The 288358-nt window shown below is 45.8% G+C and overlaps 2 protein-coding genes across 2 annotated transcripts in view; both read left to right on the forward strand.

Annotated features, from left to right (window-relative positions):
- The window catches only part of LOC121281233 (deoxycytidine kinase-like), a 19816-nt gene extending 15256 nt beyond the window's left edge, over positions 1 to 4560 (forward strand). Inside the window, exon 7 of the mRNA XM_041194046.1 lies at positions 4477 to 4560. Coding sequence (XP_041049980.1) covers positions 4477 to 4503 — 27 coding nt within the window. The 3' untranslated portion in view covers positions 4504 to 4560. The remainder of the gene's footprint in view (positions 1 to 4476) is intronic.
- Positions 4561 to 20566: 16006 nt separating this feature from the next.
- LOC121291345 (electrogenic sodium bicarbonate cotransporter 1-like) lies at positions 20567 to 213806 on the forward strand. The gene is made up of 25 exons (XM_041212447.1): positions 20567 to 20681; positions 35022 to 35095; positions 39883 to 40065; positions 64860 to 64992; positions 66533 to 66693; positions 67906 to 68085; positions 76278 to 76354; positions 82164 to 82321; positions 87474 to 87561; positions 96764 to 96918; positions 105170 to 105283; positions 106875 to 107049; positions 109961 to 110094; positions 119558 to 119829; positions 153476 to 153558; positions 165825 to 166010; positions 175181 to 175294; positions 179793 to 179954; positions 185706 to 185884; positions 189642 to 189714; positions 193389 to 193457; positions 197431 to 197604; positions 201035 to 201193; positions 209893 to 209972; positions 213502 to 213806. Exons 2-25 carry the CDS (start codon positions 35023 to 35025, stop codon positions 213608 to 213610), a joined length of 3291 nt encoding a protein of 1096 aa, XP_041068381.1. The 5' UTR covers positions 20567 to 20681; position 35022; the 3' UTR covers positions 213611 to 213806.
- Positions 213807 to 288358: the final 74552 nt, after the last annotated feature.

Raw genomic sequence — 288358 nt, forward strand, 5'->3', positions numbered from 1 at the left:
CTCCTTCTGCACTGTAAAGCTTCTATGATTCAGTGATTCTGTGACATGTAACTTGGGTAAATCAGGTTCTCTTTATAATTTCTATCTATGTTACAAAGGTACAGCAAGGTAAGCTTTCGATGGCTAGATAAATGAATGGGACACAGAATCAGCTTTAGAATATTGTAATGACAATAAAAACGTGCATTGATACAGCACATTTAGTGTAGTAAAAACATCGGGGCTTTTGGTGATATAATCAGACAAAAATTGATGTGGAGCCAAAGAATAGGTGACTGAAAACTTGGTCAGAAAGGTGGGGGTAGGTTTTAAGGAGCCTCTTAGAGAAACTGGTGTGATTCAGAGAGGAATTCCAAATCTAGTGGCTCTCTGTGCCGAGACGCCAGCCTGGAACATCTGCAAAGTGGCAGTCGGCACCAGATTGCTGCTCCGACTGTACCTTTCTGCTCCCTGACACCGCTCTGCATTTCTGGCTGGGTCTGCAAGGAAATGCAGACTGTGGCAACCATTGGAGAACTCCATCGCTGCGCTATAGCATCGGAAGAAACGCTGGGCATGCCCACTTTTTATAGCACGGGCTACCATATGGGCAAGTTTAAATGTCCAGTATGAATATCAGTGAATGGGTGAATGGATGAAATGGGTGAATTGGGTAAGTGGGTGAATGGGCAGGGAGGTAGGATGGGTAGGCCTGTGAGGTAAGTGGGTAGTGGGTGAGGAGGTAGGTAGGTGAGGTGGTGGGTGGGTAGGGTGGCAGGTGGATGAGGAGGTAGGTGGATAAGGTGGCGAGTGGGTAGGTTGGCAGGGGAGTGAGGTGGGTCGGTGGGTAAGTGGGTAGGTGGGTTGAGGAGGTAGGTAGGTGAGGTGGTGGGTGGGTAGGGTGGTAGGTGAGTGAGGTGGGTCGGTGGGTAAGTGGGTAGGTGGGTTGAGGAGGTAGGTAGGTGAGGTGGTGGGTGGGTAGGGTGGTAGGTGAGTGAGGTGGGTCGGTGGGTAAGTGGGTAGGTGGGTGAGGAGGTAGGTAGCTGAGGTGGTGAGTGGATAAGGTGGTAGGTAAGTGAGGTGGGTCGGTGGGTAAGTGGGTAGGTGGGTGAGGAGGTAGGTAGGTGAGGTGGTGGGTGGGTAGGGTGGTAGGTGAGTGAGGTGGGTCGGTGGGTAAGTGGGTAGGTGGGTGAGGAGGTAGGTAGGTGAGGTGGTGGGTGGGTAGGGTGGTAGGTGAGTGAGGTGGGTCGGTGGGTAAGTGGGTAGGTGGGTTGAGGAGGTAGGTAGGTGAGGTGGTGGGTGGGTAGGGTGGTAGGTGAGTGAGGTGGGTCGGTGGGTAAGTGGGTAGATGGGTGAGGAGGTAGGTAGGTGAGGTGGCGAGTGGGTAGGGTGGTAGGTGAGTGAGGTGGGTCGGTGGGTAAGTGGGTAGGTGGGTGAGGAGGTAGGTAGGTGAGGTGGTGGGTGGGTAGGGTGGTAGGTGAGTGAGGTGGGTCGGTGGGTAAGTGGGTAGGTGGGTGAGGAGGTAGGTAGGTGAGGTGGCGAGTGGGTAGGGTGGTAGGTGAATGAGGTGGGTCGGTGGGTAAGTGGGTAGGTGGGTGAGGAGGTAGGTAGGTGAGGTGGTGGGTGGGTAGGGTGGTAGGTGAGTGAGGTGGGTCGGTGGGTAAGTGGGTAGGTGGGTGAGGAGGTAGGTAGGTGAGGTGGTGGGTGGGTAGGGTGGTAGGTGAGTGAGGTGGGTCGGTGGGTAAGTGGGTAGGTGGGTGAGGAGGTAGGTAGCTGAGGTGGTGAGTGGATAAGGTGGTAGGTGAATGAGGTGGGTCGGTGGGTAAGTGGGTAGATGGGTGAGGAGGTAGGTAGGTGAGGTGGTGGGTGGGTAGGGTGGCGGGGGAGTGAGGTGGGTCGGTGGGTAAGTGGGTAGGTGGGTGAGGAGGTAGGTAGCTGAGGTGGTGAGTGGATAAGGTGGTAGGTGAGTGAGGTGGGTCGGTGGGTAAGTGGGTAGATGGGTGAGGAGGTAGGTAGGTGAGGTGGCGAGTGGGTAGGGTGGTAGGTGAGTGAGGTGGGTCGGTGGGTAAGTGGGTAGGTGGGTGAGGAGGTAGGTAGGTGAGGTGGTGGGTGGGTAGGGTGGTAGGTGAGTGAGGTGGGTCGGTGGGTAAGTGGGTAGGTGGGTTGAGGAGGTAGGTAGGTGAGGTGGCGAGTGGGTAAGGTGGTAGGTGAGTGAGGTGGGTCAGTGGGTCAGTGGGTAGGTGGGTGAGGAGGTAGGTAGGTGAGGTGGTGGGTGGGTAGGGTGGTAGGTGAATGAGGTGGGTCGGTGGGTAAGTGGGTAGGTGGGTGAGGAGGTAGGTAGGTGAGGTGGTGGGTGGGTAGGGTGGTAGGTGAATGAGGTGGGTCGGTGGGTAAGTGGGTAGGTGGGTGAGGAGGTAGGTAGGTGAGGTGGTGGGTGGGTAGGGTGGTAGGTGAATGAGGTGGGTCGGTGGGTAAGTGGGTAGGTGGGTTGAGGAGGTAGGTAGGTGAGTTGGTGGGTGGGTAGGGTGGTAGGTGAGTGAGGTGGGTCGGTGGGTAAGTGGGTAGGTGGGTTGAGGAGGTAGGTAGGTGAGGTGGTGGGTGGGTAGGGTGGTAGGTGAGTGAGGTGGGTCGGTGGGTAAGTGGGTAGGTGGGTTGAGGAGGTAGGTAGGTGAGGTGGTGGTTGGGTAGGGTGGTAGGTGAGTGAGGTGGGTCGGTGGGTAAGTGGGTAGATGGGTGCGGAGGTAGGTAGGTGAGGTGGTGGGTGGGTAGGGTGGTAGGTGAGTGAGGTGGGTCAGTGGGTAAGTGGGTAGATGGGTGAGGAGGTAGGTAGGTGAGGTGGTGGGTGGGTAGGGTGGTAGGTGAGTGAGGTGGGTCGGTGGGTAAGTGGGTAGGTGGGTTGAGGAGGTAGGTAGGTGAGGTGGTGGGTGGGTAGGGTGGTAGGTGAGTGAGGTGGGTCGGTGGTTAAGTGGGTAGGTGGGTTGAGGGATGGTCAGGTCTGTTTGAGGGCTAGTTGGGCTGGGTCAGGTCTGGAAGGTCGTTGGGTGGTCTGGAGTTAGCATGGTCAGGGGGGTCGTAAGGTTAATCAGGGGGTCAGGGGGTGTAATCGGAGGTTGAGAGGGGAGCTGGGGGTCAGTGTGAGTGATTAGGAGATTCAGTTCCGTAGTGACTCAGATGTTAGGCTAGGGCCTGAATCTTTAGGTTGGCAGGCGGTGGTAATGGGAAGGCCCAGGGTCAGCCAGGAAACAGACCCCCAACCGTGATCGGACCCCGAAAGCAATTTCAATTAATGGCCAGCCCGCGTGATGTGCCCACTATAAGCTCAGCGCTGCTGGGGCAGGGATGGGATAAGGGCAGGCGCTGGGGTCAATGTGTGAGCGGGGGGAGCGCTGACAGAAAACATCCTGAAGGCAGAGAGCTGCCTTGTGGAGCTGCAGACCCAAAAACCATCAAAAAACACTTCAAAAAGCTGGACAAAAATGCCCAGGCATCAGAATCAGGAACCTGAACATATAGATTCTAAAAGTGCTGCCCACAGGGTTTAATTTTTATTTTATTCCATAATGGAAACCTCATCCTGCCCTTGGATGAGGTTACATGAAAAACGTAAAGTCCGTCTGGCCATAAGATTGGGTGGACGATGAAAAATTGGAGACAATTGCTCCGTTAATTGGCTTAATTTCCCTCTTAATTGTCAGCGGGCACATTTCCAACTTTAGCACAGTCCTTCCGACCAAAGTGTCACAGGAGCACGGGTTGACATCTGGACTCTCGCCCAACACCATCTCAGGCGACTTCACATCCCAATCGGGTGTGGCGCGCGATCAGCCGATCAGTGTAAAATCCTGCCCAGGATTTTTCTCTTTAACATTTCCTGGGTAATTACGGAAATGTCTGAAAGTCTTCGGCTCTAACTCAGAGTTGGAGAGTTTTGCAGATGGTCCTGAGGAGCAGGCGAGTTTTTCATCAGATGTTCAAACTTTCTGGGTAATTCCCTGGGAGGTCAATGCATCGGGACTTCCACAAGTCCTGACCTGCATCTGGGGTGGGATGTCTGGCTGCCCACGGTCTGGGGACCAGAAGATCGAGGCCATTGTTTTACTGGCTGCAAGGTGCAGGACATTATACCCTAATCTCAGCATGAAAGTGGCAGCCGTTAAGCACTGAGGCAAAGAAAAAATGCCTTCAGTCAGGGGATTGGAATTCTCTGCCCCAGCGAGTTGTGGATGCTCAGTTGTTGAGGATGTTGAGGAGATCGATAGATTCTTTTGGGTGCTACAGAAATGAAGGGATGTGAGGATAGGGTGGGAAAGTGGAGTTGAGGTAGAGGGTGATCTTATTGAATGATGGAGCAAGCCTGTGGAGCTCAGTGACCTCCTCCTGCTCCTATTTCCTGTTATCTTTGAACCAAATCCCTGTTTAGTGAAATTCCACCACTAGCCACTTTCTGGACTTGTGATTATGCCCATTAAAATGTTTTAACATGTTTTCCTTTTACAGATCAAGGGATTTCTACACTCCATTTAATGCACCTAAATTCCGTGGAACCAAGACATTGGGCGGCGGTGGAGAAACGTAAGGCCCGACAGCTGATGAAATAAGGATGTTTAACATTTCTGCTTCTCATGTATTAGTTTATTACCATGTAAACTTTGCAGTCTCTTGTTACCAACGAATAACATCTAGACATCATGACATAGCTATTTTATGTTAATTGTTTTTTAATGAACAAAAACAGAGAACACAATAAATATGATCTTCCTTACATCAATGTCTGCCATCACACAATGGATTAAGCTTGTGATTACATGTATATTTTTGTCTATAGCAGTACGATTGGGCTAACATTCTGACTGATGATGGTCACAGTGGGATTATTAGGTGGCTGGCGGGGGTGGGGGGGGGCCTCTTCACTGGAACATTCCAAGGCTGGTCATGGTCATAACCACCCACTGACCGAGGTCTGCAGCTGCCAGGCTAGACATGTATTGAGTGGTGAAGGGAATAACTTAAGCACAAAACCCACCTGACCTTTGGCCTGAGCCAATCTGTTCTTCCCAGGCACTTCTGTCCGTGAGTGTGTGGCACTGGGCAAAACCTAAGTTGGAGTCACCACAACCTCTGGGAGGTGCAATCTGAGGCACTGAACACAACCATTGCCCTTTCATTTATCTTTTCACTTCACAGAATCACAGAACGCAGAAGAGGCCCTTCGGCCCATCGAGTCTGCACTTGTGCCAGGGATGTGTGGAGGGTGCAATCAAAGACTAGCAGACAGGCTCCGAGATATGTGGAAGTGTTAACCTGCTGACGGGTATACAGTCACCATGGATGCGAAAGATAACATTGGTTTCCTGAAAGCCACATCTTCTCCCTCAGTACAGATCCTTGACTGAACCTAGGAGACAGAAATTTAATTTTGACAGCATTAATGACTCGTTCACTGTCATCAACAGTTAGCAGAATGGGATGAGGTGAAGGACAGTGACAGGAAGCTTATATGGAGCATAAATGACGGCATAGACCAGTTGGGCAAAAAAGGACAGTTTCGGTGATGTACACTTGATGTAGCTGCATGTATATAACAGACTGCCATACAATGAAGATATTGTGGACATTTCCTGGAAGATGACCATACAGGGGGATGGTGCGGCTTCTGTGGTCAAACATTGGCTGAACATGCAAACCGCTCTTTTCAAAATCATGAGCCTGCAAGATTTAATAGAGGGGTTCAAAATCCTGAAGGGTTTTGATGGCGAAAATAAGGAGAAACTGTTTCCAGTGGCAGGAGGGTTGGTAACTGCAGGACACAGATTTAATGTAATTTGTAAAAGAATCAGAGGGGAAATGAAGAGAACGTATTTTGTAAGCGAGTTGTCAAGATTGGGAATGTGTTGCCTGAAAGGGCAGCCAAAGAAGCTTCAATAGTAACTTTCAAAAGGGAATTGGATAAATACTTGAAAAGGAAATATCTGCAGGGATATGGGGAAAGGGGAGGGGAGTGGGACGAATTGGATAGCTCTTTCAAAGGGCTAGCACAGACACAAAGGGGCTAAATGTCCTCATAATTGCTCTATGATTCTAGAAACAATGCACTGAACTGGGAATAGATAACTTCAAATGATGACCTCATAAATGTTAAATAAAGAAGGTTTTAGACAAAGTTACAAGTTTTTTAAGATGAAATCAATTATATGAAAAGTCTGAAATAAAAGCAAAATCCTGCGGATGCTGGAAATCTAGAACAAAAACGAAGATACCTGGAAAAACTCAGCAGGTCTGTTAGCATCTGCGGAGAGGGATACAGTTAACGTTTCAAGTCCGACATTCAGACTCGAAATGCTAACTGTATCCCTCTCCGCAGACCTGCTGAGTTTTTCCAGGTATTTTTTGTCTTATATTAAAAGTCTGATTCCTTTAGTCATTTTCCTGACTTTTTATCACCTCTGAATCCCAGTCCTGCAACGCCACAATTTTAAAACTCTCATCCTCATTTTCAAATCCCTCCATGACCTACCCACTCCCCGCACCCTCACCACACCTATCTCTGTAATCTCTGCCAACCCCACAGCCCTTCGAGATCTCCGAGCTCCCTCAATCTAGCCTCTTGCACATCCCTATTTCTCCATCGCTCAAACACACAGCCTGGGCCCCAAGCTGTGGAATCCCCTCCCTAAACCTCTCCACCTCCACCTCTCCTTTCTCCATGAAGATGCTCTTTAAAATCTACATCTTTGACCAAGCTGTCCTATTGGCTGGGTGTCAGATTTTGTCTAAGTTATGGTCTTGTGAAGGTGTTACATTAAAGTTGCCAGAAAGATGCAAGTGCAATTCAGCATAAATGCAAGTTGGTGTTGTTCATTATCAGACTGTTGCCCTCTGCACTTCAATAGATCATTTGATAGCTGAGACCAGGCTACATGGGCAACACAGCCTGGGCTCAGTCAATGGTTTGGTAATGGAGTGTGACAGTACCATGGTTTAATGCTTCCTGCTGTGGTGGAGCGCTCCCACGGTGCTGCACCTGAACTTCGGTTGCTAATGGTTTGGAGTGGAAACTAGTCCAGATATTGGGCAGTTCCACTTGTCCCAGAGGGGAATGAACTTCTGTTGCCAGCTGGTGTTCTGGGTGCTGATTTGTGCTGCACTGTTGGAGGGTCAGTACTGAGGGAGTGCTGCACTGTCAGAGGGTCAGTACTGAGGGAGTGCTGCACTGTCAGAGGGTCAGTACTGAGGGAGTGCTGCACTGTCAGAGGGTCAGTACTGAGGGAGTGCTGCACTGTCAGAGGGTCAGTACTGAGGGAGTGCTGCACTGACAGAGGGTCAGTACAGAGGGAGGGGTGCACTGTCGGAGTGTCAGTACTGAGGGAGTGCTGCCCTGTCCAAGTGTCAGTACTGAGGGAGTGCTGCACTGTCAGAGGGTCAGTACTGAGGGAGCGCTACACTGTCAGAGGGTCAGTAATGAGGAGCGCTGCACTGTCAGAGGGTCAGTACTATGGAGTGCTGCACTGTCAGAGGGTCAGTACTGAGGGAGTGCTGCACTGTCAGAGGGTCAGTACTGAGGGAGTGCTGCACTGTCAGAGTCAGTACTGAGGGAGTGCTGCGCTGTCAGAGGGTCAGTACTGAGGGAGTGCTGCACTGTCAGAGGGTCAGTACTGAGGGAGCGCTACACTGTCAGAGGGTCAGTACTGAGGATGCACTGCACTGTCAGAGGGTCAGTACTGAGGGAATGCTGCACTGTCAGAGGGTCAGTACTGAGGGAGTGCGGCACTGTCAGAGGGTCAGTACTAAGGGAGTGCGGCACTGTCAGAGGGTCAGTACTGAGGGAGTGCTGCTCTATCGGAGGGTCAGTACTGAGGGAGTGCTGCACTGTCAGAGGGTCAGTACTGAGGGTGCGCTGCACTGAAGGAGGTGCTGTTTTTCAGATGAGATGTTAAACTGAAGCTTCGGCTGCCCTCTCAGGTGGGTGTAAAGGATCACATGGTACTATATTGAAGAAGAGCAGGGGAGTTCCCCCCATTGTCCTGGCCAATAAACAACATTCAATCAACATCACAAACAGCAGATTAACTGGTCATTAATATATTGCTGTTTATGGGATCTTGCTGTGTGCATATTGGCTGCTGAGTTTCCTTCACTTCTATAGTACTTCACTGGCTGTAAGGCGCTTTGGGGTATCTGTGGTGCTGATGGTGCTTTATAAATGGGTTTTCCTTCCTCTCCTGGGGGGGGGTTAAACACCTTTGGGAATGGGGATGGGGATGAAGGGATGGTAAGTGGTGGGGGAGGGGAGTGAGTGTTTGGTCGCAGTGCTCTGACCACTTGGTGTGCAGCAGGATTGATGGAGGGTTTGGAGCTGGTTCTTTTCCTGGGTGTTTGCAAAGGGAAGTGTATTACTGCTGAGCCCGGGATCAGTTAGTTGGCAGGTCTGCAGAGGGAGTCAAGCTTGCAGGAGCCAGGGGTTTAGAATTTGGACATAATAATTGCAAAAAACTTCCCAACTGTGTTTTGGATGAAGTGAAACTGTGTGACACACCAATCACTGCACTGTGGTGCCTGGATGATTAAATTTCACTTTCTAGTTTCAAATAAATATGATTAAAATGAGTCATTGTTAAGGGGCATCAAAACACTTTACTGAATTAATCAGCGATGTCATACATCCAGACAGAGCTCAGGCCATTCCAGCTGGGAAAACATTAATCATGTAGGTCACACCACCAGAGGGCAGCGCCGTATAACTAATCAGCTTTCAAACAGAACCTTCACCTGCGCTGGAGGGTGGTTTTAACTGGGAATATTGTTCATGTCTCAAGTGGGCTATTATTAAAGTGCAGATGCAGCGCTAAAGGACAGACTGCAGGAGGGCTGAGACTTGTGCCACCTTCTCCAGTGCCCACCCACCTCCCTAGTGGTGAGGTGAGGGTAAGGAGTGGGGGTGTTCTGTTCACCAGAAGGTTGGTGAAGCCAACCTACAACAGGAGGCAAGAGGAGATCCACCCGTCGGCTTAATGCAGGTTCAATGTCACCGGTGAAAGGGCGACTTGCATTCCTATAGCATCTTTCACAACCCCAGGATATCCCCAACGCTTCAATGAATTGCAATATAGGAAATGCAGCAACTAATTTGTGCACAGCAAAGATCCCACAATGAACACTGTGGTAACGGCCAGATAATCCGTTTTGAGTGATGTTGGTTGACTGGTAAATATCGGCCAGAAAACTTTGGAGAACGAACTCCCCCTGCTCTCCTTCAAACCGTGTCACGGGTTCTTTGACATCCACCTGAGAGGGCAGACTGGGCCTTGTTTAACATCTCAGTGGCGAGGCAGCAACTCCAACACTGCAGGGCTTCCTCAGCACCGACCTCAGGAGTGTCAGCCTCGATTGTGGGCTCAAACCCCCTTGGGGGTGGGCGTGTGCGATTGGTGGGCTTGGAAGCGGCCAGAAAACGGGCCCCGGCCTGTGTTCGGCCCCTGACTGCGATTTCACGCTGATCGGCCAATTAACGGGCAGCCCGTGTGAAACATGCGCTGAAGAGGTCAGCGCTGCCGGAGTGGGGTCAGGGAAGACGGGCGGGCAATGATGTCACCGCGGTGAGCGCTGCCAGAGAGAGAGAGAGAGAGAGGAGGCAGAGAGCTGCCTCAGGGAGCTGTGGACCTGCAGCTAAGCGATGAAATAAAGCTACAAAAAGCTGCCGGAATATGTCCGTGCGTCGCAATCATTAAAAACCGCCAGCCACAGGTCTTTATTTTTATTTTATTCCATAACAGTAATGTTGGACGAGCCACAAGAAGCTGGTGTCAGTTGCACGGTTATGGGTTTAACTGCCCCGTTTGATTGTGGGCTTCTGGCTTTTGCGCCGAGTGAAATGTCGCCCAGGTGCACGATGGCTTTGGGGCGCTCGCCCCACGCCTTCCCCTCTGATTTCACGCCCGATCGGGTCAGGTGCCCGCTCGCCCGACCACCCACAGGATGTAAAACTCTGCCCCAGGGGTCGGAGGGGAGTGCCGAGGGAACCTCACAAACTGACTGAAAGTCTGGAGGAGACTGTGTTTTACATCCAGGGGAATTAAGGGTTAATAATTCCAACTTCCTTGCATCTTCCAGCAACAACCATTCCAAAATAAACAGGATGAGGTAAACCTGACCTGTCTCCTGCCTTCAGTCTCTGTGTGTTATAAACCTGTGTAAAGAATTAGGTGACAGTAACATCAAGTCATGTGCGAATAAGGTTTAACTTTAATGATCAGGGTGACAGGTAAAGGGATCGGTTAATTATAGTTTAGAAAAATTAATAAAGTCTACAATCTAAAGGGATTAGGAACAGTTAACTCAGGAAGTCCTGTTTAAGGGAAGTAGTAACTTTGGAGAAAACAACTACAAATGTTTACACAAATAAACCATGTTCAAAGTACTCAGGAATAGACACATCATCAGGTCCAATCTGTGAAACCAAAATAAAATACTGCGGATGCTGGAAATCTGGAATAAAAACAAAAAAAGGCTGGAACAGCTCAGCAGGTCCGGCAGCATCTGTGGAGAGAAGATACAGATTAATAAGGAGGGAAAAATTAGAGCACACGAGAAAGTGAGCTGGAAATATAAAGACGGATAGTAAGGGATTCTATAGATATTTAAATGAGAAGAGTTAACAAAGTGAGCGTTAGGTCCTATAGACAGTGAGCCTGGGGAATTAATGATTGAAAATAAGGAGACGGCGGATGAATTAAACAGGTATATTGCATCGGTTTTCACTATAGAGGCTATAAGTAACATCCCAGACAGAGCTGTATATCAGGAATTGGAAGGAAGGGAGGAACTCAGTGAAATGGTACAATCATCAGGGAAGTGGTACTGAGCAACGTGTTGGAGCTGTGAGCTGACAGGTCCCTGGGTCCTGATGGACTTCATCCTAGGGTCTTGAGAGAAGTGGCTAGTGAGATAGTTGAAGCAATGGTTTTGATTTTCCAAAATTCCCTAGATCCGGGAAAGGTTCCATTAGATTGGAAAGTAGCAAATGTAACTCCTTTATTCAAAAAGGGAGGGAGACAGAAAGTGGGAAGCTACAGACCAGTTAGCCTAACATCTGTCACATGACAAATGTTAGAAGCTACTATTAAAGAAATTATAGCAGGGCACTCAGATAGGCTCAAGGTAATCAGGCAGAGTCAACATGGTTTTGTGAAAGGGAAGTCATTTTTAACCAACTTATTGGAGTTCTTTGAAGGAGTCACATGTGCTGTGGATAAAAGAGGAACTATTTCAACAGAAATGAGGAGAACGTTTTCCCTTAGAGGGCTGTGATTATTTGGAACTCTCTTCCTCAAAAGGCAGTGGGAGCAGGGTCTGAATACTTTTAAGGCAGAGCTAGATAGATTCTTGATTAACAAGGGGATGAAAGGTTATCGGGGGGTAAGGCGGGAGGTTACAACCAGATCAGCCATGATCTTATTGAATGGTGGAGCAGGCTCGAGGGGCCGAGTGGCCTCATCCTGCTCCTAGTTTGTATATTCATATGTTCTTGTTCTTCGAGGTTTGCTTGCCTGTTTTGCTTTGGGCCACACTCACTGTCATCAGCACCAGGCTTTCCAAACAGCTCCAGTCACTTTTAGGGGGTCTCTGCCTACCAGACCAGCTGTAAGGTAGGGGTGACTTTTCAACTACCACAGGGCTGGGGCTTGCTTGGGGAAGGGGGGTATCCCAGGGTGGGTGTGGGTGTGGGGGGCACATGTTGATCTGTGTATGTGGCCTCAAGATGGTGAGGGCTGAGGAGGCAGCCTCCAGAGGGAGATGAGGCCAGATGGTGATGTGAGGGTGTGTGTGTGTGAGAGAGTGAATGGTGAGCTGGCAGTGAGCAAGATGCCAGTGAATGTGTGACGGCCTTGTGAGGGTGTGAGTTCAGAGTGATGGGATAGTGGACTTACCCTGGCGGCATGGGTGAGACCACTCATCCTCTTTCTGCACTGGATGGCCAACCTCTTCTGTGCAGCATTGGCACTGCCCACCACTGCCATCACCTACCAAGCTGGAGTGATGAGATTGCTGGACCTCCTGCAGCAAGAGCGGGGGTAGCGGACACCACAGTGAGCCTCCAAAAGGCATTCCAGTGACTGATCATTAAAATCTTCTGGGCTTTCAGGGCCATGTCTTCACTGGAGCTGTCCTGGGCTGCAGCACTGAGAACTGTGTGTGCGATTGTAGTTTAGATATGGCCCCCAGAGTGAGGAAACAGTGAGATAATGGCATGGCGGGCAATTCACCTGCTGGTGAGACGGTGGCTGCATCATTAATGAGGTGGGACCCAGACAATATGGCACAAAAACCTGGCCTTGTGGCCAGTGGGTAAAACACCTTTTCTCACATCTGGCTCTGCACTTCTTGCAATTCAGGGAAAGTTCCACCTGAAAGAAACACCCATTCAGAAATATTCTTTCAGCAAAAAACTGCTGTTCCCATAACCCTAGAAAAGTGTCAATAAGACAGAACATTAAAGTATCTATAACAGAGGCTTCAAACACTTCACACTTCACTTAATCTTGCCCAAATAAACAGTAAGACATTGACAAAAGAGGCCACAGAAAGAACAGTCTATTATAACCACTGAAACATGTTAATCAAGCCAAGTCAAAAATTGATTTCATTTGCCAAAACAGCCAATGCCTTTATTGGTCTGTGTTCTCAGATTATGAGGACAGGTGGAAACCCAGATGTTTGGGTGGGAAAGAATTGATATTGAGTTGGCACAGAGGGTATGTGGGGCATGGCAAGTGGCTGGGAGGCATGGGTAAGGCCATCTGAACTCACCTTTCAAAAATGTTCCCAAATCCAGGCCATGGTTGATGATTCCTCTGAGCGGCCCTGAGCCATGATTCACAGAGAAGCTGGCCTGACTCTAACGGAGCATGGCCAGGTCAGAAACTTTGGGTGCTGCTAACCCACATCCTTTCCCCATGCGGGTGAAAATTTTCAGCACTGTGAATGGGGGTGGGAATCCCTGAATTGGGTCCTGTCCACCATTTTTAAATGGTTCCAGAGTCATCCCAACTCCATGAAAATCCAGGCTGTTGAGTTTTGTTTAAGATTTTGGACCTCTTTCAACATCAACACCATTCACAACTGCAGCACTGGTTTCATTTTCTGAGCATTTTACACTCCCCATCATTTCACCTGCTCTCATACAATTTTGTCCAGCTTTACTTGGTAACTTCCTTCAGTTCCACTTCCCCATTTAATTTATTACTTCACCAGAACCATGTCATCCAATTCAGGGTCACAGGGAGTCAGAGCCTATCCTGACAGGCATTGAGCACAGTACATCACAGTCCACACACCCTGAGGGACAAGTTACCATAGCCAATCCATCTAACTTCACACCTTTGGACACAGGGAGGAAGCTGGACCACTGGGTGGAAACCTACACAGACAATGTACAAACTCCACACAGACAGACACCTGAGGTCAGAATTGAACCCAGGTCCCTGGAGCTGTGAGGAAGCAGCGCTAACCACTGCGCCATTGAGCAGGCCACATCTAGATTATTGTCCTCTGAAAATTTTAACACTGAGTTTCTGAATCCATCATTAATGTAAATCAGAAACAACAAGAAGCTGCACCCTGTGCTCCCCCATCTCCCTAACCCCAACACAACTCCTCTAATACATACCCACTGTTTAATCTACTTTCCCAGTGGCAATACAGTAAAACACAGACTTGTAATAAAATGCATGAAGACAGACACCTGCACAATGTTTTATACATTGCATAACAAGACAAATCAGGTCAGTATGCATTGCACTGAAATGAAACTGCCCCAGAGGTTTTGTGCAGTTTTTTGTGTTACAGTGAACTTCACAAGGAGACCTCTGTATTGCTCCTGAGCGTGGAGCCTCATAGGCCGAGATGTATTAGCTTCCCAGCCCCTGCACCCACCCCCCCACCTCCCAACTTGATTCAGGCCTTCTGCCTGAATTGCCCACGGTCACTACCAGTGGAGGAAGCTCTATGCCAAGGCTCCCACCAAAATTTCCCCTGTAACATGTACAGCACAGCTCAACCCAGCAAGTCAGCAAGCGCCACTCTCCTTGCAGGTAGCAGCCGCTCAGGGTACAGCACCGCAGTGCTGCCGGAACCATGACCTCTTCCTGCTGTATGATGCACAGCTTACTGGCTAGATCAGCAGTATTTACAGGAAAGGTTATCGTCGATGGCAACAGATATAAATTTAACGCAGTCTTCCCCAAGAAAATATTGCAGAATTGTAGCACAGAATCACGCAGGCACAGAAAGAGGCAATTTGTTCTCATCCTGTCTGTGCCCGCGCTCTGAAGGGGGCTCACTGCTCTATCTCCATAGCCCTGTCCAAGTGTTTATATAATCCCCTTTTGAATCTGCTTCCGCTGCCATTTAATGCAGCATGTTCCAAATCACAACAACCCAAAATAATCTAACACCCGCACCCCACCTCCCCCCCCCCACACACCACCTTTTGCCAATTACCTTAAATCTGTGTCCTCTGGCTATTGTAGCTCCATGGGTAGCACTCACACCTGAGTCAACAGGTTGTGGATTCAAATCCCACTCCAGGACTTGAGCACAAAATCTAGGCTGACAATCTAGGCTAAGACTCTCAGTGCAGCACAGAGGGAGCTGCACTGGCAGAAATGGTGCTTTCCAGGTGAGGCGATATCCTAAAGCCCTGCCTGCCCCCTCAAGTGGCAATAAAAGATCTCGTAGCACTATTTCAAAAGAGAGCGTGAAGTTCTCCCTTGTGTCCTCATCAATATTTATCTCTCAATCAACATTGTTAAAACAGATTGTCTGGGTGTTATTACATTGCTGTTTGTGGGATCTTGCTGAGCACAAATTAGCCGCTGTGCTTCCTATATTACAGCAGTGACAACACTTCAAAAATACCTCATTGGCTGTAAAATGCTTTGAGATGTCCTGAGGTCATGAAAGGCACTATATAAATGCAAGTCTTTCTTTCTTAATGACCCACCTGCCAGTGGAAAGCTTCTCCATATTTACTCTAATCAAAACCTTCATGATTTTGAACACCTCTATTAAATCCCCCCTTAACCTTCTCTGCTCAAAGAAGAACAATCCCACCTTCTCCAGTCTCTCCACACAAGTGAAGTCCCTCACGCTGGTACTATTCTAGTAAACCTCCCCTGTACCCTCTCCAAGACCCTGACATCCTTCCTCAAGTGTGGGTCCCAGAACTGTTTACAACGCTGCATTCAAAGCTTGACCAATGACATATAAAGGTTCAACCTAACTTCCTTGCTTTTGGAAATTGCTATTGACTCTGAATCTGATCAAAAATATGTAAAGAGGTGGTTGACCAAGGATGTGGTTGTCTCTTTATGTCAGCAAGCATACAGGCAACTGGAAAACTGTTTTCAGGATGTGGTGTGAAACCCTTCAATATGTTACAGCTCTGTAACATCAAGACAAGACGTTTGTCATTCTCCACTTACAAAAATATAGTTCAGCAAAGCTACAGAAGAGTTCTCCAGTACGGAGTGATTGCACATGTTAACGACTAAAGTAGCCAATAACTGAGAGACTTTAAAAATTCTTAGGTGTGAAAGGCCAAACGAGAGACATTAAAAGAAAAAAGAAAAATACTGCGGATGCTGGAAATCTGAAACAAAAACAAAACTGGCTGGAAAAACTCAGCAGGTCTGTCAGCATCTGCGGAGAGGAACACAGTTAACGTTTCGAGTCCATATGACTCTTCAACAGAACTAAAGAAAAGTAGAAATGAGGTGAAATATAAGCTGTTAGAGAGGGGGGGTGGGACAGGTAGAGCTGGATAGAGGGCCAGTGACAGGTGGAGATAACGAAAAGATGTCACAGGCAGACGGAGAAAGGAGTGTTGACGGTGATATTAGCTAAAGGATGTGCTAATGGGGACATTAAGGGTAGAAAGCAGGATGAGCAAGTGACAGATAGCCCTAGTGGGGGTGGGGTTGGGGGGAAGGGATTGAAATAGGCTAAAAGGTGGAGGCAAAACAATGGATGGAAATAAATTTAAAAATAAAAATAGAAATAGGTGGGAAAAGAAAAATATATTTTTAAAAAATATATAAATATGCATAATAATTATTAGAAAAAAGGGGATCGGAAGGGGGTGGGGATGGAGGGGAGAGTTCATGATCTGAAGTTGTTGAATTCAACGTTAAGTCCAGAAGACTGTAAGGTGCCTAAGACATTAAAAGAATGCTGACTGAGCTCTTTGTTGAGCTCTTTGTGCATGTGGTTTCTGAAAGAAGTGTGTAAAAGGATAAGCATCAGAATCGTAAGCCTCACTTATACAATAACCACCTGCATTTATGTAGCACCTTTATCAGAGTAAAACATTACAAGACAATTTGCAGCAGCATTATCAAAAAAAATGTGCTCTGGGCCATGTAATGAGACATTAGGACAGATGACCAAAAGCTTGGTCAAAGGGCAGGTGTTAACGTGCGTCTTAAAAAGGATGGGGATTTGGAGAGGTTTAGGGAGGAGTTCAGGGCCCAGGGAGCTGAAGGCATGGTCACCAGTAGTGGAGTGATTAAAACCACGGACGTTCAAGAGGCCAGAATTGAAGGAGTGCAGGCATTTAGGAGGGTTGTGGGGCTGGAGGAGATTAGGGAGAATTGAGGCCATGGAGGGATTTGATAATAAGGATGAGATTTTAAAAATTGAGGTGTTGCCAGACTGTGAGCCAATGTATTCGTGCACCATTTCGATTTTGTGTATTGAACATGTTGCAAAAGGAGGCCTTCCGGTCCATTGTTCCCATGCTTGTCCACTCACAGAGCTATCCAGTTAGTTCCAGCTTTTCCCCATCGCCCTGCGTTTGAATCAAGATCAGGCCGAGGTCTGTGACCCAGGCAGATTCTTGCAAGCTGGAGGTGGGTTAGCAAAAGGGGGCGAAAAAAAACCGCTCGAAGACACCAAGAAGGAGAAACAATTGATTCCATTAAATAATATGGCAATTACAAAAACAAATCAGTGAAGCTTAGAGCAAAACTAATTGAATTTGAAAAATGTATTTCACACAAGATTGATCAGGGAATAAATAAGAAATGATTTATGGGCACAGGGAGTAGTTTAGACAAATTGTCTAAACACTGAACTTTGCTGATATATTGTTACAATTCTACTTTTAAGGAACTGCCCAAGAAGTAAAACTTTGCAATGGCCAGAAATGAGAGAATTGGCAATATGAATCCTATACACGGGTCATTTTTTTAGTTCTTTGTCTGCCTTCAGTCTTTTTTTTCAAATTATGCCAAGGAGCCTATAAGTTTATTTTTGCATACATGTCTTCCACATGTTGCCTTTAGAAACCATCCTGGGGAATTCTGAAAACACAATGCACATCCTGAAACAGGAGTGCCTGTCTTCAACTACAGTGTTCCGCTAAAGTTGTTCCACCAGGCCCCAGTTTGTCTTCTGTTCCATCCATTCAGTTTTCATGCACTTCCTACACTGCACCATAAGTCACCGGATTCATGTGTGAACGTTACAGAGCTGCAGACAGTTATTGTAGGTCCGCTGTTCCTGGGACCTGGATGCGTGAAAGCATAGGATCACTGTTGAAATGGTGTCTGTGGGAATGCGCAGTACAATTATGCTTACACTGTTATACACACGAAAAGAGCAATTGCACTCACATTGTTATACTTAAAAACAACAGCAGCTTGCATTTATATAGTGGCTTTGACATCGTCAAATGTCCCAAGGTGCTTCACAGGAGCAGGTCTCCAACAAAATTTGACACTGAGCCACATAAGGCAGGTGGACCAAAAGCTTGGTCAAAGAGGGAGGTTTTAAGGAGCGACTTAAAGGAGAGAGCCAGATAGGTTTAAGGAAGGAAGTTCAGAGCTTGGGGGCCAGGCAGCTGGGGGGGGCACAGTTGTCAGTGGTGGAACAATTAAATCAGGAATTGACAAGAAGCCAGAAGTTAAGGAGTGCAGACATCTCGAGGGCTGGGCAGATACAGGATAGAGCTGGGGAAGGGTGAGGCCATAAAGGAATTTGAACACAAAGATGTGAATTGTAGTATTCATAGGCTTTAAATGAAGAACGTAGTTGAACTTGGTGAAGTTATCATAAATCAGAACTGTCAGTGATGGTGGAAGTAAGTTGATAAGTTAAGAATAGCACACACTGCAATGCCATTACCCCAGAGAAGAGGAGGTTTTAAAAAGCTCTCCATAACAGCATACTGATGTAAATTCCAGGTTACCATCACGTTGCAGCCAGTTGAACACAGGAGCCATGGATCTCAGGGGTTTTGAGCATAACCAATCAATCTGTTGACAAAAAAATCAGGCTGACACTCCCAGTGCAGTATTTGACGTTCAATGGCATCACCATTGCTGAGTCCCCAACAATCACATCCTAGGGGTTACCATTGACCAGAAACTGAACTGGACTAGCCATATAAATACTGTGGCTACAAGAGCAGGTCAGAGACTAGGAATCCTGTAGTGAGTAACTCACCTCCTGACTCCCCAAAGCCTGTCCACCATCTACAAGGCACAAGTCAGGAGTGTGATGGAGTACTCTCCACTTGCCTGGATGAGTGCAGCACCAACAACACTCAAGAAGATCGACACCATCCAGGACAAAGCAGCCGGCTTGATTGGGACCCCATCCACAAACATTCACTACCTCCACCACCAATGCACAGTAGTAGCAGTGTGTACCATCTACAAGGTGCACTGCAGAAACTCACCAAGGCTCCTTGGACAGCACCTTCCAAACCCATGACCACTATCATTTAGAAGGATAAGGGCAGCAAATACTTGGGAACACCACCACCTGGAAGTTCCCCTCCAAGTCACACACCATCCTGACTTGGAAATATATCACCGTTCCTTCACTGTCGCTGGGTCAAAATCCTGGAACTCCCTCCCTAACAGCACACTGGGTGTACCTACACCACATGGACTGCAGCGGTTCAAGAAGGCGGCTCACCACCACCTTCTCAAGGGCAATTAGGGATGGGCAAAATTGCTGGCCCAGCCAGTGATGCCCACATCCTGGAAATGAATAAAAAAGAGTGAGATGAGGAGAAACATTTTTGCACAGTGAGTGGTTAAGGTTTGGAATGCACTGCCTGAGAGTGTGGTGAAGGCAGGTTCAATCGAGGCTTTCAAAAGGGAATTAGACTGTTACCTAAAAAGGAAGACTGTGCAGGGTTACAGGGAGAAGGCCGGGCCGGGGTGGGGTGGGGTGGGGGGGTAGGTGGTGGCACTAAGTAAATTGCACATTCAGAGAGCTGGTGCAGGCCCAATGGGCTGAATGGCCTCCTTCTGCACTGTAAAAGTTCTGTGTCTGTGATTTTGTGAGTGCTGCACAGTCAGAAAGGCCGACTTTCAGATGAGATGTTAAACTGAGGACACCCCCTGCCCTCTCAGGCAGATGTAAATGGCCCCACAACCACTATTTTGAGAAGCAAGGGAGTTCCCCCTCTTGTCTTGGTCAATATTTACTCTTCAATTCAAATCACTTAAAGCACATTACCTGGTCACTATCACATTGCTGTTTGTGGGAGCTTGCTGTGCACAAATTGGCTGCCCCCATTTCCTACATTATAACAGTGACTATGCTTGAAGAAGCATTTAATTGGCTGTAAAGCTCTTTGGGCTCTCCTGTGGTCCTGAAAGTTGCTGTAGAAATGCAAATCATTTCCTTTAGGTCAGTCTGTACAGATGACTACAAGACAGCGCTCGGCCACAGAGCTACTGCTTCATTCAACTGAGACATCTTAGCGTTTGCAGTTCAATGAAACTTGTAGATGCTGCCGGACCTGCTGAGTTTTTCCAGGTAATTCTGTTTTTGTTTTAAAACTTGTAGTTAGCTGCCTGAGAATCGCAGTTAAGGGTAAAAAAAAAGCTAAAGCAAATCCTCAATCCCGAATATATTAAGAATTTATTTTATTTATCTGAACTGGGGAAGGAATCGGGGGAGGGAATAATTGCATTTTAGCTTGTCCGTGTCCTCAATAAAATAATATTGTTAAAATAATTTGACCGAAATGCAAAAGGAACTTATATTAAAGGAAGAGAAACTACAGAGACAGGAAAATATGTCTCCACAGCAACTGCAAACTGATAATTGCATTGATCTGTTTAAAAGCAGACACTTGTTTTGTCAGTTCTAATTCTTACATTTAACTAACACTAACATTAGAAGGGAATTATTTCTGAGTGTTCCTGAGATGAAACGAGTTAAAATCAGTCCAATTTCAAAAGGAAAACTGATCGTCAGAGTAGGGCTAAAGTCCCTTTAAGGGGCACTTTGAACCCTTTAAGATCTTGCCTCCTACTTCGCTCAGTGACGTGATCGAACATTGACTCTTTAAATATGGAAAGTCAAATTGCTCTGTGAGTAACTTGGGATGCAGCGAGAGAGACACACACACACACACACACACACTCTCTGACTCCGGATAGCTAATTTCAGTCTGAGTCAAGAACTATCCGAGGCTGTGAAAGGACAGAGACACAGAGAAGGAGAGAGAGAGAGAGAGAGAGGAAATTCCCCTCTTGTGTATATTACAGCTCCGGCCGCATGTAGTGACAGAGGAGTCCGGAGACAGAAATAGACAGAAAGCGAAGACTGAATCCTGACCCACCGACTCTGCAGAAGCACTTGGGGAGCTGCTGGAGGCTGGAGCCTGGGGACACAACTCGGAGGTGAGCAAGAGGTGAAGTTTGGGCTATTAATTGTTTTCTGCAGCGTTAAAACACCAGCGAGTGGATGAATTGTGTGTGTAAGCATTGTCTGTGTGTATGAATGTTTAGTGTGCGTGAATCGTGTGAGCGTTGTGTGTGTGCAGTGTAAGTTAGTGTGTGAGGGTTGTGTGCGTATGTGAATTGTGTGTGTGTTGTGTGTGTAGTGTAAATGAGTGTGTGAGGGCTGTGTCTGTGTGAGTTGTGTGTGTATGTGAATTGTGTGTGTATGTGTGTAATGTAAATGAGTGTGTGAGGGCTGTGTGTTTGTGTGGTGTGTGTATGTGAATTGTTTGTGTTGTGTGTGTAGTGTAAATGAGTGTGAGGGTTATCTGTAAGTGTGTGACAGACAGTTGAGTGTGTGTGTGTGTGTAGTGAGTGTGCTGTGTGTGTGTGTGTGTGTGTAGTGAGTGTGCTGTGTGAGTGTGTGTGTGTGTAGTGAGTGTGCTGTGTGTGTGTGTGTGTGTGTAGTGAGTGTGCTGTGTGTGTGTGTGTCTGAATGCCATGTGTCAGGCAGTGGGACAAATCACCCAGAAAGTGCCAGCTGACTGCTTTTCTAGAAACATTTCCCTGTTCTCTTTGAGGACAAAGAGGATTTGCAGAGCACGATGCCTTTTGTGTCTGATCCCAGCGGCTGTCTCGTTTCCCGGGTAATGGGGGAGAGGGGAGCAGAATTTGGAAATCGGGTTAAGTAAAGTTAGAAGTTCGCATCCCTCCCCATGTGTGTGCGTGTGTTTTTTGTTTCGTTTTTCTGCCTTTAGTTTTAAAACAAGCCCAACTCCCTCTGCCCCCAATGGATTGTGTTGTGTTTGTTGAGACGCCACGTGTTTCTGCAGCTTGTCCACGATATCATGTTGGTCTGGATGAGATGAGGAACAGACTGGGGACCGGCTCCATCCCCTCAGCCCGTCTGCCCGTCCATCCACATCGCGCGGACAGATTTTTAAAAAGTTTTGGCCTGTGTGTGAATTGATGGGATTGAGGCGTCCGGCTGTTTTCAGCGCTGGTGTCAACCTGGACCGAGTGGGGTAGCACTCAGCCACCTCTGAGTCAGAATGTTGTGGGTTCAAACCCCACTCGAGAGACTGCTGCAAAAAATCAATGTTGGCACTTTAGTGCAGTAGTGAGGGAGTGCTGCACTGCCGGAGGGTCAGTCCTGAGGGAGCGCTGCACTGTCAGAGGGTCAGTACTGAGGGAGTGCTGCACTGTCGGAGGGTCGGTACTGAGGGAGTGCTGCACTGTCAGAGGGTCAGTACTGAGGGAGCGCTGCACTGTCAGAGGGTCAGTACTGAGGGAGTGCTGCACTGTCGGAGGGTCGGTACTGAGGGAGTGTTGCACTGTCAGAGGGTCAGTACTGAGGGAGCGCTGCACTGTCAGAGGGTCAGTACTGAGGGAGCGCTGCACTGTCGGAGGGTCGGTACTGAGGGAGTGTTGCACTGTCAGAGGGTCAGTACTGAGGGAGTGCTGCATTGTCAGAGGGTCAGTACTGAGGGTGTGCTGCACTGTCAGAGGGTCAGTACTGAGGGAGTGCTGCACTGTCGAGGGTCGGTACTGAGGGAGCGCTGCACTGTCAGAGATGCCGTCTTTCAGATGAGACTTTAAACCATCTACCCTCTCAGGTGGATGCAGTAGATTCCCCAGGCACCACTGGAAGGAGACTGGGGCAGTTCTCTGCTGGGCTAATATAACTCCCAGCCTACGTCACTGATGCAGATTATCTGGTCATTATCACATTGCAGTTTGTGGGTAGCTTGTTGTTGGCAGCTGTGTTTCTGACATTATTTCTCTGCAACAAACACTTCATTGGCTGCAAGGCACTTTGAGATACCCTGCGGTCAGGACAGGTACTGGATAATTGCTAGTTCTTTTCTTTCACCATGTCTCTGGGACAGGTGAAGAGAGTGAGATTCCCGACCTGTTCATCAATTCAGTTTGTCAGTCTTGTGCGCTGTGGTGTCAATCAGTTTGACTAAACCTGGAACCTTAAATCTTCATTCCCCACAAGGTGTCCCAGCTCCAGCGCGCCCCTCTGTCCTCCCTCCACTCCGCCCCACTTTACCTCTCTACATTTAAAGTGTGACCACCGTTCACCAGTTCCAAATACTGACCCTGCCTCTCCCTTCCCCAGGACTACAGGATGTTCATTTATATAGCGTCTTTTGTGACCTTGGAACACCTCAGAGCACCTTTTAAAGTGTATCATTGCTATAAGATGGGAAACCTGGCAGCCAATTTGTGCAGAGCAAGTTTTCACAAATAGCAAATGATCAGATAATCTTTTTTTAATGATGTTGCTTGAGGGATAAATGTTGGCCAGGTCACTTCTGAAGAAAGTTTCTGCTCTTCCTTGTAACATGGCCATTGGAATTTTTACATTCGCACGAGAGAGCAGACGGAGCTTTGGTTTAACCAAAGGCTGTACGCCTTTCATCCAAAAGATAGTGACTGAGGGACTGATGACAGTGCAGCACTTCCTCAGTACTGGCACTGAGAGTGTCAGTCTGGATGGCCTACATATGGTCCTGACTAGTCTGTGAGGGAGTGCAGATAGCTCAGTGCTGCCTGTGCTCATGTCACTTACTGCTTGTCCTGATTAAATTATGGAGGTTAACAAAGGGCTGTCCTTAGTGCTCTTACCTCACGGGTGGGTAAGTCCTAAGCCAGAAGACCAAGCTCTGTTAGTACCTGTAACTTGAGCTATAATGAAATTCATGAAGATATGGCTTTAAATTTTATAAAGGGCTTGCAAACGGAAGAGCAGGGGCAGTTCTTCCCGATGTCCTGGACAATATTTATCCTTCAACAAACATCATAAAACACATTGTCTGGTAATTATCACATTAGTGTTTGTGGGAGCTTGCTGTGCACAAATTGGCTGCTGCTTTTCCTACATCACAACAAAGGCTACGCCTTAAAAAGAACTTGATTGGCTGTAGAAATCTTTTGGAACATCCTGAGGTTGTGAAAGGTACAATAGAAATGCAGGTTCTTTATTATAGTTGTGGTGTACATACATCGAGTCTCTCTTATATTATCTGCCTCCACATACTGTACTTCAATAACTCCCTAAACACAAACATACAGAACACTCAGTCCCCACCATCTCACCGTAAATACCCCACTGATGCCCATGACCACTACGCATGCCACTCCTGCAGAGTTCCCTGGTTTCGCCTGCTTCAATGTCAGCTCTCCTGTTGCGGGCAAGCAGTTTGCAGATTACTGTTGTAATGTAGGAAATGCAGCAGCTAGTTTGCACACAGCAAGATCCCAAAAAAAACATCAATGTGAGAATGACCAGATAATATGTTTTCATGATATTGGTGGAGGGATAAATATTGGCCAAGACATCGTGAATAACTCACCTGTTCTTTCTTTGAAGTCGTTCTCCCTGATGACGTGCGCCAATATTTATCCCTCGCCAGACACCTAGAACATACTTGTGGTTATTATCATGGGCGGGATTTTCGGGTGGTCGGGTGGGCACAGTGGGCAGGCCCAGGATAGGCCGGGAAATAGCCCGCCAACTGCGATCGGCCCCCGTCCGCGATTCCACGCCGACTGACCAATTAACAGCCAGCCAGCGTGAAAGTTGCAGCAGGGGGAGGGTGAGCGCAAAAGGTCTGTGCATGCGTGGTGGAGCGCGCATTGAAAGCTCCTGAAAGCAGGGAGCTCCCTCAGGAAGCTGAGGTATTTTAAAACCAAAAATAAAGCCTTTGAAAAACCGTTAAAAAAAAATGTCCCCACATAGGAATCGCCGACATGAACATAGGCATTGTTATTTTATTTTTATTTTTTTAAATTACTGTCGAAAACCTCATCCCTCCCTAAAATATCCAAAGGCCGCCTGGCCGATTGAACTGCCTGCCATCTGTAAGGTTGGGCGGGGCAGCGAGAAAGCGCTTTTAAGAATTGATTAATGGCCTTAACAGGCCTCTTAATTGTCGGTGGGCGTGCTGCCGACACTCACGCATACCCGCCAACCGAAATATCGCGCAACTGCGCCATGACATCGGGATACTCGCCCGGCATCATCCCACGCTATTTTGCACCCAATCGGGTCGGGCAATGCGCCCGCCCATGGGACATAAAATCCTGTCCTGTGTTGCTGTTTATGGAATCTTGCTGTGCGCAAATTGGCTGCCGCATTTCCTACAAAGCGTCAAAAAGAGCTTCGTTGGCTTTGAAGCAATTTGCGATGTCCTGAGGCTGTGAAAGGTGCTATAGAAATGCAAGTCCTTTCTTTCTTTAATCCAGTTCTATAGATAGATCCAATCAGACAGACAGACAGACTGGATTAGACAGGGCAGTTGCACAGGAACACAGGGAGAAGATGTCAGTCAGTTTTGTGAGGCCTCCTCCTCCTCTCCCTCCCTCTCTCTCTTGTCGATGTTTCTTGAGATTTTAGAAAGTGTTTTTGGATTGTGCGAGGTGAGTCTTGGTGTTTGGTATTCTTTTTATTTTGTTTGTATTTGTTCTGCAGTTTGGGGTGGGATGCCCAGAAGGAAAGGAATGAAGGCCTGTCCTTGTATTATACAAGTCATTTATTAGGATTTATTCATTGTACTGTAGTTTTTTATAATTATGCATTATTTCAGCACAATGTTTATCATGATTTATTTCATGCTCTTCTTTAATTTATGTTATAATTATATTAAAACTATGTCGTAGTCCACCATTGGATGGGCATAAATTTCCTCTAAATAAATATTGGGAAGACTGAAGCCAATGTCTTTGGCCCCCTAACTACCTGTTCCATTCCCCTCTCTGGCATTTGTCTGAAGTTGAACCAGACTTTCTGTAATTCATGTTTTCCTACTCGATGCTGAGATGTGAGTCCAACCATGTATCAGTGACATCACGGAGACTGCCTGGTTCCACCTTCATAACATGGCCCAGGTCTGCTCCTGCCTCAACTCATCCACTGCTATAGCCCTCCTCTACGTCTTTTCTTACTTCTCGATTGGTGTGTTCTTAGCTGGATTTGGTGCTCCCAATGTGGGTCCCACCAGTTGGAGAACCCAATGGGGGTCTGCTCTCAATGGGCATCCCCAATTCCCGATGCTGGGAACCCCGATCAGGCACTAAGTGCCTTTGAAAGAGGTACACTCCCCACCCCCACCACCCTCATTGCAACCCCCCATCCCCCCACAGCCCCAGGCATCCACTGTCAACCCCAATATGGTTTGTTGGGCGGCCTTCAGGAAACCCATGAGAAGTTGGGGGAAAATTCCTAAATTACCACTAAATCCTGGATGGGCTCAGAGATAATGACCTTTTATTGGCTCATTAATGAGCCTAATTAGGCAGCGGGTGGGTTCCCTGCATCAGGCCACTCCCGCTGCTGACTCAATGGGGGCCAGTTTTCCCAATAGCAGCAATGAGATGCTTGACCACCACTGTGGTTATGCAGGCCCATCAGTCACCCAGCCTGCTCTGGTGAGCTCCATTAAGTTCAGTCCCTGACTGGGTCCCAGGTTCTACCCTCTGTAACTGTGAGCCTATCTGAAACTCCTTTGCCCACGCCGTAACTCTCACCAAGTCCTGTTCACCCACCACTCCTGTGCTTGCTGAGCTACACTGCCTCCAAGTTAAACAATGTCTTGATTTTAAAATTCTCATCCTTGTCTTCAATCCCATCTATGGCCTCACCCCTCCCTACCTCCGAAATCTTTTCCGAGATCTCTGCGCTCCTCCAATTTTGGCCTCTAGAGCATGTCTGATTTTTAATCACTCCACCATTGGCGGCCATGCCTTCATTTGCTAAGGCTCCAACTCTAGAATCCTCTCCCACAACCTCTCTGCCTCTCTCTTCACCTTTAATACACACCTTAGATCCTACCTCTTTGACCAAAACTTTTGGTCACTGTCCTAACATCTCAGTGTCACATTTTTTTTGATCATGCTCCTGTGAAACATCTTGGGACATTTTACTATGTTAATGGTGCTGTATAAAGACACATTGTTGTGCAATATTATTAATACTGCAGTTAACTTTGAGCTCATGTAATGCTGGCGATGATATAGTGCCAGTGTATAAATATTTCTTTACTGCAAAGTGGATGGGAGTTCGTTCTCTATCCAGACACTGCTTTTACACTCTGACTTTCCATTCAAACTTCAGGTTTGTGATTACTGAGACCAGGGATAGATCAAACCATGAGGAACCAAGACAACATGGCCAAATACATTTCAGCAAATGTGACTTGTGCCCTTAGGAGAGTTGCCATTCTATCTGATGTTGAGGGAATCTGGGCAGAGATTGCAGGCTGGCAGCACAGGAGAAACTGAGAGAGAGAAAGAAGAGACAAAAAGAGAAAAACAGAGTGAGAGAGAGGCAGAGAGTTGAAGAGTGGGTGAATTGGAGAGAGGAAGTGAAATAGGGGGAGAGGCAGAGTGAGAGAAATAGAGGGGGAGAGAGACGGAACAAAACCAAGACAAAGATATGTTGAAAGGAAGAGATGAGGAAAGGCAGGAGGAGGCTCATGTGGAGAATAAACACCAGGATAGACCTGTTGGGCCGAATGGTCTGTTTCTAGAATATCTTATTTCTGTGTTGTAAGTTCCATGTAATTCTATATTGTGTGTGTGTGAGAGAGAGAGAGAGAGAGAGTATGGTGGCTCATACGAGAAAGCAAGGAAACATAAACACTTTACTGTGAAATTACAGCTGTTGGTAGAAGCGAGGACAGACTGGCCTTGAATTTGCTCAGCTGAAGGATTGCAACAGGAACATTTTAATACATTCCTTAGTCTGCTATTTTGACAGATGTTTGCTGATTTTTATATCGGGAGATCCCCACGAGTGCAGTCATGTCCCGAGATCCCAGTATTAGAAAGCCAGCTGCAGACCAATATAAAACTGCTGAAACTGGGTAAGACCAGCTTTGAAGAGTCACTAAAAACAGCGGCTAATTCCTGTGAACCTGGGAGATTTCCCTTCAGGAATTGACAGCGCCAGTTGTGGGTGTCACACACGACAGCACGGGCTTAACAAATTTGATACGAATTTGTTAAGCTAATCTTTTCACAGCGTAGCTTCAAGGCCAGAGTGCTTAATTTTATTTTTACCATCTGATATTAAGCAGGGTTCAAAATGTTAACAAAGTGATAAAGTGAGTTTTACAACAGGTGAAATGAAAGAACGTGTATGTGCGCAATTCAGTCACCATCCCAGAAAGTATCTGTGCTGAAAGTTCTTGATTATGTAGATAAGAAAAGAAACTGCTTCCACTGGCTCTAGGGTCAGTAACCATAGGACACGAATGTAGAATAATTGTCAAAAGAACCAGAGTGTAAGTGAGGAGAAACGTTTCTTACACAGCAATCTGGGGTGCACTGTCTGAAAGGGTGGTGCAAGCAGATTTAAACTTTCAGAAGGATATTGGATATATACTTAAAAAGGAGAAATTTGCAAGGCTATGGGGAAAGAGCAGGGAGAGTGGAACTAATTTGATAACTCTTTCAAAAGAGCCAGCATAGGTATGATGGGCTGAATGGCCCCCTCATGTGTGCTGCACATTCTTCTGAGTGATCCCGGAGTCTGATTACACTCACCTATAGAGCCTGCAGAGGCAATAAGCTTGAATGCCCAACTTCTGAGGCTATAACACACTCTAAAATCATGACACACGCTGTTAATAGCTTTGTAATTGATCTAAAAATGCTGATGCAAGGTTATTAGTCAGCCTGCCTTTTAGTCACTTCGTCCAAATCTGCCAATAAAACTATCCAACAATTAACTGGACTTTCTAAACGTGATGTAATGCCAATTCATCTTTAACCTTTTGGCATGACTGTCAGATGCCAGTGAGATTGGTAGGGTTGCTAAGTCTCCAAGTCTGGTCTGGCACCTACAGAAATTAAAAAGAAAGACATACATTTATATAGCACATTGCACACGCACCCCTTTACAGCCAGTGAAGTACTTTTTGTTACGTTGTTATTGTTGTAATGTAGGAAACATGGCAGCCAATTTGTGCACAGCAAGCTCCCACAAACAGCAATGTGATAATGATTGTTTCTGTGGGTTTGATTGAGAGATAAATATTGACTAGCGCACCCGGGAGAACTCCCCTGCTCTTCTTCAACATAGTGTCATGAAATCCTTTGCATTCACTTAAGAGGGCAGAAAGGGCTTTGGTTTAATATCTTATCCCAAACATAGGTATCTTTAACAGTGCAGCACTCCCTCAGTACTGCACTTGAGTGTCAACCTTGATTTTTGTTCTCAAGCCTTGGAGTGGGATTTAAACCCATAACCATATGACTCAGGTGTCAGTGCAACCCACTGAGTCACAGCTGAGTTGATCAGTCAATTGGGCAATGACAGGTCGATTTGGTATCCAATAGGCTGCAGGAACTGTGAGGATTGGACTAATTGTGGGAGTGTGTGGTGGTGGGGAGCTATTGGAGGCAAGAGGTCATATGGCAAAGCCTCCAGGACCACATTTAACCAGGATTGGTAACTTGAAGTCTGGGCAATTCACTGTCATTGTGTTCCTGCACTGACTGCTGCTTTCAATTCAAACCAGATTTCAACAAGAATAAGACTAGTGTGTGAAATGCAATAGTGTATCTGTTGACAGCCCTGTGGTGGTCAGTTTAAGGAAAAGCGTAACATGCAGCAGGATTTACAGCAAACTGTCTATTTAAAGTCAATAAAGTATTCATTCAACATAGCCTATTTAAACAGCAAACGATCTACAGAGTCTATTTGAACAGCAAACTATAGCAAGCAATCTACAGAGTCCATTATCCGTGTAAAAACAATCGCAATCACTTACAGCAGCGCAGTTTCCACATGTGATTGAGAGGGAAATTAATCACCATAGGCAGTCAAAATGCAAAGTATTTAGAAAACTAAGAGACAGGCTGGAGTGACTGGATTTCAGATGTCAGTTATAAACTGCCAGAGCTTGGCTGTCATAAATTTAAGACATCATTTGAACACTTCAATTAAATTACAACACTGAACGCACTCCCAGCTGTCAATTATTCTGTATTTAATTATTTGAAGCAGACTGAGATTGGACTATGAGTCTGATTCATACATACAAGCATGGGTACAAACATACCAATTAGGAACAGTAGGCTATTTGGCCCCTCGAGCCTGCTCCACCATTCAATAAGATCACGGCTGATCTGATTTTAACCTCAACCCCACATTCCCACCTACTCCCATTACCCCTTCACCCCCTTGTTAATCATGAATTCATCTAGCTCTGCCTTAAAAATATTCAAAGACTCTGCTTCTACTGCCTTTTGAGGAAGAGAGTTCTAAAGACTCACAAACCTCAGAAAGAAAAAAAATTCTCCTCATCTCCGTCTTAAATGAGCGACCCCTTGTTTTTAAACAGTGACCCCTAGTTCTAGATTCTCCCACAAGAGGAAACATCCTCTCCCCATCCACCCTGTCAAGACCCCTCAGGGTCTTATATGTTTCAATTAAGTCACCTCTTACTCTTCTAAACTCCAGTGGATACAAGCCTAGCCTCTCCGACCTTTCCTCATAAGGTGAGCCTCCCAGTCCAGATATTAGTCAAGTAAACCTCATACTTTTATTCCTTTTTTAAAAGTTTTAATATAATCCGAGAACTTTCCTTGAGATAGTTCATTACCAAATAAAGAACGTTCTTGGAGTCACACTGAGGCACAAACGATCTATTGTGAAAAGTCAGATGTTTGCTAATATATTTTTAATCTTGGCGACAGGTGTCTGGAGATCGTGTATCCTGCACTGAACTGCATAGAATCTCCTTTAGCATTACATAGACATTGCGGCTCACACAAGGTCATTCAGAACAACAGGCTGGTGCTGGGGCTTATGCTCCCCTTGAGCTTCCTCCCACCTTGCTACACCTCATCCCAGCAACATATCCTTCCATTCCATTCTCCCTAATCTACTTAGCCCAAATGCCGTTAAGGGAATCTAGATATCTCAGATTGAGAGTTTGGATCGATTTGTAATCTTCAAATGGAGCAGGTGTTTGAGGGGCTGAATGGTCTAATCCTGCTCCTATTTCTTATGCTCTTAAGTTTTTATAAGAGTAAGAATGGACTATATAGGCCCCCCCAAACCTGCTTTAACATTCAGTACAATCAAGGCTGCTCTCTTACCTCAATCCCCCTTTCCCACCAGTTCCCCGGGCATCTCAGTTCCCTGTGAGATCAAAGATTTAACTATCTCAGCCTTGAATGTACTCAACAAAGGAGCATCCACAACCCTCTGGTTGAAGAAATTGCCCCTCATCTCAGTCCTAAAGGTTGACCCCTTATCCTGAGGCTGTGCCTTTGTGTTCTACATTCCCCAGCCAGAAGCATTAACCCCTCTGGCTGGGATTTAATTCCTGTCCAAAGTCAATGGACGTTTGGCTTCCTCTCCAAATTTTCTGTCCCACTCACGCCATTGGCGGGATCTGAACATCTCGGCCTCAGTGTCTACCCTGTCCAGGCCCTTCAAAACCTACATAAGAGGGTGATTAAACCAGGCAATTAGAGATGTGGAAGTAAGCATTCTGTTCTTATTCTTCAGGAAGACTTTGATTTTATGTATTGTTCATAATGAAATCACTAAACATCTGCAGTTTGGGAAATAGAGTTAGTTATAGTGTGAGATGTCCACTGCAGCGCAGGCCAATGACCAGAGGCAGCACCACACCAGAGTGACAGGTTCACATGGGCCAGAGTTTGACCTTCCGCGTGTGGGCACACCCCCCTCCCCCCCGACACCCTGAACGTTAAATGAGACGCGATGACGCTGGGCACGCATCCTGACCTCATTGCGCTGTCTTGCGATATTTCAGTCGGCGAGAGCGCGCGCCAGAGTTGGCCACGCGCCCGCCAATAACTGAAAGGCCTATTGAGACCATTAACGAATCCCGTCCAACCTAACGGCTGTCGGGCAGGCGAAAAGGCCAAACGGCCTTTACATTTCTCAGGAAACTTCGTCCACGGGCAGGATAAGGTTTCCTAAAGCTAATACAAATTAAACAAAAACTTTCTTTTGACGTTAAAAACATGTCCCATCTCATGCGACACAGTCACGTGAGGGGACATGCTTCATTAAGTTTGTAATGTCTTTATTTATTTTTTTTAAATGTGCTTCAATCTCCCTGAGGCAGCTCCGTGCCCCAGGGATATTGACGTGCTCTTTTGCGCACATGCATGAACTGCGTGCCAGGCCCAGCTCTCCCTCCTCCCCTCCCCCCCCCCCCACCACACAGCACAGGTAGCGCTCAGCGCTGCCGCTCAAGATCCACGCAGGGCGGGCCTTAATTGGTCCACCCGTGTGTAATCGTGGTGTGGAGCCAATCACGGGCGGTGGTCAGCTCCCCAGCCGCTCCCGCTGAGACCACCTGACACGGGAAAAACTCAGGCCGTGGTCTTTTTATCACCTGAGTGTTGATTGACACAAAAATCTGACCAAAATCTGGCAACAGGGCTTAAGGTTTTATAGACAGGAAATACGTGCACAGGGACAACCTTTAACATGTTATAGATTTATCTGATATTGGGATAAATTACTGGTTCAGTTCCAGCTGAAACACTGTGTCCAGCTCCGGGTACCACCCGAGAGGACATTTACTAGAATGATTCCGGGGATGAGGGACCAGTTATCCAGAGAGACTAGAGAAGCTGGGATTGTACTCCTTAAAGCAGAGAAGATCGGGGGGAGATTTAATAGAGGTGTTCAAAATTATGAGGAATTTTGATCGAGTAAATAAGGAGAAAATGTTTCCACTGGTAGGGGAGAGTTGAGAAAACAAAGATTGAAGAAAATTGGCAAATGAACCAGAGACAGATTAAAAGAATTGTTTACGCACTTGAAAGTTATCATTGGGAATGTGCTACCTGGTAGAGTGGTAGAAGCAGATTCAATAGTAGCTTTGCAAAAAGAATTGAATAAGTAGTTAAAGGGGAAACCTTTACAGTGCTAAGGGGAAAGAGCAAGGGAAGTGGGACTAATTGGGTAGCTCTTTTAAAGAGCTGGCACAGGAACAATGGGCCAAATAGCCTCCTTCTGTGATGTATGATTTAATCAGTGTCTTAATGTGTGCCAACTCTGCCCTTGTTACACCAGACCCTGAGTGATCACCCTGCCTATTCATATAAGGAGTTACTGGAGGAGGCTCAAAATAATGACCATCAAAGTTACATTACTGATGAAACAGGCTCTCCCCCCACCACTTCACTAATATTCATCCCTCAACCAACGTCAGTAAAAAAAAACCTGGTTATCTGATTAATTATTCCAGTGCTGTTTATGGGACCTTCCTACGAGCAAATTGGCTGCCATGCTCCCCTACATTAAGACGGTGACTACTCTTCAAAAATATATTTCATTGGCTGTTAAGGGCTTTGGGACATCCTACAAAGTGCTGTAGAAATGTCAGCCTCATCTCCCTTCCAAAGTCTGAATAATTTAGTTCCCTTTGCATTTGGAATCCTTATTTGTTAAGATTTCTTGTTCTTTTTAAAAATTTATTCATGGGATGTGGGTGTCGCTGGCTGGGCCCGCATTTATTGCCCATCCCTAATTGCCTTTGAGATGGTGGTGGTGAGCTGCCTTTTTGAACCGCTGCAGTTCATGTGGTGTAGGTACATCCACAGTGCTGTTAGGGAGGGAATTCCAGGATTTTGACCCAGCAACAGTGAATGAACAGCGATATATTTCCAAGTCAGGATGGTGAGTGACTCAGAGGGGAACTTCCAGCTGGTGGTGTTGCTGCTCTTGTCCTTCTAGATGGTAGTGGTCATGGGTTTGGAAGGTGCTGTCGAAGGAACCTTGGTGAATTCCTGCAGTGCATCTTTTGTAGATGGTACACACTGCTGCTATTGTGCATCGGTGGTGGAGGGAGTGAGTGTTTGTGGATGTGGTGCCAATCAAGTGGGCTGCTTTGTCCTGGATGGTGTCAATTTTCTTGAATGTTGTGGGAGCTGCACTCATCCAGGCAAGTGGGGAGTATTCCATTACACTCCTGCCTTGTAGATGGTGGACAAGAGCCTGAAAGGTTGAAAAGTTGATTGGGATCAATCCAAAACCAGAAATTACTGAGATCTGACACCTTGAGATAGTTGAAAATGACTGGATCTTGGATAAAATTTTATACATTGTTCACCCCCCCACCCCACCCCCACCCCCCACCAGCAATCCCGCCCCCCCACCCCCCCTCCCCCCACCCACAAGTGTTTGCCGTGAAAACATATGATTGTGATGTTATTTTGACATTTGTGATAATGTGTTTGTCTGTTGTTTCTGGACGATATTGTAACAATTCCTCTCTATTTTTGCCATGTAGTATCCTGTAATTGGTTGGGTTTCATTATTAACTTTGTGTAAGTCATGAGTCACTTGCTAGCTCTCTAACCTCTGAATCACAAGGTTCCAGGTTCAAGCCTCTCTCTAGGGCTCAAGCACAAAACTCAAGGCTGACATTCCACTGCAGGATTGAGAGAGTGCTGCACTGCCAGATGTGCTGACTGTCAACTAAGGTCCCATCTGCCTGCTCGGGTGGATGCAAACGATCTCATGACGCTATTGTGAAGAAGAGCAGGAGAGTTGTCCCTGGTGTCCTGGCCAATATTTATTCCTCAATCAGTATCATTAAAACCAGATTATATGATCATTATCACGTTACTGCCTATATGGGAGTTTGCTGAACACGTATTGGCTGCAGTGTTACAAATGTGATTGCAATTCACAAAGCACCTCATTGGCTGTAAAATTCTTTTCCACGTCTGGTGGTTGTGGATAACGCTATATAAATGTAAGTCTTGTTTTGATCAGAAACCCACCTCTGAAGTGTCTATGCACTAGAGGCTTTCTCGCTAATGGTCAGGGATAATCTTGCGATCATGGCTACTTGTGCCAGTAAACACGTGATTTACTCACTTTGCTTTGGGAGGCGATGAAGTCACTGCATTTCTTCCCTGGCCACTTGAATCCTGTCTTGACCTATGGAAACTCTTTTTTTTCAGACTTGCCCAGCCTGCTATGTCTCCCCTTGACCACAACTGCGTTTTCAGCCCAACCCTGTCACATCCCAACATGTCAAACTCAATCTGCCTTAAATGAGCCTGCTTGGATTAGCTTGCTTATACCATGCAGGACAGCAGTCCTTTCAAGGACATAGTTTCCAACGATGTGGAGGTTACAGTCGTGAGATTGACCAATAACTTTACTGTCAAGAGAAAATAATGATTAAGGGTTTGCATGCTGCCAGACCCCAAGGCAACATTTAGTGCAGACAGCACACCTAAGGAAAAATGCAACCAATCTTTCTTCCTCTTCTATTACTACAGAATGGAAGATGAGGCTGTGCTGGATAGAGGAGCCTCCTTCATCAAGCATGTCTGTGATGAAGAGGAAGTAGAGGGTATGTAAATAAAAGTTCCTTTCTGTTCACTCACTTGCAACAGGCAGCCAATGGTGGATTTTATTGCTACAACGATGACTATTTTTCACAAGTATTCTGAGATGTTCTGAGGTGGTGAAAACTGCGATAGAAATGCAAATTCTTTCTCTCTTTAGACATGTAGACTAGCAATTGCTCCTGAAGTAAACTGACCAGTGAGTACAAAGCATTTGATACAAACCCATTGAGTCTCACTTTCAGTTGATAAACAAGTTTGCTACATTTCAGTAATATTCAACAGCAATTTGCATTTGTATACAGTTGTTAATGTCCCTGGGAGCATCACAGGAGTGATTATCAAACAAAATTTGACACTGAGCCACATAAAGAGACAGAAGCTTGGTCAAAGGAGTAGGTGTAAAGGAGGGGTGAGAGGCGGAGAGGTTTAGGGAGGGACTTCTAGTCCTTAGAGTGCAGGCAGCTGAAGGCACAGCCACCGATGGTAGAGTGATGGAAAACTGGGGATACACAAGACACTAGAATTGGAGGAGTGCAGAGATATTAAAGGATTGTAGCGCCGGGGGAGGTTACAGAGACAAGGAGGGTATAAAACCATGGAGATTTTTGAGGTTTGAGGATGAGAATTTTAAGTTTAAGGTGTTCCCAGAGTGGGAGCCAAAGTAGATCAGCAGGCGCTAGATGATACCTGGTTATATCAGAACTCATTAACTAATCCAGGACTTTTCATTACTCAAATCATCACTCACTCTTTTGCTATTTTAATATCTGGCACTCGCTGCCTCTACCCACACAGACATTATATTGCATGTTTGGCTGCTTGAACAGTGATTAGAAGTGTTTTGGGTTAGTACACAGTACATTAATCCTCTTGCACTATGTGCTGCATTACGTAAACAACATGTGGTGTCCTGGGAGGTGTGTTTATAAGTCTAGGGCATCTATCCGTGATCCGCAGCAGGATAATAAAGACTTTCTTATTACATGGGAATTACAGCACAGAAACAGGCCATTCGGCCCCACTGGTCCATCCTGGTGTTTATGCTCCACAAGAGCCTCCTCACACCCCTACTCACCTCACCCTATCATCATATTCTTCTATTCCTTTCTTCCTCATATGTTTATCGAGCTTCCCCTTAAACTATTCACTTCAGCCACTCCCTGTGATAGCGAACTCCGCATTCTCGCCACTCTCTGGGTAAAGAAGTTTCTCCTGAGTTCCTTATTGGATTTGTTAGGGACTATCTTATAGTTATAAACTGTAGTTCTGGTCTCTCCCATGAGTGGAAACATCTTCTCCCTGCCTACCCTATCAAAATCTCTTCATCATTTAAAAACATCAAACTTGCAGGATTCTAATTTTAAGTTACTTGGGACCTGAAAAGTGAAATTGCAAGATGGAGGAATTACTAGGGTTTGGAAGTAGAAACAATAAGAAAAGGAGGAGGCCATTCAGCCCTTTGCACCTGTTCTACCATTCAATTAGAGCGTGACCAAGCTGCACCTCAACTACTTGTCATATTGGCTCCATGTGTGCACGTGAGGAACACATGCGGAAAAAACTCTGAAGCACTGAGAATCTGCCCAGTTAACGGTCACTGTTCAGAGTAAATTTGGGGGGGTAGTGGGGGGAGGGGGGGGGGGTGGTGGATGGGTAGGGGAGGTGTTGGTGGGGAGGAACGGTCCATGCCACAATCGAGGAATCAGGGAGATTGGGGGCTGTGGGAGGCCAGGCATTTGACTGTAAGGTCTGAGGGAGCAGCACTCCTTGGTATCAAGGCCAATATTTCTTGCAGCAAAATGGGCACAGACTCCTATTTAGTCGTCACCTTGGTTTGGGTGTATTCCTGGAGGTATCACTACATGATCTCACATGTCCACCGGCCCTGCTCGGTCCAACAACTTTTCTTCTCCCAGTGCATGTGCAATGTTTTTAGAGCTAATAAACAAAAATAATCACCAAAAAAATTGATGTAATGTCCTTTTGATTTTCCTTCTGGGTGTTTTGTTCAGCACATTGGCCAAGTGATTAATTTTTCAATGCTAGAGGCTCCAGGACAATTCAGGAGGGTTGGCAACCTGAACTCCCAGCCATGATTTGAACATGCTTATACCCAGGGTTACAGCAGTGGGATATCAGGAGTATTTCTGTTCCATGGATTTGACAGCAATTATAACATGGACCACAACATCATCATCATCTAGTTCATTGTAACCATGACAATGAGTTTCTCTGGGCATTCAGATTAGGTACAGAACCCTAGGCATTGTTTTGGAATTAAACAGCATAGAAAGAGGCCAAATTGTGGATGTGCTCCCTCTTTGAAAGAATCCAATTAGCTCCACTCCCCCTGTTTTTTTCCCAGAGACCTGCAGTTTTTTTTTCTAAGGTGTTTCTCCAATTCCCCTTTTGAATGTTATTATTGAATCTGCTTCCACCCACCTTTCGGGCAGCACATTCCAGATCACAACAACTCGCTGTGTAAAAAAAGATTATCCTATCTCTGCCTCTGGTCCTTCTGCCAATTTTTAAAAATCTGTGACCTGTGGTTGCTGACCCTCCAGTCAGTGGAAACAGTAGCTCAATATTTAATCAATCACTACCCTTCATGGCTTTGAACACCCCATTAAATCTCTTTTAAACCTCCCCTGATTCAAGGAGAACAATCCCAGCTTCTTCAGTCTCTTTGTACAACTGAAGTCCCTCACCCCTGGTCCCATTCTAGTAAATCCCCTCAGCACCCTGTCCAAGGCCTTGACATCCCTCCTAAAGTGTGGAGCCCAGAATTGGACACAATCCTCTAACTGGCACCTGACCTGTGTTTTATAAAGGTTTAGCACAACTTCCTCACTTTAGTAAAAGCAAAACACTGCAGATGTTGGAAATCTGAAATTAAAAACAGAAAATGCTGGAAAAACTCAACAGGTCTGACAGCATCTGTGGTGAGAGAAACAGAGTTAATGTTTTGAGTCCTTATGACTTCTTCAACTTAAGTTTCCTGCCCCAGTAGCGAAATTCCAGCCCTAAGATTTTGGCATATTAGGAGGAGATATGCAAGTGGATGTGGACAATGTGGCAGAGGTAGATAATATGGTGGAGGTGAAGATATGGCCTGGATTTGAGGAAACAAGCCCTGTTATGGGTTGATGATTATTCTGGGGTTCTGTACCCCTTGATTAAGCCTGAGTTGACAGTCAGGGAGGCTGAAGAACCTGTGGTCAGAGGCACACTGTAGCTGGTGGGCATTACTGTCTGTGGGTTTGGTTTGGATGACATTAATCCAAGAGAAATTTCAACCCATTCAGATGGCAGCTTTAGGTAGGTGGGATTGAGGAGTTAGGTAGGTGGGCTTGAGGAGTTAGGTAGGTGGGATTGAGGAGGTGGCAGAGGAGAGGTAGAGCTGGGTTTTGTCAGTGTTAATTTGGCAACTGATCCCTCATCTCCAATGATGTAAGCAGTGTTCCACTATGGCTATTTACATGTGTCATCATTCTCTCTTCCATTTAATTATATAAAACAGTGGTTGGACCTCGCTTGGAGTAACACTCCAATACAGGGTACTGCACCTCAGGCAAGACATATTGGCCTTGGAGGGGATACAACACAGATTCACCAGAATGATACCGGGATTAAAGGGGTTAAATTATGAGGACAGGTTGCAGAAATTAGGCTTGTAATTCCCTGAGTGTAGAAGGTTAAGATGGTGACCTAATCAATGGTGTTTAACATAATCCCAGGAAGGCAGGACAGTCCTTTAGAGAGATTGGGGGAACTGGGCCTGTCTCCTTTAGAGTTTCGAAGAATGAGAGACGATCTAATTGAAACCTACAAAATACTTAAAGGTAAAAACAAAAAACTGCGGATGCTGGAAATCCAAAACAAAAGCAGAAACAGAAATACCTGGAAAAACTCAGCAGGTCTGGCAGCATCGGCGGAGAAGAGCACAGTTGACGTTTCGAGTCCTCCTGACCCTTCAACAGAACTGAAAATACTTAAAGGAGTAGACAGGGTAGATGCAGGTAAAATGTTTCCCATGGTTGGGGAGTCTAGAACACAATTTCAAAATAAGGGGGAAGCCACTTAGGACCGAGATGAGGAGAAATTTCTTTACTCAGAGGGTTGTGAATCTTTGGAATTTTCTACTCCAGAGGCTGAGGGAGCTCAGTCATTGATTATGTTTAAAGTAGAAATTGACAGATTTCTAAATGTCAATGATGTAAAGGGACATGGGGGTAGTGTGGGGATAAAGGCATTGAAGTGGATGATCAGCTATGATCAAATCAAATGGTGGAGCAGGTTCAAAGGGCCAAATGACTTACTTCTGGTCCTGTATTCCTATAGTTAAAGGATTCAATAAATAGAAAGAAACGATTTCCTCTGGTGGAGGGAATCCAGAACAAGCTGATAGAACCTTAAAGTTAATGTGAGGCCATATTGGAGTGATATCACCAAATACTTCTTCACTTAAAGGATAGTGAAAATCTGGAATTCTCTCCCTGTAAAAAAAGCTGATGAGCCAGGAGTCGATTGGAAATTTCAAAACTGTAAGTGATAGATTTTTGTTGGGTAAGTGTATTAAGGGTTACAGAACCAAGGTGGGTTGATGCAGATCAATCATGAACTAATTGAATGGCGGAACAGGCTGAAGGGGCTGAATGGCCTCCTTCTGTTCATGTATTTGACTCATACAAAGTTGGTGTTGAATGAGTAGAGCTGTACAAGAACAGTGCATGCAGGAATACTGAGTGTCTTATAGAAGCTGGTTAACCTTTTGTGAATTTCTTTTCAGGCCATCACACTGTTTATATTGGGGTTCATGTTCCAAAGAGTTACCGAAGAAGGAGACGTCACCGGAGGCGAGCAGGGACAAAGGAAAAGAACAAGGAGCGGGAAAAGACAGCTGAGGCCTCTGATCGTTCAGATACCGAGAACAACGACGACCAGACGAATGGGAGTCTCTTTAAACCACTCAGTGAGTATCATAATAATCCATACATCCACAAACCACTCAGCACACATCAGCTTTAAGGTGTAAGAACCTCCCTTGTGTGTCCTAGGGGAGGAGGGATATCATTAATATTGTAAACACGCATATGGTCTTATCGTACTAAAACATGTCAAAATTGGCACTAAAGTCCCAACAAATCAGAAGCAACTGCATTAAATTAGCTGGGAGTGTAAAGAAAGGGCAAGGCCAATTGTACTTGCCTTAGAGATCAAAAGGACTCGAGTAATATTGAGATAGTGCAGGAAAGTGATATTGAGGTATATGATCAACCATGATCAAATTGAATGGTGGAGCAGGCTCTACAGGCTGAATGCCTACTCCTGCTCCTCTGTTCCTATAAATGATTGTGTGATCACTTCAGTGAGTCAAGTCCATGAGCTTTCCTTTAATTTTTTTCACTATTCTTTCATGGAGTGCAGGCATCGCTGGCTGGGCCAGCATTTTTTGCCCATCCCTAATTGCCCTTGAGAAGGTGGTGGTGAGTCGCCTCTTGAACCGCTGCAGTCCATGTGGTATAGGTACACCCACAGTGCTGTTAGGGAGGGAGTTCCAGGATATTGACCTAGCGACAGTGAAGGAACGGCCGATATATTTCCAAATCAGGATGGTGAGTGGCTTGGAGGGGAACTTGCGGGTGGTGAGTTCCCCTGTGTCTGCTGCCCTTGTCCTTCTAGGTGGTGGAGATTGTGGGTTTGGAAGATGCTGTCGAAGGAGCCTAGGTGAGCTGCTGCAGTGCATCTTGTAGATGGTACACCCAGCTGCTACTGTGTGTCAGTGGTGGAGGGAGTGAATGTTTAAGGTGTTGGATTCTATCAAGTGGGCTAATGTGTCTTGCAAAAGGAGTGTTGGAGGCCCCAGGGTGTAACATGAAGATCTGCATTCATCTTTAACCTTAAGGTTTGCAGATTGTGCCTTGACTACCACTGGCTCTATTACATCTTGTGAGGGGGGTGGTGGGCAGGGGGGCATGGGGAGGAGCTAACAGCAGCAACAACAACAACTTTCATTCATATAGCACCTTTAATGTTGGAAAATGTCTCCCAAGGCATTTCGTTATTGGACAGAACTGGGCAAAGAGTTAGGTTTTATGGAGGAGGTTTTGAAAGGGGGAGAGAGAGGCATAAAGGGTTTAGGGAGGGAATTCCTATTGTGGGCCTTAGAGTTGACACGCTTGAATGTGCTGAGCAATAGCAGTGATCAGATCGTTCGTGATACCAGCAAGGGTTGGGCAGAGCTCAAGTTTAATGCCAACTGATTTGCATAAGTTTCCTTTAAATTTTGCCTTTGTTTTTGCAGTTTACCTTTAAGAGGCTGCTTTTTAATTTGTCCCCAATTTTGTTAATTTAGTTTATTTGATTGACTCAAAAGAGTTACAAGTGGAGAGAGTTTACCACTTTGATCATTAGTATTACTCCCAGTGTTTTACTCCAGGAAGCTACTACTTCATTTTCCCTGAAACTCTGGACTCTGGGTTTTATTTTCCATGTTAACCAGGTTTGCCAGAAGAATAAAACTTTGGTTCTACCTAGTGGCTGCTGTGACTTCAAGTAAAATTTCACTGGGAGGGTCATGAGTTTCAGTTTTCTCCTTCAGAGCCAATGTACTCCACACTCTCTACCCGTCCCCACCACCACCGACTCCTCCCTCCACAAACGGATCCTTCTATTGGGCCTTTTTATGTGATTGTGTCAAAATAGTTGTTTGTTGGACATCTCCATGGAAACTCAATGGTTGATCAGTAAAAAGGAAAGATTTTCTTTTTGAAACCTAAGGCCTGGTTACAATTGAAACTGATGTTGAACGTGCCAAGTTTGTTCAACTTTACTAACTGGATAATTTTATAATCGGTACGTTTAATTGTCCTCTTTCTCACTCTTTTCTTCATTGCTCAGTTTTTGAGGAAGGGCTGAATTTGTAGCATAGGTGGGAAATATTTTGTCTCCGCCTACCCTATCAAACCCTTTCCTAATTTTAAAGGCCTCTGTTTGGTTGACCACTCAGTCAACTCCTTTTTCTAGAGAAAAGAGCCTTGGCCTGTTTCTATCTTTCTTGACGTTTGTGCCCAACTCAGATCTGGTATCATCCTTGTAAATCTTTTTTGCATTTTCTCCATTGGCTTGATATCCTTTTGTAACACAGAGGCCAGAACAATGCAACAGTCTGTGGGTTTGTTTGAAAACAACAATAATTGTGTCTTTGGGGTAGGGTTTTAAATATCTTTTTAAGTATTTCACAGAATGTACATTAGAGACATGGGGTCACCATGGTCTTATTAACTTGATGGGCTCACAATAGAACCCAACCTCACCAAGTGAATGACCAGCACACTTTAATCTGTACATCTGTGAGCCTGTGCTAGTACCGCGGTTATAATTAGCTAAGCTCTGTTAATTCTTTGCTGAAGTCCATTTTGTGTTCACATCCTTTTATAAGAGGCAACAGTCTCAATACATAGGCCAGGATTTTCCATTTGTTGCGGGGTGGGTGCTTGGCAGGAGTGGGCGGGACCGGCCGGGGGCGGGGACGGAGCTGACCACCGCCCGCAATCGGCTCCACACCACGAGTTTGCGCGGTCGGTTGGGCCAAATAAGGCCCGCCCTGCATGGATCGCGAGTGGTGGTGCTGAGCGCTACCTGTGCTGACGGGGTGGGGAGGTGGGTGGTGGCGGGGGGGGGGGGTGAGAGGAGGGAGAGTTGGGTCCAGCGCTATTTCGCGCGTGTGCACGGAAAAGTGCTTCAATCTCCCTGAGGCGTGGAGCTGCCACAGGGAGACTGAAGCGGCTTTTTAAAAAAAATAAACAAATGCATGAAAAATTTAATGAAACGTGTCCCCCCATGCGACTGTGACCACATGAGATGGGACCTATTTTTCTTCTTCAAAGGAAGTTTTTATTTCATTTTTATTAGCTTCAGGAAGCCTCATCCCGCTCGTGGATGAGGTTTCCTAAAAAACGTAAAGGCCGATTGACCTGTCCACCGGTCCGCCAACCCTCAGGCTGGACGGGCAGTGTAAAATTCAGGTTAATTACCTGGTTAATGGCTTTAATCGGCCTATCAATTATCGGCGGGTGCGCAGCCGACTCTGGCACCTGCCCGCCAAACCAAATATCGCGTGACCTCACGATGATGTCGGGACGCACGCCCTATGTCATCACATGTCATTTTACATCCCAGCGTGTCAGGCAGGCACCCACACGCTGAATGTAAAATTCTGCCCATAATTTTCAGGCTTGCTTCAGAGTTTTGTGAAGTGGGACCACCTTATTGGGAATTTGGGGCCATTGTTCCTGGGTTTCTGATCATAAGATCATTTGAAATAGGAGCAGAAGTAGGCCATTTGGATCCTTGACCCTGTTCTGGTTTTTAGTAAGATCATGACTGAGCTGATTGTTGCCTTAACTCTACTCTCCTGTCTGCCCCCCCATAACCCTTGACTCGCTTTTAGACCAAAAATCTGTCTAACTCAGCCTTGAACATTTTCAATGACCCAGCCTCCACTGCTCTTTGGGGAAGAGAATTCCACGGACTAACGACCCTCTGTTAGAAATTCCTCCTCATTTCCATCTGTGAATACAAAATGGACTTACAGTGTCCCCTATTTTTAGAAGCCCATGAGGGGAAACATCCTCTCAGCATCTACCCTGTCGAAAATGAGTATAGCCCAACTTGCTCAACATTTCCACACTTTCATCCTCAAACTTGGCCTGGTAAACCTTCTCTGAATGGTTTCCAATGAAAATATATCCCTTCTTAAGTAAGGAGATCAAAACTGTACACAGTACTCCAGGTACAGTCCAATGATCTGTAGAGTTGTAGCAAGACTTCCCTACTTTTATACTCCATCCCATTGCAATAAAGGCCAACTTTCCATTTGCATTCCTAATTACTTAGTATAACTTTTTGTGATTCATGTACAAAGACACCCAGATCCCGCTGTACCGCAGCATTCTGCAGTCTCTCTCTATTTAAATAATATTCTGCTTTTCTATTCTTCCTGCCAAAGTGAACAAGTTCACATATTCTCACATTATACTCCATCTACCAAATTTTTGCCCACTCAGTTAATCTATCTATATCTCTTTAAAGACCCTTTGTATCCTCCTCACAACTTAGTTTCATATCTATCTTTGTATCGTCTGCAAATTTAACTACAGTACAGTCAGATGTGTGCTCCCAGTAGCGAAGCAGCTACTTAAATCAATAAAATCTATTCAACAGAGAAATGTGCACCAGTGATGACAGATTCTTGCAGTTATTTGTCTTGATGAGTGTGAAAGAGACTTTGAGCCTTCAGAGTCTTGATGGGGTTGTATTACATTGCTGAAAGTGTTCTTCAATAGCACCTTCCTGACCCGCAACCTCTACCATCTAGAAGGACAAGGGCAGCAAATAGAAGGGAACACCACCACCTGGAAGTTCCCCTCCAAGCCACTCACCATCCTGACTTGGAAATATATCGCCGTTCCTTCACTGTCGCTGGGTCCCAATCCTGGAACTCCCACCCTAACAGCACTCTAGGTGTACCTACACCACATGGTCTGCAGCGGTTCAAGAAGGCAGCTCACCACCACCTTCTCAAGGGCAATTACAGATGGGTAATAAAAATGCTAACCAAACCAGCAATGCCCACATCCTGGGAAAGAATATAAAAAAAAAGATAGCTTGGGGTTCTCTCTGCTTTGTACAGAATTATTCCTTTTTCTCACTTCCTTTGAAGATGCTAATTTATGATGGGATACGTTGGCTACTTGAATGCTACCATTGTTGGGGTCAGTCAGGGATCTGTTTTTTCCCCAAAATGGAATGTTTCCTCATTATTGTCCCGCGTGCTTCCTGAAGATTCTTGTTCATGTTTTGGTGTGTTAGGGTTGTACGGTGTTGGGGGGTGGGGGGGGGTGCGGGGGGGGGTGTAGTGTCTGGCTCCATCGGTGGGGGGGGGCGGTTGGGGAGAATGTGTCACTGGGCTCGGCCTTGCAGTTCCAGTTAGCCACTGAAGCTTCAGGCCCCCACCTTGTTCCTATTGTGTTTTTTTTAAGCACAGGTGTGGAAGGCTGAATGGCCTCCTGTGCTATCTCATTCAACAATTCCAAGTGGTACAGATGTGATTCAATAATTAATCATTCTTGGTGGAGTGGGGGGTTGTGTTAGGTCTCTCCCTTACCCTCCACCCCCACCCCCCCCACCCCACTCCCCCCCCCCCATTTGCACTTTGCATGGAGGGATAGCGAAACACAGAGATTTAATCCCCCTACTCCCTGGCCCCAGCTTTCCATCTAACTGCAGAACTGCTCCTACACTCTGGCTGACATCAGCTGCCTCAGCTTGGAGCAGGGATTGAAAAATGGGACATTCTGCAAAGTCTGCTTCAGAAGCACATCAGAAAGTGCAGAATGTTGTGTTTTATGCAGAACAACGAAGCAATTCTTCATCCCTGAGCTCTGGGACAGACAGTTATACTGCACAGTTCACTTTGCTTTCATAAGGATAATGACTGCACTTTCAAAATAATTTATTGGTTGTGAAACATTTTAGGATATCGCAGTGGTTTGATATTATAGTATTTATTGTAGAATAGAATGCAGATTGAAAACTCTGTGCACACACTTGCATTTATGTAGTGCCTTTAACATATTCAAACACTCCAAGCAGCAATTATCAAATCACATTTGACACGAGCCATGTAACGAGATAATTGGACTGCTGACCAAAAGCTTGGTCAAAGAGGTTGGTTTTAAGGAGGATCTTATAGGAGGAGAGAACGGCTTAGGGAGAGAACCCCCGAGTGCAGATAGCTGAAAGCACACCTGTCAATGGCTCAATAAACATTGGTAATTTTGCTTTCTATTCATTCACGGTATGTGGACATCACTGGCTGGGCCAGCATTTATTGCCCATCCCTAATTGCCCTTGAGAAGGTGGTGGTGAGCTGCCTTCTTGAACCGCTGCAGTCCATGTGGGGTAATGTGTAAGAGGCTAGAGTTGGAGGACTGCAGAGATCTCAGAGGGTTGTAGGACTGGAGGAAATTACAGAGGTAGTAGAGCTGCTTTAAATAAACTAGCATCCACTATCTGCTCTGCCTTATTGTAAAGGCAGGTGAGGGAAGAATCACACTGATCACCAAAGCACCATTTCAACCTTTCTCACCTGTAGATAGTTTTAAACTAAGTATCAAAGTTTAAGCCGATTTCATGCATGTAATATTCAGAATTCTCTAGAAAGGAGAAGGCTGAGGGGTAACTTGATAGAGGTCTTTAAAATTATGAAAGAGTTCGATAAGGTGGAGAAAATATTTTCTGTTGTGGGGGAGTCCAGCACTAGGGCCATAAATTCAATACAGTCATTAATGAATCCAGTCAGGAATTCAGGAGAAACTTCTTTACCCAGAGAGTGTTGAGAATGTGGAATTCACTACCACAAGTAGTTGAAGCGAATAGTATATAGACATGTACCATCAACACATGGGGGTGAAAGGGATAGAAGGATATACTGCTCGTGTGGGATGAAAGAAATGCGAGGAGGTTTGTGTGCAGCATAAACACCAGCATGAACCAGTTGGGCTGAATGGCCTGTTTCTGTGCAGTAAGTTCCCAATGGTTTGTGCTTACTTTACAGACTCCTTGATACGAATACAGAGCAAAATGATCAATTGTTAAATCCAGGGTATCCTTTCACTTTCCTGTGTAAAAACATGAATACCAGGTACCATACACCAGGAGTGACGATCTTACTCATTCTTTAGCTATTTGGATGGATGTTCCTCTGAATAATTAATTCAGTTCCATGTAATTCTGTAGATCTACAATCCTTGTCATTATTGCTCATCACAATCTTGCACCTAATATTTCTCTAACTGACAACAGCTCGGGGAATCACTTCCCTTCCTCACTTTGTTAAGCCTTTTCCCTTCTCCCCTTATTCAGCTTTTGTGAGCTTTCTAGATTGGCTCATAAGCTAACGTGGTATCTGTATAATCAAAGGTAAAGTTGTTTTTTCACTTCCTCATCCAGTTAGTTATGAAGTTTCCCAACTGTGTTCCATTAGCCCGAGCCCTTTGTAGCAGAGCAGTCCCAAGACACACCTGCAGGCTGTGTGCTGGCCTGTCTTTTGTAGATGGTACAGAAATGGTACAGAAATGTAGATGGTACAGAAATGCACGTCTTTATATCGAGAAATGTGAGCAAATTAGTGAGTGAATAATTGAGCGAACTAGTGACAACTGAGGGAGTGACAGCTGATTGAGAAATTGAGTGAATTGGTTATTGAGCGAGTGTGTGAGTTAATGAGCAACTGATTTCATCGGGTCATAAAGACTCATCAACATTCAGTGAGACCCAATAGGAAAATCACACCCAAAAAATGGCCACATGGGCCCCCAGCCATGGAGCTATGGCCCTGAAAGGAGATCCAACTACACCAGAAATGAAGGGGTTTGTTGATCATTCCTCTCATTTACTGTGTGTGGATTTTCCTGTGCTCACCACCATCTTATCAAGGACAATTAGGAATGGGCAGTAAATGCTGGCCTAGCCAGTGATGCCCACAGCCTGTGAAAGAATAAAAAAAAAGCTGGTTGCCAATAGCAACAGTGACCTCAAAATTAAATCATCATGAGTGAAGAGCTTCAGGAGCTAATGAGGAGTGATAGAGAAGAAAGGACGTGTATCGATGTGGAACCTTCCACAGCCTCAGGGCATCTGAAAACATTCCTCAGCTAATTAAGTATTTTGAGGTCAGTAAAATATAAATATTGGTCAGCACATTGGGGAGAACTCCACTTGAGAGCGCCTGGATTTAATGTCTCTTCTGAAAGGCAGCCTCTCTGACAGTTTGGCAATACCTCAGTACCGATCCTCCAACAGTGCTGCACTCTCTCAGTACAGACCTCTGGCTGTACTGTGCTCCCTCAGTACTGACCCTCCAACAGTGCTGCACTCTCTCAGTATGAACCCTCTGGCGGTACTGTGCTCCCTCAGTACTGACCCTCCAACAGTGCTGCACTCTCTCAGTATGAACCCTCTGGCTGTACTGTGCTCCCTCAGTACTGACCCTCCAACAGTGCTGCACTCTCTCAGTATGAACCCTCTGGCTGTACTGTGCTCCCTCAGTACTGACCCTCCAACAGTGCAGCACTCTCTCAGTATGAACCCTCTGGCTGTACAGTGCTCCCTCAGTACTGACCCTCCAACAGTGCGGCACTCTCTCAGTATGAACCCTCTGGCTGTACAGTGCTCCCTCAGTACTGACCCTCCAACAGTGCAGCACTCTCTCAGTATGAACCCTCTGGCTGTACAGTGCTCCCTCAGTACTGACCCTCCAACAGTGCTGCACTCTCTCAGTATGAACCCTCTGGCTGTACTGTGCTCCCTCAGTACTGACCCTCCAACAGTGCTGCACTCTCTCAGTATGAACCCTCTGGCTGTACTGTGCTCCCTCAGTACTGACCCTCCAACAGTGCTGCACTCTCTCAGTATGAACCCTCTGGCTGTACTGTGCTCCCTCAGTACTGACCCTCCAACAGTGCAGCACTCTCTCAGTATGAACCCTCTGGCTGTACAGTGCTCCCTCAGTACTGACCCTCCAACAGTGCGGCACTCTCTCAGTATGAACCCTCTGGCTGTACAGTGCTCCCTCAGTACTGACCCTCCAACAGTGCAGCACTCTCTCAGTATGAACCCTCTGGCTGTACTGTGCTCCCTCAGTACTGACCCTCCAACTGTGCGGCACTCTCTCAGTATGAACCCTCTGGCTGTACAGTGCTCCCTCAGTACTGACCCTCCAACAGTGCGGCACTCTCTCAGTATGAACCCTCTGGCTGTACAGTGCTCCCTCAGTACTGGCCCTCGGGCAGTGTGCTGCTCAGTGATGCTCGTGAAAGTGTCAAGCTGGATTTTGTGCTCAAGTCTCAGGAGTGGGAACTGATGACTTTCTGACCTAATGATGTGACTGAACCAGTTGGTACAATATGTATGAAAATGGGATTCATTAATTGCACGGTGCACATTTCTGTGGGTCAAATATTTGATATTTGATTTCACACAATAAATCCAGGTTAATAGCATCTTAATTGAATTGTAAGAAGACCATCCCTTGACTGATGGCGCCAAAACTTAAAACAATGCTTTGAAGAATCTGACTCAAGGGTGCAATGGTGGATTCAATGAAAAGTATTGTTCAAGGATTTGAGGAATGTGTGTGAAAAATAACTCTTAAATCTCACTTTTCATCCCCTTGGCATCGTCACGTAGACCAATGTAATAAGGATTGTAAGTAATTTGGACACCGTATGCATGACCAACCACAGAAATAATTAGCAATCACTTTAAGGGATTAAAAAAAGAAACAAGTTTCTATAATCTCCTATAAACATCATAGATTAGCCATTTGATATTAATAGTTTATGTTACTTTAAAAGTAATCACTTTAAAAGGAATATGCAGTCATTAAAATGGTCCCTAATCCCAATGGCTAATAGTCAGTACTTCAGCCAAGAACCCTGTTGGCAACTGACCATCTCATTCAGATCCCAAATACTGGTGACCAGAGACAATGTGGTCTTTGTATGGGGCCGCATACTAGGCAGGCCAGCAGGGTGCTTTCAACTCTGCATGGAACCAGACACAAGGGGCGGGGTGAGGGAGAGAGGCAGAGACAGGGAGAGAAAGCGAGATCGGGACAGGGAAAGGGAGCTAGAGAGAGACGGAGAGAGAGACAGGGAGTGGGAGCAAATGAGTAAGTGAGAGAGAGAGAGAGAGAGAGAGAGAGACAGAGAAGGAGCAGGGATGAAAGAGAGAGAGAGAGAGAGACAGGGAGAGGGAGCGTGTGATAGAGAGAAAGAGAGACAGAGGGAACAAGAGAGAAAGAAAGGGGCTTACATCCAAACGCTTCCCCCCTCCTGACAGATGCAGCCAGCCACCTGACGCGGTGGGAGGATGAACCACCTGGCTCTCTCTGGGCATGGATGGTGCCAGTGCCAGTGGCCCCTCCCCAGTAGGTGTCCTCTTTGCACAGGAAAGGCACAGTTAGTGCCAAAATGCTTTGCAATGTCCAAAGGTGGTGAAAGGTGCTGTATAAATGAAAGTTTTGCATTTTCCTTTTTCATTCTCACTCCTTTCTCTTTCTTTCATTCTTTCATACTCTTGTCCTTCCTACTTTTTCTCTTTTCTCTCTTTTTCTTTTCCTCTTTCTCTCTCTCTGTCTCTCTCTCTCTCTCTCGGTCTCTCACTTCTCGCTGATGTTGACATTAATATTAATCTGGAGAGAACTGCAATTGATACTAACATTGATCTAAGCAGGTGAGTTCATGGCAAGATGAGACATCATCTTAATCCCCTCCACCACCCACCCCCCGAACAGCCTGACCTTGGTGCTCTTAATTAGATAATACAAAAAAACCCCATGTTATCATGAGCTGAGGGAAGCTTAGACACTGAGCAGCTCTGTGCAACTGGCATTGGACCCTGGCCCTGTGAAGTTGCCTATGGACTGATTATATAACCGACAGGTGCTAATGCAGACTGACAGAGGAGGAGTTAGCAGAGGGAGAGAGGCCAGAGAGAGGTGAAGGGGGAGGGTGATGCTGGGGGCGGGGGCATTGGGTTGTAGGTGGGGAGGGGTTGTTGCCGCTGAGAAGAGTAAGGCCTTGGGAAGGAGCTGAACTGGGGGAGGTGTGGGGGGGTGGGCATTGCAGGGAGAAGCTGGGAGGCCAGGAGTGAGGTTAAAATTCACCTTGTCAGGGTCACAGACAGGCAATATCCCACCAGCTGTCAGCTGGGCTCCCTGCCAGGTATTCAGTCCCGCTGGCAGTCAGAGGAACTGGCTTTCAGATGGAGCTTCAAGAAGCGGCAGATCGACACAGTCTTGTTTTTGTGAGGCTGTCCAGGGCAAGTTTCAACTCTGTATCTCTCTCCACAGATGCTGCCAGGTCTGCTGGGTTTTTCCAGCATTTTCTGTTTTTTATTTGTGAATCTCAATCCTCCCTTTTTCCCTACTTTAGGCTTTTGTGGGTTTCCCATTTGTTGATTGTACTGAGGCTCTGGTGAGCTTCTGTCTGGCCAAGCATGCTGAGAATCATTATTACTCATTATTATAGGCTCTGAATTTCCCTGGACTTTCTGCTTTTGTAGCTTCACAAAGATGGTGATAATCCTACTCCATCTGCTAGGCCTTTAGAAACCTCCATCTGAGCATCCGCTGTTTTTATTCTCCTTTTAAATATGCCTTTTCCCCATAAATTTCCATATATGTCCCTTCACATTTTTGCTCTATTGAACTGGATTTGCCATCCACCTGCCCACCACATTGTCCTGTCTCTGTCCTCTTTCAGTCTTTTGCAATCCTTGGCACAACTTAACATACCCAACTCACTGTCAGTGGCCAAATTAAATGGTGTTGGCTCAGTATCTACATCCAGATTATCCATTGATTCCCAGTCCAACAATGGCACAGAGTTAAAATTCCCCAACTTTATCTCAAATCCTCCCATGACCTCTGTCATCTCCTGCCGCCCTTCAATCCTCCAGGAATTCTGCACTCTTCCAGTTCTCAAAATGGTTGTTATAAAGATCCTTTTGCTTTATTAATGATGGTGTTAACTTGCACGTTGATTCTGCCATTAAACTGGGACACTATGGAATTTTGTACAAGTTGGTTAATCATTCCTGTGCAAAAGAGCATAAAATTTACACAGAAACAGATTGTTCAGCCCAACTGCTCCATTGTTTGTTCTGAGCCTCCTCCCACCCTGCTGCATCTTGCCCTGTTTCATCCCGTCCTATCAGCATATCCTCCTGTTCCTTTCTCACTTGTGTTTATCCAATAATGTATCTACATTATTCACCTCAACCACTCCCTGTGGTAGTGAGTTCCGCATTCTCGCCACTCTCTGGGTAATGGAGCTTCTCCTGAGTTTGCGATTGGATTTATTAGTGATTCTCTTATAGCTTACGGTACCTATTTCAGATTCCCCCACCACAAGGAGGAACATTATTTTGTACTGGTGGCATTTTATGGCCCCTCCCGATTGGTGGGGTTTTCCGGCCCCACCAAAGTCAATGGACTTTTGGATGGTTGGCTGCATTTTTGCAGCCCCACCCCCACCGTAATGGGGCTGTAAAATCCCACCCTATGTCCACCATTTCAAACTCCATAATTTTAAAGGCCTCTATCAGATCACCAATCTCCCTGAGAGAAAAGAGCCCTAGACTTGTCATCAGCTAACCGCTCTGTGATATCATTCTTATAAATGTGTTTTGCACCTTCTCCAGTGCCTCCATATCCTCTTTGTAATGTGGAGGCTAGAACTGCCCACAACCGTGTTATTTTCTTTCAGGGATACGCTTTCTCATACTTATATTCTCACAGGGAAACTCCAAGGCCCTGGAGCCAGTACAGTTTGGACTCTGTAAGCCATACATTACGTTATATTTTTAGCAGAGACAACTGTTTCTCCCAGTTGCAACATGAGACAATTGAGGGATTGGTGTCACTAGAGATGCTGGGTGGGTCTAACAAATATTCACCATGGAATTTCAGGGACTTAAGCCTCTCACCGCAGTTAGAGAGCTCGCGCTGTGACTCTTTATATAATGGCGATTAAATTTTAATCATGGTATTACTGCATTATAAATTAGATTGCCTCCATGCTCCCACTGATTTTTTTTAATATACTAGACTTAAGCAGTGAAAAAAAAAATGGTGCAATGAATTATAGCAGCAGGTTGCACCTTAGAAAGGGTTAGAGTATTTTTTCCTCCCAGGTTCGAGGGCTTTGATTTTTGTGATTCTGAGTAATCTGTACCCAGTTGTGTCACTTGAAGTTTTGAAGCACTGAGCATTGGGCATTTGGAGTGGCTGTCTCCAGAGAGGAAACAGGTATCGAAATCCCACGTTCTAGTGGATGATGAAGAGGAATCAAAGCTTCAACTGTTGTAAATATAAAAACAAAAAACTGCGGATGCTGGAAATCCAAAACAAAAACAAAATTACCTGGAAAAACTCAGCAGGTCTGGCAGCATCGGCGGAGAAGAAAAGAGTTGACGTTTCGAGTCCTCATGACCCTTCAACAGAACTTACACTGTCAGAGTAGGAAAGAATAAAAGACAGGATGGAGCCTTAATTAAAGTCGCGATAGTGATGAGTGGACATTATACGAACATACGAAATAGAAGCAGAAGTAGGCCATTCGGCCCCTTGAGACTGCTCTGCCCTTCAAAAAGATCATGACTGATCTGTTTGTAATTTGTATTCCTCATTCTCCTGGTATTTACACAGTCTCCGTTTAAATGCATCAACCTGTTTACCTCAACCACCTCCTGTGGCACTGAATTCAAATTCTCACCACATTCTGGGTAAAGATAATTCTTCTGAATTCCCGATTGGATTTCTTGGTGATAGCTCCTAGTTTGGGATTCCCTGAGGTCACCCTTCAGCCTTCTCTTTTTCTAGAGAAAGGATCCCCAGGCTGTTCAGTCTTTCCTGATTGATATAACCTTTTCATCTGCTAATTCACCTGAATCTGTGGATATGGCAGGACAATGGAGCATTGTGGCCCTGGTGCTTGTTGCCTGCCCGGGTCTCAATTTTCCAATTGCTACTGACTGCCAGTTGCAGACCTGCGAGAGAAGAGTAATGGGGCTTCCTAACCCATTTCTGGAGATGTACCCTTGTACCCTGGGCCTGCCTGGTGTATATGGTGGCAGGCTGATAGTAACTGCTATTATTCTCCCTTCATCCAGGTTCCCTACACATACACTGCAAGACCTGTTCCTGTCCTCTTGAGGTCATTATCAGGAAAGAATGAACAGGCTGGGTCACATGTAAAGAGAAGGCAGAGGGGTGACCTTGTAGAGGTCTTTAAAATTATGAAAGGTTTTGATAGAACAGACACAGAGGCAGATTGTTTCCACTTACGGGTAAGAGTGAAACTAGAGGCCATCAAGATACGACGGTCACTAATAAATCCAGGCTAGAGAGTGGCGAGAATGAGGGACTGGCTACCATAGGAAAGAGTTGAAGTAAAGGCTATCGACACATTGAAGGGAAGCTGGATCAACACGTGAGGGAGAATGGAATAGAAGGGTAGAAGCTGATAGGATTCAAGTGGGGAGCTCACCATCATCATCTCAGGACAATTAGGGATGGGCAACAAACACTGGCCTCGTGCCGGTGATGCTATCGTCCCATGAGTCAATATTCTTTTAAGAAGAAGCTCTTTCAAAGGGTTGGTACAGGTACAATGGGCCGGGTGGCCTCCTTCTGCGCTATATGGGCAGGATTTCCCGTTTGGCGGGCATGGTGGGTGAACCCGGGAGGGACCGGGAAATGACCCGCTGCCCGTGATTGGCCCCCCCCCCACCTTGCCCCCGAGTGCGATTTCACGCTGGGTGGCCAATTATCAGCCGGCCAGAGTGAAAGGCGCGCCGAGGAGCTCAGCGCTGCCGGGGTGGAGACCTCATCCCGCCCGTGGGTGAGGAATGCAGAGGCCGCCTGGCCTATCCACCTGCCCACCAAATGGAAGGACCCTTGGGACCGGCGGCGAAAAATACAAACGCATTCATTGCTTAAGGGCCTTAATGGGCCTCTTCATTGTCGGCAGGGGCGCTGCCAACTCTCGCACGCGCCCGCTCACCGAAAGGCCAGAAGGGTGCGCCATGACATCGGGACGTTCGCCCAACATCATCATGTGTGATCTCACACCCAATCAGGTGGGGGCACGCGCCCACCCGATTGGGCGTAAAATCCTGCCCTATGATTCTCTATATATGCAACACTATTGGCCTCCCCTGTTATAACCCACCCAATATTCAATACTCTAAAATATCAGGTCCTGATGAACAAGACAAACAAACCATTTGTGAATCGCTTAGAATTTGCACTGTACATATCTGCTGATAGTTCAGATTTCACTTTGATATTAAAGCAGATTATGAAATGTATGAATTATTGATCCTTATACTTCTGAAAGACTGATGTAACTGAGAGGTTGTTAAACATTTATGTGTGAATGTGGTTACTAAGAGTTACTGTTTAGCCAAGGCTTGGTTACCAGAGGGCAATCCAATTTGTTAACTCCTTCACTGTCCTTGTGGAGTTGTGTCCATCCTGTGTAAATTACAATATTGCCTTGACACTCAAATTTAATGTAGATAGTGAGTTCAATAATTGGAGTTTAAAATTGTTTTTCCCTTCACATGGCTGGGTGGGTATATTCGCTGGAGTTTAGCAGAATGAGAGGCAATCTCATTGAAATTTACAAGATTCTGAGGAGGTGTGACGACAGGGTGAACACTGAGAGGTTATTTTCCTTGGTCAGGGAATCTAAAACACAGGGGGCACAGGATAAGGTGATGATCATTTAGGACCGAGATAAGAAGAAATTTCTTCACTCAAAAGGTTGTGGATCCTGAGAGTTCTCTACCCCAGAGGGTTGTGGATGCTCTATTGTTGAATACATTTGAGGCTGGGATAGACAGATTTTTGGTCTCTCAGGGAATTAAGGGATATGGGGAGGGGGCAGGAAAGTGGTGTTGAAGCCCAAGATCAGCCTTGATCACATTAAACGGCGAGCAGGTTCGACAGGCCGTGTGGTCTACTCCTGCTCCTATTTCTTGTATTGTGGATAGCAATCTCACCTCTGAGTCAGAAGGTTGTATGTTCAGGTCCCAATCTAGGGTCTTGAGCACATCCCCCAAGCTACCATTTGGAGTGCTACACTGTTAGAAGCACTGTGTTTCAGATGAAATGTCAACTGAAAACTTATGCTCACTCAGATAAACATTTTAAAAAAACTTGCTTTTGTGCAGCAGCTTTCACCATCTTGGGACATCCCAAATCACTTGACAGCCAAATAAAGTGCTTTTTGAAGTGTGGTCTCTGTTGTAATGTAGGAAACACAGCAGCCACTTTACACACAGCAGTGTGATATAGACCAGATAATTTGCTTTTAGTGATGTTTATTGGCCAGGATATCAGAGAGAACTCGCCTGCTCTTTTCCAACAGCATGCTATGGGTTCATTTATGCTCACCCAAGAGGGCAGCTGGAGCCTAGGTTTAATGTCTTATCCAGAAGATGGCACCTACAACAGAGTAGCACTCCCTCAGTACTGCACTCGGGGTGTCAGCATTGATTTTTGTGCTCAAGGTTCTGGAGTGGGATCATCTCATTGCCACTATTTTGAAGAAGAGTAGGAGCATTCTCTCTCGGACAGGATACAATAAAAAACCTACCATGCAACAGACAAGAGCAATCTTATCTCTAAACTCCAACTTCTTTCTCCTTACTTTTCTGTGTTAATAGCAAGACTCACTGTATCCCACTCTCCAGATCACTTTTACACAAACCCTCAAAACTGTATAACTCCATCCCTCCTCACATTTTCAGGCTTATAAAAATTGGTTTTGTGTCAGATAATCACCTCTGTCTGCTTTCCCTAATCCTCTGGTGCCGTGTTTCCAACTGGGTGGTGTCCTGTACCTATGGCTCTTGAAAAATTCGGGAGAAATTTCTTCACTTAGATGAGTGGGACTAATTGGATTATTCTACCAAAGAGCAAGCACATGCGTGAGGGGCTGAATGGCCTCTCTCTTTGCTGTATCATTTTGTGAGTGGTTAGAATGTAGTGGAGCAGGAATGAACAATTTTTAAAAAGACATGTAGCAGAATCAGCAGTGTTCAGTGAGGTGACTCTGGAATAGAAAAACGGGTTTAAAGTCCTGACCAGCTGTAAGCTTCATTGAAAGGGTTACTGAGAGAAAATAAAAATGAATGAGCAATCTGAGGTTCCTGGGGACAGCTTCAGCAATGGACAAGATGTGGATGGACAGTTTAATAGCAGACCTAGTCAGTCAAAGAATGTCAATAGATTGAGTGAAAACATTGAAGCTAAAAGTCAAGCATTGTTGGAGAGATGTACAACTTTAAACAATTGGAAAAAAAACATTGATTTCTCGGATTTTTTTTCATGGGATGTGGGTGTCACTGGTTAGGCCAGCATTTATTGCCCATCCCTAATTGCTCCTTGAGAAGGTGGTGGTGAGCTGTCTTCTTGAACTGCTGCAGTCCAGCGGTGCTGTTAGGGAGGGAGGGAGTTCCAGGATTTTGACCCAGTGAAGGAATAGTGATATAGTTGCAGAATGTGGTCCAAGGGTAGGGAAGGAGTGGAGGTTGCACTTAATTCAATAACAACAAAAAAATCATGATCAATAAATTATGTTTTTCGGTTTTGATTTGATATATCTAACTGTAAAAAGTGCGAATGCCCTTGAGTCTTTAACACAGTCACATCATGAGACCATTGGGCAATGCTTTGTAACGTTACCCTTACTCTCTCCAGAACTGGTGCTGCAAACTCTAAAAGGGCCAACAACACAATCATGTCCTCCCATTGCAGAAATACATCTCATTTTAAATCCATTTCAAAAATTCCACCCCAATATCACAAGAGCACCTGTTATTCCTGAAGATCTCAGATGTGCTGAGTGAGCAACATTCTCATATCTACAAAGTCAGAATGTTGTGGGGTCAGCCCTATTGCAGAGACTCGAGTGAAAAGCAAGCCAGGCACTCCTGGCTCCACCACTGACAAGAGTGCTACGCTGTTGGAGGTGCCAAAACAGGATGGATGCCAACATCTTATGGATGAGATGCTAAATTAAGTACCCATGTGCTTTACAGTCACATAACTGTCAGTAAAATCCTTGGCAGATGTAGAAGATTCCATGGTGACTCTTTTAAGGAGAGCATGGGTGTTCTCCCTGGTATCCTGAACCAATATTGATCACTCAGCTAACATCACTAAAAACCAAATTAGCACAATTGGCACAGCAAGACCCCACAAACTGTAAATTGGCTGCCAAGTTTCCTACATTATGGCAGTGATTACAATTCAGAAGTACTTCATTGGCTGTAAAGCACTTTGGAATGTCCTGAGGCAGTTTTAGCTTTACCCAGTTTTCTGCACCAGCTGTTTTGTAATACAAGTTTGGAATAAGGAATCATTTGGCCTGAGGCCCCGTTCTCTACCACTGTGAACATCCAGCACCTTCCCATCATTGACCGAAATCTCCCCCGAGCGTAAGGCTGCCAACTCACGCCTGGAGGTTTTGCCACATTATCTCTGGCATCAATCACCCCTCACCCCCACCCTGCCATCCTGGTTGCCTGATGCGTCCATCTCCACTTGCCCATCCTACCCATGACCAATTGGAAAACAAACAAACTCTGCTTTCTGATTGGATAATCGTTCATGGGACAGTCTAACACACTCATGAACACACACACACTCTCCAATATTTTTAGAACTAATAAACGGGAATATTCAAAGAAAATGGACATTAAAAATGCAACTTTACTTTTAATGCCCCTGTGTTTTTTTTCTCTAAGGTTACTGCCCACTGCAGTATCCTGGAGCTTAGTCTTCTTAGATTCCAGGGCAATCCTGGAGGGTCATTAGTAACCTTGCCCAAGTATCTTATTTTTTCATTACCTTTCCTGGATCCAGTGCTCTATTCTGGCTGGAGCACATTTGAAACCAGTCCCAAGTTCAGCAGGTTACTCCTGGAGGTGTTTAAACACTAGTAAAACTTGTATTAAATAGAAGGCTGGAACTGGCTGGTGCATTTTACAGGAGTGTTAAAAGCAGAACGGGCTTAAAATGATTTTAAAGCAGGTGAGCTGTTGGTGAAATTATCCCTCTGTCCCTACTTCCTCTGGCTCTTGAGCAGCACACACCTTGAAGTGTCAACATTGCAGTGGAGGGGCCAAGGGTTGCTCACAATCAGAATGGCTTTCTAACCTTTGCAAAAATGACTTGCAAGTTTTGGCTGCCTCCAGGAATGTTCTGGTTGATAATTTCTTGTGATTGGCATCTACAACTGAACCTAAAATTTACACAACCATTGTGCTTTTGAATTTCCCCTTTCGTGACTCATTCCTGCACTTTTATTTTACTAGTCAGGTGCCAGCAACTCCCTCACTCAAATGACCCCATTTCGGTAGAAGTCTGGGACAGAGTGTTTGACAGGCCATTGCCTTTTTGCTAAACCCCAATCTGAGGGATTGAGGGACAGCATTAGAATGATAGATTTTGACAGCATGATGCTATTCATTTATTACCACGCCCCCCTGCTTTTTCCCCATAACCCTGCAGATTAGTCCTCTTCAAGCACAGGTCTATTTGCCTTATGAAAGTTCCTGCTTCCACTACCCTTTCAGATTGAGGGTTCCAGATCACAACCACCCTCTATATGAGGAAATGTCTCCTCATTTCCCCTCTATTTCATTTGTCAATTGTTTCAGTTGCATGTCCTCTGGTTGCTGACCCTCCTGCCAATGGAAACAGTTTCTCCTTATTTACTCTATCAAACCCCCTCATAATTTTGAACACCTCCATTGAATCTCCCCCTAACCATCTCTGCTCTAAGCAGAACAAACCCAGCTTTTCTAATCTCTGCATGTGACTGAAGTTCCTCTAGTACCATTCTAGTAAATCACCTCTGCACTCCCTCTAAGACCTTGACATCCTTCCGAAAGTGTGGTGGCAGGAATTGGACACAATCCTCTGCCTGGGGCCTGACCAGAGGCAGGTGGGGTTGCCAACCCTCCAGAATTGGCCCGGAATTTCCAACAATTGAAAATCAGTCTCCAGGACAGTGCTGTGTGCAATCCTGGAGAAAAAATCATAAGGGCATTAAAAAATTTGGTAATTTTCTTTGAGCGTTTCTCTTTACTGCATATAAAAATATTTTAAAAGGCTGTTTGACTGATAGTCAAGCAACATCCAATTGGGTAAAGAGTCCTTTTACTTTCCAATTTTTGGGAAGGCAGTGCATCAGAAGGATGGATGTGCTGGCTGACAAATGCTGGAGCATGGGGGGGCAAGTCATGTGATGAAACATCCAGGAATACATTTAATCACAGTTGGCAACCCTAGAGGCAGGCCAGAGGTTGTAGTGGTCAATTGTGTAAACACTACCTCTCATCTTACCCTGGATTTTGGACAATTTGTAAGTGGCAAGCAGCTTAGATGTCATCAAGGGTAATTTGTTAAATAACAGACAGAGCCACCATGATAGCAGGGACATGGACTTGATTCAAAAGGTTCTCTACGTTCCCAAGAGCAAACTAAACAGATACAGGGGTCAGACCTCAGTTTTCTGGTCCATATGCCTCAGTATTGCTGAGGTATTCCAGAATCATATAAGACAGAGAGAGGCCATTCAGCCCATTGTGCTTGTGCCAGCCCATTGAAAGAGTTATCCAATTAGTCCCACCCCCCAGGTCTTTCCCCATAGCCCTGGGAATGTTCTCCCCTTCAAATAGTTATCCAATTTCCCTCTGAAAGTACTATTGACTTTGCTGATACAAGGCTTCCAAACAGCACATTTAAGACTGAGGGAGCTGCTTTATCATTTCAAATAATGCATTCCGCCCCATGAACTAACTTTAAATGACAATAAAACAACTTGTGCACAGAGAGAAGGATCAACTGATTTATTCATCTCAAGAAAGAGAAGCCAAGTGAAGTAGGTGGTGAACAGCCTTTCACTAATTTTCAAATCCCTCCCTAGCCTTGCCCCTCCCTATCTCTGTAATCTCCACCAGTCCCACAACCCTCCGAGATCTCTGCACTCATCTAATTCTGGTCTCTTAAGCTTCCCCGATTTTAATCGCTCCACCATTGGTGGCCTTGCCTTCAGTTGCCTGGGCCCTAAACTGTGAAATTTTCTCCTTAAACCTCTCAGCCTCTTGTTCCTCTCCCTCCTCCTTAAAACCTGCCTCTTTGATCAAGCTTTTGATCGTCAATCCTAAAATCTCCTTATAGCACTCACTGTTAAAATTTGCTTGATAATTGCACCTGCAAAGCACCTTGGGACAGTTTACATTAAAGGGTGCTACATGAATGCAAGTTGCTGTTATTAATTCTTAGTTGATTTAAGTGAATCCAAGTTTTACTGAGTTTTATAAATGAAACAAAAGAGGCACAAACCAGTGCTAAGGTTCTAATGCTTCTTGGTTCATCACTATTGATTGTGCTTTCCACATTATCACCTCAGCTGTGATGTGAAGTGATTGCCCATTTTGACGGAAGATGACTAATTGAATTGACTTGGTGTCAGATCATCCATTTCAGTCTCATCATAAAATGGTCAAGCCATTCACTGACTTCCCCACTGGCAATAGAAACTAAGGTTATGCTTACAAAAAAGACTTGAATTTATATAGCACCTTTCACAACCTCAGGGTATCCCAAAATGTTTTACAGCCAATAGGGTACATTCGAAGTGTAGTCACTGTTGTAATGTAGGAAACATGGCCATCAATTCAAGCTCCCACTACCAGTAATATGATAATGACCAGATAATCTGTTTTTGTGATGTTGTTTAAGGGATAAATGTTGACTGGGACACTGGGGAGAACTCCCCTCGTCCTCTTCAAAATAGTGCCTTGGAATCTTTCACTGCCACTTGAGAGGGCCTTTCTCATCCAAAAGACAACCCCTCAGTACTGCATTTGGTGCGTCTGGCTGGATTTTGTGCTCAAGTCTCTGAAGTGGGACTTGAAGCCATGACTATCTGACTCCAAGGAGACAGAGTGTTTGTTACCTGTTGATCCAGGCTGACACACTGAGGTTAGCTCTGGTGAGGAGCGATTTAGACTTTGCGCAGGCAATAAAGGTGAGAAATCTTTGGCTAAAGCCCAGATTGACTCCCATGTAAAGTGGAGTGAGACCTTCTTCTTTGCTCCTGTGTCAGGCCCTGGCTCTAGATTCAGGCTGTATCTACACTGTAACTGCGTCAGAGTGAAGTGAAACCAGTTTGGCCCAGATGCTGCATTTGTGGTGTAAAGATTAAAGTGCACAAAGATTAAATGAATTCAGAAACTTCTGCAAAGGTCAGTCTGTGCCTAAACAATGGGCATTGTAAACTGATTAATAAATTCTTTCAAGTTTCACATTAGAGGAATTTCTCACTAATTGCTTATTTGTTAAATAACCTTGCATAGAATTTACAGGGCCATTCAGCCCAACTAGTGTTTATGCAGCCCCACAAACCTCCCTTTAACCCCATCTCCCCGAACTCCCATCAACGTATCATTCTCTTCCTTGCTCCTTCTTTAACTAATATGCTCTTAATTACATCTATACCATTCGCCTCAACCACTCCCTATGGTAGCAGGTTCCACATTCTCACCACTCTCTGGGTAAAGGAGTTTGAATTTCCTCTTGGGTTTAATAGTAACTATCTTATATTTATGGACCTAGATAAACAGGAATTACTAACATACATATATATATGGAATATAGACATTTATGAACATATACATTGCTGTAATATAATTGGGCTCACATTTTCTAATTCCATAACTTTTGGTCGCACTTTTATGTCAATACTTAAAATTGAAACCCACTGGACAGGATTTTCCAACCCTATCCACCACCTGGATCATTCGGTCCTGCCAAAAGTCAATGGACTCTTGGCTGGGCTGCCGAATTTCCTGCAGTGCGTCCCACCACCACAGGATTGGAAAATACCAGACGCTGTCTAAACATTTAGAAGCAAAAATCCTGTATGTAAACAGCAACAAAAATTGCTGGAAAAACTCAGCAGGTCTGACAGCATCTGCGGAGAGGAACACAGTTAACGTTTCGAGTCCGTATGATTCTTCATCAGAACTAAGGAAATAGAGAAATGAGGTGAAATATAAGCTGGTAGAGGGGCTTGGGAGAGGTGGAGCTGGATAGAGGACCAGTGATAGGTGGAGGCAAAGGAGAGATTGCCAAAGATGTCATAGACAGAAGGACAAAGGGGTGTTGACGGTGGTGATATTAGCTAAGAAAGGTGCTAATGGTAACATTAAGGGTAGAAAGCAGGATGAGCAATTGACAGATACCCTAGTGGAGGTGGGGTGGGGGATGGGGGATCTAAACAGGCTAAAAGGTGGAGGTAAAACAATGGATGGGAATAAATTTTTAAAATAAAAATAGAAATAGGTGGGAAAAGAAAAAAAATATAAAAAATATATATAATAATTATTAGAAAAAAAGGGGATCTCAAAAGGGGGTGAGGATGAAGGAGAGAGTTCATGGTCTGAAGTTGTTGAACTCAATATTCAGTCCGGAAGGCTGTAAAGTGCCCAGTCGGAAGATGAGGTGCTGTTCCTCCAGTTTGCGTTGAGCTTCACTGGAACATTGCAACAGGCCAAGGATGGACATGTGGGCATGAGAGTAGGGTGGAGTGTTGAAATGGCAAGCGACAGGGAGGTTTGGGTCATGCTTGCGGACAGACCGAAGGTGTTCTGCAAAGCGGTCACCCAGTTTACGTTTGGTCTCTTCGGTGTAGAGGAAACCGCATTGGGAGCAGCGAATGCAATAGACTAAATCAAGGGAAGTGCAAGTGAAATGCACTTGAAAGGAATGTTTGGGCCCTTGGACGGTGAGGAGAGGGGAAATAAAGGGGGAGGTGTTGCACCTTCTGTGGTTGCTGGGAAGGTGCCGTGGGAAGGGGTTGAGGTGTAGGGAGTGATGGAGGAGTGGACCAGGGTGTCCCGGAAGGAACGATCCCTACAGAATGCCACCAGCGGGGGTGAAGGGAAGATGGGTTTGGTGGTGGTATCATGCTGGAGTTGGTGGAAATGGCGGAGGTTGATCCTTTGAATGAGAAGGCTGGTGGGTCGAAAAGTGAGGAAAGGGGTTCTGGGAAGGAGAGGAAGGTGTGAGGGCAGAGGCACAGGAGTTGGGCCAGACACAGTTGAGGGCCCTGTCAACCACCATGGGTGGAAAACCTTGATTAAGGAAGAAGGAAGACATGTCAGAAGAACTGTTTTGGAAAGTGGCATCATCAGAACAGATGCGACGGAGGCGAAGGAACTGAGAGAATGGGATGGAGTCCTTACAGGAACCGGGGTGTGAGGAGCTGTGGGAGTCGGTAGGCTTGTAATGAATATTGGTGGATAGTCTATCACCAGAAATTGAGACAAAGAGGTCAAGGAAGGGAAGGGAAGTGCCAGTGATGGACCATGTGAAAGTGATGGAGGAGTGGAAATTTGAAGCAAACTTAATAAATTGTATGTAAACAGTTGTCTGTAATGGTGCAGTTTCAAGCCTGAGCCAGTAGGAGATGCTGGAATAATTTCTTTCTCTCTTACATTTCTTTTCCAGCTCTAACACCATCTTGTGTTATTTTAAAAAACCTTGAAATTGTCAGCTGATCACGGGCAACACAATGTAATAATGCCTGATGAAAAGGGAATTTTAATTATAGCTTGTGAAGTTCATAGTGAAGTCTAATGTCTATGGAGATTAAACCAGACTGTAAACTTCTCATCCTTGCATTGAAATCATCCCCCTTCTATCTCTGTAACCATCTCCAGCACTCCAACTCTCTGAAATTTCTGCTCTCCTTCAATTCTGGCCTCTTAAGCATCCCTAATTTCCATTGCTTCACCATTGGTGGCTTCATGTTTATCTTCCTGGGCCCTGAGCTCTGAAATTCCTTCCTTAAACCTCTCCACCTCCCACCCCCACCCCCCAACCACAACTCTTTTAAGACAACTCCTTAAAATCTATCCCTTTGATTAAGAGTTTCTGGTCATTTGTCCTAATATTTCCTTATGTGGCTGAGTGTCAAATTCTTGTCAGATCTTCCTTTGAAGCACTTTGGGAACGTTTTAATCGACATTAAAAGTACTCTATAAATGCATGATGTTGTGTGTGATTCATTATATCGCAGCCAGGTAACAATACTATGTCTACCACTATAGTTTCACCAGCGGCTGAGAGGATTCGCTTCATCCTTGGTGAAGATGATGAGAGTCCCGCTCCTCAGCTCTTCACGGAACTGGATGAACTTTTGGCCGTTGACGGGCAGGAGATGGAATGGAAGGAGACTGCTAGGTAGGAGAACATACTTGTTAAGAAAATTGCCAATTGAAATAAAAATAAAGAACTTATTTTTTCACAGCATCTTGACTTCAGAGCACCCAAAGCCAATGAAGTGCTTTTGAAGTGTAGTCACTGCTGCTATGTAAGGAGTGCAGCAGGCAATTAGCACACAGCAAGATCCCATAAAGAACAATGTGATCAATGACCAGACAGTCTATTTTAGAGATGTAAGTTGAGTGATAAATATTGGCCACAGGATATGTATACATCTTTTTTTTGATTCGCCAGATGTCTGACATATGTAGGAACCTATCACCATGTTTAAGAGTCCACAATACAAGCCATGAGACTCCTACCACCATCTATAGGTGTGGAGTCCACACTCTGTGTGGAACATCATACTCATCTAAGTGCTGAGAACCTCAGTGCAGTTTGACAGAGTCAGTGTTCAGATTCCCCCTTCACCCTCACTTAAGGAGTTTGTGATTTTCCTTGTCCTCAAGGTAGAGACTATTTATTCAAGCTTTATCTGTGAATTTCCTCCCTCCCCATCCTTACAAAGCCAAACCTTCCTTTAAGCCTCCCTTATTCTAGCCCTCAAATCTGCCCCCTCTCACCAATGTCTCCATTATCTCTCCCCATGTCCTTCCCCAAAGTTACCTTGTCTGTGATACCCACCTCCTGCTTCTTTACACCCCATTCCCATTAAGCTGCTTCCAACTAACCAAACCTTCCTGCCCTGCCCCATCTCCATCCTCAATTTCTTGCCAAAGTCCTGAAAAGAGCAGAGGAGTTCACTCTGGTCTCCTCGGCCAATATTTATTCCTCAACTAACATCACTGAAATAAATTACCTGGTCATCATCACATTGCTGTTTTTGGGAGCTTGCTGTGCACAAACTGGCTACCACATTTCTTACATTACAACAGTGGCTATACTTAAAAAAGTACTTCATTGGCTGCAAAGTGCTTTGGGACATGCTGAGGTTGTGGAAGATGCTAATGCAAGTGATGTTGTTATCTCAGGAGATGTGCAGTTGATGATGCCCGCTTCCCTAGAAGGTATTTTTAAATCTGTAAAATCTCCTCGAAACTTTTGGCTGGCATGTATGCCAGTGTTAATGTGACATTGCTGATTGTGAACGTGAACACTGAATTACAATGACTGCTCTAGAATGGTTAAGAAGCTATAGTTCTCTCCCAATATTTGTTGATAGAGTAACTAATGACACCATTGTGTCAGTCAGTGAGATGGAGCTGGGGACCTGACTTCTGGTTTAACTTATTCATAAACTACAACAAACAGAGTGTATGTACTCACCAAATTTGTAACTGAAACTACAGCAAAGTTTCCCGATAACAGCAGACTGATTTTTCCGGAAGAATGCGATGAGTGGAGGATAGTTACGCAATACGAATAATGTTGTAAAATCAATCCCAGGCACTTATAGAAGAGTGGTCTCTAGGCATGAATGGTGGGGGAATCATCCAATCACCTTGTGGGGTCACTATATGCAGTCGTATTTTTTAATGGCCTCTTTCCTCTTTCACAGGTGGATCAAATTTGAAGAGAAGGTTGAAGAGGGTGGGGAGCGATGGAGCAAGCCTCATGTGGCCACACTCTCCTTGCACAGTTTATTTGAACTTCGGACCTGTATAGAGAAGGGATTAGTCCTGTTGGATTTGGAAGCCTCTACCCTCCCTCAGATCACTGGTAAGTTTTCACCTCTGGTTCCCCTAACCCAGCCCCTTTGCTATCACTATTACCAACATATGAAAATGAGGGGCAAGAGAAAAAATAGCTGGTTAAGCCTGTGCTACACCTCATGATGGCTGCACCATCACAACTAGACATATCACCCTTCTCCCCGCACCTGACCCCATTCCCCCCCACCCCATAACCCCCACAAACTGCCAGCAAAGTAAACTCCAGGGAAAGGCAAAGAACAAAACACAGGACTAATTAGGGGCAAGTACATTGGGAAATTCCTCTCTGGCCTCTTGAGGCGATATAACTAGTTTAAGTCATCACATGGCCCTAGTGTTCCCTGTAAGGACACTGACCTTCTATACGATGTAATCTCTGCTCCAGTCCAGCACCCTCTTGAAGAGATACAGTCAGCACTGAGCACACCAACTGGCAGCACATTGCAGAGGATCTGGGCTATTCGTACTCTTACACAACTTAAACCCTATTTGAAATATTTTCAAAAAATTATTGGTCCTAGTGCAGAGATGCACATGTCAGGGAATATATCAGGAATTGGGCATGAGGGACGCCCTGCACTCCATAGGCTCTTTGTTAGTCGATAGCTACAACTCAATGGCTAACACTCTTGCACCAAGTCAGAAGATAAGAAGCTCAAGCCCCGTTCTAGAGATTCAAGGTCAAAATCTAAGCTAACGCTCTGAAAGATGCCACATCAATACAATATATATATACAAATTTAGTGCGGTTACTGAGGGAGTGGTGCTCTGTTGGAGGCGCTGTGTTTTGGATGAAATGTTAAACAAAGGCTTTGTCTGCCCACTCAGGTAGATGTTAAAAAAAATCCCACAGCCATTATTTTGAAGAAGAGATCAGGAGTTCTCCCTGGTGTCCTGGCCAACAGTCATCTCTCAGCCAAGATCACTGAAAACAGATTATTGGGGCATTTTGTCACATTGTGGATTACAGGAGCTTGCTGCGCACAAATTGGCTGTTATGTTTCCTACATTCCAACAGTGACTACAATTCAAAAATTACTTCATTGGCTGTAAAGTGCTTTGAGATATCCTGAGGATGTGAAAGGGGCTGTAAGAAATACAGGTTCTTTCTTTATTGGTGGTGTTTGAAACCTTTGGTTGTGACCTTAAGATGGCAGAGTTCAGAATTGAGTGCAATTTCCAGCCTCCCAAAATGATTGATCCCTTTGTGTTTTGGCAGAGCTAATCATCGACAACCAAGTTGCACATGGACTGTTGAAACCAGAGCTGAAGGAGAAAGTGACCTATGCTCTCTTACGCAAGCATCGGCATCAGACCAAGAAATCTAACCTCCGCTCACTGGCTGAAATCGGAAAGACAGTGTCCAGTGCAAGTAGGCTGTTTTCCGCCTCAGATAATGGTAATGCAGGTGCCAATTTGCTGCAGTCACCTCCATTCTCTTACTCCTCAACCTCCCCCACCCCAGCTCCCCTCCACCATTATACATTCCATCACTAACCCATATTATCTAACATGTATGGTTTCATACCATGGGAAGGATAATCCATTCATATTCCTGCCCCATATAGGCTGTTCATCGAAAGACAGATTCCAGATCCAATTGTCATCAGCCCACTGTGTCCCAGGGCTGATCTGCATTTTAACTCCATTTATCCAGCTTGGTTCCATAATTCTTAATATCTTTAACCAACAAATATGTCAACCTTTGGTTTGACCCTGCACCCCCATCCCCCCACCCTCACAGCTTTTTGGAGGAGAGAGTTCGATTTCTAACATCCTTTGCGTGAAGTAATTGATAAAGACACACAGAGGAAAGAATGATTTACATGTAAGAAATTCCTCACAGAAGTCATTTGTATGCTATTTTCTCATTTACAGCTCGTTGTCTATGTTGAAGGACTTCAGATGCCTGTTGCTGTTTACGATTGTCCTGTAGTTAGTACTAAACCACTGACTGCATCTTCAACTGTGGTCTTAAAATATGTTCCCAGTGCCACAGACAATAAATAATCAGCGTTACACTCACCACACCTTTTTAAAAGCACCAAACAGTGGGAATTGACTCAGTTGTAATTTGTCACAATGGAGTGATAAAACAAGATGGTAAGCCATTGTTCAGAGAAACATGTAAATCAGAGCTACCCATCATCAGATAGATGTGGAAAATTTAAAACAAAAACAGAATTACCTGGAAAAACTCAGCAGGTCTGGCAGCATCGGCGGAGAAGAAAAGAGTTGGCGTTTCGAGTCCTCACGACCCTTCGACAGAACTTGAGTTTGAGTCCAAGAAACAGTTGAAATATAAGCTGGTTTAAGGTGTGTGGGGGGCCGCGGAGAGAGAGAGAGAGAAGTGGAGGGGGTTGGTGTGGTTGTAGGGACAAACAAGCAGTGATAGGCTATCACTGCTTGTTTGTCCCTACAACCACACCAACCCCCTCCACTTCTCTCTCTCTCTCTCTCTGCCCCCCCCCCACACACCTTAAACCAGCTTATATTTCAACTCTTTCTTGGACTCGAACTCAAGTTCTGTCGAAGGGTCATGAGGACTCGAAACGTCAACTCTTTTCTTCTCCGCCGATGCTACCAGACCTGCTGAGTTTTTCCAGGTAATTCTGTTTTTGTTTTGGATTTCCAGCATCTGCAGTTTTTTTGTTTCTATCCCTGTGGAAAATTTAAAACCTTGTTGATATGACATTGAGTTAATGACGGTTCATTTTTCCATTTAAAATTGTACCCTTTGGCAATTGGTTCCATGTCCCTGCTTAGTGAGTCCCCTTTTCAACTTTTTTGATATAGTTCTCTGCTCCCACTGCCCCAAAATAATTCCCTGAAGCTCCCATTTATCAACTGACAAGAGATGCCTCTAACTTCACATTTGAAGAGGTGTCCCTTTCCCTAATTAGTGTTTCTGTCTCTATCCTAACTTTTGAAACTGATTGGTTTTTCAGATGGAGTACTGATTGACTGGCTTAATCCTCAGTGTGAAGTTCATTGTTTCTTTCCCATGATGGCATTCGACACAATCTAGGATTGTAGGATCATAGGCACCGAAGGAGGCCATTCAGTCTGTGATGCCTGTGCCGGCTCTTTCAAAGAACTGTGCAATTAAGCCTACTCCCTCTGCTCTTTCTCCATTGAGCTGCAATTTTCTCCCCTTTAGGCATTTATCCAATTCCCCTTTTCTAAGTTACTATTGAATCTGCTTCCCTTTCAGGCAGTGGATCCCATTATTGTTGTGTAAAACAATTTGTATTTGGAGAATGCACAGTAAAGAGATTTGAAACCTAAATTACACACAGGGTTTGAAAGTTTCAGAAGCTGTAAAGCTATAACATATATATTTCTTTTGATTAACGTTTTAAATAATCTTCCATTCTGTTGATCTGATACAATAGAATATATTCTTTCTCAATAAGTCAATAGGGTGCCGATTGGTAATTATTCACTCATTAGAGCTGAACCACAGGGTGTAACAGAGATCTGGGTCGATTACAAAGCCAGTCAGTCACTACAACATCTTTGGGTATGATTACCATACATGAAATCATTTGGAACGTTGGTGGTGGAGTTGTTGGACCTTGGTTTTTGAATAGGGATAAATCTTGTGAGGCTCCCTCCCTGTACACTGGCCTGCACTGCAGTCACAAATTGAAAAATTGGGGTGCCAGGGGGCAACAAATGCCAATTTGTGGCGTTCCATTGGCGGAATGAATGACAAATTATCGATTTCCTCTCTCCAAATTCTTCGTTCCATGCTTTCCACCAAGTGAAACTCTGTACCGGGGGCTCTGCCTCACAAACTTTACCCTTTTTTTATTCATTCATGGGATGTTGGCATCACTGGCTAGGCCAGCATTTATATACTATCATGCACTGTTTAAATCTTTTGATGTTCCCATGATGTATATTATTTCGAATTTTTAATATGTTTTTAAATGTTACATATCCATCTTGTATTTGGTGAAAGAACAATGCTAAAAATGGATTATAATTCAGAAAAAGACAGCCTAATTAATTGGAATAACTTCATGGAATCTTAATCTGTCTCAGTTGAAATTGTTTTCCAAAGATTCATTAGGTCTTTATTCGATGTTACAGATTTGTAAACTTAAGGATATGTAATTGAGATTTTACATCTTAATTCATTTTTGCAGTTAAACTTTATTGACCAGGTTTGAACTGATTAGTTAGGGTGGGGACTTGCGTTTGCCAAACTAATTGACTAACGACAGATTCATCGTGCAGTTTATCCAAGTATTGGAAACAATTTGAGTTTGTGAAATCTTGAAATAAATTTACACTTTTAAAATATTGGAATAAATTTGCACTTTTGTGGAAATGGAATAAATGTGCATACATTTCTCAAACTGAAGTTTTTGAGTAAGACACATTCCCTGGTTGATAAAGTTTGATGAGCAACATGGTGAGAGATGAAATTTGATGTGTTGATTTTTGTTTGTTATGATTCCTGCAGTAATGTCCGAGGATCAGGCTGCTGCTCTGCCACTTTCTCTTTTTACTGTCCTTGTCTTTGCTGTAAATTGAATTTCCCACTGCTGCTGCTAGATTTTTCTTTCTCTCTCACCTTTGCCTTGCTGCTATGCATACTCCATCTCGCTTTCGACGGCCTACAATAAGTTTGCAGTCCACTCGAGAACTCTATGCCTTGCCTGGCATTCCGAAGCTCGGACCAGGACCTCCGAGCCCAGCAGAGCCAAAGCATGGCACTGCTCAGTAAGTCCAACACATGCCAATGAGGTAACGATAGTGGCGGTGGGGAGGGTGACAATGTGGTTGAGGCTACAAGGGAACGCTACCAGGCAATAGTAATCCAATGCCCTTTATGCTCCCATGCGTAGACATGGCTTGTATTTCCTCAAGTGTAGAAGATTAAGGGGTGATGTAATTGAGGTGTTTAAGATGATTTAAGGGTTTAATAGGGTTGATAGAGAGAAACTATTTCCCCTGGTGGTGGGTGTGGGGGGGTGGGGGGGGGGGGGTGCGGGGAACTCCAGAACAAGGGGCCAGAACATTAAAGTTTGAGCCAGGCCGTTCAGGGGTGATGTCAGGAAGCACTTCTTCACACAAAGGGGAGTGGAAATCTGGAACTCTCTCTCCCCCCAAAAAGCTGCTGAGGCTGGAGGTCAATGGGAATTGAAAAGATGAGATTGATTGGTTTTTGTTGTGTAAGGAGATTAAGGGTCATGAAGCAAGGCTGGTGGATGGAGTAAAAATACAGATCAGCCATGATTTAATTGAATGACAGAACAGGTTCAAGGGCTGAATGGCCTCCTCCTGTTCCTATGGGGAGCATCTTAAAGAGACACTTTCACAATATAAGGTAGTTTTTGGCAGGTCCCATTTTTGAAGCACCAGCAACACCTTTGCTCTGAGATTTGACTTAACAGGATGGGTAGGCAACAGGCAGGATTGGGGGAACCACTAGTCTTTATACCCACTGAAGTCAGTGAAGACTGATATTGGGCATTGCACCTGGTTCCTGTCAGGTTTTCTGCCTGGTGCATTTTCTACTACAGCAGGAACCCATCCAGTGTCAACATTTCCCTGTTAACAACTAGCACAGGTTAACAACCGCAGTGATAACCCCTGACCACCATCTGCTCACAAAACTCCCATACCCCCAATACCCGCCCACTACCACCCTCTGCCTAGCAACCCCCCGACACTCCCAACACCCACCACTACTACACCGCCAACAACCTCCCATGCCCCAACATCCGCCCACTAGCACCCTCCACTCACCAACCTCCCACACCTCCAACACCCACCCATTACCACCCCTCACCTGTCAACCTCCCAACACCCACCCACTACCACTCTCCACCACCAACCTCCCACAAAACACTGCTCACTACCATCCTCTACCTACCAACCTCCAACACCCACCCACTACCACTCTCCACCACCAACCTCCCACAAAACACTTGCTCACTACCACCCTCTACCTACCAACCTCCAACATCCACCCACTACCACTCTCCACCACCAACCTCCCACAAAACGCCCACCAACAACCACCCTCCACCTACCAACCTCCCAACACCCACCCACTACCACTCTCCACCACCAACCTCCCACAAAACACCTGCTCACTACCACCCTCTACCTACCAACCTCCAACATCCACCCACTACCACTCTCCACCACCAACCTCCCACAAAACGCCCACCAACAACCACCCTCCACCTACCAACCTCCCAACACCCACCCACTACCACTCTCCACCACCAACCTCCCACAAAACACCTGCTCACTACCACCCTCTACCTACCAACCTCCAACACCCACCCACTACTACTCACCACCACCAACCTCCCACAAAACGCCCACCAACTACCACCCTCCACCTACCAACCTCCCAACACCCACCCACTACCACTCTCCACCACCAACCTCCCACAAAACAACCACCAACTACCACCCTCCACCTACCAACCTCCAACACCCACCCACTACCACCTTCCACCCAAGGAAACGGTTTTGTTGGAACATGTCTTCCATCTATTCCCCTCACCGGCCCCATTCTAGCCCCTACATTTACCCACTAAAGCTCCCTGGTCTGAAGTTGCTTTCTTGATCACAATCTCTTGGTAGGCTTGCTATCCAGCTCTTTCAATTTAGTTCAGGCACTGTCCCCTAGATGCCAATCTAACTGATAAACAAGACAAGGGGTCAGTAGCAGAGCCCGTTCTGTCTCGATATGGGTGCGACAGTATCGATCTGAAACTCACGCTCTGCAAATACAGCACATCCCTTGTATTTTTAGTCCAGTCTTTCACTTGAGACCTGAATCTCTGGTATTAATAGGCCTTTTGCAATAAGTGAATCTTTCGAAGGACAGTTATTAGAGATTAATGGGAAAGTCTGTCTTGAGCATCTATTTCGACATTCTGCTTCCCAAAATGAGTGTAACGAGAAAATCAAAACCTACGATCAGCTGATCCCATTACATCCTCTTTAAGATCAGAAGATTTGGAAGTGGGTTCAACCAGCAGTAAGTATCTCTGCACGTTTGCAGCTAGAAGGGGATTTGATAAGAGGTGGAACAAATAGACTGGGAGAAACTGCAGCAAATAAGATGGTATCTGTAGAGCAATGTAGATAATCGAGAATCATCCACAATCCTAGTGTCTCTCTGTTGATTCTGAGCAAATCTACTTAAACATAGCTTGAGGTATATCTGTTTAGAAGTCAGTGGACAATTTTGCTGTGGATTTTTAAAGGTTAACAGTTGAATTCACTCCGTTAGGTTATGGTCAGCCAATCGCAGAATATACAGATTTTTTTTTCCCTCAGCGTATGGTTCCTCTGCTGCACAGAGGGGTTTATGGAAACATTAAACTGGCTCTCACTTTCTCCAGTGAGGTGTCTCCTCTCTGGGGTGATTTGAGGCATCTTACACTCAGGAATGGGCTTTGCGGTTCAGTGGGTAACATCACTGCCTCTGAGCCTGCAGCTCTGGCTACAATTCCTACTCCAGCACTTGCTAGCCTTGGAAGGAGCATCCAAGACACAGCCAAACAGGTTCATAATCAGCTTACCAATCCTTCCAACACACTGGTGGCGGGTGCTAAGAACGGGAGAGATTTCGAGTCAGCCATGCTTGATGTGGAGTGGTTCCTCTCAATCTATAACCACTTCTCTCTCTCTCTAACAGTGTGAGATACCCATAGTCTGATATGGACTGGGGCTAATTACAGAATTGAGATGGTAGTGGGTAGAAAATGAATACCAGTCTCTCTTGACCAGTTTTACCCTGGTCTCAGAACCTGTGTGATTTTCTGGGGGAGGGGAGAGATCATTCCTAGTGCCATTCTTAGAAATCAATGGGGGCCCCATGCATGTGTTTAAATTAAGGTCATTTGGAGACCAGCTCAATGTCCCTATGCTGATGATTAACCAATAACCTTTGTTGCATCTGCTTACAAACCAAGAAAGAGAACAGGAAGGAAGAACTTTCATTCCTATAGCACCTTTCAGGACCCCAGGAGGCCCTAAAGCACTTGACAAACATTCCAGAACTGAGGGAGCACTCACTGTTGGAGGTGCCATCTTGTGGAAGCGACACTAAACCAATGCCTCATCTTCCCAAAGAAAAACTCAGCAGGTCTGACAGCATCTGCGTAGAGGAATACAGTTAATGTTTCAAATCCGTATGACTCTTCATCAGAACTGTTCAGATTTCCAGCATTCGCAGTATTTTGCTTTTAGCCTCATCTTCCTGCTCAGGTGGATGTAAAAGATCCCACGGGAGTTAGTTCTGTAACCTTTGTGGAACAGCTTTGAAGGGCCGAATGGCCTACTCCTCCCAATTTGTATGTTCGTATGTCCTGGCCAATACTTTGTCTCCAAGTCAATATCACTAAAGATTATTTGGGCATTGTCACACAGATATTTGTGGGAGCTTGCTGTGGGCAAATTGGCTGCCGTGCTTCCTACATTACAACAGTGACCACACTTCAAAGATAAAAGTTCATTGGCTGCAAAGCGCTTTGGTATGTCCTGGGGTTGTGAAAGATGCTGTAGAAATGCAAGTTCTTTCTTGATTGTGGACCGCATGCAATGCACAGTTTTTGGAGATGCAATTTAGGAGGAGAATTTGCTTTGCCAGGGGAGGCAGTGAAAGAGTTTTCTTGCGTCTTGCACTGGGATTCCCACCCAATTGCTAAACATAAGGTAGCACTGCCTGCTTTCATCAACACCAGTCTGACCTCTTTGCCTCCAGCTCCTCTTGGGCTGATGTAGTTGCGGGGGCGGGGGGGGGGTGGGCGGCGGCGCAACACTAGCTCATCTGCAGTCCATAGCAAATCAAACCCTTTCTGACTGTGGATCCAGTAGCGACAGGATCAGTCTCTGGGCTTCACCTCAGTTGTGGGATCCTCCCCAAGTCCAGGGCACCACTGGCCATACCCCTGATGCCATTGTTTTGTGGGCCATTGCAAAGTGGACCACTTGGGAAAATGACCCAGCTGGCTTGCCAGCTGTTTGCTGAGGAGAGTCAGCAGCTGAACTCTCTGCTGCTGGGTAGCTCACCACTGCTCCACCTTGGCCTTCTTCTCTCCCTGAAACATCTTCTCACACCTTCAGGCATGTTGCTTTTGGCTACAAACGCAGAACAAAAGAGGCCGCTATAATCTGCTAAAGTCCTTTAAAAACCAGACAGCAGTTCCTAATCTTCCCTGCGTAAAGGGCGAGCTGCCAATGAAAAGTGAGGTCCATGTAGCTCACTCCACTCGGACAAGTTAGAGGGTGACCCGGAAAATGGTGCAGTTCCCTCAGTGGCTCCTCCAGTTGGCTTATGCTTCACCCGTAAGACTACAACCCATCCCAAATCTATGTTCTGAAGCGGGGCAAAATTGTGGAGAAGAATTGCTGGGCACTGCAACATGGAACCAAATAAGAAACAGGAAGAGCAGCCAGTTTTTATAGGAATGCAGCTCTTATTTCTCCCTCTCAGAATCTATTCTTCTGGCTATAAACTTTCTGCTTCTATTCCCAGCTGAGGTTTAGGTTCCTGTGGATAATGGCGAATGTCCTGTTTTAATTCCTGCCACTGGTTTTCCCTTCCAGGCAGCCCAGGATTATCCCACCGCAATCTGACTACAGGAAGCATGAACGATATCTCAGACAAACCGGACAAGGACCAGGTGATTCTCAGTGCTGACTTTATCAGATCAGAATGTGTCACTGATCCATGAAGGACTCTTCGTGTTCTGTTGTCAGGTGGGAGAGGAGACCTAGCAGAGGAACTGAGGCAGGATGAGGAAGATTTCACACGGTCAAATCCTTAAGAAAGTCAAGAAAAGCCAACCCTGGCTGCTTTGGTATTTTCACATCTCAATAACTTAGCCCCATTGGCTTAGACAGCTCATTTTCAGGGTTTCTTTTTATTACTGACTTGATCAGGAGATGTAGGCATCACTGACATGATCAGTATTTATTGCCCACCCCTAATTGTCCTTGAGAAGGTGGTGGTGAGCTGCCTCCTTGAACCGCTGCAGTCCATGTGGTGTAGGTACACCCACAGTGCTGTTAGGGAGGGAGTTCCAGGATTTGGACTGAATGACAATGGGGAAATGATCAAATATTTCAAAATCAGAATGATGTAAGACTTGGAGCTTGCTGTTGAAATCAAACAAATCACAAAGCATTTCATTTAGTAGTTTTGTTACATTCATTTAATGCGCAGTGTTTCCTTCTTATGTGCTTCAAATTTAAAATTCTCATCCTTGTTTTGAAATTCCTGAATGGCCTCACCCCTCCCTATCACCGCTGTTTGATCTCCTCCAAGATCCTTGTGTTTCTCTGACCTCTGATGCATCACCAAATTTAATTACCCCGCCACTGGCAGCTGTTTTTTTCAACTTGTGAGGTGCTTAACTCTACAATTCCCTCCCTGAACCTCTCTCTCTCTCTCTCCTCTATTAAGACACTCCCTAAAACCTGTCCCACCTAACTTGCTGCCTCCTTACCTGACTGGGTGTCACATGTTTCCTGCTAATTGTTCCTACGAAGGACTTTGATACATTTTATTAAAGATGCTAGATAAATGCAGGGTTTTGGTCTTAAAAGTAGGCAACCCTGCAGAAAAAGTATTTGATATTATTTCAGATCTCCAACCTCCACAGAGTTTTGGTTTTATTTTTAATTGACACGGTGTTTGAAATTGGAGCCTGAGTTTGAAACACTCTGCTCTATTATCAGCTCTGTTGCTTAAAAAATAATCTGAAGTACAAGCCTGAGACTAACATTCACCGAAGCAAAACCAGAATATCATAGAAAGATATAGAATTTACAACACAAAATAGGCCAACTGGACCAGTCCAATACCTTATGCTGCACCTGCATCTCCTCATTTCATCCTACCAGCTTAAACTTTTATTCCTTCATGTTATCCAGCTCCCCCTTAATTTATACTATTCACCTTCTACCGCTACATGTGATCACAAGTTCCACATTCTCACCACTCTCTGGATAAAGAGGTTTCTTCTGAATTCCCTATTGGATTTATTCGTGATTACCTTAGAGTGATGGACTCCCGTTTAACTGTTCTCCAGTAGAGTGGAGAAACCAATGTGAAAGACTGGACAGCTGAACAATTGCTTGTGTGTGGATTTTAGAGGATTGTGGTGAGGGGTAAATGTTTGATCTTCAATAGGACATTATTGGGATCTGCAGTACACCATATCTAATAGAGTGTGGGGGGTGGGGGGGGGGTGGGGGGATGTCATGGGAGCACAGCTCATGATCTTAAAGGAAACCTGGTCACTCTAAATTCACGATTCTACATCTGCAGAAACTGAGAGTGCCCAGCCCTCTGATTTTCCCTTTCCTTTGGAGCAACGGGGAGTCATTCCTTTTGACTGAAGAGTGGTTAGTTGCACCTGCAGATTTGTGTATCTATTCAGCCAACTCTCCTACCTTGGATCTACTCCATAAGAGTTAGTGTGAAATCCCTAGAGAGCTAACTCAGTCCCGCCTACTGCCTCACTGGCTTCAGAACTCTAACTGAACTGTTACATATCTCCCTATAAAGCTGGCTGCGTGTAAATATTTAAACTATTTATGTGGATTTAACAGGATCAAATGCCAGTGCGGACAAATGGAATGAAAGTCAAACCATAAAATAGCCTGAGTCTTGCAGTATTGAAATCAAGTTGAAAACTGGGATGCCAATATTGCATAGAATTACATAGAGTTTACAGCACAGTGAACAGGCCATTCAGCCCAACTGGTCCATGCCAGTGTTTATGCTCCACCTGGGCTGCCTCCATCAATTTACCAATTAGTATTGCCCTGAACTTTCAATTGCAATGACCTTGGCAAGAGTTGGTGCGTGTGGGTTGGTGCAGTTCTGACCTCATATTCTTCACTGGCTGGCAAGCATGGGCTGTTTTCAAACTTGTTCCCACTTATAATCAGAAACCAATGCTTGAAAATGAATTGGGGCAGGAACTGAAGCGACCCTCGTTTCGATTTTGAACAGCCCTGCTAGGGAAGGTTCTGTCAGAAGCACCATCTTGTTTCCTGTGTAGGTCTCACATTGGAAATAACTTGAGGTGCCATCAACAGCAGAGGAACCCGGCCGTGCCTCCTGATCTTGTCTGATCTTCCTTCTCAATCACACCACCCCACCCCCACTTTTCAATAAAAACAGATGCAGGTTGATTGTGGGCAATGACTTGAAAGAAATGTTCTTGCTGCAATGTGTAAAATCACCTTGTTAGCGAGGCTGCACACTGACATGAAGCATGTGTCAGACAAGATTCAGTGGGTGGCACTCTCACCATAGAGTCAGAAGGCTGTGGGTTCAAGTCCCACTCCCACTCCAGAAACTTGAGCACAAAATCCAGCTGACACTCTCGAGTGCAGTACCGAAGCACTGTTTTTTTGGATGAGACGTTAAACCAAGGTGTCTTGGCCAATATTTACCCCTCAGCCAAGACCAACAAAAAGCAAAATATCTGCTCATTGTCACATTACTGCTTGTGGAATCTTGCTGTCTGCATACTGGCTGCTGTGTTTCCTACATTACAGCAATGAATACGCTTCAAAAGTACTTCATTGGCTGTAAAAATACTTTGGGATGTCCTAAGGTTGTGACAGGCGCTATATAAATGAAAGTCTTTCTTCAGTTGGGTGGTGGTGGGCTTTACTCTGGCTGCCTTTCTTGGACACTGACCCTGAGCAAAATGCCATACAGCAACAACTGATTCAGATGTTGCTCGGTTGGATTTTGCACTCTCAGATACTTCTGGAATAACATTCCAAATGGGACCATGCACCCAAACACAGGGGCATTCACTTCCTAGATGAACATGGGCAGCAGACTCACGGGATCATCGTCAACTGCAAGGCACCCTGCAAGCCACACTCCATTCTAACTTGGAAATACATTGCCATATTGTCACTGAGTCAAATCCTGGCACTCACAGCACTGTAGGTGTACTTTCCTATTCCCCTCACTGTGACTTCTCAATGTACTTCCCATTGTGACCTCTTTCTGTGCTCCATTCCATGCAGAAAGATGGCCTAACTACGCAGGGAAAGAATTAGCTGGGCATTTTTTTTTCAAAGATGGTAGTGCTTCCATTTTGAGTAACACTTGTCTCGAAGATGTCTTCTTTCTTTTTATGCGACAAGTAGAAATGCTGCTTTCTTCGTGCCAGAATTAAGATTTGTATCCTTGTTAACTCGTGAAAATCTCTGGCCTCTTTTAGTTGTCAAGAAAGTAAAAAGCTGCAGGAACTGGATGAAAGAGGATTTACATCAGGCAGTGATTTGGGGTGACACAAGGTTTGGTTCAGTTGCCTTGGAGATAGTTTTATAGGAGTCAGAAACCTCTCAAAAGAGCCATGAGACCAGGGGATGGCTATTCTTCCCACCAAACCTTTTCTGTCTCTGGTTTATGATCCAAGATTGAGCCAGCTGAAGGAGACATCAGCGCTGAAAAGGCAGATGGACACATGTCTTTGGCCTATTGAGTGATCCACCAATCAGCCTCTTGGTATTCATAAAGAAACTGTCCCAAAGCTGCACCACAAAACTATCAGTCCAAAAATGTATTACTAATGAGTTAAATGGATATTTTTTTTGTTAACCCTGGTGTGTTTTCTTACAGCACTTAGATTTATTGCAACATTTCAGAACAAACAGGACCTAAAACAATATAGGAGGACAAAGATTCAATTATTTTTCTCCTCCTCAACTCTCTTTTAATGTTTAATAGGCGAGGTTTGTGCCTGTATCATATTCCTTCACAGCTCAGGATATCCCAAAGCCAGAGGAATACTTTTGAAGTGTAGCCACTGTTATAACGTAGGAAACACAGCAACCAATTTGCACACAGTAAACTCATGTTGACTGAGGGATAAATATTATGCAGGCTACCTCAGAGAACTCTGTACTTCAGTGTCATGGAACCATTTACATCCACCCACACAGGCCAGGGAGGTCTTGGTTTACAGAAGGGTGACACCTCTGACATTGCTACATTCTGTCAATTTTGCACAGTAAGTGTGAGACTAGATTTTGTGCTCAAGTCTCTGGAGTGGGATTTGAACCCACAACCACTTTGATTCAGAGGCAAGACGGCTACCCACAGAACCACAGCTAATGAACTTCATATGCCAATGTTGCAGAAGTATAGTATGGAGAGGGTGCCTATTGCGGTTGCTCGTATAGGAAGTCTTTGAGAGATGGCGCAGAATTTCAGTACATTCTAAAGTCTCTAATCGTATTGAACATTAATAAACGCAGCCACCAATTTGCACACAGCATGGGCCCACACACAGGAATGAGATGAAAACGTGATGGAGAAATGAGTAGAAGGATATGCTGATAGGGTGAGAGAGGGGTGGGAGGAGGTTTGCACGGGGCATAAACACAGTATTTATATGGCTAGTCCAGTTCAATGGTAACCCCTAGGATGTGATTGTTGGGGACTCAGCAATGGTGATGCCATTGAACGTCAGATACTGCACTGGGAGTATCTGCCTGATTTTTATGCTCCTGGTTTGCTACACTCTGCATCATGAACACAGGCTAAAATTACATTGGAGTCTCAGCACACAAACAGGTCACTCGGCCCAGCTAGTCCATGCTGGTGTTTCTGCTCCACACAAACCTCCTCCCACCCTAATTTATCTCACTCAATCAGCATATTCTTCTCCCTCATGTGTTGGTCCAGCTTCCCTTCAAATGCTTCTATGCTATTTGCCTCCACCACTCCAGGAGGTATTGAGTTCCATATTCTCATCACTCTCTATTGGTAAAGGCAAGTTTTTTCTGAGCTTCTGAAGGCTTGAATTTTACAATTCTTCTCAATTCGCACCAAGTCCCATTCCTCTATCATCCCTCTGCTCATTGATCTACTTGGTTCCTGGTCCTCGGCTTTCTGTTCAACTCCCCCCATGGACTAGCCTCTCCCTATCTCTATAACTTGCTCCAGCCCCACAACCCCCCGAGATCTCTGCACTCCTCCAATTCTGGCCTTTTGAGTATCCCCAATTTTAATCACTCCCCAATTGGCAGCCATGCTTTTAGCTGCCTGGGCACAAGCTCTGGAATTTCTTCCCTAAACCCTTCCTTTCTACCTCACTTTCTACCTTTAACACACTCCTTAAAACTTACCTCTTTGACCAAGCTTTTGATCATCTGACCTAATATCTCCTTATATGGCTCAGTGTCATACTTTGTCTGGTAATCCTCTTGTGAAGCACCTTGGGATGTTCTCACTATATTAAAGGTGCTATATAAATGCAAGGTTGTGATTGTTATTATTGAATTCACTATTGGATTTATTAGCAGTTATCTTGTACTGATGACCATTCTTTCCGTCTCCTTCAGACTTTCTCTACCGCATCATAGTTGTTGAACGTTCCTGTCTTCTGGGTGAGTAGTGTTTGATCAAACCTGATTCTGTACAATAATCCCTGACTGGTTTCCTTGCCTCAGCTCAAGAACAAATTCATGAAGAAGCTGCCACGTGATGCTGAGGCCTCCAATGTGCTGGTGGGTGAAGTGGACTTTCTGGACGCTCCATTTATTGCTTTTGTGCGTCTGCAGCAAGCTGTGATGTTGGGGGCTCTGACTGAGGTTCCTGTCCCGACCAGGTAAGTAAACGATGGCAACCCTCGGCAAAGATAGTTCAACAAGCCTGTTCTATCATCACCCACCGCTCAGGGGATAACTCCCTCCCCTCACCTTCCAGTCTGAAGACTGTAAGTTGTAGTCCTGTGCCAAAGACTTCAGCACAAATTCCAGACCTGCCGTGGGACCAGGAATTCCAGCCCAAAGGTAACAGACCTTTCACTGGTCCATCAAATTTTCCGCCTGCCCATGACAATTCCCACAAAAGGCAGGACTGTAAAATCCCACCCTTCCAATGCAGTATTGAGGGTGTGCTGTACTGTTGGAGGTGCTGTCTTTCAGATGAGGTTTTAAACCAATGCCTTTTCTGCTCCCAGGTGGATGTAAAAGGTCCTATGGCACTATTTCATAGAAGAGCAGGGGAGTTCTACTCAGTGTCCTGGCCAACGTTTATTCCTCCACCAACATCCCTAAAAATTGATGATCACGCTGCTGTTTGTGGGATCTTGTCATGTGAAATTTGGCTGCCACATTTAGGAACATTGGAACATAGGACTTAAGAGCAGTAGTAGGCCATTCAGCCCTTCAAGCCTGGTCCACCATTCAATAGATCATGGTTGACCTTGTTGTGGTCTCAACTCCACTTTAATATCTGCCCCCCCATAACACTTGACTCCCTTGTCGATCAAAAATTTAACTCAGCCTTGAATAAATTCAATGACCCAGCCTCCATTGTATTCTGGGGAAGAGAATTCAACATGCTAATGACCCTTTGAGAGAAAAAATCCTCCTCATCTCCCTCTTAAACAGTAGGCCTCTTATTCCTAAACTATGTTCCCTGGTTCTAGTCTCTCCCATAAGTAGAAACACCCTCCAGGTATTGACCCACCTTCAGGATCTTATATGTTTCAATAAGATCACTTCTCATTCTTCTAATTCCCAATGGGTATAGGCCCAACCTGTTCAACCTTTCCTCATAATGTCCCCCATAGGAGGTTGATTAGCAAAATAAAAGCACATGGGAAAGGAGGCAATATACTGGCATGAATTAAGGATTGGCTTACAGGAAGAAAACAGAGAGTAGGAATAAATGGGTCATTCTCGCGTGGGTAGGTTGTGACTAGTGGGTACCGCAAGTTTCTTTTTTATTCATTCATGGAATGTGCACTTTGCTGGCTGGGCCAGCATTTATTGTCCATCCCTAGTTGCCCTTGAGAAGGTGGTGTTGAGCTGCCTTCTTGAGTTGCTGCAGTCTATGTGGTATAGGTACACCCACAGTGCTGTTAGGGAGGGAGTTCCAGGATTTTGACCTAGCGATAGTGAAGGAACGGTGATATATTTCCAAGTCAGGATTGTGAGTGACTTGGAGGGGAACTTTCAGCTGGTGGTGTTCCCATCTATCTGCTGCCCTTGTCCTTCTAGATGGTAGTGGTCATGGGTTTGGAAGGCGCTGTCTAAGGAGCCTTGGTGAATTCCTGCAGTGCATCTTGTAGATGGTACACACTGCTGCTACTGAGCGTCGGAGGTGGAGGGAGTGAAGTTTAGTGGATGGGGTGCCAATCAAGCAGCCACTTTGTCCTGGACGATGTCAAGCTTCTTGAGTGTTGTGGGAGCTGCACTCATCCAGGCAAGTGGGGAGTATTCCATCACGCTCCTTGGGCCCCAGCTGTACTTAGGCCTCTGCTGTCCACAATATATATCAATGATTTGGATGTGGGGACCAAATGTAATATTTCCAAGTTTGCGGATGATACAAAGCTAGGCAGGAATGTGTTGTGAGGAAGATGTAAAGCGGCTTCAAGAGGATTTGGACAGACTTAGTGAGTGAGCAAGAACATGGAAGATGGAATATAATGTGGAAAAATGTGATGTTATCCACTTTGGTAGAAGGAACAGATGTGCAGAGTATTTCCTAAATGGTAAGAGGTTAGAAAGTGTAGATGTACAAAGGGACCTGGGTGTCCTTGTCCATAAGTCACTGAAGGCTAACATGCAGGTACAGCAAGTCATTAGGAAGGCTAATGGAATGTTAGCCTTTATCGCAAGAGGATTTGAGTGCAGTAGTAATGAAGTCTTACTTCAATTGTATAGAAGCTTGGTTAGACCACACCTGGTATACTGTGTGTAGCTTTGGTCCTCTTATCTCAGGAAGGATATTATTGCCATAGAGGGAGTGCAGCAAAGGTTCACCAGACTTGTTCTGGGGATGGTGGGACTGTCTTATGAAGAGAGGTTGGGGAAACTGGGCCTGTATTCTCTAGAGTTTTGAAGAATAAGAGGCGATCTCATTGAAACCTACAAAATACTTAAAGGGATAGACAGGGTAGCTGCAAGTAAGATGTTTCCCCTGGTGGGGGAGTCTAGAACCAGGGGACACAATTTCAAAATAAGCAGGAAGCCACTTAGGACCGAGATGAGGAGAACTTTTTTACTCAGAGGGTTGTGAATCTTTGGAATTCTCTACCCCAGAGGGCTGTGGAAGCTCAGTCATTGAGTATGTTTAAGGTAGAGATTGATAGGTTTCTGATTAACAATAATGTAAAGGGTTATGGGGATAGTGTGTGTAAAAGGCATTAAAGTGTTCGATCATCCATGATCGTATTGAATGGTGGCGGAGGCTCGATGGGCTGAATGGCCTTCCCTGTTCCTATTTCCCTAAGATAAGTCCCTCGTCCCAGGAATTATGCTACATTATTGTAGTGACTACACTTCAGAAAGTACTTTATTGGCTATGACATGTTTTGGGGCATCCTGAAGTCGTGATGAAAACAGCTATATAAATGGAAGTTCTTTCCTTTGTTTTGGGGTGTTTTACCCAAAGCCCTCACAAGAAATGTACAGGCCTAAACACAGCTAATTGCCTGCTTCCTATTCTTGTGGTGCCAGATTTTCTCTAACCCTTAACTACAAAGGAATGTGACCTGGGCTAGGGTTTGGACTGTCCCGTTGAGCTGAGGCTGTGGCTTTGATCAGGAACTTGGCCTCGGCTCCATTGGGTAAAGAAAGGCATCAAAATCAGCCAGAGGTCCTGCTCCTGTTAGTTAGCTATCCACCCTCTTCTGGCAATCACTGCTGAGAGGACATCAGATGAGGAGAGGGCAGATTCCTGCTCCCTGTCTATGGCCTGAGGTTGAACCAGACTGTTCACAACTTTGATAACTTATTGGTTTCTGAGTTGAGCTTCCAATTTCATATTCTATCCATCACTTCTATCACCAAGATTTCCACCGTAACATCACCAGTCTCGGCACCATCTCAGTTCGTCCATGTCTTTGCTACCTCTAGCCTTCACTATTCCAATGCACACCTCGCTAGCCTCCCAACATCCATCCTCCATAAACCTGGACTCATCCAATCCTCTACTGCCCATATCCTAACTCACACCAAGTTTCATTCATCCCTGAAATAAAAACATAAAGTGCTGGAAATACTCAGCAGGTTTGAAAGCACCTGTGGAGAAACTTAGAAAATAGGAGCAGGAGCAGGTCATTCAGCCCTTCAATTCTGCTCCGCCATTCAGTATGATCATGGCTGATCCTCTATCTCGATGCCGTACTCCCGCTCTCTCTCCCCATACTCCTAGATGCTTTTAGAGTCCAGAAATCCATCTACTTCCTTCTTAAATATATTCAGTAACTTGGCCTCCACAGCCTCTGTGGTAGAGAATTCCACAGGTTCACCACCCTCTGAATGAAGAAGTTTCTCCTCATCTCAGTCCTAAATTGTCTTCCCCTTATCCTGAGACTGTGACCCCCCTTGTTCTAGACCACCCCCCCCCCACCCCCACCAGCCAGAGAAACTATCATCCCTGCATCCAGTCTGTCTAGCCCCATCAGAATTTTATATGTTTCAATGAGATCTCCTCTTATTCTCCTAAACTCCAGCGAATGCAGGCCTAGTCGGCCCAATCTCTCCTCATACGACAATCCTTCCATCCCAAAGATGAAAGAGTTAATGTTTCCAGTCAAATATGGCTCTTCTTCAGAACCCTAACCCTTCAGTTCTGGAGAAGAGTCATGTTCATCTCAAAACATTAACTTTGTTTCTCTCTCCACAGAAGCTGCCAGACCTGTTGCACTTTCCCAGCACTTCCTGTTTTTATTTTGGATCTCCAGAGTACTCAGTATTTTGCTTCCATTCACCCCCCCAGACCCACATTGGCTCTCAGTCTGGCCATTCCTATATTTTAAAGTTCTCATCCTTGTTTTCAATCCCTCCAGATAGCCTCATTCCTCCCTATCTCTGTAACCTCCTCTAGCCTGACAACCATCTGAGCTATCTGCATTCCTACAATTCTGACCTCCTGCGCATCCTAATTTCCATCCCTCTGCCTTTGATGGCCATGCCTTCAGCTGCCTGGGCCCCAAGCTCTGGAACTCCCTCCCTAAATTGCTTGGCTTCCTTACCTCTCTCTCCCTCCTCATTTAATACACTCCATAAATCTACATCTTCCCTGTTCTAATATCTCCTTACGTGACTTAATTCTGGAAATTCTCAGCTGGCCAGTCAGCATTTTTGCAGAGGTAAACAGAGTTAATATCTCAGGTCTGTGACCTTTCATCAGAATCAGGGTTCTGGCTGAATAGAGGAATTTTCATTTATTTTGCGCCCAGAGGAAAAGATATCCCAGGCACAGAGTGTCTGCTAAAGCATAATGACAACTTGCATTTATGTGGCACCTTTAATGTAGGGAAACATCCCACACTGCTTCATAAAAGCGATTTTAAAACAAGATCTGACCCTGAGCCACAAAGAGGGATATTAGCCAAGATAACCAAAATCTAGTGCAAAGAGGTAGATTTTAAGGAGAGTCTTAAAGGAGGAGAGAGATAGGGAGATATAGAGGAAGAAATTCCAGAACTTAGGGCCAAGGCAGCTGAAGGCACAACGACCAATGGTGGAGCGATTAAAATCAGGGGTGTGCATTGTCGGAGGAGCATAGAGATCTTGGAGGGATGTGGGGCTGGAGGAGATTACAGAGGAAGGGGGAGAGAGAGACGCCGGGGGGGGGCGGGATTTGGAAACAAGGACGAGAATTTTAAAATTGAGGTGTTGCTGGAACAGGACAATATATCTCAGTGAGTGCAGGGGGTGTTGGATGCAAAGATCTTGTGTTTAAAATAACTTTGATTTGTTATAGTTTGAGACTAACACCATTGTTTTATTTTTGTCTAGATTCCTGTTCGTTCTGCTTGGGCCCAAAGGGAAGGCAAAATCATACCATGAAATTGGAAGAGCGATTGCCACCCTCATGTCTGATGAGGTGAGAATTATGAACATGTTGTCTACTTGTGATGCCAACACATATCATTGGACGTATGTGCCTTATAGTGAGTGCAACAGGGATTCACTAGATTGATTCCTGGATTAGTGCTGCAAAGAGAGACATTGTTGCCAAAGCTTTCTGTCTTGCACTCATCAGGCCAAATGCAAGAATCCCAAATTTCAAATGATCACAACAATTTTACTACAGGAGAAACGGGTGCTGATTAGTTGGCAAGGCAACTCTGATTGGCTGAGGTGAATTGCCATGGAGAGAGCAATGGGGAAACCAGAGGCTCCCTAAGCTCCCGGATAATTCAAAAAAGGTACAAGGCTTGAACATATTCCTTTTGTTTGCAGAGAACGGGTCCCTGTGTATGAATGCTTGTCACTTCTAGCAAGTGTAAATGAGCCATGTGATGAACTCGACTAATTATCTTAAATTGGTTGTCAGTATAGCTATTAGCGCACTCAGGATTGTTCAGCAAGTGCTACCCAACTGTGGAATCACATCCAACAGCGGATATTTTGTTCTGGGTTTTCAAGAATGAGCTGATTCAGGATGGTCTGTACACTGCCCATTACAAACAACCTGAGGAACATGCTGTTTGTTTCAATCACCCAATCGCTGGTTGCTCATTACAGGCAGAGTACAGACCGTACTCAACAGATTTTCCAATATAACACTCCCTCACCGAACTCCACTTGCCAGGCATAGGCGTTTCCCAAATTACTGCACCAGAGTCACAGTCCATCCATTTCCCCAATCGTTTGTCTTAAACAAATTTTACAAACTGAAATTAGAGAGGCCTTTGATTGGGGAATACTGATCCTCCCACCCCTGAATACCAAGGACTGTCATGGTGATGTTGAACAAAGACTGCAGTCTTCACCTGAAGATTAAGTGGTGCTTCATTTACCACGTGTACCAGTGTGGCTCAATGGCGCTGCCTTGCCCCAAAGTCAGAAGGTTGTGGGTTCAAGCCCCAACCCAGAGACTTGAGCAGGTAGTCCAGGCTAACCCTTCAGACTGATGTTGAGGGAGTGTTTGTTTTCAAATTTCCATACTTCAACTGTGACATTAGACCAAGTTCTGGTGACATAGATAATCCTGAGGAAATATTGGAGGAAGAGATGGGTGCTCTTTTAGTGAAGAGACCAACATTCATACCTCCAGTAGCATCACTAAGTCAGACTAATTGGTCATTTACCTCATGGCTGTTTGTGGGACCAATTAAATAGGCGAACTCCCAGGTAAATGACTTAAAAGCTAGAAGTGAATTTGAAAAGGTGATAGAAATGGCCAATGAGAATTTGTAAATGATGAAAGCAGAAATTTGTCAAGCACATGCCCCTACACTTCAACAACAACAGCAAAACTTACATTTATATAGCAACCTTTAACATAAAAAAACGTCCGAATGCATGGGTGCATTGTAAGACAAAGCCACATACGGTAATGTTAGCGCAGGTGCCCAAAAGCTTGGTCAAACTGGTAGATTTTACTGGTATCTTAAAGAAGGAAAGTTAGGTAGAGAGGTGGAGAGGTGTAGGGACACAATTCCAGAGCTTAGGGCCCAGGGAACTGAAGGCATGGCTGCCAGTTTTGGAACAATTAAAATCAGGAATACTCAAGAAGCCAGAGGAATACAATTACTTCAGAGTGTTGTGGGTCTGGAGGAGATTACAGAGATAGGAAGAGGCAAGGCCATGGATGGATTTGAAGAGAAGGATGAGAATTTTAAAGTCAAGAGCAGGAGCTTTACTTAGTTGCTTGTCCGGGAGCCAGTGTAAGTCAGCGAGCACATGGATGATAGGTGAATGGACTTGGTACAAGTTAAGACACGGGCAATTGAGTTTTGGATGACCTCAGGTTAAAGGGGGGTTGAGTATGGGAGACCAGCCAGGAGAGTGTTGGAATAGTGCAGCCTAGAGATAGCAAAGGTGTGACTGAGAGTTTCAGCAGCAGGTGAACTGAGACAGGGGTGGTCAGGTGATATTACAGAGGGTATTTTTTATTTATGGAACATGGACATTGCTGGCTGGCTCAGCATTCATTGCCCATCCTAGTTGCCCTTGAGAAGGTGGTAGTGAGCTGCCTTCCATGAATCGCTGCAGTCCATGTGGTGTAGGTACACCCACAGTGCTGTTAGGGAGGGAGTTCCAGGATTTTGACCCAGCGACAGTGAAGGAACGGCCGATATATTTCCAAGTCAGGTGAGTGGCTTGGAGGGAAACTTCCTGGTGGTGGTGTTCCCATGTGTCTGCTGCCCTTGTTCTCCTAGATAGTAGCAGTCATGGATATGGAAGGTGCTGTCTAAGGAGCCTCGGTGAAGATAGGTGATCTTAATGGAGGCGCAAATATGAGTTTGGAAGCTCATTTTGGAATCAGACGTGGCACCAAGGTTGTCAACAGACTGGTTTAATCTCAGTCTATTGACTTCAAAGAGTCGTGTCTATGATGTATTGCTGAGTGTGCGAAGAACCAATTTAAGATTATCAGTCAGACTTGCAATGTGGCTCACTTATGCTTGCAAGATGCTACATATATTCATATGCCAGAAACTGTCCTCTGCAGGCAAAAGGAATATACCCAGGCATTTTTGTGGAATTTTTGAAGTTGAAATTCCTGAAAGCATTTGATATGGTGGCACATCAATGGATATTGCAGAAAATAAAAGCTCATAGTGTAGTGGGTAACATATTATCCTGGATAGAAGATTGGCTGGCTGGCAGAAAACAGAGGCTCTTCATCTGATTGGCAGGACATGAGTAGTGGAGTCCCGCAGGGGTCTGTGCTGGGGCCTCAACAATTTATATCAATGACTTAGATGAGGGGAACGAAGGCAATGTAGCTAAATTAGCAGATGACACAAAGATAGGTTGGAAAGTATGTTGTGAAGTCCACATAAGGAGGTTGCAGAGGGATAGAGAAATGTTGAGTGAGTGGTCAAAGATCTGGTAAATGGAGTTTAATGTGGGAAAATGTGAAGTTGTTCACTTTGGAAGGGAGATAAAAAAGCAGAGTATTACTTAAATGGAGAATAACTGCAAAATTCTGAGGTGCAGTGGGATCTAGGTGTTCTCGTGCATGAGTCACAAAAAGTTAGTATACAAATACAGCATGTAATCAAGAAGGCTAATGGAATGCTATCCTTTATTATGAGAGGAATTGAACATAAAAGTAAGGATGTTATGCTTCAGTTATACAGAGTATTGGTGAGACTGCATCTCGAATACTATGTGCAGTTTTGGTCCCCTTATTTAAGGAAGGAAGTAAATGTATTGGAGGCGGTTCAGACCAGGTTTACTAGATTGTTACCTGGAATGAGTGGGTTGTCTAATGAGGAAAGGTTGGACAGACTGGGCTTGTTTCCACTGGAGTTTAGAAGAGTGAGAGGAGACTTGATTGAAGTATACAAGATCCTGAATAGTATTGACAAGGTGGGTGTGGAAAGGATGCTTCCTCTTGTGGGTGAGTCCAGAACTAGGGGCACTGTTTTAAAATTAGAGGTCGCCCTTATGGGACAGGGATGAGGAGAATTTTTTTCTCTCAAATGGTTGTGCAACTTTGGAACTCTCTGCCTCAGATGGCAGTGGAAACAGGGTCACTGAATATTTTTAAGGCAGAGGTAGATAGATTTGTGTTACGCAAGGGAATCAAAGGTTATTGGGGATAGATGGGAATGTAGAACTCAAAACACAAAAAGATTAGCCATGATCTTATTGAATGGTGGAGCAGGCTCAAGGGGGCAAATGGCCTACGTCTGCTCCTTTTTCATATGTTCATATAAATTAAACAAAAGGTTGTGGGAACAATAGCTCCCTGGTGCATTCTCCACGGCAATGCCTTGACCAATCAGAGCCAACTTGCCAACCAATAAACACCCTTTTCTAATGCAGTATAAATTGTTGCTCCCTTTGAAATTTGTTATTTTTGTGTCTGCCCTGATGAGTGCAAGATGAAAAACTTCAACAGCATGTCTCTTTTTTCAGCAAAACTCAAATTTTGTATGACCAAGCGATGGTCTATGAAGTGTTGATGTATCTTGGGAATGTGAAAGATGTTTGGTAGTACAGAACTTGCTGAAAAGGAGGCTTTTTTTGTTGAAGCTTTTCATCTTGCACTCATCAGGACAATTCACAAGAATACCAAATGTAAAGGGGACAACAATTTATACTATATGAGAAGAGAATGTTGATTGGTTGGCAAGTGGACTCTGATTGGTAGAGGCGATGCTATAGATGAAAAGCTTTGACCAAAAAATTGTCGTTTTTTTTTTGGCCAATATGAAAGGCATTATATAAATATAAACCCTCTCTTTATTAGAAGACTTGTTGCCTTTGCAGATGTTGCCTCCATGATGATCGTGTGCCTTCAAAATGTTACCTACCCTAGCAGATTAGACAGAATAAAGATTGTGGTCGTGGTTTTAGCATTGTTCATCTAATTCTATTTCCGGGTTTAAAAAGAATACCATGCAGCAGGAATTATCTGACATGATCACCATAGGAACACTTAGTGATTTTGCTAACTGTGATGCCATTTTATACCCCAAAGGATATCTTGTCCATTCATGTTGCTTTGAGTTGCTGTGCCAACATGCACCTTGTAGTCTGGAGTTACGGGTGGTGATGGTGGAGGCTCCAATTTTCCTTCCGTCACAAGGCGGACCAGGAATCTCTCCCGCGCTTACCACCTGCCATGGGTGTACATTGGACAGATTTATAGATTGATATTAACCTGTTTGGCTGCATTATGAAGGCACCTTCCTGGGCCACCAAGTCCTGGAGTGGGCTTCTAACCTAGAGCTTCTGTCTCACAGGCAGGGACCCTACCCACTGTGCCACAAGACCTTCCCGCTATGCTGACAGCTTATTTTAATCCTTTCATTCACTTTTAAAACAAAAAGGAAAATTAGAATCATTCTTTTCACCCCCTTGCATTCCACCGATAAACGACTTCGAAACAAATCTTTCTTTCATCGGTTGAAAGCCAGGAAACGTTTTTTTTCTTTTCTGCTTCCACAAGCATACAGCTTGTGTAGTGTTGTTGCAGCAGTGGCTGAACTCACAAGAAACGTTTACTTTCAAAATGAGCCCTTAGTAATTACTTGGGTTCCACTGAACCCCAAGCGGAGACATAATATCCTGCAACAGGTATTGATTAAAGCGTCTGATGGATTGAGGGATAGGGTAAAGTGTAGCTTCCATTTGTTTCTCTGGTGTCAGGCAGCAATGCAAATCCGTCCAGTAATCTAATCAAATGCAAGAATTTGCATCAATATAGAACCTTACAAATGGGTGGCCAACTCTAATCCGGTGATTTACTGCCTCCAGCTGCCCAACCCAGTTAAAGACCCTTTTAAAAAAAGGCTCCCATATCTTTATAATTAATGAACGTAAGTGTTCAAATCATTTTTATTAACGTGACAATGATTTTTTTTTTCTTCTTCTGGTGTTTTGTTTGCAGCAGTGTTCAGGAGGTTGACCTTTAAGTCCTGGAGACTCCAGGGCTATCCTGGAGGGGTTGGTAACCCTAACCTTCCATGAAGGGAAGCGTTTTTAAAGTGTGGTCACTTTTTGCGCTTAGAATCACCTCAACTCAGTGCAAACCAAGGAAAGTTTCTCTTGTGTTTTTTTTTGCAATACTGGCCATGAAATGCAAAACATGCTCATCGGTGGCCTTCAAATGCATCAAGGGGCTTTCCCAAAGACAGCGTTTGGCTCCACACAGTTAGCGAGTTCCCGCGGCCATTAGACAGCGAGCCAGGAATTTCTGTGGGGTTGTCCATTTGAAGAGGGAATTGGATGGGCACTTGAGGGGAATACGCTGGCAGGGCTTTGGGGATAAAGCGGTGGAATGGGGACTGACTGGATTGGTCTGCAGAAAGCTGGCATAGACCTGATGGGCTGAATGGCCTCCTTCTGACTTTGTGGCCAGGATTTTCCATCTGTCGGGTGGGCTCGGTGGGAGCAGGTGGGGGTGGTCGTGGAGCTGAGCGCCGCCCCCCAATTGGCTCCGATACCGCGATTTCACACGGGCGGGCCAATTAAGGCCTGTCCTGCATGGATCGCCTGCAGCTGCCTGTGTGGGCGGGGGGAGGAGGTAGGAGGGAGAGCCGGGCCTCGCACGCAGTTTGCACATGCGCTCGAAAGAGCACTTCAATCTCCTTGAGACAGTGAGCTGCCTCAGGGAGATTGAAGCCCTTTATGAAAAAAATTAATAAAGAGGAGAAAAATTCAATGAAACACGTCCCCTCTCATGTGACTGTGTCATTATTGCGTGACTTCGCAATGACATTGGGATGCACGCCTGATGTCATCGTGCATCATTTTACGTTCGGGTGTGTCAGGCACGCGCCCACACACCAGATATAAAATCCTGCCCCGTGACATTCTTGATGGAGACAGTTCCCCTTTTAATTAAGAACAAAGCTCTTCCAGTGAGCGATATTGCTTTTCTCCCTTGTTTCCTTGCCAGACGACATAGACACCACAATGCATAAAGTAGATATGGGCTGCAAGATGGGGCCCCATGACCCCTGCCTCCAATACCCACCCCCAGCCCCCTCAAACCCTCAGTTTTGGGTGCAGTTTGAAACTTAGTGTGACGGTGAATACTCCTGGGGATGAACTCTCCCTTCATGACGAGTTTTGATTATTTCTCTCGTAAACTCAGGACACTGTCACTTGTTCAATGACACTATCACTGCCTGTCACAGCCTTGTTCCATTCTGCACACTTGCTTTTGTCTCCATTGTTAGAGAGCTTGCCTTTGCTTATTGATCTTCTGCAATTCACCGAGATTCTGTTTAAGGCTATTGCGGTGATTCCTGTTTTAAGACAGATTGCTTTCCATTCAGGTGTTTTGCCAGCAGTATGATTGACAATCTCAATGCGGTAATGTGGGAAAATAGGTCAGAAAGTAGGATGCTCCACACACGGGGTGGAGAGTGGAAAGGGGGCTGGAGAGGGGTGCTGGAGGATTACGAGTGCATCAATATAATTGGGACATTGTTCTTCCTTTACAAGTTCAGCTACTAGTGGCTTTTGTTTTCATGTGTTGGTTCAGTGCCGACATATAACGTGACCCGCAGCCATGTCTCCCTCTGTTTGTGTGTAGCTGTCCTTAATCGAGATCTTTAATATTGACCTAATAGAGGTATTTAAGAGTATGAAAGGGTTTAATGGGGTAGATGTAGGGAAGATGGTTCCGCTTATAGGGGAGACCAGAACTTGGAGCTAAAAATATAAGACAGTCACTAATAAACCCAAATGGGAATTCAGGAGAAACTTCTTTACCCAGAGAGTGGTGAGGATGTGGAACTCACTCCCACAGGGAGTGGTTGAGGTGAATAGTATAGAGACCTTTAAAAAAATCGGGATAGACACACAACGGAGAAAGGAATAGAAGGATATGCTGATTGGGCCTACACCAGCTCATTTTATGGATGGAGCACTTGTCTGAAAGGCCATATTCATTGTCCAGCTGGAGGGTTTGGAGGGTTTTACCAGGTGAACTCCATCAGGGTTGTTAACCCTCCTTACACAGCCAGGCAATCATTCACACCCAAGCATAAAAGAAGGAAGTCTGCACATACAGCACCTAAGGAGGTCTTATTGCCCTCTCGTCTCTATGGAATCCAATCAGTCCAACACCCTGCTCTTCCCCCAAAGGCCTGTCAATGTTTTCACCTTCAAATGCTCATTCCATTCCCCTTTTGAAAGTTCCTTTTGAATCTGCTTCCACCGCCCTCCCAGGCAGCGCATTCCAGATCACAACAACTCACTGCCTTTAAAAAAACTCCCCCTGTCTTCCGTCTGGTTCTTTTGCCAAATAAATTGTTGATTCAATCTTAAATCTGTTTCCTCTGATTACTGACCCTCCTGCTAGGATTTCTCCTCACTCTTTCTCAAAACTCTTCATGATTTTGAGCGCCTCAATCGAATCCCCTTTTAACTTTCTCTGCTTTTCGAGAACAATCCCAGTTTCTGGTTGTTAACCAGAAAGAAAAGTCAACAGAAACCGGGCATTCGACATGAAATTACATTCCATTAGTCTTCTGAGAAACCATTAGACTGTGAGGCTCTCGTTAGGCATTTATCATGATGCTACAGATTCTGGTGATGCAGGGGTGTAATCAGGAACATGTAAATGTATCGCTTGTGTGCATCAATCACCAGAGTATCTATTACAACATTATCACTGGCGATCGGTTGAAGAAACATGGATCTTAAAGTAAAAAAAAAGCAAAATACTGCAGATGCTGGAAAGCTGAAACAGAAACAGAAAATGCTGGAAAAGCTCAGCAGGTCTGGCAGCATCTGTGGAGTGAGAAACAAGAGTTAACGTTTCAAGTCTGTGTGACTCTTCTTCAGAGCAGACAATGGATCTTAAAGTTATTGACCATCACAGTCTCTAAACTGTTGATTCGTGCATTCATTTGTATAACTACTTTAGATTCATCCTCAAAAGTTGCAGAAGAAAAATATTGTAGATGTTTACAATGAATGAACGTTTACCATTCTTGAATGGGAGGGATTGTAGGCCCAGAGATCTGACATACTTATCTTATGGTGTCTTTGGGATGCGTTGTAAAATTGACATCCTGTCGGCCCTCTTAGGGAGTCATAAAAGACCAACCTGCAACTGAGATTTGGTAGATTTTTGTGAGACAAGTATTATGTATTAGGGAACCAAGGTGAATAGATGGAGGTAAGATACAACAACAACAACAATTGACATTTATTTATATAGCACCTTTAACACAGTAAAATGTTCCAAAGTGCTTTGCAAGAGTGTAATCAAACAAAGTTTCACACCAATCCATATAAGGAGGTATCAGAGCAGGTAACCAAAAACTTAGCCAAAGAGGTAAGTTTTTAGGGAGTGTCTGAAGGGAGAAAAGTGAGACAGAGAGAGACGGAGAGGTTTAAGGAGGGTTTAGGGCCCAGCTAGCCAATGATGGAATGATTAAATTTGGCCGGAAATAAGGCCAGAATTGGAGGAGCACAAAGATTTCATAGGGCTGGAGGAGGCAGATCAACCTTGCTCTAATTGAATAATAGACAGACTTGAAGAGCTGGGTGGTCTCCTGACCTATGTTGATAGACAGAATCAGAAAGAATTATTATTTGTGATTATATTTGTTGCTATTTAGCATGTGTTATAGGATTTCTGTCTTTGTCTCACTGTTTAGCTGTTTCATGACATCGCCTACAAGGCCAAGGATAATGTAGACCTCTTAGCTGGAATTGATGAGTTTCTGGATGAGGTGATCGTCCTTCCTCCTGGTGAGTGGGATCCTGAGATCAGAATAGAGCCTCCAAAGTCACTTCCTTCTTCAGACAAAAGGTAAAGAGATCCTTGATTGTACTGAAACATTGGCACATTGTGTCTTATGGTCTTTAGATGCTCTTTATAACTAGGACTGTCCTGGCTATAAATGCCTAGTAACTACACTGCTCTCAAATGGTCCACTCAGATTTTCAAAGGGAACCTGCTCCTCAGATAGTCTCCCAAATACTGGAGTTGGTACCCCTTTCCCTCAACAGCCCACAACACTATTCCAAAGAAGATCAGGGGAGTTCTCCTTGCCCTCAAGGTCAGTACTTATCCCCAATTAGCATCACTTAAACAAAACAGATTGGCTAGCTGTTACCAGGTATCGTGGCAGCATGGCTATGTTGAATTGAATTTAAAAAAAAACTAGTATCATAATGGTGATTGTGAAATGACTGAATTGTTATAAAATCCCATCTGGTTTATGAATACACTTTTGAAAAAGGAATCTACCCCCCCTTACAGACCCACAGCAAATGAGTTGCCTTTGAAATGGCCGAGCAAGCCGTTTGGTTGTGTTTGAGGAGTTGGCTCATCGTCACCTTTCCAAGGGAAATTAGGGATGGGTAATAAGTTCTGGTGTTGGCAGTGACATTCACATCCTGTGAATCATTTTTTCCTGTTTGTGGGAGCTTTCTGTGTGCAAATTGTGTTTCCTACATTACAGCAGTGACTACACTGGCTGTAAAGTGCTTTGGGATGTTCTGAGGTTGTGAAAGGTGCTACATAATTGCTAGTCTTTAATTTATTCCTACCCTAACAATAAAATTTCAGGAAGGTGCAGCAACTGATTTTTGTGCCGCTCTGCATTCAGATCTCCTCACAGAGGCAGGATAAGTGAGAAATCTATTGGCAACAGAGGGGTCAGCAAACAAATTAAAGCTCAGTTGCTTATCTTTAAGGGGCATGACTTCAAAGAACTCTCAAAATAAACAAAATGCTTATCTTCCCTTTTGTGATTATTTCTTTCCATTTTAAAATCTCTTGAAAACCAAAAAATGAAAGGAGTGCGGGGAGGGAAGGAGGTCACGGTGATAGTGTTTTGAATCTCAGAGGTTATCTTGGCGTGACACAGGGTCAAATAGCCAACCTGCCAGGTCATCACCATCGTGGGTAAATTTGGGGCTGATTGGAGACAGGAGGCCAGAGGAGGTGTATAGTTTAGAGATTGCACAAATACTTCTTCGATGGACCCTCTGACAATTGCAAAGAATGGTTATAACACACGCCCTTTATATACAAAACAGATCAGCAATGATCCGCTGTTACTATTGCATTGACAGCCTGCTTTATCACCATCTGCTTATTGTTAGCAGTTATTTCTCATGGTTTCTCTCAAAGGAGAAATTAAAAAGATGTTTTTTCTTGTCTTTTGATCTCCATTTGTTTAACAGTGTTTAAAACCTGTCTGGTATTTTCTCTCACCAACGCCCCCCCCTCCTTCTGTCTGTCCCTTCCATACCTTCCTTTTTCCTCATGCCCTCTCTGGCTCTGTCTGTCTCTTTTTTCTCTTCTTCTCCTGTTCTACTTAATGGTCTAACAGCTGTAGATTCTGGTGAACTTCTCAGGGAGCTAAGCACAAGTGACCCTTTCCATGATAACACCTTTTCTGAACGTTCCCCTATCCCCGTCAGCACCCACACTCCCGGACTTTCTCTTTTGTCTATTATCTCTGTACAGAATGCTTCAGTATGCACAGCAAGATCCCACAAACAATATCATGCTAATAACCGGATAATCTGTTGTTTGGGAGTGGCCAGGACACTGGGGAGAACTCCCTGTTCTTCTTTGAAACCATGTCATGGGATCTTCTACATCCACCTGAGAGAGCAAATAGAGCCTGCTCGGTTTAATGTCTCACCTGAAGAACATCACCTCTGACAGTGCAGTACTCCCTCAGTACTGACCCTCTGACAGTGCGGCCCTCCTTCAGTACTGACCCTCTGACAGTGCAGCGCTCCCTCAGTACTGACCCTCCGACAGTGCAGCGCTCCCTCAGTACTGACCCTCTGACAGTGCAGCGCTCCCTCAGTACTGACCCTCTGACAGTGCAGCACTCCCTCAGTACTGACCCTCTGACAGTGCAGCACTCTCTCAGTACTGACCCTCTGACAGTGCAGCACTCCCTCAGTACTGACCCTATGAAAGTGCAGCACTCCCTCAGTACTGACCCTCTGACAGTGCAGCACTCTCTCAGTACTGACCCACTGACAGTGCATCACTCCTTCAATACTGACCCTCTGACAGTGCAGCACTCCCTCAGCACTGACCCTCTGACAGTGCAGCACTCACTCAGTACTGACCCTCTGACAGTGCAGCACTCCCTCAGTACTGACCCTCTGACAGTGCAGCACTCCCTCAGTACTGACCCCCTGACAGTGCAGCACTCCTCAGTACTGACCCTCTGACAGTGCAGCACTCCCTCAGCACTGACCCTCTGACAGTGCAGCACTCCCTCAGTACTGACCCTCTGACAGTGCAGCACTCCCTCAGTATTGACCCGCTGACAGTGCAGCACTCCCTCAGTACTGACCCCCTGACAGTGCAGCACTCGCTCAGTACTGACCCTCTGACAGTGCAGCACTCCCTCAGCACTGACCCTCTGACAGTGCAGCACTCCCTCAGCACTGACCCTCTGACAGTGCAGCACTCCCTCAATACTGACCCATTGACAGTGCAGCACTCCCTCAGTACTGACCCTCTGACAGTGCAGCACTCCCTCAGCACTGACCCTCTGACAGTGCAGCACTCCCTCAGTACTGACCCTCCGATGGTGCAGCACGCCCTCAGTACTGACCCTCCGACAGTGCAGCACTCACTCATTACTGACCCTCCGACAGTGCAGCACTCCCTCAGTATTGACCATGTGACAGTGCAGCACTCCCTCAGTACTGACCCTCCGACAGTGCAGCACTCCCTCAGTACTGACCCTCTGACAGTGCAGCACTCCCTCAGTACTGACCCTCTGACAGTGCAGCACTCCCTCAGTACAGACCCTCCGACAGTGCAGCACTCCCTCAGTACTGACCCTCTGACAGTGCAGCACTCCCTCAGCACTGACCCTCTGACAGTGCAGCACTCCCTCAGCACTGACCCTCTGACAGTGCAGCATTCCCTCAATACTGACCCGCTGACAGTGCAGCACTCCCTCAGCACTGACCCCCTGACAGTGCAGCACTCCCTCAGTACTGACCCGCTGACAGTGCAGCACTCCCTCAGTACTGCACTGGGAGTGTCAGCCTGGATTTTTATTCAGAGTCTGGAGCGGTGCTCAAACCCAGAGCTATCTCCCTCAGAGGCAAAGCAGCTGCTCACTGAAGCCTGGCTAACACTTAAAAACATTCTTATGATTGTGGTTGAACAGTAATATTTGTTCAGTCTTATTCCAAGTTTGAAGTGTTTGCATTCAAGCTTTGTTAGGTCACAGGTAAAGGCCCAGAAGAAGCAGGAAGTGATTGCAAGGACAGATTAAGGAGCATGTTTATCCAATTGTATATTACTGTACAGCTGCATAAAGGAGTAGAAACTGCTTATGGCTGGATGTGGTTCATCCTTCACACAACATGCCCTGAAATCCTCACTGTGGAAACACATTAGCCCCAGTTAAAGAGCAGTTTGTTTCCACAGCATCAAAAGTTTTGTGGTTTTTCTCAGATTAAGAAAAAGTTTTAATTTAATAACTGTTTAATGAAATATATCTCAGGTCAACAACATATTTGCTCTAAATTCAAACCATAACAGACCCATGAGAATGCACTGTGCTCATCCGACCTCCAGAATGTCGGCTAGCCATTGAAAACATCACCCGCTACAAATTATTTCCAAAATCAGAATGCACAGAGGCATAGTGACCGTGGTGGAGTATGTTGTTGCCTCTAATTTAACTTGCACCAAGTCCTGTTTGCCCATTACTTCTTGTGCTCACTGACATATATTGGCTCACAGCACAGCAATGCCTCAGTTTTAAAATTCATTCAAATCTTTCCATGACCTCACCTGCCCTCTCTCTCTATGACGTCCTTCAGCCTGACAACCTTCAGAGATCACTGCGCTCCTTCAATTCTCTTCTTTTGAGCAACCCCGAACTTTATCACTCCACTGTTGGCGGCCATACCTTGAGCTGCCTGGATCCTAAGCTCTGGAATTCCTCTCCGCTTCCCTTCCTCTGTCTCCTCCTTTAAACCACTCTGTAAAAACCTACCTTTCTGACCAAGCTTTTGATCACCTGTCCTAATATTATCTCAAGTGGCTCAGTGTCAAATTTTGTTTGACAACATGGGGGCTGTGAAATGCTTGCAATATTTTACTTCATTAAAGGTGCTACTTAAATGCTGCTTGTTGTTAGTACCCCACAGACACGATAAGAGTTATCAGTGATTCAGGTACGAATCCCGTACAAGGACCTCCATTCTCGTTCCTGTATTACCCTCAAACGTGGTTTGATCTGAATTATAGATCAATGTTATTAATTAACTGGATAAACTCCTGAAAGAATCCTATTTGGCCAAATTCATCTGACAAATTTCGAGTCTATTAAAATTCAAATTGCCTAATTAACAAAACCGCAACAACACTGCAAAGAGTAATGAATTGGTTTGAAGTACTTTCAGGGCATCCTGAGGATCTGATTAGGTGCTATACGAATGCAGGCTCTTTCTTTAATCAAATTTTCCATAAGTGTTGTGGCCCTGCGGGTGACTGTTTGACTGCTTCATTTCGCTGCTTGGGTAGTGAGAGATTTGGAACTGATTAAACATCGCACAAACTCAGGGTGTGTTTGCAGATTCAGCAGAATTCTCAGCAAGTTATTGGTAATTATTTTATTCCTCCATGGGATCTGGGTGTCGCTGGCAAGGCCAGCAATTGTTGCCCATCCCTAATTGCCCTTGAACTGAGTGGCTTGCTCGGCCATTTCAGAGGGCAGTTAAGAGTCAACCATGTTGCTGTGGGGTCTGGAGTCACATGAGAGCCAGACCGGGTAAGGACAGCAGATTTCCCTCCCTAAAGGACATCAGTGACCCAGATGGGTTTTTACAACAATCGATAATAGTTTCATGGTCACCATTACTGAGACTAGCTTCCAATTCCAGATTTATTAGTTGAATTTACATTCCACCAACTGCCATGATGGAATTGGGAGGAGGCTGCCACCATCTCCCTCCCCCCCCCTCCCCCTCTTAAACACAACCCTGTATGAAATCCCACTAAAGTCGACTAACTAAGGGACTCCTCCCAAATGCTGCTGGGTTGGAGTGCCGGACCAGGAGGGAGTTTGGATGTTTGATCCTCAAGTCTGCTCAGACCCCTGATATTGGGCAGGAGAATCACTACAATTTGCCCCAGGTTAGGGGAAAGGAAATCTGTTGGGATCTCAACACCAACAGCTTGCATTTAAGTAGCACCTTCAGTATTGTAGAACACCCCAAGGTGCTTCAGAGGGAGCGTAATCAGGCAAAAGGTTGACACTGAGCTTTGTAAGGAGATATTACAGGCAACCAAAAGATGGTCAAAAAGGAGGTTCTAAGGGGTGCCTTAAAGGAGGCAAGAGAGAGGCAGGGACCATATGGCCCAAGCAGCTGAAAACCTTTCTAAAGGCCAAATGCTGAAACTGTAGTGTCAACTTTTTGAATGTGCTGCTCTATTAGGTCAGGACTGTGCACAATAATCACTATATTAAACTGTTGATAAGATAAAATACTATGGCTTTCAAATGTTAATCAATGGACATAGGCCAAAACTTTTGCAATATCATCTTCCTGTTCTATAATAAGCAGAAATAAAATTGAAACTTTATGAGCGATTCCAGTTCTGGCCAGTTTTAAACCGCATTCAGGTGGAATCATTACAAGATAAAACATTTGCTGGTACTTTCACCCTTGACAAAATCAAGGCCTTCTCAGTGGACAGACACAGATTCGCCCAGAGTTTTTAACTGTGGTCACACTAACTGTAACCTACCTCAATGAGATGTGGCTCATATTCCCACACACCTTACGAGCAGTATTTAATGGAGGTGAAAGGGGTTGAGCCGCTGGCTGAAGAGCTGGCAAGAGCCTCAAGTCGCCGCTTTATCAGATGGCTCGCCAAATTAAGTGCCAATTAGGCAATTGACAGACCAGTGGCAGGCCTTCCCCAAAATCAAAGATCCCATGGACAGAAGGATCATGTGCTGAGAGCCATTGGCTAACCAAAGGCCAGCCACTCTTCGTTGCTTGGTAGCACCACCAGTGGCTGCCGCCGGTATGACATCCACCCAAGGCCTTGGATCGCCAAGGGACCCGGGCCACGGGTGAGTTATGGCAGGAGGGGGCTCACGGGCTGGGATTCGCAGAGAATGGGCGTCAGCAGCAAGGACATAGAGGTGGCTCTCTGCATCCCCACCCGCTTACTGATGCTTGGTCCTTTGATCAGGCACTGAGTGTCTGACAATGACAGACCCATTCCCCCACCTCTTCCCCCGGGAGCTTGCAAGCAACAAAGGCCGGGGTGAATGCCAGTGATAGCTGGATGAGGCCCTTAACTGGGCGTTACCACTTGGTGGGGCTCTGATTCTACTCCCTGCTTAATATTCCTCAGTGAAGTGTATAATACCAGAACAAAAACAGAATTACCTGGAAAAACTCAGCAGGTCTGGCAGCATCGGCGGAGAAGAAAAGAGTAGACGTTTCGAGTCCTCATGACCCTTCGACAGAACTAGTTCTGTCGAAGGGTCATGAGGACTCGAAACGTCTACTCTTTTCTTCTCCGCCGATGCTGCCAGACCTGCTGAGTTTTTCCAGGTAATTCTGTTTTTGTTTTGGATTTCCAGCATCCGCAGTTTTTTTGTTTTTATCTCTGTATAATACCAGGTCCGGTATGAAACCAGGGGCACTCCCAATCCAAAATAACAACAAAAAATTAACAAGAGTTAATGCTTCAGGTCGATGACCTTTCATCCGAATCCATCATTGACCTGAACTCGACATTAACTCCATTTCTCTCATCACAGATTCTGCCAGATCTGTTGACCCTTTACAGCATTTTTGGTTTTTTATTTCAGATTTCCATAATTTGCTTTTTTTTTGGGGGGGGGCTCCCAAGCCTGTCAGTTTCAGCCCGAGGGGGTTTGTTTAAAATCACGTCCTGTCTGTTATCCTCATGTCCACAAAAATTGGAGGGATGCGCTAAATCTGAGGACTAAATATTTGATTCTCCTGTCATGCATTGAATTCAAAATGAGCGGAAGAATCTATTTAATCTATGGGGACCACAGCAAACTGGCATGTGTTGGAAGGATTTACAAGTTTAGTTATATTCTGGACATACCTCCCTTGGTCATCAAGTCCTGGAGTGGGGACTTGAACCCAGAGCTTCTGGGTCAGAAACAGGGACATTACATCCTGCACCACACTGTCTCCTTACTATTGAAGGGATGTAGAGGCACTAGAGAGGGTGCAAAAAGGATTCACAAGGATGATACCAGAACTGAGAGGTTATATCCATCAGGAAAGATAAAACAGGCTGAGATTCTTTTCTCTAGAAAAGAGAAGGCCGAGAGGTGACCTTTAAAATTATGAAGGGCTTGATAGGCTAGAGGTAGAGAGATGGTGGGGGAGGCCAAAACTCGGGACCATAAATATAAAATAGTCTTCAATAAATCCAATGAAGAATTCAGGAGAAACTCCTTAACCCAGAGAGAGTTTTTTTCCTTTATTTTTTTCATGGGATGTGGGTGTTGCTGGTAAGGCCAGCATATGCTGCCCATCCCTAATTAGCCTTGAACTGAGTGCCCTGCTAGGCCATTTCAGGGGGCAATTAAGAGCCAACCACATTGCTGTGGGGTCTGGAGTCACGTGTAGGCCAGACCAGGTTAGGACAGCAGATTTCCTTCCCTAAAGGACATAAGTGAACCAGATGGGTTTTTATGACAATTAATGATAGTTTCATGGTGACCATCACTGAGACTAGCTTTCATTTCCAGATTTATTAACTGAATTCAAATTCCACAAGCTGCTGTGGATTGGATAGTAATGTGGAATTCGCTACCACAAAGTGAATAGTATGGATACATTTAAGGGGAAGCTGGATAAAGACATGAAGGAGAAAGGAACAGAAGGATGTGATGATAGGGTGAGACGAAGAGGTATGGGAGGAGGCTCGAGTGGGGTATATACACCAGCAAGGATCAATTGGGCCAAATGGCCTTTCTCTGTACTTTGGACACAATGTACTTCGATGTGCTTGAGAAAGCTGAGTGTTTTAACAGAATCTTCATTTTAAATAGGAAGAACATGTTTTCAGGAGGAGAAAGTATCCAGATGAATGGAGACATGCCTCATGATAGTGGACATGGAGGTGGGGGCAATGAAATCCCAGATGAACTGAAGAAAACTGGAAAGTAAGGACAGTTCTGTCACACTGATAAATATTTAGCTACTAAACAAAGTTAACTGAAAAAAAAACTAATGCGAGGAATTAAGCTTCAGTTCCTTTGGACAGTGATTTGCTCTGTGGTTTTTACTTGTTTCCATGTTTCTGAGTCTTTAGGACAAAGCTCAAGTATAATTAAAAATTGTTGACAAGTGTTGTGCACTCACTTGAATCAGTTAATCGCACTGTTGCTCCTAAATTAGCAATTTTCACAGGTAAAGGAGGAGGCCATTCGGCCCCTCGAGCCAGGGCTGCTATTCAGTTAGATCAGGGCTGAATTGTGCCCATCGACCTGCCCTGGTACCAGAACCCTTGATACCCTTACCAAATGAAATCTGTCAATCTCAGTTTTGAAATTTTCAACTGATCTCCAGCATCGTGGGGAGAGAGAGTTCCAGATTCCCACATCTTTTGTGTGAAGCATTACTTCCTGACATCACCCCATGAATGACCTGCCTCTAATTTAAGGTTACAACTCCTCATTCCAGACTCCCCTTGAAGCGGTTGAGGAGTCAATCCTCAGCCCAGGATACGGCCGACATCTTTTGCGGTATTGAGAGAGTGCTGCATTGTCAGAGGTGCCACTCTTCAGTGAAACATTAAACTGAAGCTCCTGTTAGTGGTGCATGTCAAGGATGCTGCGGTAAAGGAAGGTGTTAAGGTGTTTTGGCCAGTGCATTCCTCTCAACTGAAAACAGATTGCTATTTATGGTGTCCTGTCTCGTAATAGCTGCCCCAGTTACACTCATAACATCACCCAACTTCCAGGAATTAATCTGTTGATTGCCAATGAGAAAGAGATGATGAAGTGCATTGTATAAACACTAGATTCTGAAGGGGCTTGACAGGGTTGATGTGAAGGGAATGTTTCTCCTCATGGTGGAATCCAGAACTAGGGCGTACAGTCTAAAATAAGGGGTCTTCCATTTAAGACTGAGGTGAGAAGACGTTTCTTCTTTTTGAGGGATGCCAGTTTTTGGAATTCTCTTCCCCAGACAGCAGTGGAGGCTGGGTTATTGAACATATTCAGGGTTGAGTTAGACAGATTATTGATCGACAAGGGAGCCAAGGGTTATGGGGGGCGGACAGGGAAATGGGGTTAAGGCCACAAACAGTTCTGCCATGAGCTTGTTGAATAGTGGAGCTGGCTCGATGGGCCGAATGGTCAGCTCCAGCTCCTATTTCTTATGTTCTCACATTTATTATACAATCTTGTATTCCCAGATACTTTTCTAATTGGCTTGATTATGCCTCTAAAATGTGGAATTGGACGCAATAATATAATTTACAAACTTCACACACTGTGCGCATTTTCCTGCGTGCTCTCAGAGACCCTGGTTGAAATGGCTGACTCCAGCTCCTCTTTCTTGTTTTCTTATAATTAATGGAATATGGGGATAGTGTGGAAAGTGGAAGTGAGGGGGCCAATCACCTTGTTTGTGTTGAAGGGCCTAGCAGGCTCAAGGAGCTGAGGAGGGGAGGGTGGGACTGCAGCTCCTATTTCTTACCTCTTAGTGTTCTTACGAACTGTTCTCGCATTTATTTGTCTGACTTCTCAGGTTGTTTGGTGGTTTTGTGGCTGACATCAAGAGGAAAATCCCGTGGTTTGCCAGCGACTTTTACGATGCTCTGAGCATCCAGTCACTTTCTGCTGTTTTGTTCATCTACCTGGGGACTGTGACTAACGCTATCACCTTCGGAGGCCTCCTTGGAGATGCTACTGATAACATGCAGGTTCGTAGCTGCTTTCCATTACAGATCAGGTATCTTTTACTCCAATTTGTCCTATTTAGAGGGTAATGTGCTGATTGTCACGCGTTAAAGCCTGGAACATATGGAACTACATAACATTTTACAGCCTAAAAACAGACCATTTGGCCCAACTGTTCCATGTTGGTGTTTATTCTTCAATGAGTATCCTCCCATTCCCCTTCATCTCACCCCATCAGCATGACTTTCTCTTTTTCCCTCATGTGTTAATCTAGCTTCCCCTTAAATGCATCTACGCTGTGGCAGTGAGTTCCACATTCTTACCACTCTCTGGGGTAAAGAAGTTTCTCCTGAACTACCTATTGGATTTATTAGTGACTGTCCTTTGTTGATGACCCCTGGTTCAGGACTCCCCAACAAGGGAAAACATCTTCTCTATGCCTACCTTAACAAACCCCTTCAGAAATTTAAAGACCTCTATCAGATCACTCCTCAGTCTTCCCTTTTCTAGAAACAAGAGCCCCAGCTTGTTCAGTCTTTCCTGAAAGCTCTCAGTTTTAATATCTCTGTGGTAAATCATTATTGACCTTCTACATTGCCTTTTTTGTAATATTGAGACCAGAACTGCTCTCAGTTCTCCAAATGAGGTTCATGCAAGTTTAACATAACTTCTTTTCAATTTTAACCCTTCCAGAAATGAACTCCAATGTTTGTTTTCCTTCAGTGCTGGCCTTATTAACTTGCATCGCAATTTTTAGTGATTTGTTATATTTGTATCCCCAGATCCCTTTGTTCCTCTACCACATGTAGATTCATGCGTTCCAAGGAGTATTGTGGCCTCCTTACCATAGAATCTTCCAACATAGATGGCCGGCATGGACATGATAGGCCAAAGGGCCTGCTTCTGTGCTGAATGACTCTATGATTCTATGAACCACTTGAACCATCTTTCCTCAGAATAGACGTGTCGGCAAAATTGAAGGCCATGGATTAAAGGGGCAGTGTCAGCATGTTTAGCAATTTAGCTCACAGAGTTCGAAGAAAGTAGAGAGTAGCGGTGAGCAGTTATGTAACAGACTGGAGGGAATTGTGTCTCCCAGGTGTCAGAGTCAGGATCACAGAATCACAGTGCAGAAGAGGCCTTTCGGCCCATCGAGTCTGTACCGACATGTGAGAAACACCTGACCTACCTACCTAATCCCATTTACCAGCACTTGGCCCATAGCCTTGAATGTTATGACGTGCCAAGTGCTCATCCAGGTACTTTTTAAAGGATGTGAGGCAACCCACCTCCACCACCCTCCCAGGCAGCGCATTCCAGACCATCACCACCCTCTGGGTAAAAAAGTTCTTCCTCACATCCCCCCTAAACCTCCTGCCCCTCACCTTGAACTTATGTCTCCTCGTGACTGACCCTTCAACTAAGGGGAACAGCTGCTCCCTATCCACCCTGTCCATGTCCCTCATAATCTTGTACACCTTGATCAGGTCGCCCCTCAGTCTTCTCTACTCCAACGAAAACAACCCAAGTCTATCCAACCTCTCTTCATAACTTAAATGTTTCATCCTGGTGAATCTCCTCTGCACCCCCTCCAGTGCAATCACATCTTTCCCAGCATTGCTTTTTCAGATATCAAGAGCCTGGATTTGATTTGAACACATAATCTCAAAGTCTGCTGGCGGCACAAAGATTGAAAATATGATTTTAAAAAATTGAGGAGGCGAGTGACAGATTACAGGATGACAAAGGCAGACTGGTGAAATGGGAAGAGACAAGGCAGAGGGAATTTAATGCAGAGAAGGGCGCATTGATATATTTTGGAAGAGAAAAAAACAAAAACGGCAAAACAAACGAAATGGCACAAAACCAGTGAGATGTTGTGATCTGGAAGGTGCTGCCTAAAAGAACAGTTGGAATAGTAACTTTCGAAAAGGAATTGAATAAATATTTAAAAAGGGAAAATTTGCAGGGCTGTGGGGAAAGGGCAGGGGAGAGTGGGACGCTTTGGAATGTAGAAAATAGGAGCAGGAGTAGGCCATTCGGCCCCTCAAGCCTGCCATTCAACTAGATCATGGCTGATTTACCTCAACGTCATCTTACTGCATTATCCCCATATCCCTTTATGTCTTTAATATCTAGAGACCTATTGTCTTGTACATACTCAATGACTGAACCTCCACAGACCTCTGGGTGAGAACACTCCAAAGATTCACCATCCTCTGTGTGAAGAAGTTCCTCTTCATCTCCGTCCTAAATGACCTGCCCCTTATCCTGAGACTGTAACCCCTGGTTCTAGACTCACCCCGTCTCTCCAGCCAGGGGAAACATCCTTCCTGCATCTATCCTATCCGGCCCTGCGGCTCTTTCAAGGAGACAGCACAGTTACAATGGGCCAAATGGTCCTCTTTGCTGCTGCATGATTCTATGAATAATGAATTTCACTGTTACACTTACTTTATAGGTCCAGAATGAATTGTTTATCAAATGGATTTTGCTTTTTATCACAAACATTTAGTTTGCTCCCAACAGCACAATAAGTAGTAGCCTCTAATAGCATTCGACGTTTCTTTTGAGGTACTGGATATGCTGATTGCATCCCTTGCTCTATAAAGTAACTCCTTTACCCAGAGAGGGGTGAGAATGTGGAGCACACCCACGGGGAGTGGCTGAGGTGAACAGAGACATGTACGGGGGAGCTGGTTATGCACGTGAGGAAGAAAGGAACAGAAGAATCTTCTGATGATGAGATGGGGAAGGGCTGGCACAGGATTTGGGAGAAGAATAAACACCAGGAAGGACTCATTGGGTGGAATCGTCAGTTTCCGTGCCGTAAACACTATGTAACATTTCCCTTAGGCCAGAAAGCCTTCTAAGGGAGTTCATGAGCCACGTGTCTGACGGAGTTTGCTGCTTCTAATTTCTTGTGCATCTTAGGGTGTGCTGGAGAGTTTCCTGGGCACAGCGATTACTGGAGCCGTCTTCTGCCTTTTTGCTGGGCAACCACTCACCATCCTGAGCAGCACCGGGCCTGTACTAGTCTTTGAGCGTCTCCTCTTCAGCTTTAGCAAGTAAGTATAACCACAGTGTAAACGATCTGGCACAATCTTTAAAATGGTGCAGGAACAGCAAAGCTCAAGAGTTAATGATGTGCATGGATCTTGGAGGGTAGTGTGACAAGTCAATGAAGTTGTTTTAAAAAAGACATGCTGAATTCTGGGGGTAACAGAGTGCAAAGTTAGGGTAAACCTTTATAAAACATTGGTTAGATCCCAACTGGATGATCCAGTTGTGTTCAGTTCTTGGGTACTGCACTTTAGGAAGGATGTTTAGAGAGGGTACAGAGGAAGATTTACTTGAACGGTTCCAGAGTTCAAGGACTTCAGTTATGTGGAGAGACAGGAGAAGCTGGGATTGTCCTCCTTAGAGCAGAGAAGGTTAAGAGGAGATTTAGACTAGATGGGGTTTTGATAGATTAAATGGGGAGAACCTGAAATATTTTCCTATTCTTTATCAAAAGAGCGAGTTTACCTCCGATCACTAACAAACCTCAACCTGACAGGAAACATACATCACTGGCAATTAGACAGAGCTCTCGTGCTCTGTTCTGTGTAGTTATGCACTGTGCCTTCATTTCTGCACAGGTATGTTGTAGCTACTTTCAGTTTGTACTGTTTCATAGAATGATAGAGCACAGACTAAGGCCATTCAGCCCTCCTTGCCTGTGCCAGCCCTTTGAAAGAACTATCCAAGTCCCACTCTTTCTCCATAGCCCAGGAAATGCTTCCTTTTCAAGTATTTATCCAATTCCCTTTTGAAAGTTATTATTGAATCTGCTTCCACTACTCTTTCAGACAGTGTGTTCCAGCTCACAACAATTCGCTGTGTAAATTAACCACTCCTCATCTTCCTCTGGTTCTTTCACCAATTATCTTAAATCTGTGTCCTCTGGTTACTGACCCCCCTGACAGTGAAAACAGTTTCTCTTTATTTACTGTATCAAAACCCCTTTGTGATTGAGCTATAAATAGAAGCATAAGGTACAAAAGTAAGGAAGTTATAGTGATCCTTTATAAAACACTAGTTCAGCCTCAACTGGAGTATTGCATCCAGTTCTGGGCACCACACTCTAGGAAGGAAATGAAGGCTTTGGAGAGAGTGCAGAAAAGATTCATGAGAACAGTTTCGGGGATGACAGACATCAGTTACGTGGATGGATTGGAGAAGTTTGGTCTTCTTTCCTGGAGAAGAGAAGATTAAGAGGGGGTTTGGTAGAGACGTTCATAATCATGAGAGGTCTGGACAGGGTAGATAGGGAGAAACTGTTCCCACTGTTGGAAGGATCGGGAACCAGAAGGCACAGATTTAAGGTAATTGGCAAAATAAACAATGCGACATGAGGAAAAGTTTTTTTTATGTGTGATTAGGATCTCAAATGCCCTGCCTGAGAATATGGTGGAGGTTGATTCAATCATGGTTTTCAAAAGGGAATTGGATAATTATCTGAAGGGGGAAATGATAACAGAGAAAAGGTAGGAGATGGTGTCTGGTGGAGTAGCTCTTACAGAGAACAAAAACAAAAATACCTGGAAAAACTCAGCAGGTCTGGCAGCATCTGTGGAGAGGAACCCAGTTAACGTTTAGAGTCCGTATGACTCTTGAACAGAACTGAGGAAAAATAGAAAAGGGGTGAAATAACAGGGAAAAGGTAGGAGATGGTGTCTGGTGGAGTAGCTCTTACAGAGAGCTGGCACACACACAACAGGACAAATGATTCTATTTAGACCTTGAAAATAATAGAAACTGTGATCTATTTATTGTTTGAACTGTTTCAATCACCCCTGCAGCTGAATGGATTTGTGATTCATTCTTGCTTAGGTAGCGTATGTTTAATAAGTATCTATTTTTAAATTCTTTTTTTATAAAAAGTTAGCATCTGCTGCTCCCAGTGTTGTTTGGAGTGGGTAAAATCTGCCATGATTTAATTAAATATCTGCAGGCACCTAGCCAGCTGATACTCAGATAATTACTTTTCCTCACCAAGAACAGGAAGGAAAGGATTTGTATTTATATAGCGCCTTTCTCAACCTCAGGGTGTCCCCAGGAAGCTCCACAGTCAATTAAGTACTTTTTGAAGTATTTTTACTGTTGTCATGTATGAAACGCGGCAGCCAATTTGCATACAGCAAGATCCCACAAACAGCAATGTGACGATGACCAGCTAATTTGCGTTTTAATGATTTAAAAGCAGAAACTTCTAATTACTCAGCAGGATCGGCAGCATCTGTGGAGAAAGAAATGGAATTAACAATTCGGGTTGATGACCTCTCATCAGAACTGGGTCCAGTACAGCATTGGAAGTAAAGGTTGTTATTGCTGTGACGGTACCCACTGTGCCACACACCAGACTGAGTGTGACCTCAGCTTGAAGCTGAGCTGAAGTAAACATCATTGCCACAGTGAACATTTATGACTGTCACCAATCAGTGGAGTTGGCATCAGTGGCTCTGTGTGACCTCGAAGTCTACCATGTCATTATTATGTGCCCCTAGTGGGTAACATGTTGTGTGCCAGCCTGGAACTGGGCTTTGGAGATAGACTCCTCTTCCCAGGGATAGAATAGTTGCTGTGGACGTAATTCCAAGAGAAGCAAAGACTACAGGAAGACTACAGGCAGTGTCTGTCTAGCCAACATAGCAGAATGAAACAAAAAACACTTCCAAAGAAGAGGAATGAGTACATCCAACTGCATAAGGAGACCTCTCACCGCTGCTAACAATCAGATCTCTCTTAACCATCCTATTCTCTTGTTTATAAATATTCTCATTCCTTCACTTTGGTGCTTCACTACCAACAATCTTTGATATTCTTCACCATCACTGTTACCGCCTACTTCCAACCCCAGAACATTGCCAGTCCAGATCAGTTGCTGCTGAAAACCACATCTTTTGTTATCTCCAGACTTAACCACTCTGACACTCCCCTGGCCAACCTCCCAGATTCCACCCTCGCTGAAGCTGAATTCATTGGGCTGAAGCTGCTCTGATCACAGAGGGCTGGGTTCCAGATTAACACTCCTTCTCCTCCTCGGGTTGGGAGATGTGTGTGTGTGTGCGCGCGCGCGCATGTGTGTGTGTGTGTGTGTGTGTGTGTGTGTGTGCGCGCGCGCGCACGCATGTGTGTGTGTGTGTGTGCGCGCGCGCATGTGTGTGTGTGTGTGTGTGTGCGCGCGCGCGCGCATGTGTGTGTGTGTGGAGTGTGCACGAATATAATTTGCCACTTAACCTTTTTGGTTCAGGGGCCTCTGCATGTCGACTGCCTGTGGAACTGAACATAGGGTGGAATTGTTCCAGATTTACACAAAGTACAGTAGCAGGCTGGGAAAAAAGTCATGTTACCTGCCAGCCATAATGGCGGGTTTTCATGCCATACTGTCCCATTCCCAGTGTGTCCCACCTCATTAACAATGTATTCATGGGAAACACTCTGGATTGCTGGTGGGCAGCCTTCAGTTGCCCACCCCACCGAAACCTCAGCTCTTCCCCGCTCCGGGCCCTATATGTAAAGCGCAGCAGAGCGCAGCCTGCTTCATGTGTACAGACCAGATCTGCTCCAGGCCGCAGACAGCCCTGAAAGCAAAGAATTCGGCAGCTCCAGATTTAGTGACGCCTTGCTGGGGTGCCTGCTGGATGCTTTGGAAGGCTGATGCAACGTCCTCTACCCCAACTCTGGCCGCAGGAGGTCCACCAGAGTCACCAATCCGGCCTGGGAGGCGGTGACAGCAGCTGTCAGTGCCACCAGAGCACAGAGGAGGTCAGCCTTCCAGAGCAGGAAGAGGATGAATGATCTCATCTGTTCCATCAGGGTAAGTCAACCACCTCATCACTCTCAACTCACACACTCACAAACCCATCACACACCCACACGGATCTCACACCTCAAGGGACAACATCACTAACTCTCACACACACTCTCACTTCTCCATCAGGCTCATATCCTAAAGAGCTCGTGTCCTCATCCTGTCCATGTCTCCACTCACCACACAAACATTCCCCTCAGTGCCATGTGTCCTGCTCACACTCTCTCCATCTGTTTTCATGCAGGAGAAGCTGCCTCACGACAGCAGGGAGAGGTCCCAGACCAGGGGGTGGACTGGCCCACATTAGACCCCTCACTCAATTTGAGGAGGTGCCATCACTCTGACCGGTGAGGGTATGGACCATGCCTGTGGTGATGGTGAGATTGACAGCAAACGCCCATGTGAGGATCCTGCACCACATCATCCCCCTCTCAAAGCAACTGAGTGCTCACTATCCTGCTTTTGACTCTGCTGCCACGCACTAATTATCTCTACTTTGGGTCACAGGAAGCTCTGTGAAGTGACTGTCACCCTCAGCCAGCCAGTCCCTCAGCTCCATCCAGGTCCTCGCCTCCAGCAAAGAGGACACCTCCTCCATTGGAGAGCTGGAAATAAGCAGCCTGGAATACCCATCACAGCGCTTACCCACAGCCTGGATCAGTGCAGAGACACACACCTCACTAGGACCTAGATCTAGAGTAGGCTTGGGTTCACAATCTGGTGGTCACTGCACAGACACATGTCCACATGTGCACATATAGTGGTCTCCATGAGAAGGATGCCAGATGCCATGGGGACACTGGTCCAGTAAAACGCAGAGTTGCGAGCAGACCAGCCCTCCATCGCGGTGGGCATGGGTGAGTTCCTGCAGTGACAACGCGAGAGGGAAACAGGGCACCTTGATGCCCCTCCAGGTTCTCCTTCCCATCAAGGAGACAGGCTGGAACCCTCGGGCACCCTAAGGGAGGAGGAATGGCAGCTGGATACCCCTGGGTCATCAACTCAGAAATTCCACAGACTCTCTGCTCCCTCCGAATCCTCTTTGCCTGTGACCCCCCCCCCCTCAACCTTGTCCTCTGTCACTGCAGAGGGAGCAGCTGGCCCACAGGAGTACACAAAGCAAACCAAGTCCCTCAAGGCCTTGGCCCTCCAGAGAACACACACTGAAGTCATCAGAGGCAACAGGGCCAATCACTGCACAGGCCGTCTCCACCCCTGCTGCGGATGTCAGGGCAGCACCTAGAAGAAGTGGTCAGCCTAGAAAAGTTAAGAAATTCTGATCACAAGTGGTTGCACGGGTGAACACATCTTGTCACTTTATGATCTGCAAACATATTCACTTTCACTGAATCATGGCCTGAATTTTTCTGTCGGCGATTTGGGGGAGGGGCCTGCTCACCGACAGGAAAATGACATTGGGAGGAACCCCCGATGTCATCCTGCCCCATTTAAATATTCAGGAAGGCGGGGGGTGGGGGGGGAAACAGCGCGATCAGCTGACCGCCCGCCGACCTGTCAATGGCCAACCTTAAGGCTGATGGACAGGCCAGGAGCCCCTGCGGCTTCTGATAATACAGGAAACCTCACCCACTGGCGGGATGAGATTTCATGTCCGTTTTAAAAATCTTAAATAAACCTTATGTGATATTTATTAACATGTCCCATCTCGCGTGACATGAGGGGGACAAGTTAATAATTTTTTTATTTTTCTATTTTGACATTTTGAAGCACCGTCAGTGATCTCCCTGAGACAGCACTTAGCCTCAGGGAGCAGTGCGCTCTTTCGTGCGCATGTGTGAAAGAGCGCACTCTGACAGTTGGGGATTCCCTCCCCCCCACACAGGGAGCGCATAGCGCTTCCCGTCGGGCAGGCCGCTGGGTGGGCCTTAATCGGCCCGCCCACTCAAAATGGCGGCGGGTCCCGTTTCGGCAGCGGCGATCGGCTGCCTGCCCACCACCGAGCCGGTGGGGCCCACCCACCTCCGGCAAAATTCTGCCCAATGTGTAAAGTTGTCTTTCAGCTTCATGACAGGCTTTGTGAGTCCTCACCTGCCTCCACCTCACTAACAGTTCAGCTGCCCACAGCTGGACCACGAGCCATTCTGGAGGGAGAAGTGTGTGTGTGACAGGGGCCTTTCAGAGCCTCGTGCAAGCACTCTCCCCACACACACGCAGAGCCTTCCTCCATCACACTCATCTCACAGTCCCGAGCATTTTCAGTGCTGCCTGCTGGGGTTCTCTTTCTGTTGTCCATCTGAGCCGACCTGTATCTCCGCCCACCCACTGACCACACATCTGTGCAGCAGCTGTGCCCATCCAACACGAGGCTCTGCTCACTTTTGCTTTCCACAACGATGGCCATAGTCAAGTCTTTGATTAGCTGCCCCATCCTTTCCCCTCCCCCACTCACCCATGCCCTTTCCCCCATCACTGCTGACCTCTCTAGCATCTCCTTCCACCTCCCCACAGTCACCTACCAACCCAAACCCTTGTCTTTTCAGGATGTCCAGGTGAATATGCACGTTCCCTACCTTCCTGAGAATCCCACCCCTATCCACATTGACCTCGCCGACCTCCTCCTTCCCACCCTCAATGTCTGCCTCTGAGTCCCCACCAGCCATCCCCACTGTCCCTTCTACTGCTACTGACGCACCCTCAGCCTCCCACACTTCTGCCTCCCTTTACCACCTCTCATGCTCCCCATTCCCTCTTACCACACCCACCCTCAGTTCATTCCCCAGGAGGCACTCGTTGACTCCACAGCCCCGTCCCTTGCACGTTCATCTGGACATCCTTCACTTCTAACTCCTTCTCTCACCCTTATTTCCTTCTCCACCCTTATTCCCTACTCCCAACGGACACCTTCCCCCCCCACAAACTCCTTCCCCCCTCTAAACTCCTGCCCCCTTCCAGACTTCTGCCCCCTTCCAAACTCTTTCCCTTACACCTTTCTCCCCCCTTACATCGAACTCTTTCTTGCTGCATTCTTCCCCCATTACAACCTCCCCCACCATGCTCCCTCCTCCCACCAAACCCACCGCTCCCTGACACCTTCGTTCTCCCCCGTCCCAACCTCAACCTCCACCCCCCGGTACACCTTTATCTCCCACTCACAGCTGGACCTCCCCCCCACCATCGCTGATCATCTGTAGCAGCCCATGGCTAAGACCCGAAGCATCAACCGAGGTCTCCCACCTTCTGAGAGCTGCTTTGCAGTGGAGCCTTGTCCATGAGAATCCACCCATCAGGTGATGCACGTGTTCCTCCAGGGTCCGGTTGCTGTTGGGCTCCAGCACCTTCTACCCCTCGGATGTCCACGATCTGAGCAAGGCCCTAACAGTAAATTCCGACTTCTGCACGTCACACTTGTCCAGGCATGCTCTGGGCCGGTGTGTTTTCCTGTCGGTGAATCTGGCGTTGGGGGATGATTCCGGTTGGACCTTACTTCACATCCCATTACCAGATGATTCCGCTGTGCTTTCACGCCAGCGTAAAAATGATGTTTGGCCTTCTCGCCATATTGCCAACCCCCCCCTCGCCTGCCCCAATGCCAACGGGGCTGCCGGAAAATTCCAGCCCTAGGCTGCGGCAGAATAAAAGAAAGCAGGTTCTGAACGGTGTCACAGAATACCAGATTCCATATCCAAAAGGGACCCATCGCTTGTAACGGACCTAGCAGTAGGGTCCTTTGAAAATTAGGTAGCTCCTTCGCAGTGTCAACGGGTCCAGTAGAACAACCTGTCGTTCTTAACCGCCCCCAGCGCACCCCCCCCCCCCCAACCCCCCCCACTGCCCTGTTAAATAGGGGGAGTCAAAATCAGCACCAGCCGGAGAGAAAGGGAACCTGAGTAAGAGACTGAGTCAAACCCTTCACGGGAAGCCACCTGCAGAGTGGTCGGCCTGATAAGGGAAAGCCTCAGAAGGATAACTCCAGGCGTTTTATGCTCGGTCATGGAGAGTAAGCACAAGAGTGAGTAGAGATCCTTTCAGTTGAGGGGTTCACTGCCACTGTACAATCTTAACCATCGACATTTAGACAATGGCTCTTTCAAATGTGAGAATAAGTTTCCTTTGTCATTTCCATTTTTGTCGCGATAGAGTTCCATTCTCGCACGCACTGATAGTATTGTGAATAAATGTGATGATGGAGTGTGACTTCCCAGGAAACAATAATAGGCAAGCCCTTTTCCATGAGTGCAAATGCTTCATGTTTTGATTCATGTGGGTCCCTTGATTTAAAGAAACCATAAAATAATACAAAATTATCCTGTGCTTGTACACTTGACTAACTCCCCATACAGTCGGAACTGTGTAAGTATGTTATTGCGGTAATCGATTAAATGCTTGCCTGATGCTGAGGGAGCTGCTAACGAGGTCAGACAATGCTGTTGTAGATCGGTTTTATAAAGTGATTTTTTTATGACAGTTTTGATGAGGCCCCTTTAGAGTTTAGTGTTCCCAGTGCTGAACTTCAATTGATCGGAGTTCTGATCAGAATTGTGCGTCTATGGGTTACAATTCCAACGCTCTCCTAGCCTACCTCTCACCTTCCACCCTCTGCAAACTTTAACTCATCCCAAACTCTTCTGTCATGTACCCAATACCCAATCCTGTTCACCCGTCACTCCCTGTGTTTGCTGACTTGACCTACATTGGCCCCCAGTCCATCATGCCTCAATTTTTAAAATTCTTGCTCTCAAATCCTTCCATAGCTGCGTTTCCTCCCTATCCTTGTAACCTCCTCCTGCACAATAACCCTCCGGGATCTCTGCAGACCTCCAGTTTTGACCTCTTGAGCATCCCTGATTTCCTCTGCCCTACCATGTCTTCAGCTGACTGGACCCCTACACTCTGGAATTCCTTCCCTAAAACTGCTCTGCTTCTCCCTCCTCCTTAAAGATCCTCCTTAAGGACCTATTCTTTGATCAAGCTTTTTGTCACCTGTCCTAATATCTCCTCGTGTCTCGGCACCAAATTTTGTTTGATAATGCTTCTGTGAAGCGATGGGACAGTTTACCATGGTAAAGGTGCCATATAAATGCAATATTACGAATTGAGTTTCAGTTAGGAGTTGGATGAGGTAGACATTGTGAAGATGTTTCCACTTACGAAGCACTTAAAAATTAAGAGTTATAAATATAAGATTGTCACTCACAAATCCAATCGGGGATTCAGGAGAAAGTTCTTTACCCAGTGAGTGGTGAGAATGTGGAACTCACTACCAATAGTCAATAGTATCAATTAAGAGGAAGCTGGATAAACACATGAGAAAGGGAAAAGGAGTAGAACTATGTGGCGATTGGGGAGATGAAGAGGGGGAGGGAGGAGGTTCGTGTGGAACAAAAATATCAGCACTGAACAGATGGGCCAAATGGCCTATTTTGTGCTGTTAATTTTCTGTAAGTAAACCAGGGTACAGATATGGTTTCACTTTTGTGATTTTCTTGCAGTTAAACTGTTTACTGCACAGACTGCTCTGCACAGATCTTATGATGGGTATTCTCTACTTTCACAGTTTGTTAAATTGAAATTTAGTTGATCAACTTATTCAAAGTGAGAAGTTCATCAGTGTTGAAGCAATTTACTTGCTTTAGATTGTGTATCTTTTAGGGTACGTACAGTCACAGCGTTTTGGATGCTTTGAACCAATTCACTCATCTGAAAATCTCTTCCAGGGACAATGCTTTTGACTACCTCGAGTTTCGTCTCTGGATTGGTTTGTGGTCGTCCTTCCTCTGTCTCATTCTCGTTGCCACGGATGCCAGTTTTCTGGTCCGCTACTTCACTCGCTTCACCGAGGAAGGGTTCTCATCGTTGATCAGCTTCATCTTCATCTACGATGCCTTCAAGAAGATGATCAAGCTGTCTCACCACTACCCCATTAACACAGACTTCAGAATGGACTACGTCACTCTGTTCAGTTGTGCTTGTCTCCCACCTGACAAAGGTAAGAGTGGCCTTATTCAGATTGCCCACGAGCCAATGTATTGTGGAGTGAGAGGTTCAAGACTTTAAAGTTGCTTTTGAACAACTTACCAAAGCAATTTTTGAATGTCAGCCTCATTGGCAAAGCTGCCACTTATTGACCGTCCCTAGTTGCCCTTGAGAATGTGGTGGTCAGCCTTCATCTTGAACCACTGCAGTCGATGTGGTGTAAGTACACCCACAGTGCTGTTAGGAAAGGAATTCCAAGATCTTGACCCAGCGATAATAGAGTAATGCGTTTGTGTTGACCAATATTACAAATGGCAGCAATGACCACAGATATATTTATTCTTTCTTCTACTGACAGTTTCTTGTAAACGTTCCCAAGTCAGGTCAACATAAGTCTGGTCGGTTTGAGTTAACCCTTTATAGCTCAGGTCAGTTTGGATCAGTTCAATACAGGTTAAGCCTGTGAGGTTTTGTGGTATTAAATAGGCCACTCACCATCCTGTCCTGATTTGGAAATATATCGGTCGTTCCTTCACTGTTGCTGGGTCAAAATCCTGGAACTCTATCCCTATCAGTATTATGGGTGTATCTACATCACATGAACTGCAGCGGTTCAAGAAGACAGCTCACCACCACCTTCTCAAGGGGTAATTAGGGATGGGCAATAAATGCTGGGCCTAGCCAGCGACGCCCACATCCCATAATTGAATTATTAAAAAGTCTAGAAATTGCTGCGTGTTGACATTAGCAGTGAATACATTGTGTGATGCTTCTTCCTCTGTTGTTTGATTGAGCTGCCAAGCTCTTTGTTTTAAACATTTAAGGGAAGTTGTCATGGTGGGGTGTTGAGTGGTCCTACATTGATCCCTTCCTTGAGTGACAAGCAAGCCTCACTAGATCCCAGTGGAAGGGTTATAGAAACATTGGCTATGGCCCCAGGACAGGAGCAGATCATTACTGTTTCTGGGGATGACTCTTATTTACCTCGGGGCAACTAGGGATGAGTGATAATTTTTAATACAATAAAAACAGAAAATTCTGGAAAATCTCAGCGGTCAAAACTAAGAGTCACATTGGACTCGAAACGTCAACTCTGTTTCTCTCTCCATGAATGCTGCCTGACCGGCTGAGTTTTTGCAGCATTTTCTGTTTATGTTTCAGTTTTCCAACATCTGCAGTATTTTGCTTTAATTTTAATAGTAATTCCTACTTCGCTAGTGTCACTTGCAACTCTAAAACAAAGGGGCTTAGGGAGATTTAGTGGAGATGGTCAGGATTATGTAGGGCATGCTGCACTGTCAGAGGTACTATCTTTGAGGCGATGGATCTGCCCTTTCAGGTGAACGTAAAGGATCCCATGGCCACTATTTGAAGAAGTGAAGGGAAGCTATTGCTGATGTCTTGGCCAATATTTATCCCTCAAGCAATATCACAAAGAAATAGATTATCGGATCGTTATATCACTGTTTGTAGGACCTTACTGTGCATAAAATGGCTAGCATTGTATTTCCTACAACACTTGAAAAAGTCATCTACTGGCAGTGAAGCAATTTATTGTGCCCTGGAATGAGAAAGGAACTATTGCAAGTTCACAAGTTAGTAGGATCTCACAGCACAGAGAGGCCTTTCAGCCCATCTTACCCGTACCAGCTCTTTGAAAGAGTTATCCAATTAGCCCCAGTCCCTTTGCTAGCTCCTCATAGCCTTGTAAATATTTTATCTTTAAATATTTATCCAATTCCCTTTTGAAAGTTACTTTGAATCTGCTTCCACCGCCCTTTCAGGCAGCATATTCCAGATCACAACAACTTGCTGTGTAAAAAACTCCTCCTCATCTCCCCCTCCCCCCATGTTCTTTTGCCAATTACCATAGATCCATTTCTTCTGGTTACTGACCCTCCTCCTAGTGGTCACAGTTTCTCATGCACTCTATCAAAATCCCTCAACCTTTTACTCTGAGCTGCCTTACCCCAGGGCTCTCTAATATAAAAGTGCCCCATACTTAATGAGGCTGTTTCACAGTCTGTCCAAGGCTTGAGATCTGTGTGAGAGTCCTGGTGTCGATTGAAGGAAACTGCTAGAGCTGGTGCAAATGGCCAGGGCGTGAATAAATCATCAGACTTGGTATAAGGGAAATGAATCAGTGCTGTGCAGACGGAGGAGAGCTTCCATTTGGCTGCAACAACTGTAAATGGCTTTCTCTGTGTGTGAAGCTGTGGAGAAACAAACTGGCTGTTCCCTACTGATATCAGTCTCCAAAGCTCCGTTTCAGAATGCACGGAAACTCATGCAAGTCCTTTTTAATGGGGAAGGTAATTCATTCCTCCTCCTGGCGCTTTTAGACAACATGTTTCAGTTTTAGGCTGTTTTTTTTGCAGCACTTCATAGAAGATTAATCACTCGAGTCATCGCAGTCACTTCCCATAACCTTTTCCTAGTCTGATTAGCTTCATGCTCCCTTGATACCCATTGTTCCATATGTGGTAGGCAGGCTGCAGGAACTTGTAAATTTTAGCTCTGTAGGAACAGGAGGAGGCCATTCAGCCCGTTAAGCCTGTTCCACCATTCAATTAGAACATGACTGATCTACATCTTAAGTCCATTTAGCCCCATTTACTCCATAACCCTGAATGCCGTTAGCTGACAAAAAAATCTATCACGCTCAGTTTTGTAGGCTCCAATTGACCTCGAGCCTCAACAGCGTTTTGGGGCCAGGTTTCGAGAGTTTGAGGTGTGCTTCCTGACATTACCCCTGAACAACCTGACTCTAATTTTAAGGTGATGCTCCCTTGTTCTAGACTTCCTGCACCAGAGGAAATTGAATGCAGTTACTCCAGGAGAGGTCTGACCAACTTGGTCAGTGGGCAGCACCCGTCTGGTCAGAATGTTGTGAGTTCAAGCCCCACTTGAGGACTGAAACCCATGCTGACATTCCAGGATAGCACTGAGGGAGTGCTGCACTGTCTGAGGGGCTGATGACTAGATGAGATATTCAACTGGGTATTGTCTGCCCTCTCAGTTGGATGTAAAAGATTTTGAAGAGAATCTCTCTTGTGTCCCTGTGCCCAATACTTAGCCTTTAGTCAATGTCACAAAAACAGATTATCTGGTCATTATCACATTGCTGTTGTGGGAGCTTGCTGTGTGCAAATTGGCTGCTGCACTGTTATGACCCAGCAGTTGGTAAAGCTGAGTTATTTAAAAATCCCAGAGGGAAACTTTAAACAACTGTCATAACCTATATTTCAAGTGGTATATTTGAGATGCAGCTCTAAATTCAGGAATCAGACCACCAGTTCTCGAGAGGTTTTATATCAAAATACATGAGACATTTATTAATTTACACAAGTTAAATATATACACATGGCTACAAATTACTACTTTCATAATTTATAGCAAATTCCCAAACTAATCTCCACTAAGGCAACAGCAACCCATAGACTTTTAGCAGATACCAGGCAAAGCATTTTTACCTTACAAATGCAAAATGAGGTTCCTTTCACTTTGGTTCCTGTGGAGACAGTTGGAGGCTCACAGCTGCTTTGATCTTACATTGCCTCTGCCCTGCACACACACAACTGCTGAAGTTATACCTAGCACAGCTCATTGAATGTAAATTCTCATTGTATTGCCAACCCATTTGAACTCCACCTCTTCTAACATTAAGAGCCCTTTCATAGTACCAATTTTTTTTATTAATAATATAAACATACTGCTTGGTCTCTGCTAACTGGGTGCCAGGTTTCAGCCCCCTTTTTGAATGCTCTATTTAAAAAATGCAAACGCACTCCACCTCTCTTACATCTCAAAACTAGTGCACATCAGACTGGCTGGCTTTCATCCAATTAGGACACACCCACAGACTAAACCTCTATTTTAAAAGAAAAATATTTTCCAATAATATCATGTATAGCAATAGCTTCATGACATGCGCTTCCTACATTACAGCACTGTCCGCACCTCACTGATTAGGCCTGAATCTTCCATTCGACAGTCAGGGGCGGGCCATGTATGCCGATGTGTAGAATGACGCACGGTGATGTCAGGCGTGTGTCCCAGCGTCACCGTGCGTCATTCCGATCTCCAATTCGGCCGGCGCACACCGGAGTCGGCTGCGCGTCCACCGAACGGTCAAAAGCCTAATAAAGTCATTATTAAACTAATTGAAGTACTTGACAGGGCTGCCAGTCCAACCTTAAGGTCGGTGGGGGGTGGGGGGGTGAGGGTGGGGGGTGGGGGGTGGAGGGCGGGGGGGCAGGCGGAGAGCCCAGGCGGCCTTTGCATTTTTCATGGAACCTCATCCACAGGCGGGACGAGGTTTTATGAAGGGTTTAGAAGTTTAATAAAATCTTTTATTAAAATTCATTGACATGACCCAGCTCATGTGACACTGTCACGTGAGGGGACATGTCTGAAATTTTTTTCTAATTCCTTTATTCAACTTTTCATAACCAAAGTAATCTTTCTGAGGCAGCTCCGAGCCTTGGGAGATTGAAACACTCTCTTGTGCGCATGGGAGAAAGAGCGCAGGCCCCGACTCTCCCTCCTCCTCCTGCCCACACAGGTAGTGCTGAGCGCTTCTGGGCGCACGTCACGCTGGGTGGGCCTTAATTGGCCTGCCCACGCAAAATGGCGGCGTGCAGCCGATCACAGGTAGCCGACTGGCTACACGCCCACTCACTTCTGCTCTCAAACCGCCAGCCCCATGGGGAGAAAATTCTCCCCTGCAGAGTGCTTTGGGATGTTGTCAGGTTGTGAAAGGCACTAAGTAAATGCAAGTGTTTTCTGAGTAAACAGTCAGTCAGCATCTGTGGAGAGAAAACACAAGCTAGCACTTCAGATCTAGGTAGGTCCTGTATTTAACCTCTGGGGACTCTGGCTGACCTGCTGAATATTTCCAGCTATTTCAGTTTGAGGTTCAGATTTCCAGCATCCACAGTTCTTTTGCATTCAGGTTTATCATCTCTGCACTTTACTGGGACTGTGAACAGAACAGCATTATCGGTTCAGCTGCCTGGTATTCATCTCTCTCGATTCTCATTGAAGTAAATGGGAATGATAATTTAAAGATGTTAATGAGTGGTTGGATTGATATTAATTGTTCTATACATCATCCAAAGGCAGAATTACTGCTCAAAGTCATTGATGGAAGCATCAAATTTCTGACATCGCAGATATCCGGTAACCTACTTCCCAACACTCTTTCACTCCACCCAGATTGGAACCTTCAGCAACTGAAGGATAAAGAACACATGCTACAATTGTACAGGACTTGGAGGAGATCACACCTGGAGTACGGTGCAGGGTTTTGGTGTCCATTTTTAAGGAAGGATATTCTTGCAGGTGGTACAGCAAAGGTTCACCCAATTGGATAAGATGGTCGGCCTCTGATGAGAGGCTGAGTAAATTGGGTTTATACTCTCCTGAAATGAGAAGTATGAGAGGCAATGTCATTGAAACATTCCAGATTCTGAAGGGGTTTGATAGGGTGGATACTGAGAGGATGTTTCCCCTGGCAGGGGAGTCTAGAACATGGGGGCACAGTCTCAGGATAGAGGGATGATCATTTAGAACTGAGAAGAGGAGAAATCTCTTCACTCAAAGGGTTGTGAATCTTTGGAATTCCCTACCCCAGAGGGTTGTGGATGCTCCATTGTTGAATACATTTAAGGCCGGGACAGGCAGATTTTTGGTCACTTAGTGAATCAAGGGAGTGGGAGGGAAATTGAAGCTGAGGCTGAAGGTTTAGTCTCTAGTAAATCCAGTAGTGAATTCAAGAGAAATCAGAGCAGTGAGAATGTGGAACTCAGTATCACAAGGGGCAGAAATTTCTCCCCATTAGGGGGGTTGTGCGAGGGGGGTGCAGGGGTGGGCGTGAACCTGATCGGTGCCCCTGATCGGGTCCGCGCCGCCATTTTATGCGGGCTGGCCAGTTAAGGCCCGCCCATCGTGACGCGCGCCCGGAAGCACTGAGCGCGCTCCCTGTGCGGACGGGGAGGGGGATTCCCTGAGTGGTTCCCTGCGCTCTTTCGTGCATGTGCGCGTGAGAGAGCGCAGAGACCTCCCCGAGGCACGGAGGTACCTCAGGGAGATCAGTTTACAATTTTAGAATTTAAATAAGGGAAAAAAAAAACTTTTAAAACATGTCCCCTCATGTGACAGTGTCACATGAGCTGGGTCATGTCAATGAATTTTTTCAGACATTTTTATTTAATTTATAAACACTTCATGAAACCTCGTCCCGCCCGTGGATGAGGTTTCATGAAAAATGTGAAGGCCGCCTGGGCTCTTCCCCTCTCCCCCCAACCTTAAGTTTGGATGGGCAGCTCAGTTAAGCACTTTAATTAAAAAAAAACAAAGAAAAAACAAAAAACTGCGGATGCTGGAAATCCAAAACAAAAACAGAATTACCTGGAAAAACTCAGCAGGTCTGGCAGCGTTGGCGGAGAAGAAAAGAGTTGACGTTTCGAGTCCTCATGACCCTTCGTCAACTCTTTTCTTCTCTGCGCAGACGACTCCGCTGCTCACCCGCCGAACTGAGGATCAGAAAGACGCGCGGTGACATCGGGACACACGCCTGATGTCACCACGAGTCATTTTATGCCTTGGCAAGTGGGCCCCGCTCTCCGACAGGAAGTTGCTGCCCAAGGAGTGGTTGAGGCAAATAGCATGTGTGAATTTAAGGGCAAACTAGATAAGCACATGAGAGAGAAAGGAATAGAATGATAAGCTGATGAGATGAGATGACAGAGGGACTGGGGGGAGGCTCATGTGGAGCATGAGCACCAGCATGGATCAGTTGGGCCAAATGGCCTGTTTCCATAAGTCTAATGTAATTCTAAGTACTATAAAAACAATCAGCCGAGTGTGGTAAGGAAAATAAAATGTCAGCTCCAGGCAGCAACTGACACCACAAATGACGTTGAATTAGATGTGGAAATTTTAAAAATTCTTTCATGGGATGTGAATGCCACTGATAAGACCAGATTTTGTTGCCCAATCCTAATTTCCCCTTGAGAAGGTGGTGGTGAGCTGCCTTCTTGAACCGCCGCAGTCCCTGTGGTGTAGGTACACCCACAGTGCTGTTAGGGAGGGTGTTCCAGGATTTTAACCCAGCGACAATGAAGGATATAGTTCCAAGTCAGAATGGTGTATGGCTTGGAGGTGAACTTGCATTTAGCAATGTTCCCTTACATCTGCTGCCATTGTCCTTCTAGATGGTAGTGGTCATAGGTTTGGAAGGTGCTGTCTAAGGAGCCTTGGTGAATTCCTGCAGTGCATCTTGTAGATGGTACACACTGCTGCTACTGTGCGTCGGTGGTGGAGAGAGTGAGTGTTTGTGGTGGTGGGTGGGGTATCGATCAAGCGGGGCTGCTTTGTCCTGGATTGCATCAACCTTCTTGAGTGTTATTGTCAGGAGGTGAGTTACTTGCCACAGAATTCACAGCCTCTGCTCTGCTCTTAAAACCACAGTATTTACATGGCTAGTTCAGTTCGGTTTCTGGTCAGTGGTAACCCCTAGGATGATGATAGCGGGGGATTCAGCATTGGTAATGCCATTGACTAAATTGTTGTTAAATCTCTCTTTTTGGAGATGGTCATTGGCTGGCACTTGTGTGCTGTGAATGTTACTTGCCACTTGTCAGCCCAAACCTGAATGTTGTTCAGGTCTTGCTGCATAAGGACACAGACTACTTTGATCAGCAAGTTATTCAGACGGTATTTTCCGCACCTCAGGTGTCGGGTCGATTAGTTTCTTGGCTGAAAATCACATGTGGGACACTCGATAGCTGTATCATGACTCACATTGTACTGCAAAATATAGACTTTCCTCACCTCAAATATCTTCAGTTCTACAGGGGTTCTGATGAGATCAAGACTTCAGAACATAATAAACTAGCCATTCAGTCAGTCTGGCTCACTCTCTGCTTGTCTCAGGATCTTTTATTGACTGTTTTATTTCTGGGCACAAAAAACACAACCCAAGTAGAATAATGTAGCTGAGCTGCTAATTGTGCCAATGGCACTGCCTCTAGTTCATTTCCCCTCGTTGTCAAAAGCAGTAAATCTTTCACCACCTGCTCTGTTGCTAACCGTAAAGAGCAGGAGTTGACTGAACTCAAAGCTGCTGCTGGAAAGACAGGATCTCGTATTTACATATCACAGAATGACAGAGTTTTACAGCACAGACGGAGGCCACTTGGCCTGTGTGTCTGTGTCGGCTGTCCGGAGGCATCTTCTAAATCCTCAACACCTCCCAGAGCACTTCACAGCCAGGTGGTTACTTTTGCAGTTGTGATCTCTGTTATTTGTAGGCAAACACGGCTACCAGTTTTACACAGGAGGCTTGCGTGGAATGTTGATGGTGGCATGGACCAGTTAGGCTGAATGGCCTGTTTCTGGCTGTAAATTCTTTGTAATCCTGATGTTCCAATTTTAGGACTGATTACCCAAACTCCAGATTCTCAAAATTCAAACTGGGTAAACATAGGATAGAAATATGGAGCAGTTACAGCACAGATGGAGGCCATTCAGCCCATCATGTTTGTGCCAGCTTTCTAGAACAGCTACTCAGCTAGCTACACAACCCTGTTCTTTCCCTTGTTCGTTCCCATTTTTTTCTTTTCTGGCGCTTATTCAATTCACTTTTTAATAAGGGGTGCAGTGGTTTAGTGGTAATGTCGCTGGACTAGTAATCGAGAGACCCTGGGGACCTGGGTTCACAATCCCACCATGGCAGGTGGTGGAATTTGAGTACAATGAACCTAATGATGGCCATGAAACCATTGTCATTAAAGCCTATCTGTTTCCACTAATGTAATCTGCTGCCCCACATGTGGTTGGCTCTGAAAGCCACTTAGTTCTCAAGAGCAATTAGGAATGGGCCATGAACGCTGGTCTTAGCCAGTGACACCCACATCTCATGAATGAGTTGAGGTCTACAGCACAGAAAAAGGCCCATCAAGTCTGCACTGATCAAACAAGTATCTAACTATTCTAATCCCATTTTCCAGCACTAGGCTGGAATAGTCTTGTACGCACATCCAAATACTTCCTTCAGGCAGTGGATTCCAGATTCCCAACACCTCTGGGTGAAAATATTCTTCCTTACATCCTTTGAACCTCCTGCCCCTTACCTTAAATCTATGCCCCCCCCCCACCCCCCAAGTTATTGATCCCTCCACCAAGGGGAAAAGGTCCTTCCTGTCTACCCTATCTATGCCCCTCATAATCTTATACACCTCAATCATTCTGACTAATATATGGTGATGGCATTTTTAATTATGAATGAGGTGTTCCTATGTGAAGCTTAATAAAGTGGGTATGTAGATATTATCAACAGACATTACTGGGGCTGCAGTTTATTGGGCAGTACACCCACCTCAGGTTGTGGGTTCAAGCTCCAGTCTAGAGACTGAGCCCGTAATCTAGACTGACACTTCCAGTGCAGGACTGAGGGAGTGCTGCACTGCCAGAGGCACTGTCTTTCAGTGGAGGCATTAAGCTGAGGATCCATCCCTCCTCTCAGGTGGACATATATATATCATGGCCTCATTTTGCAGGAGAGTTCTCTCTGTTGTCCTGGCCAATATCTATCCCTCAACCAACATCACCAGAAAACACATTTTCTGGTTGTTACCCTGTTGCTGTTTATGGGAGCTTGCTGTGCACAAATTGACTGCCTCATTTCTCACAGCAATGAGCACTTCAACGTGAAAGTACTTCGTTGGCTGTAAACTGCTTTACGTCATCCTGAGATTATTAAAATCTTTCTTTCCTCAACTACAAGTGGAAACAGTTTCCCCTGATTTACTCTTATCCAACCCCTTCCTGACTTGGAACACATCTCCTTAACCTTCTCTGCTCTAAGGCGAACCTTGCCAGCTTCTCCAATCTCTCCAATTCACAGGGTAGAGTTTTCCCCCCGTTGGTGATGGGCGCGGACAGGCCGGTTAAGGCCCACCCAGCGTGAACGCGTGTCCGGAAGCACTGAGTGCTCTGTGTGGGCGGCCAGCTCAGTCTATCAGTTTAATTGATATTTAAACGGCCTTACCAGGCCTTCGACAGGTCGGCAGACGACCAGCCGACTCGGCTGCGCACCCGTCGAATTGAAAATCTAAATGATGCGCGGTGACTTCGGGAAGCACTCCCAACGTCACCGAGCATCATTTTTATACCCCAGCAAGCGGGCCCCACCCCCGCTTGCCAAGCCGAAGATTCTGCCCGTTGGGTTCTAAGCTGCTGAGAATCTGCAGGTTCGGTAAAGCGTTTTTAACAGGGCAGAGTTTTACCAGAACGGAGGGGGAAGTGGGGGAGGATTCACGTTAAATAGACAGGTAGAAGGTAGAAGTGAAATGGGAGGATTGTTAGATTAAGATTCAGCAATCCATCACTGACTGTACCTACCCCCTATCTGCTTTTTGTCTGAAAGTGGTACTAACCTAACATACAGCCAAAGACATGCATTTATATCACACAATACCTTTCGTATTCGCAGCTTCATCTTTTCATTTTGACTGACAGTGGCTGAACAGAAAGTATCAACCCCTTTTGGCTCCTGGCATGTCACTTGATCTAAGTGTCGACTTTCTCCCTGCACTCTTGCCAATAATTAATGAATGACTGGAGTCATTCCATGAGGGATCTCCCCATCTGTTAGCAGGGCCAGGCACTGCTGTCTCCTCAGAGTGACTCTCACCTCATTGTTACAGGGTCACTTCTCAATCATACTCTGCTCAGTTGTATCTTCAAAGACACTCTTGGGGTGGGTGGATGGGGTGGGGGGGGCGGCGAGGGGATGTTGCAGGCGAGCAGTGCTGAGCTCATGCAAGCCAAACAACAGGCTATACTTCTGCAGGGACAACAGTTCCTTATGGTCTTGGGGGCTGTTCAGTCTGTTCCTCACAACATGAGTGTAGTGAAATCATGGAAAATGTGATAGGCCATATGAGAGAATGACTTGAAAGGACCAGAGACAGCTCAGCCCCTGCTGTTATGTGGCAGCATGTTGTGGAAACCTTGCATGTTGGAAAAAAGACAGCCTTGAAATAAGAGTTGCCAAACCTCCAGGGGAACAGGAATGGTTATGTTCCTGAAGGAATAATCCAAGGGCCAGAGAGATGAGGAGCTTCAGTTATGAAGATACACTGGAGAAGTTAGTTAGGGTTGTTTTCCTTGGAGAAGAGAATTAGCCGAGAGGAGATTTGATAGAGATAAAAGCAGGAGGAGTCTGGACAGAGCAGATGGGGAGAAACCTCTTCCCACTCGCGAAAGGATCGAGAACCAGAGAGCACAGATTCAAAACCATTAGTAAAAGAAGCAAAAGCGACATGAGGAGAAACGCTTTCACGCAGCAGGTGGTTAGGGCCTGAATTGCACTGCCTGAGAGTGAGATGGAGGCAAGTTGAAGCATTCAAAAGGGAATTAGACTGTTACCTGAAAAGGAAGAATGTGCAGGATTACAGGGAGAAGGTTGGAGAACGGCACTAAGTGAATTCACTAGGTGAATTCAGAGAGCTGGTGCAGAATATGATGGGCTGAATGGCCTCCTTCTGCACTGTACCAATTCTACAATTCTGTATGATTTTGGGCTAATGATCCAGAGACATGGGACTGAATTTTAACATCAAAATATGGGTGGCTTTGGGTCAGGTTGACAGTTAAGAATCCCAAAAATGTGATTCCTGGTGCAAATCCCCCTCCAACCCGCCCATTCCTAACTCTGAAGCTGGAAGACCCATGTGACTAACCCAATCCAAGGAGGTGAATTTAAATATGGTAATCAGATTGCGAGCTTCTTTGTTAATCATCCTTTGAAACTTTCCTGCTGTTGCCTGTGGTTTCCCCAAGGGATCAGGGAACCTGACAGTTTCCTCAAGGTGAGGACTTGGTGCATTCGGAAGGTGAATGGCTTCATAGCTACCTCCAGGATCCAGGTGCCGAACTGAGGAGGCTCTGCAATCGGGGTCCCCCCTCTCACTCCCCACAACATTCCCCAGCCTTGATCTGGCTGTGAGACCTTTGGTCTCCCCCTACCAGGCCCTCTAGCCCCCACCCCACACCCCACCACAAGACCTCCAATCATCCCCGCCATCAGACACCCAACCTACACCCTCCTGCTGCTGCCTCCACAATGATGTGCCCCCCCCCCCCGCCTCTCTGGTTAACCCCTCAGATTGCACCTCTGTCCCAATTCCAGTTGCTGCAGCCCATCAGGAACCAGCGCCCCGCAGAGTCAGATCATTCAAAATTCTGTCACGTGATCAAATCCCTCTCACAACAGCGGGGGGAATTCAAATTCAGTCAACTAAATATATAGACAATAATTAATAAGGTGAACATCAGAAGGAGTTAGATATAGCTCTTGGGGCGAAAGGAAACGAAGGATCTGGGGAGAAAGCAGGAGCAGGCTATTGAGTTGGATGATCAGCCATGATCATAACGAATGGTGGGGCAGGCTTGAAGGGCTGAATGGCCTACTCCTGCTCCTAGTTTCTATGTTTCTATCAAATTGTCAGAAATACCCATCTGGTTCACTGATGTCCTTTAGGGAAGGAAATCTGCCCTCCTTACCCGGTCTGGCCTACTTGTGACTCCAGACCCACAGCAATGTGGTTGACTCTTAACGGCCCTCTGAAATGGACGAGCCAAACCACTCAGTTGAATTCAACGAGGTGGTCTCCACCTTCTCAGAGGCATTTTGCGATGGTCTGGCCAGAGACACCTGCATCCGGTGGGACAAACGTTTTAAAAATCTGCTCAGGAGTCCCCGGGGAAATGAAGATTGAGCTCCCAGATTCTGCGGAGAGCAGCAAAGCTGAGAGAAAAATCATTGGGGGGTGGGGGGGGGGCGGTGGAATTGTGTTTATTTTTGTGTTTTTTAAATATTTCTAAAGAGTATTGAGGCTGGAGGAGGGAGGAGAAAGCTGCTCGAGAGACCGTCAACAGTCATCCACTTGGGGAACGGAGATCGTTTGCTTCCCAGTGGTTGCAGTCCCACTTCCCTCGACCTGGTGATGTACACAAGTCTCCTTCCAGGAGCGGCTCTTGTCTGACTCACACTGGGAGTGATAGCAGCCCACTCCATCCCTCCCTCAGTCCCTCGCTGCACAACCTGCACCACTTTCCCAAATCCCTAGAATATCGAATCATAGGGGCTGGGTTTTCAGTTGTCCGGCAGGGTGAGGTCAGGTGTGGGCAGTGTTTGAAAATACTGCCCCCTGGATGGCGGGTTATTCTTCTGAGGCCTCCACCAGTCCGTGAAGCGCTGCAATTTTCAAAGGGAATGCAGAAGTGGGGTGAACGGACAATCCGCGTGGTTCCAATGAATGGCCAGTTAATCTCGTTGACGAGCTTCCCAATGGGCTGGGGTGGGACAGATGCAAATTTTCAAAGGGGAGAATGGGAAAGGCGAATGGTGTGGGGTACGTTAGTGCACAGCTGCCAGGAGCACAGTGGGGAGTTGTTATTTATTATTCCTGCTAAGTTAAATCCTTGAAACTAAAAGTTGGTCAAACTGAGGACCTCAAGTGATGGCACAAAGTTGCCATCACCTGACAAGCAGAATAAAGAACTGATGTGTGACCATTTGGCCACTTGTTTGCACCGTCAGACTGTTGGCCCGCTGCTCTCTGCCTGTTGCACTATCAGACTGTTGGCCCTCTGCTCTCTGCCTGTTGCACTGTCAGACTGTTGGCCCTCTGCTCTCTGCCTGTTGTGCTGTCAGACTGTTGGCCCTCTGCTCTCTGCCTGTTGTGCTGTCAGACTGTTTGCCCTCTGCTCTCTGCCTGTTGTGCTGTCTGACTGTTGGCCCTCTGCTCTCTGCCTGTTGTGCTGTCAGACTGTTGGCCCTCTGCTCTCTGCCTGTTGTGCTGTCAGACTGTTGGCCCTCTGCTCTCTGCCTGTTGTGCTGTCAGACTGTTGGCCCTCTGCTCTCTGCCTGTTGTGCTGTCAGACTGTTTGCCCTCTGCTCTCTGCCTGTTGTGCTGTCAGACTGTTGGCCCTCTGCTCTCTGCCTGTTGTGCTGTCAGACTGTTTGCCCTCTGCTCTCTGCCTGTTGTGCTGTCAGACTGTTGGCCCTCTGCTCTCTGCCTGTTGTGCTGTCAGACTGTTGGCCCTCTGCTCTCTGCCTGTTGTGCTGTCAGACTGTTGGCCCTCTGCTCTCCGCCTGTTGTGCTGTCAGACTGTTGGCCCTCTGCTCTCTGCCTGTTGTGCTGTCAGACTGTTGGCCCTCTGCTTTCCACCTGTTGCGCTGTCAGACTGTTGGCCCTCTGTTCTCCTGCCTGCTCCATTCTGCAAGACCAGGGCAAGCCCAGTCTTGGTAGCTGTCTGCCTTTGAGATTCATACTTGAGAGCTATAGCTCCTACCTCCAGGAAGTGCCTGACACCAAGGTCGTCTCTGGCCCAATTAGATCTTTGCATATAAAAACCGTGTTGCATCAATGAAGCAGCACAGGGTCAGGACCTGGAAATGATACGGGCATTGGGATCCCAATCCCAGATTCGAAATCCAAACTATGGAATGGTTATAGCACAGAAGGAGGCCATTCAGCTCATCTTAACCATAAGATAGCAAAAGAGTACACAGCTCAGCTGCACTGCTACACAAGTGATGTGGCTGCCTTACTGGTGTTGGCTATGTGTTAATATTAATGTGCTGCAGAGGCTCAGCGTTCTGGCATCTACTCGTCACAGCCCACATTAACTGTGGACTCTTACCTCAGTGGGTGAGCTGGAAACCCACAGGGTGAGGTGAGGTACTGAGTTCACTCTGATCTTTTTAAGCTAACTGACAATAGCGCCAAGGCGACATTTTAAAAAACTTAAAAATTTCAGAACATTTTTACACCACAAACGGTTAGGATCTACTGCCTGCGAATGTGAGGAAGACGCATTGAAACATTCAAAGGGAATTGGATAAATCCCTGGGCCTGAATCTTCTGGTTGGGGTGCAGGGGAGGGCCCAGTGTAAAATGACGCGCGGTGATGTCAGGTGTGTGTCCCAACAACACCGCGCGTCATTCTGACCTTCAGTTCGATGGGCACGCACCGGGAGCTGTGCGCCCACCAAACTCTCAAAGGCCATTTAAGTTCCAATTAAATCACTTAACCGAGCTGCCCGTCCGACCTGAAGGTTGGTGAGGGGGGGGTGCAGGGAAAGAGCCCAGGCGGCCTTCGCATTTATATCATGAAACCTCGTCCACGGGCGGGATGAGTTTTCATGAAGGCGTTTAAACTTGAATAAAAAATTTTAAATAAAATTCACAGACATGTCCCAGCTCATGTGACACTGTCACATGACGGGACATGTCTGAATAATTTAAAAAAATCTTTTATCGGCTTTTTGATAGTGAAATTAAACACCCTCAGGCAGCTCTGCCTCAGGGAGATTCCTGCGAGAAAGAGCACAGGCCCCGACTCAGCCTCCTCTACCCCCCACCCCCACCTCCACCCGCACAGGGAGCGCTGAGCACTTCCGGGTGCACATCACACTGGGCGGGGCCTTAACTGACCCACCCATGTAAAATGGCAACATGCGGCCGATCGTGGGCGGCGATTGGCTGCGCGTCCCGCTCCCGCTCAGCTCCACCCACGGGGAGAAGATTCTTCCCCTGGCGATGAAAAGCTTTACAGGGCCAAGGGGCAAGGACAGTGGCAGGTGGGTGGGTAGAGCTGAGTTGCTTGTGCAGGATCCAGCAGGCTGAATGGCCTCCTCCTATGCTATTCCCAGCGGACTGCAGCGGTTCAAGAAGGCAGCTCACCACCGCCTCCTAAAGGGCGATTAGGGATGGGCAGCATACGCTGGCCCAGCCAGCGACACCCACATCCTGTGAAAAATTAATAAAAATTCTGTGATTCTGGGCACGATGTACAACCAACATTGCACCCAATTTTCGGATCGACCGGACAAGTTAAATTTACGCCCTAAAATAAGAGCAAAATACTGCAGATGCTGGAAATCTGAAATGAAACCAGAAAATGCTCAAAAATGCAGCAGGACCAGCAGCATCAGTGGAGAGAGAAACAGAGTTAATGGGCAGAATGTTGCCCTTGGTGGGCGGGTGGGCCCCACCGGCTCGGTGGTGGGTGGACGGCCGATTGGCGCCACCAAAACAGGCCCCGCCGCCATTTTGAGTGGGCGGGCCAATTAAGGCCCCGCCCAGCAGCATTCCCAATGGGAGGTGCTATGGGCTCCCTGTGCAGGGGTGGGGAGGGAAGCCCCATCTGTCAGAGTGTGCACATCTCCCTGAGGCAAAGTGCTGTCTCAGGGAGATTACTGACAGTGCACAAAAACTAAAAACTAGAAAAAATAACAATATTAAAAACATGTCCCCCTCATGTGACAATGTCACACGAGATATGAAATGTTAATAAAAATGACATAAACTTTATTAAACTTTTTAAAAACGGACATGAAATCTCCTCCCACCAGTGGGTGAGGTTTCCTGTATTATCAGAAACCCGCTGGGTCTCCTGGCCTGTCCACCAGCCTTAAGGTTGGACGGACAGGGCCTTTAATGATCTGAATTATCTTGTCAATGGCCTCAGTTGGCCATTGACAAGTCGGCGGGCGGACAGCTGATTTTGCTCTCCGCCCGCCTTCTTGAAAATTTAAAGGGACTGGGATGACTTCGGGTGTTCCTCCCAGCGTCATTCCGTGTCATTTTCCTGTCGGCGAGTGGGCCCCGCCCCCAAATCGCCAACGGGAAAATTCTGGCCAATGTTTCGAGACCATATGACTCCTCTTCAGAGTTCTGAAGAAGAGTCATGCGAACTCGAAACATTAACTCTGTTTCTCTCTCCACAGATGCTGCCGGACCTGCTGATTTTTCCAACAATTTCTGGTTTCAATTTAAATTTACCCTCATTGGGCAGATTGTAAAATCAGCCTCTCACCTAATCACGTGGGTTTACCAGGCACCAAGTCAGGCTAAAATTCTACTCTTACGAATCTTTATCCTTCACTAGATCAAAAAGCTTGGGTTAGAAGTGGAAAACATACCAGAGATATATCTTTTACTAAAAGCAACTCCTTTGTCGTCTGACAACAAGAGGTTGGGTTTGGAAAAGCAACACTTTTTTAAATAAATGTAGATGAAAGGAACCATCCAGAACTTTCTCTGCACAAAATAATCAAACTTGGCAGGCTGAAAGTTCTTGCTGGAATTCACCTCAGAATTTTTTCATATGTCCAGACATTGCACCTTTATGGAATAAACGAAAGTATGGGGGCAATAACTCCCTGGTGCATTCGTCATGTCAATGTTTCAACCAATAAGAGACAACTTGCCAAATTAATCAGCACCCCTTTTCTCATGCAGAATAAATTGTTATTCCCTTTGAAATTTGGCATTCTTGCATTTGTCCGGATGAGTGCAAGATGAAAAGCTTAGACAGCATGTCTTTATTTTTTAGCAACACTCAAGTACTTTACGATCAAAGGACTAAGCTAAAGATTCTTGGTAGAAGATTTTCTACCTAATATCAGGAGAAATGGGTGTTATGGAAAAAATTCAATAATTGCAAGAAAGCCAAGCATTAGCAAGGGAGTGAATAGTTTTTTTTAAAAAACCAACGCCACTGCAAGTGAGTGCTTATCCCCTGTTATATCACAATATTACAATAAGTGTAGCAGTTTCAGAAATAACTTAAGCAGGTGGAAAGTCTCTACATTCAGCATCCAGTGGCTGTAGGAAGTCGCAATCTCTGTTCGGGTCCTGGGGAGGTGATGACTCAGTTCCCCCTGCTTCCTCTGCTCATTGACTTTCCTTTAGTCATCTCACCTCAGTGGGTTGTAGGTGCTCCATCGTTGAATATATGGCCAGGATGCTGGCTGGGTTGGAGGGTCTGAGCTATGAGGAAAGGTTGGATAGACTGGGGTTGTTTTCCTTGGAGCAGCGAAGGTTGAGAGGGGACCTGTTAGAGGTGTATAATATTATGAAGGGCGTAGATTTAAGGTAAGGGGCAGAAGGCTAAGAGGGTAGTTGAAGAGAAATTTTTTTTATCCAGAGGGTGGTGGGAGTCTGGAACTCATTTCCCAAAAGGGTGGTTGGGTCAGAAACTCTCGGAACATTTAAGAAGTATTTAGATATTCACTTGCGTTGCCGTAGCCTCCAGGACCATGGGCCAAGTGCTGGAAAAGGGGATTAAAGTAATCAGATCTTTGTTGACCAGTGCAGACACGATGGGCCAAGTGGTTCCTCTGTGCTGTAAATATCGATGAATCTATGTTGAAGGCCAAGACGGGTAGATTTTTGGTCTCTCGGTGAACTACGAGATATGGGGAGCAGGTGGGAAAATGGATTTGAGGCCCAAGATCAGCCATAATCATCTTGTACAGTGGAGCAGGCTTGATGGGCTATCTGGTCTACCTCTGCTCCTATTTATTGTGGTTTAATGTTCTCAAAAGGAGAAATTTGCAGGGCTATGAGGAAAGAGCAGAGGATACAGGACTAATTGGGTGGGACTTTCAAAAAGCCAGCACTCGGCTTATTGGCTTCCTCCTTTACGTTGTAAGATTTAATGACTCCATTCTAGTTGCCAGCTTTACATCTGTGAAGAGCATTAATGGCAGATCAATCAGAAGTGCATTATTAGGAGTGGTGAATAGTGCGTCAGAGTGCAGAGGACAGGTGTGTGCATCATTGGAGTAAGAAAGCGAGGACAGAAAGCACATTTAAGTATGAAGCTAAGATTTCAAGAATGCAGATGTGTCTTTCACACCTACCTGTTGATTATAATTTTGCTTTTGTCTCCCTGAGTCCTGGATTGTTGGCATTAATCCCTCTACTGAGTTAAAAAGGCAAATAGGCTGCGGAGCTTTTCCAGACACTTCTTACATTCCTGAAAATGAAACCTGCAAAAGCTGGAAATTCACGGCAGATCCATCAACACTTATGGAGAACAAAATCAAGTCAGCATTTCAGGGGCAGATCTGCTTTTTAAAGGGACCTTGCTCCACAATCCATGACCCGTCAATTATTCTGGAGACTGGATGTGTGCGTCCAGATCTTTCATTACAGATTCCTAATTCTGCCATCTTTTATATTCCCGAAGGTCAACTCTGAAAGTTGCCCCACCTTTTCTTTCAGGAACCAGAAAAATTGATATGTTCCTCTTTCTTTGAAAGATACATTTTGAAGAATGTGGTTTCTCAGTTCAGAGCCTCAATGAAGCATAAAGAGCATCAGAAAAAGGATCACATTTTCATTCTTTTCTCTGTTTGAGGAGATATTTTTCTTTGTGTGCAGTGAATGTTGTCAGCACCAAGGGATGAGCTGGTGTACTGGCTGAACTCAGTCAGATATTTAGCAGGAATGCATTTTCAAGCCTCGGTGTTAATTGCTATTGAACAACAAAGTGTAAATATTCCAATATGCATACAAAATTTCTATACAAAATCAAAATACTGCAGATTCTGGAAATTGGAAATAAAAACAGAAAATGGCTGGAAATACTCAGCAGGTCTGGCAGCATCTGTGGAGAGAGAATCGGAGTTAATATCCTTTCATCAGTGCATTTATTAATCTAATTTAGTGGATGGATGATTATTGGCCATGTCCTAATATCTGATCCTAGTGATGTAGCACCAGGCTAAAGGAGTGAAAATTCGAGCCCAGAGAGCACAAGCAGGACAAACCAAAGAATACAAACTTAAGCATAAAGTTGAGCTGGGTTTGGAAAGCCTTATCACCGAGGCTTGAAGATGCTCTCCTGCTAAGTATCTGACTGAGTTCAGACAGTTCACCAGCTCATCCCTTGGCGTTGACAACACTCACTGCACGCAAACAAATATCTCTTCAGAGAAATGGATAAAAATTCAACCTTTTTTTTCCGGTGAGCTCTCTTCTTTGAACTTCAGCAAGGTCTAAACTGAGAAACCACATTCTTCAAGATAAACCTTAAAGAAAGTGAAATATATCAATTCTTCACAGCTCACCAAGATGGCTCTGGTTCAGCTGGTGGTACGCTTGCCTCTCCAAAATGTTGGCAAATTACGGAAACATTAGTAAATGTTATTATGGCTCACAAAGTGAAAGAAGTGTTACAACCAGAGAGAACAATGTGTAATCTCAGTGGTTCCTGGACAACAACCTTTCTGATGATGGATGAACAGAGCTAAGTGTTGCACTATTTGCACCTCATGTTCCAGTGCAACCCCCATGACTGTACTGACCACAAAGGCCTTGACTACACACAAGCTGGTTTGTGCTCTTGCTTCCTTACACATTAGCTGATCTCAGGGTCACAATGTACTTACAGTACAGAAACAGGCCATTTGGCCCAACTGATCCATGCCAGCCTCTATGCTCCATACGAGCCTCCACCCACCCCTATTTCCATATCCTCCTATTCCTCTCTCCCCCTTTATCCAGCTTCCCCTTAAATGTATCTATCTTCACCTTGACCACTTCCTGTGTTACCAAGTTCCACATTCTCACCACTCTCCTGGGTGAAGAGGTTTCTCCTGAATTCCCAATTGGATTTATTAGTGACTATCTCAGCTTTATAGCTTATATCTTAAGGATCAAAAAGCTGATGTTCCAGCACAGTACTGAGGGAGCGTGGAACTGTTGGAAGCACCGTCTTTTGGATGAGATGTTAAACGATGCCCCATCTGCCTGCTCGGGTGGATGTAAAGGATCCCACAGCATTTGAAGAAGAGAAGGGGAGTTCTCGCTGGTGTTCTGGCCAATATTTATCCTTGAACCAACATCACAATGTCACATGAGTTGGGACATATTCATAATTTCCAAAAAAACTTTATTAAAATTTTTAAAACCCGACAGGAAACCTCTTCCCGCCCGTGGATGGAGGTTTCATGTTTTTTCTACTTCCCGCCGGGGCTCCTGGCCTGCTCGCCGGCCTTAAGGTTGGACTGGCAGGTCCACTAGGTACTTTAATTGATCTGTCAATGGCCTCAATTGGCCATTAGCAGGTCGGCGGGCACGCAGCTGGTTTCGCTGCCCTCCCGCCTTTCTGAAAATTTAAATGGGGCGCGGTGACGCTGGGAGTTCCGCCCGATGTCACCAGGTGTCATTTTACACGTCGGCGAGCAGGCTCCGCCCCCTGCCCACCAACGGTAAAATCCAGCCCGATAAGTTTAACATAGCTGGATCTCAACTAACATGCTATAAAATGAAAAGAAAAATCTTCTTAACCCATAGATCCTTAAACTACACTTCAAAAGTATTTCATTGGTTGCAGAACACTCTGTATGCCCTGAGTATGTGAAAGATATCATAGGAATGCAAGCTTTCTCTTTTATCTAACAGGATACTTAATCTTAAGTGTTAGATGTTGCGAGTGGATGCCCAGAATTTTCCTGACATTTTTAATCTTACGGCATAAATATGTATCTAAACAAATGCAGGTTTAGATGGGCTGCAGTACAGATTCATCAGAATGGTACCAGGGCTAAAAGGGTTAAGATATGGTGACAGGTTGCACAAACTAGATTTCCTCAACTATAGAAGATTAAGATTGTCTAAATGAGGCGTTTAAAATTATTAAAGGATTTCAACATAGAAAGAAACCATTTCCTCTGGTTGTGGGGGTTGTGGTGGTGGTGAGAGTGGGGGTGGGGGTGGGGGTGGGGTTGGGGTGGTGGGTGGGGATAGTCCAGAACAAGGGGGCAGAATCTTAAAATGAGGGGGTTCAGGGGTGATGTCAGGAAGCACTTCTTCACCCAAAGTGGAGTGGAAATTTGGAACCCTCTCCCCCAAAAAGCTGTTGAAGCTGGGGGTCAATTGGGAGTTTCAAAACTGAGATTGATAGATTTCTTTTAGTAGAACCAAGGAAGTTAAATGGATTTAAGTTACAGATCAGCCATGATCTAATTAAATGGGGGAACAGACTCAAGGGGTTGAATGGTCTTCCCTTGATCCAATGTTTCTGACAATAGAACTAAAAAAAAGCATATGCTGGAAATTTGAAACAGAAAGAGTAACAGCTGGAGAAATACCCAGCAAGCCTATTAGAATGTGAGGGAGCACTGGTCACTGACCGACCAACTGTTCGTTCTCTGCTCAAAAGCACTTTGAGCAAATGTGTGTTTCCAACTTGTTCTTGATTTAGAGAATAGTCTGAGCAGATTCTGTTCCTGGCCCTGAATGTTATGAAGTAACTGGCCACTCCTTAACCTACAATGTAGAGTATTATTGCAAATGGTTGGCTCAGACTCTTCTTAATCATTGACTTGATTATACGAGAGTTATGTCCACTCCCCACAGTAAAGATAATTATGGGATATGTATCCTTTATCAGTGAGCTCCCTGTGTTACATTGCATGGTCCAGATCCTGTCTCAAAGTGCAAACAATGCACTTGAGCCCATTAATTCAGACACAGGAACCATTTCACGTATAAACTTGTACTGTTGTTGGTCCCACAGGCTGTTTGCTGTGCCCTTTTTTTAATCAAATCATGAGATGTAAGTGCCACAGGCAAGGCCAGCACTTGTTGCCCATCTCTAATCAGTGTAGCAGTTCAAGGAGTTGTCTCATCACAACTTTCTCAAGGACAATTAGGGATGGGCAACATCCTGTGAAAGAATTTTAAAAACTGTGGGTGTTGAAGGTGCTCCCAAATTACATTCATGCCATGCAGCTAATGCCAGGCATTGGCCATTCCCAACATGAGGGTCTAACCAACTCCCCTTCACATTTTATTGCATTTCCATCAGTAAATGCCCACTATCCACATCCTGGGGGTTCCCATTGACCAGAAATTGAACTGGACTAGCCATATAAATACTGTGGCTACAACAGCAGGTCAGAGGCTAGGAATCATAAGGTCAGAAGTGGGGATGTTCACTGATGATTGCACGATGTTCAGCACCATTCACGACTCCTCAGATACTGAAGCAGTCCATGCCCAAATGCAGCAAGACCTGGACAATATCCAGACTTGAGGTGACAAGTGGCAAGTAACATTTGTGTCACACAAGTGCCGGGCAATGACCATCTCCAACAACAGAGAATCTAACCATTGCCCTTGATGTTTACTGGCATTACCATTGTTGAATCCCCCACTACCAACATCCTGGGGTATACCATTGACCAGAAACTGAACTGGACTAGCCATATAAATACTGTGGCTACAAGTGCAGGTCAGAGGCTGGGAATCCTGCAGTGAGTAACTCACCTCCTGACTCCCCAAAGCCTGTCCACCATCTACAAGGCACAAGTCAGGAGTGTGATGGAATACTTCAACTTGTTTGGATGAGTGCAGCTCCCACAACACTCAAGAAGCTCGACACCATCCAGGACAAAGCAGTCCCCTTGATTGGCACCCCATCCACAAACATTCACTCCCTCCACCAGAGATGCACAGTAGCAGCAGTGTGTACCGTCTACAAGATGTACTGCAGGAATTCACCAAGGCTCCTCAGACAGCACCTTCCAAACCCACGACTAACACCATCTAGAAGGACAAGGGCAGCAGATAGATGGGAACACCACCACCTGGAAGTTCCCCTCCAAGCCACTCACCAATCTGACTTGGAAATATATCACCGTTCATTCATTGTCGCTGGGTCAAAATCCTGGAACTCTCTTCCTAACAGCACTGTGGGTGTACCTACACCACATGGCCTGCACTGGTTCAAAAAGGCAGCTCAGCACCATCTCCTCAAGGGCAATTAGAATGGGTAATAAATCCTAGCTTTGCCAGCGGTGCCCACAACCCATGAACAAACGATAAAACACTGCAGTTAGGATAGTGTGTGATTTGTAAGGGATCTCTGAAGTGGTGGTCTTTCCACGCGCCTGCTACTCTTAACCTTCCAGGAGAGATCTCAGGTTTTGGAAACGCTGTCGAGATGAACAGGCTAAATAAGCTGCTGGGGCAATGTTTAATATAAACAGCTCTAACTTTGAAGCAAAGTGGGTATTGGATAACGGCGGGGAGGGGGTTACAGTTATGGAGAAAGAGAACAACAAGAAATGAAACTACCTCCTTCAGTACAATAGGCCTCGACGCCTATCACCTAAAGCATTAAATTGTGTTCCTCACCATTGAACCGAAGCTAGATGCAGTGAGCTGAGGAATTTCCTTTGTAATATTATCTGAAACTTGTACATTGGAGAAGCCATTGTTTTAAACTTGGCAATGCAGGTCACCGTGGGCTGTCAACATTGAAGTGACTTGTTCAGTTTACACATAGGAAGATGTCCCATGCATGTGTATTGTTTCTGCTTTTCATTCTGCTATAATTTCTCTTCCTCAACATTGCAATAGCTGAGTGATTCAGCTTCCAATGTGGTGTATAGAGATTTCCAGTGTTTTATGCAGCTCACTACATAGCATAGGCATGTTCCACAGCAACTCAGAGTCCCTGACTGAACCATAACATAGAATTATCCAGAGCACAAGGAGACCATTCATTTCCATTATACATCTTTGAAAAAGCTATGTAATTGGTTCCATGTTCCAGACCCCATTGCTCAAAAAATTTCTCCTCTTCAACCATTTATCCAATTCCCCTTTGAGCGTTCTTATTGAATCTGCTTCCACTGCCCTTTCAGACAGCATATTCCAGTTCATAACAACTCACTGTGCAAAAGAAACTCTTCTCATCTCTACCTCTGGTTCTGTTGCCAATTTCCTTAAATCTATATTGTCTGATTACGGACTTTCTGTCACTGGAAACAGTTTCTTCCTATTTACAGTGTCAAAATGTTTCATCATTTTTGAACACCCCTGTTAAATCTCCCTTAACCTTCTCTGCTGTAAGGAGAACAATCCCAGCCACTTTCGTCTTTCCATCTAACTCGTCCCTGGTACCATTCTAGTAAATCTCTGCACCCTATTCCAGGGTAACATTTCTGACTGTGCTATCCCGATGTGGAACCTTCCTAACTGAAAGTATGCATTGCAAAAACACAAGCCGCTTCACAATTTCACATTTTAACGGCTGGTAAATCCTGGGCTAATTTCATGATGTGCGTTCCCAGTAGAGTGAGCAGGCCGAATGTTTAGTAAATATTCAGAGCAGTGTCGAGCAGTAATCGTACATTTTGTTTCAGGTGGTCAGCTGTCAGAATCTGTTTCCTCACATTGAGGATGTGGGCCAGAGTTTTACATTCTGAGGTTGGGCATGCGCCTGACCCGAACAGGCATAAGATTGCGGGAGAAGATGTTGGGCGAGTGTCCCTATGTCATCGCCTGCTCGTGAGATATTTCACTTGGTGGGCGCGCACAAAAGTTGGAAGCTTTTAACAATTAAGTGGGCGATTAACCCGTTAACGGCCCAATGGTCAGTGATTTCTCGTGGGCCGTCCAATCTTACGGTTGGGGAATGGGCCAATCGGCCAGGCGGGCTTTGCAATCTTGATGAAACCTCATCCGAGGGCGATATGAAATCTCGGTTAGGATTTAAAATAAAAAGAAATATCTGGGGACTGTTTTTTTTTTAATGAGGTCTGCTTCCAGGTGCTGGTTTGTGCTGCATGGATATTTTCTTGCAGCGTTTTTGTGCTTTATTTCATTATTTGGAGGTTTTGCAGCTCCCTGGGGGCATCTGTCTGCCTTCAGGGAGCTGAGTGGAAGCGCTCACCCAGCACCCGCGGTGAGATCAGTGCCCGCCCTCCTCCCAACACCGAAGTCAAAGTGCCGAGCCTTTCTCCGGGTGTGGCCGTTTCATGCTGGCCGGCCATTAATTGGGTAAAATTCAGGCCATGTTTTCCAGTCAGAATCGTTCCCTCAATTGTGTCAGCTATCATCCTAATGAAACAATGTGCGGAATTGTCCATTCCCGTTGGCGATGGGCGTCTTGGCGGGCCTAAGCGGACAATATGGCAAGAAGGCCAAAAATCAGTTTCGCACCGCTGAGAAAACAGCTTGCGATTGTCTGCTCTGCCCATTGTATTTCCCAGCATCCAATGTCCAGAATTAGTTTTAACACCATTTGTAACTCATTATTGTGCCCTCCCGGCTGAATCATCCCCCCGTGTCAAATTTACTGCCCACATCGGCGTGTCACTCAGATCCCTGACATCTTCCAGGGTCCACACAGGCTGCAGGGTCGGCTCCTCGGGGACAAGGGCTGCCCACAGAGGCCGTGGCTGATGACCTCAGGCTGCAGCAGAGCGACGGGATAATGAGGCTGAAGCTGCAACCCAGACTTCGGTGGAGCAAACGATTGGCATTTTGAAAATGAGGTTCCGGTGCCTCGACAGGTCCGGTGGAGACTGCACTACAGTCCGTAGTGGGTATCACGTATCATCATAGCTTGCTGTGCGCTACACAATCTGATGCTGTGACCGGGGGAGGACCAGGCTGGGGAGATGGAAGAGCTGCACATCTCCTCCGATGTGGACAACATCGAAAGGTATGATGGTGATGAGGTCCTCGAAGGCGAGGGCGCCAGTGATGTGGCCATTGCACTGGCAGACGAGGCAGGCGCTTGGGAGGTCCTCATAGCCGTAAGATTCATGTACGATGATGATGAGAGGCAGTGAGGACAGTCCTGACATCCTCACCTTGCATCTGTGAACGTTTGACTCCTGCATGGCTGATGGCAGCACACATACCCTCGGTGCTCAGGCTCATGTTATGGAGACACATCGGAGGCCCTAATAGTCGCTAGATTCCAGGAGGATGATGATGACATGCAGTGAGGACATTCCACAGATCTTCACATTGTCTCCGTGAATGTCTGACTCCTGTCAGGCTGAGGGTAACTTGCTTGTGCTCTGTGATAAGGGTCATATCATGCAGACGCAGCCATGAACCTTTAAAATCATCTGATCCTTTATCCACCTTCAACACCTGACCCCTTCAGGAGCACAGCGTCACTGGTCACAGATACTGAAGAGATGGGGGCCAGCCCCACCTCAAAGGTGCTGAGAGCCACACAGAGAGAATGACAGAACTCTGTGACGCCTGCCCACGACATTCTGGCAGCAATGATCAGCACCATCAAGGTGCAGGCCTCAGTAATGTGTCCAGTGGGTGTTGCAGGAGCATCACTTTGGTCTGAAGGCTGCACAGAGCCCAGAGAAGAGGCCCTGGACTGAGACACCTGTCTTTATCTTGTGCAGGAACCAAGGTTTCACATCTGGGTGACAAGACACTGCTCATCAGAACAAGGAACCATAGACAAGGAGACATCCCTTCTTGATGTTCCCCTGATTGTCTTTGTAGCTCCAACAACAGATTGAGGACCGAGTCCAGAGGCTCATCATCTGACTCGGACTCGGCAGATTCCTTGCCTCCAGCAGTCCTCCGAGTGCCAGCGACCTTGGATGTCCCTGTCTCCAGCTGCTGTGAAACAGATTCTGTGCTGTGCTCACCAGGTTGTGACCCCAAGGCTGTTCTACATCTAGATCCCACTGAGGTGTGTGTCGCTGCGCTGGTGGAGGGCGTGGGTGAGCGCCGTGATGGGTCTTCAATGGTGCTGCCCTCGGGGTCCTCAATCGAGCTGCTTTTGGTGCTGGGGTCAGGGTCAATGTTGCCCGAGGGCAACGTTATAGATGTGCCTCAGACAGAAAGTGGAGATTATTAGTGCTTGGCAGCCACGTTACACACAGAACATTGGACTCAGAGTAGAGTTGAGAGAGGGATGATGTGGCGCAGGATCCTTATGTGGGTGTTCACCACCAATCTCACCATCACCGCTGGAATGGTCCATGTCCTCACTGATCAGCACCAACACGCAACTCTTGAAGGGAGTTAGGACCTTGAAGTCCAACACTCCGCCCCAAGGTTTGGGGCCTCTCCCATTGATTGCGCGTGATCTTGTCCTGCATAAAGACAGATGGAGAGAGTGTGAGCAAGGCACATGCCGGGCCAATTGAGAAGGATGCCAGGTGTGTGTGTGTATTGAGGGGAGCCATGGATGGGATGAGGAGGCAGTCTCCAGAGGAGATGAGGCCAGATGGAGATGTGAGGGTGTGTGTGAGGGAGTGAGTGGTGATGTCCCTCGAGCTGGCAGTGAGTGAGATACCAGTGAATGTGTGATGGGCTTGTGAGTGGGTGAGTTTAGAGTGATGAGGTGGTTGACTTACCCTGTCGGCACGGATGAGATCATTCATCCTCTTTCTTCATTGGATGGCCGACTCCCTTTTGTGCAGTGTTGGCACTGACCAGGTCTGCCCCCGGGTCCCAAGCCGTTATGAGACTGATGGGCCTCCTGTGGCCAGAGTGGGGGCGGAGGACATCACGGAGGGCCTACATGGCATCCAGAAGGCGTCCCAGGGATGTGTCCCTGAATCAGGGGAGCTGCAATCTTCTTGGCTTTCAGGGGTCATGCCTCCACCAGAGCCATCCTGGGCTGCAAACATTGAGAAGTGGCTGCAGTTTAAGTCTGGTGCCCCCGGTGTGAGGAAGCGACGAGGTATCGGCTTGGTGGGCTAATCGGAGGCCGGCTGTCAGTGATCTGGCGTGTTTCCCGTGACTGCATCATTTATGAGGCAGGGAGGGGGTGATAGAACGAGGAAACTCAGCCGGCCTCCGATTAGCCCACCAAGCCGATGTGTGTTTTCTCACACCCCCTGCTGCACTCAGTGCAAATCTGGAACGATTCCCCCCAGTGACTTTTGATATGGCGCCTTGAGTAGAGAAAAATGGGCATTGCTAAGAGGTGTCATTAGGAAATGGACACTTCAGCCAAAAGTTACAGTCCCGTTTGGTGGATAGAGAGAGGGCAAGTAGTGAAATTTCACCTGCAATGGACAGGCTTGGGTTCTTTCTATGAACTTTCCTGTGGTGTTTGATTTGATTACTCCTGCAGATTACTCTTCCATTCGAATTTACAGTACAGGAAAAGGACACTCAGCTCAGCTGGGTCATTTCTCATCTCACCTATCAAAATGCCCTTCTATTCCTTTCGCCCTCAAATGTCTATCTAGCTTCCCCTCACATGTATTGAGGCAATTTGTCTCAATCACACCCTGTGGTAGCCACTCTCTGGTTGAAGAGGTTTCTCCTGAATTCCTTATTGGATTTATTAGTCTCATATTTGCGGCCCCTCATTGTGGGATTGTCCACAAGTGGAAACATCTCTACATCTATCCTATCAAACCCTTTCATAATTTTCAAGACCTTGATCAGGTCACTCCTCAGTCTTTTCTTTTCTAGAGTAAAAGGCTCCTCCTGTTCAATCTTTCCTGATATCTATAGCCCCTCAAAAGTGCTTACAAACAGCAGCCATACACCAAGCACATCAGATCATTTGTGATATATGGGAGAGTGACTCTTACTGAAATGTAATAGTCAAAGTGACATTTCAGCCCGTGCCCCCTCACTCTGAACCTGCTGTCAGTACCTTGAGCTCTTGGAGCTGTATCCTGAACAGCCTGGCACCAGAAGGAGACAGCTTCTATTTTTGAACTGCTTTATATCAACAGGAGAGATTTCAGGTTCCATCTATTGAGATTGCGAAAACCTTGTGGGCAGATACAAAAAATAATTACAAGGGCTGATGGAATGTGAGCCTTCATGTCAGAGCTGCAGTACAAAGGGATGCAAGTTATGGTACAGATTTCTCTATAGTATAGCAAGACATTTGAGCACTGGTGACAGTGAAATAAAGCGTGTCAGTGTAACCCCAGATTTTACTTTGCCATGCCTGCTTCTGAACAAACGGCAGGAAGTTTTCCGTGTAACATTTCCGTGTAACATTTCCGTGTAACATTTCCGTGTAACATTGCTATGGGACCCTTTAAAGTTACCGCACTTCTGTGGCGGCCACCACCGCTCCAAGGTTTCATTGACTTTATCAGGCACTTGAGCCTCAACAACATCCCGTAAGGTATCATCTGAACTGGTTTGTAAGACATTCTCTGCTTGTTAGCATGTATTACAAAGCTTACCTGCATGCACGACTTTCTGATTGTAAGTTCTGACATCCACATTAATAATGGGAACTGTATATGTAAACCTGTCACACTGTAATGACACCTTCCTGCCAGCTGCAGCACCACCATTGGCAGGAGGGTGTAATTACAGTACGACAAGTTTAGATAGGCAATTAGCAATCTGATGGTTGGAATATATAATAAAAATAAAAAGAAAAGGAAAGAATTATATATCATTTAAACTGAATTAGATCTATGTGTCTTGGATGACTTATCATCTCCCATATCCTGCTTTATCCAAATACTGTACTTCATCTAGACTTCCTGTAAGCATAGCCAATACCATTGCTAAGAATAATCTAACTCTGCAATAAGAAAGAAAGGCTTGCATTTTTCCAGCACCTTTCATTAGTTCAGAAATCACCAAAGTATTTTACAGACAATGAATAGTGTTTGACATGTTGTATCACAGGATAACACCACAAACAGCAATGCGATGTTGGTTAAGGGATAAATATTGGCTGGAAGACCAGGGAGACGATCCCTGTTTTCCTTTATTGGGGAATCTTTTATGTCCACCTGTAGATTCTGGAACAGTCCCAACAGATTGGAGGGTGGCAAATGTAACCTCACTATTTAAAAAAGGAGAGAGGGAGAAAACAGCAAATTACAGACCAGTTAGCCTAACATCAGTGGTAGGGAAAATGCTAGAGTCTATTATAAAGGATGTGGTAACAGGACACTTAGAAAATATCAACAGGATTAGACAAAGTCAACATAGATTTATGAAGGGAAATCATGTTTGACAAACCTACTGGAGTTTTTTGAGGACATAACTAGCAGAATAGAAAAGGGAGAACTAGTGGATGTGGTGTATTTGGACAGCAGGAAAGCTTTTGATAAAGTCTCACATAAGAGGCTACTGTGTGTAAAATTAAAGCACATGGGATTGGGGATAATACATTGGCATGGATTGAGAACTGGTTAGCAGACAGGAAACAGAGAATAAGAATAAATGGGTCTTTTTCAGATTGGCAGGCAGTGGCTAGTGGGGTACCACAGGAATCAATGCTTGGGCCCAGCTATTCATAATATATATTTGGATGAGGTAACCAAATGTAATATTTCCAAGTTTGCTGATGACATGAAACTTGGTGGGAATGTGTGTATTGAGAGGGTGATAAGAGGCTTCAAGGCGATTTGGACAGGTTGAGTGAGTGGGCTAATACATGGCAGATGCAATAAAATGTGGTTAAGCGTGAAGTTATTCACTTCAATAAGAAAAACAGAATGGAAGAGTATTATTTAAATGGTGATAGATTGGGAAATGTTGATGTACAAAGGGACCTGGGTGTCCTTGTACACCAATCACTGAAAGCAAGCATGCAGGTGCAGCAAGCAGTTACGAAGGTAAATGATATATTGGTCTTCATTGTGAGAGGACTTGAGTACATGAACAAGGATGTTTTACAGATAAAAGCAAAAAACTGCGGATGCTGGAAATCCAAAACAAAAATAAAAATACCTGGAAAAACTCAGCAGGTCTGGCAGCATCTGGGGAGAGGAACACAGTTAACATTTCAAGTCCATATGACTCTTCAACAGAACTAAATAAAAATAGAAAAGAGGTGAAATATAAGCTAGTTTAAGGTGGGGGGGGGAGGGGGTGGGTGGGGGGGGTAGACCTGGATAGAGGGCCAGTGATAGGTGGAGATAGCCAAAAGATGTCATAGACAAAAGGACAAAGAGGTGTTGAAGGTGGTGATATTATCTAAGGAATGTGATAATTAAGGGTAGAAAGCAGGACAAGCAAGGTACAGATAGCCCTAGTGGGGGTGGGGTGGAGGGAAGGGATCAAAATAGGCTAAAAGGTAGAGATAAAACAATGGATGGAAATAAATTTAAAAATAATGGAGATAGGTGAGAAAAGAAAAATCTATATAAATTATTGGAAAAAAGGGGGAATCGGAAAGGGGGTGGGGATGGAGGAGAGAGTTCATGATTTAAAATTGTTGAACTCAATATTCAGTCCGGAAGGCTGTAAAGTGCCTAGTTGGAAGATGAAGTGCTGTTCCTCCAGTTTGCGTTGAGCTTCACTTGAACAATGCAGCAGGCCAAGGACAGACATGTGGGCATGAGAGCAGGGTGGAGTGTTGAAATGGCAAGCGACAGGAAGGTTTGGGTCATGCTTGCGGACAGACCAAAGGTGTTCTGCAAAGCAGTCACCCATTCTGCGTTTGGCCTCTCCAGTGTAGAGGAAACCACATTGGGAGCAGCGAATGCAGTAGAGTAAATTGAGGGAAGTGCAAGTGAAATGCTTCTTCACTTGAAAGGAGTGTTTGGGCTCTTGGACGATGAGGAGAGGGGAAGTAAAGGGGCAGGTGTTGCACCTTCTGCGGTTGCATGGGAAGGTGCCGTGGGAGGTGGTTGAGGTGTAGGGGGTGATGGAGGATTGGACCAGGGTGTCCTGGAGGGAATGATCCCTGTGGAATGCCGGTGGGGGGTGGGGGTGGGGGGGCTGGTGGTGAAGGGAAGATGCGTTTGGTGGTGGCATCATGCTGGAGTTGGCGGAAATGGCGGAGGATGATCCTTTGAATGGGGAGGCTGGTGGGGTGATAAGTGAGGACAAGGGCGACCCTATCATAGTTCTGGGAGGGAGAGGAAGGTGTGAGGGCAGATGCGTGGGAGATGGGCCGGACACAGTTGAGGGCCCTGTCAACCACTATGGGTAGAAAACCTCGGTTAAGGAAGAAGGAAGACATGTCAGAGGAACTGTTTTTGAATGTAGCATCATCAGAACAGATGCGACGGAGGCGAAGGAACTGAAAGAATGGGATGGAGTCCTTACAGGAAGCGGGGTGTGAGGAGCTGTAGTCGAGTTATGTTTTACAGAGCCTTGGTGAGACCAAACCTGGAGTATTGTGGGCAGTTTTGGTCAAGAATGGATATACTTGCCATAGAGAGAGTGCAGAGAAGGTTCATCAGACTGATTCCTGGGATGGCAGGATTGTTGTATGAGGAGGGATTGGGTTGACTCGCCCTGTATTCACTGGAGTTTAGAAGAATGAGAGGGAATCTTATTGAAATGTATAAAATTCTGACTGGCCTGGACAGACTGGATGCAGGGATGATGTTTCCTCTGGCTGGGGGTGGGGGGGGTGGGGTCTAGAACAAGGGGTCACAATCTCAGGATACAGGGTTGGCCATTTAGGACTGAGATGAGGAGAAACTTCTTCACTCAGAGGGTGGTGAACCTGTGGAATTCTCCACCACAGGAAGCTGTGGATGCCAAGTCACTGAATATACTTAAGAAGGAAACAGATGGATTTCTGAACTCTAAAGGTGTCAAAGGGTATGGGGAGAGAGCGGGAGTATGGCACTAAGCTAAAGGATCAGCCATGATCATATTGAATGGCAGAACAGGCTCGAAGGGCCGAATTACCTGTTCCTGCTCCTATTTTCTACATTTCTATGAGAGGACAGATGAGGCCTTGATTTGATGCCTCATTTGAAAAATGTAACTTTGCAATGCTCCAATTTTTCCATGACACCTCCCTCCATGGTGGCTGTGTATCAGAACGTTGACATTGGGAGTCAGTCAGACGGCACTCGCAATGTTAATTTTTCTAACCATAAAATGATGTGACTTAGATGTGGCGACTTCCACTTCTTGGGGCCTTTAAGGGAATGGTAACATAGTGGTAACGTTGTTAGACTAGTACTTCAGAGACAATATTGTTTTATCATAAATCTAATGCTGTTGTAATGCTTGAAGTATGTGCAGAATCTCGAGAGAGAATCTGGGAGAGGTGACATTCTTTGTGTGCTTGATGCCTGACCCTTTCATGCTATTTCACAGGTGCTAATTCAAGTCTCCATTGGAATGACACTGACTCAGTGGATTCAACAGTCCTCTGGCTGGGCAATAGCAGTACTCCAATGGTAAGTGTTCACTTGTCACTGCAGAGCACAGCTGACCTCAGCCTGGTTTTGAGACCGTGACTGTGGGGTTGGGTTTCCATCGGGTGTTCTTGTGCACTAGATCTGTCCAAGAAGTTTTATTTACTGACACCTCAGAGCAGTTGATAAATCCACAGATAAATACTGACAGAATGTGTTGTTATTACTTTTCACTTCACTTCTCTTTACCCTCCTCCAAGGCCTTCCTCAAAACCTGCCTCTGTGACTAGGCTTTTTGTCACCTGTCCTGATATCTCCTTCAGTGGCTGGATGTCAGATCTTGTTTGAAAATCGATCCTGTGAAACGTCATAGGATATTTTCATAGAATCATTCAGCCAAGAGGCCATTTGGCCCATCATGCTTGTGGCAGCTCTTTGAAAGAGCTACCCAATTAATCCTAGTATTCTGCTCTGTCCCCATAAACGTGCAACATTTTTCCCTTCAATGTTTCTCCAATTTTCCTTTGAAAGTTACTGTTGAATCTGCTTCCATCACCCTTTCAGGCAGTGTGTTCTAGATCGCAACAACTCACTGTGTAAAAAAACTCCCCATCTCTCCTCTGATTCTTTTGCCAATTACCTTCAAACTGTGGTGTCTGGTTAACAACCCCCTTAGTTTCCCTTCATTTGCTTGATCAAATCCCTTCATAATTTTGAACACCTCTGTTAAATCTTTCCTTAGCTTAACATCAAAGGGACTATACAAATGCAGGGTGGTGTTGTTGCTAGATTCAGGCTGAGCATTCTTGTCAGACTCTCCTCGGTGAAAGGCAGTAAAATTGATCTTTTGTGCTGGAAGGAGCTGATTTTTTTGGAGAAGCAAATGGTAGTTTGGACTGGATATAGATTTTCTCCAAATACATTTGGATTTAATCAAGTTATCCTGCAATCTGCTGATGGGCATTTAATGTTCTATTGGAATGCCCTGATCAGACTGTCTCCCACATTCCTTGACTGATGTTTGGTTGTAATTCCATTTTAAGGATTCCGCTTTCTGAAATATTTGCAGGTTTTTTTAATGACAGTAGTTTGTTTAACTTCAGGCAGTGTTTGTTCTGACACTGTTCTTTCTTTTCTGTACAACGATTGTGTCAGCTTGCTGCAATTTGTTAAATTTCTAATTGTTTTCCTCTCACAATGAATGCTTTGAGCTAACGGTTGTCCAGGGTTGTGTGTCTGAACTCAAAACAGGCAGATCCCTCACTCATCATCCCAACCGTGCCCCACTCACCTCGTCACAAGCAGATCCAACACTTACACCGAGAGGGAGAGGGAGATGGAGACAAAAATGAGGAGCCAGCTCACTCCAGAAGGACTCTACAATTCTACAGAGATTTGGAAAGGTGTTTAGAATCTGCCCCCTCACTTTGAAAAAGGCCACAGCAACACCAAAATGGAGAACTAGGGGCAGGACATTTGGGTAACCGTTTTATCTGGATAGTGAACTTGGAACAGAAGGAGGCCATTCAGCCCCTTGAACTTGTTCCACCATTCAATTAGATCATGGCTGATCTAAATATAATTCCATCTACCCTATCCATAACACTTCTTACTCTTGCCTATTAAAAATATACCAATCTTAGTTTTGAAATTTTCAATTGATCCCCAGACTCAACAACTTTTTGGGGGAGAGAGTTCCAGATTTCTTCTCCTCTTTGTGTGAGGAAGTGCTTCCTGACATCACCCCTAAACAGCCTGGCTCAAATTTTAAGTTTCTGCCCCCTTGTTCTGGACTCTCCCACCAGAGGAAATAGTTTCTCTCTATCGACCCTATCAACTCCTTTAGTCATCTTAAATTTTTCAGTTAGGTCACCCCTTAATCTTCAATCCTTGAGGGAATACAAACCTAGTCTATGCAACCTACCCATGTTATTTAACCCTTTTAGTCCTGGTATGTTTTTAGCCAAGGGACAGAAATGTTCACAGTCATGTTTCCCTCGAGTTGAGATGGCTGGTACCAGAGTGGGGAACAGATATTTTCTGGCAGCTAAACTACTTCTTCACAACAGAAGGAACAGGGATTTTCTTTTGTGTGTGAGGTGGCGGAGGCACCATGTGACACTGCAGACCTTGTTCTGTGTAGTCAAAGTTCAAACATTTAGCTACCAGCTTGTTTAGCTACAGCAGACTCAGAGAGAGAGAGAGAGAGAGGGAGACAGAGACAGACAGAATCGAATGGACAGCACTTGGAGGGACGGGGATGGGAGACCTATCTCAACCTCTGAGGGCTGGAACCCAAGCCTGACAAAGAGATAGAGATTGAAAACCAAAGGGAAAGATTTATAAACCGAGTTACAGTGAAATCTCCCCAAATGGATAGACACTTACTGAGAGATGAATAACTTACCGGTACGTAGTGAAATATACAAGAGGCATTCTAAAATCATGGACCCTCACATATACAATTGAAAATACAAACCTAATCTAGGACATCTAGCCTCATAATTTAACGCTTTTAGCCCCTGGGTCATTCTGGTAAGTCTACATTGCACTCCCTTCCAGGTAATATCAGAATCTGGGGCCCACTCAGCTCTTAATGATCTATGGGTTTGCACAGAGACTCAGCATCTTTAGGTGTAGCCTTGTTTCTTGAATGGGCTGGTGGATCCCATTCATAAATCAAATGACAGTTTGTTGAAATGGGAATTGTTGACTTTCGACTGGGTTTCTGCTACACACCCTAGGTTAGATTGTATCTACCTGCTCATATTACTGCAATGCACAAAACATTAAATTGCACAATGGGGCCTTGTTTGCAGATGCTTAGCAATAAATGCCAATTACACCAGATACATGGTGAGTCCACAGAGTAAAGATTTAATATAATCACATGGGAGATCTTTATGTTGATTAGAGTAATAATATTGGTCAGAATCTACTTTTGGAAAACAAGTAACACTGCCCTATTGAATCAGTTAATGAAGGACTTATCGAGGAAGATAAAAAGAAATGTTGAGTATTAAAGCATAGAATTAGCCCACTGAGTCAGCTCTTTCTCCATACGACACTCACCCCTCCCCCTTAATATTCTTCCTTTTCAATAAACTATCTAAATTACTGATGAAAGAATTCATTGCCTTTGCTCCATTGACAGTTTGACAGAGGTTTACAGAGTCATTTGACTTAGTGATGTGATTTGAATTGTGTCCAACTTGGAAAAGTGCCGAAAGGACCAAGAATTACACAGGCATTAGCATCAAATGGATTTGCTTGCAGAGCCACACAGCTGGGGTCTGTTTCTCTCTGAGAGAATTTGTGTTTGACGATGGAAAGGGGGAGGGAATAAGAGAAGAGGAGGATCCCTTCGCTTCCTGTTCCAAATATTCTGTTGCTGGGTGGAAGTTCTCAGAATTTGCTTCATGCACTGAGTGGAACAGGTCAACTTCCAGAGTTTGTGCAGTTGGTGTGGGGGTCAGCTCATTCATGGCTGTGCACACCAGGCAAGAGACTCCACCGTTGGCCTCATCTCGCAACCTATAAGCATTCCTTTCATTCGTGAGTTAGTACTGTTTCTACTACACCCCAAAGGGATGTGTAGTGGAGTAGCAGGCTGACCTGTTATCATTCTGAATCTGTGCTTTAGACCACTTGACAGTGTTGAGTTGAACTAGGGTTAGTGTGCCAATTAGTACACTGTCTTTACAAGCTTGTGTTTAATACCAGCGCCTTAACTGGAGATGAAAGCACATAGGTTCAGATGTCACCAGTAAAAAACGTATAGTCAACTCCCATCATTGGTGACTCCTTCTATCGCAAACTTGTATCTGCGCGAATGTGTATGTACACCAAAATTTCACTCATCAGGATGTTTAGAATGTTAAACTCTCCCCTTTACCATGCCATTCTCTTGTAGAAAGCGCACACTGTGTATGTGCCGTCTCTGCGGTCACTGTTTGCGATTCCACCCTTCACGAGGGTTTGCAGGAACGGAACCCCATGAACAATGGGAGTTGGCTGTATTTGTGTTTCGCTAGCACCTTTCACATCCTGAGAATGTCCCAAAGTGCTTCGCAGCCAGTGAAGTACTTTCTAAAGTATACTCATTGTTGTAATATAGGAAAAGCAGCAGCCAATTTGTGCACCGTAAGATCCCATAAAGACCAATGTGATAATGACCAAGACAATCTGTTTTCTTAGCTTTTGGCCGAAGGAAACAAAATTGTCCCAGGACTGTTGGGGAGAATTTGACTTTCTGCTCTTTGAAGTACTGTTGATTGTGTCTTTTAAGGCCACCAGAGGGGGCAGATGAGATCCAATTTAACATCTCATCCAAAAAGTTCAGGAAAGATGTTATGGCCCTTTAAGAGAGGGCAGTGTGACAGGCAAGGTGGCTTAATTAGGCGGAAGGTGTAATTTTGCTTTCCTAATGCTGAGTTCAAATTTCGAGATTAATTCAGGGACATGCTAATGGTGGGTCCAGCCTCACACCATCCCGTGGTGGATTCCTACTTGTGATATATTTGTATGCCATGAATACTCATTATTTTAAAACTTGTTGTGATTACATTCTATCTTTATGATAAAGCCAGTGGTGCACAAGAATCTTGTGGCACCCAGTTCACATTATTTTAAAGTTGGTGGTCAGCTTTGTGCAGTTGTCTGAGGTCTGAGGCCTGTGGTTTACCTTGTTGAACTCTGCAGCACAAAGGTGTAGGAGCAGGGGAATAGCAGCTTGCATGGAGGCTCAGGACTGGCAAGGAGTGAGTCAGTGGTGAGGAGGGGAATGTGGATTGGGGTCAGGGGCATTGAGAAGTTAAGTGGGAAAGGCCTGGTGTCTAAGATTCTCTTAAGGTTAACTTGCAGCTTGAGTCAGTAGTTAGGAAGGCAAATGCAATGTTGGCATTTATTTTGAGAGGACTAGAATATAAAAGCAGGGATGTGCTGCTGAGGCTTGATAAGGCTTTGGTCAGACCACATTTAGAATATTGTGAGCAATTTTGGGCCAGGAAGGATGTGCTGCCCTGGAGTGGGTCCAGAGGAGGTTCACGAGAATGATCCCAGGAATGAAAGACTTAACATATGAGGAACGTTTGAGAACTCTGGGTCTATACTCGATGGAGTTTAGAAGGATGAGGGGGGATCTGATTGAAACTTACAGAATACTGAAAGGCCTGGATGGAGTGGACGTGGGGAAGATGTTTCCATTAGTAGGAGAGACTAGGACCTGATGGCACAGCCTCAGAGTAAAGGGAAAACCTTTTAGAACAGAGATGAGGGGAAACTTCTTTAGCCAGAGAATGGTGAATCTATGGAATTCATTACCACAGAAGGCTGTGGAGGCCAGGTCATTGAGTGTATTTAAGACCGAGATAGATAGGTTCTTGATTGGTAAGGGGTTCAAAGGTTATGGGGAGAAGGCGGGAGAATGGGGTTGAGAAACTTATCAGCCATGATTGAATGGCAGAGCAGACTCGATGGGCCGAATGGCCTAATTTCTGCTCCTATGTCTAATGGTCTTATGGTGTCCTGCATATCCTGGGTGTGGTGGGAGGTGGTGGTAAGAAAATGAGGGGCCTAAAGAGTGGTGTCAGTACCCAAATGTGGGTCCATCTCAGGGTGGCGGCCAGTAGGGTACTTAACAGGGCTTTGTGTTCACCGACAACATTTCAATTATCCCCACTGAGAGTCACCTCAGACAATATCCTTTACGATGTGTAGAAGGGAGGGCCAGCTGAGGCTGCGGGCAGAATTTTATGGCCCCATTTCGGTGGGGACAGGGCTGTAAAATGCGGTGAGATATTCTAACCCCCATTGACGACAGCGGGAATGTAAAATCCCGCGGCCATAAAATTCTGCCCTGCAATTTCAGCCACGTCCCACAGAGTGACGGGTTCAACGCCGGACACTAACATGGACATTTCATAAAGAGTGAACACAGAAACACAATATTGTTTCTTCCACAATAACAAAATCTCCCTAACTCCCCTGTAACAATCAATGTGTGTCAACTATGAGGTGTGACAGTAATTTAGCTCTCTGACTAAGCTAGTCTCAACAAATAATGATGCGCACATGAATGAAGTGAAACCAATGTAATGTGAAATATTTATAAGTGAAATTTAATTTTGCGAAGTACCCGTGGTCCTTTTGTGCTCTCAAGTCATAGAACCATAGAACCATAGAACACTACAGCACAGAAAACAGGCCAATCGGCCCTTCTAGTCTGTGCCGAAATATTATTCCGCTAGTCCCATTGACCTGCACCCAGTCTATATCCCTCCCGACCTCTCCCATCCATGTATCTATCCAATTTATTCTTAAAACTTAAGAGTGAGCCTGCATTTACCACATCAGTTGGCAGCTCGTTCCACCCTCTGAGTGAAGAAGTTCCCCCTAATGCTGCCCCTAAACCTTTCCCCTTTCACCCTAAAGCCATGTCCTCTCGTGTTTAGATCTCTTAATCTAAGTCTTATGTTAATGGTTATGTGTTTGTGTGCGTGCCACCACATTCTAATTTTTAACTGGAATCACGAGGGAACAAGCAAAGAGCGAGAGCGTGGAGGTGGTGTCTGCAGTATATTAAGGGGTTAGCAGAATGAATATGCTAATCTGTGAGGCACATCGGGAATGACATGCCACAGTTAAAATTCTGCCCCTCGTCTCCAACTGTGCAGCACTCCCTCGGCACTGGTGCTGTGAAGGTCAGCCCGGGGATATGTGCTCAAGTCTCTGCATTGGGTCTTGAACTTTCTGACTCGGAGGAGAATGCCAGACCTTGAGCTACAGTTGACGCATTGTCTCACTAGTCCAATAAGAATGGCTGTCTGAATTTGAGGTTAAAGTGTAGTGTCAGTGTTTTCAGGCAACAAGTACGTTTTATCTGACCCAAAAGCACTTGTTGCTGGAACTTGACATGAAATGTAGAAAGTTGCCCAATTTTTTTACCACTAATAAGGGAAATTTTCCACTTTGATGCTCTCATCAAACCCCTAAAGAGCAGATTGAAGAACTGCCAGCCTCTAATTAACGGGTGGAAAATCATGGTGAGGGTTGATGGCAGAAATTTCCTCCAGGAGCTCTAAAAAATAAATTCTTCCCTTGACCACAACAGCTGGCATAGTAAAGTGTCTGAAGGCACCACACAGATGTGCTATCAGACAGAGTTTGACACCAAAGCCACAAAGGGAGATGTTAGGGGAAATCAAGGATGAACGAAAGGTCAGAGTTGGACGAACGCAAAGATATCAGAGGGTTGGAGGAGGTTGCAGAGAATAGTGAGCGGCAACTTCCTTCATCTTGATAAGTGCGGAAACATTGAGATACTTTTACAAAATGTAACTCCCTTGTAGATTGATGGTTGATGACAGAAGGACATTGAGTTGGCAGGAACACGAAAGGCCAGTGTAATTATTGTACCAGGAAGTCACAGATACAGGTCGCCTCTCCTACATTGTGTATAATGTCTCTCATCGCCAGTTGATAGCAGTTTGAACTGGAGCTCCTCACAGTTTCATTCCATTCCTGGTTTTCATGCTTCCCACTCATTTTCAAGTTTTGTTTCAAGCTTTTCAAACCTGATAAACCTCACAGTTAAAGATGTGATAATCTGTGTTCCACTTACTTGGGAAGCACAGAGAGCCACGGGAAACCAGCATTTCATAATGTGCGCTGAGGGGTCAAGGAGGGGAGTAGGGGCAGAGAAATTCCTTCACTCTCGTGTCTGTCAAACCAGTTGCCAAAGAGCTATTGAGGTTTTTTTTTTATTATTCATTCACAGGATGTGGGCATTGCTGGCTAGATCAGCATTTACTGCCCATCCCTAATTGCCCTTGAGAAGGTGGTGGTGAGCTGCCTTCTTGAACCGCTGCAGTCCATGTGGTGTAGGTACACCCACAGTGCTGTTAGGGAGGGAGTTCCAGGATTTTGAACCAGCGACAGTGAAGGAAAGGCTGATATATTTCCAAGTCAGGATGGTGAGTGCTGCTTGAGAGCACCATTGATGACCCCTTCCATCACTTTACTGATGATGGAGAGTAGACTGATGGGGTGGTAACTGGCTAGGTTGGATTTGCCCTGCTTTTTGTGTACAGGACATACCAGAGCAATTTTCCACATAGCCTGGTAGATGCCAGTGTTGTAGTTGTACTGAACATCTTGATTAGGGGCGTGGCAAGTTCTGGAGCACAAGTCTTCAGTACGATTGCTGGAATATTGTCAGGGCCCATAGCCTTTGCAGTATGCGGTGCCTTCAGCCTTTCCTTGATATCACGGGGAATGAATTGAATTGGCTGAAGACTGACATCTGTGATCCTGGGGATCTCCAGAGGAGGCCGAGATGGATTATCCACTCGGCACTTCTGGCTGAAGATTATAGCAAATGCTTCAGCCTTATCGATTGCACTGATGTGCTGGGCTCCCCCATCATTGAGGATGGGGATATTTGTGGAGCCTCCCCCTCCAGTGAGTTGTTTAATTGTCCACCACCATTCACAATGCATGTGCAGGACTGCAGAGTTTAGATCTGATCCATTCGTTGTGGGATTGCTCAGTTCTGTCTGTCACTTACTGCTTATGCTGTTTGACATGCAAACAGTCCTGTGTTGTAGCTTCACCAGGTTGATAGCTCATTTTTAGGTATGCCTGGTGTTGCTCCTGACATGCTCTCCTGCACTCTTCATTGAACCAGGGTTGATCCCCTGACATGATGGTAATGAAAGAGTGGGGGATATGCCGGGCCATGAGGTTACAGATTGTGTTTGAGTACAATTCTGCTGCTGCTGATGGCCCACAGCGCCTCATGGATTTCCAGTCTTCAGTTGCTAGATCTGTTCGAAATCTATCCCATTTAACATGGTGATAGTGCCACACAACACGATGGAGGGTATCCTCAATGTGAAGGTGGGACTTCGTCTCCACAACGACTGTGCGGTGGTCAGTCCTACCGATACTGTCATGGACAGATGCATCTGCAGCAGGCAGGTTGGTGAGGATAAGGTCAAGTATGTTTTTCCCTCTTGTTGGTTCCCTCACCACCTGCCACAGACCCAGTCTAGCAGCTATGTCCTTTAGGACTCGGCCAGCTCGATCAGTAGTGGTGCTACCGAGCCACTCATGGTGATGGACATTGAAGTCCCTCAACCAGAGTATATTCTGCGCCCTTGGCACCCTCAGTGCTTCCTCCAAGTGGTGTTCAACATGGAGGACCACTGATTCATCAGCTGAGGGAGGGTGCTACGTGGTAATCAGTAGGGGGTTTCCTTGCCCATGTTTGACCTGAGGCCGTGAGACTTCATGGGGTCCGGAGTCAATGTTAAGGACTCCAGGGCAACTCCCACCTGACCGTATACCACCGTGTCGCCACCTCTGCTGGGTCTGTCCTGCTGGTGGGACAGGACATACCCAGGGATGGTGTTGGTGGTGTCTGGGACATTATCTGTAAGGTATGATTCCGTGAGGATGATAGAAAGAAAGAAAGAAAGAAAGATTTGCATTTATATAGCATCTTTCACCTCTGCTAGACATCTGAAAGTGCCTCACAACCAATGAAGTACTTCAGTGTTCTGTTGTAATATAGGAAACGGGGCAGCCAATTTGCACAAAGCACAGCAAGCTCCCACGAACAGAATTGTGATAATGATCAAATTATCTGTTTTTCTGTTTTTTTTACTGTAAAGTTTATTGAGGGATAAACATTGGAGCAGGACACCCCCCCCCCCCCCCTCCCCACACCCCCACCCCAGCTCTTCTTTGAAATACTGCCTTGGGATCTTTTACGCCCTCCTCAGAGAGTCAGAGAGCAGAAATGGCCTCAGTTTAATGTCTCATCTGAAAGACAGCACCTTCAGCAATGCAGCACTCCCTGGGACTTGAACCCAGATCCTCCCATCTCAGAAGTAAGAGTGCCACCAACCGACCACAGCTCACGCTGATTGTTTTAGTCAATGGTTCTTCCCATTTTCTATGTTGTTTTGGACGGTACAGTGTGAAATAAGTGAATTCCTTCTTCTGATGTCCAGTATGTCTCTTGTGATGACCTGTCAGGTCACTAACACTGAAGGAGAGCCAAGTGTTACAACCTGGTATATCCCTTAAAATGGTGAGACTACTGTGTTTATCACAAACCTGTGCCTACCAAAACTTAATTTTTGACATTAAAATAGCTAATATTAAACCACATATAATAGCATATCAGTTAGAAAGGGGAAAGATAATTGATAAAATAATCAATAAAAGATAAAAGACCTTTAAAATTATGAAGGGGTTTAACGGGAGATGTAGGGAAGCTATTTTCACTTGTTTGGGGGGGGGCGGGGGGCGACACCTAAATTAGGGGTTATCAATGTAAGATAGTCACTAATAAATCCAGTTGTCAATTCAGGAGAAACTTCTTTGTCCAAAGAGTAGTTAGAAAGTGGAACTCACTACCACAAGGAATAGTTGAGGTGAAAAACATCTGTGCACGTAAAGAGAAAGGAATAGGCGGTTATGTCGATAAGGTGAGGTGAAGTGAGGTAGGAAGAGGTTCATGCAAAGCATAAGCATGGACATAGACCAGTTGGGTTGAATAGTCCATTTCTGTGCTGTAAACTCAATGTAATTTTATGTAAAGCTCCTAGTACAAACGGATTGCATCCACACATACAGCATTAAAGGATTTTTGGGAAGCGATAGCAGAGCACTACATCGAAAAATCATTAGAGAAAGGAATAGTGCCAGAGGACTGGTGGACAGCCAATGTGATTTCTACATATAAAACGAGAGATTGATCAAACCCAGGGAACCAAGGACCAGTCGGAGGAAAGATAATGGCTTCTTTACTGAAAGGTATCATAGAGAAAGGCCTAGAAACTGAAAATATAATAAAGAATAGTCAGCACGGATTTCATTCTTCACCAACCTTATTGAGTTGGTTGAAGAAACACCAGAAAGGGTAGACAAGGGTAACGTAGTAGATGTAATATATTTGGATAAAAAACAAAAAACTGCGGATGCTGGAAATCCAAAACAAAAACAGAATTACCTGGAAAAGGTGCCGTTCCTCCAGTTTGCGTTGGGCTTCACTGGAACAATGCAGCAAGCCAAGGACAGACCAACCCCACCCCCCAACTTCTCTCCCCCCACCACCCCCCCCCCACCCCCCCACCTTAAACCAGCTTATATTTCACCCCTCTCCTAATATTACTCAGTTCTGTTGAAGGGTCATGAGGACTCGAATGGTCAACTCTTTTCTTCTCCACCGATGCTGCCTGACCTGCTGAGTTTTTCCAGGTAATTCTGTTTGTGTAATATATTTGGACTTTCAAAAAGCCTTTGAAAAGGTAACACATAGCAGGCTCACGCATAATGTCAAAGAATGTGGAACCATGGGACAAATGGCTATAAAACACTGAACAAAAAACAGAGAGTATAAGATAAATGTAGCTACTCAGACTGGCAAAGATTGGGAGGTGATGCTCCACAAGGATTGGTGCTGAGACCGTTGATGGTCGCTATTTACATAAACAATTTGGACTTGAGAATCGGAAGTACAAATTCAAAATTTGTGGATGACAGAAATTTGGGGGGTGTAGTTATACAGAGAAAGAATAAGGCAAAATACAAGAAGCTGTTAATAATCTTACAGAATGGGCTGGTAAATGGAAAGCGAATTTCAATGTGGATAAATATGAGACAATGCATTATAGAAGAAGCAGGAAATCACACACTGTTTGGATAATAAGGATTTAAATGGGGTAGAGGAACAATGGGATCTAGGGGTACAGATACATAAATTACTAAAAGTAGCAATGGTTAATAAGGCCATAGAAAAGCAAACAAAACACTGGGATTAATTTCTAAAGGAATAGACTTGGAAAACAGTGACTTTTATGTTCAACTTTGTATAGAACTTTGATTAGACCACACTTGGAGTGCTCCACGTTACAAAAACAATACAGAGAAGGGAGGGAGAGAAGGTGGCATAGTGGTCATGTCACTGGACTAGTAACCATGGTAGATGGTGGAATTTAAATTCACTTCATTAAAAATCTGGAGCACAACTGTGAAGCTATCATTGATTGTTGGTACAATCCCATCTGGTTCACTAATGCCCCTCAGGGAGGGAAATCTACCATCCTTACCTGGTTTGGCCTACATGTGACTCCAAATCCATATCCACAGTAATGTAGCTGACTGAAATATCTTGCAAGTCAATTAGTGATGGTCAACAAAGCCCACCTCCTATGAAAGAATAAGTTTTAAAAAATGAACGAGAGAGGTGGAAGAGGTAGAGTTCGAGAAAAATGATCCTGTTTCTCTTCTCTATCCAGAACACAAGTATTGACTGGTCTTCACTGTCAAAGGAGGATTGCTTGAAATATGGAGGCAACGTGGTCGGTGCAAGTTGTGATTTTGTCCCCGATGTCACCTTGATGTCGTTTATCCTTTTCCTCGGTACTTACACCTGCTCAATGGCTCTGAAGAATTTCAAAACCAGCCCATTCTTCCCAACTACAGTAAGTCGGAAGGATTCACACTTGATGTCATTCTATCAAGCACTGCTTACATTAAAATAACAGGTCATTGGAAGATCAGGGCCATGCTTGCTTTCTGCAAAGCGATCATCCAATTTGCATCTTGACTCCCTGGTGTAGAGGAGATGCAATTTATTGCAGCAAATACTAAATTGAAAGAAATACATGTAAATCACTGCTTCACCTGGAAGGAGTATTTGGAGGCTTGGACAGTGAGGAGGGAGGAGGTAAAGGGGCAGGTGTTACACCTCCTGTGATTATATAGGAAGATGCCACAGGAAGGGGATAAGGTGTTGGGGGTGATAGAGGAGTGGACCAGGGTGTCGTGGGGGGAACGGTCCCTTTGGAATGCTGAAAGGCAGGGGCTGGGGGAGGGCGGGGTGGATAATGTGTTTGGTGGTGGAATCACTCTGGAGGTGCCGGAAAATGATCTGGTGAATACAGAGGTTGGCGGGGTGGAAGCTGTGGACAAGGAAAACCCTATCGTGGTTCTGGAAGGGAGGTGAAGGAGAAGGGGTGAGAGGAGATGTGTGGGAAATGTGGCGGACGTGGTTGAGGGACTTGTAAACCATGGTGGGCATGGGGGAAATCCTTGGTTGAGGGAAAAGGAAGACATTTTTGAAGCCCTTGTGTGGTTGCATCATCAGAACAGATACAACAGAGACAGAGGAAATGGGAAAATGGAATGGAGTCCCTACAGGGTGTGGGGTGTGAGGAAGTCGAGGTAGCTGTGGGAGTCAGTTGGCTGATAATGAATATTAGTTGATAGCCTATCACCAGAACTGGAGACAAAGAAGTGAAGGAAGTGAAGACAAGAGCGGGAGCTGGACCATGTGAAACCGAAAGAGAGGTAAAGATTAGAAATAAGGGGTACCCGCCTATCACCAGGATCATCCGGTCCCACCGCAAGCCAATGGGCTCCTGGCTGGGGCATTGCCTCACCCACAGCGGGTCCCACCCACAACAGGGCCGGAAAATCCCAGAGGTTGATAAAGTTTTCCAATTCAGGGCACAGCGCCAATACAATCACTAACATATCAGGAAACTTCAACTTTGCTTTCAATTTCCACCCTTCTCTCAGTTTCACTTGCGCAAGATACCAGAATTAGAGGAGCGCAGAAATAGGGAGGGTTATAGGGGCTGGAGGAGGTTACAGAGATAGGGAGGGTTATAGGGGCTGGAGGAGGTTACAGAGATAGGGAGGGTTATAGGGGCTGGAGGAGGTTACAGAGATAGGGAGGGTTATAGGGGCTGGAGGAGGTTACAGAGATAGGGAGGGTTATAGGGGCTGGAGAAGGTTACAGAGATAGGGAGGGTTATAGGGGCTGGAGGAGGTTACAGAGATAGGGAGGGGTGTAGGGGCTGGAGGAGGTTACAGAGATAGGGAGGGTTATAGGGGCTGGAGGAGGTTACGGAGATAGGGAGGGTTGTAGCGGCTGGAGAAGGTTACAGAGATAGGGAGGGTTATAGGGGCTGGAGGAGGTTACAGAGATAGGGAGGGGTGTAGGGTCTGGAGGAGGTTACAGAGATAGGGAGGGGTGTAGGGACTGGAGGAGGTTACAGAGATAGGGAGGGTTATAGGGGCTGGAGGAGGTTACAGAGATGGGGAGGGTTATAGGGGCTGGAGGAGGTTACAGAGATAGGGAGGGGTGTAGGGGCTGGAGGAGGTTACAGAGATAGGGAGGGTTATAGGGGCTGGAGGAGGTTACAGAGATAGGGAGGGTTATAGGGGCTGGAGGAGGTTACAGAGATAGGGAGGGGTGTAGGGACTGGAGGAGGTTACAGAGATAGGGAGGGGTGTAGGGACTGGAGGAGGTTACAGAGATAGGGAGGGTTGTAGGGGCTGGAGGAGGTTACAGAGATAGGGAGGGGTGTAGGGGCTGGAGGAGGTTACAGAGATAGGGAGGGTTGAGGGGCTGGCGGAGGGTTACAGAGATAGGGAGGGTTGTAGGGGCTGGAGGAGGTTACAGAGATAGGGAGGATTGTAGGGGCTGGAGGAGGCTACCAAGAGATAGGGAGGGTTGAGGGGCTGGAGGAGGGTTACAGAGATGGAGAGGGTTGAGGGGCTGGAGGAATTTGATGACTGTACAGCCTCTTTCACAACCTCAGGACATCCAATGAAACACTGTTTTTGATATAAGAAAACGCAGCAAACAGTTTATGCACAGCAAGATCCCAAAAACAGCAATATTTTGATGTTTACCCTCTGTGCTTTTTTTTAATGACCTGATCCCATGCATAAAGACATTAAGTGCCTGCCCTAATCCTAATTCAGCAGTGTGTTTGATTATGAGGAGTCCAATATTGATACGGTACTGAGGTTACAGACAAGGACTGACCTCATTATATGAATATTCTACGTATCTTCAGGATTGATGTATTGCTAATTGTATGGATGTGTCTCTCTGTCAGCAGCTGGTGAGAGTGAAGGGATTTTTTGGGCTGGATTAATGTGATGATTTGCTTGATTGCTTGTGGAAATCAGGGGAGATATTTCACTGCGGGTTATCTGCCTGGAGGTCAATCAGAAGGCAGTCGTTTCTGCTCTGTGTGGGGAATGGACTTGATCAACTGGGATACCTTTCCAACTCTCCAACGTTCCCTTTGAGCATTGGCTCCAGGTCTCGTGTGCTGTCCTACAATCAACACCCGCAGGGGACACAAACAGTAACAGAAGGACCAGCCCTTCAACCTGTGGCCAGGTCAAGCTTCTGGAGGCTGGAACTCCCTCCCCAGCCTGTTGTAGACACACAGTTGCACCCTCCAAACCACCCTTCATGTCTGTGCATAAACACATACACTCACACACCCCGCAACATAGGGTAAAACATTTAGCTTGGCAGGACACGCATCCTGATGTCTATGTGCGGCCGTGTGATATTTGGTTTGGCAGGTGGAGTTGGCAGCCTGCCCCGCCAACAATTAAAAGGTTTTTAAGGCTATTAAATGACCAATTAAGTTGAACTTTTCGCTGCGAAAAGGCCAAGCGGCCTTTGCACTTTTCAGGGAACCTCATCCACGGGCGGAGTGAGGTTTCCTAAAGCAAATAAAAGTAAAATACAAATTTTAAAACTTAAGTATAACAAGTCCCTGCTCACGACAGTGTCACATGAGGGGGCATGTTTCATTACACTGTCGTTTTCTTTATTTTTTTAATAACACTTCATCTCCCAGCGGCAGCTCTGTCCGTGCCTCAGGAAGATTCTGAAGCTCCCTGGAGCGCACTCGTGCGCATGCATGAAGGCCGCACTCGCCTCGCTCACCCCCCTCCCTCTCCCCCACACCCCCCACCACGGGCAGTGCTGAGCGCTGCTGCTTGTGTTTCATGCTGGGTGGCCTTAGTTGTCCCGCCAGCGTGAAATAGCCTCCCGGCCCCGATCGCGAGCGGCGATCAGCTTCCTGACCACCCCTGCCGAGTCTGCCCAACATGGGTGAAATTCTGCCCATAGATTCTTCCCTCCACACATGGTACATACATATACATATATATATATATACACACCCACCACACAGACACACACACACATATACACACATTTACAAAGAGGGACACTGTGTGTGTGTGTGTCCTTGTGTGTGTGTCTCTGTGTGCCGTGTGTATTTTCCTGTTTGTGTGTAGCTGTGAGTGCGGGTCCACGTGTGTGTCAATGTGTGAATATTCATGAGTGTCCGTGCATGTGTTGGTGCATGGGGTTGTCCGTATCCCTTTGTGTATGTGAGTCAGTGCCTGTGAACAGAAGTTTTGGATCTGCCAAGCAGAGGAACAGAGGAGGATGGGACCCAAACATACTGAATTGGCTGGTGTGTCACCGCAGGCACTGGTCATTTTAGAGGAGATGGGTCCAGGGCAACAGCCTGCTAAAGCCACAAGGTGGGCAGCAAATTAGGCTCATTAAAACCTCGTGAAGGGAAATTAACAATAACAACAAAATCTTCTATTTATATAGCACCTTTAACGTATTGCAATGTCCCAGGGTGCTTCACGGGAGCAATACCAAACCAAGTTTGACACACAGCCACACAAGGCAGTATTAGGTCAGGTGACCAAAAGTTTGGTCAAAGAGGTCAAAGTTTTCGTCAAAATTTTAAGAAGCGTCTTAAAGGAGGAAAGCCAGGTAGAGAGGTTGGGAGATTTAGGGAGGGAATTCCAGAGACTGGGGGCCTAGACAGCTGAAGGCTTGGCCATCAATGGTGGAGGAATTAAAATCGGGAATGCACAAGAGGCCAGAAGTGCAGACGGTTGTAGGGCTGGTGGAGATAGGGAGGGGCGAGGCTGTGAAAGGTTTGAAAAAAAGGATGAGAACTTTAAGATCAAGACATTGCTTGACCAGGAGCCGAGGTAAGTCAGCGAGCACAGGGGCGATAGTGGAATGGGATTTGGAGTGAGTTAAGACACAGGCAGCAGAGTTTTGAATCCCACATGGGATTTACCAGGAGGCCTCCAGTTTCCCAATGAAACATTGGGGAAATCAACTGCCTGGAGGTGGGCACCTGGCGGGAGACTGGGAGGAGGTCCAGTGTTCCAGGCAGGCATACATAATCCACAACCCCCCCGCTTGCCTAAGTGCAGAACCCCACTAACAACACCCCTCTCCTACCCCCACCACCATCGTCAGTCGTGGCCTGGCTGCCTTTCCTGGTTTTTATTTGAATTTTTTAAGAAGCTGGTGAGAGGACACCTTCTACGTTGAAGCATCCTCTCAGTCCAGCTACCTTTCACTCTAGCCTGCTGCTTCTCTCAAGCTGAAAGGCCTCTGATTGGCCACCACCCTTAATTGGACAGGGAGCCTGTCTCCATGCCAAGTAAGGTGGGGACCAAGATCCCAATGAGTGGCTGTTTCACCCTGGGGGTTGGGTTTGTGGCCCGGAAACAGACCCGGCTCCTGTTCCCCTTCCGTGCCTGCTCCACACACACACACACACACACACACACACCTCCCCCGCCCCCCCCAGCCCTATGTCCCCCCCCTCCACCCGACCGAAGCAAAAATTCTGCCCTAGGAGTGAACTATTCTCACCCTTTGCAGCCTGCAGCATTCTCTGACTGAGACAAAACACAGGCTGATTGTCCCAGTGAATGGCTCTATTTGGTTGTTACTTTGAATATGTCATTCATGTCTTGCAGTTGAGCTCGGTGAGTTACTGAGCCCCCTACGCTGTGTTCCAGCAGAGTCACACAAGCGGTCAACTTAAAGAGAACGCTTTGAAATTCAAGCACAGAGTTTTTAAACTTACTGAACACAGAAATCCATCAAAGCTTACGCCCACTGCCAGGAAAGCCTCGGCACAGCTTTGTGAAGCAGCCCATTCTGTGTTCGCCAAAGTAAATGTCCACTTGTCTCGATGCCTTATTCAGGCGACAGCCTGGGTCACTCCACAATTGTTCCCAGACTTTGTGCTTTACTTTAGCAACTTGGAAGCAGCTGTTAGCCGAACCGTTAAAGGGCAATGGAAGCGTGTGGTGGGGATTGCGTTACAGAGCTGAAGTTGGGAAACCTGTGATAAACCCTTGACAAGGAATTGCGACTCCTCTCACAGTTTCCTGCCCCCACTCCACCTTAATGTAAACGCCTGAGAAAATGGGGGATGGACCCATAACCCTCCTGGACTAAGCTCTGCATTGGGAGCTACCCTTCACAAAATGTCCTCCCAGCTCCCCTGTGAACTAACAACTTGTATTTTTAATGGCACCTTTAACCTCATAAAAATGTCCTAAATTGCTTCACAAGGACATTATTTTACAAACGTTTTAACACCAAGCCATGAAAGTAGACATTATGGCAGGTGGCCAAAAGCTTAGTCAAAGAGGTTGAGTTTAAGGAGTGTCTTAAAAGAAGAGAAAAGCGGAGAGACTTAGGGAGAGGATTCCAGAGCTTAGGGCCCAGGCAGCTGAACGTGCAATGAAGCAAGGAATTGACTCTTAGCAGGGGAACAAAGTTAGATTCTCCAGTTAAATATTGGGAAAACCAAAGCCATTGTCTCCAATCCCCAGTACGAGCTCTGTTCTACATCCTCAGTCAGGCTGTTCACAACCTTGGTGTTATATTTAACTCCGAATTGAGTTTATACCACACTGCACTAAGACTGCCAATTTCCACCTCCATAACCTGATTTTGCCCCTGCCTCAGCTCAACCACTGCTGAAATTCCCATTCATAATTTTGTTACCCCTAAACTTGCCTATTCCAATGTGCTCTTGGCCTGCTATCCACATTCTGCTCTTCATAAGCTTGAGACCATCCAAAACTCGGCTGACTATGTCTTAACTCACATCAAGTCACGTTCATCCATTACACCCCGACCTACATTAGCTCCCAGTTAAGTAATGTTCCGATTTTAAAATTCTCATGCTTCCCTACCTCCGTAACCTCCACCAACTGCACAAACCTCTAAGATCTCTGTGCTCCTCTAATTCTGGCCTCTTGAGGCATCCCAGATTTTAACGGCTCCACCATTGGTGGCCATGCCTTCAGCTGCCTTGGCCGTAAACTCTAGAAATCCCTCCCCAAAGCTCTCTGCTCTCTATTCTCCTTTCCTCTTTAAAACCTCAAAACTCTCATGAAAAACAAGGCCTTTGACTGAACTTCTGGTCATTTTCCCATATCTCCCCTTAAGATGCTCAGATTTTGCTTTGTAACCCACCTGTGGAGCACCTGGGGACATTTTGGAAAGTGAAAGGTACCATATAGATACAAGTTGTTGTTGTTGATTCTGGGGACACACGGGGCTCAGTGAAGGGTGTTTGCTGCTGATCTTGTTAGTGTCAGTGCCTCTGGCACGTTGCATTTACTCCTGGGGCCCCAGCACTGCTCTCTCGATTTTAACCCTTAGGTTGCCGATTGCCTGCATACGGTAGAAGAGTTTTACCTCAGTTATGCTGCGCTCAGTATATCAGATCCATAGGGGACTGTGTGAATCCCTTCCCCATCCACCCACATCCCAAATATACTGCATCTCATGAGTAGATGTGTTCCATTCTTGGATCCAATTTATTTGTGTATATTTTGCCCAATATCACACTGCTTGCTTCTTTAAAAGGATTTATTTATTTGACTCACCCCCAAAATATGCTCCTGATTCAAGGATGGATTTTTCTAGCAGCTTTGTTTTCCAATTCACTGCCCCGTTTCTCAAGAGTGGGAGTCTTTCAGCCTACAGTTCGCTTATAGTTAAAAAATAGAAAGGTTGAACCCTCCCCTCCCACTCTGTCTGCTAGTTACTGGAGACGGAGGTGAGTAAGGCACACGAGTCATGTGAAACTGGAGGCTCGGATTGGGGAATGATCAGATGAGCAAGAGAAAGACGATGATAATCAGCTAATTGCAACAAGGCAGGATCGGCCTGTAATGCGAACCCTGAATGGAAATTCCACTTACTGTCAGAGATACGTTACACACAGGTGGAAAGTTGTTATCATGGCTGACGAGGCTCTGTTATTCGGATTCTCCATTTGCCTCTGTGTTATTGGGTTCTTATAATGCCTGCCCCTGCTTACTCCTAAATCTCCTGTAGCATTAGAAGCAAATTAGAGGAAGAGGTGTAGAACCTTGAATAAAAACAGAAAGTGCTGAAAATACGCAGCAGAGCGGATCTGTGGATAGAGAAACAGGGTTAACAGGTGGGATTTAATGTGGGCAACGGGGTTCTCACCCTCCAGTTGGAGAACCGTGGGGAACCCTGTCTTTCTGGGAGGCCTGACTATTCCCAGGTAATCAGGCACCTACCTGGGCTGCGTCAGACCACCTGCCGGATTAAGCCCCCACAGGGATGGAAATCCCACCCCCCCCACCACCCCCCCACCCCTGCCCCGAGAGCGGCCGGCCAATCAAAGCTCCAGCCTCTGGCAGCGCCACCGGGAGTGGTGGCCACTGCTGGTATTACAGCCGAGCCTACCTTGAGGATTGTCAATGAATCTCCAGATCGGGGTGAGTGTGGGCGGGTTAGGGGTCGCAGGGAGGGTTTCGCTGGACAGGGTGGTGCAAAGGGCAGGAGTGTGCCTTCCTTTGGGGCCCTGGTTGAATACCACCAGCAGCAGGATGGGGCCCTTAATTGGCTGCTTAAATGTCCTGAATGAGGCGCCAGCAGGAAGCCCACCATGAGCCTTCCTGCGCTGGACTTGATTGGAGGGAGGCGGGAGGGCAGCAGAATCTCCACCCTCCCACCTCATCACACAGCCCCACCCACCCCCCTCCCCCCTCTGAACATGCCTCCGAGGGCGTGGCGGGGTAGGTGGGCATTAAATTCCATCCAATGTTTCAGGTCATTGACCTTTCATCAGAATATTATCTTTGTTCCCCTCTCTGTGGACATGGATTGACCTGAGCACTTACAGCATTTTCTGTTTTTTTCAGATCGCAAGCCTCTGCAGTAGTTTGCTTTTGTAGCTTTAGAACCTTCTCAGGTCAGAAAAGCCACTTTGCACCCAGTGAATTATTTTTGAGGCATAATTGACTGTTTTGGAAACTAATGCAGTAGCCAGCTCGCACACAGAAAGCTGCAAAGTTGAATGATGTGTGTTTGATTGAGGGTGAAAGCTCAGTCAGCATTGCAATGTTAGCATAGGCTGGTTACACAATTCACACAACCTCAGGATGTTCCCCACTGGAATCAAATGAAGTGCTTTGGAGTGGTTGTAATATAGGAAGTGCAGCAGTCAATTTGCACACAGCAAGTTCCCACAAACTGTAACCTGTGTTTCGGTGACATTGGCCGAGAAATAAATATTGTCCACAGCAATAATAAATAGTGGTCATGGGATGGTTTACATCTATCAGGAAGACAGATGAGATGTTATCTGTACCTAAAACATTTTGATCAGACATTGTGAGTCAATGTAATTCTCCGAGACTTGCAGGAATATCTCGCCACCTGCATAACATTTGGTCTGATTGCGAGGTTAGTTTAAAAGTGTGGGGCTTAATCTAAGAATCCCAGAAATTAAGGATTGTCCTGTGGTTCCATTGAGATTTCTCTGATTCTGCCTAGTAACAGGATCTCACACATAAGTAAATCGCTTTTGAGAACGTATGATTGTAAAGAGTCTTGGACATCTCAGAAGCTGAACAGAGCTTTCACTAGCTGGTGTTGGATTGTCCTCCTGTTGCGTGCGTGATCCTCGATCATTCATTATCCTTTCGTTTCTCATCCCATCAGATCCGGAAGCTGATAAGTGACTTTGCCATCATCCTAGCCATCCTGATCTTCTGTGGACTTGACGCTCTGGTTGGAGTAGATACACCAAAACTTATTGTGCCAAGCGAGTTCAAGGTTTGTTGATCATATGATTCTTTGTTTCCTCATTCCTTACAAATGTGTGAGGTTTTTCTTTCTCTGCATTCTTTTTTTGCTTTTGTAGTTGAGTTGAAACTGTTCATTCCTCCAAATTGATTTCCCTCAGCAAACCCATCCCTTCCAATCTGTCAGCTGTAATTATGTCTAATAGCACCTTTTATGGTCTATTTATTATGCCACTTGACCATGGAATATCCTCTTCTAAGACTGTTGATTAGATATACTGCATGTTCTGGTCTGGTATATGTAGGACAATGTTGATGTACATCGCTCTTTAGCTTAACTATTACTAGTAGAAGCCAAAACAATATGACTTAACAGCTTTGAAGGACTTGCATTCCACTTTGTTAGATTCCAGCCTGTTCTTCAAATTTGACCTTTCACTAAATTGAATCATACAGCACAGAAGAAAGCCACTCACCCCATCTTGCCTGTGCTAGCTCATTGCAGGGACTATCCAGTTTGCTATTCTGCACATGTTTCCTTATCAAGTGTTTCTCTGATTCCTCTGTGAAAGTTACTACCGAATCTGCTTCCACTGCCCTTCCGAGAGGCGCATTCCAGCTCACAACAACTGGCTCCGTCAAAGAATTTCTCCTTCTCTTTGGTTATTTTGCCAATCACCTTAACTCTGTCCTCTGGTTATTTTTTTCATGGGGAGTAGGCGTCACTTGCTAGGCCAGTGTTTATTGCCCATCCCTAATCACCATTGGGAAGGTGGTGGTGAGCCGCCTTCTTGCACAGTTGCAGTTTGGTACAACTGAGGGGCTTCTTAGGCCATTTCAGAGGCAACTAAGAGTCAACCACATTGCTGTGGCCTGGCCCACCCGTGACTCCAGATTTTCTTCCCTAAGGGCATTGGTGAACCAAATGGGTTTTTACAACAATCATTGATAGTTTTGTGGTCACCATTACCGAGACTAGCTTTCAATTCCAGATTTATTCATTTGAAATTTTAAATTCCACCAGCTGCCATGGTGGGATTTGAACCCATGTCCCCAAAAAGCATTAGCCTGAGTCTCTGGATTAATAGCCCAGTGACATTACCACTACACCACCATCTTCACCAACCCTACTACCACTGAAAACAGTTTCTCCTTATTTACTCTATCAAAATTCTACCTGATTCTGAAATGTTGAAGTTTGTTCTGCTATGTCAATGAGGATATTGACTCCGTTGGGGGGGCAGGGGGTGAGGGAGGGGGTGGGGGGGTGGATGGATGGGGGGTGGCGGCTAGCTAGCACTCTTACATCTGAGTTAGAAAATTGAGAGTTCAAGACTCACTTCAGGAACTCAATGTGCATAACCTTAATGTGACTCACCAAATGCAGTACTGTGGGAGTGCTGCACTGTTGGAGCTGCTGTCTTTCAGAAATAAGGTGGTGAAAGGTGCTGCAAAAATTCAAGTTCCTGCCTCAGTTTTTGGAGTTGGATCCAGTTGGATCTGCATGCGACATGAAGCAGCCCCTGATTGGTTGGTGTGGAGTGATGAGATGAGCAACTCTCGGCAGTTGTCCAATCCTGCCAATTTCCCTCCAGCCCCCAGGGTACCCCAATGTGCACAGGTTCAAGTTCAGGGAGGTCTAAATCCGCCCCCACTCCCTCATCCTCACTGACAATGTCCTGTGACCAGTAACACATGACAAACGAGTGGAGACTTGCAGGTTCAAAGCTGTGTCCTGTCCTACTGCATTTTGAGCTGGTGTTTGGACTGGGCAGTTTTTCTATTGGACCGTGAGATCACATGATCCCACTGGCGTGGGAAGTTTGCACATCAGGCCTGCTTTCTGTCCCTCAACATTCAATCACCTCTTACTACAGGACAACTGCAAGGATAATGACCCTGGTGCCCAGTCACACAGTCCCTTGCTTTAGTCTGTTGATAATACACTAAGATACAGACTGTTCATCATCACCAACTTTAACACTGCTCCAAAGCTGGAGTTGTATAGAATGATACGGCACAGAATGGAGGTCATTTGAGCCATTGTGTCGGTACTGGCTCTCTGAAAGAGCTATCCAATTAGTCCCAATCCCCCTGCTCCTTCCCATAGACTTGCAAATCTTTTCCTTTTCAACTATTTGTCCAATTCCCTTTTGAAAGTTACTACTGAATCTGCTTCCACTGCCCTTTCAGGCAGCGCATTCGAGATCATAACAGCTGGCTGTGTAATAAGTGTCAAATGTTCACGTCCATGGCTTGGTATCTATCGAGTGGCTAGTTTCCCTGTAACTAACGCCTCATCACACATTCCTCTCTGTAGATCTCACCCCTCCCTCCCTTGATGCTGCCAGTGTAGCAGCAACAGCTGAGAAAGAGACCTCTGAGGACAAAAGCCTCAACTGAACAGCTGTCAGAACAAAGCAACTTTGCACGCTATAAAAACAAGCTTAATCCACAGACATGGCTTCAATGAAGAATCTACAATCTTGCACAGATACAATCAGAATTAAATCAACAGGGAATCCACTTCATAGATTCAAGCCCTTGTAACTGGTTACAATACCACACTAGAGAGGTGTTGGTGATCAGTCATTGAGTATACTGGGCATAAGACTGATTCCTGTAGATTTTGGGGCACTATAGGAATTGAGGGATAGAGGGGGTAGTGTGGGAATGTAGGGTTCAGTTAGGAGTTCAGCCATGATCTTATTGAATGATAAAGCAGGCTCGAGGGGTGAATGGTACTATTTTTTATGCTGTTAAGAGACAAAGAATTCAGGAGGCCTAGGAGTGGGCAAATAACAAATAATGGAGCACGAGCCAATTCCAGCAGAAACTCTAGATCATGGTGTGAAATGATTTATACTCCCAGTTTCGATCTCACCAGAATACAGCCTGAGGAACAAAGGCTTGCATTTCTGTAGCATCTTTCACCACTCCAGGACATCGCAAAGCTCTTTACAACCAATGAAGTACTTTTGAAGCTGTCCCTATTCCTGCAGTAGTGCTCTGTTCACTTCTGCATTGCAGTAGTGCTCTGTTCACTTCTCCATTGCAGTAGTGCTCTGCTCACTTCTCCATTGCAGTAGTGCTTTGCTCACTTCTCCATTGCAGTAGTGCTTTGCTCACTTCTCCATTGCAGTAGTGCTCTGTTCACTTCTCCATTGCAGTAGTGCTCTGTTCACTTCTCCATTGCAGTAGTGCTCTGTTCACTTCTCCATTGCAGTAGTGCTCTGTTCACTTCTCCATTGCAGTAGTGCTCTGCTCACTTCTCCATTGCAGTAGTGCTCTGTTCACTTCTCCATGCCTTGCAGCCCCTGTGCTTTGCCCTCCAGTTGCTCATATGAACCTTCCACTTCCATTTCAATGAACAATATGATTCGGAAAAAGAGTTCATGAGGTGGGTTCCCATTACCTTCCCCACGTGTGCTGTTAAGGAAACCCAACTCCTTTTCCCAAAGGATCCTCCACCTATAAGCAGCCATTGTCCCTCGAGGTTCTAGCTCTTCCACAATCACTACCGAAAATTCACTGGTTCTGTTATTGGCCATGGTTCGTGAGCCTGAGCATTGGACCCTTACCTGCCACTATTATAATGTGGGAAAGGCAGCAATGAATTAGTGCACAGCAAGCTCCCACAATCAGCAATGTGAGAATGACCAGATAATCCCATTTTTAGTGATGTTGATTGAGGGATCAATATTGGCCAGGACACTGGGAGAACTCCCCTGTTCTTTTTTGAAATAGTGCCATGGGATCTTTCATATCTACCTATTCCCGAGCACTAACTGCTGAACTACAATGACACTAAAGCCTTTTTGAATGATTGCAAGGTAGGAAATGGTGCTGTAGCAATATTGCCAATCACTAGTTCCTGTCCAATGAGGGTGTGAGGTGACTTCATATGACATTCTGCTGACCAGGTTTACTAGATTGATGCCTGGAATGAGTGGGTTGTCTTATGAGGAAAGGTTGGACAGACTGGGCTTGTTTCCACTGGGGTTTAGAAGAGTGAGGGGTGATTGATTAAAATATACAAGATCCTGAATGACCTTGACAAGGTGAATGTGGAAAGGATGCTTCCTCTTGTGGGTGAGTCCAGAACTAGGGGGTATTGTTTTAAAATTAGGGGTCACCCTTTTAGGACAGAGATGAGGAGAAATTTTCTCTCTTAGAGGGTTGTGCGACTTTGGAACTGTCTGCCTCAGAAGGCGATGGAGGCAGGGTCACTGAATATTTTTAAGGCAGAGGTAGAAAGATTCTTGTTAGGGAAGGGAATCAAAGGTTATCAGGGTAGAAGGGAATGTGGAATGTGAAACACAAGAAGATCAGCCATGATCTTATTGAATGGTGGAGCAGGCTCGAGGGGCTGAATGGTCTCCTCCTGTTCCTATTTCTTATGTTCACTATTTATCAAAGCCCATTTGAAGCTAATGGGTTAAGTGTGTTGTAGAAATATTTGTTACTGGTGTCGGTTATCATTTTGGTTGCTGTCTTGTTCAATTTGCTATTTGCTGGTCTTGTTCTAGCCGACCAGTCCGCACAGAGGCTGGATTGTGCCGCCGTTTGGGGGTAACCCTTGGTGGGTGTGTCTGGCCGCTGGACTCCCTGCCCTGCTCATCACCATCCTAATCTTCATGGATCAGCAAGTCACCGCAGTGATTGTCAACAGGAAGGAGCACAAGTTAAAGGTCAGCATTGTTGGAAGTGTGCTGTTGTATCATACAGAGCAGAAGGAGGCCATTTGGCCCATCATGCCTGCCTTGGCTGGCTCTTTGAAAAAGCTATCCAATTAGTCCCATTCCCCTTGCTCTTTCCCTCATAACTGTGCAACTTTTCAGTTTTTAAGTTTTTATCCAATTCACTTTTGAAAGTTATTATTGAACCTGTTTCCATCGCCTTTTCAGGCAGTTCATTCCAGATCACAACAACTTGCTGCATTTGAAAAATTCTCCTCATCTCTCCCTTGGGTCCTTTTTCCAATTACCTTCAGTCTGTGTCCCTCTGGTTGCTGGCCCTCTCTGCCAGTGGAAACAGTTTCTCTTTATTTACTCTATCAAAACCCTTCAAGATTTTGAACGTGTCTATTAAATCTCCCCTTAACCTTCTCCGTTCTAAGGAGAACAACCCCAGCTTCTCCAGTCTCTCCACATAACTGAAAGTCCCTCATCCCAGGTACCATTCTAGTAAATCTCCTTGGCACTCTCCATTCACCTATTGTTGGGGTGTTGGAGCTCCAGGCGTGGGTCCTCTCACCCGGCAGGCTGCGATCAGAAACCTGGCCTTCCGAGTCTGCGTTCTCAGTGCTAAATTTTCAGCAACAAGAAAGTTGAATCAGGCACATTGACCTCAGCTGTTGCTTGTTCTGTCCTCCTGCTTCTGTAGCCAACAACATGAGCTTGTAAAAATTACCCACATGTTCAACCTGTGTGCTATTTCACTCCACACACATAACTGTTTTATTGAAAGTTCGTTTCTCAATTTTTTAATTACTCGATCTGAGGTCTTTCTCAGTGAAACTTTAAGCAGCTATTAACCACACAATGTAAAAGGCACTGATACTTCTTCTCTTGCCCTACAACACTCCAAGACCTCTGCCCTCCTCTAATTTTGGTCTCTTGCCCATCCCCTGATTTCCATCATTTCAATAAGATTTCAGCTGCCTTGGGCCCTAAGCTCTGGAATTCCTTTCTGAAACCTCTCTCCTCTCCTAAAAATGCTCCTTAAAACCTGCTTCTTTAACCAAGCTTTTGGTCACTTGCCCAAACCTCACCTGACGAGGCTCAGTGTCAAGTTTTGTCTGGTAACTCCCATGTGAATCACTTTGGGATATTAGGGTGTGTACATACATATAGATAAAATAGCTCACAAGGGCTCTATTGGAGAGAGAGACAATTGGTTATATAAATTGAGGGACACAACACCAAGCACGGGCAGGATAGGAGACACATCCCAATTCTACCTCAGCCAGAATGAGAACTGCACCTACACTGTTGGCATTATTCGAGAAGATGAGCCACCCAGCGAACTGAGCTAACCAGACCCTGGTGTGTTTGCGGGCTTGTCTGCAAAGAGGAACTATAGGAAACAATATTTTGTGCTGAATTTCTCCTCAACCTAGTGACATTCCACTGGAATGACATCAGGAAGAAGAGTGTGAGCTCTGGCTGATTGATTGAAAGGTGTCAGTCGTCATGGAGATACATTTCATAAGAAAGAAACACTTGCTTTTCTAAAACAAAAACAGAATTACCTGGAAAAACTCAGCAGGTCTGGCAGCATCGGCGGAGAAGAAAAGAGTTGATGTTTTGAGTCCTCATGACCCTTCCACAGAACAAGTGCCTTTCATGACCTCAGGACATCACAGGCAATGTCAATGAGGTACTTTGTGAATTGTGGTCACTATTGCAAGATAGGAAAGATGGACAGACTATGGGGCAGTGACCTTTAAGTACCAGCAGGTTCCTGGTTGCTACTGAATTAACGTTGGGAGTTTCTTTAGCTCCCCCAGCACTTGTGTGGAATAATGATTGTGAGAGCTCCCTTATAAACATATTGCCAGTTTAAACCATAGCTGTCTTTTGTACTAATCAGGGAGGGAGCTATGTATCCGGGGGCAACAGTAACACTTAAAGTTGGATAAAAGAAGGGGAACATGGTGTCAGAAGGCTTAAAAGCAAACCAGAATAAAACAAAAATTCAAATAGATAGAAGTGTCGATAAAGTTTCCCCATTAGTCATAAAACTTACCCCTTGAGTCAAAGGTGAATGCTCCAGTTAGAATCCTTTCTTTATAAAATTGATTTGAAAAGGTTTATATCTCAGCTTCTTTTATTGCTCCTCTTAACTTGCTCTTTTTGACATTTTAATTTCCATTTACAGCCACATTGGGTTCAAGTGCATAGCCAGAGTTTTCAGCTTCCCTGCTCCCAGAGGATAGATGTTGACTTTGTTCAAATGTAAATTGGGAGATATTGAGTCAGCAGTTGATTTCACATCCCAACAACATCAACTTGCATTTATATAGCAGCTTTAATACAGTAAAACATCCCAAGGTGCTTCACAGGAGTGATTATCAAACACGGTTTTGACTCTGAACCACCTAAGAAAATATTAGGACAGGCGACCAAAAGCTGGGTCAAAGGGGTAGTTTTAAGGAGCATCTGAAAGGAGGACAGAGAGAGTTAGAGATGTTTAAGGAAGAAATCCCAGAGCTTAGGGCCCAGGCAACTGAAGGCACATCCGACAATGGTAGAGTGATTAAAATCAGGAATGCTCAAGAGGCCAGAATTGGAGGAGGCTGAGATCTCGGACGGATGTAGGGATGTAGGGCCGGAAGAGGTTATGTAGACAAAACAATTGGCTAAAAGGCAGAGGAAGTCTTGTTTCAGTGCCCAATCAGACTGCCCCTTGAGTATTATTTCCTGTCCTGGTCACTGTGTCGCTAGCCTTGGACATAGTGTGAGAGCAGCCATAAATGCCTAGTGAGAAGAGACCTGAGTTACAAGGGAAGACTGGAGATGTAAGCTTTTCAACCTTGAAAGTAAGTGAATGAGAAGTGACCTTGTAGAGGGATATGAAATAGTAACTGACATTAAATAATACAATAGACGTGGAACACTACTTCAAATGAATCCATTGGACTGACCATGTGTTCTTGTTAGTGACAACCTTCTTGTTGGAGAGGTTACTTGCAGACGGCCGCAGTGATATTGGACATCCCTCACTGACGTATGCAAAACATGACTGCACGTGCTTACACCCTAATCATCGCACCTTCTCTCCTTCAATTAGAAATGTAGGCCGAGATTTTCCAGCCATGCCATGATGGGATGTGGAGGATGCAGCGGGTCAGCCAAATATCCATTGACTTTTGACAAGACCGGAAAATCCTGGTAGTGGGGCGGGGCCAGAAAATCCCAGCTGTAGTCATTTAAAAAAAAAGGAGGCCATTGGTCAGACAAATTTCGGAGTAATGTTTACCAGTTCTTCATGTGAAGGTTATGAAACAGGAAGGGGACTGGAGACTGTGCTGGAGGGGAGCAAGGGACAGGTTTGTTACAGAGCTGTAAACGCTCTTCCTCAAGTGTATCCTGTGAAACACATATTGTTCGATGAGGATACTCTGTCTCAGGAGGCCACAAATCCAAGCCAAGCTACACGGAACCTAACAACATGACCAGGCGCTATAGCAATTATGCCTAACAATTGAATAGCCATGAACAGGACTATTTGGTGGATTATCTTTGTCGCACAGTGACATACCTTAATCCAGTTCATTTCATTTTTTTCTGTCACGTATCTTTGGAAGATTGACATTAAAGCTATTCTTGGCAGCCAGCACCTGCTTCGTGTGACTCCCATCGGTGGAGCCAAATCTCTCAGTCTGTCACTGCAAATCTCGAGGTTGGTTTGGCACAGCCCTGAAGGGTTGAGAGTGCCATGAGTTCATGGGAAATGAAAGAGAACAAAGTATTCTGCTTAAACAGGATGATGGAAAGTCTTATTTGAATTCTCTGACAAGCCATATATTTTTCAGCCTAAGGAATGAAGTCACTGGTGAGGAAGGTGAGACATTATTGGAGCTGATCTTCTGATTTGCCCTCGTGTATTGTTTTGGAGCTGCTTTTGTTTTTTTTTAAATAAATTGTTTTCATCGATTGTTTGCTTGCTTATGACCTCCATCGATCTTCCTTTCAATAGAAGGGAGAGTGAGTTTTGGCCACACATCCCTCAGTAGCTCTCGGTACGTTTCCTATTGCATCATAAAAGAATAGATTAAGCTTGTTTCCCACAGGTGGGTCATCTGCTAACTTGGCTGAGAATAAATTCCAGAAGTAGGAACAAAGCACGTGGTAGAGACTGCACAGTAAATATCTGCCTTTTAAAGTTAAAGTCATCCTCTGTGTTCAAAAGAAAGAACTTGCATTTATATAGTGCCTTTGATGATTTCCAAAAACATTTTACTGCCAAAGAGGTACTTTTGAAGTGTAAGTGCAGGAAATCCAGCAGTCAATTGATGCACAGCAAGCTCCCACAACCAGCAGTTAACTAAGTTACCGTCATTTTTGGTAAGGTATTGGCTGAGGGATAAATATTTGCCAGCACATCAGGAGAACCTACCTGCTCTCTTTTGAATGGTGGCATTGAAATCTCTCACCCACCTGAGAAGGCAGGTGGGGCCTCAGTTGGCAAAAGAACGCCTCTGACAGGGCAGCACTCCCTCAGTACTGACCCTCTGACTGTGCAGCACTCCCTCTGTACTGACCCTCCAACAGTGCAGCATTCCCTCAGTACTGACTCTCCAACAGTGCGGCACTCCCTCAGTACTTGTCCCCCCCGACAGTGCGGTGCTCCCTCAGTACTGACCCTCTGACAGTGCAGCACTCCCTCAGTAATGACCCTCCGATGGTGCGGCACTCCCTCAATACTGACCCTCCAACAGTGCAGCACTCCCTCTGTACTGACCCTCTGACAGTGTGGCACTCCCTCCGTACTGACCCTCTGACAGTGCAGCACTCCCTCAGCACTGACCCTCCAACAGTGCAGCACTCCCTCCGTACTGACCCGATGACAGTGCGGCACTCCCTCAGTACTGACCCAACGACAGTGCAGCACTCCCTCAGTACTGACCCAACGACAGTGCAGCACTCCATCAGTACTGACCCTCTGACAGTGCAGCACTCCCTCAGTACTGACCCTCTGACAATGCAGCGCTCCCTCAGTACTGACCCTCTGGCAGCGCAGCCCTCCCTAAGTGCTGACCCTCTGACAGTGCAGCACTCCCTCAGTACTGACCCAACGACAGTGCAGCACTCCATCAGTACTGACCCTCTGACAGTGCAGCACTCCCTCAGTACTGACCGTCCGACAGTGCAGCACTCCCTCAGTACTGACCCTCCAACAGTGCAGCACTCCCTCAGTACTGACCCTCCGACAGTGCAGCACTCCCTCAGTACTGGCCCGACAACAGTGCAGCACTCCCTCAGTACTGACCCTCCGACAGTGCAGCTCTTCCTCAGTACTGGCCCGACAACAGTGCAGCACTCCCTCAGTACTGACCCTCTGACAGCGCTGCCCTCCCTCAGTACTGACCCTCCAACAGTGCAGCACTCCCTCAGTACTGACCCGACGACAGTGCAGCACTCCCTCAGTACTGGCACCGGAAGTGTCAGCCTAGATTTTGTGCTCAAATCTCTAAATTAAAGCCATGACAATCTGATCCAAAGGCGAGACACTGAAACTCACTAACTCACAGTTGACACTGTATTGCCATGTTGCTCTGGAATTCTCTGGGGACAGCCACTCTACTTCACTGAGCTCCTTCAGTCTAACCTTCTCCTCCTTTAGCCCTCATAAGTTTGTCTAATTAAGGACATTGCTTGTCCCTTAAATGCCACATTCGTGAACTGGAACCTGTTTCCTCTCTTTTTTTTCTCTAGAAGGGGGCTGGCTATCACCTCGATCTGTTCTGGGTGGCCATCCTACTGGCCCTTTGCTCATTTATGGGATTGCCCTGGTACGTGGCTGCCACTGTGATCTCCATCGCACACATCGACAGCTTGAAGATGGAGACAGAAACATCAGCTCCTGGAGAGCTACCCAAGTTTCTGGGAGTCAGGTAGGAAACTTCTCTTCTGCTGCCGCGCAGGTCGTTCCTTCAAGTTGTGGGCAGAGCTTCCCATCACTGGCACTGGTGCACCAATCCCATTGGTGCTAAGTCTCAGGACGGAGATGCTAGGAGCAGGTATTAGGCTATTTAGCCAACCAAGCCTGCTCGCCATTCAATAAGACCATGGCTGACCTTCTAGACCAACACTTCGCTGCCCAATTGCAATGTCACCTGTTTCTCTTCAAGGTGTCTGGAGGGTAAGGACCCTGCATTCTGGGTATTTAACGGAGCTTTTGAATGTGCTTTAATTTCTTTGTCAATCATTGCACCCACATGCTCGAGAAGCCCGTTTTCAAAAACGCCGCGAGGATGTAGAGGGGACAGAGAGAGAGAGCAGGGAGAGCAAAACAGCTCTCCAAGGTGGTAGGATACACTGAGGAAGCTGCTAAAAGTGCATTCAAAATCCTTGACTTTATTAATAGAGAAATAAGGAGTGGAAAAGCAAGGGTGCTATTCTAGATCTTGATAAAACCACTGGTCAGGCCTCAGCTGGAGTATTGTGCCCAATTCAAGGCATCACACTTTAGGAAAGATGTCACCACCCTGGGATTGCTGAGGAGATGCTGCACTGTCAGAGGTGCTGTCTTTCAGATGAGCTTTAAGCCCAGGCCCCATCTGCCCTTTCAGGTAAAAGATCCCAAGGCATTGTTTCAATGAAGGAGAGGGGAGTTCTCCAAAATTTATTCCTTAACCACCATCACTAAAACAGATAGATAGAAATTTAACCGTTTGGTAGTACAGAGCTTGTGTATTGCTGAAAAAAGAGACATGTCTAAGCTTCTCATCTTGCACTCATCAGGACACTCACCAACATGCCAATTTAAGGGGAAAACAACAATTTATACTGCATATGAAGAGAATACTGATTGATTGGCAAGTGGCGTTGCCATGAAGAATGCACTAGTAGTGGTGAATGACAGTTAACTGCCAAGCTACGTTTGAAATTTAAACCAGGCAGCTTGACCCTGATTGGATAAGGCATTGCCCTGAGGAATAAGTCAGTGAATGGCTGTCACTTATTTTGTTTAGCTGAAACAGGCACAATGTATGTACACATTCTTTCTGTCAGCAAAGAACAGGGCCCTGAGTATTAATATATGTAGATTCCAGTATACGCAAATGCATCACTGTGCAAGCCCGACTGACAATCTTAAACTGGTGCATTCTCCATGGCAACGCCATTTGCCAACCAATCAGCAGTCTCTTCACATACAGTAGAAATTGTTGTTTTCCCCTTATATTGGTATTCTTGCAAGTGTCTTGATGAGCGCAAGACAAAAAAACTTAGACATGTTTCTTTTCTCAGCAATACTCAAGATAGAAACTTATGAGGAGATGGCAGATTAGTGGTAAGATCACTGGAGTAGTGATCCAGAGGCCTGGGTTAATGCTCTGGGGGCACAGGTTCAAATCTAACCATGGTAGCTGGTGGAATTTAAATTCAATTACTAAATCCGGAATAGAAAGCTAGTTTCAGTAATAGTGATCATATCAACTATTACCAGTCATTGTAAAAACCCATCTGGTTCACCATTGTCCCTTTGGGAAGGAAATCTGCTGTGCTTAGCTGGTCTGGCTTACATGTGACTCCAGACCCACAGCAATGTGGTTGACCCTTAACTGCCCTCTGAAATGGCCGAGCAAGCCACTCAGTTCAAGGGTAATTAGGGATGGGCACCAAATGCTGGCCTTGACAGTGATGCCCACATCCCATGTTAAAAAAGGCAAGTTTGTTCTAATTGTTTCTGAAATGATTCCAGAATTTCTGCCTCTACTGTCCTAACCAGGTGAGTGAAAGAGAACTAGTCCAAAATTTGCTTTTCCCTGCTCAAAACTGATATCACCTTGTCTCTGTCTTGAAGTTTAATTTAACTCCCCCTCTGTCTGAGTGACTATAACTGGACTCAATACTGAGGGTGCAGTCTGACTTTGGTGCTGTGCAGTTTGAGAATGGCTTGCTGGAACTCATTCCCCAAATTTTTGGCTCCTGCAGTCGACAGTGTTGAACGCTGCTTCGTGCTGGTTGAACATCCAGAAAGTCGAGTTTACCGAAAGGCTGAGATCTCTTTCAACACTATTTTAACGCTGTGGAACAGACATGCCTGTGTTTCTGGAGTTATGCCAAGGCAAAGAGATAATGGCATGTATTGGGATTACTCAGTTAACTGGACTCGAGCTCCAGGGGTTGGTGTGGGTGTGCAAACATGATAGCGAGCCTCAGTCATGTTGGCTAGGGGCTTACACGGTGGCTCAAGGCACAGTGCACAGAGAGGTATCCAGTGGGAAGGATAGAATAGGTGAAACAGAGTACAACCAATGATGGATGGTTGGAGGGTGAGGTGGGCACCATGGAGGACCATCCCCCCCAGCCTGATTATCCTCCACCAGTTGCGCCCTTTACACAGGATTGCCAACTGCAGTTGGACATATTCCTGGAGGTGTCATCGCATAAGTCCCCCACCTCCTACTGCCCCACCCCGCTCTCCCATCATTGGTTGTCCAACACATCCATCCTCATTTCTTTTTAATGCCCCCATGAATTTTTTTCTCTCCAGTTGCTGGCAGCAACGTCCAAGAGATTAACCTTTAACTGCTGGAGGATCCAGGGCAACCCTGGAGCACTGGCAACCCTACACATACATCAACGCCTCATAGGAAGGAGATGAGCGTTACCAGTCTGGCCAGTTCACTCAGTGGGTGTAACCAGAAGCTCACTGGGGTGAGAATTTTGTCTAGATCCACACATATAAAGTCTCGAGACAGTTGGATAGTATTCATTTAAAGACTGAATGAGTGTTCCAGGATGCATCAGTATTGACACAATATCCTCCCTCACTATCCCCTTCCATCCCCTCTTCCCCCAATTTGCAATCATGTTTTGAATCCACGATGAACAAAGTTGGACTTAATCTTACAGGATCCGTAACAAATGATGTCAGGGTTTCATGTTACAAAATCATTCAGTGAATACCCCTATATATGGGCTGAGCCTAGGCTCAGATGATGTCTCATGAAGGATGCATGGCCCCTGTCTGGATGTATTAACTGGTCTTCCAGTGTGAGGTCAAGAGGAGGGGGTTTTACAGTGTGGCTCAGTGTGAAAACTCTGGGATGCTCAGTATTCCCACTGAGTCAGCAACTGTTACGCAAAACAGAAAGACATGAATGTTTCCCCACCCCAGGATAGTCCCACGCATTTTACAGCCAACAGGTACTTTTTCTCTTGTAATGTAGTATCATGACAGCCAATTTTTGCACAGCCAGCTCCCACACACTGCATTGTGATAACAACCCGATAACCTGCTCGCGGTGATGTTGTTTGAAGGATAAATGTTTGGCAACACGCTGGGGAGATCGGCCTTGCTCTTCTTCAACGCCTGAGAGAGAGCAGACAGAGCCTCATTTTGAGCATCTCACCCACAGGACTGCATCGCCAACAGTGTGGCATTCCCCCAGTGGAATGTCAGCCTGGATTCCGTCCTCAAGCATCTGGAGTGGGACTTGAACCCTCAGCTATCAGACTTAGAGATGAGAGTGTGAGCTGCAGCTGGATCCCTGTTAGCTTTTTAATAATAGGAGGATAATATCCTCAGAGATGGCAAGTTTGTTTTGTAAAATTCAGTGTATTTCACCTGAAGTCTTATTTCCCTGTCTGAAGTGTACTTATGGTGCTGACATGCTTAATGCTCTTTCTGTCCACCTCCAGGGAACAGCGAGTAACCGGGATTATTGTCTTCATTCTAACTGGTGTATCTGTCTTCATAGCACCCATACTAAAGGTACCACATTTAAATATTTCTTAATAATATTTAATCACACGTTTTTGAGGGGGTGTTAATTAATTACACAAATGGTCATTTCTGGCCTGTCACAGTTCCTGTGTCTCCATTCGTAGCTGTTACCATTTTCTGAAATTCAAGATTAATATCGCTGACATTTCATTGCAATTTCCTTCCTTCATGCAAGGAAATGAAAATTATTAACAGGAACATATACAAACAAAAAAACCCACACTGTCTCTCTCTCTCTCTCACATGAATCACAAAAAGTTAGTATGCAGGTACAGCAGGTAATTAGGAAAGCTAATAAAATGTTATTGTTTATTGGGAGGGGAATTGATTACAAAAGATTAATTACAAATTGATTACCAAAAATTTCAAATCACACACAAAAACCCATACTGTCTCCTGTCTCTCTCTCTCTCTCTATCTCACTCACACAAACACACACAACTAAATGTGGTTGAAGTTGTGCAAAGCCTTTTACTTCAGTGCTGCAGAACTCTCCTGCCTCCTCATGGCAGACTCTCGCCAGTGCCTCTAAGGCTGTGCTTTGCAAGAACAAATGACTTTTACTGAATTTCAAGGGGTTAAACTAAAATTTTGCTGGGACTTATTCCTTTGATTGAGGGTCCCGAGTCATGTGTGTGAACTGTGAGGTACCATAATAATGGTGGTGGGGGGGCGGGGGGGGTGGGGGGGGGGGGGGGGGGGGGGGCGCAGGGGTGGGGGTGCAGTCTTCATTAGCCCATGTTTCACACATTTTTCATAAGCTTTGATTCACAAACTGTGGGGAGCTGAGTCATTGCCCTCGGAGGGCTGAGAGGCAACTGGACAGAGATGCTGCTCTTGTGCATCACCTGATAGAATGAGAGTCAGTGGCACATTATCAACAAGGAATAAAATGAAGAGAGAGAAATGATTTTGACGGGGGAAGGGAGTTGAAAGAAGTAAGATTGCCCGCCCCCTGAGATTAATTGTGCCTCAATGGGCAGCACTTTTGCTTCTGAGGCAGAAAGTTGTGGGTTCAAATCACAGACCAGGACATCAATACAAAATCCAGGTGGACACTCCTAGCTATCGACACCCACATCACATGAATGAATTTTTTTTAAAAATTGACTCCAGTTTTTTAAAAATTAGTTCACAGGATGTGGGCTTCGCTGGCGAGGCCAGTATTTGTTGTCCATCCCTAGTTGCCCTTGAGAGAAGGTGGTGGTGAGCTGCCAGTACTTAGGGAGTGCTGCACTGTCGGAGGTGCCGTCTTTTAGATTAGACGTTAAATGTAGACCCTGTCTGCCCTCTCAGGTGGATGTAAAAAACCCTATGGCTCCATTCAAAGAAGAGCAGGTGAGCTCTCCTGGTGTAATATTTATCCCTCACCAACTTAACAAGAACAGATGATCTGGTCATTATCACTTTGCTGTTTGTGGGATCTTGTTGTGCGCCTATTTTAGCAGTCGCGTTTCCTACATTACAACCAAGACTTCACTTCAAAAGGGATTTCATTGACTGAAAAGCGCTTTGGGACATCATGCGGGTGTGAATGGCGATAGAGAAATGCAAATTTTTTTTAAAATTATAAACAAATATAACTTGCAAAATCTCAGTCACTTGTGACTCCTTCCAGAACTATAGGGCGGGACAGATCGGAACTTGTAGCTATCTGCTCAGCACTTCAAAAAAAAAAATTCTGTCCTATAATAAGCTGTAGGAAAAGAGTTTAAACGAGGATTGTGAGGTGAGAGAGGTGAAATAGGCCTTGGGTGACAGCAATAAGACAGGGGTAGGGAATCAGCAACTTTTATCCAGATAATTTCCTGTTGGGCTTCTATAGAAAATTAAGTCAGGTCTGGGTAAGGAATGGGCTGTTGATTCACTATCACCCGTCTCACAATTACAGTCCAGACCAGTTCCACCCCTGTTTTCTGCATCAAGGCTCCTTAGATGGCATTTTCCAAACCCACGACCACTACCATCTAGAAGGACAAGGGCAGCAGGTAGATGGGAACACCACCACCTGGAAGTTCCCCTCTGAGCCACTCACCGTCCTGACTTGGAAATATATCGCCGTTCCTTCACTGTCGCTGGGTCAAAATCCTGGAACTCCCTCCCTAACAGCACTGTGGGTGTACCTACACCTTAGGGACTGCAGCAGTTCAAGAAGGCAGCTCACCACCACCTTCTCAAGGGCATTTAGGAATGGGCAACAAATGCTGGCCCAGCCAGTGAAGCCCACATCCTGTAAAGGAATAAAAAAATAAATAGAAATAGTTGAAAGATGGGTCTTGAAGATTTCAATGATGGGGCTGTGTCTATTCCCTTTGGCAGCTTGTTCCATTGTGGGATTGTCCTTGGGGAGAAAGATTGTTGATGCACTGTCTTGGAAACAAATAGTCCTTGTAGTTATTGTGGATGGCTACCTCATTGCCAGAGGGCACTAGGTACTTGCTTCCTGGGGAAGGTCAGGCTTTGTCCAAAATTTACTTTGGAGGCGATACCTCCAAAGGTATCCCCTTAAGATATCCCTTTAAGAAGACAATATTGAACTAAATGGTACAATTTTGAAGGATTTGCTGGATAAGATGGATAAGTCGGCTGGAAAAGAGAGTAGCGAGCTTTATAAATAAAGACCCAGAGTACAAAATTCAGAAGTTATGCTATAAATTGCTGCCCTCAGTTGGAGTATTACATTCAATTCTGGGTACCGCACCTTAGAGAGGATACAAGGACTTGGACAGGGTCCTGAGGAGTTTACTAGAATGTTTCTGGATGAGGGAGTTCAGTTACAAAGGTAAAAGCTGGGATTGTTCTCATAACAACAAGAATTGGACATGGTTCTTCAGCTGAGATCTACCAGAGATGTCTGGAAACCAGGATAAGGAAAGGTTATCACTTAATTCCCTGTGTGAAGACTATCCATGCATTGACATTTATAATTTGATATTGTCAGAGTTTTTGGTCTACCAAAAAAAAATAAGGTTTCCTGTGAATAAAAAAATGGTGGACAATTAAGTTCTTTTTTAACTGAGATCTGTTCTAACAATAATGAGTTTGTCCCACTTGTGTTGGTGTTTCACCACTTTACAAACTTGGATTTGTTTGTGATTAAATTCTATTAAGTCTAAACAGAATGTATTTACTTGCTGCTTAATAAGGCTCAGTTTTAAAATTCTCGTCCTTGTTTTCAAATTCCTCCATGGCCTCAACCCTCTCTATCTCTGTCACCTCCTCCTGCTCTACAACTCTCCGAGATCTCAGTGCTGCTTCAATTCTGGCCTCTTGAGCATTCCTGATTTTAATCGCTCCACCATTGGCTGCTGTGTCTTCAGCTCTGGAATTCCCTTCCTAAACCTCTCCACCCCTTTTACCTCTCTCCCCTCCGTTAAGATGCTTCTTCCAACCTACCCCTTTGACTAAACATTTGGTGACCTGTCCTGATACCTTCTTATGTGGCTCAGTGTCACATTTAGTTTTATAACACCCCTTTGAAGCACCTTGAGATGTCCACTACATTAAAGGTGCTATATAAATATAAGTTGTTGTTGTTGATGACTGTGGGGATTAGAAACTAAAACTTCAAAGGAGCCTAAATCTGCTTGAAAGCATATATATGACTGTGAGTTAAAGTGGATGGTTGCTCAGTGCCTGATTGACTTCTTCCTACATTCTAGTATATCCCAATGCCAGTACTTTATGGAGTTTTCCTGTATATGGGGGTCGCTTCTCTGAAAGGCGTACAGGTAAGTAACCATAGCAACATGCCAACCATTTGCAAGCTAAATTCAAGAGAATATGTCTGATAATTATTAACCAACATGTTGATTGCCAAAGTTAGTTTGAGTAACTGTTGACTGAAAATTTTCTGAGCGACAATAATCCCACCATGAGACTGTGAATCATTTCAATGCAAACCCCTAAAGCCAAATAATTAGATCACAATGACTGGGATTTTGTCGGGCTGACGGGGTCTTGCCTGCCGGTCGGAGAACAGACAAGGAACCCCCGTCAGCTCAGTGAGGAAAGCCCAATGGAATGAAGAGCTCTCCAGGCCCATAATTAGCTGCCGTGGGGGCCTTCCCAGTGATTGAGGTCCCCGGTGGCGGGAGTCCCGCCTGCCGAGAGCTGCCAGCCAATCAGGGGCTGCCACCCGTCACTGGTGCCAGCGCCAGTGGGACCGGTGGCTGCTGACGGTATTGCACCCACCCAAGGCCCAGGATCGTGGAGGGACCCCAGGCCACAGATGAATAAGGGTGGGGGTGGGGATCATGGGAGAGGGAGCAGGACAGGGGTCAGAGGCAAGGACAGGAAAGATGGGGGGATGGCTTTCCACAGAATACCAGATAGTGAGGGCCACCCCCAGTGTCATCACCCTTCCCAGCAGCGCCCCTGTGCAACTCCTGGGAGGCGCCAGGCAAACCCAACAGGTTTTGATGGGTGGCTTCCCAAGCGTTGACTGGCCATCATTCTGTCGAACTCAATTGACCGCTGTTTATGAATTAAGTTGTGATTTTCCTTACATCACCCTAATTCACCCCTCCCCACCACCCAGCCCTGTCTGCGGGAACAGTCGCCATTGTCACAGTCTTACCAGAATAAATAGCTCACTGGGGTGTCACTTGAGACCATCTCTGCTGTAACCCACATCCGGTTATGCAATCAGCTTTAGGTTTTAACAAACAAGATTGCAGTTCCATTTGTCATTGTGCTCACACTGTCTCCTTCTCCTTTCCTCCCATCGGAAATTACACTTGTAGTTTCTCAAATCCTTCTCAATGGGATATCTTTGAATCAGTATTTTACCTGCCCTTTTTGATGAGGAATATCCAGTGTTGCTGATGCTTTTCTGTGTTGCTGCAATGTTTTTATATTTTTTTTGTGCACCTCTGCTGTACCAACATATCTACCCTTACACTTGTACCATCACTCAAAGGTAACCTGCACACATACCAGTTTTTTATTCTATCACGTCACTGGCAAGGCCAGCATTTGTTGCCCATCCCTAATCACCCTTGAAGTGAGAGGCTTGTGTGGCCATTGCTGTGGGTCTGGAATCACATGCAGGCCAGACCTGGTAAAGATGGCAAATATCCTTCTGTGAAAGGGCATTTTTGCAACAATTAATCAATGACAAGTCACCATTATTGAGACCAATTCCAGATTGTATTAATTGATTGAATTTAAATTCGACCAGCTGCCCTGGTGGGATTTGAACCCTTATCCCCAGGATTAAATTCCTGGTCCAGAGACATTAACACCATGTCTCTGTTTCCCAAGTGCAAGCCTGTGTATAAACCCCACACTCAAACCTGTACCAATCTCTATGTAAAACAGATACTGCTGTGGGCATATCCAGCTCACATTTATGCCCAGTGTATGTATACATAAAAAGGCAACCTCACTGATGCCAGGCTCCCAATGTGAAGACATGCTATTGGGGAGTGTGGATCACAGATACAATTACCATACTCTAGAACAAATTCTCTGACCCCTGCTATTTTCACGGGCAGAATTGGTGAAATAACCCAATAAACTAATTTCCATTTTAGAAAGAGCTTGCATTTTAAATGGGCTGTGCTGTCTTTCAGGTAAGATGCTAGATCAGGGACTCGTTCTGCCCCCAGGTAAACATAAAAGATTCCACAGCTATTCATTTGAATAAGAGGGAGTTATCCCTGAAGGCCTGGCTGATACTTATTCCTCAACTGACATCCCTGAATCAGATTATTTAGTCATTCATGATATTGCTGTATGTGGGAACTTGCTGTGCACAAATTGGTTGCTGAATTTCCCTACATTACAACATCGACAATGTTTCACATTGACTTAAAATGGGCTGTAAATCATCTTGGGATGACCTGAGATTGCGAAAGGTGTTATATAAGATCCTTCCCCTCTTCAAATATTACTTTGAAACCTTGAGTGTAAACGAATACTGGCGGTCAGGACCTCAACTTAAACATCTTCTCCTAAGAATATCCTCTTGCAGTATTAAAAATATATATATTTCCTCATGTTTCTCTATCTTAACACCCGAATAAGCCTGGAATTGTGTTATTCTACTTGCAGAGATGTTAAACTTGCCTTCCAGGTCAATAGGCTGCTCCTCAAAGTTAAAGCTGACTTAACTTACTGCTCCAGTGTAGAAAGGTGCCTTTAAGGTGTGTTCATGTATAATATTCCACTCTGGTGGACAGGACTTTGCTCCCTGATCTATTTAACCCCTGTCCCACCACCCTCTAACCTACCAGATTTGACTCCCCAAAGCTAATGCTACCAATTTTAGGTATAATCTGGAGATGTTGGATAAAGTTATAGTCTGGGAGCAGAATTGAAGATTTGAGTTACTAAACCAGCAACAACAAAACACTTGTTTCCAAAGACAACACAAACTTGAAAGGTTTGCCATTTCCCTGAAATGACCTGCCCTTTGCAGCTGTATGAAAGCAGTTGATTAAAGGCCGTGTGAACTGGTGCAGTTTGGTTGCAGTTTCCCTCTTTGCTGCTGAAACAAGACTTCAAAGGCAATGAGTATTGGCTGGAGGCTCTCCCACTGATGTGGGTTCCAGGCTACCCACCATTACCCTGGCACCCTGACAGCCCGATCACTGAAGCGGAGATCTTAGCCCAAGTCTGATGTCACCTCCTGGGCAACAGCCATGATGATATGGTTACCATCCCATCATCACCAGGCTAACACTAATTACATCCAATTTACAACACGGAAATAGGCCGTTCAACCTAACTGGTCCGCACTGGTGTTTCTGTCCCACACAAGCCTCCTCCCATCCCGCTTCATCTCACCCTGTCAGCGTATCCTTCTGTTCCTTTATCCCTCATGTGATTATCCAGCTTCCCCTTAAATGTATCTATATTCACCTCAACCACTCCCTGTGGGAGTGAGTTCCCCATTCTCCCCACTCTCTAGGCAAAGACGTTTCTCTTGAATTCCCCATTGGATTTATTAGCGATTGTCTCATATCAATGCCCCCCCCCTGTTCTGGTCTCCCCCACAAGTAGAAACATCTTTCTGTACATCTAGCCTATCAAACCCTTTCATAATTTTAAGGACCTCAATCAGGTCACCCCTTAGTCTTCTCTTTTCAAGAGAAATGAATCCCAGCCTGAAATAGTTAACAGCCTCACTTATATTACTGTACAGTGGCACCAAAGCTGCTGGTGCTGTGCACTTCACTCTTTTATTCCAATTTAACCCTATTGCCTCGACAGGTGCCCATTGTTATTTCAAAGCATGTGTTTCTCTTCACTTAAGTCAGGCTGCAGATTATTCTGTTACAATGTCTGTAAAGCTATATGATGCAACTCTTATAAGGTCAGGTAACCTGAATACACAGACAGAGTTTGGAGCATTGTAGTTCTCGCTGAACAAAGCCATACAGTTGGACAGGGAAGCCTTAATTTATGGCCCCTTTCTGTGCAGTATAGTTCTCCAATTCCGCATATAACATTTCCAAGCGATACTTAAATGTTTCCGACGTTCAATGTGTTTAAGGGAAAGCTAGATGAACACATCAGCAGAAATGAATAGAAGGAGATGCTGATGGGGTGAGATGAAGAGGGGGTGGGAGGAGGATCGTGGGAGAGAGCATGGACCAGTTGGGCCAAATGGCCTGTTTCTGTGCTGTGCACTTGATGTAAAAGCTGGTGAGACAGCTGGGTCGGGGGTTAAAGGCTGGTTCTATTTTGCCATTTCAGTTCATGGACCGATTGAAGTTGCTGCTGATGCCACCCAAACACCAACCAGACTTCATCTACCTGCGTCATGTCCCTCTGAGGAGAGTTCACCTCTTCACCTTCATCCAGGTGATCTGTCTGGCCATGCTCTGGATCCTGAAATCAACTGTGGCAGCCATCATTTTCCCAGTCATGGTAAGCTATTCCATGTTTCAGCACCAAATCTCTCCCCTTTCCTCCTCCACTCTACAAACCTCACCTGTTCTATCCCTCACCTCTACTTCCTCCAACCTCCCTTTCCTTCCCACTCCTTCCCCTTCCCCAGTATGGGGTTGGAATTGTGAATGTTTTGTGATTACAAGGCATTCCCCAAATACCCTGAGTTTGGGGCCCCAAACTGCGTATATAGTCCACGTGGAATTGCATTCTGCACTGACTTCTCTTGGAGTAGGTACGTAATTAGCCTAGTCCACAAGGGATGGTAGACGTCTCTCTCCATTAGAGAGAGACAATTAGTTATATAGCTTGAGGGACACGACTCCACATTAAGTGTGGGGCAAGGCAAGGAGACAGGGCTCCATGAACTGCCCCAGCTGGACCAGGGATTGAACCTGCACCACTGGCATCTGTCTGCATCACATTCTAGCTAACAAGCCACCCCCACCCCCCCCCATCCTCTTTGAGTAACGAACACATACAAACATACGAAATAGGCCGTTCAGCCCCTCAAGCCCTGCTCCGTCATTCAATAAGATCTTGGCTGATCCATTTGTGTTTCGCATTCCACATTCCCATCTAACCCCGATAACCCTTGCTTCCCTTGCCTAACAAGAATCTATCTACCTCTGCCTTAAAAATATTCAATGACCCGCCTTCACTGCCTTCTGAGGGAGAGAATTCCAAAGCCGCACAACCCTCTGAGACAAAAAATTCCTCCTCATCTCTGTCCTAAAAGGGCGACCCCTAATTTTAAAACAGTCCCCCCTAGTTCCGGACTCACCCACAAGAGGAAACATCCTTTCCACATCCACCTTGTCAAGGCCGTTCAGGATCTTGTATACTTCAATCAAATCACCCCTCACTCTTCTAAACTCCAGTGGAGACAAGCCCAGTCTGTCCAACCTTTCCTCATAACACAACCCACTCATTCCAGGTATCAATCTCGTTAACCTGCTCTGGGCCACCTCCAACATATTTACATCCTTCCTTAAATAAGGAGACCAAAGCTGCACACAGTATTCAAGATATGGTCTCACCAATGACCTGTATAAACTGAAGCATAACATCCTTACTTTTATGTTCAAAATAATACAAAATGATACACAAGATAATAAGTGGCCAGACAGCAGAAACAAAAGGTGTTTTGTGTCATCTTAAAGACCCAGAACAATGCGACTAAAGCAAAACGACCAGAAATGTTTCCATTTGTCCTGGTCAAAGCTGCAACCGGACAGGGAAATCTCGAAGAACAGCAAGTGGGATATTAAACTCTGGGTTATTATTAATCTTCCTGCTTCTGTAGAAAACGTGCCCAAACTTCTCACAGGTTGTTAACCCGAACAAATAAAATGCACTTGGCTGTTACTCGTTGAATAAAGGTTTCGTTTAAAGGTGTCCATTTGCTTCGGTTAGGGGTTAAGGGCTTCCAATAAAATATACAGTAGATTTTATCTACTTTTACATAACATGCAAAGTTCACTTAGTAATTAGCCTTGCCAATGTAGAAACACCTTAGGGATTTTTAAGTTGGATAGTTGAGACATTATTCTGTGATAGGAACAAGAGAGGACATTAAAGTAGGAGCCTGTAGTTTAGAGCTTTAAATATCTCAAGGTCTTCAAAAATACCTTTTCTATAACATGGACAGCAAACTTGTTAGCAAGCTATCCCTTTAAACAAACATGCATGTTATACTCAATGTGCTGGAAAGAAAGGACTGAGTTGTGACCTGATAGAGGTCTTTAAAATTACAATGAGGTTTGATAAGGTACATGTAGAGAAGGTGTGTCCACTTGTCAGAGATTCCAAAACTAGGGTCCATAAATATCAGATAGTTACTATTAAATCCCATAGGAATTCAGGAGAAACTTCATTACCCAGAGGGTGGTCAGAATATGGAACATTTAACGTTCTATTAAAACAGGAGAAACCAGGATTATAAGCATTCCCCCATCACCCACTGTGTCCGCTGACCTCTGTTGGTTCCTGGTCTGGAAATGCCCACATTTTAAAATTCTCTCATCCCTGTTTTCAAATCCTTCAATGGGCCTTGCCCCTCTCTATCTCTGTAACCTCCTACACCCCTCCCTATCTCTGTAACCTCCACCAGTCCCTACAACCCTCCCTATCTCTGTAATCTCCTCCAGTCCTTATAACCCTCCTTATCTCTGTAACCTCCTCCAGTCCCTATAACCCTCCCTATCTCTGTAACCTCCTACATCCTTCCCTATCTCTGTAACCTCCTCCAGCCCCTACAATCCTCCCTATCTCGGTAACCTTTCTAGCCCTACGATCCTCCCTATCTCCGTAACCTCCTACAGCTCTCCCTATCTCTGTAACCTCCTCCAATCCCTACAATCCTTCCTATCTCTGTAACCTCCTCCAGCCCTACAACCCACTGCATCCCTCCAATTCTGGTATCTTTTGCATCACTGATTACCTCCCCCACTGAAAGTGGGTAGAGGTAATGTTTTCACCTATTTGTCTGTAAACAATATATTTCAAAAACTAATGGGGCAGATTTCAATGAAACTTGGTACACAGATAGAGTCTGGCCGAAGGAAGAAGTGATTAGTTTTTGGCAAAGCTGCAGATCCGGATCCAGATCCAGGAATGTTTTAAATGATCCATTAACTTTGGGAGATAGGATGAGTTGAGTTTTTCTTTTAGAATGTTGTTGATTGCTTTAGAATGTTGTGGACTGTCTCAGCTGCTGAAATTGATCACAGCTGTCAAAATATGAGCAGAGTTTTCGGAGCAGGTTGTGGGGCGTGGATTGGCCTGAAGCCCCCTCAGTGAGATGGAAGTTCTCATTAAAAAGATGTATTTTTCGGCTTTGTAGTTACGGAGCATCAACTAGGCAGGGCAAAACCTCAAGGACAAGCTGTGTCATTCTAATAATGTTGAGTTAACACAGCGTGGGTGGAGGTATGTGCTCCATTGAGTGCCCTCTTACTTGTTTTAATTGCTTCACCATTGGTGGCCATGCCTTCAGCTGCCTAGATCCTAAACTCTGGAATTCCCTCCTTAAATCTCTCCACCTCCCTTTCCACCTTTAAGAAGCTGCTTAAAACCTACATCATTGACCAAGCTTTTGGTTTTTTGTCCCAGTACCTCCTTACATGGTTCACTGTCGAATATTGTCTGATAACCCTCCTGTGAAGTGCCTAAGGACATTTTATTACGTTGAAGATGCTATCTAAATGCAAGTTGCTATTGCCATTGTTGGGATTACGTGGGCTTTGAGGGCCAGAGTCTCAGGGCTTGTTACCCATAAATTGCAATTTGGAGACTAGAAGCTGGAATGAACCTGAAGTGTAATTTTTAGGAGACTCTCATAGCACACGACATTTTCATGTACTGCCTTGTGTTTGAAAATGTGACAACGGGATTGCCTTGCCCGCAGATCCTAGCTCTCGTTGCCGTTCGAAAGGCGATGGACTACATCTTCTCCCAGCACAACCTCAGTTTTCTGGATGATGTAATTCCAGAAAAGGACAAGAAAAAGAAGGAGGACGACAAAAAGAAGAAGAAGAAGCTCAGTGCGGAGAGTGATAACGAAGACGTAAGTAATATTTCATCAGCAAGCCAAAGCGTACTGGAAGTCCCTTACAAAGGCAGCTTAATTCAAACCTAGTTTAAGTACACGATAGCTGGATGTTAAGCATTTAAAAATAGAGTACAAGTGGATTAATTTTCCCGATCCCAGGCAATCACCCTGCATAAGTGAATCGTAGAGGTTTACAGGACAGAGGAGGCCATTCAACCCATCATATCCATGCTGACACTTTGAAAGGCCTATCCAATTAGACCCATTCCCTCACTCCTCCCCCATAGACCTGCAAATTTTATCCCTTTTAGGTATTTATCCAATTTCTGTTTTGAAAGTTCCTATTGAATCTGCTTCCACCACCCTTCCAGGAGGCACCTTCCAAATCACAACTCACTGAGTAGAAAGATTCTCCTCATCTCACCCTCTGGTTCTCCTGCTAATTAACTTAAATCTGTGTACTCTGGTTACCAACCCTCCTGCCAGTGAAAACAGTTTATCCTTACTTAACCTTCACAGTGACAAGTGATAACTAACGTTTCAACCAATCACAGATTGTAACTTAAAACCTGGCAACTGGTTCCAAATAGATCCAGGCAAAGGATTGGCCACCCAGCAGCACATCACTAGTGCTGTTTGGGTTTTTTTTTATTACATTATAGGTGCTTTATATGTGAAAGCAAAATATTGCAGATGCTGGAAATCTGAAATAAAAACAGAGAGTGCTGGAAATACTCAGCAAGTCTGGCAACATCTGTGAAGAGGGAAATGAGGTTAATGAGTCGAATATGACTTCTCCAGAACTGAAGGAAGGTAGAAATGTAATGGGTTTTATGTTGTTGAAGGGGGGGAGGGGGAGGAAGAACAAAAGAACAGGTCTAGGATAGGGTAGAATCAAAGCGGAGGTGAGAGCTCATGGTCTGAAGTTGTTGAACTCAACGTTGAGTCCAGAAGGCTGTAAAGTGCCTAATCGGAAGATGAGGTGCTGTTCCTCAAGCTTGCTTTGATCTTCACTGGATCATTGCAGCAGGCTGAGGACAGAAATGTGAGTGCGAGAGCATGAATTAAAATGGCGAGTGAGCAGAATCTCAGGGTTGTGCTTGCAGGCTGAGCAGAAATGTTCTGCAAAGCGATCACCCAATCTGCGTTCGGTCTCCACAGTGTAGAGGAGACCGCATTTTGCCCGGTGAATACTAAATTGAAAGAAATACAAGTGAATCTCTGCTTCACCTGGAAGGAGTGTTTAGGACCTTGGACATTGAGGAGAGAAGGGGTAAAAGGGCAGGTGTTACACCTCCTGGGATTGCATGGGAAGATGCTGTGGAAAGGGGATTGGGTGTTGGGGATGATCGAGGAGTGAATATTGTGGTGGTTGAGGAGTGAACCAGGGTGTCGTGGAGGAAGCGGTATCTTTGGAATTCTGACAGTGAAGGGAAAGGGTCTTTGCAACTCTATGGATCTTTTTGCCATGCGCCACTCTGAATCTTGCTTTTCATGTTTTTGCTTTCGGACAGAGCTGTTTATCATTCTGCCATTCACACTCACTCTGGACAACCATTACCATTCCCTTTTGCCTTTTGTTCCATGCTATCTTTGTCTTTTAATTTCTCCTGCCCTCTACCCTATCCCAGTCCTTCCCTTCTGTTCTTCATCCCCCTCTCCCCTTTCAATGACATAAAACCTCTCACATTTCTACCTTCCTTCAGTTCTGAAGAAGAGTCATATTCGACTCAAAATGTTAACTCTGTTTCTTTTTCTGTAGATGCTGTCAGACCTGCTATACATTGTTGCTGTAGATTATTGCTTATTTTAAGGACACTTTGGTGCCGGGTTGGTACAAGGGTGAAAACTGGAATTTATCATGTTTTTCTCTGCCTCAATCAAAAACAGAATTAAGCAGCTTCGTTCAAGGAATATAGGATCAGGAGGCCATTCAGCCCCTCGAGCCTGTTCTGCCATTTAGTTTGATTGTGACTGACCTGTATCTTAACTCTAGCTACCAATCTTGACTCCATAACCCCTAATACCCTTACCAAAGGAAAATCTATCAACCTCAAGTTTTGAAATTTTCAATTGATCCCCAGCCTCAATAACCTTTTTGGGGTAGAGAGTTCCAGATTTCCACTTCCTTTTGTGTGAATAAGTGCTACCTGACATCACTCCTGAATAGCCTGTCTCAAATTTTAAGGTTCTGGCCCTTTGCTCCGGACTCTCCCAACCAATTGTTTCAAAACCATATTTTATTCCAATGACAAGAATTTCCATTTTCAAAGTGCAATGCACTGCTACTTAAGTATGGAAATGCAGCCCTGTACAGGGCATGAATATCCCTATCTCTGCTCTTTACCAGCAGCATCTGTGATTCCGTGTGGCTCACTGTATTATCAGTCCTTGATTTGGAATTTGCTGCTTATGGACCAGTAGCCCATTGTCAGGTGTCCTTTGTTGTACTAGTGCCTGGCTACAAGGGGAATGGAAGGATTGATATTTACAATATGCAATAATAAATGTAATTTATTAACAAAGAAAATGCACCAATACAAAACAAAGTACTGTGGATGCTGGAAATCTGAAATAAAAACAGAAATGTGGAAATACTCTTCAGGTCTGGCAGGATCCACAAAGAGAGAAGCAGAGTTAATGTTCAGATCGATAACCTTTCATCAGAGTAAAAAATGTGCCCTGTTTAAGGAACTTAATGAGGTGAACACAACTCCCTTAGATGTTGGTATCCTGTTTGCTCCATGTTTCTTGATGAATTATGAAGAGCACCAATAGGGCACATTGATTTGGGTTGAAGCAGATTGCTCTTACGACATAGAAGTCAGCACAAGTGCATTGTCATCATTACTTTTGTAAGTGTGAATGCTTTTACAGTTGAAATGCTTAATTCTACCTTGTCCCCAATTTGGACTGAGAATTACGGTTGCCAACTCTGGTCGAATGCAGCACTGGAGGTTTCATCACATGGTCTCCGAACATCCCGCCCAGACACTCCTACCATTGGTCACTTGACATGTCCATTATGGTGACCCCGCCCCTCCCCCTTTACTACAGCTAATTGAAAAGCAAACTGATTTTCCATTTCCCAATTGGCTGGTTCTTGATTGTCAGTCAAGCAGCCCATTTTTCTTCATCTCTGATATCCTAATGCACAAAACAAGATTTTTTTTAATGCCCCTGTGATTTTTCTCCCTGGTTTTGCCTGCAGCAGAGCCATAGAGATTGACTTTCAATTTCAGAAGACTCCAGGCCATTCCTAGAGAGTTGGCAACCCTACTGAGAATGCTGTTGATGCAGTTCCTCATTCTAGTTACTGGGAAGAGAGTTTAAGACAGGCCAGGTTAACTCTCACTCTGCTTTTCCTTCTCTCTTATTTGAGCAATAGCCTGGAAATCTCCCAAACAGTCAACATGGACTGCAGCGATTCAAGAAGGCAGCTCACCACCACCTTCTCAAGGGGCAATGAGGGATGGGGAATAAATGCTGGCCTTGAGACTGACGGTCATATCCCATGAATGAATAAAAAGAAAATCAGCCCCCCAACGTGACAAAATCTTGTCAATGCCATTGGTGAACACCTTTGTTACTTGTATCATTATCACTCACCAAGGCAACAGTCAGGAAGAAATTCTGAAATTAGCACCAAAACATCAGGGGATTAGCCAAGAGTAATTTGATTCACAAGTATAGAAGATGGCTGCAATGTCTGAAAATATCACTCTCGTTGGGAAATTCTGAGCTGAGGTCACATTAAAAAGTATGATGTATTTTACCAGATTACATCCGCATGTTTCAGATGCTGAAAGTCCACTTATTGTTAATCTAAGGATTGTAAAAAAGTTGAGTAGTGTTAATTGTTAACATGATTTGCTGTTCTGAGATATTGGTGCAGTTTTCCATGTGCTGTGCATTGCTGCTGTTTATTTAACGTGTCTTCTGAAATGTTTTACAGTTTTGAGTCATGTTTCAGCTCTTTCTTTGTGACCGTGCCCCATAGGAAGCTTTGTTACACTCTGATCTAACCAGCCTCTAATTTTGCCACATGTCATCAGTCATACCTGTAGTCTCCATGTAATCTTCAATGCCATGTAACTATGCTGGTGCCATGAGGCTGTGTCGTATTTCTTCCTAAACAGCTTCTGCAAACCTCTCAACGTATCTCTTCATTTTTTTATTTGTCCTGTTCCCACTCCTGACCTAAATGAGATTTCTTACTTAAGAAGCAACTAACAAGTGTTACATTTTTCAGCTGTTTCTTGTTCCATTCTGAACCCACTGCAAAATCCATCCAGGAAAAAGTAGAATTTGGGGTTGCCAGTAAACCCTTTACAGACATGTCAAACAGCATGGAGACGAAGAACATTGACATTGTTTAGCTGACAGATTACAACCCTGACTGGCTCACCCATCAGTGATAGACGGTGACAGGTATATGAAATAAATAACAGTACAACTAATTAAGAGAATAACAAATACATTCAAGGCTTCCTATTGGTCTCTGCATCCTACACGTGACTGACAAAAGCCCCCACCATTCTTAAGTGGCCAATATTGTGTTCATTCACAATCAGTATTTTTCAATATTTTCCAGTTTACAGTTCAGTATATTTAAGCATTCTAAACATTTCCTTCACAGTCTGATTACCCATATTCAGAAAAAGTTCCTGCTATTAATATTTCAATGGATTTGATGGAACAAGAACCCTTCCTGAGCAGTGAGTAAAACCTTCTGCCTACCTGACTTCCATTCATCTCAGTGAGACCTGGCTTGACACATTTTTCTCCTCACCCTCTTTATTCTGTATCACATCAACTGGTGCCTCCGGCTGTCTTACTTCCTTCACATCACTCTCCCTCTCCCTCTCCCTCTCCCTCTCCCTCTTTCACTTCCCTTTTGTGTCTTATTCTAACTGTTGCAGCCCTGTGCTGTGGGCTTTGTCCAACAATCATCAACTAACTCTGCTTCACTGGAAGCTTTAACCAAATTCTAACCATGCTTCTTTTCTCTTTCCTTGCTGTCATTCGCTTTGTGTTTCAGGTCAGTGAATTCCTTTAATCTGCTCACAGGTTCTTTCTTCTAATCAGAGCACAAAACACAGTGCTCACACCCTGACCTTGCACAGCGGTCAGTGTGGGAGTGAAAATGGGCTTTTATGGCAGTTGTTCTTGACTACCTGTTAAAGGTGCGTGGGCACTGATTTGTGGCTTTCCGAAATCGCATTGTAAATCTGTTTTCAGCCTGCAGCCTCCACACACACAGTAGGAGCACAGCCGACCCAGCGTGTTGTAGGAAAACCAAGAGCTGGCTATACACACAAAGCATGGCCCCACGCACACACCCTTACCTTCTCCAAACCTACCCCCACCCCGTCCCTGCCATCATTCCCTAGGGGAGTCCTGTTCCTAATTGCATGTAGGGTGGATACACGGCCTCTCCAGCCTGCTCCACTATTCAATAAGATTATGGCTGAACTTCTTCATCAATCCACTTTGCCACCCAACCCCACATTCCTTCCTTCCTTGTGTGAGCAAAAATCTATCCATCTTATCCTTGAATATACCCAAAGGCTGAGCGCCCAAATCCCTCTGGGGTAGAGAATTCCAAAGGTTCACAACGCCCCCTGAGTGAAGAAATTTCTCCTCCTCATCTCAGTCCTGAATGGCTGACCCCTTATTCCAAGAACGTTATAAAGAGGGCCTCTGCTCATGAGCTCCCAGCTGCGACCATTCATAGCAGGGCCCTCATTGAGATGAAGCAGTCACGTTGTGTACTCCATGGCTCTCTTTGTCGATTGTTTGGAAGACCTTTTTCAAAGAACGAAAGAGAGGAGCTCACAATGCCACTTGTCAGATTAGGAAGCCTATCTGTACAGGTAGAAGTACAATATCCACCTTGTATGGTGAAGGGAGGGACTGTAAAGCTTGTTTTCAAATACTTTCATTTTTGGGGTGAATTCCTCAGCCCTGATATTTGCGGGGAAAGTGCAGGGGCTGGGGGTACATCCAGCAAGGCTGAGGGACAAGGAGATTCCTGCTCAAATTTAATGACAAGACCTCAGTCTAAAAATTCTTCTCCTTCCCACCTGATAGCCATCTAAACAGACCGGCTGACTGGGTGCTGGGCATTAAAACCAGTACCTGGAGGCCTCAGCTGACCCCAGTGACTGCCAGACTTCAGGGCTTGGGTTGGGGGTGGGAGCTGTAAAAGGTACTGACTTTCTGGAACCTCTCACCTCCCTTTCACTGACAGGTTTTCCAAAGTCCTGGGAAATGCTTGTAGTCACAGTTAATCTTGAGCTGAGTTCCCAGACTGCCGTGTGGGAGGGTAAGGAAGCATCCCGAGCCTCTCAAGCCCAGCTCCCTCACAGAGCTCGCTACTCTCAGCTGTTAATATGATAGTACGGTTGGGAGTGCATTCCCTGTTTCTACATTTTTAAACACCCTCTTCCTAACACTATCCCACCCATGGTGATGGATGTTATGAATCTAGGGACCTAAGTGCTGCTCAGGATGAATAGAAGAATATTTACATGTTGTAAAAGTTTCTTTCCGAGTGAGTTTACTCACTGGGCCCTGATGGGGACCAGTTACCAACCTGGATTGGACTGTTGTGAGGAACCCTGTCCTGAGAACTCCTGCCCACGGGTGTGACTGCCAAAGGGATCTCTTCACTATGAGAGTGACCGATTCTTGGGAGGTTAGTTTTTACTTTGCCTGATGGGTGAGAGTGAATCGGTAATTAGTTTGTATCTCTCCACGTTTTTAAAAATTCGATTGACTTCAAAACATCCAATTTTCATTTAAGCGAAAAGCACCTCTGGCTCATTCTTGACATCCTAGCAAAGACCAGGGGCCTCATGACCTCACAAACAACATCTTCCTTCATAAGTGGAACGTGCACCAGATATTACACCCCAAGGGCATGTTGCGCTGCTTGGCCTGGTCATTGAGAGACGAGGACTATTCGATGATGGTTTCCCATCCCTCCTGGGTAGAGCTTAGAATGTGAAATGAAAATTACCTTATTCACTGATGATCATTCTACACAGTCCTTTACTCCAATCACTTGTGATGCTCTAATCTAGAGTATCTCCAACATCTGTTTAATGTTGACTCAAAATCTCGCCTCAGTTGGCGCTTTGTTGTGATGTCAATCTTTTATGGCCCATGGATCATTATGGGCTGGAGGGTGGGTCCCTTTCTACCCAAGGTATACACAGTGCTCCCCACATCCAAACAGCATGATGAGATTTTTAGGTGAATATTCAGCACGTGGTTTTCCCAGAACCTAGAGGCCTGCAGTGTGTGGAGGCTCCATAACATTTACAGGATGTAGAAGATCCCACCAGGTAGGCAATCTACCTATTTCAAATCACTCAAATTTGCGGTACTTGGTGTCTTATTCTAACCATGATCAATTAAATTGATGTCCAATCATTTAAACTTCTTGCTCGCCACCTTCAGAATATGCACACAGTGACTGAGGCAATATCTGATTGTAGATGGGTGATGATTCTTGCTCGTTTATACATTGTCTTTGCTTTTATTATCAACTTCAGGTTTATTAGTGCTAAATCACTAATTAAATTTCAGAGACTTTGTACCCCATTCAATCTCAGCTTGCTGCACTGGTTTGTGTGAATACTGCAGCTCTACATGGATGATGAAATTGGGGTGTTATCATTGGCCTACCTCATCTTTCCACCTCAGTCTGAATTGGAGTATAAATTCTACCATTCGAATGTGTGACTAAACCAACTTTCGGGCTCGGGACCACCAGCAGGGCAGAGGTAGACACTGAAGCAGAATCTGGGTGAAGACCATGTGCAGCAAGTTAGTGGATTGGATAAACAAGGGGCTTCACACTTTAAGCAACATAAAAACTTTGAAAAACAAAACTCACTCGTAAGTTTGTGCCAGATGCAAAATTCTGTGACAGAGTGTCAATGAAGTGGCAGCTCTTTTCATCATCATGTCTGCATTGAGGCAGATTCTCCAGCTCCCAGAGAAAAACCTGGATCGTCAGTTCACACATTGGTAATCAGCACAACAGGAGGCCATTTGGCCCATTGTGTCTGTGCTGACTCTTTGAAAGAAATGTCTGAATAGTTCCGCTCCCCACTGCTTTTTTCCCCATAGCCCTGCCCTTCCCTCCCTTTCGAGTATTTATCCAATTCCCTTTTGTAAGCTATGAATGAATCTGCTTCCACTGCCTTTTCAGGCAGCGCACTGCAGATCACAACTCAATCTGTTAAAAAAAATTCTCCTCATTTCCTCCTCTGGTTCTTTTGCCAATTGCCTTCAATCTGTGTCCCTCTGGTTACTGACCCTCCTGCCAGTGAAAACAGTTTCACTTACCTTACCCCATCAAAACCTTCATGATCTTGAACACCTCGATTAAATCCACCCACCCCCCCCCACCCTTAACCTTCTCTGCTCCAAGGAGAACAATCCCAGCTTCTCCATTCTCTCCACATTAACTGAAGTCCCTCATCCCGGTCCCATTCTAGTAAATCCCCTCTGCACCCTCTCCAAGGGCCTGACATCCTTCCTAAAGTGTGGAGCCCAGAGTTGGGGTACATTCAATTTTCTGTTCATAATACACGCATGAGCAATGACAGGAGAAAGTCTGCCCTTTTGGGTTTGTACTCTGTTGCAGTATAGATTCAGCCAATGCCTGAAGTAACTAACCATGTCCCTTTTTAATTCAGGAGAAAAGCCCCCAATGTTCCTTGAACGACATACTTCATGCTGATCCGATTCCTTTCTTACAGCCAATCACTATGCCAAGGTAAGACCAACAATCCTTCTCACTGCTGCTAGATCGGCTTGCAGTTCCAATGGGCACTGACTCTCATGTATTTTTGTGGGGAACAATGTTTCTGGCAAAATTATTAATTCATTCTAAGGGTCACAAGGAGTTTAAAGCAAACGGGGGCCAGATTTCCTCTTCCCCATATTTTCTGGGCACATGAGTGAGACACATCCAAATGGGAGACAAGTTGCAGGATTTTCTGCCAGTTGATGATGTTGAGGGTATAAAATAAATGCAAAGGCTTGCACTTCTGTGGTGCTTTTCACAGCATCAGGACCTGCTAAAGTGCCTACAGTCAATGATGTACTTTTCAAGTGTAGTCACTGTCATAGGCGACATGGGACATTTTTCCAAGTGTGTTGAGTTTATTATAATGATGCAACTGACCATCACTTGCACCTCAGCAACCCTGCAGCCATGATTGATATGGGCCGAAGGAAGGGACGCTAAATTTTAAAGGGCCACTTTGCCAGCTGCACACAATTGCAGGGCAGTGATGTAAATGCAGCGGGCAGCAGGAGGCCATTCAGCCCCTCAAGCCTGTTCCACCAATATACAAGATAATGCCTGAACTTTATCTTTACTCCATTTACCCACCTTGGTTCCATAACCCTCTTCCCCTTGCCTGACTGGCCAGAGTGATATACTGGAAACAGAAAAGGCCTTTCTGTGATGGGACTGGCAGCTAAGCTCAGCAAAGTGAGACGTTCAGAGTAGGTACAGCTCTTAGGAACCGATCCCAGCCAAGGTGACCCCAGCACTGGGTGAGCTAAACAATACATTGGGATCTGGGGAATGGAGATTGATGGTGGGGTCGGGGAGGAAAGCTTAACCTTTTACGAAAGAACACGTTGAGTAGGATTTTTGGGGCCAGCCGGAGGTGGGAACTGAGGCCCCCGGAAATGTCAACAACAGCCGGAGCGGCAACTTTCCAATGCCACCCTGGCACTGGTCATTTTGGAGGTGGTGGGTTTGGGGTCAGCAGGGTTGCCTCCCTCCACATGGTAACCGATTAGGCTGGTGAGGAGCCCACTTAAAGGAGGTCAATTTTCCAATCAACCTCCAGCTTCCTGCACTACCAGGCACCTTAGGTGCCTGGCGGTGGGCACCCAGTGATAGGCTGAGGGTGGGGGTTGGGGTGGTGGTGCCAGCACTCTGGGCAGATCCCGAGGTCCCCTCTGCCTGCCTGGGCGCAGGTGTAGTCAAAGTCCACTCTGTCGAGGGATTCCCAATCCCCTTCCTCCCCGCCTACCTCCCCCCCACCCCCACCCCTCCCCCCCAACCCAACCATCATGTTGGTGACCTGGCTGTATGAACCATCTTTTATTTAAAGTTTTCAAAGTGTCGCAGACGAGCACCTCCATGTTTAAGTGCACTCTGTGTTACTTACCTCCTTGCATGCGTACTGTTCCTCTCAGGATGGAAGACCTCTGACTGACCCTCCAGCTTCGAGAGCCCACCCACTGCCTTTAACAACACAGGGAACCTATCTCCATGACAATTACGGAGACATCTCTGTGAAACTCCCAATGAGTGACTGTCTCTATGCCCCCCACCCCTGATCTCAGAGGGTCTTTAGTCTTTGGAATTCTATGCCCAGCAAGCAATGAAACCTGGGTCATTGGGTATTTTTAAGGCTGAGTAAGGCAGACTTTTGATCTACTAAGGAGTTAAGGATTATGGAGGGGACAGGCAGGAAAGTGGGGTTAAAACCACAATCAGACCAGCCATGATCTCATTGAATGATGGAACCAGGCTCAAGGGGTCACATGGCCTACTCCTGCTCCTATTTCATATGATCTTATTCTCACCGCTGTCTGGATTAACAAGTTTCTCCTGACTTCCCCACTGGATTTATTAGTAGCTACCTTATATTTATGGCCCCTAATTATGCTCTCCCAACAAATGGAAAACCTTCTCAATGTCAACCCTATGAAACTCCTTCGCGATTTTATAGACATCTATCTAGTCAAACCTGAGTTTTCTCTTTCCTAGAGTAAAGAGCCCCAGCCTTTCCAGAGAGATTTCTTGATTCTGGTACTATCCTTGTAAATCTTTTGCACCTTCTCCGGTGCGTGTGTGCCCTTTTTTCAATGGGGTTTGCAGAGCAGAATTGTTCACATTGCACCAAATGTAGTTTAGACAAGATTCTGTGCAAGTTTACTATAACTCCCCTGCATTTCAATCCTATCCCTCTCGTCTTGTGCCTTTCTCAGGTATTCCAACATGAAATATTGTGCGTTTTGTAGCCACCCTTCAAATTTACTTCTTGTTCTCATTGGCTTCATAGAAGCCGATAGTAAGTTAGTAATATTGAGGCTGCCAGTTAGGGAGTTGAGTCTCTTATCTTAAATCCTGTTTGTCCTGGGTGTCCACAGTTTCTGGGGAGGGCCACATCCTTAGCACTCAGGCGAGGGTCAACACGGGAGGCAGCTGCACAGTTATCTGTAGTCGGGAGTGAACACCTTCCCTTTCTAACGCATCAACTTATTGGTTAACAAAGAAATCTGTTTGTTCGGGCAGCAAACCAGCAAAATTCACCGCCAGTAATGCTGTAAAGTATACCACCGAGAAATAGGTACATTATGTCAACTCACACCAATCAGGAGGTAGGCATGGGTTCTACGTGTTAATCATTCGTTTTTCTTTTGTGTGGTGCACTGGTTAACCGTGACCCCTTGAAATGTCAGAAATGATGTGTTTACCACATAAGACAGTCGCTAATGTCCAGATACTCCGATGTCAACCATTCCTCAACTGAGGCAAAATAAAGACCCTGTAAGTCTCCAGGAGGGCAGAGGAGGAGGTGTAGATACTTCCCAGCGTAGTTAGTGATTCATTGGAGCTGAACCCAGTCCTGCCCTTGGCAGATGTTGTCACGTCCAAACTCATTCAATTTTGAGTAGGGGTGTGGCATGTTGGCATTGGGGAGAGGAAACTATGGTCGCCTTGTTTGTCTTCATTATCATGGGCTCAATCATAGTTCCCAGCAAAGAGGAGCTAACTCAGACCAGGGATGGAACCAAACCCGCGCAGCAGAATTAGGTTCGAGCAGAGAAGGTTAAGGGGAGATTTAAAAGAGATGCTTTGATAGAATAAATAAAGAGAAACGATTTCCACTGGCAAAAGGGCCAGTAACCCACAGGACACAGATTTAAATCACTGGCAAAAGAGGCAGACAAGAGATGGAGAGAATTTTTTCTAACACGGCAAGTTGTTAAGGAATGTGCTGCCTGAAAGGACAGTGGAAACAATTCAATGGTAACTTTCAAAAAGGAATTGGATAAATAATTGAAAAGGAAAGAATTGCAGGGCTAAGGGAAAGAGCAAGGAGTTTAGATAGCTCGTTCAAACAGTCAGCACAGGCGTGATAGGTTGAATGGCCTCCTTCTGTGCTGTATGATTCTAATTTCTAAAGAAAGGTTGCATCCTCGGATGCATTTTTTTTACAGCGCATAGCATGGAGACTGCTTATTTACTCTCTCATTTGTACATTTATTTGCAGCCCTCCGACCACTCCAGTGAGAAACGTGCCTCAAATAAGAATAGAACTTGAGCCTGACTGTGAGACAGGCTACACGTGGAGGAGCAGAGGAACTGAAACAGCACTATAACTCCCTGTTCCCAGCGTACACTGGACAGGCTCGCACTGCCAACGCTTTGAGGTGAACCTCCAGCCTCTTGGCAGCCACAAGTGATGGAATGGCGGCCGGATTACACCCTGGGGAGGGATGAGGCACCGTTTTTGTTTCTCTCCGTTCTCTTTCCACCTCTTTAAGAAATCTTCTCCCCGGACTAACTTCCTGCTCAAAGAACAAAAGAAGATATGGGGTGAGGGGAGGATGGGTTGGGTTGCGGGGTTTGGTGGGGATGGATTTCTATGGTACGCCACGGCAGTGAGACACTGCACACCTCCACCAACAACTCCCCCCTACCCCCTTCCCCACCCCCCACCCCCCCCCCCCCCTTTTCTGGAAGACACCAGCTGTGATGGATTAGTGTAGCTTGCCTGCTCCTTTAAGAGCCCAAATGATGGACTATTGCGCTTTGGGTGACTCGCTGGGAATTGCTGACTATGCAAAGATTTTTTCCCAATGACACTTTCGCCCTGTCTACTTGGAAACAAATGATTACAGACACATCATAATCTCTCCATGCCTAACTGCTCACATTGGAGTTATTTTATTGCTTGGTCCCTTTTGTTATAATTACTGTTAATGGAATACGTTGCTCCAATAGCGGAAAATGCTGTCTGTAGTCAGACATAGCTCTACCTCTTATTTTTAGAAGGCCAGAAATTCTGTGCAAATGAATATTGTTGTATACTATGGTGATTATTAACCTCAATCTGAAGGGCAAAAGCTTAGGAATCCTCTGTAGAGTCTGTAGAATACTAACGCACTTCAATATATCTTGGCTGCCCTTTCTGGAGTTTTTAAAAGATTAGAATTATATTATTATAAGCAGGTGATATACTTGTCAACCAGCAGTAATTTAAATAATTATTTTTTAGAAAGCCTTTTTTTCTCTGTACAGTGTTTAGCCCCATCCTGTCCATGTGGAATGGTGGATTGGATTTGGTGATTTTGTTTGAACTTTTCCTGATCTGGGACCAATTTGCAGACTTTTCCTTCACTTTATGACCCAGCTTGTTTTGTGCTTTGCAAACTCTGTTGCTGAATGGTTCAATTGCCTGGGCCAACCACCCAATCCCCTGTGCTCCTCCTCCCCCACCCAGTAAGGCAGAGAGCAGTCACATTGAAGGGGAGGCATCTTAGTGAATAAAAGTTGACTTGAATGCAAAAAGCAGGAATTACCCACTTTTTGGAATTACAGTGAACTTTCTTTGTCCCTATTAAAGATGTCAACAGGCAAATCTGTCCACTTCAGAGGCAACAACTTCCAAAACCTGTCCCACTCCCCCTGCCCTCCGCACCACCCCACCACCCCCCCTCCCCCCTTCAACCAGCTTATATTTCACCTCTTTTCTATTGTTCCTTAGTTCTGGTGAAGAGTCATTTGGACTTGAAATGTTAACTGTATCCCTCTCTGCAGATGCTGTCAGACCTGCTGAGTTTTTCCAGGTATTTTTGTTTTTGTTCCAAAACAAGGGTCAGGTCAAATTTCTCATCAGCCTCTCCTGTCGCACGCTATTCACAATTTTGGCACCAGTTACAAAGGCTAGAATTTTTAAAAATTCATTCATGGGATGTGGGTGTCGCTGGCTGGGTCAGCATTTATTGCCTGTCCCTAATTGCCCTTGAGAAGGTGGTGGTGAGCTGCCTTCTTTGAACTGCTGCAGTCCATGTGGTGTAGGTACACCCACAGTGCTGTTAGGGAGGGAGTTGCAGGATTTTGACCCAGCGACCCCTGACTTTTGTGTACTCACCCCCTGCAGTTGCCATAGGTTCTAAACAAGGACCTTTGGAACAGGAGGAGGTAATCCAGTCCCTCGAGCTTCTTCCACCAGTCAACATGATCATGGCCGATCCTTATATTCATTCCATTTATGCTGCCTTGGTTCCATAACCCTTAATAACCTTGCCTAACAAAATTCTTATCCGTCTCAGTTTTGATAATTTTAATTGACCCTTCAGCCTCTAAAGCTTTATGGGGGAGGAGTTCCAGACTTCCACTCCCCTTTATATGTAGAAGTGCTTCCTGACATCACCCCTGAATGGCTGGGTTCTCATTTTAAGGTCCTGCCCCCTTGTTCTGGACTCCCTGACACCCATGCCCCCCCTCCTCCCCCACTCCAGCAACTAGAGGAAATAGCTTCTTGTCTATTGAACCCTTTAATCATCTTAAACACTTGCTACATCTCCAAGATCCTGATGTGAAAAGGAGCTATGGGAGTGCCCTTGTCAAATATCTCTGTATAAGTCAGGAGATGGGGGCAGATTTTGAATTGAGTTGAATGGTGCATGGAGCATCATACTGACCCAGCATTGTGCTCCAATATTCCATCAGATTCATTTAAAGGATGGAATGCTGGGTGGGTTGCATTACGGTCGGGTGATCTGATCCTCACCTGGCCTTCCTCTCTTTCTCTGCGTTCAACTCAAACAATAACTTACTTACAAACGCACAAAGAACAGAATTGGCCCCCATGTTCCAATGAAGCTGAAAGTGTAAAATACATCTCCCCCCAACCCATAGCACTCAAGTGTTGCAGTTGCCAGAGAAGAGGGGGAGGGTCTTCCTTCACAGAATTACAGCACAGAAGAAGGCCATTTAGCCTCTCATGCCTGTGATGGCTCTCCATAGGTGCAATTTACTGAGTGCCACTCTGCTATCTTCTCTCATCCACCCTGCACATGTTTCCTTTTCAGATAATAATCCAATTCCCTCTTGAATCCCTGAATTGAACCTGCCTCCACCACATCCTCAGGCAGCACATTGCAGACCCTAACCACATGCTCAGAAGGAGAAACCCAATCTTCTATTTATTAAACATCCAATACTGCTTCAATGTTGTGGGGGTGTGGGGGTGGGGTGGGGGTTGAATGGTGGTGATGTGAAACATTGCTGATGTAATCTGTATTTAAGGGGTATCCTAATGTTGGCCTTTCCCATGTTGATGAGTTTTGCCTGGTGTTTGTTGGCACAGAAGAGCCAGTGTAGCGGGTACCAAGGACCTGGAGGCATTACCTTACTGAGCCTGTGCAGCAGACATGGAGCCTCGCTCAATGTTATCTCGTATCATCAGGAAACATTGGCTGCTAATTGTAATAGACCATGGGCAGGGGAGGAAAAAGGGATGATGGAGGCGGAGTATGTGAGGGGTGGGGGAGGTGGGCATGGGGATAGGTGTCGGGGTTGAGAAAGAAGAATAAGGAGGGGAAATGGGGTTGCAGAAGGCTGATGTAAAGTGGGGGAAAAGAGGGGAAAAGGCTGGGGGAAGCTTCATCTACCAAGAGCCAAGTATCACTCCCTAGGAAAGGACAACTTGTGTGCACTAAAACATCATTACTAGGTACTGTAGAAACCACAGCGATGCTGTAAAATATAATTATTAAGCACATTCTAGTTTTCAGACTCAGCAGAATTTAAATAATCCTGAGACATGATTTATCCAGACATTTCTTTGTAACATCAGCACCGATCATTACTGAAGGTTTTTCTGTGAATACTCCTCATATTTTACATGTTAGAAGTTGCCCATTGTTTGATAATCATTTGAGCACTGCTCTCTAGAAGGGAGACCTCAGAGTGTCTAGTTTAATTAAAAAGATTATACAAAAAAGGGGTAAGTTTTTCCACTCCTGGCACAGGGATCTCGAGCCACAGAACAAAAAGCTGGATGGTCGTTGCATAGCCTACCTGGATCCATAGGTTGGAGGAGGGTCAGGGGGAACAGAGTCAGCTTTAATCTAACATACCCATTAGAAAGCTGAGGAAATTGTGTGCAACTCTGTTTTGACACTCTGTCTGATTGTCTACGCGATTGACATGGGTACTGTCCGGGGAATGTAAAACCAGAATTCCACCTCATTCCATGGATTTCCTAAAACTGAATTGGAAATTGGGTGGGAACTTTGCCTCTCTGAAGCGCAACAGGCAAATGCCCCATGTGCAATGTTCAACTTAATTCATTTTTGGACACCTTCACAATAAATACAAGGAACATACCCCGGAAATTCAACATACGTGTTGCTAACTGAGATAAAAACAAAAAAACTGCGGATGCTGGAAATCCAAAACAAAAACAGAATTACCTGGAAAAACTCAGCAGGTCTGGCAGCATCGGCGGAGAAGAAAAGAGTTGACGTTTCGAGTCCTCTGTCGAAGGGTCATGAGGACTCGAAACGTCAACTCTTTTCTTCTCCGCCGATGCTGCCAGACCTGCTGAGTTTTTCCAGGTAATTCTGTTTTTGTGTTGCTAACTGATATGGGGCGGGATTTTCCAGCCCTACCCACAGCCGGGATGGTCTGGTCCCGCCGTCAGCCAATGGGCTTTCGGCTGGGCTGCCGAATCTCCCACTGTGGGTCCCGCTGCAACGGGGCCAGAAAACCCCAGCCTTAGCCTGGTGTAGAAACTATAGGAAAGATCCCATGTTCCAGCCCTCCCAGGTACTGCACAGGGAACATCCCCAGTGAAGAAAACCACAGAGTCCAACAACAGCAGCTGGCCATGAGATAACGCCTTTCACACCGTAAAAATGTCCCAAGGTGCTTCACAGGAGCGCTAACAGGCCAAAATTGACACTGAACCATGTGAGGAGATATTGGGACAGGTGGGTAGGTTTTAAGGAGGGTCCATAAGGGAGGAGAGATGGACAGACAGGCTTAAGGAGGAAATTGCAAAGCTTAGGGTCTACATGCTGAAGACAGGGCCACCAGTGGAGGAATGAAGGGCAGACCAGTGGTGGGAGACTTCTGAGAGGCGTGGGGCTGGAAGAGGTGACAGGAGATGGGGGCGAGGGTTTGAACACAAGTGAGAATTTTAAAGTTGAGGTAGTTCCCGAGAGGGAGCCAATGTAGGTCAGTGAGCACAGGGTCCATGGGCGAATAAGATTCCTGGGATTTGATGAGACGTGCTTCCCTCAACTGCCAGATCATGGAATTGTGCCTATTTCAGCAAAGAAAGGTCTTCCAATCTGTGATTATACTTGAAATGCATTGACTACTGAATCACTTCAATCATTTACTGAGATACCAAAACTTGATTATTTTGTATTAAGTTTATTTTGTAATCCTTTGGGAGAGGGGAGGAGGAGTAAGGGATGGAATGTGTATGCACAGATGAACTTTTCCTCTGTATCTCTTTTCATTGTAACTTCATCCATTCCCTTCATCCATTGATAGACTTGCTGTGTATATTTGTAATCTTTTCATATGCACCTTGAGCCACTTAAATCACTAATGATCTCACCAGGGCTTGTGATTGCCTTGTAGGAGACATGTAAAAAGATTCTAATTAACTGTAGTTTGACATGTTTGAACAAAAGAAACAGTGATATTTTCCTGATGAATATGTGAAAATTGCAGCATTATGAAGTACCAGATTAATATAGTGTTATACAAATCTACATTTTCAGTACTAGCTATGATGATTTTTTTTTAAATCATAAGAGCAGAAAAAATTGGGGAGATTTCACATATTTTTCAGATCAAGTACATGTGAGGAAAATAAAGCAACTTTATGCACTAATTTTTTTTCATGTGTCCGTACTGATTTAATATTAAAATGGTGTAGAGATAAGGCTTGGGAATATGCATTGCTCTATCAGAGAGTCAGCACAGCCACGATGCGGTGCTTCATTGCTGTAAAATTTCATATGAGCAGACCCCAAAAAAGGTTGGGTATATAAAAGTGGTTCATTAACAGGGGAATGCAAGGCTTTATATGCCTGGTTAACCCATCAGTACACGTAGACCTGCTCAGTCACTACTAGTGAAAGCTGCATGTGAAGTCCCTCTGCTCAGGACTGAGATGAGGAGAAATTTCCTTGTCGACCTTTGGAATTCTCTGCTCTGCTGTTTGTGGAAAGTGCAGTATAAAGGCAAGTATTGCTGAAAAAGAGACATATGCTGTCAGAGCATTACATCTTGTATTTATCAGGACAGACACAAGAATGCCAAATTTCAAAGGGATTTATACTGCATGAAAAAAGGGGCTGATTGGTTGGCAAATCGACTCTGATTGGTCAAGGCTTTGTTGTGGAGAATTCATCAGAGAACTATTTTCCCCCCACACTCTTGTTTAATAAATTGTTACTCCTTTTGAAATTTGGCATTCTTGTGTCTGTCCTGATGAGTGCAAGATAAAAAGCTTCGACAGCATGTCTCTTTTTTTCAGCAATACAAATGCAAATCTTTATTTTTTTTTCTTAAATTTGAGTTGTTTGTTACCCGTTGTTTAAATACTTGCCTCTTTTTGGGGTGCACTTTAACCAGACAAAAACGGTTTTGGGTTTGGTGAGTGGGTGGGTGAGTGGAGGAGGGGTCTTTAAAGTTTTATAAATCAGAGCCCTGATCCAAACCCACCTCAAACATGCTCGTTTCCAGATTTAATGGAGGCAGAAAGTCATTGTTGTGAATAAATATTAGTCCTGCCACTTCATTTCTGTACATCAGACAATAAGCATGGCCCTATTGCTGTAAAATGTCTGAATTCAACTTGTAGTAGAGAGTAAAGGAGGAAGAATTAATTTCTGACATGATGCTATCACATAGTGTGACACATTTCCTTTCTGCTACCAGGATTTCCCAGTTCTGACCTGCGGCTGTTATTTTAACATTTTTAATTTCAATTCCTATTGAGAGTTTTTAAGTTCTCCCTCAAGAGACCCTGCAACAGAGTTGCCTTAGGATCCTTTACATTCACCTCACAGGAACTCCTGACAGTGCAGCACTTCCTCAGTTCTGAACGAGTGTCAGCTTGGATTTTGTGCTCAAGTCTTTGAAATGGGGCTCAAGCCCACAATCTTCTGACTCTGAGGCGAGCCTGTAGATAGGACCAGGCTCCTTAAGCTCCCTTGAAGTGCCTTGGAATGTTTTACTACATTAAAAGTGCTATATAAATGCAAGTTGTTGTTCCACTGTCACTACCAAGGTTAACTACATCTTGGGAGGCAGGCGGTGGGGTGGGGGGGAGGGTTGATGGGTGGACGGGGGAGGTATGGGGGTGGCGAGGAGCCAAAGCCACCCTGATGCCCTGGCAGATGGAAACTAGGAGAAACCCGCTAGCCCCTGGCAAATTTTGGGGGGGGCTCAATGCGTCGCCAAGCGGGCAGGTAATGAGTGAGGTATCAGGGACCTGGCCCGGCAATGGCAAAATTCCCTGGCAGGAGTCAACAACTTAACACTCCAAGGATTGGTGGAAAGCTGGCCAAAGATATGATCAGTGGGTGCCCTGGCAAGATGGTGGATTGGCAATGGAGTGAAGAAAGATAAATCCCTTTGATCAAAACATGAATTAATAAGACAAAAAAATTTTTTTTCTGTCTACTGATATCATGAATTTGGCTTTTGGCAGAAACTTCTCAATGGCGGTACCCATCTTAGCTGATTATCATGTGGGACTTGTTAGCTCTCATCATTGTGTCCCATGATAGCAGTTTGACCTGTTTCAGGGCTGTGCCTGGCATTCTGCCCTATTGCCATTCTTCAACCAACTAAGGGGAGGGAGTGTGGGGACAAAAAAAAAAATCAATGTTTGATTGTTCCTTCCACTGACCAGTGCTGTGAGATGTTATCAAAACTGAACAAATTGGACTTTACCTTATGATTCTGTACCACCCGGAGAGATTATAAATGGACTAAAGAGGAAACGAACCTCCTCATAGAATTGATGAAGCAGTACGAAGGTGTGGCCTGCCTATCTGCTCGAGCTGCTTGCAGAGACTAACAACAGGAAGAATTCAGTCAATAGTGTGGGGAACTGGTTACAAATTAACATCTCCAAATGATTATTGGTGGAATTATGACCAGAAACATGACTAAAAAGCAGAATCCACGGGTGTATTATTGATTGATCTGAGGCCCATCGTGTCCCTGTAAATCCCATCCTCATTACTTCTAGTAAGAGCCACTAATGGAAAGAAAGGCTTACATTTATATAGCTTCTTTGTGATGAGACTACACCTAGAGTACTCTGTGGAGTTTTGGTCTCCATATCTAAGACTTGCCTTGAACAGGGTAGAGCAAAGGTTCATAAGATTGGTTCCTGGAAAAAGGGGGTTGTCCTATGACGAGAGGCTGAATAAATTGTGCCTATATTCTCTGGGATTTAGAAGAATGAGAGAGGCTTAATAAGTGAACGCTGAGAGATTGTTTCCACTGGTCAGATAATCTAAAACATGGGGACACAGTGTCAGGATGAAAGGTCAATCATTTATGACTGAGATGAGGAGAAATTGCTTCACTCAAAGCTGAGAAAAGGCTTTGACTTCCAAAGAATTGGTTATAAATTCTGGTACTTTAGAGGTGGTGCAGGGAAGATTTACAAGAATGATTTCAAGGATGAGGAACTTCGGTTATATCGATTGGAGAAGTTGGGACCATTCTCCTTGGAGAAGAGAAAGCTGAGATGAGATCTGATACCAGCATTCAGAATCATGAGGGGTCCGTAGAGTAAATAGGAAGAAACTGTTTTCATTGGTGGAAAGATCGAGAACCAGAGAACAGCGATTTAAGATGATTGACAAAAGAGGCTAGAGTCACAGGAGGAAAAACATTTTCACACAGCAAGTGGTTAGGATCTGGAAAGCACTGCCTGAGGGTGTGGTGGAGGCAGGGTCAATCAAGGCTTTGAAAAGAGAATTTAATAAACACCTGAAGGGTAAAAATATTCAGGGCAAGGGGTGAACCATATTAGCTGTGAAGCTCTCTCAGAGAGCCAGCACAGAATCAATTGGCTGAATGGCCACTATTTGTGCTGTAACCATTTGATGATACCAACACCAGCACAAGTCACTTGCACTAACGTGACCTCCATAAAGGCAGTGCTACCACAATGGGAATGATCCCAATACCCTATGCCATTGATGAGTTAACCATTTGTCCCCAGCTGTAGCCTAACCCTTTCTATCCTTCCAGCTAACGATTTCAGCACGGATTAACAGCTATAGTTTAATTGAGTAGCCTGTGGTTGTTTGTAATAATAGTGTATGCGTATCTATATAATGAATACTATTGCATAGTTGCTAGGTGACACTCACACCCACCCTCACCCATACACATATATATTTTAGTCTAGATCATTCCCTTAGGGGTTAAAATCAGGGGAATTGGACATTGAAAGGTATGGGATACACTGCCACCTTAATGCGGTGATTGGTTCCTGCAGGACAATTACCTGATTACAGCAGGGAAATAATTTATTACGTTCTGGGTTCAAGGGCAACAGAGTGGTTTGCACTGGTTATTTTGAAATGAGGACTTGAATGGTGCAATAATCTGGTCAGCATGAGTGCACTTTCTCACTCCGTGCTTAATAATGCTTTTATGTATTATTATGGGACTTCTAATGAGGGCTGATTCACCTTTCACTCTCCCCACTTAGGTGAACTTTCAATTGCCAGCACACAAAGTCTCTCAACACCATAAGCCACACCCACCTACACATACAAAAAAATAGTGCAAAAATTCCAACGTTTCCTACGTATCCAGTAGCTTAACAGTCATCTTGTTAACCATCTTTTCATTGTGTTCTTTTCCTGTTTATTAACCAGGTTAAGTAATACTTCATCAAATAAACTGTTTTTAGTGACGTTGGTTGAGGGATAAATATTGACAGTGTATCCCATACCAAGGACACTGGGCTAACTCTCCTGGTGTCCTTGATTTAATGTCTCATCCAAAGGATGGCACCTCCAGCAGGGCAGCATTCCCTCAGTACGACATTGGGAGTGTCAGCAGCCTAGGTTTTTGCATCCAAGGCTGTGGAGTGGGATTTGAACCCACAGCCTTCTGCCTACTGAGCTGAGCCACATCTAAATACCGGTTTCATTCTGAGATATATTCAAAGAACAAAGAAAAGTACAGCAAGGAACAGGCCCTTCGGCCCTCCAAGCCTGCACCGATCATATTGCCCGTCAACTAAAACATTTTGCACTACTGGGGTCCGTATCCCTCTATTCCCATCCTATTCATCTATTTGTCAGGCTGCCTCTTAAACACCACTATCGTACCTGCTTCCACCACCTCCTCTGGCAGCAAATTCCAGACACTTACTACCCTCTGCGTAAAAAACTTGCCCCGCACATCTCCTCTATAGCTTTCTCCTCTCACCTTAAATCTATGTCTCCTAGTAATTGACTCTTCCACCCTGGGAAAAAGCTTCTGATGATCTACTCTGTCCATGCCACTCATAATTTTGTAAACTTGTATCAAGTCGCCCCTCAATCTCTGTCGCTCTAGTGAGAACAATCCGAGTTTCTCCAACCTCTCCTCATAGCTAATAACCTCCAGACCAGGCAGCATCCTGGTAAACCTCCTCTGCACCCTCTCCAACACCTCCATATCCTTCTGGTAATGTGGTGACCAGAATTGCACGAAATATTCCAAGTGTGGCCTAACCAAGGTTCTATACAGCAGCAGCATGACTTCCCAGCTTTTATACTCAAATGCTTTATATGATGAACTACTTTTGAAATAATGTAAGAGAACTTGCAAGGCAAGTTCTTAAACAAGACATAATTCTGATTGTTTCATTGTTGAGAACTCATGGTTGCGTGTTTTTGGATCTTATCTGGCTGGAGTCAGAGCAGGAGAAGTTCTGAGAAGTTTCAGTGACTCAGTGGATGGCCCTGTCTGACCTCTGAGTTCGAGTTCCACTCCAGAGACCTGAGCACATAACCAAGGCTGACACATTCAGTGCAGTACTCAGGGAGTGATGAACTGTCAGAGATCCTGTCTTTTGAATGAGGTAGTAAACTAAGGCCCCGTCTGCCATCTTGCTCGGAGGGAAAAGATCCAAAGGCACTATTTCGAAGAAGAGCAGAGCAATTCTTTCTGATTGGCCAATATTTGTCCCATGTCACTAAAAACAGATTATCTGGTCATTATCAGGTTGCTATCTAGGGAAGCTTGCTGGGTGAAAATTGGCTGCTGCATTTTTCAGTTTAAGTCCCTGGAATGAACCCAGTCAGGTTATTGTTTAGAAAATGCACATATAACTGACATGCACAGAGCAGCTGTAGGTGTGTTATCATTATAGGAGGCAGATGCCTTGATTATACAATGTGAACATACTCCAGGCAGTGCCAATGCATGTAGAAGCCTGGGGTTTGATCCCTTTTACATTTGACTTTCTGATCACCATGGGGTAGTAGTGTCCTGGATTAGGATGGTAGGAAAATTGGACAGAGATTTTCTTCCTGATCATGAAGCCCTCTAGGACAAGTGTGCACATGTGCATCTCCCTGTCTGCAGTCTGTATCTGCAATTCAGGGTGGGGCAAGTTTCAGCATGAAGGGTATATGGGTCAATAGTATGTTAGAACACTCCATTCTGGATTTACAGATGAAAAATGATCACTTGGTCGAGTTATTGAATCATAACGTCACAGAAGGAGACCATTTGGCCCATCAAGTCAATGCCAGCTCTCTATAGAGCAATCTTGTCAGTCACATTTCCCCCGCTCTATCCCCATAAACCTGCAAGTTTATTTCCCTTGAGTGCCAATCCAACTTCCTTTTGAAATCATTGATTATCTCCACTTCCACCACCCTTGTGGGCAGCAAGTTCAAGCTCATTACCACTCACTGCGCAAAAAAGTTCTTCCTCATATTCCCCCTGAATTTCTGTCCAAAGCTTTCAATCTGTGTTCTCCTCATCCTTGTGCTATTGGCTAATGGGAACAGTTTCTCCTTGGCCTGAATTTTCAGGGTGGCAGGAGCTCGACCCCCACCACCCGACCTGCTGACCCCATCACCCCGATGCCATATTACGCTCTAACAAGCGTTGATTGGCATAGGGCAGGACTCCCACCCTTCACTTGGGAGCAAGTCCCGCCTTGGCGAACTGCTGGCCAATCAGGTTGGCTGGCCGCCCCCCAGCCCCTCCAGACACAGCACTACAGTGGCAGGAAGAGGCACTGCAGGGAGCTGCCTGGCACCAAGTGCTGGGAACCGGAGGACAGGTAAGTGACACTGGTCCCAGGGCCGGGAGGGTAGGAAAGGCCTGGGAGGTTGCGAGGCGGGGTGGGGTGGGGTCTGATCAGGGTTTGGGGGATAGGCCAGGAGGAGGGGTGGGGTGGGGGGGGTGGTGGGGGGGGTGCGGTGTTGGTGGTGAGGGAGGTCCGGAGGTCACAGGACCTTAGGATGGCCTCTGACTGAGGCCCACCACCCCCCCCTCCACCTCCCCCCACCCGTCCCACCTCCTTCCCTCCCGAGATCAAACTTACTTTATTTTCACGTTTCCCCTCCCGAGTTGTCATCCGTCCACCGGCCTAAAAATTGAGGCTGGGTGGGAAAAGGACCTTAAGTGGTCATTTAAGTGACCATTTGAGGGCCTTAATTGGGGCTTGGGCAGGCTTCCCGTCTGAGGCCCTGCCTGCCCCAGCGAAAAGTTGCTCCAGTGTCAGGTTGGGTGGGACCCCGGTGGGGGGAGGGGGGGGAATCCTGTCCATGCGGTGTTTCACGCTTCCCCCATCCCGCCTCAGAATCTGCCGGTGGGAGGGACACCTCCATCGAATCTCCCTCAACCTCCTTTGCTCCATCACCATTTTGTCGTCAACAAGTCTCATAAATAAAGAGTGGAAAATGTACAGATATGTGGCCTCATTTAGTATCATTCTCTAACTAAGCTCGCTAATTCTCTCAGGTTCAAGGTTTTCGAGTGATGCTGCCAGGTATCCTAATGAGCTGAGGTGGTGTTTCTCTATCAGTTATTGGCTGGTGTGTTTGTTGGCCCAGTAAACAGATCAATTGTAGGAGGCATTGTCTAATCAATTGGCTGGCAGCAGAGCAGGACCTGGACATGCACATTACTGCTCTGAAGCAATCTGTGCTGTAAAACCATTTGTATCAAATAGTAATTTAATAATCCAGCAGTCAAACAGGGCACAATAATTTTTCACTAGGATGATGCTGAGGGTTAAATGATAAGGGCAGGTTGCATGATCTTGGCGTGCATTCTTTTGAGTATAGAGGTTCAAGGGGTGACCTGATGGAGCTGATTAAAGGATTGGATAGATATATAGACCCTCTGATGGGCAGCATTCAGGGTGAGGGGACATGACCTTAATAATCCAACTCGGCAGGTGTTCTTATGTTCGGAGAGCAGTTTAGGAACAAAATTAGAAATCTGGTGAGCCCAGCAAGTGTACGGTAAGTGCCAGCCTCCTTTTCATGAGAGTGTTCAGCAAAGCTGGAAACCGGACTGGAGATCCAATTGGAGAATTCAGGTTGGATCAGGATTGTGCACCCTTCCTGCTTTTTAAGCCTCTCAGTTTTGTTGTTTTGAGACATGAGGGAAGCCTCTGGTGAGTCGCCCTCTCGAGTTTTATTCTTATTATCCACGGCAAAAAAAAACACCCTAGTGGCTGCTCATTCCTTGTTGCTGAAATCAGAAATTCATCCAATGAAGTTTAAGGTCATAGGTAAAGAGCCGGAGGGAAGGTGAGGAGATATTTTTTTAAACACAGCGAGTTGCTGTGATCTGGAAGGTGCTGCCTGAATGGGCAGTGGAAGCAGATTTAACAATAACTTTCAAAAAGGAATTGGATAAATACTTGAAAAGGAGAAATGTGCTGTGAGGAAAGAGCAGGGAATTGGGATTAATTGGATTGCTCTCTCACAGAACCAGCACAGGTATGCTGGGTCATAGAAACATAGAAACTAGGAGCAGGAGTAGGCCACTTGGTGCCTCAAGCCTGCTCCACTATTCAATATGATCATGGCTGATCCTCTATCTCAACACTGTACTCCCACGCTTTCTCCATACCCCTTGATGCCTTTAGTGTCTAGAAATCTATCTATTTCCTTCTTAAATATATTCAGTGACTTGGCCTCCACAGCCTCTGTGGTAGAGAATTCCACAGGTTCACCACCTTCTGAGTGAAGAAGTTTCTCCACATCTCTATCCTAAATGTCTTACCCCGTACCCTGAGGCTGTGACCCCTTGTTCTAGACCCCCTCAGCCAGAGGAAACATCATCCCTGCTTCCAGTCTGTTCAGCCCTGTCAAAATTTTATACGTTTCAATGAGATTCCCTCTCATTCTTCTAAACTCCAGTGAATACAGGCCTAGTTGGCCCAATCTCTCTGCATGCGTCAATCCTGTCATCCCAGGAATCAGTCTGGTGAACATTCACCGCACTCCCTCTATGGTAAGTATATCCTTTCTTAGGTAAGGAGACCAAAACTGCACACAGTACTCGAGGTGTGGTCTCACCAAGGCCCTGTACTGCTGCAGTAAGACATCCTTGCTCCTGTACTCAAGTCCTCTCGCAATCAAGGCCAACATACCGTTTGTCTTCTTAACTGCTTGCTGCACCTGCATGCTTGCTTTCAGTGACTGGTGTACAAGGACACCCAGGTCCCTTTGTACATCAACAGTTCCCAAACTATCACCATTGAAATAATACTCTGCCATTCTGTTTTACCTACCAAAGTGGATAACTTCACACTTATCCATGTTATACCACATCTGCCGTGTATTTGTCCACTCACTCAACTTGTCTAAATCATCTGGAAGCCTCTTAACATCCTCCTCACCATTCACATTCCCACCAAGTTTTGTGTCGTCAGCAAACTTGGAAACATTACATTTGGCTCCCTTTGTTGCTGCCAAATTGTCTTCTTTTGTGCTGCAAATTCTAAAATTGGAAGGGTAAAGCTACCTGACACTTCTTCATGGTCCAGTGCCATAGAATGATATTGTCCAGTATTTGGAAAACAATTTTCATAACTTACATTGAAGTTAGACTCAACTTATTGCACATTTGGAATTTCTGTTACTTTTGTTCATGTTTATTGCCTTTAATTATCACATATTGGTGAGGAAAACTGTGTGTACCATGACTGTCAGGGTAGTGCGCAGGATGGGCACTCTGTAACTCACTTCCTGAGTCCTCAAAGTCCCATCACAGCCTCAGCAACTGTGTGATGGAATACTTACCACGACCTGGATGGATGCAGCTATAACAACAGTCAAGAATTTCAACGGCAACTGGAAAAGGACAGTCTCAGTCAGAAGGTTATGGGTTCAAGACTCACTCCAGGGTCTTGAGCCCATAACCCAGACTGACACTTCCAATGCAGTGCTGAGGGAGTGCTGCACTGTCGGAGGTGCCATCTTTCAGATAGGTGGGTAAGCTGAATTGCACTGTCCAAGGCCCTTTCTACCTCCTCCGATGGACATAGAAGATCCCACAGTCATGATTTCAAAGAAGAACAGCAGAGTTCTCCCCTAAGCCCTGGGTCATTATTCATTCCTCAGTCAACATCACTAAAACAGATTACCTGATCATTGTTGTTTGTGGGAGCTTGCTGTGCGCAAATTGGCTGCTGCATTTTCTACAATGTTGGCCTAGATTTTCCACTCAATTCCCTTGAGTGGGACATGAACCCAGGGCCTTCAGGCGAGAGTGATAGCCGCTGAGTCAGAGGTGATACCTGAAGATGGAAGGTGAAAGGAGACTGAGACGAGATATAAGTATAAGGTCAGATAGTGATTACAGTGCCTGTAGCTATGAAAGTCACTGGCACCCATTAAATTCTATGTGGCTGTTTCCGGACTCCAGGGCATGATTTTGCAGACACCTTGCAGTCAACCATGTGCAACAACATACTTGAAGCCGCTGATGCACAGCTAACAGCAACTTCCCAGTATAGTCAATAAACAAGTGGCAAAGATTTATGTTGTCTTAACTTTGACAAGGGCACTTAGGGGGATCTCCCAGCTTGCCGGTGGAGTGGGTGTTTGTGGAGCGTACAAGAACCTGACTACAATTCTTCACCAAGTCATGAATCTAAAATGCCATCCATGTCATTTCTGGGGCAACTTTTTAGAGCACAGGTTCTCTTTTGACCGTGAAGATTCTCATTAACCAGCTTCAAATTTCATCACCAAGAGCATAACTCCTCTCAGTCATGCCTGTTAGCACAGTTTCCAACACTTTTGACAACCAATGTCTGATATTATGAAGGCGTAGTGCCTAGTGAATGAACATGTTTGAGAGTCACTGCTCAGAACGTTGTAGACATTATTCTACTGTTCAGAATTATAGACTTTCAATTCCAATGCGTCTTACAGAAATTTGAGCTAATTTTCACCTTGAGATGCTATAAAATAGGCAATATCAAATTATCATTATGAGCCCCTCCTGTTCTAGGCAGAATGTGTAACGAGCAATTAATTCAACATCACCCAAAGTTCAAATGACCCAATTTTTTTGCTTATTTATGGTGTTATCAATTAGCTAAGTCCCAAAAAATAGTTGCAGTTTGACATAATGGAACATATTTCTACCCAATGATGTTGCAGTTACCAAACTCTTCTTTAAAACATAGTGTAATATCTCAATCAGATCTGTGCAGTTGTGGGTTTTGAGAGGATATGCTCTTGATGCCTATAAGTGAGTAAAACAGTGGCAATGGGCTATGGTATGGTAGTCATGATCATCTTGCTGCTACTGAGACAGCACTGGCATTGGGGGTTCTTAAAATTGCTTTAAAAGAAAGAACTTGCCTTTAGCTCCTCTCAGGCTTTTCCCAGCCAGTTAAGTACTTTCTTTGGAGTGCTGGCACTGTTGCAATGTAATAAATAAGGGTAAAATGTATTTTACCAGTTTGGCTGCAAATAATTAGAATGATAGAAACGACAGCACAGTGTCATGTCCCAGTATGTTCTGAACTTCAAACTAATTTTCATGTTGTAAACATTGACCACAAGAGGCTGCAAAAAATGGCCACTTGAGGCTCAGCTGACTTCCTTTTGTGCATCGAAAGCACTCCCCTTTTCAAGAGGGAACAAAAGGAACATTCCAGGCTGATATTGTATCTGTTGTGATATCACTTTAAGAGAGAATATGTTAATGAGTAATTAACTGGGATGTAAACCACATGAGCAGCAGATATTGTTCAGAGGAGCTTTCAGCTTAGCTGGCAGCATGTGATGTGAAGGGCTTTCACATTAACAATAGCTGTTGAATCATTGTAGTAAGTCTGTTTGCTGAGCATTACTGTACTACATTTTCAAACAAGCCAAGCCAAATTTCAGTTTACCAGTCCTGTGTGAGATTGGTAAGTTTACATTGAGCGAACATAGAAATATAACATGAAAATGCAACATAGTGAGCAGCAGTGGCTCCTCTTACATGAAATGGTGAAGCTTTGAAATCACAGGAAAAGCCACAGACAAGATTTTGTGCTGTACAAAGGTTGTATATGCATTGACAACCCCAGGAGGAGATAGATGCCCTCTGCAGACTGTGTTTCATGGAGCAGTGAGGATTTGTGGGGTAGCCGGATTGGTGGTGAATCGAGCAGTCGATTTTGAGCCAGGCAGTACAAGCTGCAGAGCCATGGTGATGTCCTTGGATGCCATTCCTGTGTAAAGATAGAAAACATATGAAAGAGAAAAAATTCAAGCTCCAGAAAAAAAAAACCAAAGAGGGGGAGAGAAAAAGAAAAGCATGCAGCTGTTGGATTGCTGAATCTCCCCACGAGGGAGCTGCAAACCCCCTACACAATGACAGCATTTATGGAAGGCAGGAAATATCACAAAGGTGACCATCAAATTCCCCAGCATGAACTTAAAGCCCGCAGGTGTCCTATCCAAATTTAGGCTGTTCAAACAAAGGACTGAGTTTTGCTTTTCAGATTTATCTGTCACAGGACCAGGTAAACAAATGGCGAAAATAAAGATAGCCATTGGAGAGGAGGGGTTGCACAGAGTCAACTCTGTGGGCCTGTCTGAGGAGGATCAGGAGGATCCTGTCGAGCTGTGGAACTTGTTGGAGGATCGGCTTTGTGTAAAGGTGAACTTGAGAACACACCGTTTAAAGCTGATGCCTTACAGACAACAGCCACAAGAACCAATTGATCAGTTCATCAAATGCCATGATAAGGGTAAGGGCTATGATTTCACTGAACCTGAGCTGTCTTAACAAGTAGACTCGAGAGGCCCAGTGGCCTACCCCTGCTGCTAGTGCGATTGTTCGTATGTTCGAATAATAGGAACTTAGGAAATAGGAGCAGGAGTAGGACATTCGGCCCCTCGAGCTTTCTCCACTATTCAACTAAGTCATGGCTGAGTTTCTACCTCAAGCCATTTCCCCCACACTATACCTGTATCCCTTGATGTCTTTAATATCTAGGAATCTATCGATATCTGTCTTTAACATACTCAATGGCTGAGCCTCCACAGCCCTCTGAAGGTTAGAGAATTCCAAACATTCACCACACTCTGAGTGTAGAAATTGCACCTCATCCCAGTCCTAAATGGCATAACTCTAACTCTGAGCTTGTGTCCCTGGTTCTAGACCCCCGCAGTCAGGGGAAAGTTCCTCCCTGCATCTACCCTCTTGAGCCCTGTAAGAATCTTGTATGTTGTGTAATGGAGCTGATTATAGTTTCAACACCAATTGAAGCTTTCGAAAAAGACCTTTTGGAGAAAAAGAAAGGTCACGATATTGACACGTTGCTAAAAGGTGGCAGAAAATATGAAGCCACTGTAGCTGAACAGCAAAACCTGCAAGCACTGGGTGCAATTGCCGGTATTGGCACAATAGTCAGGATGCAGAAAGCAAGCAAGCTGTGTGGGGAGTGGGGTCTGTTACAGTCACCACAAAGTTGACCTGCATTCCAAGACCTTTGTAAGTGGTGAAGTGTAAAAGGATATTGGGTTTGTGTAGGCAGGGAATCTGGCTCCGGAGCTGTGACCAGAGGTAAGATGCAACCGAACAAAAAGCACGTGCTGACAGCAACAGCAAACAGTGCTCCAGAGAGCCATAAAATCGCAGGTATGTATACGAGATTAGTGGCAAGGCAGACTGGGTTGAAGATGCAGAGTGGAAAGAGCTTCAGCTGGAAAGCAAACAGCGGTTCCCACATTGTCAGTGTGACACAATGTGTGGATGAAGTCAAATGGTTAAAAACCTTTGTTACCATCAGCATCATACGCCCAAAGGAAAGTGACAAACACAGGCTCATAGCCAAAGTCGACATGGGAGCGAGCATAAATATCTCACCAGTCAGAACCCTGAAAGATATGTATCTGGGTCATTGGAAGTCAATGATACAACCTATGACAGACAAGCTAACATCATACACTGGGTCACCCATTCATTCCTAGGTACGTTGACATTGAAATGCAGCTATGGCAAGTTGGCATGGAAACTGTAAGTGTTCTACCTGGTGGACAGGAGCGGGCCAGCAGTGACAAGGTTACCGGTGTGTAGAGAACTCAACATTGTGACCATACACAAGATCATCAAGATACCAATCGCAGCAGAAGAGGTCAAGAATAATCACATTGGGTCAGTCCATGACCCTACAACAGATGAACCCAGACAGATCCAACACAACTGGGGACGTCAGCGGTGATGCTGTACTACACCTCAGAGAAGGTGTAATTCTGTCGATTGACTCTCCTAGAAAGTGCAGTGTGCACATACATGAGAAGCTAAAGAGTGATTTGTATGACGTGGAGCATTACTCGTCATGTGCATCGACACACCCGCTGGTGCAGTTCCGTCATGTGGGTACTGAGAAGAAGCAGCACAATCTGGGTATGCTCACACCCAAGACTTCATAATCTCACACTAAAGAAGTGCCCACCCAAGATTCCAATATTAGAGGAATTGGATATCAAATTCACATGAACAAGGTTTTTCTCTGATTGGTTGGTTCATTTGGCAGAGGGATCTCAAGAAATTACCACTTTCAGGACACCATTCGGAAGATAATATTGGGGGCCTGAACTCCTGCGGAGAGGCAGTCAGAGTTCTATTGCCACGCCACTCCTACTTCAAAAATTTTTTTCGATCCTTCCGACTCAGGCCAGGTGAGAACTCTGCAGGACAGAGTGCTCCTGAGGCCTGCAGTCCACGCTGTGAATCGGAGGTAAGGAGGACGCATCCCCTTTCTCTTACAGCACCGGCCGCTGTAAGTCAAGTGATTTTAAAGGTCCAGACACTTTCAACCCAGGGAGAAGGTAGGTCTTTCAGGTAAGTGGTTAGAGTTTGAGGTATGGGGTGGTGGGGGATGGGGGGGTCAGCCAGTCATGGGTCAGGGGGTATGTTGGCCAGCCGGGGAGGAGGGTTGCGGGTGTTGGACAGCTGAGGGGGGTGTTGGACAGCTGGGGGGCGTCAGCCAGCTGGGGGGGGTGGGGGCGGGGTGTGGTTTGGGGGAAGGGAGGTGGTAGGATAAGGGGTATTGACTAGTCAGGAGATGGGGGAACGGTGTGGTCAGCCAGTCTGGGGGGGGTGGGTCGCGCAGTTAGTGGGGTGTTGTCGGGCAGTTGGGTGGTGGGGGTGGGTGGGCAGGTCTGTTCAGGCTGGGCCTGCTGGGGAGGTAGTCGGGGGTTGGGGAAAGTCCCGTGGTGTAGGGTGGGTGGTGGGTCCTGAGGGGAGGGTGTAGTCAGGGGTTAAGGTGAGTCCCCTGGGGCTTTGGTGGTGGGGGTAATCCCAGGGGGTGATAAAAATTGGATTTAAATCACAATTTTCAGATGGTTCCCAGTGCAGGGCAATTGCCCGTGGGAAGCTTGCGCTTCTGGGCACTTGCATTACAATCATTTACCTGGGAGCTTCCGGGGAGTGGGGCGAGCACATCTTTGGGGTACCACCAGATACGATGCCCTGGAGCTCGTAAGTTACCGCCCACTGTTTCCATCGGTCCGGATCTGCTCCAGCAGCATATGGATAGATTTTGTTGTGGCACAGCTGATGGTAAATGCTGAGCTGCCCAAATCCCAAAGTGAAACAGCTGCCAAAATGGTTTTTTCAATTTGTGCAGGTATGAGGGGAGGTTCTGAAATCAGGAAATGATGTCTCCGACTACTTGTGACGATGTTATAGTAGAGTAAACATTTATTAAAAGAATAAAGAAAAAAACACAATTACACTTAAACACAAGTACATTAGAAATATGACAGGGTTATTAGCAGAAGAAAAATATCAAAATTTCTTGTTGGCTTGACAAATTACAGAAAATGTCCCTGGATGCAGATATATTGCAGTGGTGGGCAAAACCAGAGAAAAGCACGACAAAAATCTCAAACAAAAACAAAAATTGCTGGCAAACCTCAGCAGGTCTGACAGCATCTGTGGGGAAAGAGAGTTAACGTTTCGAGTCCAGATGACTCCTCTTCAGAACTACAGAATGACAGAAATCTACACTCCCTGATAGCAGCAGCTCATTGTGAAGGACTCACCTTCAACAGCAAGAAATGCCAGGTGAATATGGGTCAGATTAACTTTTTTGGCTCTGACCTGTCTTGACCCAGGCAAACTCGAAGATGTACGACACATGCCCACTCCCCAGGACAAAGAGGACTTGCAGAGACGTCTTGGATTTTTCAACCTCTTAGCACCACACATACCCAACTTTGCCGATTAAGCATCATCACTGAGAGAGCTATTAAGCAAAGATGTTCTGTATGCATGACAGGGGGATCATCAACACATGTTTGAGTCACTTAAACAGGCATTGTCAAGGGAGACATGCGTTCTAAAATACTACAACCAAGAAAGGAGATGGTCTTAGAGGTCGCGCATCTCAAAAAGTGTTAGGAACGTGCATTATGCAAGATGGCAAACCGATTGCATTTGGTTCCTAAAGTATAACGCAAGCACAACCCAATTATACGAACGTAGAGCACGAGACACCTCTTTGGTAATCAGGTTCACAAGTTCCACACATACTTATTTGGTAAACGGTGTGGAAACTGACAACAAATGATTGGAAATGATTTGGCACAAGTCACTGACGAGTGGGCCACCCGGATTATGACGACTCCTGATAAAAATACAGGAATAAAGCTTTGAAGTCCATTACAAAACTAGTAGCACAATGATTACTTCAGAGCAGGTTACCCAATCTGAAAAAAACTGCAGATATCTCGCTAGATCTAAAAGCAGACAGCGTAGACATTGATGTTGAAGATGTATTCAAAGGCAATTGGATGAATTTTGGTCAACACAAAGGCAGCCAACCCCAGGAGGGAATAGCAAATTATCCATGACTAAAGGCATTATGGGGAGTCATTGTAGAAGGTTGGCCTGATACGATACAAGAAGTGTCAGACACCCTCAGATGTTTCTGGTACAAAGATTCACTTGGTATTTCAAGAGGTGTGAAAAAAACAGTGCATGTACCTGAGGCTGATCACTAGGACATAATGTCACAGTTAAACCAGGGGCATACGAAGCAAAGAAGGGCCTGGCAAGGTATCCTGTGTATTGGCCAGAGATCAACAACAATATCGAGAATACAGTGAGCCTATAAGAAGCATGTCAGAGACACCTGCCACATCCACACAAAGAACCTTTACACCCTCACAAAGGTCCATTGTACCCTTGGTTTAAGATTGTGACAGATTTATTCACTATACACGGTGATGACTGTTTCCTAGTCACTGATTACTTTTTCCAAGTTTCCAATCAGACAACTGAAGGATACATCAAGTGTGTCTGTGGCAGACCCAATGAGTTCAAGTTTCAGTTTGTTCAGTATACCTGAACTGATCACATCGGGCAATGGGCCACAGTACATGGGCAGACCTTTTAGGGACATGTGTGCTAAATGGGGCATAAACCATGTGACAGCCTCACCACACAATCCCAGATCCAATGGTCTCTTCAAGTGAATGACTGTGAAATAATTAATCATAAAGTGCAGGGAAACAAAACAGCATCTCGGTATCACAATGTTACACTTAAGAGCAACACCTTTAGACATGAGCTTACCATCACCAACAGAAATCATATTCAGAAGGCAAGTTAGGACAACCTTGCCAAGCCATCACCTGTCCCATTTCTCAGAAGTACAGGAGAGACTTCCCCAAAAACAAGGGAGAATGAAGACAGTGTACGACTGATATGCAGGTGCAGACCTGCCTAGTCTACATGTAGGACAAAAGGTTCGAGTCATTCATCCTACACAGGGAACTTGGTTACCCACAGAAATATCCAAACTGTGCAATAAGCCTGGATCCTATGAAGCCACAACACCGAATGGAACGACGTTAAGAAAGAACAGAAGCCAGCTTAGTGAATTGTACAACTGTATAGCATCCAGCAGTTCACCTGTGTCTAGAACACATTCAAAGATGGACTGGCTCAGAGAGTGAAACTGTGTAAAAACCACCGTGAAAATAATCAGCATTTCAACAATACACCAGATACCAACACAGACCAGTCAAGAACACCCAAGTCATAAGTCTACAATTCAGGGAGATCACACCATTACAATATCCGGAAGGATTGTTAGACCAACTATATGTTTTATTCATTCATGAGATGTGGGCTTCGCTGGCTAGGCCAACATTTATTGCTCATCCATAATCGCCCTTGTTCAGAGGGCATTTAAGAGTCAACCACATTGCTGTGGGTCTGGAGTCACATGTAGGCCAGACCAGGTAAGGACAGCAGATTTCCTTCCCTAAAGGGGATTACTGAACCAGATGGGTTTTCTACAACAACCAACAATAGTTTCATGGTCATCATTAGACTGTTAATTCCAGATTTTTTATTAAATTCAAATTTTACCATCTGCCCTGGTGGGAATCAAACCCTGGTGCCCAGAGCATTACCCCGGGTCTCTGGATTATTAATATCACTATGCCATCGCCTCCCCCCAAGAGTATACCGACTCTTAAATTCTTAAATTCTTAAACTCTTTAACAAAGGTTTATTCTTTGTGTAAGTAGTTTGCAAAGCTACTTAAATGTATATGTATTTTCACTATTGATGTATGTAACATTTTCCTGGGATAAAAGGGTATATCATGATATCATTTTAAGGGAGGATATGCTAATGAGTAAGTAGCCAGGAAGTAAACCATGTATTCATCAAACATTGTTCAGAGGAACTTTCAGTTTAGCTAGCAGCATGTGGTGTGAAAGGATTGCAGCTGTACTTTCATGTTAACAATAGCTGTTGAATCTTTATAGTAAATCTGTATCCTGAGCAATTCTGTACTATATCTTCAAACAAACTGAACCTACATTTAGTCTACCAGCCCTATGTGAGATTGGTGAGCTTGTAAGAAGCAAACAGAAGTACAACAGTATCAAAGCCTTTTCCTGAAACTAATTCAACGAGTAATTTCAAATTGCATGGATCATTCAAGTACAAAAACACTGGCTGTCTCAGACTCTCAAGGTGTCAACAACAACACAGGATGTGTACTCAATGTAACCTGCAGCAAAAGAACTTTTAACTTATTTGGAAAAGGATTTTGAACTTGTAAAAGGTTACATGATGAGACACCCATGTTTTCTATCTGTTTTTAAAACCAGCAGCTTGCAGACAGAAAGAGTTCTACTGATAGGCATTGAACTAGCTGCAAGTCATCCATGCAGCAAGGCCATAAAGAGCAATACCTTGAAATTGGGAGAAGGACTCACCCCAATTTGTTCTAACTTCAATTTCACCCGAGAACCAACCTCCAGGATGCTGGGCTACAAGATACCTCACAGCTTACTGAGAATCGTTTGCTTTATCAGACTTCACTTCAACTTTAAAGCATCTAAGGAACAACAGGCCTGTCACAAAAGAGACTGAAATAATTATAAGTTGCAAGCATATTGTTTTACCTTCATTGCATCTAATTTTTGTGTGTGTGAGACGAGTGAGTGAGACATCATGTTTTAACATCTGCGGCTTGCATGTGATAATAAATAACCTTTTATTTTTAAACTCACAGAAAAACTTGCTGCTGGGGCTATTTCGTTGGGATTTTCACTCTGAGATTAAGGAAACATACATTTTTTTAGATACCAACCTATTGGCACAGGCAGTAAAAAGGTACACTTGACTTCTGTCCATCACAACAGAAAAACACTGTCACACTTTGGCTGATGGGAGCTCCACAGCTAGACCAATCTGCTCTAAACCCAAACAACATTAAGTTTTGAAGGAAAGTGTTTGCTATCCATCTTACAGTTTGATTATGCAGCCACCATCATTTGTATCATCTGCCTTTGTCATAGCAAGTCGCCTATACTGTGCAAACGGAGCTCAACTGCCTCAGCACCATGGGAGTCAAAGAAGCTCTTCCTAACTTATTCAGCTATTCTGTGCAGTTCAATTGATTCTTGCATGGAAGAAGTCGAATTATGGTGGTTCGTTCGATCCACTGGAAAAGGAAAACACATCGCGGGGCTATGGAGAATGAGCTGGGCGGGGGGGAATGGAACTAATTGGATAGCTGTTACAAAGAACTGAAACAGGCATGAAGGTCTCCTCCTGTGCTGTGTACGATTTTATTTATCAATTCCCTGTATTTACTGACTGAGATTCTCCACTGTTTTCACGTCAGCATGCACTTTCTCAGTATCACCGAATTTTCACAAAGCAGAAGGAAGCCCATCGAGTCTGCACTGGCTCTCTGAAAGAGCATCCTACCTCGTCCCACTCACCTGATTTATCCCCATGACCTTGCACCTTCTCTCTTCTCAGGTAGCAATCCAATTCCCTTTCGAACACCTCGATCGAACTTGCCTCCACCGCCCGCTCAGGAAGTTTGTTCCAGGTTCCAATGTGGAAAAAAAAATTCCTCACATGACGTTTACTCCTTTGGCCAATTAGTTTGAATCCGCGCCCTCTAGTTCTTGGTGCTCCCTTGAGTGGGAACAGTTTCTCACTGTTTACCCTGTCCATACTCCTCAGGATTTTAAAAACCTCTATCAAGTCTCCAAGGAAAACAGTCCCAGCCTCTCCAATTTATCCTCCTAGCTACTGTTCTTCAGCCCCGGAATCATTCTTGTGAATCTCCTCTGTGCTGCCTCCAATGCTTTTCACACATGTAGCAGGTACAGTCAGAAAGAAGTGGCTTTGAGTGTTCTGCATTAAGCTTGTGATCTTTAAAAAATATATACTTGTGTACACACATGACTTCCTTATGACAGTCATTCCTGCAGAGATCGACTCCAGTATACTGGGTGGACAATTTAATCTTCTAAACTGGAAATTCAATTCAACCCAGTTGAATCTTCTCCCGCTCTTCACATCAGTGTGATTGGAGTGTTCCTAAAAATCTGACAACTGTATCAAATGTACCCTGATCCTTTTACTTCATGAGCAGTTCCTCTCTTCTATCCCTGTAATATATTCCAATTTGACAACAGCTCCAGATCCCTGCACTCCCGTTGTGACCACCAGCACATCCCCGATTTTGATCACTCCACCATTGGTGGCTGGGCCTTCCACTGCCTGGGCCACAGCTCTGGGATTCCCTCCCTAAACCTCTCTCTACTCCTTAAAACCCACCTCTGTGATGAAACTTTTGATCACTGTCCTGACATCTCCTTCTGTGGTTCAGCGTCAAACTTTGTTTGATATTGTTCCTTTCACGACCTCAGGACATCCCAAAGTGCTTTACAGCCAATGAAGTACATTTTGAAGTGCATTGTAATGTAGGAAACACGGCAGCTAATTTGGCACAGCAAGATCCCACAAGCGCTATGATGACCAGGTATTCTATTTTAGTGATGCTGATTAAGGATAAATATTGGACAGGGCACCAGGGAGAATCCTTCTTTAAACTAATTCAATGGGGTCTTTTTATGTTCACCTGCTGGAGCAAGACGGGACCTTGATTTAATGTCTCATCAAAAATGCGCTGCCTCAGTGCTGCACTGGGATTGTCAGCCAGAATGATGTGCCCAAGTCTCTGGAGAGGGGCTTGAAATCATGACTCAGAGGCCAGAGTGCTAACTACTGAGCCAAGGCTGGCGGCATGTATACTGCACATAGAGACCTCACCCTCGAGGCCCATGTGTAGCCCACCTGAATGGAAGCTCAAACAGCAAGCCATGATGATTCCTTCACAACCAAGCTCTGACCCTACATTATACATCTCGAAGTCCCTTTCTGTTCTCTTGCGAGCAATTTTATCAATGGACTTTCTGATTTATGGCCTCATTTTGCATTGGTGCAAGTGACAAGTTCTGTTATCGATACATTGAATCGTGATCAGAAAAGGAAATGGCTCAATATTTATTCACTCACGCACTTCCACTTTTGAAAGGATTGCCTCCTTGGTTGTGGTGAAGGATTGCTGGGTGCATCTCCTCGGCTTGAAACTGAGTGCCAGTTGGCTATTTGACTACCGGGGCATCACAGCTACAACCAAGCCACTGTTCACCTGGTGCTCATGTCTGCAGAGAGTTGCGGGATGACTATCAGAGACAGATATCTCAGTCAGCCTTTTCCTCCATGGTTGTTGGCACTCTAGTTAACTGTAACAAGCATACATGTACCCTCATCAGCTAACTTATCACAGGCCAGGCATCAGCCCTGGGATTTTGCTGATGGTGCATCTCAAAGTGGATATAACACAAAGGGGTGGATGTTATACTTCAGTTGTACTGAGCCTTGGTCAAACCCCATGCAGATTAACCCATGTTCAGCTCTGGGCACCATACCTGATTTATTAGCTTTGGACTGATTGTGGTGCAGGTTCACCAGAATGATAACGGAAAATGCTGGAAATTCTCACCAGGTCGGGCAACAATTGTGGAAAGGGAAACAAAGCTAATGTTTCAGGTCAGTCACTTTTCCTCACTTCTAGACCTGCTATTTGCAGCATCTTCTGTTTTTTTTATTTCAGATTCCCAACATTTGCAGTGCTTTGTTTTCTTTCATCAGAGTGACACCAGGTCTAAAAGGGTTAAATTACGAGGACGGGTTGCGTGTTTTCCCTTGAGTAAAGAAATTAAGGGGTGATCTAATCGAGGAGTTGAAGGTGATTTAAGGATCAGATAGGGTAGATCAGGCAGCGGAATCCAAAACAAGGAAGCAGAAGCTTAAAAATAGAGCAGGTCATTCAGGGAAACACTGCTTCATAGAAATGGTAGTGGAAATCTGGAACTCTTTCCTCCAAGAATCTGTGAGGCTGGGAGTTAATTGATAATTTCAAAACTTTCCATTTCAAAGCAGTGATTGATCTGGATTTTTAGACAAGGGTATTAAGGGACATGGGAGCAAGATGGGTAAAAATGAGTTAAGAGACAGGTCAACCGTGATCTAACTGAACGTGGGAGCAGCCTAGAAGGGCTGAATGGTCTCCTCCAGTCCCTATGTTCCTGTATATGGTTCAGTGATTGGGTGTCAGGGGAAGCACTAAATCTACAAGCATTGACGCACCAACAATGGCACTTTACCTCCTAGAGTTTCAGCTTGAGAGCTCTCAGCAAAGATTCACTGTGTCTTAATGAGCGGCAAATAGGATGATTTCGCAACATACTGTTCTGAATATTATTTAATATGGTGGCGCAGTAGTATTGTCACTGAATTGGTAATCCAGAGACCGCGGAATTTTCCATGCCCACTGGGGTTGGGCATGATCAGTGGCTTGAGTGGACAATGTGGCGTGATTGGTTTTACCACGGAGGGGTTAAGGGCATCCCTGCCGTTGAGGCAACTGGTGATGGTGGGGGTGGGTGGGGGTGGGTGGGGGGGGGCAAGGCCAATCCTGCCGTTGAATATAGCGCTGGGGCTCCCGCACTTGCCACCCAAGAGCCACAGTGAGCCATCGCAGGCCAGTGCCCGGCGACACCCAGGGTCTATAGACACCGCCTGTTATTCCTACAGATGACCATGAACCAGAGTCGCTGAAGACTGCGCATGTCTAGGGAACTGGTGGGTCACATCTGCCAGCTCCTGCAGGATTTGACCCCACGTGGGCATCCTCTGCCAGTGGCCGTGAAAGTGATCATGGCGCTCGATTTCTATGCCAGTGGCTCCTTTCAGGGCTCCACAGGCGACCTCTGTGGGATATCACAAACCTCCACCCACAAATGCATCCAGGAGGTCACGGATGCCATCTTTGCAAAGGCAACACAACTTTGTGTATTTCACCCAGGTCCAGGACAACCAGGATGCAAGAGCGATTGGATTCGCCCAGATCTTGGGTTTCTCACAGGTGCAGGGTGCAACCCACTGCACTCTTGTGGCGCTCAGATCTCCATCGCAACACACAGTGAACTGCATAAACCACAAGGGCTTCCAATCGCTGAATGTACAGCTGGTGTGCGACCACCACAAACGCATCCTGCAGGTGGGCGCACATGGTTTCCAGGGGACTGTTCATGACTCCTACATTCTCAGTCGGTCACAGATCCCTGGAGTCTTCCAGGGTCCACAGTAGCTGCAGGGTTGGCTCCTCAGGGACAAGGGCTACCCACAGAGGACGTGGCTGATGACACCCGTGCAGTGGCCTCAGACTGCGGCAGAGTAACGGTAATGAGGCTGATGCTGCAGCTCACAACTTGGCGGAGCAGACCATCAGGATGCTGCAAATGAAGTTCCGGTGCCTGGACCGGTCTGGTGGAGCCCTGCAATACAGCCCGCAGAAGGTGTCACACATCATCGTCATCTGCTGTACCCTTTACAACCTGGTGCTGCAACGGGGAGACGAGCTGGCTATGGAGGAGCTGGGGGCCTGCTCAGATGAGGAGGACGCCAATGGGGATAAGGGTGAGGAGGTCCTCGGAGGCGACGATGTTGGGGATGAGGCCCTCACACTGGCCAGACAAGACAGGCACACTCGGGAGGCCCTCATAGCTGCTAGATTTGTGGAGAACGATGACGACATGAGGCACCATAGATCCTCACATTGCACCTGTGAACATTTGACTCCAGTCTGACACACCCTCTGTGAGAATGCTCCTGTCATGTGAAGCAGCGGAGGTCCTAATAGTCGCTAGATTCCAGGAGGATGATGATGACATGCAGTGAGGACACTCCATAGATCTTCACACAGACTCTGAGAATGTCTGCCTCCTGTCTGGCTGAGGGCAGCTCACTTGCACTCCATGATCAGGGTCATATCATAGAGACGCAGCCGTGAAACTGTAGACACATCTGATCCTTCTTCCGCCTTCAGCCCCTGTCCCCTTCAGGTGCACAGCATCACTGGTCACAGATACTGAAGAGATGGGGGCCAGCCCCACCTTAAAGATGCTGAGAGCACAAGAGAAAATGACAGAAGTCTGAGACACCTGCCCACCACATTCTCATTTGGACAGTCAGGAAACAAGGAGTAGGAATAATCGGGTCTTTTTCCGAATGTCAGGCAGTGATTAGTGGGGTACCGCGGGGATTGGTGCTGGGACCCCAGTTATTCACAATATATATTAATGATTTAGATGAGGGAACTAAAAGTAATATCTCCAAATTTGCAGATGACACCAAGCTGGGTGGGTGGGTGAGCTGTAAGGAGGATGCAGAGATGCTTCAGTGTGATTTGGACAAGCTGAGTGAGTGGGCAAATGCATGGCAGATGCAGTATAATGTGGATACATGTGAGGTTATCCATTTTGGTAGCAAAAACAGAAATGCAGATTATTATCTGAATGGCTATAAATTGAGAGAGGGGAATGTGCAACGAGACCTGGGTGTCCTTGTACACCAGTCGCTGAAGGTAAGCATGCAGGTGCAGCAGGCGGTAAAGAAGGCAAATGGTACGTTGGCCTTCATAGCCAGAGGATTCGAGTACAGGAACAGGGATGTCTTGCTGCAATTGTACAGGGCCTTGGTGAGACCACACCTGGAATATTGTGTGAAGAAGGTTGCTATAGAGGGAGTGCAGCGAATGTTTACCCGACTGATTCCTGGGATGGCGGGACTGACATATGCGGAGAGATTGAGTCAATTAGGATTATATTCACTGGAGTTCAGAAGAATGAGGGGGGATCTCATAGAAACCTATAAAATTCTAACAGGACTAGACAGGGTAGATGCAGGAAGGATGTTCCTGATGGTGGGGGAGTCCACAACCAGGGGTCACAGTCTGAGGATATAGGGTAGACCATCTAGGACTGAGATAAGGAGAAATTTCTTCATCTAGAGAGTGGTGAACCTGTGGAGTTCACAGTTGAGACCAAAACACTGCCTGCTTTCAAGAAGGAGTTAGATACAGCTCTTGAGGAGAAAGGGATCAAAGGGTATGGGGAGAAAGCGGGAGCAGGCTATTGAGTTGGATGATCAGCCATGATCATAATGAATGGTGGAGCAGGCTGGAAGGGTTGAATGGCCTCCTCCTGCTCCTAGTTTCTATGTTTCTATTCTGGCAGCAATGACAAGCACCATCATGGTGTAGGCATCAGTAATGTATCCAAGGAATGTGAGGCCAGACCATCACTTTTGTCCGGAGGCTGCACAGACACAGGGAAGAGGCCCTGGACTGAGACACCTGCCTTTATCTTGTGCAGAAAGGTTTCACATCTGAGTGACACGAACACTGCTCATCAGAACAAGGAGCCATAGGCAGGGAGACATTCTTGGGAGTTTATTGACAATAGTGAGCAGTAAGTGCAAGTGATTAACACCTGTGGCCAGGCTGAGCAACTAATTTTTCTTAACTTTCCTAACCCTGCCACCACACCTTTGTGCTCCCCAGACATCCACAGTGAAGGTGGAGGTAGCCTGCTGACTGTGGCCCCCTGTCTGTCATGACCTTGGAGGGTGTCCTCCTGCAGGGCCGAGAGCTGGAGGGCCCCGGCCTGTTTTCAGCGTCCTGCCGTGTGGCAGTGGCTCCCTCCTCAGCCTGTGAAGCTGGAGCTGCTGAGGTCACAGGAAGAGGGGAATCAGATGGGCCGGTTACTCCCAGAGTCACCTGGATAGATGGGTCCAGAGTGTTCACCTGCTGATCCTCCTCTCTATGGGTGTCCAGGGCCCCTGGATGACTCCTGGAGGAGCAGGGGTAGCTGGAGTGAGATCGAGCTGTCCCACACCCTTCTCATGTACACACTGATGGCGACCAACTATGGTGTCAGCGATGGAGTTGAGGTCGCGCAGCAGTGCAGGAGTGACAGCCTAGACCAAGGTCTCCATAGCAGCCACCATCCTACCAGTGTTAACCTCACTGCATTCTCAGAGGCAATGCCGGCACCAGCACCTCAGCCTGAAGACGGACAGACTCCTCCATCGTTCCTTGCAATCTGAGGAGTGCAGCGGACATCCCTTCCTGATGTTCCCGAGCTTGCCTTTGCAGCTCCAGCAACTGTGACATGACCGAGTCCAGAGGCTCATCATCTGACTCGGACTCAGCATATTTCTGGCCTCCAGCAGTCCTCCAAGTGCCAGACGCCTGGGAAGACCCTGCATCTACCTGCTGTGGATCAGGCAGTGCAACGTGCTCACCAGATTATGATCCCAAGGCTACTCTAAAGCTCGGTCCCACTGAGGTGTGTGTCTCTGCGCTGGTGGAGATTATGGCTGAGCGCTGTGACGGGACTTCGAGGAGAGTGACTTCAGATTCTTCTTCAGAGGTTCCTTTGGGGCTTGATTGGAGGCCCTGGGCCATGGACTCTCTTGGCTGTTTCCCAGATGTGACTGCAAAAGCAAGGAGAGATAATTAATGCGTTGCAGTGGCCTGTGAAACAGGATATATCACTCACTGGTTGTCTGATGGATGTTGCACTGCTGGAACCTCACTTGGTAGAGCAGCACCAACCTCACGGTCAGCACCGGAAGGGTCCAGATCGTCACCAGGCAGCTGGATGGCTCTGTTTTCAAAGTCGGTGAGGACCTTGATTTCAGGCATGCCTCCACTGATCTGTGACCTCTCTCTCTTGTTGTGTGCCAGCTTGTCCTGCATGAGTAGAGATGGTGAGAGTGTAAGTAGGACACCTGCCAGGCCAGATGATAAGTCTGTCTGGCATGTGTGAGTGATGAGTGGTCCCATGGAGAGGATGAGGACAACGAAGATGTGTGAGAGAGTGAATGGTGATGTCCCTTGAACCGGCAGTGAGTGAGGGCCCTGTGGATCTGTGACGGGTTTGCGAGTGTGTGAGTTGAAAGTGATGAGAAGAGCGACTTACCCTAGTGGAACAGAGTAGATCATTTATCCTCTTGCGGCACTGGGTGGTTGTCCTCTTTTGAAGGGCGTTGGTGCTGACCAGTGCTGCCCCCAACTCCCAAGCCTGGTTAGTGACACCGCTGCCCATCCGCTGGCCAGAGAGGGGGTAGAGGACATCCCAGGAGGCCTCCGTGCCATCCAAAAGGCACTTGAGGGGCACGTTGCTGAAACTGGGGCCTGCGAGTCTTCTTCAGTTTCATGGGCCATGTCTTCCATGCAGCAGTGTTGAGCTGGGAACACTGATATGTGTGCTTGCAGCTGGATTTTAAGCATGGCGCCCGGTGTGATGCAGCAGCGGCGGTGGGACGAGGGCAGGCGGGTGAATGAGAACTCCCCCTGCCATGGAAACAGTGCGTTCCCGGGGAGTGCATAAATAACGTGGCAAGTTTGGGATGGTGGTCGGTGGGTAAAATGTCATTTTACCCACCCGCTGCTGCACTTAGTGCAAATCTGGGACGATTCCACCCCCTGGGTAAAGCTCTGGGGAACAAGGTTCAAATTTGAATTCAATAAAAATTTGGAATTAAAAGTCTAATGATGACCATGAAACCATTGTCAATTGTTACAAAAACCCATCTGGTTCACTAATGCCCTTTAGGGAAGGAAATCTGCTATCCTTACCTGGTCTGGCCTACATGTGACTCCAGACCCACAGCAATTCGTTTGACTCTTAAGTGCCCTCTGAAATGTCAATGGGAACACCACCACCTAGAAGCTCCCCTCCAAGTCACTAACCATCCTGACTTGGAAATATATCGCCGTTCTTTCACTGTCGTTGGGTCAAAATCCTGGAACTCCCTCCCTAACAGCACTGTGGGTGTACCTACACCACATGGACTACAGCAGCTCAAGAAGGCAGCTCACCACCACCTTCTCAAGGGCAACATAGGCTGGCCTAGCCAGCGATGTCCACACCCCATGAATGAATAAAAAAAATCAATTAGGGGTGACTGTGGAAACGACAACAATGTGAATGGAGTTACATTGTGAAAACGAGAGTTACAAATCCGGCGGATGTTAGGAGAAATCTTCCTACCCAGAGAGTTAGGGCATGGATTGGCCTGACCACAACGGCTTGGGTGAAGATCCAGCACAGCTTTTTAATGTACAGTGTGAGCATCTGAACATCGGCGATGAACACTGTGTTGGTGTTATCGCTACATTGGAGCAAGATTCTAATCTCAAGCACTTTGCCAAATGCTTCTGATCTCTCCTTTGCTTCCTTTTTTTTCAAAGATCTTTCCCACTCACCTGTAAAACTTTTAACAGTGTAAGGTTCATGGAAACTTCATAAACAGCAGTTAGGTCATAAAAACCTGCGCACACATTAACCAAAACTTTTACTGTTGGCCTCCAGTACTGCACTATGAAATACTGACTTCCCAATTATGATGCATCTTTTTAAAAAACACAGAAGACTCTATTTATATGAATTGACAGGTATCGCTTAGATTTTGTTGTGGATGTAATATAGTTAATCATTGTTAATCACATTCTCAAGGGCAATTAGAGATCGGCTGGCCTTGCCAATGAGGCTCAGAGCCCATGAATGGATAAGAAAAAGCTTGATAACCAGCAGAAAGGGCAGTGAACTCCTATCTTGAGATAATCTTTCTGATGGATAATTGTCCATCTGATAAAATAAGACAAATTTTTGCCAAAATGAATTTTTAAAAAGCTTCCCATGCCCTCTATCTATTTCAAAGGCAAGCGAAATTCAAACGAGAAGCGAAAAAATTGAAAGCGTTGAGAATATTGAACTGTTCAGGTAGCTTCTTATACCGGGGGGCACTAGTCTCAGTCACTCCGCAACAGACTAGAGTTATACTGCCAACTGCACCTCACGGTGAGTTGAACAGCGAAACAGTGTTTTGTGCGATTCCACACATAAGCCTCACCCTTTGGGATTTTGGACCCTATTTTAAGACAAAGTTATTTTTACCTTCAGGTAAACATAACCAGCTCACAATCTTATTCTGCTTTCTCAAAAGTTGCCCAACTAAAATTATCTGCATTTTATTTAGCACCAAATTCTCACTTTGTGTTTTTAATACATTTAAAAATAATTGGATGAAATATTATTTAAGCCATTAAGATAGCCACATTTAATTGTGAGGAGTGGCTTTAATTGAATTCAGTTACTTCTAAAAAGATTCATAATAGGAGAAAATAGCAGGGACAAATTGCCATTGGTTCAGATAGGAGGACAAGCCAGTGAGGATTGGGACGTTGAGCCCAACATCTGCTGGTGTAATGTGCAAACTGAGAAAGAAAATTCTGAGGTAAAATTTTTTTTGCATTTGTCTCATACTGAGGTTAGGACTTTTAGGACTGAGGTGAGGGGAAATTTCTTCACTCAGAGTGCTGTGACTCTTTGAAAATCTCTATCCCAGGGAGCCATGGTTGCTCAGTCACTGAGTATATTCAATCTGAGATTGATAGATTTTTTGGACACTAAGGGAAACGAGTGGACAGAATGGCAGAGCAGGCTCAAAGGACGGAACGGCTTACCTTTGCTCCTATTTCTTACAAGACTCTGATGTTTATGGCAAATATTGTACGTGGAATTTAATATTGAGAACTTGCTAAGCTCTGACAGGTGGAGTTACATGTGAGTGGCCAAAATGTTCAATCTTAGCTCAGGGTGTGCACAGTGTACATCGATATTTCATAAAGTCAATGCCAATTTTAGACACCATACCACATCATAAATAGCTTCCCTGGAGCCAAGATGTTTGAAATGGAAAATTGATCGGTTGGTGGGGTAATTAGAGTTAAAATGATTGGACTGATTGCTTTGCTGATGATTATGTAGATTTGGGTTTATCTTTGCTGACACTTGGGCAGGACATACAAGGCACGGGAATACACGATGAATGGTAGGACCCTGTACTGAGGATCAGAGGGACCTTGGTGTGCATATCCACTGGTCCCTTAAGGTACCGGGACAGGTAGATAAGGTAGTTAAGGAGGCATATGGGGTACTTGCCTTTATTAGCAGAGGCATAGAATATAAGAGCAGGAGGGTTATGCTGGAACTGTATAAAACGCTGGTTAGGCCACAGCTAGAGTATTGCGTGCAGTTCTGGAATCCGCATTATAGGAAGGATGTGATTGCACTAGAGAGAGTGCAGAGGAGATTTACCAGGATGTTGCCTGGGCTGAAGAGTTTTAGTTATGAGGAGAGATTGGATAGACTGGGGTTATTTTCCCTGGAGCAGAGGAGATTGAGGGGGGACATGATTGAGGTGTATAAAATAATGAGGGGTATAGATAGGGTAGACAGGAAGGAACTTTTCCTCTTGGTGGAGGGATCAATAACCAGGGGGCATAGATTTAAGGTAAGGGGCAGGAGGTTTAGAGGGGATGTGAGGAAGAATTTTTTCACCCAGAGGGTGGTGGGAATCTGGAACTCACTGCCTGAAAGGGTGGTAGAGGCAGAAACCCTCAGAACATTTAAGAAGTATTTGGATGTGCACTTGCGATGCCATGACATACAAGGTTATGGGCCTAGTGCTGGAAAATGGGATTAGAATAGTTAGGTACTTGTTTGACAGGGGCAGATTCGATGGGCCGAAGGACTTTTTTCTGTGCTGTAGACCTCTATGGCTCTATGACAACAAATGATTATGAGCCTCTCTTTTAAAAACTTGCATCAAATCACAGTGGCAACCATGGCTCAGTTAGCGACACTCTCACCTCCAACTCAGAAAGATGTAGGTTTAAATCCCGCTCCAGAGACTTGATCAAAAATCTTTTGCCATCCAGACCTCTGGATTCCTGGTTGTGTAATAGAACTACTAACAACTGCACACAGAACTGGACACTGTCTCAGGATAAAAGGTGGACTGAGATGAGGAGGAATTTCTTCACTTGGGGGCAATGAGTCTTTAGAATTCTCTACACCAGAGGACTGTGGGGGCTCTGTCATTGAGTACGTTCAAGACAGAGATCGGTAAATTTCTAGATACTAAAGACAGTAAAGTGGAGACCGGCCACAGTCAGGTCAGCCATTATCTCATCAAAGGGCTTGAGGGGCCGAATGGCCTACTCTTGCTCCTAATTCTTGTATTCCCACGTTCCTTCTAATAGAAGGAACATAGGAAATGGAGCAGGAGTAGACCATTCACCCCTTGAGCTTGCTCCACCATTCAACTAGATCATGGCATAAAACTTAAGACTCGCCAAGATGTTGGAACATCACGTAAGCAGCCGATACAAGCTGAGACACAGACCCGGAGACCGGACAGCAGTGAGTACAGGCCCAAAGCAGCAAGTAGCAGTGCAAAAGCAGGGAGAATTCCAGGGCTCAGCAGAAACATGGAATCCACATTACCACTCCAAGAACCATTTCAGAGTGCAGAAGGCTCACAATAGGCCCAGAACTGGGACAACTGGAGAAAAAAGGTTCACAAGGTGCAAAATTACTTCAGGATTACACAAAATAGATCAAAAAGACCAGGCCAGTACACAACTTTAGGCAGTGGGATCTATCACTGATGATGTGATAGCAAGGCAGAGGGTTGATGAGACTTCAACTTCTTATGAAGAAGTCCTGGAAGCTTTCAACTCTTATTTCAGCATCAATCAAAAGTTCATAATAGAAAGGGCTAAATTGAATAAAAGAAAGCAAAGATCAGGCAAAAGCATGGATTTGTTCATCAATGATGTTTATGGGCTGGGAGGAACTGCGATTATGGAACTTTAAAGGATGAACTGATTCACGACAGAATCACAGTCAGGGTCCTAAATGAAGTATTATCAGGCCTCTTACAGATAAGAGAGGATTTAATACTGGTAAAAGCAGTGCAGGCGGGGAGGCAATCAGAACTCGGGAAACAGAATCGGACATTTGATCGCGAAGGAGAGGTCCCGTGGAGGTGGCCGAATGAGACCATTCAGTTTGTAGGCCATAAAGAGAACGCATATCACAAAGCCTAAGCCCTGCCAAAATGGGGAAAAGGGGGCCAATCGCCATTTTGAAATGTCTTCGGTATGGCAGGAACAAACCCCACAAGTAAGTAGAAAGCCAAGTGGTGGGGTGGGGAGCTCTGTGCTACAACCGTGGAAAAATAGGCCATTTCAAAACTATCTGTCACCTAAAAATGCTGACAACCTGTAAAAAGAGGGAGGAAATTTTAAACAGAACCAGATGCAAGAAGTGGAAGAACCACAAGCAAAGAAACTGGGGAAGGTGAAAGTTACTGAAAAGTAGTATTGGGGTGTTAAACTCAAAGTGGATAGACAGCCCACGGTTTAAACTAGACACAGGAGCAGGGTTTTCTGTTTTATCAGATGAAATCAAATGTCTTAAACAGGTTACCTTGCAACCCTCATCTATCAAATTACAGGGCTCTGGTGGGACAACTTTAAAAGCGAAAGGCCAGCTCATGGCAAAGCTGAAATATAAAGACAGAGAATTCTCAAACCGCTCAGTCATTCAAAATTAAAAATGCCTTCTACTAAGCAGAAAGGCATGCCTAAAACTGAAATTCATCTACAAAGTAGGAGAAGTTACTGGTGAGAACTACAGCAGTACATTTCAAAATGAATTTCCAGAATTGTTTACAGGCTAAGGAAAGCTAAAGACTGAGTACTTACACATCAAGCTCCAAGCTGATGCTAAACCAATTTGCTCCTTTATGCCAAGGAAAGTATCTCACACACTCTTGGACAAAGTCAGGAGGGAAATTGAAAAGATGCAGCAGCAAGATGCTATCACCATGCCAACAAAATGGTATGATTAAAGCAAAATACCGCGGATGCTGGAAATCTGAAACAAAAACAGAAAATTGCTGGGAAAACTCAGAATGGAATGATTATTGTCTGAAAGCCAAACAGCTCCATAAGAATCTACGTGGATTTAACTCAACTAAACAAATCAGTGGAACGTGAGATTCAGCTAATGACCATTGGAGTGCCTGGGAATGGACTTATTTGAACTTAAGGGGTAAATCTTCCTTATTGTCATTAATTACTACTCACAGCAGATCACAGTAGAAGCAGTCATCCAATCCCTCAAGAGAACGCATACAACCCATAGGGAGGGAAGTTCCAGCCTCGCCCACTGTCCAGTCCCACCAAAAGGCTGGGTCGCTGAACCTCCCGCAGTGGGTCCCACCAAGACAGGGCCAGAAAATCCCAGCCGTGGTATCCTGGGCATGATAGTGTCCAACGATGGGCCACAATTTGCTAATGAGCTATCCCACAATTTTGCAAACGGATATGGCTTTGTTCACGTCACCAGTTCACCTCGCTACCCTTACATGAATGGAGAAGCTGAGAGAGGGGTACAAACAGTCCAAGATTTATGGAAGAGAAACAAAGACCTTACTCTAACTCTCCTGAGTTATTGTATCTCAGCAGTACAAAATGGTTTCTCACCCTCAATGTTACCAATAGGTAGGAGATTGAGAAGATGTCTTCTATCTCTAGCACAAAAAACTCAGACCCAATATCATCATGAATGACCATAAGAGGGTGAAACAGTGTGAGGGAGAACAGAGAAGTAACCAGGCTTGAATCACAGGTATAGAGCACAAGTTAACAGTGCTGAAGCCCGGGGACAATTGGCCTAGGATAAGTGTTGATAGTCAAGTGTTGATAGGAGATTCTGTGGATTTCTATGAGAGATTGTTGAAGATTCACCTGCCCCTGGGCTGAATGGAAGCCTGCGGGTTGATATAGGCGGAATCATTGAGTTTTGGTGTTCTTATCACCAGATATTTGCATCCAAAACAGAAGGAAGGCACAAATATTGAAAAAATTCTACAAATCAAGATCATACAGGATTGAGAAAGGGCAGGGCATATGAAGAAACTGTGAAACCTTAATATTATTGGAGAAAAAGTCAACAGAAAGTTAGGCTTATACTCAGATCCTACACGCTCTAAGCCACCCAGGAGAAGGACCCTCACACCGACAGAAGGGAGTATGCTCAACCTCAGAGCATAGATCAGAATGAGATCAAGGAGATTGGTCAAGGCACCTCAGAGATTAACCCTGTGAGGTCTGAGACTTTGGGGGGAGATGTGGAAGGATGTAAACATGAAAGGGATAAAGACTTGGGAGGAGATGTAGAGTAAAGGGTTAACATCAGAAGCAGACATGATTCTCATGTAAGGCTGATGTCAGGTCAAGTGACTGAGAAATAAGAGATGCCAGGAAGGAGGAGAAGTTCGGGAATGAGACAAGGCGTGAGTTAGGACACAGAGCGACAAATATTTGGATGGGCTGAAGTTTATGGATGGTGTAAGGCGGGAGGCTGGCCAGGAGGGCATTGGAATAGCTTAGTCTGGACATAACAATAGTCATCAATGAGGATGTCAGCAGCAGCTGAGCTGAGCCTGCCATGGAGACGTGCAATGTTATGGAGAGAAATTGCAACTTGCTGTGATGAGGTGCTTGAAGATCTGCTGAGCACGTCATGCCATTACTCAAAGTAAATCCTCTCATATCATTCTGAGAGAAATTATTTTTTTCGTTAGCTGAAGCCACAGGATAAAATATTTTGGTGAACTTTTACTGGGTAATTTATGCAGTGACCTTTCAATTCTTGATACAAACCAGAAAGCCCCTTAATTTATAGAACCACAAAGCTCTGTTAAACCCATGGAGACACATTGAGAAGAAAAATAGTTTTCCTTTTAACTGATTAACACGCCCGCCCCAAATCTATGATAATAAAGTGAGCTATGGGCAAGGAACTGCCAAGAATCCTTGCTTTGTTCTGTGAAATCCAGGTTATTGGCAGGGATTGGTGAGAAAGTCTAAGTCTGACATACAACCACAGCAGGCTAGCTTGGGATTATAGCCGTAGCTAGCAATTGTTTAGTTCACTTTTCAAGGAGCATTCAACCTCATTCAAGATGAGACAATTTGTAGGTTAATCCATCTTGAAGCTGTTTTAAAAGCCCATCTCCTAGCCAACAGAGAGCTTGTTTACTCAATTCCTAAAGGTCTCCACCAGTGAAAGATTTAGACAATAAGGGTCCATTAACAGGTCAGTGCAATAAGTCAAACAAAGTGAAAGCTGCTTCCAACTCCAAGTGGCTTAATACGGTTAAATCCAGGTCCCATCTGATCATTTTTAAAGGAAAACCACGATATGGGTCCAAAGAACAAGAACTGCTGATAATTTAACACATTTGACTTAAGATAACAACATATCTGATCGAGGCACAGAATTGCAACTTACAAAATAATTTTCTAGTCATTCCTGTAATATGGAATCTTTCATCAGGATGCAATACTCGTTAGATTCTTAACCTAAACACTAAATGCTGCTGAAATACATAGGGGGAGATTTTATATGTCTATACTCCCAGTCTAAGCCTCTTTGCCTGAGAGCTCTTGCTGAAACTTTGTGAAAAGTTCCATTGAATGAAAGAACTGATTCAATTGTCCAACATTGATCTTAAAGCTCAAACAATCAACTTTCAATTCTCTAGCACCTTTAATGTGCTAAAATTATCACCAAACTGCTTCATAGAAGCATTTTCAAAAAATTTCACACTGGGCCATGTAAGGAGACATTAGATCAGATGACCAGCTTGGTCAAAGACTTAGCATGTTAGCAGCAACAACAACTTATATTTATATATTGACTTCAATATAAAGAAATTTAAGGGTGTATTAGAAAACAAAGTATGACACTGAGCCACACAAAGAGGTATTAGGGCAGATGAAATAAGGCTGAAGCATTTGGATGAAGCCGAGTGCATAAACCATCTGGGCCTCCTCCAGAGATCCCCAGCATCACAGATGCCAGTTTTCAGCCAATTCGATTCAATCCGCGTGATATCAAGAAACGGCAGAAGGTACTGGACCTCCCAAGGCTATGGACCCTGACAACATCAGTACCCTGGGGGTTACCATTGACCAGAAACTGAACTGGACTAGCCATATAAATACTATGGCTACAACAGCAGGTTAGAGGCTAGGAATTCTGTGGTGAGTAACTCATACCCTGACTCCCCAAAGCCTGCCCACCATCCAAAAAACACAAGTCAGGAGTGTGATGGAATTATCTCCACTTGCCTGGATGAGTGCAGCCCCAACAACACACAAGAAGCTTGACACCATCCAGGACAAAGTAGCCCCGCTTGATTTGCGCCCCATCCACAAACATTCACTCCCTCAACCACTGACGCACAGTAGCAGCAGTGTGTACCATTCACAAGATGTACTGCAGGAACTCATAAAGGCTCCTTAGACAGCACCTTCCAAATTCACAACTGCTACCATATAGAAGGACAAGGGCAGCAGATAGATGGGAACACCATAACCAAGAAACTCCCCTCCAAGTCACTTACCATCTTGACTTGGAAATATATTGCCATTCCTTCACTGTTGCTGGGTCAAAATCTTGGAACTCCCTTCCTAACAGCACTGTGGATGTGCCTACACCACAGGGACTGCAGCGGTTCAAGAAGGCAGCTCACCACCACTTTCTCAAGGGCAATTAGGGATGGACAATAAATGCTGGCCTAGCCAGTGAAGTGCACATCCCCGTGAATGAATTTTTAAAAGTGACAAAAAGCTTAGACAAAGGGGGAGATTTTAAGGAGTGCCTTAGAGGAGAAAAGTGACTTAGAGAGGTGGAGATATGTAAGGAGGGAATTCCTGAGCTTGGGGCCCAGGCAACTGAAGGCATGGCCACCAATAGTGGAATGATTAAAATTGGGAGTGCACAAGAGACCAGGATTTGAGGCGTGTAGGTAACTTGGAGAGTTGTAGGGTTGGGAGGAGATTACAGAGATAGGGAGGGGTGAGTTAGTGGAGGGATTTGAAAACACAGATGAAAATTTTAAAATGAAGACCTTGTTTAACAAGGAGTCGATATGGATCAGAGAACACAGGGGTGAGAGGGGAATGGGACTTGCTGTCAGGGGCAACAGAGTTTTGGACAACCAAGTTTAGGGAGGGTAGATTGTGGGAGACCAGCTAGGAAAGCATTGAAATAGTCGAGACTACAGGAAGCAACGGCATGAATGAGGGATTCAGCAGCAGATGAGCTGAAGCAGGTGAAGTTGGGCAATGTTGCAGTGGTGGAAATATGTGGTCATGGGGTCGGATACTCACCCCAGAATCAAGTGTGACATCAAAGCTGTGAACAGGCTGGCTTAATCTCAGACTTTTTGCAGGGAAAGGGATGGCAACAGTTGCCAGGAAATGGAGTTTGGAGCAGGGACTGAAAGAAAGGGTGGAATCATCCCAGATTTGCACTAATTGCAGTAGCGGGCGTGAACAAAGATGTTTTACACTCCCCCCCAGCCTCAATGGTGGGTTTTCACACCGTATCATCCACCTCCCACCTTATTAATGATGCAGCCACAGGAAACACGCTGTCTGGCCAGCAGGCGGCCTCTGAATTGCCCTCCATGCCATTACCTCACCGTTTCCTCACTCCGGGGGCCATATCTAAACTGCAGCCGCGCACACAGTTCTCAATGCTGCAGCCCAGGACAGCTCCAGTGAAGACATAGCCCTGAAAGGCCAGAGGAGTTCAGTGACCTGTCACTGGAATGCCTTTTGGAGGCTCACCATGATGTCCTCTATCTCCACTCTGGCTGCAGGAGGTCCAGCAATCTCACCACCCCGGCCTGGGAGGCAGTGGCAGTGATGGTCAGTGCCAATGCTGCACAGAAGAGGTTGGTCATCCAGTGCAAAAGAGTGTGAATAACCTTATCTGTGCTGCCAGGGTAAGGCAACCATCTCATCACTCTAAACACACCCTCACAAGCCCATCACACATTCACTGGCATCTCACTCACTGCCAGCTCAAGGGACATCACCACTCACTCTCTCACACACACACCCTCACATCTCCATCTGGCCTCATCACCTCTGGAGACTGCCTCCTTAGCCCTCATCATCCTGAGGCCACTTGCACAGATCACACACACCCTGGGATACCCCTTCCTCAATGCAACCCCCGCCCTGCAGCCTCTTCCCTTGCCTGAGGCCACTTCTCCCCCTTCGCCAAGCAAGCCCTAGCCCTGCAGCCATTGAAAAGCCACACACATATGGCTGGCCTGGTAGGTAGAGACCTACCTAAAAGTGATGTGGTGCTGTCTGTGAAGCCTGGTGCTGATGACTGCGAGTGCTGCCTGGAGCAAGGCATTTTAATACTGAAAGGCCTGTATACAGTGGACATGGGGAAGATGTTTCCATTAGTAGGAGAGACTAGGACCCGAGGGCACAGCCTCAGAGTAAAGGGAAGACCTTTTAGAACAGAGATGAGGAGAAACTTCTTTAGCCAGAGAGAGGTGAATCTATGGAATTCATTGCCACAGGAGGCTGTGGAGGCCGGGTCATTGAGTGTATTTAAGACCGAGATAGATAGGTTCTTGATTGGTAAGGAGATCAAAGGTTACGGGGAGGAGGCGGGAGAATGGGGTTGAGAAACTTATCAGCCATGATTGAATGGCGGAGCAGACTCGATGGGCCGAATGGCCTAATTTCTGCTCCTATGTCTTATGGTCTTATGAGACCATAGATTAAGATTAAGACTGCAAAGGTAGGTAAACAAACCTCAAAGTCCCGGGCGAAGTGCAGCTCACCAGGTGCACGTCGCTTGTGTACAGTTGTGAAACACATTGATGTGGTGCCCTGATGATCCAGTGTGGGGGGGAGTGATTCCGGCAAGTAGGGCTTATAATGAGATGCTAAAGTATTGAAATTAGGTTCCCAACGTGTGGCATTGGGAAACGCGGCCCTGCCCTTGACGGGCAGAGCAGACAATCACAAACTGGGTTCATGGGCGCGTAAAACCCATTTTTCGCCTTCTCGTCATGCCCGCATGACACCTGACACCAGCGGGGCTGGAAAGTTTTGGCCAATGGCATCTGTCTTCCCAATATTTAATTTGAGGAAACTTCAGCCCATCTGGTGCTCAATATCGGATAATTTAGCAACAGTGGAGGAGTCCAGAGAGTTAGTGGTGAGGTTGAGTTGCGTGTCATCAGCACACATGTGAAAACCATCGCTGTGCCTCCGGATGATGTCGCCAAGGGGCAGCGTGTAGGTATGAAAATAGGAGGGGGCCAGGGATCGATCCTTGGGGAACCCCAGAGGGAACGGTGCAGGAGCAGGAAGAGGAAGAGAAACCACCGCCAGGGCTTCTTTGGCTACAATTAAATGCAGTAAAATGGAACCAGGTGAGAGGAGTCCCACTCCGCTGGACGACTGTAGAGAGGCACGGTCACAGAGGGAGAGTTTGCAGATAACAACAGTCGATTCTGTCCTATGAAAAATTCAAGAATTTAAAGCAGGTGGCCCATCAATTCAAAACGCTCAAATACATTTTATTTAGATTTTTTCCCTCACTCCAATTCTCGTGAATATCCAATGTTCCAGCTGGTGCTATGACTATGTATTTTGACTGAAACAAAAACAGAATTACCTGGGAAAACTCAGCAGGTCTGGCAGCATCGGCGGAGAAGAAAAGAGTTGACGTTTCGAGTCCTCATGACCCTTGGACAGAACTTGAGTTCGAGTCCAAGGATTTTGACTGTCCTGCTTGAAAACGATTACCACAAACAGCTCCAAAAGCCCCGAACTAAACAGCTTTCTGCTGTCATTCTTGACTTTGTTCTCCCGGCAGGGTGGAAATTGTTGCAGTTTTTTTGCAGTAAGACAAGTTTAAAGGGCTCAGAAATGTCAGCCAAAAATCACTTACTGCTTCTGTGAGTCTAAATTCAAAGCCTGGCAACAGAGAGGCAGCAGTGCCACATTTCAAACTGGACATTCCAAGGCTGTGCATTCATCAAATGGCTGATGTCTGACTGGCTGAGATACGTTACAGAATTACTCTGTCCCCCAGTGAGGCCCAGAGTGCAAGTCTTGCTTCCACTGAGAAATATTTTTTATTCACTCGAGTTATTCCTATAGACAATAAAATTCAGGGACGATAACTTTGCTTGGTCCTGTATCATAGATCATCTTGATCAAGATCGTCTAGTTCCATAACATCACCCAGTTCGGCCCATCACCTCAGCTTATCAGCTGCTGGAACCCTCTATTTATGCCTTTCTTACCCTGAGACTTGACCATACCAATGCTTTCCTGATCAGCCTCCCCATTCCCAACCTCTCTAAACCCAAAAAGCAGAATACTGCAGATGTTGGAAATCTGAAATAAAAACTTAAAGTAGAAAAATTGAGAGGGAGGCGATGGTGTGGTGATATTGTCACTGGACTATAATCCAGATATCCAGGGTAATGCTCTGGGGATCCAGGTTCAAATCCCACCACAGCAAATGGTGAAATTTGACTTCAATAAAAGGCTGGATTTAATGTCTAATGACAACCATGAAACCATCGTCGATTGTTGGGGAAAAACCCATCACGTTCACTAATGCCCTTTAGGGAAGGAAATCTGCCATCCTTATAATATAAAAACAAAAAACTGCAGATGCTGGAAATCCAAAACAAAAACAGAGTTAACTGGAAAAACTCTGCAGCTCTGGCAGCATCGGCAGAGAAGAAAAGAGTTGATGTTTCGAGTCCTCATGACCCTTCGACCGAAATTCGAAACGTCAACTCTTTTCTTCTCCGCCAATGCTGCCAGACCTGCTGAATATGCCATCCTTACCTGGTCTGGCCTACATGTGACTCCAGACCCCACAGCAATGTGGTTGACCCTTAAATACCCTCAGAAATGGCCCAGCAATCCACTCAGTTGTATCAAATCGCTTAAAAGTATAAAAGTAATGAAACTGGACGGACCACCCAACATCGAGCTAGGCACCAAAATTGGGAGAGCTGTCTCCCAGACTATTCAAGCAACAGCCTGACAGAGTCATACTCACAGAATCATATCTTACAGATAACGTCCCAGACACCATCACGATCCCTGGCTATGTCCTGTCCCACCGGTGTACAGTTGGAGGGAGTTGCCCTGGGAGTCCTCAACATCAACTCTGGACCCCATGAAGTCACATGGCATCAGGTCAAACATGGGCAAGGAAACCTCCTGCTGATTACCATGTACCACCCTCCTTCAGCTGATGAATCAGTGCTCCCCCATGTTGAACACCACTTGGAGGAAGCACTGAGGGTGGCAAGGACACAGAATGTACTCTGGGTGGAGGACTTCATTGTCCATCACCAAGAGTGGCTCGGTAGCACCACTACCAACCAAGCTGGCTGAGTCCTAAAGGACATAGCTGCTAGACTGGGTCTGTTGCAGGTGGTGAGGGAACCAACAAGAGGGAAAAGCATACTTGACCTCATCCTCACCAACCTGCCTGCTGCAGATGCATCTGTCCATGACAGTATCGGTAGGAGTGACCACCACACAGTCCTTGTGGAGACAAAGCTCCACCTTCACATTGAGGATACCCTCCATCGTGTTGTGTGGCACTACCACTGTGCTAATTGGGTTAGATTTCCAACCAGATCTAGCAATCCATGAGGTGCTGTTGGCCATCAGCAGCAGCAGAATTGTACACAGCCACAAACTGTAACCTCATGGCCCGGCATGTCCCCCACTCTCCCATTACCACCAAACCAAGGGATCAGTGAAGGGGCAGGAGGACATGTCAGAACATAAGAAAAAGGAACAGGAATAGACCATTCGGCCCCTCGAACTTGCTGTACCATTCAACAAGACCATGGCTGATCTGCTTGTGTTTTGAATTCCATGTTTCCATCTACCCCCGATAACCTTTGGTCCCCGTGCCTTATGAGAATCTGTCTACTTTTGCCTTAAAAATATTCAATGACCCCGACTCCATCGCCTTCTGAGGCAGAGAGTTCCAAAGTCACACAAGCCTCTGAGAGAAAAAATCTCTCCTCATCTCTGTCCTAAAAGGGCGACCCCTAATTTTAAAACAGTGCCCCCTAGCTCTGGATTCACCCACAAGAGGAAACATTCTTTCTACATCCACCTTTCAAGGCTGCTCAGGATCTTTTATACCTAAATCAAATCACTCCTCACTCTTCTAAACTCCAGTGGGAACAAGCCTGGTCTGTGCAATCTTTCCTCATAAGACAACCCACTCATTCCAGATATCAATCTAGTAAACCTCCTCTGAGCTGCCTCCAACCAGTAATACCTAAAAATGAGGTGTCAACCCTGGAGATCATGGTCCACCCCTCAGTTACCCCCAATGCCCATCCAGTTCTCAAGACAGGAGGTGTAACACCTGCCCTTTTACCTCCTCTCACCTCACGTCCAAGGCCCCAAACACTCCGTCCAGGTGAAGCAGTGATTTACGTGTACTACTTTCAATCTAGTCTAGTGTATTCGCTACTCACAATGTGGTCTCCTCTACACCGGGGAGACTAAATGCAGGTTGGGTGACTGTTTGGCGGAACACCTTCACTCAGTCCAGAAGCACAACCCCAAGCATCCACTGCCCTGTCATATTAATTCTCCACCTTGCTCTCCTACTGACATCTCTGTCCTTGACCTGCTGCATTGTTTCAGTGAAGCTCAACGTAAGCTTGAGGAATATCATCTCATCTTTCAGTTAGGCACATTACGACATTCAGGACTCAACATTGAGTTTAACAATTTGAGGCCATAATCTCGGTGCCCATTTTGTTTCCTTTTCTTTGCTTGTTTCAATTTTTTCTTTCAGACAACAGCACACCTGCTCTAGACAAATCTTTTTGTCTCTTTTCTTACTCCATGACCATTCCCTCTGGCCATGTAAGACTAACTCTTTTGTCATTCAATCCCTCCTGTCCTCCACCCCATCACACACCTTCCTTTCGTCCTTATCTCACCCATCCCTTGTTCAAAACCTGTTACATCACTAATTTTCCCCAATTCTGATGAAAGGTCATCATCCTGAAACGTTGGACAGGATTTTTCAGTCCCGCTGAAGTCAATGGACTTTTGGCTGGACCGCTGTATTTGCCGTGGTGGACTGCTATGTCAGAACGGAAAATCCCGGCCATTAACTCCATTTCTCTCTCCACAGATGCTGCCAGACTTGCTGAGTATTTCTAGCATTCTCTGTTGTTATTCCTCTCAAAGCATGAGTTCATACAAACCTATGTGAACCTCATCCTAACTCTCACCAAGGCCTGCTCACTATCACTGCACCCCACTCCCCACAAACTTCCACCATCCCCCCCACTGCCCGTGCTCATTACTGATCTACACCGACTCCTGGTCCAGCAACCCACAACTTAAACTTCTCAATTGTTTACAAATCCCTTCATATCTTCGCCCCCCCCCCGCCCCCCTCCTTATCACTATAACGTTGGTCCAGCCCTAAAACCCTCTGAGATCTCTGCACTCCATCGATCCTGACCTCCTGCATATTCCCAATTTTCATTGCTCCACCATGAGCAGCCATGCTTTCAGCTGTCTTACCCCAACCTGTTCACAGGAACCATCCACTCCCCTGCTCTTTTCCCAACGCTTTTCAACATTTCAAGTATTCACCCAATGGGGCTTTGAAAGTTACTATTGAATCTGCTTCTGCTGTCATCTCAGGCAGCACCTGCCAGGTCACTAGAACTCGCTGCATAAGAAAGAAACAAACCTGCTCATTTCCCCTCTCGCTATCTTTGCCAATTATCTTAAATCTGTGCCCTCAGCTCCCTGACCCTCCTGTCAATGGAACCAGTTTCTCCTCGTTTACTCTATCAAAGCCGCTCATAATTTTGAAAATAGATTCTGTGCAATATCTTTGTAAATTGATTCCTATGGTATCACTTTTCAAGGCTCCTATGATAAGTGTGGATGGGGCCATTGTGGTGTCTACATAATCTGTGACAGGATGGGAGCAGCAGCCTTTCTGCTGCATATTTTGTCACACAAACTTGTTTAAAAGGATTTGGAAAGTCTCCAGGTTTATGCTATTAGTTCCTTTCTCTAAAATAATGAAATAATTTTATTCTCACCAGGAGAAAATCTTGAGATAATTGCGCTGATGGTTTTCGGTTTGTGCTGCCAGTTCCCTGGGTCCAGTGCCCTCCAGAATTCGGAGAAATCAGGGTTTAGCTGCCAACGGGGATCAGCAGGGAATGAAATTGACAGATCAAAGCATGGCTTAGGTCAGAAATTCCTTTTATCATCTTTGAGCCCCAGTATCACAGTGTGATACAGCACAGAAGGAGCCCATTCAGCCCATCATGCCTCTTGTGGTTTCTACTTTACACAAACACACCAACCACACACAGAGGATTGGTAACTCAATTAGGCCGGTTCTTTTATCTGAAGAGTTCAAACTGTCTACAACAATATCTGGGAGGTTGGTTCACACCTCTGGGATTGGTCCTGTCGTCTGCCAATGATTACTTGGGTACATACATTTGTACATTTCTTATTCCTTCATTGCAACTTACTTTCCCACCTATTTTTGGTGTCATCTTCAAATTCAGCTATAGTACCTTCTATCCCTGAATCCAAGTCATTAGTATAGATTGTAAATATTTAGGGCCCAAGGACCAAACCCTGTGGCACCCCACTAGTTACAGCTTGCCATCCAGAAAAAGACCCATTTATCCCAACTCTCTGCTTTCTGTTGGTTAACCAGTTCTCTATCCAAGCTAATATATTAGCCCTAACTCCATGTGATCTTATCTTGTGTATTAATCTTTTGTGCGGCATCTTATCAAAGGCCTTCTGGAAGTCCAGATATACTACATCTACATGGTGTTCATGTTCCACCTGAGTCTCCTCCCATCTTTCCTTACCTAAATCCACCACCATAACAATCTACTCCCTTCTCCCTCAAATGCTTGTCTAGCTTCCCCTTAAATGTACTTATATATTCCCCTGAGATGCACCTATAGATTCACTTCTTGTGGCAGTGAACTGCACATTCTCACCTCTCTCTGGGTAAAGAAGTTTCTCCTGAATTCTTGATTGGATTCCTTGGTCACTATTTTATATTGATGGCCTCTATAGTCCTGCTCTTCCCCACAAGAGGAAACATTCTCTCTGTATCCACTCTATCAAAATCTTTCATCATTTTAACTGCCTCTATTAGGTCACCCCCTCAGCCTTCTATTTTCAAGAGAAAAGAGACCCCATATAAATATATACGAGTCCATAAATCCTTTCCTGATAACGTGTACCCACACATTTCTGGCCTTGTGCATTTTCTCTGCACCCTCTCCAGGGCCTCAATACCCTTTCTAAAATATGGCAACCAGAACTGCATGTTCTAAGGGTGGTCCAACCAAGGTACCAAACAGGTTTAGCTTAACTTGCCTACTTTTCAATTCTATTGCTCTAAAAATAAAGCCTTTGCTTTATTTCCTGGCCTTGCTAACCTGTGATGCAACTTATAGTGATTGGTGTGTTCTCCGAGATCCATTTGTTGCTCTACCCCACCCAGACTCACACCTTCTAAGTAATAAGTGACCTCTCTATTTTTCCTAACAAAATGTACTCCCTCACATTTATTATTTGGCAATTATTTTCAAATTTATTAATGTCTTCCTGTAATTTGTTGCAGTTCTCCAGAGCATTGACTATGTCCCTATATTTGGTGTCATCTGCAAATTTAGAAATTATATTTTCAATTCCAAAGTCCAATGAGCAGCTGTGGTCCCAGCACTGATCCTAGTGGAACACATCTTCTCACTTTCTGCCACTCTGAATCACTAACCTTAACTGCCACTCTGAATCACTAACCTTAACTCCCGCTGTCTGCTTTCTGTCTTGGAGCCTGTTGACAATCCATTCTGCCACTTGTCCTCTATCACTGACCTTATTCATTAGTCCATATAGGGTACTTTATCGAAGGCCTTTCGAAAATCCAGATAAATTACATTTACCACGTTACCATTGTCTACACTTTCTGTTACCTCCTCAAATAATTCAATCATAGAATGGTTACAGCACAGAAGGAGGCCTTTTGGCCCATCATGTCTGTGCTGGCTCTCCAAAGGAGCAATTTAACTATTGTCACTCCCCCGCCTTCCACCCTGCACATTGTTCCTCTTCAGATAATGATCCAATTCCCTCTTGAATGCCTCAATTGACCCTGTCTCTACCATGCTCTCAGGCAGTGCATCCTAGATCCAGGCCACTCGCTGTGTGAACAAGATTTGCCTCATGCCTCCATTGCTTCTTTTGCTAGTTAACTTGCAAATCTGTGTCCTCTGATTCTCGATCCTTCCAACAATGGGAAGTTTCTCCCAATCTACTCTATCCAGACCCTTCAGGATTGTGAATACCTCTATCAGATCTTGTCCCAACCTTCTCAGCTCTGAGGAAAACATTCCAACTTCTCCAATCTATAACTGAAGTTTCTCATTCCTGGAACCATTCTTGTGAATCCTTCCTGCACCATCTCTAACGCCTTCACATTCTTCATGAAGTGTCGTGCCCAGAATTAAATGCAACACTTCAGATGAGACAAAACAGTTGTTTTTTTAACAGTCTTAACATAACTTCCTTGCTTTTATACTCTGTGCCCCTATAAAGCCCAGGATGTTGCATGTTTTATTAACCACTCTCTCATCCTTCCCGCCACTTTCAATGATTTTTGCACATGTGCACCCAGGTCCCCCTGCTCCTGCACTCCCTTTAGAATCGTTCCCTTTATTTAATGTTGTCTCTCCGCATTCTTGCTACCAAAATGAATCACTTTGCGTTAAATTCCTCTGCGTTAAACTTCATTTGCCACTTGTCTGCCCATTCCGCCAATCCTTTCACGTCCTCTTGAAGTTCTACACTAACCTCACCGACCACAGCACTTCCAAGGTTCATATTGCCCCCAGATTTTGAAATGGTGCTCTGTACAGCAAGTCTAGGTCGTTAATAGTGGCACAGAGCTTCTAAGGAAGGGCAAACATAGTCAGACTGCCGGGCCGCTCCTTTTCGCTTACCTTAGCCGGGAGCTGCACCTTCCTCACCCAGCCTTCCAACTCAGGCTGCCCAAGAAAAGTGCAGTGCAACGGGTTCCCGAGGCCTTCAGTCGAGCACAGCAGTGTCGGAGGATAGGAAACCTCGCCTTCCTTTTACGGTACCAGCTGCTGTAGAGCCGGTAAATGTAAAGTCCCAGCCACTTTGAGAAGCCAGGGGTAAGGTAAGTGTGTGAGGTGAGTGGGTAGGGTAGGGGTGGGGATGGGGTAGGGCTGTGTGGTCAATCGGGGGTTCGGGGGTTTGCTGGGGGATGGGTAGGATGGGGCGGGAGGGCACTTGGGGGTTGGGAGGGTGTCGGGAAGGTAGTCATGGGGTAGTCACAAAGTGGGAGGTAGTTGAGGAGGTTCTGAGGGTAGGCAGGAGAGTGGTGGGTAGTCAGAGGGTCTGGAGGGTAGTCAGCGGATGGGAAGGGGTAGTCAGGGGGTCCAGTGGGGTGTCAGAAGCTGTCAATAGTATAGTTACACAGGAGTTAGAAGTGGTTTTAACTTTTCCTGGGTAACTAATCTGCTAAATGAGCCAGAACCATCTGAAGTCACTGATTTAAATAGGAGTATCACAGTATCACAGGATCTTTACAGGGCAGAAGGAGGCCATTTAGCCCATCGAGTCTGCATTGGCTCTCTGAAAGAATATTCCACCTAACCCCACTCCCCTGATTTATCCCCATGACCTTGTACATTCTCTCTTCTCAGGTAGCAATCCAATTCCCTTTTGAACACCTCGATCGAACCTACCTCCACCACCCTCTCAGGAAGTTTGTTCCAGCCTCCGACCACCTTCTGGGTGAAAATTTTTTCACATTTACTCCTTCTGCCAATTGTTTTGTACCTGTGCCCTCTAGTTCTTGATGTTCTCCTGAGTGGGAACAGTGGGCGGAATCATCCCAGATTTGCCTTAAGTGCAGTAGTGGGTGTGTAAAATGATGTTTTACTCGCTGGCCGCAATGGCGGATTTTCATGTCATATCGTCCCAAACGTTAGTTATGCATTCCTGGGAAACGCGCCGTTTCCATGGCAGGCAGGGTCTCATTCGCTCGCCACACGTTGGGCGCCATATTTAAACTCCAGCCGCACGCACACATCTCCGCACTTCCAGCCCACAACTACTGCAGAGGAGGTGTTCATGAAAGGCTGAAAGACTGCAGCCTCCAGCTTTAGTGATCTGTCACTGGAATGCCTTTTGGTTGCCGTGGACACCCACCGCAATGTCCTCTACCCACCTCTGGCCACAGGATGGGCAACAGCGTGACCAACCAGGCTTGGGAGGTGATGGCAGTGGTGGTCAGTGCCAATGCTGCACAGAAGAGCTTGGCCATCCAATGCACATAGAGGATGAATGATCTCATCCATGCAGCCAGGGTATGGAAACCAGCTCATCATCTAAACTCACCCACTCACAAGCCCATCACACATTCACTGGCATCTCACTCACTGCCAGCTCAAGGGACATCACCAACCATTCTCAGCCACATACTCTCACGTCTCCATTCAGCCTCATCTCCTCTGGACACTGCCTCCTCAACCCTCACCACATTGAGGCCACTTGTGCAGGTCAACATATGACCCCCACACACAATCTGGGATACCCCCCTTCCCCAGTATAAACCTCACCCTGCAGCCTCTTCCCTTGCCTGAGGCCACTTCTCCCCCTTCCCCAAGCAAACCCCAGACCTGCAGCCATTGAAAAGCCACCCCCACCTAGGGCTGGTCTGGTAGGTACAGACCTGCCCGTGAACCCCCCTAAAAGTGATGTGGTGCTGCCTATGAATCCTGGGGCTGATGACTGCGAGTGCTGACTGAGGCAAGGTTGGCAAACAAACCTTGAAGTCCCGAGTGAAGTGCAATTCGCCAGGTGCATGTCGCTTATGTACAGTTGTGAAACGTGTTGGCGTGTTTTCCTGTGAGCAGATGATCCAGCAGGGGAGACAGTTCCAGCGGGCTGGCCTTATAATGATATGCAGAGGTGTTACAATCAGATTTCTGATGTCCGATGCCAGAAAACACGTTCCACCATCGACAGGCTGAGCAGATGATCGCAAACTGGTTTCAAGCCGTCGTGAAACCAATCGCACCGTATTGTCCGCTCACACCACCAACACGCCCAACGCCGGCGGGCACTGAAAATCCCGGCCAGAGTATCAGATGGTTCCCAGCGCAGGGTAATTGCCCATCAGAAGCCTGAATTTCCCAGGTAATTACCATGCAGTCCTCGCTTGGGAACTTTCGGGACATTCCCCACTGCACCTTCTCGGATATCCTCAATGTAGGACCCCCTCTGGAGATCGGAAATCCTGGGCCAATACATTTCAGGAAGGGCGTGTATTCTAATGCCAACCCATCAGGAGCTGTGTTAAAAACTTTCCTCCAATCCAAAAAACAGGCATGCTCCCTGCCTCCATGCATAAATCCCCTTTTTGGTCCCTATTCAACAAATAAGGTTGGTCAAGCAAGACCTTCCTTTTTGAAATTCATGCCAACTATTCATTATTATATTTTTCATTTCTAGATGTTCTTCTATTTTCTCCTTTAATAAGGATTCCATTATTTTTCCTGCTGCTGATGATGAGCTGACTGGTCTATAATTCCCTGGTTCTACTCTGTCCCCCTTCATAAATACAGGAATTACATTAGCTATCCATCAGTCCACTGATACTACACCCTTTTATAACAAATTAGTAAATATGAGCAGTGATGCCTCTGCTATCTTTTCCCTCGTGTCAAAGTGGCTAAGACCTCACTATATATTTTTATAACACATATTTTATAAACTTTTAATAAAGACTTTAAAATAACTGAAGCCATGACTGACCCTGACTCAAACAAAAGGAACTTTCTGATAATCAGAGATGCAGAGAACTCGCTATCTCTGAAGAGATGCTAATGGCCCGGTGAGCTGCAGAAGTCCAACTTGCAAAGGAATTATGCAAAGGCCATTTACATTTCTTAAGCAGGCCTTGCCAGCAGAGATGACCTGGCTGCTAGGACAAAGGACCCTGAAACCGTCTTTTGAAATTCTTAATGGTTGAAACATTAACAAACTCAAGAATCCAAGCTAAGAAATGTACATCCTCTGTAAAAACCAAAGTGGAGAGTTGGGAGTTACATGACCCGGCAGTCCCACTCCTCTGTGCCCCCCACCCCCCAAGCTGGTGGAACTTGTGATATTGCTTTGTGGAGCTTTAAAGCAGAGTCTGCCATCTTCCATCAACAAAGTTGCAGGTCAGAAAAAGGACTCCATCCAGGTTTGAATGCCGAGCCCTATCTATTCTATTTCTACTGGAACTTCTGAACTACTGTACTATTGCCTACAAGACTAATTCGCCTCTGTATGCCTATCTGATCGTGGAAGTCATCTCTATTGAAAAAGTGGATTATCCAGCACCAGTTTTCAACCTGCTGACCTTTGTGAAGGAATAAACCATTGTACTTTTGATTCTGGACTCTGGACTCATGTGAAACAATAATTCTCATTTTCACTGTTGTCTTTGCCCTGTACCTCATTCTTTTCTTTACCTCCCTTTTACTGTATGAATGCAAAAAGAGAGGGATGTTGTGGACCATCTTCCTGCATTTTGAGTGTGTGTAAAATAAACTAACCCTCTAATTTTGCCCTGTATCGAGTTTGCTGAGGATTATCAATACCAAGCGGGTTTGGGAAATACCACCGTTTATAAAGGGGGGAAATCAAAATCTAGATACCTTTCTGTTTATGGGCGGCTGGTGAAAGGAGAAATCAACGCTATTTAAATTAAACCTCATTCTCTCTGTTACAATAGATTATTTTAAAACATGTGGACGCAATCCATCCAGACCAGGGCATTAATTCTTGTTTTTACTCTTTCCTAGGATGTGGGCTTCGCTGGCTGGGCCAGCATTTATTGCCCATCCCTAGTTGCCCTTTGAGAAGGTGGTGGCGAGCTGCCTTCTTGAACCTCTGCAGTCCATGTGGTGTAGGTACACCCACAGCGCTATTAGGGAGGGAGTTCCAGGATTTTGACCCAGCGACAGTGAAGGAACGGTGATATATTTCCAAGTCAGGATGGTGAGTGACTTGAAGGGGAACTTCCAGGTGGTGGTGCTCCCATCTATCTGCTGCCCTTGTCCTTCTAGATGGTAGGGAGTGCAGGTTTGGAAGGAGCTGTCTAAGGAGCCTTGCTGAGTTGCTGCAGCACACCTTGTAGATGGTACACACTGCAGCCACCGTGCATCAATGGTGGAGGGTGTGAATGTTTAAGGTGATGGCGGAGGTGTCAATTGTCGAGCTTCTTGAGTGTTGTGGGAGCTGCATTCATCCAGGTAAGTGGGGAGTATTCCATCCCAGTCCTCTGTCTTGTAGATGGTGGACAGGCTTTGGGGAGTCAGGAAGTGGTTTACTCTCCACAAAATTACCAACCTCCGAGAATTGTTTTTATACACAAATTCCTCGCTTTCGTACTCTATGTCCCTATAAAGCCCAGGATGCTACGTGTTTTATTTACCATCCTCTCAATGTGGGAGGTGATAGCATTGCAGTAGCATCACTGGCCCTAATAATCAGGGTTCAAATCCCACTGTGGCAGTTGGTGGAATTTAAATTCAGTTAATAAATCTGGAATTGAAAGCTAGTCCTGGTAACGGTGACCATGAAACTATTATCGATTGTTGTAAAAACACATCTGGTTCACTGATGTCCTTCAGGGAAGGAAATCTGCTGTCCTTACCTGGTCTGGCCTACACGTGACTCCAGACCCACAGCAATGTGGTTGACTCTTAGCTGCCCCCTGAAATGGCCTAGCAAGGCACTCAGTTCTGGGGGGACTAGGGATGGGCAACAAATGCTGGCCTTGCCAGTGATACCCACATTCTGTAAAAGAAATCTGAAAAAAACCTGTCCTCCCACCTTCAATGATTTATGCACATATACACCCAGGTCCCTCTGCTCCTGCACCCCCTTTCAAGTTGTACCCTTTATTTTATACTGTATCTCTGTGTTCTTCCCACCAAAATGATGGTTTTTGTCCTCTTTGAGTTTGTCTAGTTTATTCAATACATCCCTTTCTTTAAAGTTAAGCTAAACTCACAGTTTTTTTTCCATTCACTAGGCCCTGCACAAGAAATAACCACTGATTCCCTCAGATTTTCTAAAGTCATGTGTTTTTCCAAACCTATTCCTTTCTCCGCTATTTCTTTTACTAACATCCCCCTTGATGTATCCATATTATTCGCTTCAACTGCTCCGTGTAGTAGTGAGTTCCACATTCTCACCACTCTGAGATAATGTTCAGAATGAAGGGATTAGCTTGTAAAGGTGATGGTGATTCACCCCATCCTCGATGTGAATATTTGTTTCCCTTCTATTCAGCTACTCAGTTATGACTCACAATCAACGTGAACTTCAGGGCAGATGCTTTATAGAAAGTCCTATTAAATTGTAGTTTGCAAATACAGTTAGAGGCGAATAAAATCAGAACATATGTGAGGGATTATTATAAATTAAAGAAATTTACAGTGACTGTTGGTGTTTATTAATCATCATAAAAATTAATTGGGTTTGTTTTTAACTATTCTAACTAAATTTAATCATTGCTCCACCCTTTGGTTGAAATAGAGAATTGTGATTAAGGTCTAAGGGAAAGGTCAAAATAATAAAACATCTTGTTTATTTGGATAAGGATTTGTAGCTAAACTTTGATCTTTTACCGGTCTGAATTAGCTCATAAAAGGATTTAAACGGATAAGTAACTGGAGTACATCAGCACAATGCACCTGAACATTAAGTTGAAGGTAAGAGCTCTATTGTTTGTTTTCTCGATGTGGAAGGGGACTGCACTGCACTGGCAGACTGTGGTTGCACGGTGCAAAGAACAGTCTGCCAAAATTAAACCATCTCATAAGAACATCGTGAGACACAGGAGCAGGAGGAGGCCACTTGGCTCTTTAAGCCTGTTCCTCCATCCAATAAGATCAAGGCTGATTTCGACTTCAGCCTCACCTTCCCAGCCACTCCTCATATCCCTGGGTGCACTTAGACCTCACAAATCCCCGTCTTGAACATGCTCTATGAGTGAGCATCCAAAGCCCTCTGGGTGAGAGAATTCCAAAGGTTCATCATCCTCTGAGTGAAAAACATTTTCCTCAATCTCAGTCTTAAACGGCTTAGTCCTTATCCTGAGACTGACCCCATGTCCTAGACAGAGAAACAACCTCTCAGCCTTTACCCTGTCAAGTCCTCTAACAAGTTCTTCCAACTCAATGAAATCACTTTCATTCTTCTAAACTCCAGAGAAGATAAGTTCATTCTACTCAGTGTCTCCTCATAGTACAGACCTTCCTTCCCACAGTCCAGATCAGAGTGGAGCAGGAAATTGGAAGCAATAAATGCAAAGGAGTAATTGGGAAAGAATGTCACACATTTTTATCTGTGAGCCACTTTTGTGTGTTTTGATTCCAGTTCCCTGGTAGAAAGAATGAAGCGAGGCATTGCTTGATTCTAAAGTGGGTGATAGCACAGAGAAACCTGGGAGTTTACATCTATAAATCTCTGAGGACGAAAGGACAAGTTGGGAAAGCTGTTAAGAAGGCATATGGGATTCCTTTGGTTATTAACAGAGGAACAGAATCAATGAAGTTGTGCTTTATAAACACTGGTTAGGCCTCAGTTGGAATCTTCTTCTTGGGCAATCCCTCAGGATTGAGGATGACTTGCTTCCCCTGTGGTTCGATGCGTTCTGAGATGACTGATAGGTCCAATGTGCCATCTGCAGACTCTGCCACATGTTGGGCAGGTGGTGCTTGAGGGTTGAGTAGATGGAGATTTTTACGCTCTCTCTGATGCCTCAACTTGACCCCGGCACGCCCCCAACAAAGTCTCTCAATGTGTTCTCAATGCCTTCCCAAATGAACATTCTCCATTTTGGTCGGTCACAAGCCAGGGTCTCCCATGAGTCGGTGGGAATGTTTGACCACTTCAGGGATGCTTTGAGGACATCCCTCAAGTGTTTCCATTGTCCTGCTAGGAGTCTCCTGCCACAACAGAGTTCCGAGTGGAGCAGTTGCTCCGTGAGTCTGGTGTCAGGCACACGAGCAACATATCCTGCCCTGGGAAGCTGGTTTCGAGTGACTGGCATATCAATGCTGGGCATGTTGGAGATATGCTGAAGTATTGTGTTAAATTCTGTGCCCCCCCCTCATTTAGGAAGGACACTGACCTTTGAGTGGATGCAGAGGAGAGTTACTGGAATTGGTACTGGGGATAAGGGACTTCAGTCATGGGGAGAGACTAGAGGAGCTGAAATTGTTCTTGTTAGAATAGAGATGATAACAGGGAGATTTTATAGAGGTTTTCAAAATTATGAAGGGTTTTGATGAATTAAATAAGGAAAAACTGTTCCCATTGGCAGGAGGGTCTCCAACCATAAACTTATGATAATTGGCAAATGAAACGAGAGGGGAGGCAGAGGACTGCAGATGCTGGAAATCTGAAATAAAAACAGAAAATGCTGGAAATACTCAGAGGTCAGGCAGTTTCAGTGGAGACAGGAAGAGAGTTAATGTCTCAGGTTGAAGACCTTTCATCAGAGCTGGGAAAAGTTAGAGGTTCGGTTTTGAAATAGGTTTTTCCCCATTTTGATGAAAGATCATGGACCTGAAATGTTGACCCTTTCTCGAGAGACGAGAGGATTTGCTTTTACCCAGCAGGTTTTTACGAAGTAGAACTCACTCCCTGAGAGGGCGGTGGAAGCAGATTCAATAGTAACTCTCAAAAGTGAATTGAACAAAAATTTGAAGGATGCATTTTCAGAGCTTTGGGGAAAGGAGGGTGGGGAGTGGGTTTCATTGGATGGCTCTACCAGAGGCCTGGCATAGGTATGGCCGATGGGCCGAATGACCTCCTTGTGAGCTGCATCATTTTGTATTTCTGAAGGTTTTATAAGATTGTGACCCCCCCACGTAGAGCCTTATCCACCCCTGAAGACCAGTCGGAAATTCAGTTCACGTTGCCTTCTGTGATCTGACTCTTCATGAGGTAGACTGGGTAGTGAGGTGTCACATCAGCCTATATCAGCATGGAATGAGTGAGTGTCAGAGCAAAACCCAGGAGTCCAGAGGATGAAATCCATTCATTGTTCAGACAGGATGCAACTGAAGCTTAGAGCAACATCATTTATTCAGAACATTAATGTTAGAAATCTTTGGTAATGTTAATGCCTTACTATGTAGCAGAGTCATTAAAGCATTACTGATTTGACTGTGGAGTCCAGGGTCAGTGTTCTATATAGTTCAATAAAAGACTAGTTTATCTATAACTTGATGGCTATCTGTTATTGTAATGTAACATAAGAATTTATTAGTATCTCTTCTGTGTTGTATATAAAATAAAATCTGCTCCAAAACCATCTCAATCTAACAAAGATGAGCAAGTTTATTACCTTCAACTATAATTGAACCTTGTGATGGAAAGATGGAAGGGAAATTGCTGATCTGATTGAGGCTATCTTTAATTTTAAAATAACATAGGCTAAGAATATGACAGGAAGAGAGCTAACTAAACTAAGTTTGATTAAAGGATGCTGATCATGGCTCTGGTAGAGTCGCCTTCCTGGGACACAAGTGAAAGAAAGCAGTGACAATCTTCAAAAGACAGATCCCTTGCCTCCAAGTGCTGTGACCTTCCTCGAACATAGTTGGTCAACTTTCCGGGTTCATTCCTGGTGCAAGTTCCAGGTCCTCAGATGGGCTGACTGGCCTCTTTCTGTGCTCTATGACTTGAACAACAACGTCTTGCATTTATACAGAGCCTTAATGTAGCAAAACATCCCAAGGTGCTTCATTAGCAAGGTGTCAATCAGAACCACCTCAGAAGATATCAGGCTATGTGACCACAAGCTTGGTCAAAGATCTAGGTTTAAGGAGCAAGAGAGATGTAGAGAAGCAGAGATTTGGGGAGGGAATTGCAAAAATTAGGGCCCAGACAGCTGAAGGCACAGAGCAGCGATTAAAATCAAGACACGTTTATAACTCAAGTCCCTTATCCCTGATGCCAGTCCAGTAAATCTCTTCTGCATCCTCTCCAAAGCTTTAACATTCTTCCTAGTATTAATGACTAGAATTAGACACAATTTCCCAGCTAGATCCTAACTGGTGATTTTTGTAAAGGTTTAGTATGACAATTGCTCTGTCATCGTAGAGAGCATTGTAAAGTTCTGTGTCAATCTGTGTATGTATTGTGGAATTTCAGCCTGCCAAGAGACTCTGTAAATGTTACCTGTAATCTAATGTTCATGTTGCTACAATAACTGGACTTTGTTGGTTCTAAGCATCAGAAAGAATGGTTTGAATTGACGAATGTGCTAGCTCATTTCTTGATCGTGTTAAGCAACTCAGTACAAACAAATTCACATCTTTGAGTACTTTTCTCACATGGAGATTAACCATGCTCCCAAATAAAGCGACTGGAAACTCCAATTTCAGACCAGGGCCCGGAGAACCCCGATTCTGGAGGAGGTACAGCAAGGGAGAAAGAAGAAAGGCTTTCATTTATATAGTGACTGTCACAACCTCAGGGCATCCCAAAGTGCTTTACAGCCGATGAAGTACATTTTGAATTGTGGTCACTTGTCATGTAGGAAACAGACCAGCCAATTTGTACACATAAAGATCCCACAAAATGAAAGGCACCGTATGAATTCATGTTATCCTTTCTTTCTTTAACACTGAATTAGAATACCTTTCATTATATAACCTAGCAAAATGGTCCAAGGTATGTGGCAGGGCATTAAATTGGATTAAACATGACACAGAGCCACATACAGGGAAAGGTGCAAGGCTATGGGTGAATTTGGGGACGGGGAGGAGAATTTTAAACCAAAGTTGCTGGACAGGAAGTCAGAGTAGGTCAATGAGTCGGTGTTGGGTGAGCGAGGTCTGGTGCAAATTAGGACAAATTAAGCAACGGGATTTCAAGTGAACCCAAATTTCTGGAGGAAAAGCAAAATAGCACGGATGCTTGGAAATCCGAAATATAAACAGAAAATACTGCAAAAGCTCAGCAGAAGAAGAGTCATGTCAGGCTTGAAATGTTAACGCTCGTTTCTCTCTCCTCACTTGCAGCCAGACCCGCTGAGTTTGTCCATCATTTTCTGTTTCTATTTCAAATTTATGGAAGGTGGGAAGTTGGAGCACAACCAGGAGATAACAGGAAGTTACTGAGTCTGGAGGTAACCGAAGCATGGACGAGGGCTTCAGCAGTGGATGAGCTGCCTTTCTGTGCAGGGAGCCTGGATGTGCTGCAGGCAGTGCTGCACTTGTTGGCAGGAGGGTTAGGGAAAGGCTCCCGACTGTGGTTTGCTCTGTGTGACAGCGCCATCTACTCTCTAATTCAGGCAGTGCAATAATCTCCCTTTGATATTTCTCAGCTAATGGATCATTTAACATGGTACGTGAAAGAAAAATCTGGCATTTGCATCGCACCTTTCATGATCTTAGGATGTCCAAAAGTGCCAATGAAGCACTTTTTGAAGTGTTGAAATGCAGCAGCCAGTGCTCCCACAAACAGTAATAATGGTATTTTCGGTTGAAGGATAAATATTGGCCAAGATACCAGAAGAATAGAGTCATGAATCTTACAGCATTGAGTAGACAGGGAGAAACTGTTTCCTGTGGCAGGGAGGGTTGATAACCAGAGGGGCACAGAATTTAAGGCAAAAGAGCAGGGTGGGGGATGGGGTGGGACTAATTGGTTAGCTCTTTCAAAGAGTTGGCATAGACATGATGGGCCGAATGGCCACCTTCTGTGTTGCATCATCCTACGATTCTAAGTAGAGATTGTCAGCGACTTTCAGACTGAGGGTGGGCTCTGGAAAATAGTCTCCACTTCACCTGGAGGTCCTGTTTTGAGGGCTCCTCGGAGGTTCACTGGAGCCAGGCAGCCTGACACACTGGCCAAGGAATCAGAAATAAGGATCTCGTGTCCCCCGTGCAGAGAATTGGGCCAGAAAACTCGGATGCAATGGCCAGCACCTCAGTTTGTACCAGGAACACTCAGCCGAGCTCATCGATCCTGGCCCCAGTCTGATGGTGTGAACGAGGAGTTGTGCAATGAGACTGTAACAATTAAACTGGTCATTTATCCTTAAGTACAGCCCTGTTGTGCTTACACTTCCCCCTTCTCTCTCCCAAAACAGCTGCTCTGAAATTCTCTCAAAAGCCTCCGACTTTAGAGGTTTTGTTCGGTGGATCCGATTTACACTAAACTTTTTGACTGAGTCAGAAGTTAAATTGATGGGAAGTGGTTGGAGTAACGTCACTGGAACGGACTAAAACACTCTCCATCTCCATATGGCGGCCATACCAAAGTGTGGAATCCACATTGGCTGTGAAGCCCTTTGGGACATCCTGAGGTCATGAAAGGGGTTATAGAAACCGAGGTAGAAGTAGGGGTGTCCTCAAAGCATCCCTGAGAAAGGTCAACTCATGGGAGTCCTTGACCTGTGTCCAACCGAATTGGAGAAGCTTCATTCGGAAGGGCATGGAGCACACTGAGAAACTTCATGGGAATGTGCGGAGGTAAAGTTGAGAAAGGGTACAAACCTCCACACAACTCATTCGCCTGATCCTCCAAGCGCCTCCTGCCCTGCACATGGCAGCGAGAGCCTGCAGGGGGCACGTTGGACACATCAGCCAACTCAGAGCCCATCGAACCGGAGTGTGAGCGAGTCATCCTCAATCACCGAGGGGCTGTCCAAGAGGAGAGGTCCAGTTAGAAACCCTGTTCTTTAATTTGCTGTCCCAGCTACCGGGTTTTTTTTCTTTAGTTCCTGTCAGCCTAAAGAATGGAAAATCACCACAAGATGGCATGAAACAAACATCTGTAAATTTAACACATTCGGGGGGGAATCTTTCCAACTGCAGCCAGACCACGGGCAGAATTTCACATCCCAATGGGCGGGCGGGCGGGTGCCTGACCTGATTGGGTATAAAATCGCGCGCGATGATGTCGGGCGAGCGTACTGATGTCATCGCGCACTGGTGCAATATTTCAGCCGGCGGACGTGTGCGAGAGTCAGAAGCGGGCCTGCCGACAGTTAAGAGGCCCTGTCAAGGCCTTTAGTTTATTAATTTAAGAGAGATTTTTCGTTGCCCGTCCAAAGTTCCAGTTGGCAGGCGGGCGGATGGGGTTTATGCATTTTCGAGCAAACCTCGTCCATGAGCGGGATGAGGTTTCCGACATTAAATTTTAAAAGAAATGTTTTGAGGTCATTTTTATGATGTAAATGTTGGCGTGAGTGAGTCCTAAGTGGGGGACATTATTTTCAGGATTTCCAAACCTTTATTTTTCGATTTTGAAATTCCACAGCTCCCCGAGGCAGCTTTCGCTCTGCACTCCCACTCTCACGCGCAAGCTTCAGCGCTCCTGCTCCTCCTAACCACCCCCCCCACCAACCCCCACCACCACCCCGGCAATGCTCAGCCTCTCAGCGAGCGTTTCACACCGGCCGCCTGTTCATTGGTCAGCCAGCGTGAAATTGTGTTCGTTGGGGGGGGGGGGGAGCCAATCGCGGGCGGCGGACTGTTTCCCGCCCACCATGCTCACCCGATGCCCCAAAAAATCCCGCCCTATGTTTTTGTAAAATTTGTTCTCAGGATGTGAGTTATTGCCGGCAAGGATGGTGCCTATGACTCATTCCCAGTTGACCTGAGAGGGGGTGATGGGTCTCCTTCTTGAACCACGGGTGCCTACTGAGAGGGATTGATAGGGTATAGATAGAGGGAAGCACTTTCCCCAGTGGGGGAGTCTAGGACAGTGGGACGTGACCTTAAAAATCAGAGACAGGCCGTTCAGGAGAGAAGTTCAGAAACACTCCATCACACAAAGGATGGTAGAAGTGCGGAACTCTCCCCCACAAACAGCAGTGGATGAGCGCCAATTAACAAGCTTAAACCTGAGGTGGATAGACTTTTTGCCAGACCGGGGTATAAAAGGATATGAAGTCAAGGCTGAAGGATGGAGCTAAGGTATAGATCAGTTGGGGCCCTCATTGTGTGACAGGACATGCTCGAGGGGCTGAGTGACCTCCTCCTGTGCTTGAGGCCATGGCCCTTCCACATTGGCCTGCGCAAAACATATTTCAGGATATTGGCCGAGGGACAGCGGGTTATATGTCCATGTCAGGATGGGGTGTGACATGGAGCTGCACTAAGCAGTGAGATAAGGGTCAAGGACCCAGAGAAAAACCTGCATTTCTGTAGCACCTTTCACAACTTCAGGACATCCTAAAGGGCTTTACGGTCAATGGAGTACTTTTTGAAGTGTAGTCACTATTGTAAGGAATAGAGAAGTCAATTTGTGTACAGTAAGATCCCACAAACAGCAATGTGATAGTGACTGTATAATCTAATTTTTTTTGTTCGTTATGTTGGCCTCAGGACACTGGGAAGAACTTCACTGCTCCTGCTCTACTTTGAAACAATGCCATGGAAAGCTTCACCTCCAACTAACTGGGCAGATGGGGCCTGAAAATTAATGTTGCATCTGAAAGATGGCACTTTCAACAGTGCAGCACTCCCTCAGTACTGCCCTGTGTCTTTCAGCCTAGAGATCATGGTCAGATCTCTGGTGTGAGACCGAAACTCACAACCTCCAACTCCAAGGCAAGAATGTTACCTCTGAGCCTGTTTGTCACCATTGGCTGGATTTAACCTGCAGTTTACACATGACTTTTTTTTTTGCAAAAAGATACTTTATTCATAAATCTTCAAAAACATTTCGAACATTTTAAATCACTATTACAAAAATACAAACAGGTTCAACTTTTACAACATGAATCACAAGGTGTATCAGTACAAACAATGAATATTACAATCATTGGCAGACATTCATTTTAATCTGTACAGCCTGAGGGGCTCTTTACAGTTCCCAGCCCCGCAGTGCACTGTGTCAGAAAGGTCTTAGGCAGCGACCCTTCCCCATTGCGCCTTTGTGGCGGCTGCCCCAAGCTTAACTGTGTCCCTCAGCACGTAGTCCTGGACCTTGGAAAGTGCTAGTCTGCAACACTCGGTCAGGGACAACTCTTTGCACTGGAAAACCAACAAGTTTCGGGCAGACCAAAGAGCGTCTTTCACCGAGTTGATGATCCTCCAGCTGCTGTTGATGTTTGTCTCGGTGTGTGTCCCTGGGAACAGCCCGTAGAGCACAGAGTCCTCTGTCACAGAACTGCTCGGGATGAACCTCAACAGAAATCACTGCATCTCTCTCCAGACCTTCTTCGAAAAGACACAATCCACAAGGAGGTGAACAACGGTCTCTTCCCCACCACAGCCACCTCAAGGGCAACGTGCGGAGTGGGTGAGACTCCTGGCGTGTAGGAAGGATCTTACAGGGAGGGCCTTTCTCACCACCAGCCAAGCTACGTCTCGGTGCTTGTTGGAAAGTTCTGGCGATGAGGCATTCTGCCAAATTACTTTGTCAGTCTGCTCAGGGAACCATCCCACAGGATCCACCCTCTCCTTTTCCCTCAGGGCCTTTAAGACGTTATGTGCCGACCACTGCCTGATGGATTTGTGGTCGAATGTGTTTCTCTGCATAAATTTTCCTACGAGGGACAGGTGGTACGGCACGGTCCAACTACTTGGAGCGTTCCACGGCAGCGTGGCCAGACCTATCCTTCACAACACCGGGGACAGGTAGAACCTCAGCATGTAGTGACACTTGGTGTTTGCATACTGAGGGTCTACGCACCGCTTGATGCAGCCACACACAAAGGTGGCCATCAGTATGAGGGCGACGTTGGGCACGTTTTTTCCCCCTTTATCTAGAGGCTTGTACATCGCGTCCCTGCGGACACGATCCATTTTCAACCTCCAGACAAAGCGGAAGATGGCTCGGGTGATCGCCACCACAAAGGAGTGTGGAATGGGCCAGACCTGCGCCACATACAGCAACAGCGAGAGTGCCTCACACCTGATGACCAGGTTCTTACTCGCAATGGAGAGGGAGCGTCGCTCCCACATGCCCAGTTTTCTTTGCACCGTAGACACTCGCTCCTTCCAGTTTCTAACGCGTGCCCCAGTCCCTCCGAACCATATCCCCAGCACCTTCAGGCTGTCAGTCCTGACAGTGAAGGGGACAAAGGATCGGTCAGCCCAGTTCCCAAAGAACATGGCCTCGCTCTTCCCACGATTTACCTTGGCTCCCGAGGCCAGTTTGAACTGGTCGCAGATGTGGATCAATCTGCGCACCGACAGCGGATCCGAGCAGAAGACGGCGACATCGTCCATGTACAGGGAGACTTTGACCTGAGTGCCTCCACTGCCTAGGATCGTCACTCCTCTTATGCCCAGATCCTTCCTGATGGACTCAGCAAAGGGTTCTATGCAACACACGAAAAGAACAGGCGAGAGAGGACAGCCCTGCCTGACTCCAGATTTAATAGGAAAGCTATCTGATTCCCACCCATTGATAGAGACTGTACTACTGATGTTAGTGTAGAGCAGTTGGATCCAATTGCGAATTCCCTCCCCAAACCCCATTTTGGAGAGCACATCCACCATGTAGGTGTGCGATATTCTGTCAAAGGCCTTCTCCTGATCCAGGCTGATGAGGCAGGTATCCACACCCCTGTCCTGTACATAGGCAATCGTATCCCTGAGCAGCACGAGGCTGTCAGAGATCTTCCTGCCCAGCACAGTGCAGGTCTGGTCAGGGTGGATCACCAATTCCAGAGCGGATTTGATCCGATTGGCGATGACCTTGGACAGAATTTTATAGTCCACATTCAACAGTGAAACGGGTCGCCAATTTCTAATTTCCTCCCTTACCCCCTTGTGCTTGTAGATGAGGGTGATAATGCCTTTCGTCATGGATTGTGACATACTGCCGGCCAGGAGCATACTCTCGTACATTTCTAGCAGGTCTGGGCCGATCCAGTCCCACAGAGCCGAATAGAACTCTGCCAGCAAGCCGTCGCTTCCGGGAGTTTTACTCTTCTCGAAGGACTCAAGGGCCTTAGTCAGTTCGTAAGGAGTTAGCGGTTTGTCCAGGCTCTCCCGTGTACTGTTGTCTAAGACCTCCGTGATAGAGGACAGGAAGGACTGGGAGGCCATGCTGTCTGTGGGCTTCACATCATACAATCTGGCATAAAAGGATTTGCTGATCCTCAAAATGTCAGATTGCAATGACTTAACTGAGCAGTCTTCTTCCTTCAGGCTGCTGATCACAGAGCTCTCTCTGTGTACCTTTTGGAAGAAGAAACATAAGCATGTCTCATCCTGCTCCATTGAGAGGACTCTGGAACGGAAGATGATCTTGGAGGCCTCCAAGGCAAAGATCGAGGCTTGCTGGCTCTTCACCTCTTGGAGTTCCTCCTTGACATCGACCCCCATCGACTGCAGCCGGAGCAGATTCTGCATGTTTTTCCGGAGTCGGGACATATCCCTTTGTTCCTTTCTAGCTTTCTGGGTGCCTTTGAGGATGAAAAACTTCTTGATGTTTCCCTAGTTCGCTTCCCACCAGTGTGTCAGGGACACAAAGTAGGGTTTCATGGTTCTGCAGTGTTTGTAATCCCTCTTGAGCTCCTCAATGTTCTCTGGGGTCAGCAGTTGCATGTTCAGCTTCCATGCCCCCCTGCCCACCCTCTGGTCCTTCTCTAAGTGACAGTCAGCCAGTAGGAGGCAGTGGTCAGAGAAGAACACCGGCTTGACGTCAGTGGATCTGACTGCGAATGCACGGGACACAAACAGGAAATCTATCCTGCAACAGATGGACCCGTCAGGCCGCGACCAGGTGTATCTATGCTGCGCTCCGTCTGCAGGTTGCTGAAGACGTCGTGCAGCTTGGCATCCTTAACTGTTTCCATCAGGGATCTGGACGTAGCGTCCAATCTGCTGTTGGCCCTGCCGGATCGTCCAGCCGCATCGATGATGCAGTTGAAGTCACCGCCCAGAATGACCGGCCTGGAGGTCGCCAGCAGCAGTGGGAGCTGCTGAAAAACCTCCAGCCGCTCAGCCCCTTGTGTCAGGGCGTAGACGTTAATTAAACAGAGTGGAGCGTTCTTGTACATTACGTCTGCTACGAGGAGGCGCCCGCCCACCACCTCCTTAACCTGGGAGATGGTGAAGCTGCCTCCCCGCAGCAGAATACCCAGGCCGGAGGAACAAGAGTCGTTTTGTCCCGACCAGATCGATGGCCCATGGGACCACCATGGTGACCATTGCCTGTAGGAGCTGAGGTGCGGTATCGCACACTCCTGCAGAAACAACAGGTCAGCTTTGACCTTGGCAAGGTAGTCCAAGGTCGCAACACATCACGTAGTAGATTTTAATGCTACGCACATTTATGGATACAATCTTTACACCCATTTTAAAGCAGTTAGTCGCTTACCAAACCTGTTGTCTCTGAGAGTTCCTTCATGCCCGTGGTGTGCTCAAATTGCTTCACTTTGGATGGGCTGAGGAAAGCGTCCTGACCCTCCCCATTGGCGGTGTTCTGCTCGGGTGGCATCTGGGGGTCCGTGCAGAGAGTGGGGTTTGAAATGTCCTCTGTTGGAGAAGCTTCTCCAACCCTCTCCCCCTCTGGGGCGTTGCTGCTCCCGGCTTCCCGGAGCTGGGGTGCGCTGAGCGCCTCACTGCTCCCAGATTGCTGGGGCTGGGGTGCGCTGGCCTCTTTGGGTTGTGGGCCAAGTTGGAGTGCGCTGGTCTCCTCATTGTCTCCAATGTTCTGGAGCTCGGGTGTCTCATCCTCCAACTCCCTAGCGTTTTGCCGCTTCTTCTGTTGGCACCGCCCTGGCCCTTCTTCGTCCGAAGAGCTGCTGCTCTTGTTATCCGTGTCGGATAGGAGACGCCTCTTGACTCTTGTCTGGGAAGTGGCTTGGTTTCTTCTTAGCCCCTTCTTCCTTTTGGCTCTCTTCACCAGCTGCCACTCCCCCTACTGCTTTCCCACTGCTGCCTCCTCCTCCTCCGTTTATTCGCTCTCCTGAGGAGTGGGAGGTTCAGGGGGCAGTGCTGTTGGTTGGCTGTCTGTTGCCTCAATCTTTTCCTCCACCTTGTCTCTCTCTGTGTCCTCCTTTGTCCTGTTGTTCTCCCTGGGACCTTGGTGGTTGGAGTCACATGAGGCATTTCTTCTGCTTCCCCCTCATTGGCTTTGGCTGCCTGTGCATAAGTACGGCAACGTTTGGGGCAGGTCTTGTAGAGGTGACTTGCCTCGCCACACAGGTTGCAGCACTTAGCCTGTTTACAATCTTTTGTCTGGTGCCCCTCCTGCTTGCAGGTCTTGCAGAGGACAGCACTGCAATTGGCCGCCACATGACCAGACTTGCCGCATGAGCGACAAAGTTTGGGTTGCCCAGCGTAGACAAGGTAACCACGGCTTCCCCCGAAAGCGAATCTGGAAGGGGGGTGGAAAACAGTTCCCTTACCGTCGGTCTTGAGCATTACCTTAACCTGGCGTTTACATGTCCAGATCCCCAAATCATCTCTAACCTCGGTGCAGCTCCCAACCTTATCGAAGTACCTGGTAAGGAAGGTGAGCACGTCAGCGACAGGGACGAAGGGGTTGTACAGATGCACCATCGCAACCCGTTCACGATGCAACAGTAGAACAAAGAGCGGCTCTGCCGTCAGGATCTTCATTTCTGGCAGGTCTTTCTTTTCCTCAAACACCTTCAGGAGTTTGACACAAGTTGCCACTTGCTTGAAGGTCACATCAAAGAAACCAGCGCTGGGGAAATCCTGTAGGCAGTAGATCTCCGCAGCCTCAAAACCACACAGCTTGAATAAGATCCTCTTGGTGAAGAAGGTCCTATCCATTCCTGTTCCTTGCTCGCTGCCCTTCACCATGACTCGGATGGTGTTAGGTACCCCATGGTAAGGGGTTTGACTGGTTATAGCCATTGATCTTTCCCTGGCAGAAACGGGATGAAGTTCTCTCCCCTGCCAGGTAAGTATCAGTTTACACATGACAGGCCTATACAGCAATGCTTCTCAAACTTCCTTCATTGCAGACCCACTTTCAGCTGGAATAGTAATCACCGATGTACTCCAGTTAAGTTATAATACTGTATAATACTCAATGAGCAGAATCGTCCCAGGTTTGTACCAAGTGGGGTAGCGGGTGGGAAGAAGGGTGTTTTACCCACCAGCCATAATGGCAGCTTTTTGCACCATATCGATCCATTCCGGCCTCATTAATTATGTAGCCACAGGAAACACACCATCTCGCTGGCCGGTGGCCTCTGATTTGCCCGCCACACTGTTACCTCACCCCTTCCTCACGCAGGGCACCATATTTAAACTGCAGCCGCATGCACACTTCTCAATGTTTATAGCCCAGGGGGCCAGCGGTGAAGACATGGCCCCAAAATCCAAGAAGAGTGCAACACCCCACCGTCCCACCGCCGCCACCACCCCCCCCCCACCCCCCCAATTCATTGACACATCCCTGGGACGCCTTCTGGACATGATGTCCTCTACCCCTGCTCTGGCCGCAGAAGGTCCAGCAATCTCACCACTCCGGCTTGGGAGACGATGGCAGTGCACAGAAGAGGTTGGCCATCCAGTGCAGAAAACGGATGAATGATCTCACCCATAACGCCAGGGGGAAGGCAACCATCTCATCACTCTAAACTCACACCCTCACAAGCCCATCACACATTTACTGGCATCTCACTCACTGCCAGCTCAAGGGACATCACCACTCACTCTCTCACACACACACCCTCACATCTTCATCTGGCCTCATCTCCTCTGGAGATGTCTCCTCAGCCCTCACCATCTTGAGGCCACTTGCACAGATCAACTTGTGCCCCCTCACACACCCTGGGATACCCTCCTTCCCCAGTACAACCCTCGCCCGCAGCCTCTTCCCTTGCCACAGGTCACTTCTCCCCCCTCCCCAAACAAACCCCAGCCCTGCAGCCATACAAAGCTGTCCCCACCTGGTAGGTAGAGACCTGCCCATGAGCCCCGCTAAAAGTGATGTGGTGCTGCCTGTGAATCCTGGCGCTGATGCCCGTGAGCGCTGCCCGGAGCAAGGTGGGCAAACAAACCTCAAAGTCCCGAGTGATGTGCAACTCACCAGGTTCACGCCGCTTATGTACAGTTGTGAAACACATCAGTGCCCGGATGATCCAGCAAGGGGGGGGGGCGGTGATCCAGTCATGGGGGAATAATCCAGTGCGGGGGGGATGATCCAGTGCAGGGGGCGGAGGTGGGGGGATGATCCAGTCGGTGGGGTGGGGGGGGTGGGGGTGATCCAGTGCGAGGGGGTGATCCAGCGTGAGGGATGGTCCAGAGCGGGGGGATCCAGTGTGGGAGATTATCCAGCGCTGGGGAGATCCTGTGGGGGGATCCAGTGGGTGTGATCCAGTGTGGGGGCATGATCCAGTGCAGGGGAGGGTGATCCAGCACTGGATGATGATCCAGTGGGGAAGGGGGTGATCCAGTGTGGGGGGATGATCCAGCACGGGGGTTGGGGTGGGGGGATGATCCAGCGGGGGGGGGAGGGGGTGATCCAGTGGGGGTGATGATCGAACACAGGGGGATGATCCGGCGTGGGCGGGGTGATCCAGCGTGTTTGGAGGGGGGGTGATCCAGCATGGGGGTGATGATTCAGTACGGGGGAGGGGGTCCAGAGTGGGGGGAGCCAGTGTGCGGGTATGATCCGGCACTGGAGGTGATCGAGTGCGGGAGATGATCCAGTGCAATGGCAGGGGGGGGGGGGGATGATCCAGCGCTGGGGGAGGATCCAGTGGAGGAGGATGATACAGCATGAGAGGGGGAACCAGCGCCGGGGGGTGGGGGTGGGGATCCAGTGGGGAGGGGGGGGGCGATGATCCAGCATGGGGGCAATGATCCAGCGCGGAGGTGGTTGATTCAGCACAGGGGGTGGAATGATCCAGCATGTGGTGGGGGGGGGGGCGGGGTGATTCAGCGCAGGGAAGATGATCCAGCGTGGTGGAGATGATCCAGTTGGGAGGATGATCCAGCAGGGGGGTGGTCCAGAGCGGGGAGGATCCAGTGTGTGTGTGGTGGTGGTGGTGGTGGGGGGGGGGGGTGATCCAGCGTGGGAGGGGGTGGTGGTGATCCAGTGGAGGGCGATGATCCAGCGCAGGGGGGGGTGATCAAATGCAGTGGGATGATAGAGTGCGGGGGGTGATCCAGCATGGGGGTGGTGATCCAGTGCCGGGGGTGATCTAGTGTGTGTGTGGGGGGGGGCGGGGGGTGATCCAATGCAGGGGGATGATCCTGTGTGTGTGTGGAGGGGGGGGGGTGATCTAGCGTGGTGGGGGGGGGGGTTCAGCATGGAGGAATAATCCAGGGTGGGGGGAATGATCCAGCGTGGGAGGGGGTGGTGGTGATCCAGTGTGTGGGGTGATCCAGTCAGGAGGTGGGGGTGATCCAGTCCTGGAGGGATGATTCAGTGTGGGGGTGATCCAGCGCAGGGGTATGATCCAGTGCAGAGGGAGAGTAATCAAGCACAGGTGGATGATCCAGTGTGGGGGTGTGTGATCCAGTGGGGTGGGGGTGGGTGATCCAGCATGGGGGGGGGGGGGCAATCCAGAGCGGGTGGGGGGTGATCCTGTGTGTGTCTGTGTGGTGGGGGGTGATCCATCGCTGGGGGATCCAGTGGGAGGTGATCCAGTGGGGGTGATCCAGTGCTGGGGATGATCCAGTGGGGGGGTCCGATCCTGCACTGGGGGGTGATCCAGCGCAGGGAGGGTTGTGTGATCCAACAAGGGGGTTGATACAGTGCTGTGGGTGATCTGGTGGGGGGATCCAGTCGGGGGTGGTCCAGATCGGGGGGATCCAATGTGTGTGTGTGTGAGGGGGGTGATGATCCAGCGCTGGGGGAGATCCAATGGGGGGATCCAGTGTGGGTTGTGCTCCAGTGCAGGGGAGGATGATCCGGCGCTGAATGATGATCCAGTGGGTAAGGGGTGATCCACTGGGGGGTCCAGTGTGAGGGTGGTGGTCCGGCACCACGGGGAGGGGGGGTGGTGGGTGGAGTGGTGATCCAGCGCAGGGGGGGTGGGGGGAAGGTGCAGTGCGGGGGGCTGATCCAGTGTGGG

The sequence above is a fragment of the Carcharodon carcharias genome, chromosome 1 (genome assembly GCF_017639515.1).
Source record: "Carcharodon carcharias isolate sCarCar2 chromosome 1, sCarCar2.pri, whole genome shotgun sequence".
Taxonomy (NCBI): domain Eukaryota; kingdom Metazoa; phylum Chordata; class Chondrichthyes; order Lamniformes; family Lamnidae; genus Carcharodon; species Carcharodon carcharias.

Excerpts from the sequence above, each read along its gene's own strand:
- LOC121291345 (XM_041212447.1), top strand. The coding sequence starts at position 35,023 with ATGGAAGATGAGGCTGTGCTGGATAGAGGAGCCTCCTTCATCAAGCAT. Across the intron at positions 68,086-76,277 it reads GTTTTCCGCCTCAGATAATG|GCAGCCCAGGATTATCCCAC; the intron begins GTAATGCAGGTG and ends TTTCCCTTCCAG. Across the intron at positions 105,284-106,874 it reads GAACTGAAGAAAACTGGAAA|GTTGTTTGGTGGTTTTGTGG; the intron begins GTAAGGACAGTT and ends CTGACTTCTCAG.